We start from the raw sequence: 288,358 nt of genomic DNA, 5'->3' as shown, positions 1-288,358 counted from the left end.
TATCTGGAAACAAAAAAGGAAAATAAACACTGTCCCTGTAATGTAAAAGTGTGCCAAAAGAAAAGATGTGATAAAGTCTCTCAGAGATACGTCCCAAATTAGCGGCAGAATAGTACACTAGACTAGATTATTTAAGTGTTTACCAGCCACAATGAAGCTTTTCTAGCTAACATGGCACTTCCCGCGTCCACCTTTCCTTAAAATATCCTTAAAATATTGAATGAAAATGCACAATTCACTCTTTAGTCATGTTGCTAAATATCGGGATGGACACCTTCCTTTTGGTATGACAAGAAAGAATCAATGCAATGGTCTTAAGAATAAAAACATTTACCTCATTTTTGCTCATCTCTACAATATGTTTCCTCGCCTCGTCCGCACGATCTTTATTCCGACACACCAGGTGCACTGTACCACCTAAGAGATTAACAACACAGGGAAATACATCATAACTCATATATCTAGGAGCAGTTCTACATTGGGACACACCACGAGTTAGTGCGGGATATAAGGAGACAGTCTGAGACACAGGCTTTTTCATCCGACTTTACGCATCTAATAGAATTACAACCTTGTGTGTCTGTGTGTCATCTCTGTTTATCAGTAGGGTTGCCATGGTGTCACTTTCCACTTTTATAGGAACACCAGTATCCCTGCTCATTTATGCAATTAACCAATCAGCCAATCATGTGGTAGCAGATTGGCACAATGCATAATACCATAAAAATACAGGTCAAGAGCTTAAAAAAAAAGTGATTTCTGTGACTTTAACCGTGGCATGGATATTAGTTTACATGGGTTTTAGTATTTCAGAAACTGCTAATCACCTGGGATTTTCACACAAAACAGGCTTTAGCATTTACACAGAATGGTGCGATGTGGTTGTAAACAATGTGTTTCAGCCTACAAACCCAGGATGAACACAGGATGTTTTTTGTTTTTTTGCACCATTCTGTGTAATCTCTAGAGAATGTTGTGTGTGTAGTTGTTGTGTGTGCTCCCAACTGTCTGTGTACTTTTTGTGGAGCAGTTTTATAACTGTGCAGTTTTAAGGAGTTTTGTGGGTGTCACTAAATGCAAATCAGCTGTCCCTCGCATGTACTTAGTAATTTACGGTTGATTGGCTTTCATGAACATACACATCCAAGTACGAAAAATACAGCACTTCTGTAACATTTATAAATCTGGCAGACATTTTAGCTTGGTTTGCGAAAACAGAACTAAAACCTTTAGTAAAAGATTGATAAAAGAAGCCCAATGAACAAGACTTTATAGAAAAGTCATTCTCAAAAATATTTTTCGAAGAAATAACAATCATTAACAGATTTTATTATTTTTTATTTAGATTTTTTTTCTGATTGAATTGGTTTAATTCATTTCACTGGCTTGTGTGTTATTAAGTGGTCCATGATATCGTAAAACTGCAACACAAAATTGACTGATAAATAATCAGCTAAGCCTTTAACCATCTCAGCTGTGAGGATGTAAGAGATCAGTTTTACCTCGTTTAGCTATTTCCAGAGAGGTCGCTTTCCCGATCCCACTGTTGGCACCGGTGATAATAAAAGACCTGCCACTTACGTCCACATCCAGATCAGAAGCTACAAAATGTTTTGCTGCTGCTTCATAGCCACCCCTGGAACAAAAAAAAATGAAATGTAGATTTAACTTCATTGTTTCCACCCACAACTGGTCACAACTGCAATATTTCCTGGTACAAAAATGAACATTGGGTAAGAGTTATTGGCCTCACATGCTGCCAACAGAGATCCCTACTTTGTATGGAACTTCTATATCTAATCCTGTCCAACTGAGAATCATTTTGGATTTAGCTTCTTATTCCTTCTATTAGAAAACTATATATGGTATCAGATCATGTCACCTGTGTCCTATGTAGTATTTACCCTTTTGTGTTTTGTGGATTTTAGTATGAATAGATTACCCTTAAGGTTATCTATAAGGTAATGTGCTGCAAAACAATGACAAAATTAGCATGTAGAAGATATATGCGTTAAAAATTTACAGTCTCTCTCTACCGCCAATATGGATCAATAATTTTGATGACATCATTCTGCGCTTCAACTTCTTCAATTTTCTGTCCAATCGAATGCTCGTTAGAATCTGAAGTGTCCTGCCCCCACCATTATAAAAAACCAAGGTCCTAACTGTCAGGTACGGCTTAGCCTGGGCTGTGAGGTATGCTAAATGCTATAGGCTATCTAAAAAGGAGTGGGCCCACTTGATATGTCCTGCCTGACTTCCTGTTTCAGTGGAAATGAAAACATTGACTAATTCTGTGAGTTTCAAGACACTTCATGGGGACTTTAATATTCACAAGAAGGTTTTTTTTATTTAAAATAATAACAAGTCAGAGATGTGATTCGAACCAACACAGCGAATCAGAGGGCAAAATCTCCTTTAACCAAGGGGAGGGTCTGAAACTTGGGTCTGACACCTTATACTGCTCAGCCATCCTGACTCAAAGAAACAGCTTTTTATTTCCTTTTTTGTCCACCTACTGACAGATACACTAACTGAACTGCTGAACTGAAATTTTACCATTTTACTTATTTGGCAAATGATTTGATCCAACACAAGTGAGGCAGAGCACAATGCATGGTTATGGGTTATGGGCTAAGTGGCAGGCTCTTTGGTGGTGCAAAAAAGTGTTTGTCTTTTCCATCTGTTATAATGTCTTTTTTAATGCATTGTTTTAGTTGGCTTCCAATTCATAGAGTGGAATGGAGCTAACTATTTGGCAAAATAGAAGGCAGACTGGAATGTAAGTGTTCCTAAGTGAGCTGCAGTGATCCACCCAGCAGGAAAATACTAGAAGGCTAAAGATTGTTAATGCACTTTCATGCTATCTTAACAGAGCCTGCTAAGTTAAAAATGTTAAAAACATTTACATGGTTTTAGACATTATGGTTAAAAGTGTTGCTAGGTGGTTGCTATGTCATGAAAACCCATTCATGAATATTACCTAAATAAATTTAAAACAAGCCTTCCCGGAGCCCCAGCGGTGTGAGGCAAACATGCTAACCACTAAACCACCATGCTCCCTAAAGCAAGGCTTTTGAAATGTTTATGACAGACACACACACACACATGTGCACTTGCTCATTTATGCAGCACAAAGACACAGGAAAGACAAGTCTTGGGTAGAGAGAAGCTCTGCGGGTATGGTACAAGGCCAGCAAGACAGAAAAGATCATATCTGAGGTGACAAGGATGGAGGATGAGTGCTAAAAGATCAAGGCTGTATCACAGGGACAAGAGGTGGGCTGGACAATGTGGGAAGGTGTTGTTAGACACATCAGGCAAGGCGTAATTTTCTTATCAGGGCAACATACAACACACTCCCCTGCCCACTGAACCTGCAATAGTGGTTTGGCCAGGAAGAATGCTGCCCTTTCCGTAGCAGTCCAAGTGCAAGTCTCTAGCACATTTTCTCAGGCTACAAGATTGTGCTCTCCTAAAGGCGCTATAGGTGCCAACATGATCAAGTCCTGAGCAGATTGGTTGAAGATCTGGAGGGATGTAGACAAGTCATAAGCAGAAGTCATCCCCCACCATTGTGTCAGCACATCCAATTTAGCAGAGAAGGTTGGGGGAACACAAGGAACATGCCAAGAGTTTCATCAAGGATAGTTCTTTCACACAGGACTGGCGCATGATAGTTGATCTGGGCAGGAAGCTCCAGTTCCCAAGTGAGATCAACAACACAAGTCTCCACCATGATATAGTAATGTGGTACAGTGGTACCAAGCCTGTGCTCCTCATCGAGCTAACAGTCCTATGGGAGGTAGAATTAGAAGTTGCCTTTGAGAGAAAGATGCTGAAGTACTCGTGTAAGGTGTACAGAGTGTAAGGAGGCTGGCTGGAGAACCATCATGTACCCATTAGAAGTAGGATGTAAACACCAAAGAAGAGGATTCTGGACGAGAGAAGAGAATGGATCTTGAGTTCTTGTTATCATTTGCCAAGTTTCCATCAACTTTTTGCGCATTCTGTTATCAACAAAATGATAACAATGTGCATAAAAAAGTTTGCGATATTTGTTGTCTCGCGCCCGTTTCCACCTAATTGGCCTTTTACTAATACAATGGTTCACATCAGTTAGTTATGCATTAAAAAGTGCCGTTTACTGAGCGTGGGTGCTCTCTCTCTCTCTCTCTCTCTCTCTCTCTCTCTCTCTCACACACACACAAGTCTGGGTACCATGGAGATATAAACAAACCGTCATCACATGCCCTAGTATAAAGTATATTTCTCTCTCTCTCTCTCTCTCTCTCTCTCTCTCTCTCTCTCTCTCTCTCTCTCTCTCTCTCACACACACACACACACACACACAGTCCGGGTACCATGGAGATATAAACAAACCGTCATCACATGCCATAGTATAAAGTATATTTCTTACGGAAATACTTCATATTTGTTTGAAACAAATATTTTTTTCATATTGTTACAGTTGGACTTTTTTTTTAACAGAAAACAATACTCAGTATGTCGTTTGTTATTTATCTATATTTTTTTGTTGAAACATGTCAGTAATAAATATAACGGGAAATATAAAGGGTAAGAACTGAACTGTCACTTCATTCATCAAAATTCTTCCACCAGGAAAAAAAGTGGTCTGGTCTTGGGCATAAAACTCGCGTTTTGTCCCACTACTGTCCTATTGCATTATATTTCACATTATTTCATTCATACTAAAACAGCTTGATGTTAAAAATACACAAAAAACTTTCTGCCTCCCTTTCTGGGTAGAATACACATAAAATAAGAAAAGCTAGTTTCTGTGCTTCTTAACAGTTTTCGTTGTGGTGCTATCAGCCAACATTTACATGATTCTTCTTCTCAGCGGTCAAAGATGATAGGCTGATCAGCTGAATAGTGGGTTGCGCCACCTAGTGTGCAGACGTAAAATGCATTTTCAGTCAGTGCCACCTATCAAGCAGGTGTGAATTAGGTGAAGGCGATCAGTGGTTTCACGTTCGGTGCAACAGCACCGTTCATCGGCGATTCGCTTTGCTTTATCATGTCGTGCTCAGTGTGACAGGACTTTTAGACTGCTAGGCCATCATGACACAGGGCAATGGTTGTTTTTCCTTTTTGTCCACCTACTGACAAATAGACTATCAGACTTGCTGAACTGATATTTTACCATTTATTTATTTGTCAAATGCTTTTATCCAATGCAAGTGAGGCAGAGCTTTGAGATATTCTGTTGGAAAAGAGATAACTACAAACAGGGTTCTTTGTGACTGATTTACTCTCAATGAGGTTGTTTTTACTGAGAGATGGACAATTCCTGGTACGAGCCAAAGAACGTAAAGGAAGTCAATATTATGCAGCCAGAACCTTGACTTTACTTTGTCCTCAAGATCTTTGTGCAAGATCCTACATTATTCCTATATTGGACCAGGGCTAAGGGGGCACCACGGCATAGCGGTTAGTACATTTGCCTCACACCTCCTGGATTGGGGACATGGAAGGAAGGAATAGAAGCTGCTTTTGAGAGGAAGAGGCTGAAGTACTCAGATCTTGTTGCTGACTGTAAGGAGGCTGGCTGAAGAACCATCATCTACCCAGTTGAAGTAGGATGCCATGGCTTTGCTGGAACATCAACTGTTTGCCTCCTGAGGGGTATGGGAGTGACTGGAGCAAACCAGTGGAAGGCCCGGAAAGACCTGGGTGAAGAGGCTAGGAAAAGCAGCTTTTGGTGCTGGGTGAGGACAAAGAAGAAGTGTTGGGGAAGAAACATCTACCCCAAGGTCTAGCTGCAGGGGGTGGCAGGGAGATGTCCCTGCCACTGTTCTGCCACCAGGAGACCTTCCGGGGTCAAAGGAGTGACACGGTGTTGAGAGGTGGTACCCGGCTGACGACCTTGCAGCTGCCCAATGCCATATGGAGCCACTGGCATGGAGCATGCATTAACAGTGCCAGTGGGGCTTGTCACAGCCTTAGTCACTGGGAAGGTGCCTTAGACCACTCGCCGTCCTGACACTGCAAGGGAAGTGTCCCCCCAACACCTGCTCACTATTAGGATTTTCAATACCAGGAATACAGAGTGCGTTAACAATTCACAGTCTCTCTCTACCACCAATATGGATCAACGATTTTGAAGACGTAATTCTCCACTTCAGCATCTCATCAGATTTTCTGTCCAATCAAACGTTCTTTAGAATCTGAAGTGTCCCGTCCCCAGCTTTATAAAAATCCATGGTACTAACTGCCAAGTACGGCTTAGCCCGGGTTGTGAGGTAAGCTGAATGCTACAGGCTATTTAAAAAGAAGGTGGAGCCACTCCATATGCCCCACCCTGACTTCCACTTTCAGTTGACATTGCGTCACCACATCAAATAATGCTGTGCGTTTCAAGGAACTTGACTTGGACTTTAATGAGATGCACAAGTAGGTTTTTGTTTAAAATAAAGGAACACTCATGTCAGAAGTGGGATTTACCCACACCTCCATTGGGAGACCAGAAAACCCCTTTAACCAAGGGAAGAAGTAAACCTTGAGTCTGGCACCTTAGACCGCCGGCCATCTTGACAGAAGATGCAGGCTTTTTTCCCTCTTTGTCCACCTACTGACAAACACACTAACAGACTTGCTGAACTGAAATTCTACCATTTTACTTAATTAGCAAAAGTTTTTATCCAATACAAGTGAGGCAGAGTAAAATCCAAGGGTTATGGGTTGAGTGGCAGGCTCATTGGAGGTGTAAAATACAATTCTTAGGCTTTCCCATCTGTTATAATATTCACAAGAAGGTTTTTCATTTAAAATAACAAAACTCTGATGTCAGAAATGGGATTTGCACCCACGCCTCCATTCAGAGACAAGAAGCCTCCGTTTAACCGGGGAGAAAGTTTGACGCGATGATGCTCTTGAATCGAAACAGTAGATCCTTATGGAGCTATTCACACTGGGTGCGATCATTCACGGCACAACAAAGCGACACTTTTGTTTCCCATCCAGTGTTTCAATTTGTTTTCCTGCCGCTCGGAGACGAAACAGGCCGTCCAATTAGATTTGAGCTTTAGATCACGTGCCCGGAGACGCTGCTGTTGCACAAAAGGGCGAGATAGGTGACGCTATAGCACAGAAAGCTGTTTTGAAAACCAGTGTAAACACAGAAGAAGAGTATTCTGGCAGAGAGAAGAGAATGGATCTTGAGTTCTTGTTATCATTTGCCAAGTTTCCATCCACTTTTTGCGCATTCTGTTATTGACAAAGTGATATTGCGTAAAAACGTTTGTGATATTTGCTGTCTCGCGCCTGTTTCCATTTAATTGGCCTTTTACCGATACAATGGTTCACATCAGTTAGTTATGCATTAAAAAGTGCCGTTTACTGAGCGTGGGTGCTCTCTCTCTCTCTCTCTCTCTCACACACACACACAAGTCTGGGTTCCATGGAGATATAAACAAACCGTCATCACATGCCCTAGTATAAAGTATATTTCTTACTGAAATACTTCATATTTGTTTAAATGCAAGCAAATATTTTTTTCATAATGTTACAGTTGGATTTTTTTAACATAGAACAATACTTAGTATGTCATTTGTTCTTTATCTTTATTTTCTTGTTGAAACATGTCAGTAATAAATATAACGAGATAGTAAGAACTGAACTGTCAAAATTCTTCCACCATGAAAAAAGTAGGCTGGTCTTGGGCAGAAAACTCGGGTTTTGTCCCACTACTGTGTTCTTGCATTATATTTTACATTATCTCATTCATACTAAAACAGCTTGATGTTCAAAAAACACAAAAAAAAAAAACTTCCTGCCTCCCTTTCTGGGTAAATACACATAAAATAAAAAGAGCTAGTTTCTGTGCTTCATAACAGTTGGTGTTGTGGTGCTATGCGCCAACATTTATGTGATTCTTCTTCTCAGCGGTCAAAGACGATAGGCCGATTAGCTGAATAGTGGGTTGTGCCACCTAGTGTGCAGGCGTAAAATGCATTCTCGGTCAGCGCCACCTATCATGCAGGCGAGAATTAGCTGAAGGCGATCAATCGTTTTGCGTTTGGTGCAAAAGCACCGTTCATCTGCGATTCGCTTCACTTTATTGCTTCACGCGCAGTGAAAAAGGACCTTTAGACTGCTCGACCATCATGACACAGGGCAATGGCTGTTTTGCTTTTTGTCCACCTACTGACAAATACACTATCAGACTTGCTGAACTGAAATGTTACCATTTTAATTATTTGGCTAATGCCTTTATCCAATGCAAGTGAGGCAGAGCTTGGAGATATTCTGCTGGAAAAAAGAGAACTACAAACAGGGTTCTTGGTGACTGATTTGGTCTCAGTGAGGTTTTTTTGTGCTGAGAGGTGGACAATTCCTGGTATGAGCCAAAAAACACAAAGGAAGTCAATATTACACAGCAGGAACTCTGACTTTACTTTGTCCTCATTATCTAAGATTTTTCCTATATTGGACCAAGGTTGAAAATGATTTCTCCTGGAAGGTGCATTCCCTGAAAAGGACTGTTGATGTCACAAGATGGCATTTGACTAACAATGATGGGAAGCTTGATGGTGGTGACTGGAATAAAATGGCCCTCGGTTACAGAAGGTCAAGTTGACAGAAAAATAGGGCCACACGATTATGGTCAAAATGATAATCCCGATTATTTTGATCAATATTGAAATCCCGATTATTAATCACAATTATTAATTGATTTTAGGGACAACATTTTTATTGAACTTTCTTATTTAAATAAACAGACTGCTGCTTTCACCTCCATGTTTTGCTACATTCCTGCTAATGTACAAACCTTTGCATCAAATTAGATTGGTCCTTAAAGTGCATCATCTCGTAGAAGCAAATTATAAATAAAATAGTACCCAAATTATAGGATAAGTAAAAATAAAAATTCCATCAACCAAATGAAAATATGCATCAAATATAACAATATGCAACCAAATGAAAACAATTCAGACATATGCAGAAAAGGCAATAACAGTGTTTACAGGAGGAGAGACGCAAACAAACCACGCAATAGAGAGGTGCAGGGAAGACTTCATTTTGTACCCGGAAGTTAGCATCACACCGGTTCCCTCGACAAAATCCCAATAGATTTTCACATAGACTTTTGAATTATTTCAAAAAGGGCATGAGAAAACTTGAGCTTATCAATTATGACAGAATTTAGGAACATAGTGTGAGCCATGACACATTAATTTAACTTTCTGATAAACTAAATGTAATATTTTCAGTTAGTTTTACAGACTGTATGCAAAAAACAACCGTTAACCTGTTCCACCTTGTAAAGAAATACAATAAACATCAATGTTTAGTCTTTGAAGTCTGCTCCTCTTAAATATATTTAAAGCTACACTATTATTTCCACTGTCATGGTTCTGGGTTGGAGCCAGTTCTCGAACTGCTCTGCGTATATTGTGTATCTGTCAGAATAATCTCATAGGATGTGATTGGGTGAGTCCATTTACCCGTCAGATGCCAAGCGCTTTTGGGGGATTAAATCAAAAACATGGAAACCGGAGTTGACTTTTCTAGTGATATCTGGCAACTGTGTAGTTGGTGTAGAAGGAGAGCAGCAGTGTACTGTATGTTTACAGACTGAACAGGTCTTACTCTTGATTATGATTAGTGAGGAAATATTTAATAAAGGAGTTTAAATTAAACACACCTTGTAACATTAGCATTATTATTAATTTACTCCGCCCGATGCCACTGTGTCTACATGAGCAGGTCACAGTAGCAGCTGCAGGTCATTTTGCGGGATCAATAAAAGATGGCGGTTTGTGAGATCGGGAAATTGAGAGAAGCAGATGTTGTTACGTTATAGAAATGTCTCTATTTGCCATTTGTGTGTCTATGTCGGTGGTGGGATGGGTTTATTTTGTCTCCTCCCCCTTCTCTAGGCCCCATCTACTGCATGCGTTACGTTCCGGCTTGCTAGTGAATTATCACGTCTTGTCCACGTAACCTGATTACATCTGTAGATGTAACCTGATTTGATCTGCAGTGGAGTTTTCTATCAGCGGAGGACGAACTTTAAACATCAATATCGCAGTCGATCATGTTCATGTAATTGTGGGCAGTCAAAATCGTAATCGCGATCGATATTCGATTAATTGTGCAGCCCTACAGAAAAGCAAGGGCTCATGTGGGAATTTAACCTTTTTGGACCTTTGCACCTTGAATCAAGTCGTCCCCCAGGTCAGGGTTGCAGTAGCCTTTTCCACCCAGACTATTAAACGTAAAACATGGGCTCATCTGGGAGTTGAACCCAAGACTGCTCACATTCAAAGCAAGAATCATACCCCTAGACCAACAAACCAACAACATACACCTATTACTGCACCACTGGAATTTCACTGTACCATGCAAATGTATGTCTACATTCTGTTGAGGGATGGACAATTCCTGGTACGAGCCAAAGAACATAAAGGAAGTCAATATTATGCAGCCAGAACTCTGACTTTACTTTGTCCTCAAGTTCATCACTTTTTTGTCTGAAAAGTGGTCTGAAGAGTTCCATCAAGGATAGTTCCTTTAACCCAGTACTGGAGAAGGAGAGCTGATTTTGGCAGCAAGGTCCAGTTCCCTACTGAGATCACCAACACAAGTCTGAGTCTCAGAAAATTCCTGGTACGACCCAAAGAACGCATAGGAAGTCAATATTAAGCAGCAAGAACTTTGACTGTACTTTGTCCTCATGATCTTTGTGCAAGTTCCTTGTATTGTTTATGTGCATGGACAAACACAAAATGCATTCTGTTTTTATTTACATTTTGTGTTTGTATTTGGGTCCACACTTCAGGAAGTAAAGTAACCTGTGCATGTGTTTTAGCCGATGATGCCATCATTAGTTTCCTAATTCATAAGACATGTGTACCATGAATGACAGAGAACGTTGTGGAACACAAAAGAGGCTCCCCCAAGAGGTGCGAGGCTAACCACTATGCCCCCTAAAACAAAAGTTTATATTTCTATACTGTATATATCTATACAGAACTGTGCAAAAGTTTTAGGCACATGCAAAGAAATGCTGTAAAGAAAAGATGCCTTCAGTATAATAAAACTAAATGTTTCTACATTTAAAAAAATATACCATAAAGAGCAGTAAACAGTAGTACATGAAAGAATATATATATACAGTATCTCACAAAAGTGAGTACACCCCTCACATTTTTGTAAATATTTGATTAGATCTTTTCATGTGACAACACTGAAGAAATGACACTTTGCTACAATGTAAAGTAGTGAGTGTACAGCTTGTGTAACAGTGTAAATTTGCTGTCCCCTCAAAATAACTCAATACACAGCCATTAATGTCTAAACCGCTGGCAACAAAAGTGAGTACACCCCTAAGTGAAAATGTCCAAATTGGGCCCAATTGGCCATTTTCCCTCCCCGGTGTCATGTGACTTGTTAGTGTTATAAGGTCTCAGGTGTGAATGGGGAGCAAGTGTGTTAATTTGGTGCCATCTCTCTCACACTCCCTCATACTGGTCACTGGAAGTTCAACATGGCACCTCATGGCAAAGAACTCTCTGAGGATCTGAAGTAATGTGCACACAGACAGACACAGACACACAGACAGACACAGACACACAGACAGACACAGACACACAGACAGACACAGACACACAGACAGACACAGACACACAGACAGACACAGACACACACACACAGTGTTGTCGTAGGCAGGCTGAGTGGTCTACGGTGCCGGACTCAAAGTCCAGACTTTCCCCCTGGTGTAAGGATGATTTCGGTATCCGAATGGAGGTGTGGGTTTGAATCCCACTTCTGACAGTATTTGTAGAACACTACTGCTTGTGAAATGTAAAACAAATAAAGCTTTTCTTAATGCTGTAATTTATTAGAATATGTAATGTAAATGTGGTGAAAACTTCAGTAGCTCAGACTACAACTTGTGTGAAAAACAATGAACATGCAAACACAGAAAATGAAAAATGCAATACAGATAGTACAGTCACTGAAAGCTAAATGTATAGCAACACATTGAGACATATAACACTGAGAAAACTGATACGTTTTAAGATGAGATTTAAATCTCAAAAATCTAGAATATTGAGGAAAAGTTTTTTTTTTTTAAAAATCTGTGATTTCAAAAAGTGGAACGTTCATATATTGAATGAGAGATTAAAGGCTCAGGAAACCTTTGCAGATGTTTTGAGTTAATTAGCTGATTAGAGCTCTTCTCAGGTCAACATATCTGTATTATAAATTCTTTATTCTAATATTTTGAGATACGGGATTTTTGATTTCCATAAACTGTAAGCCGTAATCATCAAGATTAAAGCAAAAAAAGCTAGAAATATTTCACTTTATGTGCAATGAATCAAGAATATATGAAAGTTCCATTTTTTAAATTAAATTACGGAAAATTTAACTTAATTTCCAGGATATTATATTTTTACATATATATTTCCGTCTAATCAGCCAAGCAGCACAAGGCATAGTGTTGTAGGCTGGTGACGTAAAAGAACCAACAAATTTTCCAATGGCACGATGGCCGAGCGGTCTAAGGCTTAAGGTTCAGACCTTACGGTTTAAGGTTCAGACCTTACTCCTTGTGTAAGGAGGATTCTGGTCTCCAAATGGAGACCTGGGTTCGAATCTCACTTCTGACATGAAGCTTTTTTATTCCTAGAAAAACACTACTTGTAAAATGTAAAATAAATAAAGGTAAACAAAGGGTTTCGATTTATAATTTTTATATGTATGTACTAAATTTAATATATTATGTAAGTGTGGTTAAACTTTAGTAGCTCAGACTACAACTTGTGTTAGTAAAATACTGAACAGATTTTTTTGTAATCCGGATTGGACTAAGTGTAATTTAGTGTAAAATTCAATTTTAACAACAAATTTACCGTAATTTTCCCCCTGTTCCCCGGAATGAGCTGTTAGAAATAATAGCAAGGGCCAGCATTAACTTAGCTCTGTGTTTACATCCACACCGCCTCTGCCCTCTGCACCCACATATCGAGTAAAATTATGAGATAATAATCTGATTTACCTTGTATATTCCTGCAGACCTTTCACAAACCAAACAGCGTTTCTGTAAAAAGACATTCTGGAGTCTTCTGATCGTGAATACACCGACTGATATAACACACCTTCTACATCTACTGTTTCATAAGCATAACCATAGCACACAACGCGTGTCAACAATGCGCACTGTACGGCTGTAGATCTATATCTCAAGCACAAGCCTGATTTTCAGGAGCGAATGACTTGAAAATTAACTCAGATGATCAGGAAACGATGTTGTTACACAAAAAAATCGTGTTGGACAACTTCCGGAAATGTCGCGGATAGGACTGTTCGAACATTAGTGACGACTCCGATTTGATTCCTAGGGATAGGCGTTGAATCTCGACGTAAAATACTGTCTGGTGTTTGTAACATGATATAAGAAGAAGTCGTGCAATAACACCAAAATCGCTTACTCTCTCACTTTACACCAGCTGTGGGTCAAATGGTCCGAATCTATTTCAGAGTATGGAATCGACTCTGAAGCTTTGGAATCGACTCATAGTTCTATACTGCATGCAATGCAGGTCCATGATATTAAAACCTCCACGGATGTCTCAGGGTTACTATGACATGCCATTTGTCGTACAAGCACTCCAGCACTGTGTACTTATAAACACATAAACTATTAAACACAAAACAAAAAGGCAAAAATGTATTTGCCTGGTCAGGCACCTTGCAAAATCAGTAATCCCTACAAACTATGTATAAATTATTGACTTAACTGATGTAATGTGACATACTTTATTGTATTTTATATGTTTCATCGATATTGGATGCTATTGTCATTTTTCTCATATTTTTTTTTTACCCACATACAGTGAGGGAAAGAAGTATTTGATCCCCTGCTGATTTTGTATGTTTACCCACTGACAAAGAAATGATCAGTCTATAATTTTAATGGTAGGTTTATTTGAACAGTGAGAGACAGAATAACAACAAGAAAATCCAGAAAAACGCATGTCAAAAATGTTATAAATTGATTTGCATTTTAATGAGGGAAATAAGTATTTGACCCCCTCTCAATCAGAAAGATTTCTGGCTCCCAGGTGTCTTTTATACAGGTAACGAGCTGAGATTAGGAGCACACTCTTAAAGGGAGTGCTCCTAATCTCAGCTTGTTACCTGTATAAAAGACAGCTGTCCACAGAAGCAATCAATCAATCAGATTCCAAACTCTCCACCATGGCCAAGACCAAAGAGCTCTCCAATGATGTCAGGGACAAGATTGTAGACCTACACAAGTCTGGAATGGGCTACAAGACCATTGCCAAGCAGCTTGGTGAGAAGGTGACAACAGTTGGTGCGATTATTCACAAATGGAAGAAACACAAAAGAACTGTCAATCTCCCTCGGCCTGGGGCTCCATGCAAGATCTCACCTCGTGGAGTTGCAATGATCATGAGAACAGTGAGGAATCAGCCCAGAACTACACGGGAGGATCTTGTCAATGATCTCAAGGCAGCTGGGACCATAGTCACCAAGAAAACAATTGGTAACACACTACGCCGTGAAGGACTGAAATCCTGCAGTGCCCGTAAGGTCCCCCTGCTCAAGAAAGCACATATACATGCCTGTCTGAAGTTTGCCAATGAACATCTGAATGATTCAGAGGACAACTGGGTGAAAGTGTTGTGGTCAGATGAGACCAAAATGGAGCTCTCTGGCATAAATTCAACTCGCCATGTTTGGAGGAGGAGGAATGCTGCTTATGACCCCAAGAACACCATCCCCACCGTCAAACATGGAGGTGGAAACATTATGCTTTGGGGGTGTTTTTCTGCTAAGGGGACAGGACAAGTTCACCGCATCAATGGGACGATGGATGGGGCCATGTAACGTCAAATCTTGGGTGAGAACCTCCTTCCCTCAGCCAGGGCATTGAAAATGGGTTGTGGATGGGTATTCCAGCATGACAATGACCCAAAACACACGGCCAAGGCAACAAAGGAGTGGCTCAAGAAGAAGCACATTAAGGTCCCGGAGTGGCCTAGCCAGTCTCCAGACCTTAATCCCATAGAAAATATGTGGAGGGAGCCGAAGGTTCAAGTTACCAAACGTCAGCCTCGAAACCTTAATGACTTGGAGAAGATCTGAAAAGAGAAGTGGGAGAAAATCCCTCCTGAGATGTGTGCAAACCTGGTGGCCAACTACAAGAAACGTCTGACCTCTGTGATTGCCAACAAGGGTTTTGCCACCAAGTACTAAGTCATGTTTTACAGAGGGGTCAGAAACTTATTTCCCTCATTAAAATGCAAATCAATTTATAACATTTTTGACATGCATTTTTCTGGATTTTTTTTTTTTTGTTATTCTGTCTCTCATTGTTCAAATAAATCTACCATTAAAATTATAGAATGATCATTTCTTTGTCAGTGGGCAAATGTACAAAATCAGCAGGGGATCAAATACTTCTTTCCCTCACTGTATACCTGAATAAAATTTATTCATAGAAACAAAATGCTATTAAAAGAGCAACTTGCATTTCTGACAGAATAATTAATGTCAGTTTTATTATACTAAAGCATACTGAAACTGTAAATAATTTGAGGCAAAACATTTTGTTTACTGAAATACAAATAAGATGGCAATTGAGCAAAGAATACACAGTATTCACTAGCAAAAAAAAAACAAACAAACAAAAAAAAAACATGGTAATAGATACACTATATGGCTAAAAGTATGTGTACCCCTGGCCATCACACCCATTTGTGTTTACAATTTCCCTCCACTGCTCCTAAGGGTTCAAACCTGTTCCAGCATGATAAGGAGTGGAAGAACTGGAGTATCCTGCACAGAGCCCTAACCTCAACCCCACTAAACATGTCTGGGATGAAATGGAACTGGAGCCTCCTTACTCCTTACTGAACATCAGTGCCTGACCTCAACCCCACCAATGCTCTGGTAGCTGATTGAATACAAATCCCCACAATATGCTCCAAAATCTAGTGGAAAGGCTTCCCAGCAGACTGGAGCTTATTTTAACAGTAAAGGGGAGAATAAATCTCGAATGGGATGTTTAACAAGCACATGTGGGTACTTCTTAGGCCACAAAACTTACCATAATCTTAAAGAAAGGGATTTTCTAAAATAGAAGCATTTGTCTCCTCCCTGGTCTAAGGTCTTCTTCACCACTAAAAAATATCTTAATATGTTGCATAAGTTGTCTATCCTTTATTAACAGATAGTTTCAGTTCTAAAATCTGCTCTGTTAGCCAAGAACAGGAATATGAGGAATCCTCTACTGCTGTAGCCGCTCAGCCTCAAGGTTTATGTATTCTGAGATGCTTTTCTGCTCACGTTTGTGTAGAGTTGTTATAGGAGTTAGTACAGCCTTTCTGTCAGCTTGAAGCAGTCTAGCCATTCTCCTATGTTTTTGTGTAAACTCTAGAGACCGTTTTCTGTGTGTGTGTGTGTGTGTTTTGAAGCTCTTGACCTGTATCATATATGCATTGTGTGCTGACACCTGCTTGACTGACTGGATAATTGCATATATATGCATGTTTGTAGTGAAGATTGAGTGTGTGTTCAATATATTAGGACATTTGAAGTAGGCTTTGGTACAGCCTGAAAAACTCATCCCAATTTGTACTAACAACACAACCGAAAGTAAGTAAAAATACATTTGTGCAAGTGCTGTAATAGGCCAGGTCAGTCTTGTTAACAATTCTCCACATGGTTTAAAAATACTAATGAGTGCCCTCTACAGGCGCAATGTCGCACTTACAATTATTGAAGGTGGAACTATTACAAAAGATGCAGCTCAGTTTTAGCCATCTTATCGTACGAGTATTATAATCGCTCAGCAAGAAGAGTCAGGAGATCTGGCTTGTCTCGCAATTCCTGATTTTTCTGAGGATCTAATGGCAAAACAGACGAAATAAACTAGTCACTAACGTTTAGCCAACTACAGAGGCGCTAACATGCCTAGTAAATCCTAAAACTGAATATTCTAACAATAACCTTAGCGTATGTCCATGGACAGAAGGCACCAAAACTGCATAGCTACTGAAACTTTTGGGTTGAAGTGATATTAAACTGTAATCTGTGACAGCCTGATATTTTTAGCACCCCTTTTCACCATTACCGAGCTTTTAAGTACTATTGTTACTTCTCCACGAAGTGCTTGGCTAGCTAAGATTTTAACCCATTCATGTGATTTTCCCACAATAACGATTAAAAACTAATGCAGTATTTATATTAATCAGTTAAAAAATACAGTCATAAGTACTCTGTTTCAAAACCCTTTCAGTGTCAGGATGGCCGAGCGGTCTAAGGCGCCAGACTCAAGGTTCAAACCTTCCCCCTGGTGTAAGGAGGATTCTGGTCTCCGAATGGAGGCGTGGGTTCGAATCCCACTTCTGACATATAAATTTTGCTTAGTACTAAAAATACCATTTATGAATATTTAATAAATAAAGTCTAAACAAGGCTTGTAAAAGTCATTTTTTTTTAAAACACTGGTCCAAATTACACTACTTTCAAACCATTTGCTGTTGTAAATATTGAAATCAAGGAATAAGAACACACATGACCATTATTACTGACCATTATCTATGTCAAAGATGAAATAATGGGGCATATCTACAGGAATTCTGCCAGAAGCTATGCATCTCGTTTGCAGCAGATCATAACAGCAAAAGGGTGCTGTACTAAAGATGTTTGCCATGAAGGGGTACTAACTAACACGTTAGTAACATGATATATATGTATGTATGTATGTATGTATGTATGTATGTATGTATGTATATATATATATATATATATATATATATATATATATATACATATATACATACATATATATCATGTTACTAACATATTACTACACTAACTGTTGCTTAAATTAAGTTCTTTCAAACAGATCTGCAACTACTGATTATTTTGTTTTTTGAATATTATATAAGGATAAGAGAGGTTCAAGACTTAATTCGTGGTTTAATGATTTAATAAAAGAAAATCAGCAGTAGAATGTGAATCATTTGAAAGACTGTTCTGGGGGGCATCATCTTATTAAATGTAAATGAAATGTAAAATGTAAATCAGCTACACAGCTAGATACTATCTATTCTAAAGATGTGTGTGGTGTCCATTGTAGCTAATATTATGTACCTTAAATAAATATAAATAAAGGTGTACTATATTCAGGTTTCCATATGAAATCTGCATTTTTAAGTTACCAACTCATGGAAAAGAGGAAAGTTAAAGTTTTAATATGCTTTTTTTCCTGAGTATTTGTTCTGAGTTTTCTCCATAAACAGTGTGTGTTTTCTAGCCAACTAAACACTCTACATCTGTATGCATATGATACTTTTTGCTTGCATGTTTTTAATTACACAATACTTTTCCTATATTCTAGCAACTTAGTGGTTTCTTGACATTATCTGATTACCAAATGCAAATAACTTACAAAATTGAAGCTAGTACTGTCTTGCAAAGTAGCTTGGTCCATCAAACAGCTTTACAGACAGCAGACTATAAAAAGAAAGTTATATGGATTTTGTGTTACTGTGGTACAGGATGTTTGCACATAGTGTAGGTTGCAGGACCCGAAACATAATTTTGCTTAGGACTGAGTCTCACCTGGAGGCCCTAATTCAGAGTTGTTTGGGGGCACTGGTGAAGGCTGACATGGAAAATAAAAATAAAATGTAAAAAAATCAGACTTATCAACCTGTACTAATAATAATATGTTTAATTTATATAGCGCCTTTCCAGAGCTCCAGGATGCTTTACAATAGCAATATAATAATACATATGAACAATCATGGACATCACAGAATATGAAAAACAATGAACAATCGAACACAAAAAAATAAAAAACACAGTAGAGATGGTACATTCACTAAGAGCAGAATGCATTAGGACAAATAACACTGAGAAACCAATACGTTTTAATTTGAGATTTGAACTCGGAGATGGACATGATGCAGCAAAGAGTCAGAGGGAGTGAATTCCAGATCTTGGGTGCTACAACACTGAAAGACCTGCCACTCATAGTAGAGAGACAAGACCTAGGGACAGAGAGGAGTCCACGCTCAGAGGATCTGAGAGAACGGGTTGGGTTGTAGAGGAGAAGCAGTTCACTAAGATAGCAAGGCGCCAAACCGTGAAGTCATTTAAATGTAAGCAAGATTATTATATATTTAATGCGAAACAAAACCGGTAGCCAGCCGGTAGCTTGGTATGTGTAAGAAGTCTAGCATTATGACAGATAGTATCAAAAGCAGAACTAAGATCAAGTAATAGAAAAATAGAAAGCAAACCGGAATCGCTAGAAAGTAATAGGTCATTGACAACCCTTAAGAGGGCAATTTCAGTACTATGGTGAGGATGAAAGAAAGCTTGAAAGAGGTCAGAGGGATTATTTTGAGCAAGGACAGATTGGAGCTGGGAGGCAACAGTACTTTCCAGTATTTTGTAACTGAATGGTAAATTAGAGTTAGGATGAAAATTAGAAAGAACAGTAGGGTCCAAGATAATTTTTTAAGAACTGGAGTCACTGCCGCAGTGGTTGAGGGAGAGAAGCAGAAGCAAAAGATCTGTTTATGAAGTGAGAAATAGTTGCAGAAAGGACAGAATGATAGCATTTGAGGAGAAATTTAGGAGCAGGATCAATGTGGCAAGACCAAGAACTGGATTTCAGTATTAGGTCACTGACAGAAGAGGGGTTCCTAGGAGTAAAGCTAGACAATTGTTGACGAGTGGTCAGGCAGAAAACTAAAATCTGAGGCATTGCCTATAAAGCACTGGCAGACAGCATTAAATTTTCCTGCTAATAATTTAGGAAAGAGCAACAGAGCCCTTAAGATACATGAACATCATGAGCTGGAGGTTGGGTGAGCTTATTTATTGTGCCAAACAAAACCTTAGGCCTATTGCTTGCTTTATTGATTATTGTAGATGACCGTGCACAGTTCAGAGCAGTTTTTTATGTGTTGAGGTGATCAATGAGAGCTAGATGGTAAACAGTAAGGCCAGTTTTCCTATAAAGCTGCTCGAGCCATCTACCTATAATGACTATTAAGGTGTATACCAGGGGGAAGTGTGGGAGGAGGTGACAGGCCTAGTCTTAATAGGAGCGTGCTTATGCAAAATATCAGAAATAACAAAGTAGTATTTTTAGAGTATCAAGGACAGGAGATATCGAAAACCTCAGAAATTGTAGAGGAAGCAATAGAAGCAGAGAGTAAAGTGTCATCAACAGATTTAAAGTCCCAATAGGATATCATTGTGTTACTGCATTTCTGTACTAATTTTGCATAAGATATCTGCAAAATATGCCAAAAGAGCTGACTTTTTTATTTTTCCTAATAAAAAGAAACAGATGAGCCAGTTGACAATTGCACTGGGGTTTTGAACATTTCAATATTAACTAACACTGTCTGGAGAAGATGTAAAGAGCTTAAGGTGTTGTTATATACAGTATATTGTATATCATCAATAGAGAGCCTTCCTGACCTGTATTCATCTACACATACATCACACATAGACATAACCATTACGGACATACACATATATACATTACAGACACAAAGAAGAGTGACCAACTAAAACCAACATGAAGTGTTTTAGGCCACCATGAGTTAACAGAACAGCTTTTAAATGCAACCTTTTTAAAAAAAAAAAAAAAAAAAATCTGTTTTTTTTTAATGCATGGCATTTTTTCTATGAATACACAGTATTCAGTCATGTGCAGATAGAAAAGACTATAAAATAGTTTCATGAAATTTCAAGGCTTCCCCATGGTATTACAAGAAAACAATAGCATCTAATACTGGTCAAAAGTATAAATTTCAAGAATGCTATACTTAATAATGCTATATACTTCCAAAAGCTATACATTTGGAAGTAAATGAGTAGCATTTCATGACTTTTTATTTTTATTTCCTAATTTCATCTCCGAGCAGCTCTTCTCATTTGGATTCGGGTGCACTTAGGACAGGCTCCATCTCGGAAACACGAAGTGTGGAAACAAGCTCTACATGCTAAAAGGGGGGGGGGGGGGGGGGGGGGGGGGGAGAGCATGAGTTTCGGAACATTCAAAATAACTTGTTTGGTTAAAAAATACCCACTTATCTGAAATACACTCACTGAACACTTTATTAGGAACACTTGTACACTTACTCATTCATGCTATTATCAAATCAGCCAATCATATGGCAGCAATGTACAGTAGTGTCATTGATGGACATTTGTGAAGGAGAGACCGTTTAATTGACCCTCGCTCTCAATCCGGAACAGCATCTGACCCTGAGCAATTCTCATCCTCACTATTAAACAGCATCAGTACTTAAAATGGTTATCACCTTCAATAGAAGCAGGACCTTGAGTGATTCTCATCCTCATTAAGATCAGCTTCACACTTGAGTGACTATCATCCTCAAGAGGGAGCAATATCAACACTTTTGAATGGTTATCCTTCCCCACAGAACAATGGGGTATCAGCATGTATCAGCATGCATTGCAAACACTGCCCAGGAAATGCACTGTCTGAGATGTGCAACAGGAAGTGTTACAAACACTCTTGACAACTTTGATATATGGCCTCCACTAGTTCCTAAAAGAAACTCCCCTTGTCGTTTGAACATAAGGAAGTAGAATGGTAGTGCTATTACATCTTGGTCACTCAGCATAATGTAGGGTAGAACTTTTATAGGCAACACACATGTGACGTCATGATCACAAACTTTGCGATTACTCAGCTAAGAAATGATTGCAGGGGAAATCTCTGACTAATTCTGATGTATATTTCCATGGTGGTCCTCCACTTAGTCGCAGAATCATAGTTTCATTATGCTTTTTATTACACCTCAGCATTTTCTCTTGATCACCATTATAAAGAGGATTCCTTTATTATCGGAAGAGAAGTTTGTTAGGTTGTAGGAACAGAATCTACCCAGAAGGCACTGAGTTATACTGACACAATGTGAAAAAAATGGTTGATGAAGAAAAATAAGAATGGCTTTGTTCAACTGAGTTATTTTAAAAACACTGCAATGTGCCATGCGATATCACTGGGGTTGGTATGGTGTAAGAACTTAATTTAAGTACTTAAATGAGCACATTTTATTTAAAACAAAAATGTGGCTGTGTTTTTCTTACTATATTACCTCCCAACAGAGTTTTTAGACTGATTATATTCTTAGTCTGTGACATAGTGGACTAGTATCAGGGTGTATTTATTGATAGAGACTTCAAAGCACTTCTGCAAGTTGTTCCGGATAAGTGTGTCTGTCAAAGGTCATAAATGTAAATGTGCCATTGGGGTTAGTGGGAGGTCACCTTGGCAGCGTGTGCAGATGTCTGTTTGGAAGGGGAAGAGCACATCTTTTCCACGGCAGAACTCACAGATAAAGCCTTTGGCCTGGCACAGCTAGAGAGTGAGAGAGTGAGAGAGAGAGAAGTGAGAAAAATGACAACAGTTATACTGAGCCAGAGCATGAGAGAACCTTAGAATGACCTTTGAAAAAAAGAATATGTTTAGTGCCACAAATTAAGCATGCTTCTTGTTTAATACTGGTGTTCAATCTCAAAAATTCTGAACTCAGGCAAAGAATAACTTTCAAAACTCCGCCTTCACTCAACTAAAGACAGGTCAGGGATGAAGACACACCATCAGTGTGGTATTTCAGACAAGAGATTCGGATATTGTGTTGGTACAGCTTTCGACGCATTATTTTTTAATGTAGTGACAAAAAATTGGAGAATTTTGGAGCGTCTAAAAAGGATCAAAATGATTTCTAATCACCAGAACATGAGTACATGATGTCTGTCACGAATCGTGACGGAGCAGAGATAGGACGGATGCAAGTGCAGGATGAACAGTTGTTTATTAGAAAGCGAGATAGGCAGACAAATCCAAAACGTGATCCAAAACGTAATCCACAAACATGCAAGAGGTCAGGCGATTGGCAAACAGGCATACACGGGGCAAGGCAGGAATCTAGGTCAATAAACAAAACAAGAAACGAACTATGACGAGGGGCTGGAAGCGGATAATCCAGCGCGAACTAACGCTAAACATGGACCGTGACTATGACTCTGATACGCGTTAAACTAGCTCTAAACATTTAATCTTCCGCGTTGTGTGCTGGGAGGCGCGCGGTATATATGCGGACATAATCAGCGTCTAAACCTAGCAGCTGAGAGCAATTCAGACCCACGTGAAATCCCAGCCAATGACAGAACAGGGAGGAGACAGAAACATAAACAAAACAAACGTGTCCAGATGTCATTACAGTCAACAACGGAAAAGCAGGTGCTCGCGCATTCGCGCTTAGAGCACGCTGCTTCAAGGGGGAATCGTGACAATGACACAATGCGACCGGTAGCGAGCAGGCAAAACGTGGAGTTGCGCAATATCTTCTTGTTTTCGCACAGCGAAGTGTTTCAAATTAGTGATGGTTTCAGAGGTGGCTATTCGCAAATTCGTCTCACGGGAGCTGCAGAAGTGCTCAGACCTCAGTAATTTGACACACCTGCTAACACAGAAGATGACGAAGAGGCACAAAACAAAGATGATGTGTCCAGAAAGAAGAAATCATGTTTTGCACCAGGTTCCTCAGACTCTGGAATAGAGAAAGTAGGAAATGAGGAACAGCTTAAAGAAGGGGATGAAGATGGAAGTGATAAGGACATGGAAGAATAGCGTGAAGAAGAACAGCAAAGAACATTTCAAAGGAAGAAGACAAAAGAACAGCATAGTGTGAAAAGGCATAAGAAGGGGGGAATTAGCTCAGAAAATGATGAAGAGGGGGAGGAGAAGAGGAAAAGTAAGGGGAAGGTTTTAGATAGTGAGGAAGATGATCACATAAGCTCCAGCAGTTCAGATGAAGACAAAGAAAATTAGCATGCAAAAGAAAGCAAGGATGAGGTGAGGGATGAAGAGGTAAATCATGAAGACAAAGAATATCAAAAGAAAGCAAAAGCTAGAGGTGGAAACACAAAGCAAAGTGTGAGTTTGGACAGCTTAGAGGAGGTGAGTGGTGAAGAGATGAAAAACAAGGGTAAGAAAAAGGTTGTTGAAAAAAGAGCAAAGCAGACGCTCAGAAGATGAGAACATGAAAAGGGGACATCAAGGTACCAAAGTCACTGGAGAGTGAGGTGTTGAGAAAAGTGCAGAAGGAAGTCTTTGGGAGTAGCTCTGAAAGTGAAGACAAGGCAAGGAAAATAGACAGGAAAGGAATGAGTGAGAGTAGTGATGATGAGAGTGATAATGAAACAAACAAAAAGAAAGATGTTGATAAAGTGTCCTCTGATGAAGAAGTGAAAGAAACAGTAAAAGCAAAGGATAAAGACAGGGAACAGGCAGAGGATTCAGACTCTTCCTCTTCTTCCTTGCCCTCTCTGGAGGAGGATGAAGAAGCTGGAAGGGTAGAAGACGAAACAGGAAGAAGAGACAAAAAAAGATTGCGTAGGAGAAAAAGAGTAGTGAAATGAGTGAGAGCAAATCCAAAGGAGGAAAGGATGATAAGAATAAAGCAGTGATCAGACTTAAGCACTATATTGCCCTTTGTGGTGTACAGCATAATAAGAAGCTGTTAGAGGGCTGCTGCTCAGTAAAGGCCAAAGTGGTTGTGCTAAAGACAGAACTGGAGGAGCTGAGGGTGGAGAGAAGTGTAAGAAGGCTAGAATGAAGAGAGGGGAAGCTCAGGAGCTGGCAGAACTGGATGTCAACAATATAATCACCACTCTCACAGCTGCAGCACCATAGATGAAAACTCAGAGCTGCTCACCTCTACCATCAGCCTACAAACATTTGGTGAGCTCTGATTCAGACAGTTAGGAGGGCAACACGGACAAGGGTGTAAGAGAGCAACAGACTGGAGCAATGACGCAGACAGCAACTAGCCAGCTTTCTCACTATAGACTGTAGACAAAGTGTTCATAATTTATTCTATTCAGTTCTCTTCAGTTGACCTCAGTGTTTCAGTCTAGTTTATTTATGTTATTTGACTGAGTTTATTAATTTAGTATATTTTTGATGATTTGTTTGAAAGATTTTTGGGTTAAAATAAAGACCCATTTTTTGTGAAAAAGCTTGTGTTCTCGTGTCTGCCTACTTGGTCCCTCACATAAGAAGATGACAGCCCTGGCCCAAACACATGTGGTGGCAGCAGTGGGATCTAGCCAGTAGAGAACACAATGTTTTTTTTTCTGTTTACCCCACACGGCTGTTTTTTTTATCCCATGAGTCGGCCGCAGAAGAAAGGCATGCCTAAAGCCATCCCCTCGCACCAGGATGAGGATCGAGGTGATGAGGAGCAAGCTGAAGAATAGGTGATGGAAGGAGACAAGGAAAGGTCAAGTATGGAGCCATCATTGGCTGAATTGACCAGCCTGTTTTGAGCCCATATGGCAAAGATGGAGGGCCAGGAGGCTTTGAGGAAGCAAGAATTTGAAGAGCAGGAGCAACGTTTCAGAACCCACCAGCATCGGTTCAGCTTACAGCAGATGGAGGTTCAGGCCCGCACTTCTCCTACCCCTGATATGCCTAATGTGGGCTCAAACCCCCTGCCAATTCCAGAGGTACATGCTGTAGACCGTGTAGACAGACCTTCTCCTTCTTCTCGTACATCTCGTTTGAGGAGTTCCAATCATACTGAGGACTATCCCTGCCCAACAGTGACTAGAGAGCCCAGGTTAGAAAAATATCTGCCTCTGATGATATAGAACACCTCTTAGCCACTTTTGAGTGAACTGCTATTGCCTGTCGGTGGTCCAAACCTGATTGGGCATTCCATTTGATTCCCCTACTGACTGGCAAAGCAAGAGCTGCTTATGTTCAAATGGACTTGGATGACTCTACTGACTATGACAAAGGTAAAGCGGCTATCTTAATGAAGTATGATATCAACTGTAAAACCTATCGACAGCGGTTTCAGTCATTGGAAGTAGACTGTCAGAGAGTCCAAAGGAACTCTATAATCGACTTAAAGGACTCTATGGCAGGTGGGTCAAACTCAAAGAGAAAACTGCTGAGAAGGTGAGTGAGAACAAAATATTGGAGCAATATCTCAGAATGCTGTCGCCTGAGCTCCAACTCTGGGTTCAAGAACGTGATCCTGGGACTGCAGCAGAAGCCGCATCACTGGAAGACGTCTTTGTGGCAACATGGAGAAAGAATCAGCCATGGGTGGAAAAGCCTGTGTTCTCATATCTGCCTGCTTGGTCCCTCACACAGCTGGTTTATGTTTTAGTCTTGTCTCCCCCACTATTTCTTTATTTGCTTATTACATGATTAGGTGCACCTGTTTATGGTTAGGTCTTGATTAGTTTGCCCGTCTTGTGTCTTTGTTTCTTTGAGACATTTTGTCATTTATAAATGTGCGTTTCTGAGTCATGGTTATCCATGTTTCCTTGTTCTTGTTTTGTACTTCTAAGTTCCTAATTATAGTTCCTGGTTTTGACCTATGCCTGTTTTTGTGTTTATATGAATACGGATTACTCTTGTTTATAGTGTCTGCCTGTGAATTCACCCCTACCTGGAATTACCACAACCATTTCTGGAATTACCCTAATAACCGTCATGCAGTCCCAACTTACCGTATGTTACAACTACTTTCATACTTTCAACTACTTACATAATTATAATCATATCTGAGTTTGATACACACCTCACAAGCCTCCACATGGTTTGTCGCAGATTGCATCACAGCCTTTGCTGTGGTAAGAAGTTGACCCCTTTTGATCTTGACGAGGTCATCCATGGCGAAAAGGTGGAGTTCCTCGCTCAGGTGCGATGGAATCTGCTGGAACTCGGCCAGGACCCTGCATGTATAAAGAATGATGTCACACATGAGAGTGAGAGGGATGTCCTAACATTATTTAAGGCTTTTCCACAAATCACAAGATTCAGATTGCAGGTTGACATGTTAGTCAAGAAAAAACAAGAAAAATACAAGGGGAAAAAAAAAGAAGAAAAGAAGGACTGGGAACTAGGGCTAGGAGTGGAAAAACTAACAAAAATGTTTAAAAACTGAACACTGGAAGACTTGGAACACACAAGGAACTAGAAACACATATAATACTTTGATAACAGCAGACTGGAGGTGACACTGATCATGGGGTGGCACAATACTGCAGCCTTTGTAGGAAAAGACAGCAGGGGGGACATAGACAGGGTCTGGGACATTATAAAGATAAGACTGGAATACATGCAATACTTTATAATAACACATAAGACTTAAGGCAATATATGGGTCAGTCTATAGAACTGCCAAGATTGAACCAAGATCAATCAAAGCCATGTGACAGGAAACTGTGTGTTTTCGAAGTATATTTGTTAGAGTATATGATGCGCTAACCTTAATATAACCAGAAATGTAGCAGCTCATCACTGAATTGGAAAATTCAACTGTAGAATGTGATTTAATCATTTCTGTTTATTGTGGGTTTTTTTTTTCTTTAACAAATATTTTTAAATTATATTTTTAACTATATAATCAACTTTACCCTTCAGATAGTCTGCATGCTCTTAGCAGCTTCTTAATGGAGATCAGCTGCTCCTGGATCTCCTGGAAGCGAAGAATGCAAGTGTGAAACATGAAAGGCAGTTTTAGAACTTTATTAGTAATATCCTGTAATGTGACACTGACTCAGACTGAATAAAGCTAAAGATGAGGATAAAAATATTTTGTAAATGTTAAAAATTAACAGGAAGGAAAAATCCTTTAGTCATTAAAATGCTAGAGCTTTCCTCTGCTTTGCACTGATCTCTGTATCAAGGCTTCTTTCCTTCTGTTGAGAAAAACATATCTTTTGAGATACTGACGTTAAAAATTTGTTAGCTAAGATGGAAAAATACCTTTGGGTAAAATAGAACAACTACAACAACTATTTTTTGTAAGAAGTAAAATATTTTTTCAGAACCATTACTCATAATTTTGTCCTCTGCAACCAGTGTCAGGCTGCTGAGACCACTGCAGTTGCGGGTGATACTATGCTAAAAAGTAGTCAAGAGCAGGCAGAAAATCAGGCAATTTTCAAACAGGATATCCAGGGCAAAACCAGAAACAAAAAAAACAGAGGGACGAACCAGATCAAAAACCAGTATAGCAAGCACAGAATTAAAGTCTTGTCAGATACAATGTACAGAGCTGAGTGGATAACTTGCACTAAATGAATGTCCATACACTCTTTTTATAGGGTGTATTTGTACTAATGCAGCAGCTGTATTTGTCAGCAGGGGTGTACTCTGGGCAATAGAGTCCGACGCTGACTCTGGCATCAACATGACACACAGGCTGCTACACCGAAGCTGATACAGAGAATTATGGGATATATAGGATAACAAAATGCCTCCTTCTTCAAAATGAATAAATTTCTCTTTTTTTATGGGCACGTTAATGTCATGGAACCTCTACAAAACAAGTTAGTTCCTGCTAACACTTAGGTTGTAACAGCTATAAACAGTTGTTTCCACACCAGCCTCTCTTTTCTCTCACTCTTGAAGTTAATAAGATAATAAAACACAGCTTGTCATGTTATATGTCAGAAGACTTAAAATTACAGCTTTATCTCTTACTGTTACAAGATTGTTGACACTGGTGAAGTACTATACACAGTGAAATACCCAGAGTGTTTATTTGAGTGCAGTGGACTTATATAAACACTGTAGGGTGTAAATTCAACACTGTGGGTGTTAAATCAACATTGGTGATTTTGCTGTGTATAAATGACAATATATTAGTAAAAGTGCATCAATATAATTGAATTACAGCTGGAACAACTGTCAAACCTGAAAAGTTACTGAAAATTATTCAACATCTTCTGATGCATCAGATTCAAGAATCTGATCAACAATTCTGTGGTATAAAGAGGTTTAAGTAGGCAGAATTCTATGCTAATATACCATTCAGACTCAATGATTTCCTGTCTCTGAATACAACCTGGGCAAGCAGCATTTGTTACATTTTAGACACAATCATAGTCATGAATAGAGTGAAAAGGTTGATGCATAAGTACTTACTTCCAACAATTTGATTCTTTACCCCTTTACTTGCCTCGTTTATACATATGCTGACTTTTCCACTCATTTATGCAATTTTATTAGTCTTTCATGTAGAAAATTCATTAGAATTATTTGTGTATATGTCATTTGGCTTTAATTATGTGGCAATTCAAAGGTTAAAAAAAATTACCCTGAATTTCTGCACCTCCTTGGCCTGGGAGTACAGGTTCTTGGCTACATTAGTGATCTTAAATAGTGGCTTTTCCCAAATGGACTCCAATAGCTGCTTGGAAAACTGGCACACTGTGTATCGTCCAAAATCCCAGTGGCTCAAAACACGTGCTGGGATTATGGCTTCACCTCCACCATGGCAGCCATCACAAAAATATTTGCCCAGGTAGTCACAGTATCGCAACCTCTTCATGTAACCTAGAGGACAAATGTGAGAATAGAACAGGAACACATCTGAAATAGACTTCTACAGCCAGGTTTCCATTCAAGTACTTTAAAAAAATGTTTTAGCAATTTGAAATATATTTCGTAAGCTGGGCATGCAAAGAATTTCACTGTGCTGTAATGTACTGTATATGTGACCAATAAAGACTCATTATCATTATAAAGGTACTGCCTTGGACATAGGGTTCAGATGGGTCTCCACCCAGGAATAGGCCGTTCTGAACAAATCCCCACCTGCGCACATTACACTAGTCAGTCTCAAGGTAAACTTGGAAATATCCCTAGTACAAAAACAGACTAAATGATTAATTGCAGTGGGAATGCCAGCCACCTTGTCATCCCAATGTGTGGTTAATATTATCACGCTTGCCAGTCAATTTAGGTAACCTTACTTGTGGTAAGGTTTCTACATGGGTCCTCACAAGCACTACAAGGCATCCAGGAGTTTGTAATCCAATCATCCAGGAATGGATGAAGCAGGAATGTTTTTAAACATTTTTTAACATTTATTGTAGACTAGATTTATTAACATATCTATAGACTGATATATAGATCTATAGACTGAACTATGGCAAACTCATATATTAAAAAAAAAATTAAAATAAGCTACATCACATGAAACTAGAATAAAAACTATAGTGGAGATCATTCTCGCACATTTTTTTGTGCTTTTTTATGAAGTGCACCTTCTTATTTGGCGAATAAATGTTGTAAATCACTGCCCTTACAGATAAAGACAGAAAAAGACAGAACACAAAAAAGACAGAAATTTCTTAAAAAAAACAAAAAAACAAAACACTTTACATAGTATCATATGATCACAACTGACTGACTTTACACTACCACTTTCCAGTTTAGTGCACGAGCACTTCTAATTCACATCTGAATGCAGATACAGAGTGTCATTGTGTTACATCCCTAATGCATATAGGTATAGTGTTCTAAGGAGAGCATCAGCCATTTTAAACAATATGCCAGTTGGTAAACAAGATTAAATCCTTTTCGTCAACACTCTTTGATAATCATTATTTTATCAGAGTGCTTACTGTGACAGATGGACTTTTGACCATACATCAGTTTTAACACTGAGAAATTGTCATCAGCAAGTTGGTTAATAAATGGAGAATTTTTACAATTGTGTATTGAAATAAAGTGCAAAGTTATTTTATCTTCATCATTTACGTAACACAAAAGTTTGTGATAGTACCAAAATGACTTACGTGGCTCGATTTCTGTCCCACAGCCAGCACAAAGGAATTTCTGAGAGGCAATGACATCACTGCGCCTTTGCAATACAAAATAAAATGAAATAAAAAGACACTGAAAGCATAAAGTCAACACGAACAAAAAGGCATCTAATTCTTTAAACATATTCATAATAAGTATCTTGTAATTCATAATAATTTATGGTATAATTGGAAGGAGCAATGAGTCTGTCCTTCTTGGAAATCCTTCATGTTCACTGAGAAAACTTTCAAGGAATACATGTAGAAATGTAAGTGAACTCCTGATCCTGTTTTGATTAAGTGATGTATAGAAGATTTTCAGATGATAGGTGTGATATGTGATAGCTAGTTTTATTTAGTTTCAGTGCTGCAATGATGTATGATAAAGCTGAATCCTGAATGAGCAGCTACCACGGTTAATTTGTTTTTGTTCAATAAGAATAAGAACAGCTAAACAATTTTTTTTTTACTACAATATCATCATAAAACATTACTGTAAAATTAGATTGTAATGTACACACAATCAGGGAAAATATGAAACAACTAACTCACACCTTGAAAAAATAATCCACATGTGGATGCAACATACAGATAGAACTAGTATTGCAGATATTATATAAGAAAATATTTGTATATGCAGCGATTTCTGAATCACCTCTGTGATGGTTTCACACTGGATATTATCTGAAATTGGGGTGGAGTCCACATCAGCGGCCCCCTCATTCGGCTTTTCTGACGGATCTCATCACTCAAGCTGGCTTCGCCTCCTGACGCCAGGGAGACAGTAACCAAGGGAAACTATAAGGACAATAAAGATAGTTGTCAGCACACTGAACTTCTGTGGTCTCAGAACACTACTAAAAGTTATCCTTTAATTAATTTGTTATAAAGCATCTACTTTATAAAAGTTGAATTAAAAATACTGTTATTCTTTACATAATGGGCCAAAACCACGTTATTATTGACTAAAAGCAGTAGTGATGATAAAGTACATTAAGTGTACCGGTCATTAAGAGAAAAAAACTCCAGACACAGTGTGTTTGGAACCTACTTATTGTATGCTACTCTAATTATATGAAATATTTAGTTTCGTGTGGTGTGTGAACAAGATATTCAGTGAGATTTCATATGAAATCTTTAGACGAGGACCTTTCACACTGCTAAACAATGGATTTGTTTCCATTTTATAATATTTTTTTTTTACTAAATAAAAAGAATCTGCTGAGTAGAATACTGTGTTAGTGTTTGATGACATATAAACAGGACTCAGGTCTGGTTGTTCTTGAATCTGGCTGTTTATTTTGTAAAGGAGATTATTAGACTACTGAATAAAATTGAATACAATTCAAATAAAATGAATAAAAAATTACTTGTTTTTATATAACAGTTAACTAAAAACGACTGAAATTACTGCAAAGTTTGTGGGAGCACTTTGAGTGTTTGTGTATGTGTGCGTATGTGTGTTTGTGCGTGTGTGTTCACATTCTCACTTCCCCTAGCAGCTCTTCTGAGGAAATGCACCACCTCTCGAGTTCCGTGAGCAGGTTCTGAGCGAGAATTTCTGCTGAACATCTGATGCACACAGACATAAACACACCTGAGCATCCGAACAAGTAAAACCTTCTCACATGTAAATCATTATATCAGAATATCATACATACCTGTGGACTAAAGTCTGGGAACTTCTGTTTGAGAGTCTATGGTCATAGAGTTCTGACAAAAAACAACAAAAAATAAAACTTTAAAAAATGATTAGAAATTGAAGTTACAGTAAAGTGTACAACCGAATTAGTAGTGAGGTCGGAGTTTGACATGTTTACAACAAAAATAATTGACAGGTTTTGAGTGTAGATTGAAATGTACAATAAAGTTTATAAGATTACTGTTAGTAGATTTATGGTTTATGAAAGTTAATTAGGGTAATAATGAAGCAGGGAAGTCTTCAGGGATGTTTACTGTGAATTTAGTATAAAAACCTGTGGGAAGTTTATAGGTTAAATGTGTTTACATAGATGTTTGAGAGGTTTGCGTACACAATGGCGTCTACAGTGAAATTTACATGAAGAATTAAATGTTTACTGTAAAGTTTAGGACTTCCCTGTGATATTTGATTCCATTGTGAAGTTTACAGTAAGGTTGGTTTCAGTTACCATTCTTATGCTGATGACATTCAAATCTATACGGCTTGTAGATCTGCTCCCACTCTGCAGACCAGTCCACTATCAGCATATGTAAATTAAATAAAAGAATGGCTTAACTCCAACTTTTAAAAACTGAACATGGACAAAACTGAGCTCATTATTATCAGAACACCAACACTTACTAAAAATATCCTTTATGACCTTACTTGTGACACTGATAATACTCTCATTAAACCATCTAGTACTGTAAAAAATCATTGATCATCATTGATCCCTCCCTCACCTTTGAAGCGCATATAAACTCAGTTTCTAAATTTGGATTCTTTCACCTTTGTTGCATTGTTCGCCTCCGTCCCTTCATTAGCCTCAAAGATGCTGAAACACTGGTTCATGCATTTATATCCTCATGTCTTGACTATTGCAATGCAATCCTCATTGATTTACCTGCTAAATCTATTGCTAGGTTACAATATATGTACTCTGTTGCTAGACATCTTACACCTACCAAGCGCTCAACTCACATTGCTCCTGTAATAATCCTGTCTGAACTGCATTGGCTATGGTTTCGTTTCGCATTAAACATAAAAAAAAAATCCTGCTTACATTAAAATCACTTCATGGTTTGGCACCTTACTATCTTAGTGAACTGCTTCTCAACCTACAATCTGACCCGCTCTCTCAGGTCCTCTGGGCTCCTCTCTATCGATAGATCTCGTCTCTCTACTACGGGTGGAGGGGTTTCAGCGTTGCAGCACCCAAGATCTGGAATTCACTCCCTCTGACTCTTCGCAGCATCACATCCGTCTCTGAGTTCAAATCTCAATTTAAAACGTATCTATTCTCTCTGTGTTATTTGTCCTAATGTGTTGCTATGCATTTTGCTCTTAGTGACTGTACTATCTGTACTGTGTTTTTTATTTTTTTGTGTTTGATTGTTCATTGTTTTTTTACATTTTGTGTTTGTCCATGATTGTTCATATGCATTATTGTATTGCTATTGAAAAGCGTGATTGAGCTCTGGAAAGGCGCTATATAAATTAAACATATGATGATGATGATGATGATGATGATAATGATTATAGAAGGGTCAAGTTTACATTGAGGTTATGAGTTTCCAATGAAGTTTAAAAGGTTATATTGGTGATAACTGTGAAGTGGAGTAGTTTATAGTTACAAGAAGTTTATGAGTTTACAGTGAAATTTACATTTCACAAGATCCATATTTTTACTGTAAGGTTTATGAAATTACAGTAATGTTTGAGTTTATAGTGATGATTGTAGTGATGCTTATGAGTTTACAGTAATGTTTATAGAACAGTTAATGAATTTATAGTGGCTAGTGTGAAGCTTTTACATTGACATTTATGAGTTTACCATGAATGTTTAGGTCATGTAGTTTAATGAGTAGAAAAACCAGCAGGGGAAGATGTATGACTATGCAAGGAGCAGAGCAAAACAAAAAGTTTAAACAGGAAAGTAAGGAATGACCAGCAGGTGAAACATCTATATCACTTTGCTAAATGTAGAGTAACCCAAATCAGAGTGATCTGATCTTCACCTTCATAGCCACTGTCAGTTGAGGAAAAGGAGTCTGAGTGTTTTTGTGACACAGCCCACTTTGCTGCCTCAAGAACCTCCAGCACCATATCCACCACTACAAAGTGAGCATTCTCCTACACACACACACACACACACACACACACACACACACACACACACACACACACACACACACACACACACACACACACACACACACACATACACTTATTAGTTGGCACAAAGCTACACAAACCATAAACAGTTCTGTTCACACATATTACCTGGTCAAGGTACACACTGTTCCTGTAGAATGCTTCAGAAATTTGCTCTTCGTGTTCAGCACCTTCAACACCGAATCACACAGTGTGTATAAAAGTATAAACAATGGATGTGTGCTTGCATGTCATTTATGTACTTATAATTACTTACTACTTATTATAGTGCTTTACAGTACTACAAGACCAGTTTACAATATAACAGGAACCTATATATGGAATAAACACATTATTTTGTAAATTAATCCAATTAAACTACAATCATGCTGCTGAACTGCTATTCCTTTTATATTGTAATTAAATTGCAGATTAAAAATAAGTAAACACCTCCTCTGATGCTCCTGTCCAGCTTTACAAAAATAAAGTGTGTGTGTGTGTGTGTGTATTAGTAAAGCTCACCTGAGATCAGACATTTGTTCAAGCAGATTACGGATCCTTTTCCCAGTTTTGAGGCACCAATGTTTAAAAGATCACTTTTCTCGCATGAAGAAGATTGGGACTCAGAAGATCCACATGAGAGGTTTCTTTGCTTATCAGAACATTGTTCATCCTTGACAGCTGCTGGAGCACAGTGTGTATCCAAAAGCAAAACTTGAGAAATCCTCTGAGATGAAGAGGTAGGAACTGTTTGTTCTTCTGGAAAATTGTTCTGGAGCATTTTTGAAACAGAGGAAAATCCAACAAAAGAAAATTCCTCCCCCTTTCGAAAGTTTTCATCTGAGTGTTCATGGAAAACTCTCTCTCTATTATTTGAAGCCGCTGAAGGCTTCTTCATTTTCTTTGCTTGACGGCGGGATATGACAGGACTACTCCTGGGTAGGTAGTAACATCCTTCATCATCAGATTCTCTGGAAATGGAGCTTTGTCCATCTGGGAAGTTTCCGAATAGAGGTTGGAGGTCCCTCTGTTTTCCCTGGTTACCTTCCAAGATTTGCTTTTCTACTCGCATCGTGAAATTGGCAGAACCGTAGCCACTAGGGAAAGGGTCCAAAAGACTCATTCTGAAGAAACGGAAGGAAACAGAGAATACTGTAAGGAGGAATAATCAGAAGAGACAAAAGTGCTGCTCACGTAACCAAAAGAGTACTGGTAAGATGATAAAAGATCATCTGGGTCATTATTATAATTTAAGGAATAGTGGGTGCACATGAGAATAAAACAACAATTTTACACATAACCAAATAGACATATTATAAAACATAACAATATACAATCAGTAACTAGAAACAAAATGCTTACTCTCCACAAGAGACTGCTAACTGACAATACAAAACAATGTAAGTAACAGATAAAAAAACTTGGGATCATGTGCTACAGCTACAGCTACTGGGTGGTGTGATGACGCTACCACTAGAAAGCCTATTATTTTCCTATAACATCCCTATGGGTGTATATTAGTATATTGTGGGGGTATAACACAAGTTCCACAAATTAACATTAAGTGATTCACAAATATAAAATTAGATCCACAAACAAATTAAATGAGATGCACAATTTTTTTTTTTTTGCAATTTGAAAATAAATATTTGATCCACAAACATTTTTGAATGCACAACCTCTCTCACACAGTCATTTATTTGTCAAATCAGTTGCATTTGTTTGTAGATCACTCTGTATGTATGTCAGGAAAAGATTTCAGAGCTTTGAATCATGACTGACTCAACTACCATTTGCTAGTTGCTCACACTGGCTAATCCATTATGTTAATCAAAGTAATGTACGTATAAGTAGCTAACTGAAAATTTACTGGTAAACAGCAGTCAATATTTACACATATCACACATATCACCTGTTTTTTGAGGGACAAATTGCTGCTCTCCATGATTTTCTTCTAGCACTGACATCTTTTATGCTCCACTCATTCTAACCTTAACAAGCTACTTTGAGTGCTATATAAGGTCATACAGTCAAGAAATTGTTATGAAATTTAGCTAGTGTTAACAGACTTGGTTAATGCCATCACTTTGTTCATACACATTGGTTTTCTGGTTATAATATCAGCACAGTGAGCTAGCTTAGACATCAAAATGAGCAATATACCAGGAAAACTGAAAAGAAATCCCCAATGAAGACCTGAGAGCTTCCATTTTGGAAAATGCGCGCACATTCATGAGGCTCAATTGTCATGTCCAAAACTGTCAATCACCTCATCAGCTGCACCCTTTCATTTATCAACAAGTAATTTCTATTTGATGCATTAATTGTAAGGAAAAGTACTGGGGAGATATCAGGGTCAAGTGACTTTATACAACAACAGAACACTATTCCCAAAATGAATTTGTGGAAATGTAACTTGTAAAATGTAAGGGTGGTTCCTATCTCATTCACTAACATACGAATAGGCAGTGTTAGAAATTGTACTACATCCGGTCACTAGACACCCTGAAATACATTTTGGCTTCACTTTTGAATCCCAGTTATGATGTCCACCCATATATACTGTCACTGAACATAAATTCTGAAAATCAACGAGGTTTGTATTAGGGGCGAAACATGAATCACAATCCAAACCCTGAGAAATGGTTGGCACACGTGCATGCAGTGTCACAGAAGGATAATCCATAATCAGAAACTGGAGATTACAGGTGACAGGTCAAAATAAGGATGTCAATTAACTCAGGAGAAAAAATGCTCAGTGATGCACAATGACATGAAACAAAACTTTGTGACAATATGTGTTCGTGAAATACATGAACATGAAATACACATATTCAGTTCTCTCCAATAATATTGGCAAACTGTGTTTTGTTTGCAATTGTTTGATATCCATGATGAGAGCATTTTAGTGAATTTTTTTAACAAAAGATCAAAAGGTTAAACAATGAAGACAATTTTTCACAGCCTCCTTTGATCATATTTACCAATATGAGTGGAGGGCACTGTAAATACACGAGACAATCAGGAAACTGAACAGATAATGAATGATAATGCATGATAACACAACACGGTTATTTTCACGACAGAACCAGGTCGTGAAAATAAATGCCACAGAAAGTGCAAGTAAGTGTTAAGGGGCCACTAATGCAAAAGAAAAGATCGACTTTTCCCTGTATAGTCTTGTACGGTTAATTGTGGAATTGGGTTCAAAGTACGCTTTGTTTTTAGCCACTTTCTTTAATATCTGCGTGCATCTTACTGTGTTACTGTCATTGCCCTGACTATTCGACATCCCCAGCTACTAGTGAATGTATTAGTCAACTAGTCTATGCAACTTCTAGCTGGCGCATAAAATGCCTGGGATGTGCTGTTATAGGAAAATAATCAACATCGAGTTCAATTATTTCCCTATAACAGCACATTCTAAACTGTTTTATACCTCTTACACCACAGCTATTTGCAAATGATTAAAAATGTTTAATTATTAATGAATGACACATTTATAATTAACTTTAAAATTACTTTAAAAGTTTAAAAAACTTTATGTTTAATGTTGTGACAAGTTAGTTCCTGTTATCACTTACGTCATAACATTCTGCTCAATCAAAATCAGGAATTCAACAGTGCTATGGTATATTTTGATAGTAGTGCTGGCTGTCACTCAGATCAACGCCTGTGTCAAACTACAGCTCTCAGAGAACAACTTTGGCCTACAAACATGGCTGTCAATGTCTCCAATTCCCATCACACATTTTGTAACTCACCTGATTACTTATTACAAGCACCTGGACACAATCACACAGCCACAGTATATAAGGACTCTCAGTCACATGACTCATTGTGAAGAATATGTTCTGTGTTTACATACCTGGCTATACCAATCTGTTTAGTGTGTTTGATCTTGTTACTGGTTCTCTTGTTGCTCTTGCCTGCCCTAGTTCATGTTGTTTGTTGATTGTCTGACCCTTGACTGGATTTTGACACTGCTTCTGCACTACGTATTGGTCTTGTTTGCAACTTTCTATAAAGCTCACTATATCTGCACCTGCGTCCGTATGTGCTGCCATAACAAACACACATTAATGTGTTGTCGTTTCTATAGAAACAGCTTCCACAGATGCTCGCTACAATCTAAGACTAATAATAATTACTAATTTTAATAATTTTATATTAATATTGTGAAGTTTTCTGTAAGCGGATGTTTATTTAGCATTTTTGGATGGAATCACCAGTGTCAGTGCTTTGCAGCATTCAGAGGTAAAGCTGTAACTTTAAAATTTACACTGGAAAGTCTTCAAGATGTGTGGCATTTCATACAAAATTTTTTAATGGTAATTGTAAAAAATGCAAATTTCTGTGGTATAAGAGGAATAGAACATTCCTCTTCACGTTTGCGTGCATTACACCACCTCATCGCTTATTAGTTTTCATATAATGGTACACCCCCAAGTGTTATTGTTTATAAATATTTTAAAATATTTAAAATCTATTCATCTTCAGTGGTTGCTACTATAAGCTGGGGTAAATGTGGTTGTTATGCAATAAAGGCAAGAATTACTTAATAACACATACTGAAATGGTCTAATTCATGAAGATAACAAGTTCTAATCTGAGTAGCACACTACAGTCAGATTAAACCCTGTTTTACTCAAATCAACACGTTGTTTAGCAATATGTGTGAGGAAACAAAATCTGAAGAAGCAAAGGTTGACAAAACGCGTATGACATAATCCACGGGAAGACAAGTCATGACATGCAAAACCTCCAGTGTTGCATAAACTCTCGTTTCTCTAAGTGAACACCTGCAATGGTCCATACCTCAATTTCTCCGTCTCTTTACCACATGCCTTTGCTGTTTAATTACATTGAAGCTTTGGAGTAGTTACTGAACAAAATTACTTCAAGGTGAATAATTAATGGTTATTAATACAATGTATGTGTTAATTACACCATGTATGTAGCAATAGTATCATGTTGCCTAATCTTTCCATACATTAATAAACCAAATACCCCAACACATGACAATTTTCTGAAACCTTCAAGATCTACAGGAGAAATATTTAAATCTTATTCTGTAGGAGCATGGCCTGTAGCCTATCCTTGATCCATGAGCCTATCCCAGGAAAACTGGACATGGGATGCTGGGCACCATGCACACACAGAGAAACCCATCTGAACACTGGGGAGAACACACACTAAAAGTCCACACTACCGCAACCAAGGATCGCCACGGAACTAAGAAACAAAGGATGAAACCAGGGACCTTGTGAGGTAGGATGTCTACAATGCACCAAAATGCCACTTTTGCCTAAGTAAAATTCTATCAATTTCTTACCCCAAATAACAACAGGGTTCAGAAAATCTTCCATATTTTCCAAATTCATAGCCAAACTTTAAAAAAAAAATCTGCATGAACAGATAAATTAACATAATTTCTGAAGAAATACACATCAGTGTCCATGTATAAAGTTTCTCTCTCTTGCATCTCTGCCATTCTAATTTGTAATAAATGTATCATAGTTAGGGGTGGGTTATAAGAGGGCAAGAATAGATTAGAGGGCAAGAATAGATTAAAGACCGTCTTTGGTAATTTTGGGACATCTTGAAAATGATTACACTATAAGCATTTGTAGATGATTTGAACTAATGTTGCACTTAAAAATAGTAGTTCATTTTATATAAGCATTATAAATATGTGGAATATACTGATCACGAGAATTTTATAACCTTATAACTAACCAAAGCATGTATCATTGGTCCTACCTCAAGCATTTTTGGGTTCTGCCTCCTGTTTGACACTGACAACAACTGGTTTTAAGGTGTTAAATGAATGAGTCATGTCGCTTCTATCAAGCGGTTCCACTGTAAGGTCTTTATAAGATAAGTTTTGACTTCCACTTATAAAGCCAGAAAATACATGCTACTAAGCTTAAATGTCCTAATATACAGTATATGGTCTGTGGACATCTGACCATCACACCCATATGTGGTTCTTCCACATGTGGTTGTAAGCAGACAATTGTATAGAATGTGTTTGTATGCTGTAGCATTACAATTTTGCTTCACTGGAACTAAGGGACTCAAACCAGCATGACAGCATGACAAGGCCCCTGTGCACAAAGCGAGCTCCATGGTGTGTGAAGGTTGGAAGAAGGTGGAAGAACTGGACTGTCCTGCACAGAGCCCTGACCTCAACCCCACTGAACACGTTTTGGGAGGTCACCCAACATCAGTGCCTGACCTCAACATCACTAATGCTCTTGTAGCTGAATGAACACAAATCCCCACAGCCACGCTCCAAAATCTAGTGGAAAGCTTTCCCAGAAGAGTGGAGCTTATTGTAACAGTAAATCTGGAATGGGATGTTCAACAAGTGCATAGGGCTGTGATGGTTAGATGTACACAAAACTTTTGCTATATAGTGTCCCTGATGTCCCAGTATACCTATATAATCGGAGTATACATTCCCCCCAGCGTTAATGCTAAGGAGGCGCACTGTGACCTGTATGGTGCTATTGGCCAGCTGCAGAATACACGGGCTGTTTATCATCGTCTGAGATTTCAACCATGCGAATCTCAAATCAGTGCTTTCTAAATTCCATCAACATGTGAACTTTGCAAAGAGAGGGGCAAACACGCTAGATCTTGTTTACACAAACATACCGTGTATTTCATCTACTCAGACCACATCTCTGTTATGCTAATCCCAGCATACAGACAGTCACTTCACAGATAGCTGTGACACGCAATGCAGGGGTGACAGGTGTGTGTTAGTGTGACAGGGCATTCAGGCTATCAGCAACTACAAGACAACATCACCTGCCTGTGACAGTGATCCCTCCCTTCCAGATGCACTGAACAACTTCTACACCTGATTTGAGGCACAAAATGATGTGACGGTGAGGAACACCGCCTTCTTCCCAAAGACCAGATGCTGTGTCAAACCATGGCTGATGTGAGGAAAACTATATGCAGAGCCAACCCACGGAAAGCTGCTGGACCGGACAACATTCCAGGGAGAGTGCTCAGAGGATGTGCAAATCAGCTGGCAGATGTTCTCACGGACATCTTCAACATCTCCTTGAGCAGTGCCATTGTTCCAACATGCTTCAAGGCCACCACCATTGTCCCCATGCTGAAGAAGTCTTCAGTGTCCTGCCTCAACGACTACCGTCCCATTGCACTCACACCCATCATCACTGTACCCCCTGCAATTCTCATATTGTCCCAACCGCTCAACAGTTGATGCCATCGCCACCAACCTACATCTCGCCCTCACCCACCTGGACAAAAAGGACACCTACATTTGAAATGCTGTTCATAGACTTCAGTTCAGTATTCAACACAATCATTCCTCAGCAGCTGATTGGAAAGCTGAACCTACTGGGCCTGAACACCTCCATCTGCAACTGGATCCTGGATTTCCTGACTGGGAGACCTCAGTCAGTATGGATCGGGAACAGCATCACCAGCACAAACACACTGAGCACGGGGGCCCATTAGGGCTGTGTGCTCAGTCCACTGTTCACTGTTCACAGTTCACTTTGCTGACTCACGTCTCTGCAGCACTGCACAGCTTGAATCACATCAAGTTCGCCATGACACAAATGTGATGGGTCTCATCAACAAGAACAACGAGTCACTATACAGAGAGGAGGTGCAGCGGCTAATGGACTGGTGCAGAGCCAGCAACCTGTCTCTCAATGTGGACAAAACTAAAGAGATGGTTGTTGACTTCAGGAGAGCATGGGGCGACCACTAACCGCTGAACATTGACGGCTCCTCGTGGAGATCGTCAAGAGCAAAAAATTCCTCGGTGTTCACCTGGTGGAATACTGCTGAATACTACGTCATAGTATGTTGTGTTTATATTCACAGCATTTTTATTTGCTTATTTATTTAAATTTTATTGTTATTCTTTTAGCAAAACTTGTTATATTGAACACTTCCATACTAGAACTGTGTACTGGTTGGTGCTACCCTGTCACTTACTGTGCCCATTGTGCTGTTTTAGTAGTTACTGTACAGTCTTGTGTTGTTTTCACGCGTTTGCATGCACTTTATGTAGAACGTGTAGGTATATTTAGTTCTGTGTCATCTAGTGTGGTTAGTGTGTTGTTTTATGTAGCACCATGGTCCTGGATGAACATTGTTCCATTTCACTATGTAGCCTACTGTACCAGCTGTATATGATTGAAATAACAATAAAAAAAAGCCATTTGACTTGACTTACCTCAATTCACCCTAAAGAAACTTTGTAGGAATTTCATTCCATGCTGCAAACAAGAAAATAACAGAAAAACCTCATTTGTATCTTGGTTAAAAAACAACAACCAAAGTCTAATAGATAAGAGACATAATTAGATGTAAACACTCTAATATTACCATGGCGTGAAGTGTCAGGAAGAGAAATAAATGCACCCAAAACCGGAATTTCCTGATTCTCGCAATGATTAAGAGTTCTTGATAAGAACTCGACACTGCAGTATTAAAAGTGTGTTGCACTCGGCAGTAAATAAACAATTCATTTACTGAGTTTAGGGGCATGAGTCTCTCTCTCTCTCTCTCTCTCTCTCTCTCTCTCTCTCTCTCTCCCTCCCTCACTTACTCTCACATCCTCTCTCTCTCTCTCTCTCTCTCTCTCTCTCTCTCTCTCTCTCTCTCACACACACACACACACACACACACACACTATGCAACATATTTAAAGTCATGTAGTGGGTGCTGTTACGTGTGTGTGTGTGTATGTATATGTGTGTGTGCGTGTGTGTGTGTGCGTGTGTGGTTAGTAGTCGCGTTTATGATGCTGTCACATGAATGCAAATGCACCGGGTTCAATAGAATCAAGTGAGTCTGAAACCAGACCAACGCGGCAGCAGGTGCTGGGAACACTTGTGTACAAACCTTAGTGTAGCCCAGTGGTTTTCAAAGTGGGGGCCTCAACAATTTGGTGTGCCCATCCCTCCCACTAGTATGTTGTCTCTTTCTCACTCTCAGACAACCACACACACACACACACACACACACACACACACACACACACACACATAATCAATTCCTAATGTAATGTAATGTAAAGATGTAAGATGTAATTATTCATAAAAAAGGGGTATATATTCAGAATTCTGTATTTTTAATGTGATTTAAAGACATCTTGAAAAAGGGGGGCCTCGGTCAAATGTTAATGCCATTTGGGGGGCCTTGCCCTGGAAAAGTTTGGGAACCCCTGGTGTAGCCAGATTTTGGGAGCATGTTTTTGGGAGGAAACTGGAAAACCTGGAGGAAACCCACATGGGCCCGGGGAGAACATGTACAACAATTCCACACAAACAGTCACCTGAGTTTAGGATTTAACCTGAGAACCCGGAGACATTTAAAAGATGTGAAAAAGACATATTTGCCTGATATTCAGGGTCAATTTGTTTAAATTTCAACCAGAGTCATTATGACATACATAAAATGTAATATGGCCCAAAATTATACATAATTAGGGACAGCAAACTGCTAAGGGGGACTTGATCTGAATAAGTTGTTCAAAAATGGGTGTGATTGTCAGGTGTCCACAAACTTGTGTCCATATAGTGTATAATCATTGATATGGTGAAGTTTTCTGATTTTATAACATTTATAGAAGGAGTCTCCAGTGTCAGCACTCTATAATAGCTAGTACATTTCTGTTTTCTCAGTAACATCATAAACTGTCATTTTTTTTTCTAATTCTAAAAGAAAAAAAAAAAGTGAGGCTAGTGATGGAACAATCAGGAACAAATCTGAGTTGTGGATTTTCCACAACATTAAATGTATAAATAACTATAAACGGTTAAAAAGCACAACACGCTATTCATTAATATGATGGGACTGAGGTGACAATAGTAAGTGCTCTTCATCAAATCACCTATTGCTGAATATTTTCCTGTAACATCACACACACACACACACACTCCCAAATGTTATTCCTTATATGCAATCCCAAAACAAAAATAAAATAAGATTGTTCTCAGTTTTGTTGACAATGACAATTAAAAATAAGCTTTTGGTTATTATTATTTTTATTATTATTATTATTATTATTATTATATAACTGTGACAAATTGTGTGACAGAAAATTGCATCAGTTACCAATTAATTAAAGATTCTCATCTGTTCTTCAATACTATAATTAGTATTGAAAACGTTTAAAGGAAATAAAACAAGATACACAACACTTAAACCTTAAACAAATAACACGACAAATTAAAAAAAATATTTTACCTGATTTTTGGCTGAACTGCGTAGTATTATTAATTTCTTTAGCTCCAGCTTAAAGCAGTGTAGAGCCACTGAGTACGTAATGTGAAATCATTGTGGAAAAAAAAAACATGTTTGTCGTGTGGTGATGTTGGTTTCACTTACTGAGTTAAAAAAAAAAAAAGAGGAACCTATGTCAGCTTGCAGAAGTTTCAGTTCCAGTATGTAAGATGTGTTTGCAAGTGAATAATTAATCTATAATTATATGGCTATAATCAGTGTGATCTTGTGGTCTGGTGTTTTGTTGAAGCACTAAGAAACTAATCAGTGAACACACACAAACACACACTAATATACACAGACTGAAAACGTATGTTTTAGATAATGTTGTCTTAAAAAGAGTTTAAGCAGGGGGAAATGCTAAAATCTCAAAAAAACACCTACACTATATGGCCAAAAGTTTGTGGACACCTGACCATCAGCCCCATCTGCTGTTATAATATGTCTTTGCTGTTATAATAAACATATGGATTTATGCTCATTCAACCACAAGAGTTAGGCCAGGCCCCGATGCTGGGCGAGGAGGTCTGGTTGAGTTCTTCCACTCCAAAACCATGTCTTCATGGAGCTCACTGTGCACAGGAGCATTGTCATGCTGGAAGAGAAACAGAAATTTTGATTTTACAGCAAACAAAGACATTCTATAACATTGTGAGCTTCAAACTTTGTGGCATCAGTTTGGGGAAGAACCACATACGGATGTGATGGTCGGGTGTCCACACACATTTTGGCATATAGTGTACTTTGAACCTTTTGCATATCCAAAATATAACCAGCAGAGGGCGCTTTTAGTCAAACCCTAAACCCTGTTCCCAAGTCAGCATTTTAGTGTTGTTTTTAACACAACCTTGACTTCCTCTAAAAATTTCAACCTTTTCATAAACTCTTGTCGCCATCTTACGGAGTGTTTGATATTTTAGCTCCAGTAAGGTTTGTGAGATAAGCCTTTGGAGGCCCAAGAGTCAGAATGACTGTAGACTTTAGGAGAAGAATTTGACTGGAGGATACTGACAATGGTGAAAATGGTGAAGAATGTCTAAAAGATGCAATAAAATACTTAACATTTAAAAAAACAAACAAACAAACAAAAAAACATTTTAGATACTTATTTTTTTCCTTGTTACTTTATTTTGTTTTCAGACTGGATTTCAAGAAGCTAAGTACTCCATCTGTAACAGATAATCACTTTATGTAACATCTTAACATAATCACTTTATTGAGCTATTCTGTTAGCAACCTAAATAAACCTAGCAAAGCTGCTGGTTGGTAAGCCGACCTGACCTGTATACATTCAGAAAGAAATAGACTGCACAAATCCATTCAATTACATTATTCTTGTAGACAAGGACAAGTGTGTGCTGAAAGTCCACCACCCATTATTCACTCTCCCCACTGTGCTGCAATTGGCCACTCGTGATGTGTGATTGGATAATAAAAAAATTTAAGTCATGAAAGGTTAAAAAAAAAAACTTAATCAGCAGAGGGTGCTCATCAAACTTCTGTTCACTATTTTTACAATAAAATAAAGTTCCGTCACTTCTGCACAAGCAGTTAAGAACCAGTATTTTGCCACTTGAAGTCACAATATTTGGCCAGTAGTTCAATGGTTAAAAAAAAAATCGACCAAAATATTGTGCTTTAATCAAATCCTTAAACCCAGTAACACTACCAGTGAATAGTTTCAGAGTGGTGTCTTAGTGGTTAAGGCTCTGGGTTACTGATTGGAAGGTCTGGGGTTCAAGCCTCAGCACTGCCAAACTGCCACTGTTGGGCTCTTGAGCAAGGCCCCTAAGTGTATCATGGCTGACCTTGTGCTTTGACCCCAGTTTCATGATGCAAAGAAAAGAATTTCACTCTACATATGTGACAAATAAAGGCTAGTTATTATTACATATATAATTTTACTCAGATAACAATAACTGGATCCCAGAATGCTCCAGTTTTCCAGAAAAGTTTTCTTTATGGAAATATAACATTCACATTTCATTGCGCATTATGGTTTCAGAGAATGCTCCCCTAACACTCCCATAACTTTAAATAATTTGAACCGCTCAGGAACCTTGTGGTAAATGGAATTGGCTATGAGAATGTTCCCTTAATCTTCTGGTATGCTCTTAAAAATAAAAGTTCCAGTGAGAACCAAAAAGGGTTTTTCAGCCTGATGCCATAGGAGAACCCTTTTATGTTGCACAATGAATGTTTTACTCTCAAGTTCTTTAGAGATCCATATTTACTGGTGCTTTAAAGAACCCACAAATGGTTCTTCACAGTAGTGCCACAAGGAACCATGTTATCATAAGTTCTCTAAAAAACCCTTAGTTCATGCTTTAAGGAACCAAATTAAGTTCAAGTGGTTTTATTGTCATTTCAACCATATACAGCTGGTACAGTACACAGTGAAACTAAACAATGTTCCTCCAGGACCATGGTGCTACCTAAAACAACACACTAACCACATGAGATGACATAAAACTAAATAAGATCTACAAACATTCTACATAAAGTGCACGTTCAGACGTGTGCTAACAACACAGGACAGTACATTAACTACTAAAACAGGACAATAGGCACAGTAAGTGACAGTGTAGCACCAAACAGTACACAGTTTTAGTGTGGAAATGTCTGATATAACATGTAGTGCAAAAGATAGATGCCAAGTAGTAACAATATAATTTAAAAATGGTATAAATGCAAACATAACATGCTATGAAAGTATTCAGCAGATTAGCTTACACCAAACATAGACATAGCAGTTATTGTGGTAGCAGCCAGGAAAAGTGTATATAAAGTGTATATAAAGTGTATATAGTGACACTAAATTAGATACTATATTTTTTATAATACAGTAGCAGCAAAAAATGCAACAGTGTCAATGCAGGAATGTGCAAATATTTCAATGGGAGTATGGGAGTGGGATGTTGTTCAGTTCAGAGTTTGTGTGTGTGTGTGTGTGTGTATGTGTGTGTGTGTGTGTGTGTGTGTGTATCAGTCCAGTCTTTGAGTATTGATGAGTCTCATAGCTTGGGGGAAGAAGCTGTTACACAGTCTGGTTGTGTGGACCAGAATGCTTCAGTACCTTTTTCCAGACGTCAGGAGGGTGAAGAGTATGTGTGAGGGGTGTGTGGGGTCATCCACAATGCTGATGGCTTTGCGGATGCAGCGTGTGGTGTAAATGTTTGTGATGGGGGGGACCCCGATGATCTTCTCAGCTGTCCTCACTATTCGCTGCAGGGTCTTGAGATCCAATGAGGTGCAATTTCCGAACCAGACAGTGATGCAGCTGCTCAGGATGCTCTCAATAGTTCATCTGTAGAATGTGGTGAGGATGGAAGGTGGGAGATAGGCTTTCTTCAGCCTTTGCAGAAAGTAGAGACGCTGCTGGGCCTTCTTGGTTATAGAGCTGGTGTTGAGGGACCAAGTGAGGTTCTCCATCAGGTGAACACCAAGGAATTTGATGCTCTTGATGATCTCCACATAGGAGCCATCGATGTTCAGCGGAGAGTGGTCGCTCCTTGCTCTCCGAAGTCAACAACCATTTCTTTTGTTTTGTCCACATTCAGAGACAGGTTTTTGGCTCTGTACCAGTTCATTAGCTGCTGCACCTTCTCTCTGTATGCTGACTCGTCGTTCTTGCTGATGAGACCCACCACGGTTGTGTCATGGTAAACTTGATGATGTGATTGGAGCTGTTTCAAGATACTTAAGAGTTGATGCTAGGAGAACCTTTTCCAGTCCCACAAAGAAATTTATAGGTTTCACTTTAACCTGTTAAGGGATGATACCTTAAAGAACCAGCACACTGCTCTGAAGAACCTATAATGAAACACAAAGAATTTATTTAATCTCCAAAGAACCATATAGCTCAACTCAAGAATCCTATACAATAAAAAATGGTTCTTGACAAGAACATTGTTTTTTGCAGAATCTATGGTGCTATAAAGAACCATTAAAGAACCTATATTTTTAAGAATGTAACCTTTAAAAAGTTTAAACCTCTCTGGAACCTTGAGGTAACCCACAATGCTTTGGGAGACATTTCCCTAATGTTATTTGAACCTTTTAGGAACATTGTGGTAAGACACAATGGTTCTTGGAAGATTCTCTTGACGTACCCATACATTTTAAATAATTAAAATCTCTCTGGAACCATAAAGAAAACCATAGAGAATGTTTCCATAATGTTCAAGTAACCTCCCTGCTGAAAAAAATTGAAACCATTGCAGAAATTCTAATGGTTTCCGCTACAAACAGCATTACAAACCATCACCTAACCATTAAAACCATTCCATTAGACATCCACCAAAAGAAGGCACGTAAAGTCCCACAGAGACCATTACAGTTTCCATTAAAACCAATACATTTCCCATTTTAACCATTAAAACCATTACAAATTCAATTAGGGTTTCTATTGTTTTTTTTTAGCAGGGCTTATATAATCGGGGGGCACACGGTGGCACACGGTTAGCGCGGTTAGCACGCTCACACCTCCAGGGTCTGGGGTTCAATTCCCGCAGGGGCCGTGTGTGCGGAGTTTGCATGTTCTCCCCGTGATGCGGGGGTTTCCTCCAGGTGCTCCAGTTTCCTCCCCCAGTACAAAGCATGGTAGGCTTGGTTGGCATGTCTAAAGTGTCCATAGTGTATAAATGGGTCTGTGAGTGTGTATGTGATTGTGCCCTGCGATGGACTGGCACCCTGTCGAGGGTGTACCCCGCCTTGTGCCCGATGCTTCCTAGGGTAGGCTCCAGGTTCCCCCGTGACCCTGAAAAGGAGTATGCGGTTGAAGATGGATGGATGGATGGATGGATGGATTAAATAATCAGAATGTCTCTGGAACCTTGTCGCAAAACTTGATGGTTCTCAGAAAGTTCCCCCAACATTCTTAAAACTTTTGAATAATTTGAAACCTCTCAGGAACTTGTGATAAACCCTAAAAGTTCTGGTAAACTGTAAATAATTTAATTCTCTGTGGAACCTTGCATAACCCACAAAGTTTCAGAGAATGTTCCCTTAACATTCTAGTAACCTTTAAATTATTTCAGTCTCTCAGGAACCTCAAGGGTTTAGAAAATGTTCCCATGATGTTCTCATAACTTTTAAACAATCTGAACCTTGGAGTAAACCACAATGGTTCTGCGAATGTTCCACTAATGTTTCCATAACTTACTTAAATCATTTGAACTGTTCTGGAACCTTTAGGTAAACCTTGAGGAACGTTCCCCTTAATGTTCTGGTAACTTTTAAATAATCTGAACCTCTCAGGAACATTGCAGTATACCTTGATGGTTTTGGAAAGTTCACCCAACGTTCCCATAGCCTTCAAATAACTTAAACCTCTCGGTGACTTTATGGTTACCCACAATGTTTCAGAGAACGTTCTAGTAACCCTGAAATTATCTGAACCTCTTGGGAATCTTCCGCACAGCAGAGGGTGCAGTTTGGTAGTCAATCCTCGAAAACCGGCGCAGCATTAGCCGATAGTTTACAGTAAAGCACTCCTGTAGTCACAAGATCTGACCAGACGAGGGCGCACGTGATCAAATCCTCACCTCGCTTCCCTCAGCCCAAGCACCGTTGGACACTAGAAAACACTGCGCAATCGCGTGCAGCAGGATCGGCGGAGGACTGGCTGCCGCGCGCTATTCTTCAGGGACATTTTTCGGAGTCTCGTCGTTCTTGTTGATTTCCGCCGGCGGCGGCGATCATGGAGGCGGTGTCCGGCGCGGAAGCGCCCAGAGTGGTGGGCGCGAGCCGCGGCGTGGAGCGCGCGCTGGAAGAGGCGGCGGGCTCGGGCTCGCTCAACCTCAGCGCGAGGAAGCTGAAAGAATTCCCGACAGCGGCCGCGCACTACGACCTCAGCGACACGGTGCACGCAGGTAATCACAACAAAGCTGACCATTTTTGGGCAGGTTGTGGGGGCCTAGGTCGGGGTTAGCTTTCAGGAACCGGTTCCTCTTCTAGCCCAATCTGGGCTTTTATGCGCGAGCTCGTTGTTTTGTGTGTGCTATTGCTGAGTTAAAAACATCAACAAAACCGAGCGCAGTGTAGCTGCACTGGAATGAGCTGTTCTGTTGCATAAACTGCCACAGTGCTGAGTTAGTGCATTAACTGTTCCAGTGTTTAATTTTATCCTGCTGGATTCATGTAAACACTTCTACGTGTTAGTGCAATATGGCACGAGATAACGCAACACTGTTATAAACGTGTTACGACGAGTTGCAGGTGTTACAACACGCACAGATCTTCCAGCAGTATTAAGTGAATTCAACAGTGTTAAAGCATTACCATAAGCTCATTAACACTAATCATACTCGTATTATAATGTTACGACTGGGATATGGTAGTATTGCCGTTTACAGCTCAACATGATTACTTCAAAATGACATGATGGAAATTCTGAGACAGCGACAAATCTTTATAACAGTGACAAACAGATGAAATAAGTGACAAATGGTCATAAGCCACTCGACGCCTGAATGTTATTGAGACCACATTATGATCATATAGACATGCTTTCAACCAGTTTTATTTTTCTGAATGTATTCTCTAAGATATGCAATATTCCCCTTTAAAATCCTGAACAATTCTTAAATACATCATGATGTACAATATGTTATTGTCTATCCATGACAGGTAGAACCTCGTAACACCAGGTTTACCTGTGAGTTTTGAAATTGAACTTGTACTTGTTTTGACTACATCAAAAACTTTAAACCAAACAAAAAAACAACACTAAAGCAAATAAAGTGTCCACCGGAGGTGAAGTTTATGTTCAACCAAAGTACCAGATAGATCCTTACAATACTGAGGCCATGACATTACATGAGGTTAAAGTAGATTCCTTGGAGGTGAAGGAGCAGGATTGGGATATTATTCTGGTATCATATGATAGCATTGGAAATCCCCTCATCTCACAGATTACACATTTGGTTTCACTTTGGTAGTTTCATGGTTTTACAGGATTAAAAATCAAATTTTAGTCCCGCTCATTGTGTTCTGTCTGTCTGAATAGAAAATTTTTCTGCAGTGGTTTAACATTAAAGACTAACGTGTAAGTAAGTTGGATTATTTTTAAGATTTTGTGTTAGAGTTAGGGACTTGTTGAGTTCATATTTTTTCTACAATACGGTATGAGCTCAGAGTATTGGATGATACCCGATACTAATCTCATAATGACGTCCCCCATTCTGTGTGTTGCTTAAATGATGGTAGGTTAATGTAAAACATTAAAGGCGTGCGTTCACAGTAATTGGTGTCCTGTTTGGCCGGGTTGTCAGTTGACATCACACCAGTGGCTTGTCCAGGTTCTAAGACATGGGATGGTAAGAGCACACTAAGGCATTACAATGCCTAGTTAATATACCGTATGTTTTTATAGAGTATCTGATTTGTCAATTAGAGTAAATGGACAGCAACATAATTACATTACTATATCAGCTACGTACCACCTCTATAGTTCATAATGTTAAAGGAAGCACTACAATGAAATCAAGTAGAGCTTGACATTTTTCAGTGCCTATTAGTAAAATACATCCAAGATATGTGTTTGGAGCTAAACTTTGGGGTGACCTATTTCTAAATTGGTGTAGTGAATTGCTTCTCTGTGGCACCCATGTATGTGTCAGTGTACTGGATCAGAAAATTTGTCAAGTTTGACCCAATACTGTTCCAGGCTTTTAGGCTTCTTTGGTCCCGTACCAATACTCAGTAATGTTTTAAGGTTTAGGGTATGTTTGCATCTGAATTCTCTGCTTTGTAGCTTAGTTATTGATTGTACTTAATTTACTCTTCACTCCAACATGGAATTTTTCTTGATTTAATATCCATGACATCAGTTCATCAGCTCATTAACACACCCTTCATAAAGACAAATAATGATACAGCAACTAGTGAGTGTGTTAGGGTGTGTTGAATGCGTGCTTTCCAGATGATCCTACACTGTATAGCAAAGTATTTTTTGTTTTTTCGAAGCACCTGAAAAACGGGCCCTATATATTATATTTGTTTGAGGCAGCTGGCACTGTGGCCGTGAAACCAGCTAATGTTATGCTCCATGTAATGTTTGCGATCGGCAGTTATTTGTTAACGGCGCTAACGCATTGCAATGTTATAAACTACCTCCTAATGGACCACCATGCATCACCATTCAGCCTGTGTCATATCAGCTAAATGTAGCCTAATGTCACAAATAATTATTGAAATGTTAATGCTTTTAATAAATCTTTTTAGCCTGCCACCATATCAGTGAATTTAAACTAATACTTGCATTCAGAGTATAAGGTGTGTGTGTGTGTGTGTGTGTGTGTATGCGTTTAGGAGTGCACCTTAGCACGTTATTAGCACTTAGCACTGTTTTATTTGTCATTGTCCGACAGTGTTTGATAACTAAACCCCCCCCCCATTCCCCCCCCCCCCCCCCCCCCCCCCCCCCAGTATCAGCCAGAGGAGGGTGTCCTCCAGGGACTTTTTAATAAAAAAAAATTTACATTTTTTTTTTATACCACACTGTGTTATTGAGTTTGGTATCGAGTATCATGTACTTTTGGTGGTATTGGTACCGACTACTAGATTTTTGGTATCGTGACATCCCTATTAGAGAGTGTGTTAGACTGTGATGGAGTGTATTAGAGAGTGTGTATTAGACTGTGTTGGAGTGTATTAGAGAAGGTGTTAGACTGTGTTGGAGTGTATTAGACAGCGTGTTAGACTGTGTTGGAGTGTATTAGACAGTGTGTTAGACTGTGTTGGAGTGTATTAGAGAGTGTGTTAGACTGTGTTGGAGTGTATTAGACAGTGTGTTAGACTGTGTTGAAGTGTATCAGACAGTGTTAGACTGTGATGGAGTGTATTAGAGAGTGTGTTAGACAGTGTTGGAGTGTATTAGAGAGTGTGTTAGATGGTGTTGGAGTGTATTAGAGTGTGTGCCAGACTGTGTTGGAGTGTATTAGAGGGTGTGTTAGGCTGTGATGGAGTGTTAGAGAGTGTTTTAGACTGTGTTGGAGTGTATTAGAGAGTGTGTTAGATGAGTGTGTTAGGGTGTGTTGGATGAATGTTTTCCAGATGATCCTACACCGCATAGCAAAGTATTTATTCTGAACACACCTAATTTAGGAGTGTATTAACAGCATATTAGAGTGTACTAGATTGTGTAGCAAAGTATTTATTCTGAACACATCTAATTTAGGAGTGTATTAACAGCATATCAGAGTGTACTAGATTGTGTTGGAGTGTATCAGAGAGTGTGTTAGACAGTTGGAGTGTATCAGAGAGTGGGTTAGCCTGTGTGGAAGTGTATTAGAGAGTGTGTTAGACTGTGTTGGAGTGTATTAGACAGCGTGTTAGACTGTGTTGGAGTGTATTAGAGAGGGTGTTAGACTGTGTTGGAGTGTATTAGAGAGTGTGTTAGACTGTGTGGAAGTGTATTAGAGAGGGTGTTAGCCTGTGTGGAAGTGTATTAGAGAGTGTGTTAAACTGTGTTGGAGGGTATTAGACAGCGTGTTAGACTGTGTTGGAGTGTATTAGACAGTGTGTTAGACTGTGTTGGAGTGTATTAGAGAGTGTGTTAGACTGTGTTGGAGTGTATTAGAGAGTGTGTTAGGTGAGTGTGTTAGGGTGTGTTGGATGAATGTTTTCCAGATGATCCTACACTGCATAGCAAAGTATTTATTCTGAACACACCTAATTTAGGAGTGTATTAACAGCATATTAGAGTGTACTAGATTGTGTAGCAAAGTATTTATTCTGAACACACCTAATTTAGGAGTGTATTAACAGCATATTAGAGTGTACTAGATTGTGTTGGAGTGTATCAGAGAGTGTGTTAGACTGTTGGAGTGTATCAAAGAGTGGGTTAGCCTGTGTGGAAGTGTATTAGAGAGTGTGTTAGACCTTGTTGGAGTATATCAGACAGTGTTAGACTGTGATGGAGTATATTATAGTATGTGTTAGACTGTGTTGGAGTGTGTCAGAAAGTGTGGTAGACTGTGTTGTAGTGTATTAGAGAGTATGTTAGACTATTGGATTGTATCAGAGTGTGTGTTAGACTGTGTTGGAGTGTATCAGACAGTTTGTCAGACTGTGATGGAGTGTATCATAGAGGGTGTTAGACTGTGTTGGAGTGTATTAGAGAGTGTTTAAGACTGTGTTAGAGTGTATTAGAGAGGGTGTTAGGCTGTGATGGAGTGTATTAGAATGTGTTAGACTGTTTATGGAGTGTATTAGAGCATGTTAGACTGTGATGGAGTGTATTAGCGTGTGTTAGACTGTGATGGAGTGTATTAGAGTGTGTTAGACTGTGATGGAGTGTATTAGAGTGCTGCTTATTATAACAGCAAACGGGGAATAAATCTGTTCAACAAGCACATATTATTGTGATGGTCAGGTGTCCAGGTATAGTATGTATTAAATAATTTTAATTCATGGTATATGGTTAGACTTATTAGATCATGCTCATGAAATAAACCTAACTTTTCTTCTTGTCTACAAATGCAATAAGGCTTGCAAGTCAGGTGGGAGCGTGGGACATTTTAAAAACATCCCGTTAATGTGCTTAATTACCACCTGACTTGCAAGCATGACTGCATTTTCACAGTAGAGGCTAGAGGTGTCTGAGCCGTCCTTTTCATATGAGCTCCTGGAAGTACAAACAGCAACTGCACACTGTGATTTTAATCGGTCACCTCCAGCGTTCATTTAGTAAGTCTGCATTTTGAGAGAGATATGAACAGTGTAATGTTGTTTGCAACCACTTCCCTCCCTCTCAGCCATATCCATTAAGCCTACTTTGTGTGTAGCCATACGCAAACTTTAAGTACAAAGCCGTTGTATACATTGTGTACAGTGTACAGAATTTTTTTTTGGAAATTGCAATGGATTTCTACTGATTTTACCTTCACTTAATTAAAAGGGAGTGTAAAACAAGCGCAGTGTGGGGTGTGTGCTTCAGTGTGACGTGTCTATAACATGCATCCGATCAGTGTGGATTGAAACTCTTGATAAAATAGAATTACAAAATGTCTTGACGTGATGCGCAGTGAGACATGTAACATGTCCTGTGTCTTTTGGCCTTCAGCATTTTAACACTTGGCCTATGGGGAAAATATCTTCCTTGCTCACAGGATCCTCATTTCTCTAATCCCAACTTGCTGTTTCTTTTCAGTTCCTTTGGTACGTTTCTGCAAAGTGTCTGATTCACAGGTCTGAGCCAGTGAGTGCTTTTTTTTGTGAAAGTGAAAGACCAGCTTCACAAAACTAACAATCTTTAGTGAAGCTTAGAAGTGCTTCATAAATGTGTGGATATGCTGACAAAAGAAACATCCAGTAAAAACAGACACACAGTGTCAAATGTCATATTTTAATAACTATAGAATAGACATAATAACTCTGATGCCATCTCTGCGTTTCCTTGATAATGAGTTAAGTGACACTTAAGCTTACAATGGGAAATGATTATCATGAGTAGGGATGTCACGATACCAAAAATCTAGTAGTCGGTACCAATACCACCAAAAGTATACGATACTCGATACCAAAGTCGATACCGTGGTGTGGTATAAAAATAAAATAAAAAAAATAAAATAAAAAAACTCCTGGAGGACATCCTCCTCTGGCTGATACTGGCAAAGAGAGAGAGAGGGGGGGGGAGAGAGGGAGAGGGTATTTTAGTTATCAAACACTGTCTGACAATGAGTCTCCAGAGGTGCACTCCTAAACGTGCGCGCGCACACACAGACGCACACACACACACACACCTTATACTCTGAATGCAAGCGTTAGTTTAAATTCACTGATATGGTGGCACGCCAAAACGATTTATTAAAAGCATGAACGTGAATAATTATTAGTAACATTAGGCTACATTTTGCTGACCGGACACGGGCTGAATGGCGATGCATGGTGGCCCATTAGGAGGTAGTTTATAACATTGCAATGCGTTAGCGTCTTTAACAAATAGCTGGCTATCGCTAACATTAAATGGAGCATAACGTTAGCTGGTTTCACGGCCACAATGTGAGCTGCTTCAAACAAATATAATATAGGACCGTCTTTCAGGTGCTTCGCCAAATTCCAGGTGTTTCCTCGCTTTGTTTGAAATGAACGATAGCATCGGTTGCACACCGGAAACTGATATTGCTTTTCTCTCAACGAGTCGGGTCGGAGGTAAACTTGTTAAGCTAAGCTAAACTTCTGTAGTTTTTCCCGTGTGCTTGTAGGTGTTCCTCTTCTTCTTCACCACTTGTGGACTGACTAAAACACTTGCGCGTATTTGCTGCCCCCTTCAGGTCCGGAAGAATCGCAAGCACGGTACTTTTGGTACTTTCGTTACAAATGGTGCTAACACTACTGCAGAAAAATAAGTACTGTCATGTTTTAAGAATGTTGGTACCGACTTGGTACCGAAGTATTGGTTCTCGTAACATCCCTAATCATGAGCATGTAAACATTTTGTTCGCTGTCATCTGCACGAAGTGTGTAAGCACTGTTCTCTGTTTTGGTGTTGGTGTGATGGCGCAAGACCATCGTGGACATTTTCACAGCCAAACTGAATCGAAAAATCTGATAAGTGTGAAACACACACACAGTTTTAGGCATCTTTAGGCATATTTACTGCTGTATGTGTTAAACTGGCTCTTTACACAACACAGCCTTTACAGAAAGCAAGAGTAGAAAATATAAATGTACGTATCAATCATTTTTGACTGTTTAAATTTGACTACAGTGATATCTGATGTATTTTTCCAAAAATCCATCAGATGTCAGGTGTATATACACTCACCGGACACTTTATTAAGAACACTGTACTGGTAATGGGTAGGGCCTCCCTTTGCTCTTTAAACAGCCTCAATTCTTCATGACACGGATTCCACAAGATGTTGGAAACGATCCCTTAGGTCATTATTCTGGTCCATGTTGACATGATTGCATCACACAATTCCTGCAGATTTTTCAGGTGCACTTTCATGCTGTGAATCTCCCGTCCTACCACATCCCAAAGGTGTTCTATTGGATCTGGTGACTGGGAAGGCCACTGAAGAACATTGAACTCGTCATGTTCATGAAACCAGTTTGAGACGACTGTTGCTTTGTGACATGGTGCATTATCATGCTGTAAATAGCCATTGGAAGATGGTAAATTGTGGCCATGAAGGGATGCACATGCTCAGCAACAATACTCAAATATGCTGTTGCATTCAAGCGATGATTTATTGGTATTAATAGGAAAACATTCCCCACAACAAGAAAACATTCCCCACACCATTACACCACTTCCACCAGCCTGGACGGTTGACACAAAGCAGGTTGGGTCCATGGACTCATGCTTTTGGTGCCGAATTCTGACCCTACCATGTGTATGCCTCAGTAGAAATCGAGATTCATCAGACCAGGCTACATTTTTCCAGTCTTCAACTGTCCAGTTTTGAGGAGCCTGTGCCCACTGCAGCCTCAGCTTTCTGCTTTTGGCTGACAGGAGTGGAACCATATGTGGTCTTCTGCTGTTGTACCCCATCTGCCTCAAGGTTCGATTTTTGTGCATTCTGATGTGATGTGATGCTTTTCTGCTCACCACAATTGTACAGAGTGGTTATCTGAGTTACTGTAGCCTTTCTGTCAGCTCGAACCAGTCTGGCCATTCGAACAAGGCCATCTAGCACCAATAATCATTCCACGGTCAAAATCACTGAGATCAGAGAGAGTTGGCTGATGAGATAATTGCATGAATGCGTAGGTGTACAGGTGTTCCTAATAAAGTGCTCGGTGAGTCTGTGTTGCAAATAGAGCAAGGAGGTCAAGGTATGGGTGGTTATAGAGAAGTATGTATAAATGTGTGTGTGTGTGTGTTACAGTTATAGGAAATGGTCATTTCTCTTGTAGGGCAACACAATGAACATGGGAGGAGCTGACATCCTGCCTCCGTGTGTGTGTGTCTGTGTGTCTGTGTGTACACACGCGAACATATGTAACATATGTGTTAATGCGTGTTCATGCACGCAGTGGGTAAGTTTACATCCAGTGAAGTTCACACAGTGAGCTAAGCAAAGAATAAATATATATAAGTTAAATGACTTATCAAAAATAATGAAATTTTCTTGTATATACTTAGTTATTATGATCAATTGACTAGAGCTGCAACAAATAATGAATAAAATCGATAGTAATCGATTATGAAAATCATTGTCAACGAATCTCATTATCAATTAGTTGGTCTGTGCATGGCCTTACTGCCCTTCCAAAAACACGCATCGGAGAGTACAGACCAAAGTTTTGTCCCAGATGACATATAGTACTATGCACTTACACTATGCACTATGTGCTTTGCCGTCAAGTGTGTGAATTTTAGAAGGATAGTATCATCTCAAATGGAACACGGGCATTTTTTACTAAATGGAAGCATAAGCTAGACGATGGCACATGACATCAAACGCACATAATGCGATGCCGCTAACTTTAGCAGAATACCCAGAGTCAATGTTACCTTTTATGCTCAACATGACCACAGTCACCATCAGACGGAGGCGTAATCGTCTGGTGACAGAGGAAAAAAGTGTGCGACCCAAGTCCTCTAAGGCAGGGGAGCATTTTATATTATATGTAGTGTAGAAGAATGTAACCTGTAAACTTTACAAAGTGGAGCTTGTGTAGCACGGAAGCACAAAAGTGATGCATGGGCACAAACTTATGTTTATATCCAAAATGCTCCACTGTGTGCAAGGGGTTGGGGAAATGGGTACGAGTTGCTTAAGAGGTACAGTTTAAATCAAGTTTATTGTTATTATATTATTTATGATTGCAGAGTAAATTCTGTTGTTTATTATAATGGGAGTGATCTATTAGTAACGAGGCCGTGTTGCTCCTCACTCACAATGTAGACGCGGTGATAAGCAGTGTAGCACGAGTAAGACCTGTAATGTGTAATTACAACGCTAAGAACAAATCAAACATAAGTAAAACAATATGTCTAACAATATGTGAGTAACATCTGGTAAACCATGAGGAGCAGTGAAAGTGAGATTTTATTATTAATTTAGGACTGTAGTTTAATATCGGTGCTTATTTGTGCAGCCATGAAAAATAATGCATAATACAAAAACTTTATATATATATATATATATATATATATATATATATATATATATATATATATATATATATATATATATATATATATATATATATATATATATATATATATATATATATATATATATATATATATATATATAACTTAAACATATTAAAAACTTTCCTACGGACCCCCTGCAATTACACCACTGACCACTAAGGGTCCGCAGAAACACTAGACGGTAGAGTGCATAATGTAAGTGTATAGTACGTCATTTGGGACACAATTTTAGTATTTGCTCTCCAAAGCATGTTTTCAGAAAAGAAGTAACGAAGTGAGTAAATGTACCGCACGCAGACCAACTAATCGATAATGAGATTTGTTGACAACGATTTTCATAATCGATTATTTTCGATTTTATCAATTAGTTGTTGCCGCTCTAATTTGAAATGATGTGCCTTAGCTACATTAGTTAGCATTGTTAGTGACTGATAGCTCTTACTATTGGGTAAGAGCTGTTACTTTCACTCCTCTAGCGTTGTCTATAGACATTTTTCTCAACAAGCCTGCATCATAACTGCTGTGTGCTGCTAGTAATGAACTCCTTACATAATAAACTCCTCAGGTTACTTGTACTGTAGGAAGATAGTGTATTTCATTCCCTTGATATTTTCACAGAGCGCATTTTGTATGCTTTTCTTTGATTTCCATCATTAATCATAAAAAATATGTCTAGATCTCTGTGATTTCATGCTGTCTGTTCATATAATAATGTATGCTAGGCTTACATGACATACTAATGCTACATTTATCTTACCTCATAAGTACCTCATAACTGGTAATTCCCAGGTCAGATTCGGCATACGAAGAGGGAAGAAACCCCATAGACACCTCCTGTTTTGTTAACAACAAGCTAGCCAGTTAACTGTAATGAGCGATGTATATTCCTTGAAACAGCAAACCATGTAGTCAGTGTAATATATTTAACAAATGTTGACTGACTAATGCAGATATTATATACAGTGCTGCTGTGTTTACTTCTGATGCTGTGAGCAGCCATTTTGATGTTTTCTTCAGCTTTTCCTGAAGATTGGGAATTACATGTTACACAGCATTAACATGTGGTAACAGAGCAATTTTTATGATTTTTATTGGTATTGATCCTTACAACAAACTAAAATTATTTCAGTTCTTGTTAAATCCATCCAACCATCCTCTATACCGCTTAATCCTTTTCAGGGTCACGGGGAAACCTGGAGCCTATCCCAGGGAGCATCGGGCACGAGGCGGGGTACACCCTGGACAGGGTGCCAACCATCGCAGGGCTTATTGTTAAATGTAACAGCAAATAATTTTAGTTCATAGGCCACAGAGACTTCATCAGTGGGGTTCATATATCTCACAGCATATAATATGGGAAAATTAAAAACACGGTGTGACATTTTGTCCACATGGTGCAGCCACAACATGTTACAATAATAAAAATTTTATAGACTATGAATGTTCGTCCGTGTTTGTTGTGCTGTTGCTATTAGGTAGCTGTTTGTAGGTCAGTATTTGTTGCCGTTCATTTTTTAGTGCATTTTCCAGGCTCTCCATGAATATGTTTTTGGTGAGTGCTATTTTGATGATGTCATCTTCAGAAGATTGATGTCAAACATTGTGATAAAAGCTTACTTAATGAACTTAACTTCAGTATAATGGTGTATTTCATGCTTGATTGGGTAAGTGATTCAGAGTCTGGCTTTTTAGAAACACACACACACACACACACACAAACATACATGGCAGAGTGTAGTAGCGTCTGGTGTGTGGTAAAGTCTGGCGTGAAAGACTTAGCGAGCTTCAGTGTGTGCTTTGTGTACTTATGAAATTTGCAATGTGCAATTTTGCTTTTTAGGAGTTTGTCTCATTAAAACACAGAATTGTCTCATTAAAACACAGAATAATATTTTCTGTTTTTATTAGTTACCGTACCATTACCATTAGTTAACATACCGGTGTTTAGGAAGTATTTATTATCATAGCTCAAGGGTTCCAGGTTTGCTCCTGAGTTTGGGTGACTGTCTGTGTAGAATGTTTCCTCTGTGTTAGGTTGGGTTTTCTTCTGGTTCTCCAGTTTCCTCCTGGCTAGACCTGGGCGTTAGGACAATGTAATTGCCCATGTTTGACAAGTGATAATCGACCTTGGTGCATGGAGCAAAAGAACCAGTAGTGTTTTGCTTGGTAAAGCATGTTTTGCCTTGATATGAAAAACAAAAAACAAAACGTCTCACACCACAGCACATTGTAACCTTCACAACATGACACATCCACTGTAATCATGACGAGAGAAAAACAAACAAACAAAAAAACGCTGGTTGCAGTGCTTTTTAAAAGCTGCTACATTGATCGGCCACTTCACATATAGTTAGCTTATTAGGACAGCTTAATATTAACCTGTAATATATTTTTATTACTGTTATTAAGCAAAGATATTGAAAATAGTGGATTATGACCACCATCACGCTACAGTAGAGCAATTTTTTTCACCTTTACGCGTGTGTGACATACTGTCTGAGGAAAGTCTAAGCATTAGACTAAGACAGATGGCATGGGCTATAAAATTGTGACCACTGTGCGCTGTCATATTTTTACCACTGGCAAATGCTGTGCTAATTGAGGATTGACTAGTGCTCGGTCCATGCTTGCAAAGCTAGATCCAAGACCCGCATATTTTCTGGGATGGTGTACTCAGATATGGGAGCTTTTCTTTACAAAAAAGGTCCCAAAATGTAGTGCCTTACAAACCAACCTAACATGATCCATGTTTGCATCTGTTAATTCATGGATCATGTCCTTTTCCACAATTGCCTGTTTTATTCCCTTAACTTACTCAAAACTGAACTCAGTATTATTAGGGGTCCAAGCACCGAAGGTGCATAGGCACCCTGTTGTTATTCTACCTTTTCTTCTTCTTCTTCGTTTGCTTCTTCTTCTGGTTAGGCTGTCTATGGCAGCCCATAAAACCGTTTGGGAAAAAATTTTAAAATTTGCCACACTGATTGGGGAGGGTCTAAGGAACATTCTGACCAAATTTTGGCCCAGTACTAAAAACAATCTAGCACCACCTTCGAGTCAAATTTGGGCCTAATTTGGAAGTATGTTTATGGTCATAACTTTTAAACATTGTGTGCAAAATTTAAAAGCCATTTCCCTGGGTCAAGATGAGTTCCATGCATGACAACTTCATTTCTGTTTATTTAGATTTTCTGCCATGTTGGATTTTGTCAAAAATGTTTTTTTCCACTACTCCTCCTACAAATTTTGTCCAATCATCACCAAATTTGGCACACGTCATCTTCAGAGTAAGCCTCACAGAAGTTATATAAAGAATTTTGAATGCTCCAAATGGTTTTTCCATAATGAGCCAACGAATCTGACATCAAAGCTGTCAAACAGGAAGTGAGGCTGTATCTCAGCAAAGACTTTGCACACTGACACAAAACTTCTTATGGACCATGACTTGAGGCTATGCAACATATTTCATGTCAGCTCCACCTAATGCTGAAAAGTAACAACAACATGCCAAAAATGCTTCCATCTAACTGCCTTTTTTGCTACTCCACCTACAAATTTTGTCCAATCGTCACCAAATTTGGCTGACATCATCTTGAAACCAGTCAAAATAAAAGTTATCAATGGAACTCTGATATACAAAACTGTTCTCTCATAACCGACTGGCAAATGCGTGAAACTACAAATCATTCTTTGCCTATAGTTTTGGTTCCGGTTTTCTGTGATTGTTTATGCAACAATTATGACACATCTGTAAATGTGCGGCTCACCGAGTATGGGTGCTTGGCCCCCGAAAATGATGTTTTCAGCTTTAATTTACTATATGAGTTTGAGTTAACCAGTAAAAACATGGCTAAAGATAGCAAAAGCAGCTGCATCTTTGCTTCTTCATCTCAATTCATTCTTGCAGTCTTGCTGCACCAGAACTGGTTGCTCTGGTGTATTCAACTCACTCAAGACACTTCAGCTACAGGTCTTTGGAGGTGCAGTCCTTGGTGTAGAAAGTGGAGCAGAGGGGAGAGCGTACATCCTTGTGGCACTCTGGTGTTCAGGGTCAGAGAGGCTGAGATGTGTTTCCTGAGCCTGGTTCCGGTCAGGAAATCAGTGTTTGTAGCAGCGCTGCAATTACAGCATGAAGATGACAACTCATCATTAGTTTTAAACTTTTACATAGTAAATTATTTAGCATATAAAGTGTTCATATTTTTGTGTCACAGGTAACTGCCTACTTGCTTATGTGATATGATATTATCACATGATAACATTGCCAATCGGGGTTAAAAAGAGGCTATGTGCAAGAGTGTCTATATACAGATCTGATGGAAATAACTTTTTCACCTCTTTTGTGGTGGTTTCATTTGTTTGCATGTAAACAGCTTCTCTCTCTTTCCTTCTCTCTCTCTCTCTGCTTCTGTTTTTCTGATGTGTTACAATGTGTTATTAGTGGTGCTTGCACCACTATTGTTATTCGGCATACTTATTATTATTATAACGATTATTATTCTTCTTTCACTTTTTTAACGGTGCGTAATTAGTCATGCACTGTTTTTTTTGGATATTGACAGGTGAGGTGTCAAATCGATCGGCTTATTGAGGAGAGGTGTGCTATGACTTTTATAAGTGATCGGAATGCCAGAATTCTCGCTACGGAAGCTCAAATTCAGAAAATTTCCCATAGACTTGCATTGAGTTGCGAATGTATTGGCCCTCTAAAGAGAAAGCTCTAAACGTTTTGCCTCCGTACACATTCAGCTCTAAAATGTATTGGCACGTGATCTGTTCGGCTCTCAGAAGTATTGGCACCCTATCTGGCCGGCGCTCAAAAGTATTGGCACCCCGCACGGCCAGCTCTCAAAAGTACTGGCGCCCTTGATGGTCGGCTCTAAAAAGTACTGGCGCACTACATGGCCGGCTCTAACAGTGCCGGCGCCCGATCTGTCTGGCTCTCGAAAGTATCGACGCCCTATCGACGCCCTACACCCTTCGTCGCGTCAAGCACCACTCACATTTTCTTCAGGAAATGTACCGGTCTAGTTTATCTTGTATTTGTGGTACAGCCGGCGCAGATTACAAGACTAATCCCAGACATAAAGCACAGCATGCAAACACACCCACACACCCACACACACACTCAGAGTACGGAATTCTGGGGGTGGATAGGGGTAATAAGTTATTATGTTTATCAGAGGGATTATCTGTTGCTTTTGATTGTTTCTATAAAACACATTCAAATTAGGTAAAAAAAATTTTGTTCAGATGAATGTGGGAGTGTGCTAGTGTGTGGGAGTATGTGTGTGTGTGTATGTGTGGTCCCTATGGTAATGTGGAGTTTCTATGGTAATGGGCTAAAAGAGGACCGAAAACTAATCGGTACATACTCACAAACTCACACACATTTGTGACTATTTGTCTGTATTAGTTTTTTTTCTAAATAAAAGCTGTTTTCTTTGTGGGGACCATCCAAATGTCCCCACATGATCAAAACTGTCAGCTATTCTTATGCTTGTGAGGACATTTAGTCATATCAGCTGTGCTTATTAGGAAGTAAGCATGGTTAATATCATCTGCGTCAGTCCACAAATAATCTGTTCCGTGTTAGTGATACTAAAGGTGACTGGCACAGCGCTGTAATGAGCACAAATATCCAGAAAGTGTTGATGTGCTGTGCGTTTCAGAGACAGTGTGCAGTAAGGGCTTATTATATAATTCTCTTCTATACCACAGTACAGCTGAATTTCCAAACCCAGAAGGTGTGGAGTCATTCTCTGCAAGAGCAGATGTAACATAAATGACTGATTTTAGGTGTGTAACGATACGCAGAATTCTGTACGATTTTGATATGATACGTTTTCCATGATATGATATGTATGATGCAGTTTCTTATCAGATTAACCCTTCTTGTTGCATTAAAGACCTCTGAAGCAGAGATGAGAACACATATATACGCACACACACACAGACACTTACACACATGCACACACATACAAATACACAAACACTCAAAGACACATACACACATGCACACAGACACACACACACACACACACACACATACATGCTCTGTCATTATCCCTTTCTTTCTGGGTGGAGCTTCATCCTGTGGCTAAGGTTTATAGCAGTTCCAAAACAGGGATATGATCATGCCTGGTGTGTGTGTGTGTGTGCGTGTGTGCTGACGCACCACATTCTTCAGCATGCCCACTCCAGCTGTGATGTTGGAGGCTACGAGTGAGTTGCTGGAATAATTGTACTGTCGTAATTGCTCACTGTTTGTGTATGTGTGTGTGTGTGTGTGTGTGTGTGTGTAACAGAAAGAGCGAAAGACAAATCTTTGCTATTACCTAATGACTGGCAGATATATTTCTTGGTTTTTGTGTGTGTGTGGGCGGTAGGGGTGAATGAGCTGTTCATTTCATGTTTGTTCATTTCTGTGTCATTTTGTTGAAGCTCAGTTTTGTGGAGGAGTAAGACAGAAACAGAGTGAGAGAAACAAGAAAGAGAGAGAAAGAAGGAGGGGAAAACAGCAGGATAAAAAGTGAGATGGGTAGGATGAGAGAGAGAGAAAGAGAGAGAAAGAGCAAGAGAGTGAGGTACACGAGGGATGAGAAAGAGAACCAGTGATGAAAAAGAGAGAGACTTAAGGGATGGAAAAGGGATGACAGAAAGACAAAAGGGATGAGGAAAAGAATAAAGGGACAGATGAGAGAGAGAGAGAGAGACAGCACTTCCAAAGGAATTACTTATTGTCCCACAGGAATTTTAAAAGGCGGGATTTTAAAAAACCTTCCCTACGTCTCTCTCTCTCTCTCTCTCTCACTGTGTGCCTGTGTGTGTGTGTGTGTGTTTGCTCAAAAGGAATGTATATATCCATTCCAGTACTGTTTTTAACACCCTCAGGAACTTCCCCTCATGACTCGGAAATGTGTATCACCTACGTCACACGGTGGACTCTTGGCAGCATGTATTCCTGCAGTGGAGTTTCCAAGGCTTCCTTTTTGGAGTCCATCCTTGTAGATTTATATGATGTTTTTCTTTCGATAATGGATAAACACACTTTTTCAGTTCAGTCCATACATTTTCTTTGGGATTCAGGTCATTGCTTTGTGATGGCCACTTCAGTAGTTTCACTTTGTTGTCTTTAAACCATTTAGTCACAACTTTGGAGGTATGATTAGAATAATTGTCTTGCTGGCGAACCCTGCGACCAGGCTTGAATTTCTGGCTGATGTCTTGAGCGTTTGCTTCAGTATTTCGAGACAATCCTCTTTCCTCATGATGCCATCTATTTTCTGAAGTGCACCAGTCCCATGTCCCATGATGCTTCCACCCCCATGCTTTACACTTGGGATGGTGTTCTTCAGATTAAAAGCCTTACACTTTATCCTCTTTACATAGCACTGATCATTATGGTCAATTACAGTTTGATTTTTGTTTCATCTGACCAGAGAACACTCCTCCATAAGGCTGCTGGTCACTTGCCAGGGAGCAGGGGCTTCTTCCTTGTGTGGCAGTGTTTCAGGCCATAGTGGATGTTCATACTTTGATACCTAATGCCTCCAACTCCTTCATCATGTTGCTTTGTTGTTGTCTCGGGGTTAAATTAGTTGTAATTGCTCAGGCCATTATGGTATAAATGTAATAGAGCTAGCAATAATCTTTGTGTGGGGAATTGTCTTCAACACTTTGTGATACAAGCCACTTTATCATAATTGGATAAAAAATCATGTGTAAAAAAACAATAAAGACAATTGCCATTTACAAAATTCCAAGCTAATATGCTAATTATATTATACTAACATACTAACTACCTGAGAGATACATGAGTAAGAAAGTTGAATCATGTATTGAAACAGGAGTTTGAAACTGAATTTGAATAGAAGTTTTCGACAAATGTCCTGTATATAACCTATACACAATTTCTATAATGTACAGTATATACATTTATAAAGAGTTTCATGTTCCATATTGTTTACAGAAACAGTAACAGATTGCAATGCCTTGGATAAAATCTGAGCCTGAAATCTACAGTGATGAAATAGGAGATTAAGGGGAAATTACAGGGGGAAGTTGACAAGGGCGTGTTAAAAACATTATTGTAATGTAGCCATAGCCATTTTTCCTAGTTGTAAATCAAATGTTCTCAGCATTGACATCCAGTATTGTTTTTTTTGTTTTGTTTTTTGTGTGCAAAATGCTGATTATGCATGTGCATTGTCATATATGTCCAAAATTCTGAGACCACTAGCGAAAATTATTTTCTAATTTAATACAACAATTTTCATTACAGATAATATTATTTCCGTCTGAGCATCGTTATGCTGAGTGTCATCTGAACACGCTTCAACAGAAGAGATTAGGCATGAGATGGTACATAGTACAGAATATTGGATATTAAATATTCAACATATTGAATATTTACTTTCTTTGTCTAAATATTTCAACCTTCTTAAACCTTTTGTTTATTTCCAAATTTAAATGAAAAATCAAATTTTCACTATTTTCTCAGACTTTTGGATCTTACTTTATATGCATGTTCTTGTGCAATGAAGACTGAGATGTTCTCAGAAGGCCAGAGTTTTAGATGACCTAGTCTAATAATAGCGATGACATGGCATGATGTTAAATGACATTAACTAAAATCATCTAGATATCTATCAGCTTGACAATAAAACTGTTATGGTTGAGCAAGGCATTACATCACAAGGTCTCATATTAAAGCGATAATTCACCCAAAAATTTAAATTCTGTCATCAGTTACTCACCCTCATGTCGTTCCAAACCCATAAGAGTTTCGTTCATCTTTGGAACACAAATGAAGATATTTTTAATGAAACCTGAGAGATTCCTGTCCCTCCGTTTACAGTCCAGTAACCAAAACTTTCAAGCTCTAAAAAATTCATAAAGGCATCGTAAAAGTAATCCATGTGACTCCAGTGGTTCAATCCCAATTTTTAGATGTTTTAACTTTTTTGAAATCATCTGTAGAAAAACTAATGGGAAATATACTTATGGAACCAAGACAGCTGCAAAAAAGGGTGATTACTGCGCTCTATATTGATTAGCATCTAGTTTCCACTTTGATAAACAAGTGTGTTTTGATAGCTGTTTTTGTAATTAACTAATTTTAATTAAGCAACCTCCAAGCAGCTATCAATTTTTACTATCCTATAATACAACTTTACAAAAAAAAAAAACTTTCTTAATATCAAAGGGCCAACCTGTACGTGATCCATGCTTTTGCATGTGTTGTGAATGTGTTTATCATGGCTGCTGACCATGTTAGTTTGTGATCTGTAATGTGATCATGTTTTTGTGATTCACTTTCACTTTTCAAACATTTCAGCCTTTTTGTATCTTTTTAATGTGGATGGAGATATTTTCAAAACTTTTTTTGGATTTATGTATTTTTTTTCTAAACAGAAAATATACGTACATCCACGTACATGCGGACTGGCCCTAAAGGTTTGCACACTGCTTGTGCAGTGGAAGGGACGGAGACGGATGCTGTGGTTTCAATTTTGATGAAAGGCTGTCGCACAGAGTGAGATGTACGCTAAATTGTGGACGCAAATTAGGTGTAAAAAATTGAATTGAGATTGAGATTTTCGGGTTTTTAAAAACAGTGGTTGTTCCTGTGAAAGTGCCACACAGTAACGTGTTGTTTTCATTTAGTGAAAAAAGTGCGTAATGAAATAAATGGTATAGTTAAGGTGCCCTCTACTATTACTAATATATTGGCACCCTTGGTAAATATGAGCAAAGAAGGCTGTGAAAAATTGCCTTTTTTGTGTAACCTTTTGATCTTTTGTTAAAAGAATTCACAAAAATATTTTGGTCTCATGGATATCAAACAATTGCAAACAAAAAACAGGTTTATCCAAAAAATATCTTTGTTAAATAATCCGGTAGGTGTGCTATAATTATTGGCAATATGAATTCAAATGAGAAAAAAGTATTTGAAATATATTCCAACTGATATTTTATATTTTTTAGTACACCTCTGTGACTCTGAACCGGAAATTGTTCACCCATGACTTCCTGTTTCACAGGGGTATAAATATGAGGAAACACATAGGCCAAATTCCCTTAGTCAGTCCTTAACAAGGAATATAGCTGTGATGTGCAGCAAAAGGTTGCTGGCCTTCACAAAATGGGAAGTGGCTAAAGAAAATAGCACAAGGATTGAAAATGCCCATTTCCACCATTGAAGTCATCCTGGGAAGTTCGGGAAGTCATAATTACGACGTCAGGTGCGTTCAAGTCACCTAGTCAGAGCGAGATGGCAGTGTACCTTCTCTTAATAAATTACAAAAAAATACAGCATACACTCTACTTCTAGAAAATCATGAAAAATAATGCGCATCAAGTGTTTAAAAAAAAATTTGTAATCAACTTTATTGTTACATATATCGTAATTGTACAATGCTATCGTATTTTGTGCAGGAAATTAGCTTGTTTTATTGTAAACATTCAATTTCAACAAATTAAAAACAAACAAACCACTAGCTACAGATGTTGTATCCTTTGATTCCAACACATTTTCTTACTGACACTCCCCCACCTCGGAAACTCTGAAAGAATATCGCGACTTTCCCACTGATCCTCTAATTACGACTTTGTGGTGGCGTTTATGTGCATTCAACTCGTAAATAGGATCTTTCCGACATGACTTGGAACACACCATTAAGTACAGTGAAGAGAGTACTGCAATGCGTTGACTAGTTATTAGTAATGTTGTAATATTACTTTTCTGTTTTACTTGTGTTGCACACTTCTTATGTGGATATGGATCTGCTGCACGTTTGTGTGTATCTTTTTTTAATACGTGTCCTATTGCATCATATTCTCAAGCTGTACTCCTTAGGTGTGTGTGTGTGGGTGTGTGTGTGTGTGTGTGTGTGTGTGTGTGTATGCGTGTGTAGGCCTGTCATATTATCTCTTTGTGTTCTTGTTTCCCTAGAAACACTTACCACATTGAGACAAGGGTCACCAGGTCTTCTTTCATCATGTCACACACCTCCCCACACACACACACACATTACTTAATGCCACCATTTAACAAATATAAATAATATACAAGTTACACACAGACACACACACACTTTGTTTTGTATTTCAGTGAATGCTTTTCCATGATTGTGTGTGTTTTAGACTTTAGAGCAGTTTGTGTTTTGTTGTTCCAGCTTTGTGTTTGTTTGGGTGAGTAAGAGTACGTGTGTGAGTGGGAGTGTGGAAGGAGGAATCGGAATTTAATTTTTGTTTGAAAGAAATGGATAAAAAAATGCAGTTTGAAAGAAGTGGATAAAGAGCGTGTGCACACACACACACACACACACACACACACACACACACACACATACACACAGACATTCACGTCCACACAGACGCATTCATTATTTGTCATCATAGCAGTGACGTCAACTTTAGGCATGTACAGTGCCAGCTGTTCCTCTACATTTCCAATTATGGCTTTTAAACCATGGATCCTTGAGGATGTGTGTGTGTGTGTGTGTTTGTGTGTATGTGGCCTTTCCTGTTCTTGCTGACAATGATGTAAGACAGGCTTCCTTGTTGATCTTCCAGTCAAAGTGAAAATCGCAGCCAAAGCACAATAATATTTATGGGAACAATAGCACCTGGTGTGTGTGTGTGTGTGTGTGTGTGTGTGTGTGTGTGTGAGTGTGAGTGAGAGAGAGAGAGAGTGGGAGAGATGGGTTGCCTCAAAACTGTTTGTAGTTGCACTGAAAATCTTCTTCAGGAAGTGTCCTTAATCTTAGATTTCTTATTCTGTACACACACACACACACACACACACACACACACACACACACACACACACACACACACACACACACACACACACACACACACACACACACACACACACACACACACCAAAAAAAAAACAGAACTGTGCCTCCTTGTGGCATGCAATTGCACTACAGGAAAATATCGATTAAGGCTCCGGGTTGCTGTTCAGAAGGTCGGGGGTTCAAGCCCCAGCACTGCCGGGCTCTGGGTTATTGATTGGAAGGTCAGGGGTTCAAGTCCTGGCGCTGCCACTATGAAGACACTCGTCTTTCACCTATCATGTAATATCAGAGAAGGAACTTTGGTCTATAATTCACACCAGCCACTGCACGACACCATCATGTTGCATGACCACCCTCACCTGAACTTCATTCTTGTTCACAAACACTTACGGTTATTTATAGCCACAGTTTGCACTACAGAGGTTGTCTCACATTTGTCTTTCTTTGCCGTTGTCTCTGTTGCTGTGTTTATGGTCTTTGTTTCATGGTTATTCTTTGCCTTAGTGTTTTGCCACATGTTCATAGCTTCTTTTGTTTTTGTTTTCATTATTATTAAACATTTTATCTGCACTTGCATCTCCGCCTTGTTACGAAACGGGAGGTGAGGCAGAAGCAGGTGCAGATCAACGTCTTTATTTTCACACAGCAGTCAAAACACAGGACATGCGGTCTACACTGCACAAGATTAACGAGGTTAAACATAGAACTAAAGTCTAGGCATGGAACGTGAGCAGGACATGAAAGTAAGACTGCTTAGCATGCGTAACGCATTCACCATCACATTCAAGTATACGAATAATACTGCGCGAAGTGCACAGCAACACAAGGGGTTTCAATAACCAACATAATCACGCTTGAGTACAGACAGCTGGAACCAATTATGTAACACCCTCGAACATAAACCAATACCGGAACAGGAAGAGAACAAAACCAAAACAAAGGCACGTGTCCGTATACTAGAGTTCAGTCTCGTGCATGCACGCTCTCTAAAGCCGCGCCGCAGTGCCATCTGCCGGCAAGGGTGTAACACGCCTCCAATCATGACATCATCAAAACCAAAACGCTGTTATTATTATTATTATTATTATTATTATTATTATTGAAATAATTGTATTATACACTACTGGTCAAAAGTTTTAGAACACCTCCATTTTTTTCAAGTTTTTAGTGAAATTTAGGCAGTTTAAGTCCAGTGAACAACCTGAAATGGTACAAAGGTAAGCAGTAAACTGCCAGAGGTTTAAAAAAAAATTTTCAGTTACCAAAAACTCAATAATAATGTACATGTATGTAGAGTTATGCAAAAAGGCCTTTTTCAGGGAACAAGTAATGGGTTAACAGCTTACAGCGTTTCTGCAGCAATGGAAGTAAATTAAGCCTTGAATGTTGATCCTAACAATTCCTACCAGTGTCTCAACTTTTTTTGATACTTACAGTACAAACTCCTTGTCTGTATAAAATCAGTGTTGGAACAGACTGTTACTACACCCTATTAAGCATTATTTGGACAATATTGTATATTGCTCTCATAATGGTGAGAAAAAGGCAATTAACAAAGGAAGACAGATAGGGCATTATAATCCTTAAAAGTCTAGGTCTTTCCTTTAGAGAAATTGCACAGAAAGCCAAGGTTTCAGGGAATACAGTTTCCTACACCATTAAAATGCACTTGGAAATTAGAGGAAGCTCTGACAGGAAGAGGTCTGGCAGACCCAAAGCCACAACAGAATCAGAAGACAAGTTTCTGAAAGTCAACAGCTTGCATGGTAGGCGGCTCACAGGACAACAGCTTCAAGCACAGTTTAACACTGGTCGAAGTAAGCAAGTCTCTATTTCAGCTGTGAAGAGTAGACTTCGAGTTGCAGATTTGACAGGTCGAGTGGCAGTAAGAAGGCCATTGCTAAGATGGCAAAATCAAAAAAGAGGTGTGCCTGGGCCATGAAACACCGCCAGTGGATTACTGAAGACTGGAAGGAGGTCTTATGGATAGATGAATCAAAATTTTAAATGTTGGGTTCATCACGCAAGGTTTTTGAAAGGATGGTTCCTCTGTGTGTGGCACCAACTGTCAAACATGGAGGAGGAAGCATGATGGTCTGGGGCTCTTTTGCTGGATCCAGAGTCGGTGACTTGCATAGAGTGAACAGCACCCTGAATCAAAACTGCTACCACAGCATTTTGCAGTGCCATGCAGTAGCCACCGGTATACGCCTAGTTGGTCAGGGGTTCATCCTACAGCAAGATAATGACCCAAACCATACCTCCAGGCTATGTCAGAACTACCTTAGAAGAAAAGAACAAGATGGTAGGCTTCAAATCATGGAATGGCCAGAACAGTCTCTAGACTTAAACCCCATCGAGCTGGTTTGGGATGAACTGGACAGAAGGGCGAAAGCAAATAACCTACAAGCGCAACACATTTGTGGGAACGTCTGCAACACTCAGTACATTTACATGGACAACAATAATCCATTATTAACCTGATTAAGACAATACTCTGATTAAGAAACTACCATGTAAACATAAATTTTTAATTACCTTAATCCGATTAAGGTCATACTTGAAGTAAACACAAATCGAATTAAGACATGTGGAGTACTCCTGTTTTAGTTGCATTATCGACGTCTATTACAGACACGTAAACACCTTAATCACACTATTAACCTCGTGTGAGAGTTTTCACCGCATTTTGCGACAGGACACGATCACACATGGCAGTGCTCAACTGTTTTACGGCAAATAAGAGAGCACGGCTGCGTCGGGAAATACATGTATCTCGGCTACTATATAGTAGGTAAGTACGCGGTTTAGGACGGAGCCCACGGCTTCAATCAGTCGTCTATTTGCATGTACAGCATGACAAATAATTAACCGCACTTGAAGCGTTCGTACAAATTTGAAATAAAAACTGTATGTTGATATGTGAAATTCTGGAGGGAACATCCAACGGCATGGTGCGGTGACGTAATGACTGTGTGTGTTAATCGAACTATGTTCTATAACATGCCAAACGGGAGTGTTGTATCTAAAACGACTAGGTTGCTGAATTTCCTCTAGTCAGTCAATACAATAATCCTCTATTTACTGATCAAAATGAAGCCACGAACAAGATAGATGAGAGAAGCAAAAGTCCAGGTTATTGTTCAAAAAACAACGTGAGATCCCCTCGTGAGACGTCCCAAAATTGATCTGAATCTAAGCACAGATTCAGTGCCCTATTTACACAGTCTTATCTTTATGTTACGCCCAATTATCTCATTCTTTTGGAATCCCAATATGCTTTATTAACGTCTCATTTCATGAAAGGGGTATTCTAAACGCGACTCATGTAAACACCTTAATCACAATATTGTCTCAGAATAAGCTCAATAATTAGATTATTGCTGTCCATGTAAAAGTAGTGATTGTTGGGAAGAACTTTCCGAACATTATTTGATCTCCATTGTAGAAAGAATGCCATGAGTGTGTTCGGCTGCTAAATCTGCAAAAGGTGGCAACTTTGATGAGTTAAAAATTTCAATACATTTTTGTTAAACAAAACGATTCCATGATTTATTTTTTTTCTCTCCAATTGTTTATTTGTTCTATGTTTTAATTTCAGAGTACATTGAGACATTAAACTGCATAAATTTCAGTAAAAACTGGAAAAATTGAGGTATTCTAAGACTTTTGACTGGTATATGTATTCATCATAGTCAAGATCACTTAATAAATCAACAAATAAGTAAGAATGAACGTCTTTCTCTCATAAACTTTTTTTATTTGTATTCTTAATATCTCTCATTCTTTTTTTCTCCTCTCAGATCTTTCAAAAAATCGTTTGACGGAAGTTCCTCTTGAAGTCGCACGTCTTGTTTCATTGGAAACGCTGAACCTTTATCACAACTGTATCAAAAGCATTCCTGACACCATCATCAGCCTGCAGTCTCTCACATCATTAAATATCAGGTACTCATGCACACACAAACACATTACACACACACATACTGTACACACACACCCTTAGAAGTATGTCTAGTACACCACATCATTTAGTACTAAAGAATTTATTACCAGAACAATAATATGTCTGAACAGGACATGAGCTGACAATAAAATAAAATATATTAAAATATAATACAAATGCGGAATGTACACATTTGCAGATATTGACAGAACCAAGAAGAGGAAAGAAAAAAATGGAGAAAAAGAAAGTTGGATGTTTTACCTGCAGACAAAAACTGTTTATTATTCTAAGATCTAACACAATTTCTAGCGTATTTCAGTGTATTACTTTCAATCATACTTTTTATCACATTTTTTTTTAACATTTGGGATTATATTTATTTTCTAAGTTCTTGTACACCTCTTGTACATTATGCTGACGTTGTTTGCCAAAACAGAAGAATGTTACCTTTCTTTTCATAATTTAGGAAGTAGATACCATAAACCACATACCATAAATATCTTGCTAATCGATATTTAGCAGTTGTGTTTGCTTTGTAACTATGTAACAGCTAGCTACAAATATTTACATTATAGCCCGTACAATAGCACGAGTTATGTGTTCTTTTGAAATGTTGATTATAGCTGAATAACAAAAACTGCTTTTTGACATGTATTTCTAGAAATTTTATCAGAGATCAGGCTACAGTGGAATAAGAGGGAGGAAAGAATTTTGTTTTTCCATGTAAAATTTAAAGGGAGTTCTGTCATGAAACTAGTTCTCAATATGTTATTTATCATTTAGTAATTATGTAGTGCAGTGTGCCATTTCTCAATGTTGTAACATTGTGTTTACACTGGAAAGATTTGTCACTACAATACCCAGCATGCTCATATATACATATCATTCAGTCATTACGAGCAGCCCAAAGTAGACCTAAGGATGCAAGTGTAAGTTTTCTAATTTTATTAAAACTAATATAGCAAACAAAAAAGTACGAGTCCAGGAGTATTCAACTGAAATGTGTAAATGTTAAGTTACATACAATTTCTTACTTACAGCGGACCAACGAATCAACTAACATGACTAAATGACAACACTTTCATTTAAATGCTTAACCATTAATGATAAACTATGGCTATAAATAAGACCATTTAAACTGGTTATGATTTCACATTTTCTCTTTTGACTAGAGCCATGGACTCTGAATAGATGGGACATGTAATGTGAATTTGATTCAGGAGATTAAATGCAAACATCTCTGTCGGCTCATGTTTAAACATTCTGTTTTCATCATCACTTCACTAATCAGATTAGACCAAAACAAACAAACAAACAAACTATGACAGACCTTACCTAATGTCTTAGTTTGTCTCAGCATTGAGCTGCTTTCAGCTTAATAATTGACATAAATGCATGCGATTGGCTAAATTATAATTTGGTCTGCAGAAATACTAGTAATAGTATAATAGTAATAGTAAAGATATAATTAAATCTACAGTGCGGAGGAAATTTTGGTTAAAATAAGAAAAAATTATTGAGACAGGGAAGAAAATATTTATGTAAAACATGATGTTCCTGAGCTGCACTGAGTCGCATGTCATCACTCAGATACATCACACGTCACTGTGCCTGAAACTAGTACAGCCAAAGACAAATTTCTGCCACGACTTAAGACAGAGCTGCAGCCATCATAACAGAGAAGATGACTTTGAGCTTGCAACAATCACCCTGCAAGACACATTGTTGACAAGTTACATCAGATGTTGTAGCTATCACAGCTACCTTTCTTTTATCGAGTTTGTGCTGTTTTGATCTCACAGAATGAACCAAGTAATACCAGGAGATTGCTTTGGTGATTCACATACACAGGATCACAATAAAACATAAAACAGGTGATTTTAGTGAGCTAGCTAAAAGACAAGCTCTTCTTTATGGAGTGAGGTTTTGAAAACACCGGCCACTCAGTGATTGTAAACATTGCAATGATGCACAGTGAAGATTTTTGTAATACTTGAAAGACCTCAATAACAGCAGCAGATTATATTTAATATAATCATAATTCATTATATTTTCCAGCATGCTGCATGTTTGGGAGAGACTGAAACAGATACTCTGATACAGATATGTCACCATTTATTCCAAAAATCTGTCTCTACTGCCATTTATCACATATTATTTTTATCCCCGCTAACTTTATATGTCAGAGAAAAAAGGAAACACGATTTTTTTTTACAAAGCTTACTTCCTGAACATCTTAGGAGTGAAAAACAAAGTGAGTTATTTTTAGGGTTTGAATGTTGATTTTAACACTGTATTCCCATTGTTTCTGTAATGCTTAGTCGCAACCAGCTGTCAGTGTTGCCGGTGTGTGTGTGTGGTCTTCCTCTGCGAGTCCTCAATGCCAGCAACAACAAACTCAATGCTCTGCCGGAAAGCATTGGCCAGCTCACCAGCCTCATGGAACTGGTGAGTGTGTGTGAGTGTTTCTGCTCATGCAGTCTTTTTTTGCATTTCTGTTCACTTTTTTTTGTGGATACTTGATATTTCAGGTCCTTAAATGTTGTCCCATGTCTGAGTGACATGTGGGAGGATGTGAAAAGCAGCATGCAATTCATTCCAGAATCAGGTTATTTTGCCTCGTTATTGTGTTGTGGATTTGATTTTGAATGGATATAGTTGCCATTTTTACTCACCGGTCTATGCTTAATTGGCCATAATGATGAAGTTACATGTTTTAAAGAATTTCAAAAATTAATTAATAATAAAAAACTTAAATCTCTTATTCACAAAAGTATTGGAACCCTTTTATCAACAATTTGTAGAAGCCCCATTAGCAGCAATTAAAGCTACAAGTCTTCTTGGATACATCTCTATTAGCTCTGCACAACTGGATTTGGGCAATTTATCCCATTCTTCATGGCAGGTCCTCTCAAGCTCCATCAGATTGGATGGCAAGCAGCTGTGAACTGACATCTTCAGGTCTCTCCACAGATGTTTGATTGGTTTAAGTCTAGGGCTTTGGGTGGGCCACTCAAGTACATTCAGAGACTTGCACCAGAGCCACACCAGTGTTGTCTTGGATGTAGGCTTAGGGTCATTGTTGTGTTGAAAGGTGAACTGTCACCCCATTCTGAGTTTGCATGCACTCTGATGGAGGTTTTCTTTAAGGATGTTCCAGTATTTTGCTGCATTCATCCATCCCCAATTGTTACCCGTCCCCCTGTCCCTGCTGCTGAGAAGCACTCCCATAGCATGATGTAGGTATCTATGTATTCACCGTTGATATTATATTAGTCACGTGATGTGCAGTGCCTGTTTTTTGTCAAACATAGTGCTTCCTGTTCTGTCCAGTGTTCAATATTTGTCTCATCAGAACAGAGAATCTTTTTGCACATGTTGCCAGAGTCCTTTACATGCTCTTTAGCAAACTCTTTTATTGAACAGTGTCTTGCCACTCTGCAATGAAGGCATTATTTATGGAGTTCTACAGAGATGGTTGTCCATCCAACATGCTCTCCCATCTCTGCACTGGACGTTTGGAACTCTTTTAGAGAGACTCTTGGGTTCTTTCTTACCTCCCTGACCAAGGTCCTTCTTTCCCAGATGCTCAATTTGGCCAGATAGCCAACTATAGGAGGGTTATGCCAAGCTTCTTCCATTTAAAAAATATTGAGGCCAAAAATTTTAACTGATTTTATATCCTTGTCCTGATCTATGCCTTGCCACAATTTGATCACAGTGATCTGCAAACAGTTCTTTGGACTTCATGGCTTGGATTTTGTCCTGACAATGCATTGTAAATTGTGGGCCCTTATAGACCCTGGTGTGTGCTTTTCCAAACTATGCCCAATCAATTTAAATTGCAACAGGCGGACAGGTCTAATTGAGTGCTAGACACATCTCAAGGATAATTAAAGCAAACAGGATGCCTCTGACCACATGGAGTGCCACAGCAAGTGAAGCTTTGTAAAGGTGTAAATCAAGTTTCAAGCATAAGAAAAGAAGATTTGCAGCATTTCACTGTTTTTCGTAAGTGTAATTCATGTGTTGTGAAACTTCAGCATGATGTTAATGAAAAATAAATATGATCTTTGTTCTTCTGACTTCCATTATTTCACGCACACAATTTTGCCACGTTTTTTCCCCCCACTAAATTATGGCCAAAAGCATTGCAAACCTGTGAAAAGCGATTTGCAAGCAAAAACAATGGTGTCAAGAACTGCAAAATGGACTGGCCACGTAGAAGCAATCTGAATGTATAAACAATCAACTGTTGCAAATGTCTAAATGACTTGTTATGCACGTAGGTGTTACGCTCCCACTGGCAGATGGCACTGCGGCGTCGACATGCACGCGCGGCTTTAGAGAGCGTGTGTGCACGAGTGTTTTGTATATGGACACGCACCTTTGTTTGTTTTGGTTTTCCCCCTGTTTAAGCATTGGTTGATGTTCGAGAGTGTGTCTTGATTTAATCCAGGTGTCTATGTTTCAGTTTGATTGTGTTTGTTATTTAAACCCCTCGTGTGGTTGTGCACTTCACGCAGTATTGTTTGAATGTAATGGTGAATGCGTTACGCATGCTAAGCAGTCTTCTTTTTGTATCCGGTTCTGTTCCCTGCCTCGCATCCAGTTTCTTGTTTTAACCTCGTTAATTTGGATCAGTATAGGCTGTGTTTCCTGTGTTTGATTGCTGTGTTGAAAATAAAGACGCTGATCTGCGATTGCTTCTGCCTCCCGACCTGTTTCGTAACATAATACTGCGCCTACCATGCGGAAGCAGCAGGTCAACATGAGCGCCGCCAAAGCTGCCGAGTTTGAGGCGTGGCGTTGCTCGTTCTGGGAACAGAGTCGCCAAATAAACGAAGAACTTGCTCAGCTCCACCGCCTTCTGAAGCCGCTGCAGCCAGCCGGGCCATGCACCATGCCGCCACTCGCGCAAGTTACCCCGCCCCCGCTGCCAGAGAGCTACGCCACGCTACGCGAGCAGCCGAGCTACACGGATTCCTGGGGCTTCCCACCGCAGGGGAATTACACCATGCCATGCAAGCAGCAGAGCTACCCGAACTCCTGGGGCTTCCCACTGCAGAGGACTACACTGGGCAATGCAGGCGGCAGGAGATCGCAGCCCCAGAGTCCTGGCCCGAGGTTAATGTGGCGACCTCGGAGCCTCCGCCTGAGGTCAACAGGGCGACCTCAGAGCTCCAGCCAGAGACCCACGGGGAGGTCTCTGCCACCAAAAAAGCTGCCCTGCTGTCCTGCTCAGCTGAAGAAGCTGTTCCACTGCCCTGTTCTGCTGAGGAAGCTGTCCCGCTGCGGAAGCTATCCTGCTACCCTGTCCTGCTGAGGAAGCTATCCTGCTGCCCTGTCCTGCTGAGGAAGCTGTCCCGATGTCCTGCCCAGCCGAGGAAGCTGTCCTGCTGTCTTGCCCCGCCGAGGAAACTGTCCCACTGTCCTGCCCAGCCGAGGAAGCTGTCCCGCTGTCCTGCCCAGCCGAGGAAGCTATCCCACTGTCCTGCCACACTGGGGTTCCAGCCCCGCCAGGGGCATCGCCCAGAATTCCTGCCCCACTGGGGGCGTTGCCCAGCATTCCAGCCCCGCAGGGGGCATCGCCCAGAGTTCCAGCCCCACTGGGGATGTTGCCCAGCGTTCCAGCCCCGCTGGGAGCGTCACCCAGCGTTCGAGTCCAGCCGTGGACGACGCCCCGTGTTTCAATCCCGCTGGGGGTGGTGCTTCGCCTGTCTACAGCCTGGCGAAGGTCACCTTGTTTTCCAATGCATCACGAGACAGCTCACACAGGGGCCCCGGACCGCTGTTGGAGGGGGGTGCTCAGAGGGGGGTTCTGTTACGCTCCTGCCGGCAGATGGCACTACGGCGTCGAAGTGCAAAGACTGCTGCAGAGCGCGTGCGTGCACGAGATCACGTTCTCTTCCTGTTCCGGTATTGGTTTATGTTCGAGGGTGTGTCTTTAATTTGCCCCAGCTGTCTGTGTTTCAGCTTGATTATGTTGGTTGTTTAAACCCCTCGTGTTGCTGTGCACTTTGCACAGTATTATCCGTATACTTGAAAGTAATGGTGAATACGTTACGTTCTCTAAGCGGTCTCATTTCCAGGTCCTGTTCTCGTGCCATGCCTAGACTTTAGTCTTATGTTTAATCTAGTTAATCTTGTTCAGTATAGACCACGCTCCCTGCGTTTTGTCTGCTTGTTTGTAAATAAAAACGTGATCTGCACCTGCTTCTGCAACACCTCCTGTTTCGTAACAGTAGGGAAAATATATTTCTGAAATAACTTGAGGCCTTTTTCACATAGCCAGCTTCGGTGGCTACCAAGGTAAGTTTGTTTAGTTTGAGAAAACTCTGGTTTTTCAGTCTCAACAAGGTGGATTGGTTTTTTTCAGGTTTCATCTCCATGGTAACTAACACTCCATGGCTAACCTGCTCTGGAGCAGGTTTTGTTCTGGGTAAGAAAACACTAACCCAAATTGGACCAATCAGATGTGAGCAAAGTGAGAGAAATTTGACACGTCAAAGTTAACCCTTTAGTGTTTGTGTTGGCTTTTCCTGATGACCATTTGTATGAAAAATATAGATTTTTGGCAGATGGTACCTATAGTTTGTCTCTGCTGGCTTCTTGAGCTGCACATTACAAAACTGACACACTGAAGCCACACTGAAACTGTATGTATTGCTTTACTGTTCTTTTTGAGTGATCTACATTTCATCTGGTTGCATTATTCTTAATATATTTTCACAAATTGATATTTATTTATTAATATTTAATAAAAAATTCCATTGATATTAAAGGAAATTACATGAAATATGTTGGGGTTATAAGATCTCAATCAGTTTATACTCATTGTGAGCCTATAAAAGTAAACTTTTCTTACACAATCAGCTATTTTCCCAAACTTTGGCAAACGCACTGGTGCTGCTTTTTGCAGTTGGTGTAGGTTTAAATTCCTCATATATTCCTCAGTATGCACACCTGCGTATTTCCCATCTTGAATGCTATTGGCTGTTTGCTGCAAACTTTTACATGCATGCGCACGTTGAGCAAACACAATATTGTTATCAAACGTCAGAACATAAAGGAAATCCAAAAAATAGGCAAGGCATAATTAAAAGGCACATCAAAGCAATCAGTAAAACACAGCTTAGAATTTACAAAACTCAAAAGAATAGCAAGACTTCACATTGACCAACTGAAAGTCATGTGCTTATAGTGAACAAACAATGAAGTAAACAGGAAATTGGTAATGAGCAACTAAGTAAAACTCCAGAGATACTGATATCTGTTGGCAGGCAGAGGTACTGTCCTGGGCTGCAGCATATTTATAAAAGATAGATGTTTAAATAGTATTGTTGTGTGTACTAGTGTACTAGTTTGGTGTTTAACACCAAAAAATGTTTTTCTAATTGGGCTTTATTGAACTATCATATTTATCAAATATTTTTGGCAACATTGAATTTATGCCTTGTAGTTCTAGTTAGGAAATGAAAGTAGTATGAACAAAGACCCACCCCCAGATTTCCAGTTAAACTCACCACTGAGCCACAGTCATCATAAAATTTTAAACTGTCTTTGCGCCAAATAGTTCACAATAATTGGCCCCAAAAACAAACAGAGCACTGGTGCTGACAGATCACAAAACAGAGAAGGCCATGTGTTTGAGCTATAAATAAAATGGAAAGCAGTTAAGTATATAGACAAAAGAAAAAAAAGTTCTCTAACATCAACTGGCCCTGTGTGAAAAAAATATTGCCACTTTAATTACTCAATCAACTAATTAACAAAATTTTGTCATAACTGATTTCAATTAGACTAGATGTTACGATATGGAGGTGGAGATGGATGCGAGTGCAGATTATATTTTAATTGAAAATACAAACAAACACAAAACAGTAACTATAGAACTTGTGGTAAAAAATATGGCGAAGAATAAACATTAAACAAAGACCAGAATCCCAATAACAGAAATGACAGCAGAGAAAGACAAAGACAAGACAAGGAGAGCAGTGCAAACTGTGGTTAATATACACATAAGTGCTCGTTAACATGAATGTGATTCAGGTGCAGGTGGTCATGTGACCATGATTCAGTGAGGTGCAGTGACTGCTGGGAACTGTTGTCCAGAGTTCCTTTTCTGACATTACATGACACTAGACACACCCAGGCTTGATTACTGCCATACCTGTTGAGTCTAAGCATCACTTAAATGCAATCCTTCCAGCAATGTGAAGTAGGGTAAAAGGTCTCAGCATGCAGTACAGTATGTCACAATCAAAAGAAATTCTGGAAGAGATGAGAAAGAAAGTTGTTGAATCATTTCAGTCTGGAAAGGGTAACACAGGCTTATATATATATATATATATATATATATATATATATATATATATATATATATATGTATATATATATATATTATATTGATATTATATATATCAGGGACTCCTCATACGAATCATAGTGAGAGCTGATATCGCCAAATGGAGAAAACTTGGAACGGTGGTGAATCTTCTAGAAGTGACCAGTCTTCCAAAATTCCTCCAAGAGTGCATTGATGATTCTTTCAACAAGTCAGAAAAGAGCCTAGATGAGCATCTAAGGAACTGCAAGCCTTTCTCACTTCAGATAAGGTCAAGGTTCATGATAACGCCATCAGGAAGACACGGGGCAAAAAATGATACCCATGGGAGAACTGCAAGGCAAAAATGACTGCTAACCAGTGGGGCGACTTGCCATAATTGAAGGAACCATGAATTCTGCTCTTTACCAGAAAATGCTGAAAGTTAATGTCCTGTCATCAGTCTTTGATCTGAAGCTCAATCCCAATTGGGTTGTGCAGCAAAACAATGATTCAAAGCACCTCTGAATGGCTGAAAAGAAACAAAATAAAGGTTTTGGAGTGGCCTAGTCAAAGTCCTGATTTGAACTCCACTGGGATGCTGTTGCAGGACCTTAAATGGGCAGTTCATGACCGAAAGACCTTTAATGTGGTTGAATTTAAGCAATTTTGCAATGAAGGGTGGGCCAAAATTCCTTCTCAGTGATGTGAAAGACTGATCTCCAGTTATCAAAAGAGCTTGGCTGCAGATGTTGCTGATAAAGATGATGCAACCAGTTATTAAGTTTAGGGGGCAGTGACTTTTTCACATGGGTGATATAAGTGATGCATCACCTTTTTCCTTCAATAAATGAAATGATCATTTAAAAACCTTTTATTTCCTCATATTCTCCTGGTCTTATATTACATTTTGTACAAAGATCTGAAACCATTTAGAATAACAAATATGCAAAATATGTATCATTTTATATAATGAAATACCATAACATAATAATTATTATAACGCCAGCTCAAGAATTATTGGCAACCTTGATAACGGTAAGTAAAAAAGGTCATAAAACAGTGTCTTTATGATTAGCTACACTCAGCCTGAAAATATGAGACAAATCTAACCTTTAATTGAAGTACAATTGTTCTAAGATAATAAAAAATATTTATGATGATAAAAAAAAGTATTAGATTAATTGGTTATTTGGAAAATTTGCTTGATTGCATGGGTGTTTATATCAACTTCTGTTCTGGTGAATATCATCTTGTGACATAATTTTTTGGCTAGCTTTCTTGTCCATCGTGTCAGCTCCTGTGACTATATCCAACAGCACATTAAAAACGAGTAAACAGTTCGTCAAAATAATATGAAAACTATGGTAATGTAGCGCTGTAGTATTGCTTAGTGCAATAGTATGTGGTTTGTGATTCCAATATTCTCTTTTCACTACAATTTGTAGCACAATTTTCTTTATCTACACAATTCCTTTTGCGTTGAGTTTTCTTACTATATATATAACTATTTCAGTTTTCTTATGAGCAATTTTATTTCATAAAATACTAGCTGGATGGAAACCCATAACATCTGTGTGTTGTCCCATTCAGGATGTGAGCTGTAATGAGGTTACGGCTCTCCCGCGCCATATCGGACGGCTCAAAGCTCTACGAGAGCTCAACGTGCGCCGGAACCTTCTGTGTGTCCTGCCTGAAGGTACACAAAGCTTATATAAGACATAGTACACCGTGTGTGTGTGTGTGTGTGTGTGTGTTTAATGTAGTTCTGTGTAAAGGTCACTTAAAAATCATTATTTAAAACACAAATGTTTATCTTGATTAATGTGGCTGCTATCATGCAACTATAAAAGTATGTAATAAAACACACAAGAATGGCAGTCATAACAAACAGGCAAGGCACATATTTAAAAAACAAAACAAAACAGAGAGCAGGGTCATGTGATGAGCAAACTGACTAAACCTAGGGTAAACCAAAGTGCAAAGCATAAACTGTGTCTTCAAGATGTTTGTGTGTGTGTGTGTGTGTGTGTGTGTGTGTGTGTGTGCACGCAAGATGCCCTGCGGTGGACTGAAGTCCGATTAAGTGTGTATTTTGTGCAATGCACCCAGTGTTCTCCCACCGCAAATTAAAGAACGGATGAAATGTGGATTTGTTTATTTGTTCACAATGGAAACTTGGCACACGTACTTTACTAAATGAAGCATTAATTAAACTTCAGCTACATCTGATTTAAAATAAAAAGAGAAATAAATAGACTTCATATAAAGTTTAAGTTTCTACATAGTTTTGACTTTAAGCTAATAAAAAAAAAACAACACTTTTGTAACTGTCTTATTTGATTGTAACTTACTTAATTGCTTGATTTTAGCTGTTCAGCTGATGAATAAATGTATCCCGGCTAATAATTTACTAATTATATAATTTGGGTTCTGACGAAATGTTTAGTTTTGAGTAGGCTTTTAATTCTTTAATTGTCTGGCAGTAACTGTTTCATTTATCAACTCAGGGGTGAAATACAGAAAACACATTTTAGAGATTATTATTATTATTAATATTATTATTGTCAGCTCTTGTTTATGGAATCGTGCAGTTAGCATCTCATATACAGATATCCTGATCATAAGTACATATCTGATGATAGTGTTGCAGTTAATTGTACATTTCTTCATTGTATTATTTATTTCTCTAACTTTCATATTTATGCATAATTGGCAGTCATTTAACTCTGTGTGTTTGTGTGTGTGCGTGTGTGTTTGTTTGTGTGTGTCACAGACTTGGCAGATCTACCTCTGGTAAAGTTTGATTTCTCCTGTAATAAAGTTTCCACTATTCCCATCTGCTACCGCAAAATGACTCAGCTACAATCACTACATCTAGAGAACAACCCACTACAGAGCCCCCCAGCACAGGTAACACACACACACACAAACACACACACAAACACACACACACACTCATTGCAGTAAAAACACTTACATAGCATATGGTGAAATATTCAGAAGACATATATAAATATGTGATGATATATTGGTGTGTCTGTCTGTCTGTCGCAGATTTGTATAAAGGGGAAGGTTCACATCTTTAAGTACCTCACCATGGAGTCGTGCCGCAGCGACAAGATGGCCGACGCGCTCTACCTGCCTGTTATGGACCACCTCAGCCTATCACGTCCCACCACTGGCAGGTCAGTCCCTGAACAGATACCCATAAACCCCCAAGATTTAGAACCCAGAGTTTCATAGTTTACAAATATTCATTTACAGTTTCGGTCCACACAGCTTTTACACATCAATCTTATCAATCATATATCAATCTTAATATGTACCTAAAATCCTTTCCAAATACCCCCAATCCCGTAGTCGTTACACATATTGGCAATCCCACAGTTTTACGCCCCGCCCCTCAGATTTCACTCTTGATCTAGCCGACAGTTATCGTTGTCAACACTAGTAGATCTGCGATTTAAAGAACATTACTTAGGTGCAGAGAAAAAGAAGCGTGCACGGGAAATGATACAGGCAGAGCTGGAGGTGATAAATGCATCTGCTGAAGGATCGACAGAGACAGAGCAAAGTGTGCCAGAGAAATGGGTGCGTACAAGTGATGAGGTGCAAACTCCCTCACTTTCTGACATGCTTGACGAGATTCTACAGGAAAGTTCCCTGATCCACAGCAGCACCACAACAAGTGCAGCTACGCTTTCCATTGCTTGCGTGGATTGCAGGCAGGTATTTATCTGCCCCAAGCACCAGCACAGTGAGTGAGAGACTATTCAGTGCAGCATCTCATGTTCTTGATGAGAAGAGGAACCATCTCTCCTACCAGAACTTTTGTTCTTGAAGAGAAACCTGACGCTTTAAGAGAAAGCAGTCCAATTTGCTATGTGGACAATTGCATTAAAATTCGTGTAGTCCTGCAAAACTTTGTTCTTGACTTGAGGATACATCTGTTGTTTACAATTTGAGGTTGGTTTTAGTTCTATTGCTTCTGTTTTACACTGTTGTTTTGCACAATAATCTTTAATTAATATGGAAATACAGCTGTTTAAATAAACAGAATAGAGGCCTAGTTCATTACTTGACTGCTGTTTTACATATATGATAGTTTTCTAAAACTTGACATTATTTGGATAATTGAATAAGAAAATCTGTTAAATTTGTTACAGAATTGAATGAAGAATAATATATTTAATATTGTTTTTGTTTTGGTGTGTCTCACGTAATAAACATAATGGACTTTAGGATGTACGCAAATGCATATAAGAGCTTTTATTTAAAGAGAGGCAGGCAGACAACCCCAAATCATCAGACAGTAGCGTTGGTCAAAAAACAGGCAATGGGTCAGGCGATTGGCAATCAGGCATAAACAAGGCAAAACTAGAATCAAGAACGAGGATGAGAATGAGATCAAAACAATAACACATGAAATGAGAACAAACCCTTGATATACAGGAAGTTCACGTAATACTTCACGAAGTCATGGTGTTCTGAAAGTCTCTTTTATAGCATGGTTGTGAGTGCTGTGAATTGGATGCAGGTGTGTGTGATTAAAATGAGAGTGAGTGTTCTGTGTATGTGTGTTTGTGTGTGTGTGTGTGTGTGTGAGTGTTCTGGGAATTGCAGTCTATGGCGGCCATGTTTGTAGGCCGTAATGCAGTATGGGAAATGCAGTCACTTGTTTGCTGTGATAGGACAGAACCCCCAACCCCCCCAAAAGGGCGCTTCTCCAGAAACGCCAAAATACACTCCCTCCCCTGGCGGTCCTTCTGGGCAAAATGTTCACACAGCCACAATGCAGGCATTGTCCAACAAGTAGCAGGTTTCTCAAGGAGCCGAGGAGCAGACATGAGGCTGGGGCTGGTTTGCCGGGGTCATTAGGCAAGATCCAGGTTTTGGAAGTTGTGTCGTCAGCTTTAGACGGAGGCTTGACTTGGTGGGCCTCATCGGCCTTTCTTGAGTCTGAAGCAACTTCCTTAGTGGAGCACGGAGGTGGAGCGAGATCCTCAGCGGAGCGGGAAGGTGGAGCAACGTCCTCAGCGGAGAGGGAAGGCAGAGCGATGTCCTCGGCGGAGTACGGAGGCGGAAGGATGTCCTCAGTGGAGCACGGAGGCGGAGCGACGTCCACATAGAACCCTGGCATAGTAGCATCCACGGCAGAGTAGGGAAGCAAAGCAGAGCTCTTGGCTGCAATAGGAGGCAGAGAAACTTCCTCAGTAGAACAGGGTGGCTGAGTGGCATCCTCAGCTGAATAGGGATGCTAAGCGGTGTCCACAGTCACGCAGAGGGTCTGAGCGTCATTCTCCATCGACTTTGCAGGCTGAACTTGGTTGGCTGTGTCGTCAGTCTCAGGCATGAGGAGAATTCGGTTGATCGTGTCCTCAGTCTCAGGCATGAGCAGAACTTGGTTGTCCGTGTCAGCAGACTCGGGCGTGAGCAGAACTTGGTTGTCCCTGCCAGCAGACTCGGGCTTGAGCAGAACTTGGTTGTCCGTGTCAGCAGACTCGGGTGTGAGCAGAACTTGGTTGTCCGTGTCAGCAGACTAGCGCGTGAGCAGATCTTGGTTGTCCGTGTCAGCAGACCCGGGCTTGAGCAGAACTTGGTTGTCCGTGTCAGCAGACTCGGGCTTGAGCAGAACTTGGTTGTCCGTGTCAGCAGACTCAGGCGTGAGCAGAACTTGGTTGTCCGTGTCAGCAGACTCGGGCATGAGCAGTACTTGGCTGGTCCTCATGTCAGCTTCAGGTGTGAGCAGAACCTGATTGGTCGTGACAACGGCTTTAGGCGTGAGCAGATCCTGGTTGGTTGTGATGTCGGCTTCAGGCATGAGCACAACCTGGTTGGTCGTGACGTTGACTTCAGGCATGAGGAGCTCTTGGTTGGTCGTGTCAACAGACTCAGGTGTGAGCATCACTTGGTTAGTCGTGATGTCGGTCTCAGACTGGAACTTGGTGTGGAAGGTTCACATCATCTATCTCAGACTGGAACGTAGTGTGAGAGGTCACCTTGTCGACTTTTATCTGGAACTTGGCGTGGGGGGTCGCCTCGTCCACCTCAGATTGGAATGTGTTTTGGGAGGCTGTTTCTTCAACCTCGGACAGGAACATGGCGTGGCTGTCACCTCGTTGACCTCAGACAGGAACGTGTCTTGGGAGTACATCTCTTCGACCTCGGACAGGAACTTTGCATGAGAGGCTGTCTCGTCGACCTTGGACAGAAACTTGGCGTGGGAGGTCATCTCTTTGACCTCAGACAGAAGCTTGAAAACAGAAATATGATCCATGGATCCCAAGTTTCCTGCATGTGGAACATTGTAGCTGGGCTTCAGCCTGCCAGGGGCTGAAGCTCAGCTGTAGAGACCCTCCTGTCGGCCACCTCCCTCTCGTAATATGAGGTAAAAGTCTGGGCTTTCCTATCATTTTGTCAAGGTCAGGTTTGTGCCCTGGAAGTCCGAACACCTGAACTAAAAATGTAACCAACTGGCTTACTTAGCTAAGCTCACTGGCCCCCATAGTAATTAGGAACTCGGCCCAACTGCGAGCTGGGCCAGTGAGTCGAGACAGGATGAATCCCAGCCACTGCTCCTCTCTGGGCTTGGGGTCTTCCAGTCTTGTGAAATAAAACTGCCATTGGAGTATATAACTTTCAGAATATACCTCAAAGCCATCGAAGGAAGCTGGTACTTCCAGGGGAAACCACTGGGGAAAACAACAGAATCAAAGGCTGGTACAGAGATCCCGGCCTGATGATCTCTTGCTGCTTCCCTGTTGTAGGCGAAGTATTCTGTCACTTAATAAACATTATGGATGTTAGGATGGACGCAAGTGCAGATAAGAGCTTTTATTTAAAGAGAGGTAGGCAGACAAATCCAAATCATCATACAATAGCATTGGTCAAAAAACAGGCAATGGGTCAGGTGATTGGCAAACAGGAATAAAGAAGGCAAAATCAGAATCCAGAATGAGGGAGAGAACAAGATCAAAACAATAACACATGAACCAAGAGCAAATGCTTGGTAAAGTCACAAAAAACACAAACTCAGTGTTCAGAAAGTCTCTTTTATAGCATAGTTGTGAGTGCTGTGAATTGGATGCAGGTGTGCGTGATTAGAATGAGTGTGAGTGTTCTGTGTGTGTGAGTGTTCTGGGAATTGCAGTCCATGGCGGCCATGTTTGTAGGCCACAATGCAGTATGGGAAATGTAGTCACTGGTTTGCTGTGATAGGTCAGTGTGTTAATTTCAATAAAAGTGTGATCATTTTATTGGTTTGTAGTTTTTCAATTCAGATTTGTTAAATTCATGAAATGAATTAAAAAGTTTAATATTAGTACAATTATACAAAAAACTATTTTAAAATGAGTTTAAAAAAAATAAAATTTCGGTTTTGGCCCAGAATATTCCTTAAAGTGCATCACTAGTTTTTAGGATCTAGCGAATGTAAAATAAGTTACAGGAAAGCAGGACACAACAGTGTGCACAACAGGGTATTTATTATGGCTGCCAGTAATCATCATCAGAGTCTATGGCAGTATGCGAACCCGTGCTGGAAGCCAGCATGCCGATGAGTCTGTGAATCCTTCTGGAGGATCCAAAGCTACCATTTCAGCTATGGGAGAAAGAGGCCCAGTTTGATGCACAGATAGTGGGAAACATGGATTATACCTGCATAGATGCTTTAGAACTTGGCACCTGGAGCTCCTTGTCATAATCTGGTGGCTGGACTTTCTCAATGTAGACAGGAGCTAAATGTCTGCTTTGGATTTAGATGGGACCCTTCCTAGGAATTGAGAACTCTTGATTGCCAACAAATTCTCTGTCTCTCTGACTTTAACCCTTTATCAGTGAAAATTGAAAATCCATAGTCGAATGATGGCATAGAGAAAGAGTGGGCGAGCAGCTTACTGGACTTTAAATCTGGGGCCTTGTCAGCACATGGGTGGTGGCTTTTAGAAAGGCAAGACATCTAATTTCCTTGCTTTGACAATACCGCCACTTTCCATAATGTGTGTTTTGAGAAGGCAGGACACAAGTATACGGGTATATTTACAGATACCCACAATATATTCTAAATATTCATTTTACAATATAAATACCTCCACTCCTGATAGGTACTTTGCATTACCAAAATAACTTTCATAGTTCACATTATTTATGAGAAACTGAACATAAATGTGCTTTATTAATGTACATACAATTTCCTGCGCCACTCTGAATTTAACCCTGTGCACCTCACACAGCACCCAAACACAAATACGATGTAGTCTGTAGTAACTTTTAAGCAGTACCTCAAGCTGAAGTCATGAGAAAGTGTAACTAGGTAGATGGATGATATGAGTGACGGATATATTTAGAAAAATGTACGTAATCCGTCTCGTCTCAGCGGAATCATTTTAATAGACTGAGGGTGTGACATTGCTGCTGAGAGGGAGGGCTAATGAGAGGGATTTTCAGATGAGGAAGATAAGTTCCTTCTCTCTCTCTCTCTCTCTCTATTTCTTTTTCTCTCTCAGTACGGAGGACATTGATCAACATAGGAAACATGACAGTGACTCTGGGGTAGGCAGCGATAATGGGGACAAACGCCTTTCTGCCACAGAGGTTAGTGTGTGTTTATGTGTGAATGCTTGTAGTCATTTTTTTGGATTTAGCATTTGCTAATCGAATCCATGTCAAAATTTCAAGCTTTGGGAGAAGTACATAAAGTGCAGAGAAGTACAAAACTACATATAAATTATGCATATTTAGATTTAGTTTAATTGTTTAGCTTTAATGCTTTAGTTAGTAAAAAAAAATGGTAAAAGCATTTAGTTAACTGATACTACTGTTTTTTAAGTATCATTTGTGTGTGTGTGTGTGTGTGTGTGTGTATCAGCCATCTGATGAGGACAGTCTGAGTCTAAATGTCCCCATGTCCAACATCACAGAAGAGGACGGAATATGTAAAGACGACTCCATCGAGCATATCAGTTCACTGACAGGTAACACACACACACACAGACACACACATATACCCAGTAGGAAGTGAAAGGAGTGGAACTCAAACATCCTCTCGCTGACACCCGACAAACTGAGACCAAAGACAACAGACTGTTGTAATTCTGCATGGGTGTGTGTGTTTGTGAGACCAGGGTTTGACCTGAGGCAGGGTTCGGGGTGTAAAGATACTTGAGAGGAAGTGGCTGTCAGCACACAGAGAGAATTGTGGGAGGGGTGCTGAAAGCTTTAGAGGGAAGCCAGCTGCACTGCACAGGACAGACAGCTTACAAACTCTTAACAAGCCCGTTTTATTTCACTAGGTAACTTTTTCAGAATTCTTCACACAAAAAATAGCATGCTATATGGACAAGTTTATATATATATATATATATATATACACACACACACACACACATATACATATACATACATATATATATATATATATATATATATATATATATATATATATATATATATATATATATATATATGTATGTATGTATGTATGTATATAAAACCTAATTTCTTAATTTTTTCTTGATAAAGTGAAGTTCAAAACCAAATATATAACTTACTATAATAATACACTTTTTGAATACAGATTAATGTAGTATTAAAAGTTGTGTTTCTTGTTTCTCTCTAGCAATTGCCTGTTTCTGTTCTATACATATTTAATGAGTTAATGACACAAGCTTTTATTCAAAACAAAGTACAAGCGAGGGAGGATCCAATCCTTGTATAGAGCAAAACCCCTTAAAATGTTATTAAATCAAACATTAACATGATATCAAGACCAGGTTTGTGTTTGTTCTTTGTTCCTTCACATGTATATTTGTATCAACAGTTAAAGAATTAGGCACCAAGCTTGTGTTTTGTGTTTACTGTAGCAGACCAAAGCCCCTCTGACTCAGGACAGTTTGGCTACAGAGATTCTGCCTATACTACACGATTCCTCAACTACATCAAGGTAACTCTTCCCAGACTTACTGGGGTCATTTAGCAATCATGTGGATTTTCTCAAAGGGCAGCAGCTAAAAAGGTGAAGGGCTGTGTGTTTCCCTCAGCTCCCATTCTGCAGTATTGAGAAAGCTATTTTGCAGTTGTGACGCTACAAGCTACAAACAAAATGTTTCAGTTTATTACACAGCTAATTTATTGCACAAAATAAAATGCACATACTTTGTACGGGGATTCCAATAACAAATTTGATTTTCTCTTTGTAAACCACTCTTAGTAAGTAGCATTACTTAGTAAGGGCACATTACTTAACAGCGTCAATACACGTATGTTTGGTTTCAATGAAAGTTACTGGTGATCTCTTGGGAATGTGTGTAAGTGTGGTGAAAGGTGATCTTTTTTTCCTTTTAATCTTTTAAAAGGCCTTATTATACTGTAGCGAAATTATCCAATAACAAGGTTTTAAAGTTAAATGTTTCTCTCAGTGAATCATTTTCTCCCTCCTTTCACTCATAATGTTGAAAGAAATGACCATGGGGACTGTTTTATGTACTTCCCACTTTAATTTATCATAAATCATTTATCATTTATCATAGAAAAACAGAGTTATTGACTACCAAAAGAAGGAACCGATTCTGAACTGAGCTGAAATGAGTCGTTAGTAATTCCAGACTTACTTCCTGCACAAACCTACGTAGATTTGTAACAAAAAGCCCCGCCTCTGGTCTTCATCGGCAGCTCGCAAACAGACAGAGCTGAAACTCGTTATGGTAGTGGGTGTTTCCTTTTTGAAACACGTTGACAGCGGTAGACCAATTACAACAGACTGGGACATCTGACAAATCCGAGCAGAGTATGCTCTCTAAAAGGAGGAGCTTAGAATGATCATTTAACGAGTTGTTTTTGACAGTGGGAAAAAATGTAATGCTGCAGTTTAAATTATGAGCAAATTAAAATGTTTTTGACCTTGGATGCATGTAAATCTATTGTATGAGACCTTTAAAACAAAATTAGGCACGTTTCAAACCATAATAGGTGCACTTTAAGGGGCATCCACATTTAATTTCTCACACACCCATTCACACACTACGGACAGTTTAGAGACGCCAATCATTCTACAACACATGTCTTTGGTATAGGGGAGAAAACCGTAAGCACAGGGAGAACATGCAAAATCTGCGCACATAGGACGGAGGCAAGAATTGAACCCACAACCCGGGAGATGCAGAGGTGCAAGGCAAACATGACTTAAAACAATTATATATATATATATATATATATATATATATATATATATATATATATATATATATATATGTATAATATAAAATGTGTATATGCACACACACGGTTATGTGAAAAAGTAAATACACCTATATATTTATCACACCTTCAAATCTATAAGATTAGAATCAGGTGTTTAGGGAGTGGTGGTGGAACTTATCTTATTTATACCCCTCTCATATCTAGTGTCTGGTGTTCCTTTTGCTATTGAGGTGTGTGGTGTCATCATGCCAAGATCTAAAGAGTTCTGTACGGCCTTCAGAAAAAAGGTTGTGGATGCCTAAGAGTCTGGCAAGGGATTTAAAAAGCTCTCCAAATTATTTGAAATACATCATTCCACTGTAAGGAAAATTATCTACAAGTGGCACAGATTTCAAATTTGCCAATTTGTCCAGGACTGGCCGTCCCAGCAAATTCAGCCCAGGTGCAGGCTGTCTGATGCAAAAAGAAATCTCAAAGAACCCCAGAATTTCATCACAGGATCTGCTAGTAAGTCGTGCAACTGTTGTTGTCAAAGTGCATGCTTCTCCACTCAGAAAGAGATTGCACAAATTTGACCTGCATGGGAGGCATGCCAGGAAAAAGAATCAGTAAACAGGCAAAGGTTTGGGCGATCAACAAACAGAATATCAGAGGCAGGAAAATATAGGTAAACACTAGGCAAAACAAGGTCAGTAACAGAAACACAAGCAGAGATATAAGCAGGCTTGGTATCATCACAAACGCAAGGAATGGAGTGTATACTTGTGTGCAATGAGACGTTTTCAGTGGAGCATGGAGACAGAACGATGTCCTCAGCAGAGCAGGATGGCAGGGCGACATCCACAGCCGAGCAGGATGGCAGAGCGATGTCCTCAGCTGAGCAGAAAGACAGAACGACATCCTCAGTGGAGTAGGAAGGCAGAGCGATGTCTGAAGAGGAGCCTGGCATAGTGACGTCCAAGGCGGCGCAGGGAGGCAAAGCGGAGCTCTCATCCTAACTGGGAGATGAAGCAACATCCTCAGCGGAACACAGAGTCTGAGCAATGTCCTCAGTCAAGCAGGGAGGCTGAGCGGTGTTGTCCGTCAAACAGGCAGGCTGAGAGGAATCCGCAGTAGGGGAGGGAGGCAAATCAACGTCCTTAGTGGGGCAGGAAGGCAGAGCGACCAAGGTGGGGCAAAGGGGGTGGGAGATGGTTTCGGCCTGGTTGGAAGGCCCCTTCTTGATATATGCCCTGAGGAAGTACATCACGTCGAACCATTCCCGAGTGGCTTTAATGAGGCATCCTCTCCCCTCTTTTTACCACTTCAGCTGGTTCTCCTCTAAGAGGGCCTCCTGGACCCTGACTGCATCCATTGGAGTGGCGAAGTATTCTGTCATGTGAGGAATGGGCAGACAGATGCAAATGCAGGTAGAGGTGTTTATTAACGATCGGGGCAGACAAATCCAAAACGTAGGCAAAACTCAGAATCAGTAAACAGGCAAAAGTTCGGGTGATCAACGAACAAGATATCAGAGGCAGGACAATATTGGTAAACACTAGGCGTAACAAGGTTAGTAAAGGAACACGAGTAGAGATATAAGCAGGCTTGGTATCAACACAAACGCAAGGAATGGAGCGTATACTTCACCCTGAGTGAATGCAATGAGAGCCCCTTTATACTGTGTCTGTGAATGTGCTGCGAATTGCAGATGTGCGTGATCTGGGAATTGCAGTCCATGGTGGTGGGAATTTCAGTGCAGGATGGGAAATTGAGTTTGTGGCATGAGTAGACCTAACACATACCATGTGGAAATGTTATGGTTTGGGGTTGCTTCGCTGCCTCAGGGACTGGACAACTTGCATTCATTGATTCAACTATGAATTCTGCATCATATCAAAGAGTACTTGAAGATAATGTGAGGCCATCTGTCCAAAAGTGAAAGTTGAACTGAAAGTGTACCTTTTAACAGGGTAATGATCCTAAGCACACTAGCAAAGAAAAAGGAATCTCTCAAAAAGAAGAAATTTAGGGTTATGGAATGGCCTAGTCAAAACTTGGATTTGAATCCCATTGAAATGTTGTGGAGGGATTTGACATGCAAGAAAACCCTCAAATATCTTGCAACTGAAAGAATGTTGCATGGAAGAGTGGTCAAAAATTCCAGTAAGCCTGGTGGACAGTTGTGCAAAACGCCTGCAAGAAGTTATTTCTGCTAGGGGCAATACTAGCTTCTGAGGCCAAAGGTGTACTTACTTTTTCCACAGAAGAACATCACATCTATTGATATTTCTGTTGATTTAAATAATAGAAAAAAGCTCATTTTCCTTTTTGGTTTTGTTCAAGTATATCAACTTTATTAATAGGCACTGTTTCAAAGATGATAAAGTGTTTGCTTGTCCAAATATGTCCATGGGGTGTACTTATTTTTTCATATGACTGTATATATAAGACTGAGATGGAGAGAGTCCAAAATACACTCATGATTTATCCCAGAAATCTGCTTGCTTCCATTACCCTTTATTACATATTCTCCTTTGAGCTTGATATTAACATTAACACTTTTGAATGATGTACATGAAAATGGCCCACTTTTGTGTAAACCTATGGAGACCGCCATTACGTGACATGCGCAATGCACTCTGAGTCAATGACATAAAATGGTTGCACTTGAGCACTCAAAAGAATTAGCTACTAGCCCCCACAGCAGGAAAAGAATGCCACATTGTGCTGCTTTTGGGTGTAATTTTCTAGCTCTTGTGTGCTGTGATATAGGGGATATCTGTAAATATAATCAAACCCGTAAGCATCTTGCAAGTGCAAGTGTGTTTTTTCTGTATATTCTCATAACGTAAAGCTCTTGTAATATTAGCCTAAAGTGCCTAGCCACGACATAGCCAAATTAAAATGAAAGCTGTTATTTAACCATTTGGAGTACATGCATGGTTTTGGTTTCTTTTCAAAGGTGGACTTAATATTTTTACATTATTGGATTGTTTGGACCTTTGCCAGTGTAGGGGGCCATTCACACGATGCACTTAATAAAAATGCATGGAAAACGCGGCCACGCTACTTTCACCTTCTTTCTGAAGCATTCTGTGCTTGTGCTACCATGGTGTCTGCCGTTGCTAAGCAACCATGAGCTGTGCTCTCCATGACGACGAGGAAGTTTTAGCACAGGATGGATTTATAGCACCGCAAATCCCTTGCAGTAGTTCTGCTACTAGATTTATTTATGGAGAAGAGGAAAAAAGAAAACACAGTGTTTGGATGCACCCCATGCTTCAAGCATGTAGAAAACATAAATTTCACCAATTAATCCAAGAGCTCCATCTGAATAATAGATGCTTGACAAATCATACAGCTATGGGTATGCCTGTACAGCTATGATCAGCTGTTCCTCCTCAGATGAGTTTTCAATGTTGTTTACGGAAAGGGTGAAGCTGATTGGTTGGTTTTTGTCACATGACCTGCGGTGCGCTTGCGATTTTCTGAAAAATTGGTGCGCATCTACATTTAAAATAACGAATTTGAGTGCGCAAAAGACGCGATATGTGAACGGCCAATAACAAGATTTTTGTCAGGATGTTATGGATTGGTGGATTACTATGAGGATTCGTATGAGTTGAGTTGCCTTGTTTGTTTATATATCGGTGGTCTGACAGAGACAGAGACATTGATTGTAGCTGCTGATGTGATTGTATCACATTGGTTTATATCAATCGAATCACAAGAATCTTAGCTTTCCAAAGATACAAGTACCTTCGTACACACAGAAGCTGTGTAGATAGCATGGATTTGCTCATAACATGGCGACAGCATACTGGTGGGCCATCGGAATTTTAACAGGATAAAGTATACAACAGCGAGATAATAGCTGATAATCTCTAAAATTATTGATATTAGAATACGTTTCATCATAAAACGATAGTTTAATGCATATATTTACTTGAACAACAAACGCTCTCGGTTGGCATAGACATGCAGTTGCTGCACAGACACCATCTATTTTGCCCCACTCTCACCTCCTCACCACTCTGATCGTCTTCATTTTGATGTACATTTTGAGTAATGTCTTCTATACTAGCCTCCTTGCTTTTGTTACGCTCGTGTGCAAACTGAAAAGGCTGAATACTTGTTTATACCGCTGTAGGCTCGCTGGAGAATCAAGACCATTGCAACCATTTGACGTCACTACCCGGAGTGCATTCAGACGTAAACAGCAATGGCGGCCTACGAGTGCAAGGATTTATTTATTTATTTTTAATTATTTTATTTATTTTATTTTTCTAGAATGTTTTTGTATAGTGGATTTATATAGCGGATGTCAGCATTAATCTAATAAGCCAAACAAGTCTTCATAGTCAAGGTTTCTTTTAAACTTGCTGGTGACATGAAAACTAAGTCTTAAGGTAGTTTAAGTTTTTTTTGTGAGATTGTTATTGGGTTACAGTATCTGGAACTGGCACAGCTGTGGGGGTGTGTGTGTGTGTGTGAGGCACTGCGATAACAAAGGTCCATTATGAATGCCAGCCAGTCAGTCCCTTACTGTGCTGTCACATGACAGGTTGCAGCTGAAGATGATGTGTTTATGTGTGTGTGTAGGGTCGAGGTGTTGACTTCGACGAGCCCCTCAGAATTGAGGAAGACAGTAACTGGGCAGCTGAGCAATCGTGAGTATCCCTTCTTTACTTCTATCCTTCCATTATTCTATCTCTGTCTCGCCATGTGCTTTAGTATGTATCTCTTTACATTTCAAAATAATTTACAGCTCACAAATGCATCTTAAGGACCACGGATGTACCGTTCATGATTTACTGTTCAAGTGTTACCACATGCAGGTAAAAGATACATACTGAACACACAAAAGATGGATGTTCAGCTGAATGTTATTGACCTTCTATTTGGATTGACATTGGAAATTGGATTGACTAGTAAATGAAGAAGCCAATCATGCTCAGTACAAAATTCTTTGTCAGATGAATTTTGATGCTGCATCCCAGTTCGCCTACTTATACTATACATCAAAAGTATATACTGTTTTTGTGAGGAAAAAGTACATACTTTGGAGTGCATAACGCACGAGTATGCAAGTACTGGGACATACTAACATGTCACATAATGAAGAGAACATTGTTGCCTAGTTTGGCACACCGTCACTGTAAACAAACTCCTTGATGCATTTCAGCTTTTCTTAATTCAGTATTCCTTATATCATTTATACGCTATATAGTATCTCACAAAAGTGAGTACACCACTCACATTTTTGTAAATATTTGATTATATCTTTTCATTTTACATTTTCTTTTACAAGACTGAAGAAATGACACTTTTCTACTATGTAAAGTAGTGAATGTACAGCTTGTGTAACAGTGTAAATTTGCTTTCCCCTCAAAATAACTCAACACACAGCCATTAATGTCTAAACCGCTGGCAACAAAAGTGAGTACACCCCTAAGTGAAACTGTCCAAATTGGGCCCAAAGTGTCAATATTTTGTGTGGCCACCATTATTTTCCAGCACTCCCTTAACCCTCTTGGGCATGGAGTTCACCAGAGCTTCACAGGTTGCCACTGGATTCCTCTTCCGCTCCTCCATGACGACATCACGGAGCTGGTGGATGTTAGAGACCTTGTGGTCCTCCACCTTCCATTTGAGGATGCCCCACAGCTGCTCAATAGGGTTTAGGTCTGGAGACATGCTTGGCCAGTCCATCACCTTCACCCTCAGCTTCTTTAGCAAAGCAGTGGTCATCTTGGAGGTGTGTTTGGGGTCATTATCATGCTGGAATACTTCATACTGATCATACTCTGCTTCAGTATGTCACAGTACATGTTGGCATTCATGTTTCCCTCAATGAACTGTATCTCCCCAGTGCCGGCAGCACTCATGCAGCCCCGGACCATGACACTCCCAGGACCATGCTTGACTGTAGGCAAGACACACTTGTCTTTGTACTCCCCACCTTGTTCCCGCCACAAACGCTTGACACCATCTGAACCAAATAAGTTTATCTTGGTCTCATTGGACCACGGGACATGGTTCCAGTAATCCATGTCCTTAGTCTGCTTGTCTTCAGCAAACTGTTTGCGGGCTTTCTTGTGCATCATCTTTAGAAGAGGCTTCCTTCTGGGACGACAGCCATGCAGACCAATTTGATGCAGTGTTCAGCGTATGGTCTGAGCACTGACAGGCTGACGCCCCACCCCTTCAACCTGTGCAGCAATGCTGGCAGCACTTATACGTCTGTTTCCCAAAAACAACCTCTGGATATGACGCTGAGCATGTGCACTCAACTTCTTTGGTCGAAGAAATACATAATGGACAAATGAGGGAAAATTCCGCTACCTAAATTAACCAACTGGTGTCTTCAGTGTGCAAACATTTAAGTGTTATTTAAAAAAGGTGATTTTACACAGTGGTAAACAGTTGACTGTCCCAACTTTTTTTTGAGTGTGTTGCAGTCATCAGATTTGAGTCATCAGTCATCAGATATGATTAGTGTATATTTTCAAAAATAAATTAAATTTACAAAGTAAAATGTCAAATAATGTTAATGATGTGTTTTAATATAGTACAGGGTGAATAGAATTTTCAAATGACTCTGTGTTTGTTTTTTTGCATTTTCCATACTGTCCCAACTTTTTTGGAATTGGAATTGTACATAAATGAGCTTATAGATGCCTGTGATTTGCTTGTGTCTCTGTGACTGACAAGGGAGTGAGAGTATGTCATCCTACTTACCCAGAGAGCACAGCCAAATTTATTGTCTTGGCTTTCTGGAACAGATGATTGTGGCATAGTTGGAATTTGAGTGTACTGTAAAAACACTGTTTCCTACAGGTCAAAGGTTAACCTGATCAGCCCACTGAAAGAGGCTGTGGAGCTGTTGCAGAATCCTAACAGGTAACTTTTGTTCACCTGTTAACTGTAAAGAGTCAGGTTACACAAATTTTCCACTTACCTCAAATATGATAGAGCAGACAGGACAGGTTTTGCTTCTTTTTCACCAGAGGTACAAGCTAAAACAAAGTCACCAATTAGCATCATATTACATGATAGAACCATAAGATATGATCATTCTCATAATATAATTAATATATTCATTTTCTTTTATTGTATTTATTTAGGTGTATGTGGGGTTTTGAATTAGTTTCCTTATATTTTTATAGCTTTTCATTTTGTGTATGTGTGTGTGTGTGTTTGTTTATATATTCAGAATGAACATGAGCTCAGCTGATTTGGCTGGAATTAAACTCTACCCAGTGGAAATGGTCACAGTGGACGAATCTCTTACGTAAGGCGCAAGCTGTTTACACTAGGATAATACATTGGGCATCGTATTAACTCTATATTATTGGAGTTTATACCACTGGGCCATTGATTTAAATCACAGGTTTATATTAACGCTCCTATTATGTTTTGGGTTAATTTGACCCATTTCCACATATGAGATGAAAAACTGGTTAATCTCTCTTTTTCTCTTTTAAATTTTTTGACTTTCCTCATTTAGGGTCATGGACTTATATGCAAATATTTCTTATTATAATAAAGGTTTACTATTTTAAGCTGTTCTTTGCTGTTTTTGTGTGTATTTAAACTGTGGAAGTCATTTTGACCCATAACATAATGGATGTAACTTTTTTTCCCAACCTAATAGGAGGGTTAATGTGATATAATTTCTGTAGAAACAGCTCATTCACAGAGACTTGTATGGAAGATACTTGACATATTCTAAGAGTAATAATAAATGGATTAAAAAAAGTTTGTTGCTACTTAAAGAACAATGGTTGTTCTTGATATTGGCACATTTTCTTTAAGCAGATATTAACATCTACAGAAGGAGTCTCCAATGTCAGTGCTTTCTAATTGTCAGGATGGTTTCCATCATGGGAAAGTGTTCATGCATTGCAGTTTCTTGGTAATGTGAGGCAAATTAGCCATCTAGCTAACTCTGGCACATTTTTTTGTGCATGGTTCCTGTTGAATAAATGAATTAAATCAAACAAGCTGTATTTTTTGCATTGTTAACTTCAAGAGATAAAAAAAGAGCAGCTGGTGAGTTTGTAGCTGATATAATGTAACAGGACATGGTAACAGAAACATTAAATGTATTAAAATAAATAAAAAGTGGCATGAAGATTGTGATCATTGGCAAATCACTGTGTTATTGAGATGAACATACCACCTTGGGATGTGTGTTACAGGAAAATTTTCAACTTCTGGGTGGTAACAGTAACACCATTTCATCACACCACCCTGCTGATTATTTTCCAATAACAGCATACCCCGTGTGTTTTATTCCTTATATGCATTATATATTTTCTATTTATCAGTGTGACCCTGTTCTTTATTTTATTCTTTTCCTCCCTTCAGTGGTCAGGAGAGTGAAGACGGACAGACAACGCCTAAGGTAGAGTTTCCCATTTGGCCTGTGCCAATATAACATTCTCATATGATGATATCTGTCTAATGTTAAGAATTTACATTGTTATCAAGTTACTACTTGGCTCATTGTGACATTTATTTACTCACAGAAAAACACAGCTAGGCCATTTTAATGTTGGTAGTTCTTATAGCAAAGAATAAGCTGACTAATATAACTAGCAAATGAATGCTTGCGATAGGTTAAATTAAGTAAAATGAAACAATGGGAATGACTTTTGTTAGGTTATAAAACAAATCTTTTCTTCAAAAATTTGTCCAGATAAGAAACCTTAAATGCCAGTTCTTATGAGAGACTTTGTTAGTAGCACAAACATTCAGATTCTGATTGGCCCATCAGAAACGCATCAGGAGATTGCAGGAGTTCTAACCCTGACAATGCCACAAGCGTTTGTCACCTTGAGTCCATCTCATTTATCAAACCGTGCGTACAGACGGCTATACACAATAGATACTGAAAAATCCTGCATACTCAGCTGCACACATTTACATAAACAAACCACCAATCACCATATATGTTAAACAACGGATTTTATATCTAAATGCATCCAACCTAGTGCCCCAGTTACATTTTGAGAAGCTGCGATGGCGTGAAAATTCCTCTTTTTGTTGTCATATTTGGAAATATAATTTATTGTGGCATGAGCGATAAGAATGCGTGTAATACATGTGTCATTATTTGGCTCTTTGTTGGTTGAGAAATGCCATACCAGTCTCCAATTTCTTGCTGAAATGTTTCAGTGACTGTTTCTAAAAATTAGAGTAGAATTAGAGTATTTGAGCATACACAGTTTAACCACGATTACACTTTTCTACCACTAGGGGTTTCTGTATGCATGGGTAGGTGTAGTTCTGAATATATGCACATCCTCACACACAAGAACTTTATAAATCAGACTCACTTATGTATGCACAGGTTACACCCAAAACTATGTAGATACACGCTTCATAAATAAGACCCCAGGAGAGCAAAACTGGATGGGAAGGATAGCATTACTCTGTCCCCTTTCAAATAGTAGAGAAGAGTGACACTAACCAATCATGGGCATCTGTGAGCACATGGATGAGGACAGATGTAATTTTCGTCCAAGGACACAGCTGTCCTCTGATGAACAGCAGATTGAAAAGAAGCTGTGACAGAGTTGCATATGTGTACCAGACATGTGAGAGTGGAGAACTAGTTAGTGGGAATTGGCAATAACCAATAATGGATTTAAAAAAAATTACACACATGCTACTTACCTAGGAAGCCTCACCTCAGTGCAGGTACACAGGACCAGTCATGTTATATTGACTTGATAACAGTATATTATGATAATGATATTTTCTTATCATACGATCTCATATTTTATGCTTAGTTCCCTGTGTGTGTTTCTTGTAAACATCCTGCCACCTCCACATGAAGTCATTTCATGTTAAGTGATGATGCCTGAAATTAGATTATGATTCCTCGCATTATTGTTCACTCCTTTGATATACAAAATGCACAGAGAGTAGTTAATTCTTTGTTTGCTTGTTACAAAATTTCTCATGTTAAGTAAAGACGATTATAGCTGAGGTTGGATGGATGGCTTTTCAGTTTTGTTTCAGACTGAATTTAAGCTCAATAGTCACCTTAACGTTTGTTCCACGTTTAAGTGTGCCATGGTCTTGTTGTAATGGCAGTGTGCATGAGTTTGTGTGCACGCTTGTGTTTGTTGTGTGTTGATTCGATGAGATGTCGCACCTGCGGCTTCTGACAGAGAAACATGTGATGCATTCAACATGTGATGTGATGTGATAAGCCTTGTTTGTTTTCGTTATACAGTAGGATCCAAAAGTCCACTACTGTTCTAATTCGGGACATACATACATACACACACACACACACACACACACACACACACACACACACACACATATACATACATACATATATATATATATATATATATATATATATATATACAGGTTTGTTGTCTAACTGAAACTAGTCGAGAGGATAAAGCTTAACACGGAACATTATACTATTTGCCAGCATTAGATGTTAGTAATTAAGAGAAGACACTGTGTGTTATTCGAATAATTTATACCGCAGCGCTGTTGAATTCTCAAATCTGATTGGTCTGAGTGGCTCGGACAGAGATTTGGCTGCAAAGCAAATCACAGGTTTATATTAACGTACTTGTTAGGGCCTGAGCACCAATGGTGCGAAGCCCTATTGGATCTGCTCCATTTATTTTTCTTCTTCTTCTCTTCTTCTTCTTCTTCCTTGTCTTCTTCTTCTTCTTTTCTGAAATGAATCGTATTTTAATGGGCCTAAACATACTCGAAAACTCACGAAACTTTGCACATGAGTCGGAACCGGTGAAAACCTGATAGGGGTTCCAAAATTGAATTTGGCAAAATGGCTCGATAGCGCCAAAATGGCTCGATAGCGCCACCTACATAATTTCACCGATATGCGCCTCGCACTACGTTTCACCTACATGTACGAAATTCGGTAAACATGTGTAAGATGCCAATACTTACAAAAACTTCTCTTGAACCTATGCCCCAAACTCAATAGAAAGTCAGCCATTTTGATTTTTCTCTGAAATTTTTGCTCAGTTTTTTTGCCGTTTCCAGGCCTCGTACTTTAACGAACTCCTCCTAGAGACTTCATCAGATCGGCATCATGGTCAGTCTCATCTCCAGGTATAGACGATGCAAAATTGCTAAGCTTTTGAGTTTTCGCTGCATGGTGTGGGCGAGGCAGTCTCACAAATTTCGATGTTTTGCCATGATAAAGAAGTTGTAATAACTCAAACATAGAATGTCCAATCTGTTCCAAACTTCACATGTTTGATAAAGGTCCCGGCCTGAAGACGTCTACATGGCAAGATCCAGTAATAGTCATAGCGCCACCTGCTGGCAACAGGAAGTGGTACATTTTACATCATGATATACTTGTAACAACATGCAAGTGCTAAAAAGTGTTAAAAAACTTGAATGGCATTCCCCTGGGCAGAGCAGCCCCAACGTGCACCCGGGTCCGAGGGCCCGTTCAACGCTGCTTGCAGCTTTAATTCTAATTTGTTATCATTATGCCTCCTCCACTAGGTGGTGGAGGAATTATGTTTACCATCCGAGATTATCCTTAGCGCCTATATCTATGGTGGAATGTTTGTAAGATTTATGTGGAATTACCATTGTAACAAGCAGACTAACTGCTTAGATTTGGGAATTCAAATTTATTAAATTTGTAATTGCTGATATATTGGTTTTCTATAATGAGACATTTATTTAACATTTATGAAAGGAGTCCCCAGTGTCAGTGCTTCATAGTGGTCAGTAAGTTTTCTGTCATGGGAAAGTCTTCAGGACAGAGGAGTTTATACACTTTATGGTTTCTAAATAAAATGACAAGCTGCCTTTTTTTGTCTTATTAACTTCAAGAAAAAGAAAAAATAGAGGCTGGTGAGGGAACGACTATTTACAGCTGCTGCAGTATAATGCAAGTGAGAACAGGAACTGAGTTGTTTACAGATGTTCCCTAACATTAAATGTAATTATAAACGGATTCCAAATATATATTTAATAAAAATTTTAAAAATCAATGTCAAATCACTGTGGTATAAGAGGAATAAAACACTTCAGGGCTTGCTGTTATTGGAAAATGATCAAATTTGCGGTGGTAACCATAACAATGCTTTGCATCGGGCTATATCACACCACCCTATTGATAAACAACTTTATTTCTCTGAATGGGTTCTTGAATAATATGTATAAAATGAGTAAAACCTTTGTGTTTATGACATAAAACAGTTCTTGGTAGTGGACTCCTACTTTGGGATCTGACTGTATGCATAGAACATGCCTGTTTGCTTATACATTCAGACTTGACGCTCCTTACATGCTAGCTTGTGCTTCTGTTTGCTAGCTGTTTTGAAGTGTGTGTTCATTTGCGGCTGTGGTGGATAGTTTGTGTGGCATGTGCTGCTTAACGAAGTGAAGCTGTTAGGAGTTGTGAGGTGTCATTATCATTGAAGGATGGTCCGGATGAAGGCTGGGAGTTCCAGAGGAAGAGGCAGTATATTCTCAAACGGGCTCGCCTGGAGGCCCAGCTTGCGTGCCAGCAGTACACCTTCTATGTGGCTCAAAAGGTAATCCAAAAACTGTGTTGTAGTCAGGAGAACTATCTTCTAGACAAGAAAACCAGGAATCACTGTTTGGGATAAAAACAAACAAACAGAGAACCATGTTCTAGACCAGGAAACCACATTCTCAAAAAAATGCAGCCTTTGAAACATATCTTGCTCATTTCTACTAGAAATGTTAAGATTTTACGAGATAAAGTTAAAAGGGAAGTAGGGCAAGAATCAGGAATCTTTGACAAGGAAACTCTCTTCTAGGTTAGATAACTAGCATTATATGTTGTTGTACAAAAATACTTACTAAGAAACAGGTACATTTTGATGGTATCTCATAGATAGACTTCAAAATGTAGGGATAAGTTTAAGGTGCTATGAGGATGTAAATAATTTATACTAAGTACAAAGTAGGAGTTCTCAAATATTAGACCCCCAGCATTCTGTGAAGCATTCGCTGGTGGTCCTTGATTTATTTTATTTTTTTTTTTATAGTGGTAAAAATTATTTATCATTAATTATGTAATTACTTCATCAAAACTGAGTTTATGATTGAGTTCTTACAGTTATAAGCCAGTTTCATTACTCACAAAGTAAATGGTTTCAAATCATAACTCAATAACTTAAAAACAACTAATTCAAAAATATTCAACTTAATAAATCAACTTTGATCCAATGTGTACTGTTGGTGGAAAGTCCAAGAATAAAAAGCTCCAATAAATAGCTATAATATTGTTGCACAATTCAAAACAATCAGCCAAATATTTGAATAGATGGATTAGGTTCATAATGCACTAAGGGGTTTGGGGAATTTTTTACCGTTAAGCTGCAAACGGCTTGACAACCCCTGGCGTATAGTAAGCCTAGTGAATGCCAGTCAACACTATTCTAGATCAGATAGTGTCACTGTAGACTAGAAAACCCTGTTCTTCTTCAAAACAGCATACTTAAACAACATTTATTTTTTGATTTTATCTACTAGGAAGAGTTCACCTGGCAGTTGGAGCTCAGCAGTAAAAGGTTCATTCGGAAGAGCTGATTTGTTATCAGTGGCATAAGTAACAAGGAATTCATGTTTTGGACAAGAAAACTGTTTTAAAAATAAAGACATATAAATAAATCGGAAAGCGTATTCTAGTTTACTTTTTAAGGTCACAGTGGAAAGAGGTCATAGAGCAGAAGTTAGGCTTGTTCAATATACAGATTTAATCTCTACACAATATTACACTGCCACGATATCCAGTGATGTTTACTCCAATTGTATTATATAACCAGACCTTTACACAACCAACATTTATGCTTTTGCATAGGAGCTCTGCAATTTAACATTGGATTACATTAGTACGACTTCCTCTGGTATAAGAAGAATAAGTCTTTTTCTCCCCAGTAAAACAGGAGGTTGACATGTGAAGCTAGAATGATTAACTCTCCAATATTAACTGACACCCCCCGGAAGCCCCACCCCTTTACACATTTCACATGCTCATGCTCTAGCCTGGACTCATGTTTACATGCCCTCACTTTCCGTCAGGGTAAATGGAGAGCTGCCCACAGATCAGTACAAGATGCTTCTATTTATGCAGTCTTTCGGAGCCTTGATCAAGTGAAACCTAAGTGTATCCCATAACAATTCTATAAAACGATAGTTTTCTATCTGTTAATAATCCTTGATTCTGCTTACTTTAGTTTTATAACTAGCTTAAATTCTGGGTTTACAGTGGGAAAAAAAACAGGGGCATTTAGGTTTGCTAATGTACATACGTGGTGTGTTAATGCAGCTGATAATAGAAATGAATTTTTCCAACATCAACCACACATTGTGGTAGCACAGTGGGTACTTGCTTCCCCACAGCTGCAGAGTCCTGGGTTCAGTCCTGAGCTTGTGTTCCTGCCTGTGCAGAGTTTTTGTGTATGTGTTTGTGTGGGTTTCCTCCCCCCTCCCAAAAGCATGGCAGTAGGCAAATTGGTTGTATTAAATTGCGCCTAGATGTGAATGAGTCTATACCTATAATGGACTTTTGCCAAGTGTTGCGGCCCTGACTAGGATAAAGTAGTTACGGAAGTGAAATGAATGACCCACACATTAGGTAATGCTGTTGTCCTAATATGTATGTTAAATTAAATAAATAAGAAAAACTAAGGTAAATTTCAAGATGGGAAAAAGATCAGGTGATATTTTTCAAGTCTTCAGCTCTCTAGCTTCCTGTGGCCACTGTTGCCTTAGATTAATGTTCTTGGTTGACAGGAGTGGAACTGGTGTGGCTCTGCATATTGTAAATTCTAAGATGCTCTTCTGCTTATCAGGATGGACTGTTGCTCACTGGATGTGTTTTGTCTTTCACACCATTCTGAAATACTCAAACCAGCATGTCACGGTCAAAATGACTAAGATCACGTTTTCCCCCATTCTGATGTTTGATGTGAATATTTACAGAAGCTCTTGACCTGTATCTACATGATAGTAGCCAATCCACATACTGGCATGTTGTTGGGAGACAGGAGGAAACCCATAATGGACATTGGGAGAACATGTGCTTAGACAGTAACCAGAGCTTGGACTTGAACCCTCAGGATCCCTTGGGCTTTTTTTCGATCCACCTCTCATGGCACACAGAAGATATTGGACTGCCTTTTGGACATCTTCTGTTTTGAGACATATCATCAGAATTCTGATTAACTTATCTACATATTGGCTATTAACATACCCCCCATAGCCCATCTAACACACATCTGGGAATCTTGGTGTAATTATGGAAGACCAGATCAACTTCCATGCACATAATAATAACCATAATAACCTGCAGCTTTCTATCTCACAGTAGCACACGAATACAACCTTTTGCTCTCAAATTCTTATTCAAGCTTTGATCATTTCCAGACTTGATTACTGACTCTTTCTGCATGCTGGCTTCCTTTTATATGCTACATCTTTTCTATAAAACAAAGAAAAAAAGAAGGCTTTTTTACCATTTGCAGCAGCCAATCATTTTCTGATCAAGTTTACGAGTCTCAATATATTCCAATCGATATATCCCATTCCAGGCAAAGCAGGAGTGCGCTGTTATCTCAAACAACTTGATTCAGCTATATCAAGTTCTTAGATGCATTTAAATAATCAAATTAGCCTGTTTGGAATAGTCTTCAGCTATTTGAGTAAATGTAAATGTTTTACTTACGTAGAATTGAGATTTTGTAAAAAGTGGTGTGTTTTATTTAGACTTGTTTTACAGCTTCACACCATCTTCATATGTACCACATTCATATGGTAGTTCAGGTCTTTAATCAGCAAATCTACACTGACTAGCTCAATGATGTTGTTGTTTTTGGAATTTTGAGTTGTGTGCTATACTGAGAACAAAGAGAAATTGCGATGAGAGGGAGAGGTATAACAAGAGGAAGGAAAACGAAAAGATAATAAAAGAGAGAACAGAGAGATATTAAGAGCAAGAACAGGGCCCCATTGTACTTCTTCACGCACTTTATTGTTATGTAACTGAACACAGCTATGGCCAATTTTGGCCAAAAGCAACTTTGGATATTAGCAAAAGCATGCAAATCTGCTTTTGAAGAACATGTTCTCTGTATATGTGTGGTTTTCTCCATTGTTCCTGTATTCTCTTTCTTAGGGTGAGATGATTTGTCAGGCGAAGACAGATGATGGTCGAGCAGAGCAAGAGAATGTGAGTACCTCTCTTCTGTCCCAGATGCACACAACAACACAACACCGTGTTTCTATATTTTATAAACTGGTGTAGATGAGCTTTCCAAGAACAGTTTGAATGAGTTTGAGGAAAAATCAATCAGTTATAATATACCGATGTGTTAAAAATTTTAAAAATATAAATCATATTGGTGTTTTAGACCTGGAATCTGCTTAAAAATATAAAACAGTGCATGTTTAATTGTAATATATTTTAAACGAACCCAATAACAGAGTGAAGCCAAGAGCCCAGTGTTTTCACCACCATTCGGCTTGAAGCCCCGATCAGGTGAGCCTGGCATGTGCACACATTCATACACACGCACGCACGCAGAGGAAATTGGTCACAAATGGTCACCCGAGGTCTCATTCAGAGGTGGTTGGAAATCATTTTTGCAGTTTTTATAGGTATTTTTTATGGACTGATTTGTAAAACTGTCTAATATGTTATTAGTTAGCCAAGGGGTTCCTAAACTTTTCGGGCAAATATCCCCACATTTTCTGCAATGTTTTGTTTAACCTCATTATTTACTATCACACTTCACAAATCCATAATTCAGTAAATGTTTCCGCACATTTCATGCTGGTTTTCTTGACTGTTGTTGTTCCACTCTATATTTAGCTAAAATGTTTTTATATTTTAATTCTGATTTTTGACATTTTCTTAACCGCTGTCTTCTGTTGACTAACAATCCTCCATGTTTACAATATTTTTGCAACATGTTTGTCCGTCCCACTCCTCACTGGCTCTATACTGCTCCTGTGTGTAGCTCCACCCTCTGTCCCTTGCGTGCCTTTGTCCATCAGTAGAGACACGCCCAGTAGGCCACATGATGGATGCATTCTGCGCAGTGGTATGTTTACTCACTAAATTGTGCTGTCCACTTGAAATCCGCAGAATAATTTTTTCCGCAATTGAGCATTATTAATTCTTTATCTCATAATCGCTTCTTTTTCAATGATTTTTTGATGACACATATACATCCAGATGATTCCCAATTCTAACTGGCCAGAAGTTGCTGATTAATTTTCTATAACAGCAGCTTGGACAGTAGTTCTGGCTGCAAAACAAATCACAGGTTTAAATTAATGCACTCGTTCTAATACATTACCGTTTCTATAGTAACAGCTCATTCACAGGTACTTGAATGGTGGACATTTCACATAATCCAAGTCTAATAAGAAATAGAGTAAAAAAACAGGAAAATGTAAAATCATTCATATTATCATATCATATCAATTTTCTTTTTTGTAAGGAGATATTATTTACTGTTTATGGAAGGAGTCTCCAGTTTTCCGACACGAGAAATTATTAAAAAAAAATTTTTTTTTACTTCAAGAGAGAAAAAAGAGGCTGGTGACATTTTATAGTTGTTATAACATAAGTGATAAAATGGACCTGTCACAAACCTCGAAACGACACGGAAGCAGGAACGTGCGGCGGCTTTAGAGCATAGAATCGGGAAGTTCAAGAAACGTAGTCGTAGGGTAAACAAGGGTTAAGCGATCGGGCGAACAATACAAACGGGGGTAGGCAGAAAGCGTAGTCGAGACAGAAAACAAGGGTCGAGGATCACGAGAAACAAACAAACTAGAACGGCTTGGTAACGCAGAGAAACGAGCTACTGAGCGTATACTTCGCGTATAAACTGGGTGAATGACTTCCCTAAATACTAGCGGTGAGTGTGTGTGATTGGTGCCAGGTGTGACTGATCAGAACTCCGGGGATGGTGAGCGCATGCGTGCATGAGAAGTGAGTGTTGCATCTTGGGAATTTGAGTTCTGATCGGACCGAGCTGTGACAGAACCCCCCCCAAAGGGCTCACTCCGGGAGCAGAGTTCTTTCTTGGCCTCCCCCGGGGTCGTGGACCAGGGAGATGAGGATGAGTTGCGTGAAAGTCTTTAGTAAGCTGTGGATCCAGTATATCCTGCTTGGGAACCCAGCACTGTTCCTCAGGTCCATAACCCTCCCACTCGCCCAAATACTCCAGATTGCCCCTCCTGTGTCTAGATTTGAGGATGTTCTTGACACGGTAAGCCGGTTGTCCATCAATTTCCAGAGGGGTCGGAGGAGTTTCAGCTGGTACTTCGGTGGCTAGTGGACCGTTGACAACAGGTTTGAGACGTGATACGTGGAATGAGGGGGAGATGCGGCTGTGTCGTGGCAGTTCCAGACGGTAGGTGACTTCATTGACTCGCTTGAGGATCTTGAATGGTCCAGTGTATCTTGGCGTTAGTTTTTTACAGCTATGAGCTTGTCTCAAGTCCCTTGTGGACAACCACACCCGATCGCCTGGTTGATAATTAGGGTGTTCTTTGCGGCGGCGATCTGCTTTGTGCTTGTACATGTCTGTGGTCTCTTTCAGGCGTCGGTGGGTGTCAGCCCAGACACGCTCGCTACGTTCGAACCAGTGGTCAACGGCCGGAGCTGCGGTGGGAGTTGCGTTCCACGGGAACAGTGGAGGTTGGTAACCTAGCACGCACTGGAAAGGGGTGAGATTGGTAGCCGAATGACGTAGTGAGTTCTGGGCGTACTCGGCCCATGGCAAAAACTTCCAATCCTCTGGGTTATTGGCACAGAAAGTACGGAGGAATCGCCACAGTTCCTGATTGATTCGTTCAACTTGTCCATTGGCTTGTGGGTGATATCCGGAGGTGAGATTCACTGTCACTCCCATCTTGGTCATGAAGCTGGACCACACTCTGGAGGTAAACTGCGGGCCCCTGTCACTGACAATCTCCTCCGGAATGCCGAAATATCTGAACACATGCTGGAATAGAAGTTCGGCTGTCCCGAATGCAGTGGGGAGAGCGGGTAATGGAATGAAACGTACGGACTTGGAGAACCGGTCCACTGTGACTAGAACTGTGGTATTTCCTTGGTATCTAGGCAGGTCTGTTATGAAGTCTATGGATATGTGTGACCATGGGCGTTCGGGTATAGGTAAGGGCTTGAGCCTCCCAGCTGGGAGGGTCCGAGGTACCTTATTCTGTGCGCAAGATGAACAGGACGTCACCACCTTGTGTATATCTCCCTCCATATTGGGCCACCAGTACTTCTCTTCTAGGAGATGGTGTGTGCGTTGTGTCCCTGGATGCCCTGTGCCGAGTACCGTGTGTGCCCAGATGACGAGTTCTTGGCGGTACTCCTCGGGTACAAATAGTTTGTTCGGAGGACACTTTACGGGTACTTGTGACTGAGGAATCTGCTCTAGCTCCTGGTCCAGATCCCACTCTAGCGCACTGATAACACATGAAGAATGAATGATGTACTCTTCATGCTCGTTGACACGTTCCGTGTGGTCGAGACAAGACAGAGCATCAGCTTTTGTGTTCTTGGACCCGGGTCTGTAGGATAACGTGAAATGAAACCTGGTGAAGAATAGGGCCCATCGGGCCTGGCGGGGTGTGAGTCGCTTTGCAGTGCGAAGGTACTCCAGGTTCTTATGGTCTGTGAAGATGACAAATGGATGTGTAGCCCCCTCTAACCAGTGTCTCCACTCCTCCAGCGCTAACTTAATTGCCAAGAGTTCACGATTTCCCACATCGTAGTTTCTCTCAGCGGGGGAAAGCTTTCACGAGAAGAATGACACCGGATGGAGCTTTGGCTTCTCTCCAAATCGTTGGGATAGAATGGCTCCTACCCCGGTCTCTGACGCATCCACCTTCACTATAAACGGGCTGGATGGGTCCGGATGTTTGATGATGGGTGCAGTAGTGAAGGCTTTCTTGAGCTTTTCGAAGGCGGATTGGGCAGTTGAATTCCATGACAGACGTTTGGGTTTCCCCTTTAGCAGGGACGTGAGGGGGTTGGCGATGGCACTGAAATTTCTGATAAACCTTCTGTAGAAGTTCGCAAACCCCAGGAACCTCTGTAGTTCCTTGATCGTCGTGGGTGTGGGCCAGCCTCCTACTGCCTGGACCTTTTCCTGGTCCATGGAGATCCCCTCGGGGCTGATGACGTATCCCAGAAACGCAATGGTGGTTCTATGGAATTCGCATTTCTCAGCTTTGACATATAACTTTTGACGGAGCAGTCGTTGTAGAATTGGCGGACGGGGTGAACATGTTCCTCCCGGGAGTCAGAATATATCAGAATGTCGTCGATGTAGGCAATCACATGGCGTCCCAGCATGTCACGTAACACGTTGTTAATTAGACATTGGAAGACCGAGGGAGCGTTAGAAAGCCCATACGGCATGACGTGATACTCATAGTAGCCTGAAGTTGTGCTGAACCCAGTCTTCCATTCATCTCCCTCTCGAATCCGGACCAAGTTGTATGCACTGCGTAAGTCCAGTTTCGTGAAGATGGTGGCAGTGCGTAATTGTTCCAGAGCGGCTGGTACTAGAGGTAGTGGGTAACGGTACTTGATGCAACACTGGTTTAGTCCTGAGTAGTCGATGCATGGTCGTAAACCTCCTCCCTTCTTCTCCACGAAGAAAAACCCCGCGGATGCTGGAGAAGTAGATGGTCGTATATACCCTTGGTGCAACGCCTCCTGAATGTACTCTTCCATGGCCTTTTGCTCAGTGACCGTTAACGGATAGACTCCCCCTCGTGGTGGTGTAGTGCCTGGGAGCAAATCGATTGCGCAGTCGTAATCACGATGAGGAGGTAGTCCGCTAGCCTTCTTCTTACTGAATACTTCTATGAGGTTGGGGTAAACACTGGGGATCAGAACGTTGTCTGCCTTGTCCGGGCTCTCAATGGATGTGGATGCTAAGGAGATCACAGGGACTTGAAGACAGTGATTGATGCAGTGAGCTGACCAGCGAGTGATCTCCCTTTGATTCCATGAAATTTGTGGATTGTGATGTTCGAGCCAAGGAAGACCGAGAACCACTGGATGCTGGGCTACCTGCTCAGTCAGGTGGGCGTGACGGTGATCATGTTCACTAATCATCCGGCCATGTCCCTCGATGGCTTGGTCAACGATCTCCCGCTGCTTCCATTGGAAGGCGAAGTATTCTGTCACAAACCTCGAAACGGCACGGAAGCAGGAGCGGGCGGCGGGGTTAGAGCGTAGAATCGGGAAGTTCAAGAAACGTAGTCGTAGGGTAATCAAGGGTCAAGCGATCGGGCGAACAATACAAACGGGGGTAGGCAGAAAGCGTAGTCGAGACAGAAAACAAGGGTCGAGGATCACGATAAACAAACAAACTAGAACGGCTTGGTAACGCAGAGAAACGAGCTACTGAGCGTGTACTTCGCGTATAAACTGGGTAAATGACTTCCCTAAATACTAGCGGTGAGTGTGTGTGATTGGTGCCAGGTCTGACTGATCAGAACTCCGGGGATGGTGAGCGCATGCGTGCATGAGAAGAGAGTGTTGCATCTTGGAAATTTGAGTTCTGATCAGACCGAGCTGTGACAGGACCAACTTGACCACAACATTAAACAGAAATATAATCCGTTAAAAAATATATAATTGGCTATTTGATTGTTGTATAAAAGTAATAAAATTTCAGGACTTGATGTCCAACTTCAGGAAGGATAAAACTCCGCTTTACGTCTAGACACATCACACAAGCAAGTGTTTCATTCTTTACATATGCGAACATACTGTATATATATATATATATATATATATATATATATATATATATATATATATATATATATATATATATATAATATAGGGAGGGAGAGAGAGAGAGAGAGAGAGATATTCATATATTTGGGATTTTTCACGGTGCAGTACAGAGTTTGTATAAAAACTAGATAGGTGGCCATTATGAGGCCACCACACACAAAAAGACAAATGTTTCTGAAGGATTGTGGGACGGCCGCCTTAAACTGCGCTGTGCATATTTATAGTCCTGCTGCATTCGAGAGCAGAGGAGGGATCAAAGCTCCACAGAAAACATTTTGAGGGAAAACTAAAACTACATATATGCCTCTTACTTCTCATAGAAATTTCATTGCTGTTTTAATGGGTAAAAATATAATGAGGATGCCATAAATGTTTTCGGTATCATCAATAGGACCTAATTATGATTTCTGGAATATTTAGGTTTTTTCCATCTTAGCTAGTCCACACATCAGCCTCAGCTGTATAACTGTATGGAATAGTCAGAAACCTTTTTTTTTTCTTCTTTTTTTTCTTTTCTGAGATATACAACTTGGCATATGAATAAAGGGGTTGCAAGCATAGTAGATGCTTTTTTCAGACCCTTCTATGGAGTCTTAGCTAGTTAAATAAATTGAACCAGTCGAAAAAAAAAAAACTGAATTGAAGAGAGAAATCTGTGACGTTCTGCATGAAACAGAATGTGCTCCTTTTTATTTTTAGCTTTGGCCTCTTTTTCAAGGCCTTATTTGAGGGTATTATTCTAGGGCACCCACTCATAGCCTACACACACACACACACACACACACAGAGAGAGAGTTTAGTCACACAGTTCAGTCATGAGATTTTTATCTTTATGTTGCACTTTGAAATAGAGGCTGCGCTCGATTGATTTTAAATGGTCCAGACTTCCTCTGTAGAGCATGAGAGCATTAGTGCACTGTTTTGCCCTCTACTTATGCCTTCTTCCATCTCTACAATCTCTCATTTAGTTGCTCTTGTCCCAGACCTCCCTTTGCTCAAACATCACACTCTTTCTCCTCCCACTTCTCTTGCAAGCAGTGTGTTATCAGCGTGAACAAGGTTAAAAATAAGTACAAAAAGAATGAAAAAAGAGAAAAAACAGACAGCTTCACCTCACTGGTTGTCCATTAAGATCTGGCAAGATCTTGCATATCTCGTGAATGGCACATCTTTATCTTGGCCATTGTTTACTCTCTGTTGGGTTTTATGGTTTTGATCTTTGGCCCCTATCTAGCAGGCTTGGCTAAAGAAACCTGACTTCCTCTTTGTTTCAGTCTTTGTTTACTCATTGACTCCTTGATTTGCTTTCACCACTCACAAGAACAGTAAAAAAAAAAATCCTTACAAGTGAAAGTGCTATTCCTTGCTATCCTACTATTTTAAGAAGCATATCCTTTCTTGCATACCTTTGAATTAACCTTGTGTTTTTAAACAACCACTCTGAGAGGATATTCGCACATAACAAGCACTGAAGGCGCGCCACAAAATGAAACAGTGGCCTGATAATCTGTGTCTCTCGGACCCCCCCTCATGGCTGCTTCTGAAATTGCTTATTCCATTCCAGTCATACAATGCTAATGCTGCTTAAAGCTCAAGGATAGTTTAGAAAGAAATGCTCATGCTAATTCAGGCAAATCTGCTGCCTTGGTTTTCTTTTTCGTGACATAAAACGTAAACAAGACTTGGCACTTGTTATTGTTGCAGATGAATGGGAATATAATAAAATAAATGACAAAATAATGTTTTTTTTATTTTAGTCACACTATTTTACAATATGATAACTGGTAATTAATAGGTAAGTAAGTGGGAAGTAGTTAGAATGTAACAAGTAAGAATGTGGTAACTAGTTTGTATTTTCTGGTATATACCAAAGATCATTTTAAATAGTGAAAACTATCCAGTTTATTTAGTACACAGCAAAATCACCAGTGTTGATTTAACACTCACGGTGTTGAATTCACACCCTACAGTGTTCATATAAGTCCACTGGACTCATATAAACACTCTGGGTGTTAATTCAACACTAGGGATTTTACTGTGTAGTACTTTGTGCTATAAGGCAATAATTACTCATGAAGTAGTATGTACAGTGGGGGAAATAAGTATTGAACGTGTCAATATTTGTTTCAGTACATATATTTCCAATGAGACTATTCATATGAAATTTTCACCAGACTTTGATATTAACTCAAGAAATCCACATATATAAAGAAATCCAAACATCAAAGTCCATAAATAAAGTTATGTGTAATTAAGCGGAATGACACAGAAAAAAAGTATTGAACACGCTAACTGAAATTTATTTAATACTTAGTGGAGAAGCCTTTGTTTGTAAAGACAGCTTCAAGACACTTCCTGTATGAATAAATTAATCGGCCACAGTATTCAGGTGTGATTTTACAATAAACATATTGTATTTAAATCTTGTTCAATTGGATTCAAGTCAGGTTATTGACTGGGTCATTCTAACACCTTGACTTTTTTCTCTGAAACCAATTGAGACTTTTCTTTGCTGTATGCTTTGGATCGTTGTCCTGCTGGAAGGTCCACCCGTGTCTCATTTTCATCATCCTGGTGGATGGCAGCAGATTCTTCTTAAGAATCTCCCAGTAAAGGGCTCCATACATCGCTCCTTCAATTATATGAAGTCTGCTAGTACCATATGATGAAAAACAGCCCCGCACCATCATGTTTCCACCTCCACACTTCACTGTTGGTATAGTGTTTTTAGGGTGATGTGCAGACTTCTCCAAACATGGTGTGTAGATGACATCCAACAAGTTAAATTTTGCTCTCATATGACCAGAATACACTCTCCCAGTATTTCATAGGCTTCTCCAAATGTGTTAGCAAACTTCAAACGAGCTTTGACATGCCTTTTCTTTAGTAATGTAGTCTTGTGGGCTGAGCATGCATAGAGGCCATGGCGGGGGAGTGCATTGCCTATTGTTTTCTCTGTGACAATGGTACCCGCTGACTCCATGTGTTTCTGGAGCTCTTTCTGAGTGGTCCTTGGCTCTTCGGCTACTTTTCTGACTATTCTTCTGACTCCCTGGTCAGAAATCTTGCGAGGAACTCTGTGTGTGTGACCGGTTTATGACGGAGTGATGTTGCTTCCACTTGCGAATAATGGCACCAATGGACCTGCGTGAAGTTGGCCCCCCACTCAACGCAAAACGTCGGCAAAATAGTCTCAATCGTTTGTGCTTCGTTTGTGCTGGTTTGTGCCATAAAAATTTTCCTTTGTGCTGCTTCAGTTCTGGAGATATTAAAAGAATATTTATATGTCATTCTGGGGTCACTCAGCCCCCCACACACTCCAAATTCACTCCAAATAGTCTAAATCGTTTGTGCTCCGTTTGTGCCGGTTTGTACCACTAAAAGCTTCATTTGTGCTGATTTCGTTTTTAAAATATTAGACATTGAATTATGGTGATGTCACCAGCCCCTCACACGCTCCAAGTTCATTCCAAATAGTCTCAATCGTTTGTGCTTCGTTTGTGCTGGTTTGTGCCGATAAAAGTTTTGTTTGTGCTGCTTCCGTTTTTAAAATATTAGACATTGAATTACGGTGCGGTGACGTCACCAGCCCCCCACATGCTCCAAGTTAATTCCAAATAGTCTCAATCGTTTGTGCTTCGTTTGCGCTGGTTTGTGCCCTAAAAATTTTCATTTGTGCTGCTTCGGCTCTGCAGATATTAAACGAATATTTATAGGTCATTCTGGGCTCACTCAGCCCCCCCAAATTCACACTAAATGGTCTAAATCGTTTGTGCTTCGTTTGTGCTGGTTTGTGCCGATAAAAGTTTCGTTTGTGCTGCTTCCGTTTTTAAAAGATTAGACATTGAATTATAGAATGACCTATAAATATTCTTTTAATATCTCCAAAACCGAAGCAGCACAAAAGAAAATTTTTAGGGCACAAACCAGCACAAATGATTGAGACTATTTTGTCGACGTTTTGTGTTGGGTGGGGGGCCAACTTCATGCAGGTCCCCAATGGTGCTTAATGGAAGATTCAGAAGTTTTGAAATGTCTGTATCCAATTCCATTGATATGTTTCGCAACAGTAAGGTTGCGAAGGTCTTGGGAGAGCTCTTTGCTTTCACCCGTCATGAGATGTTTCTTGTGTGACACCTTGATAATGAAAAGCCTTTTGATAGACCCATCAATTTACTGACCCAGCTGATGTTAATTTGCACAGATAGGAGGCATAATTACTTTCTAACTACTTATGGATTTCAGCTGGTTCCTTGCCTTACCTTGCCTTGGAGAACTGCTTTTTTTTAGCATGTTCAACACTTTTCCTGTCATTCCACTTTATTTCACACAACATTATTTATGAAATTTAATGTTGTGAATTCTTTATATTTGCAGATTTCTTGAGTTAAAACTGATGTCTGGTGAAAATTTCAAGTGAATAGCCTCATTGGAAATATATTTACTGAAAAAAAATGTTGAGGCATTCAACTTACTTCCCCCACTTATAAGTTGGAAATGTATTGAAAGTACATAGTTATTATGGTATAAATCCAGGAATTTGGGTGTAAGTGATACTAAGGACTAGAGGTTGAACAATTGATCGGTTTTGATAGTTCCTGCAATTGGTTATTAGCAAAAATCCGGTTGCGTCTGTCACAGGTGCAGCTGAGAATGGTCCACTGTCATTATACAGCACGAGAGCGGCCTCTATAGGCGAAATAAAAACTATCACTGACAAATTCTATTGTTTAATTTGAAGTGATTTTTGATTCATTTTGGATGTTTCTATTTAATAATAATAATAATAATAATAATAATAATAATAATAATAATTCCTCAAATTTTATAGATACTGAAAGCACTTTACATTGTATGAGGGGAGGAAATCTCCTCAACCACTACCAGTGTGTAGCATCCACCTGGATGATGTGACGGAATCCATAGTGCGCCAGAACACCCACCACACACTAGCTATTCCTGCAGAGGAGAGTGATGTACCCAATTCAGGAATGGAGATTATAAGGGGGCCAGGATAGATAAGGGCCAATGGGGGTTACTTTTTTGGTTCAGTTTGGATGTATAGCTTTTATTTACTTTAACATTTCTTTAAAAAAGTACAGTACATTTTCATGGTATAGTCAGTACTGTTTATTTTTGTAATAAAGTTCAGCAATATTTTACTTTGAGTGTTGCGTTTTCTTTGAGTTATCAATTTTATTAAGGACTAACCTCACATACTCATAATGACATGCACTACCAAACCAATTCAGTAAATACACACTGGGGTGAAATTATCTGATACCTGCTACTTACCACTAATTTCATTATTAAATGCAAGTTAATTACTACTTACTTACTTACCAATTAATTACCAGTTACTTATCATATAGTAAAATAAAGCGTTACTTTAAAAAAATTGAAAAGAAAATCCGAACATATATTGTCACCAAAACCCAAGGCATCAGACTGGCTGAACTTTTTTTTTCTCAGATGGCTGGTTGCTATTGGTGATCCATGATTTGTCTCAATCCTTTCCCCACTGTCGTGTTTTACTCTTGCACATTTGTGTAAATGACAAAATACAAAAATTGTGTGTGCATGTGTTCTGACCATTGTTTCTGCTTTCTGACAGTTTTCCTGAGAACTCCTAAGAGTCTAGAATCAGTGGATCCTCAGTTCACCATGAGGAGGAAGATGGAACAACTCAGAGAGGAGCTGGAGCTCATGGAGCAGCTACGAGAGGTGAACATGGACAGACACACACACACACTCACACACTCATCAAATACACCAATTATTACTCGGTAATGGTCCACATTTATATTGTGTATTTATGTGTGTGCTGTTCAGAGCATTGAGAGCAGACTGAAGGTTGTGCTTCCTGAAGATCTCGGCTCCTCGCTCATGGATGGGGTGGTGCTCTGTCATCTAGCCAATCACGTTAGACCACGCTCGGTCGCTAGCATCCACGTTCCTTCACCAGCAGTAGTGCGTTACCCTGAACACAAACACACACAATCTTTCTGGAGTACTTGTACTGAATGATGTTGAACCAGGAAACCTTTTTTTAACATAAAAGCAGTATTCTTTTATATAAATGAAAAAAAAAAAAAAAAACAATTATAGGGACCTGTTGGCCCACAATGTAAAAATGTGTCCCTATAATCATGAACACATTTCCCTTCAAAAGAGCTAAATACATTCACATGCACATACTCCATTCGCATACACACTTGCTTTCTAACATTCTTTTTTTTTTGGTATCATCTAGCCCAGGCTCAGTATGGCTAAATGCCGCCGGAATGTTGAGAACTTCCTGGATGCTTGCAGGAAGATTGGTGTTCCTGAGGTGAGTGACATCAATTCCTGTAGAGGGAGTAATGGAGAGGTTAAATAGCCCGAGCTATTATCACAAGTTTTGTTTAAATACATTGCAGATTTTGAGACAGAATAACGAGAATTCAAGCTTTGGAAATCTGATCCACCAACACACACATGCGCTATTTCTAAGAAAATTGCTATTTGATTGACAGTGGAGGTGGGGCGATAGAAAAATGTATAAGATTAATCAATAACTCAAAGCCAAACCCACAGCTGAGATTTATATTGAGGTTGGGAACCCACAACGTTTTCCCCATGTCCTCTAACACACACTCCCCATCTAACTATTAAAGGAGACATATGCTCTAATTGCACCTCATCCTGGAGTCATAGTGCTTTCTCATCAGTGCATTCATGCATGCGCCGATAATGAACTATATGATAATGAGTTACATGATAATGAGCTATATGAAAATGAGCTATTTGATAATGAGCTATATGATATATATCACAGTGTTGATGAAAATGCTTATGGGTAAATGTCCTGGGTAAATGAGAAGGAGCATCACATGTTGCCTTCTCTGAGAGATTTAGAGTTTTAAGAAGAGGAATTTTAGAAAAATAACATGCAGACAGAATGTAATGTAATTATTTTAACTAGTTAAATATCATTGTTATATTTTAAAGAACAATAAAAGACTAGGGAATGACTGTAATATGAAAATTGAATATCGGCACATGTTTTATTGTCATGGCTTTTTCCATCACACCTTGAGTGCTTTTGCGTGTGTGTATGTCTGTCTGTCTGTCTAAATTATGCTAATTTGATTACTTACCAGGCTAGAGCAGCTGACCAACAGTTAAAATTATGTTCCATCTCAGGTGGCATTGCTTGACAAATAAATCTGTTTGTACAGACAGTTTCATGGAATAACAAAATAGAGATATACATTTATTTATAGGTGGGCCAAATTGACATTCAGCACTCCCCATTCAGATTATGCAAATCCCCTGCGTGTAGCTCACGAGTCTGAGGTTGCTAGATTTTTTTTCGAGCACCAAGAGCATCTAGGCCACTGCCTTCAAATACAAGCACTTACCTTCAGACCTGGAAAAATATAAGAAAAATGCACTTAAGTAACTGAGACATGCCTTTGTTTTACACAAACTCTCACATAACTGAACACGGCTTACAGTCCAGAGTTACATCTGAGGTCTGAATACTGATGTATGCAATTTCGGTATTAAATTCTCACTATGCACTGAAATATCAACTTGAGCAAGTGTATAGCTCAGCTCTCAACATGCATAATTTCTCTCTGTAAATTTGATTTAACTTCTGGATTTACGTCACCAAGTCTAAATATGACCCACTGATTTGATTCGTTTTTTTGTTCACTGCTATTTATAGTGAATTTATTTAATAAATGCAAACCTTACAAATTTTAAGAAATGTAAGAATTTTGCACAGTGCTATATAAATCAAGTGATGCTGGAAATTTACCTTGCACCAGTTTCCAGCCAAGAGCTTCTCTTTCTCTTTTCTCTGTGCAGGGACAGGGACAGAGGCATTGACAGTTTGTATTTTGACTTCTATGAAGTCGGAATTTGAGTAGAAAGAGTTGGAAAGTGGAATGTTTAGAAAGTATACTTACATTAAGAATTGAGCTTTAAACAGAATTATTGTATATTGAAATTATTTTTTAAACATATAAAATGTGCAAATATTACATTTTGTGCAGTGGATCATTTTACTTAACATATAAATAAACTTCTAGGAGTTAATCAGAACTATTTATTGGAGAGAGACAAGCAGTATCTTTATGTATGATTGTTGGATGGACTGGAGAAGGTTTTAAGAATGCTTACGGATAAGGGACAGATTCATGTCTAGTCTACTCAGAAACCACATAAGGCAAATCCTTCTCTACGATGCTAATGTAGCATTTGAGAGCTGCCAGTACAGGAATGATTAGTTCAGAACACAGTAATGTGAACCGAAATTAAATGGAGACAGTTTAGTTAATATAAAATTTGACAGGCCATGTAAATGCTAATTAATATTTATATCATATTAAGAGATTTTTTTTTAAATTCTCTTCATTTGTACTCATGGTTTGTATGGTTAAACTTTAATTACCAGTAACAAATATTAAACATGATCATTGAATAATATAAACAAAGTATTAAAGCAAGTTAATGTATATTAATTGATGTTTGTTTAAAAGACAAAATATACCTGAACTGACTATTGTTTATTCAGGCCATTACTAAAAAGGTACATAAATTAGTAAAAAAAAAAAAAAAAAATCTAAACAAAAATACATATTTCAGCATTTTCCTAAATGTTGATAAACTCCAGGTACAAATATTAAAACATCCTTTTCAGCCTGAGCTTTGAATTTTGCCAGTTAACAACCTCAAGCATGCTCATTAAGATGTTGCTGAATTTTAATCTTACTTTTCCTCATTAAAGGTATGAATGATGATCGGTTAATGCAGGTGTTGATGATTTGAAATGGAATAATGTATTAATTCCGAATTAATACTTTCACGGTTTGTAAGCCTTAATAAAAAACGCTGCCATTTATATTAAAATAATTGTCATTTATACTTCCAGGAGGCATGATTTATTATTCCAAAACAACATTACTTAGTGCCAAGGTTACACTAAGCATCCAACAGCTAATGAATTATATAACATCTATGAGGTTAAGTGCAATGAGGTAAAGTGAAATTGTAAGTAATGATGTTTTCCACATGTTTCCCACATTTTATCAATCCTTTGGTTTCTGGCTGTCTTTTCACTCCTCAGGAAAACTAATTGAATTAGAATTTTTATACAACATGAATCATACCAAAATGATTATTATAAATATAAATATATAATAATAGTCTTGCTTAAACAACTCCAGCACCATCTTAATGGTCATCCCAACACTTCTAATATTAGCTCAAATGAAGTTTGTTACATGAGACTCTGGCGGTCTGAGGGATCGATTCAACATCACTGTTAAATTTTGGAACAGAATTCATCCACTTTTCAAAAGAGTAACAGGAAGCTACAAATATGTAATATTGTTAAATTAGAACACATGGCTTGCTATGTCCTGTTTGGGACATGACAGCATTATTACTTTATTCTTTTGGCCAGTTAGCAAACAGATCTGTAGAATTTAAGGGTGTACGACCCTTCTGTCTATTGATGTCAATTGTGTTAGGCCCCTTACACCCCTGCAATGACCTGATATAGTCATAGTTTTTGAGTGGAAGTGGATGAGGGCTTTAAAGTTAAAGGGCTTACTCTTTCAGTTGATTTTGGTGTAATGTGAGCATTGAAAAGTAAGCGTTTTGTACTTTTGTTGCTTGTCTTGTTCATTTTCACTTTTATTTAGATTTTTATTTATTTATTTTTTTCAAGATCTGGTCAGATGTAGGCATGTGCCAGTAATAGAATATATATTTTAGGATACTCAAAATCAATAGTACATTTCAGTCACTAACACTGGGTTATATTTTGGCATGGCAGCATTTTTACACAGCATTTGTGCTTCCTCAGATCAAGCCTCCCTCATCTGTAAGGCAACATAAGGGCGGCAAAATTACAAAAATTGTACCAAACTTAAGGGAGCATGGCCTGTGCCCTCATAGAAGCGATATCTGGGAAATGCACTGATTAGGCTTGTGCGATATTGATTTTTCCTTACTTGCGATTTTCCATTTTAAAATATTGCGTAAACCAATTAACTAAAAATTATTATTCCAGATGAAAATATGGCTCATCTCCCATTTTACTATCATAGAAGGACTTTAATATAATTCTGTCGCACAAGCCTAACACCCAACACTGTCTGGCGATGCAACTGTGTGCCTCATAGCAAGTATTTCTTAACATTTTGACTAACAGTCACATTTGCATTTGATCACCAGAAGTCTTGCTCATAGTTAAATTCACCTAGCTAACATTCTGTGACTGGACATGTAGCTAGCACTGGTTAGCTTGGTATGTAGAGCATGCTAGAGATGCATAACAGTACAAAATTACCATAATGCAAAAAAAAAACAAAGTCTTAACACTACAGAATTTAGAGACATAACAATGTAAATGTTTCCTCACAGTAATTCCTCAGGTTGCTACTGCTGTAGAGAAAAAAACCCATACAAATACAACTGATGTATTTGTTTTAATGACATAACAAATTGATCAATTGCAGCAAAATCAGCCTTGGGGCTGATGAGAAGTTTTTTATTGTTAATACTGCATGCCACACCAAGTGTAATTCTGTGATTTATTGAATAAACAGCCTGGACCATCAAAATATTAATAATATGAAGATTGTTTCAGCCTAATGTGTACATGATCGCTTTCCTGTCTGTACATGAGTAAATTGAGGTGCTCTGTATAATTTAAAGCCATTATACCATAAAGAAGTTGAGGGTGTTGATGAATTTCCAACCCACATGTTTATATTAATGTACTCTTTCTAATATGTAAGTCATTTTCTCGCAGTTGAAAAGCACCAAGTCTTTTTCATTGATAAAATAAAATCGTTGATAAGTATCTGTGTGTTGGGCTGTATCGCACTACCCCATTGTTGATTATTTTCCCTTGTATTATTCCTTACTTAGCACCAGTGATGTTATTCAAGATGTCCAATACAGACATTTGCACAGCATGTTAAATATTCAATAAAGCTCTGTGCAAGAAATTTTATAAATCAGTATTTCAGAAGACCACATCTATGCCAAATAATTTGGAGAGATTGAGCATACACATAGTATACCCCCACCTATCTCTACCCACCATGACAGGCAAACAGTTTATATACTGGTTGCAGAGACAGTTACCCAAGCATCCTGTCACTCAGCATCCTTCCACATCAATATTCACACACCAACGTCCACTTACACACACAAAAGGCATTAATAGTTTAAGTAGTACAAATGATTCATTATTGATTGTCATTTGACTCTCAGGTACGTAAATGCATATGTTTTTCCACAGCCCACAATTTAGGCACTTCTCTCAGTTATTTTGTTGTGTTGTCGGATTTTGTCTTGTGTTGTGGTAGTTTTATGCATTTCTCAAGCACTGTATAGAAGTGACAGTGGACTGAACCTAATTTATTATTGAAATGCTGCCCAATGAGAAGAGCTACAGGTTACACAGTTAGTGCCTAAACGGTTAGTAGGTTAACATGGTATTTAATATTGGCACATGCCTAATGACGTGTATTGATAGCTGGCTTTAAACTGATGTACAGTACCTGGGGCGGCTGTGGTTATGGTGGTTGAGCGGGTTGTCCACTAATCATAGGGTTGGTGGTTCAGTTCCTGGCCCACATGACTCCACATGCCGAAGTGTCCATGGGCAAGACACTGAACCCCAAGTTGCTCCCGATGGTAAGTTAGTGCCTTGCATGGCAGCTCTGCTACCATTGGTGTGTGAGTATGTGTTTGGAACCACTAAAGTTAAAAAAGCAGTATATAAGTGCAGACCGTTTACCTGGCTTCCTGCTTTTACTCTTGTGTGTAATCACCCGCTCCTGCAACCGCTCTGCACCATCAACCCTGCTTGTAGAATTTGGCGTTCTGATTTTTTACAAATAGCATTCACTCTGTAATAAATATGATTGTGTTTGATAGTATTTATGGAAATAGAAACATAAATACTGATTGGGGCAGCTTCTGATAGTATGTGTGCTCCCAGGTGGGAGTGTAAATAATAGATGGAGGGAAAGGGGCTGCCATTACAAATCAACTTTTTTTTAATGGCAAACAAAACAAACAAACAAAAAAAAAAAACAGAGAAACTTTGCTCAGTATTTACATTTGTAGTAAAATTGTAAAATGGATTATTTTAACTTGGAACAGAATGTAAATGTTAGCATGTTACCTCTATTCTGACATGACCAAACCCACATCCATGTTTATCCCTGTTGGCCTTGGGATGACCCTTCTTCTCCTTCTGCTTTTATTCTTTCATTTCATTTCTCTTTAACATCCTCCACCTGTCTCCCATACTCCTCCTTCTTTCGTGTTATTTCTTTTTCCCTTTTTGTATATATTTTCCTTTCCTTTCTTCCCATTCCCTCCCTCCACATGTCTCTCTTTCCTCTCTCAGTCATCTCTCTGTTCGGCATACGACATACTTCAGTGTTCGCTGAGGCCGGTCCGGGGCACGGTCCGAGCCCTGGTGTCACTGGAGAACAAGGGATTGAAGGACAAAGATGGAGCGATGGCTGGAGAAATGGAGGAAAGAGAAAAAGTGGAAAGCGAGAGCCTCAGTCCCTGTCAGGATCAGTCCTCTCCCTGGCATATCTGGGATCTGATTGGGTCGAGTCTGGTGCATCTGTTCTGCCTGCTGCTTCTGTTTGGGGCCTACACCTGGAGCGAACTGACATAACACATATTCTCACACTCTACGTTACACATACACACACTAATACACAATCTGTGGATAGCACATGCAATTACCCTGAATTTATACCATCCTTTCAATCCATACTGCACATGTTCCATTTGTGCTATTGGCACAACAGCACGCTTCATTTTTATTTAAAAAAATGCGGTAAAACATTATAAGAGATCGTCTTTTTCTGGTTATCTGAGTGTAATTAGCATATAAATATTTTGTTATGCGACTGCAGGTTGCACAATCATGATATTGCAGATTAGGGTTTTAAAAAAAGTTTACAGCGAATAAAAAGTGGAAGTGTGGAATTTAAATGCATTTCTGTGGAGTTTACATGTCACTTGCAAGGACAAGTAAAAATAAAAATAAGCATTGCAGGATATATGGACTCTCATCTAAGTTGTGGATTGAAACACTGGTTAAATTGGAAACTTGCATGGCCAGTTCCTACTGTCCAAACCATAAGTTTAATTGTGTTAATTTACACATGCATTTTGTCAATGCAAAATTCCCACTTATCTTAAATATAGATTATCAGCCAAGAACTTGGAATTGTATCTCTCCTGTGAAATGAATCAATGCTTGACACTTGATTAGCCACTAATTAAAATCGGAGCTATATTGAGGTTAGTGTGATTTATTGTGTCTGACAGGCACAGAGGCGCTGCCCTCCTTCGTTGTGACTGACAGCGCAGGCCACGTCTTCATTGTGACTGACAGATGCACAGGCCATGCCACCTTCATTGTGACTGACATTCCAGAGGTCACACCTCTTTCATTGTGACTGACAAACACAGAGGCCACATCTCCTTCATTGTGACTGACAAACACAGAGGCCACACCTCCTTCATTGTGACTGACAGGCACAGAGGCCATGACTCCTTCATTGTGGCTGATGGGCATAGAGGCCACACCACCTTCATTGTGACTGACAGGCATAGAGGCCACACCTCCTTCATTGTAACTGACAGGCACAGAGGCCATGACTCCTTCATTGTGAGTGACAGGCACAGAGGCCACAACTCCTTCATTGTGGCTGACAGGCATAGAGGCCACACCTCCTTCATTTTGAGTGACAGACACAGAGGCCACAATGCCTTATTGTGACTGACAGGCACAGAGGCCATGACTCCTTCATTGTGAGTGACAGACACAGAAGCCACAAATCTTTATTGTGATTGACAGGCATAGAGGCCACACCTCCTTCATTTTGAGTGACAGACCAAGAGGCCACATTGCCTTATTGTGACTGACAGGCACAGAGGCCACACCGTCATTGTGAGTGACAGGCACAGAGGCCACAACTCCTTCATTGTGGCTGACAGGCATAGAGGCCACACCTCCTTCATTTTGAATGACAGGTACAGAGCCCACACCTCCTTCATTTTGAGTGACAGACACAGAGGCCACACCTCCTTCATTTTGAATGACAGGCACAGAGGCCACACCACCTTCATTGTGAGTGACAGGCACAGAGGCCATGACTCCTTAATTGTGACTGACAGACACAGAGGCCACAACTCTAGGGCAGACAGTCAGAGACACATTGAGGGGGAAGAGAGTGTTAAATGTTTAATAGACATTAAATGTTTCTAAATTATAGTAAACCAGTAATTTAAAAAAATCATGTGTCCCATATTTCCAATAATTCAATCTCCAAACTGTTTTCAGATAAATCTCTTTATTAGCTACTCTTCTAAAAATGTTGGTCTCGTTATGATTAACATCTATATTAGAGCTGAAGAACATTTCAGTTTAGCAGTCGTGTGTTTCCATTACTTGCTGTTGAATATTCTACAGAAGAGTAACAAAATGTTCACATCACAAGCACTTTACCAAACACGCACAGTGATAAAGAGACATGTTACAGTAACCCCCGCCCCCAAATAACCTGTTAGCTTCTGTTTATCTGTATGGCAACGTTTACAATTGGCACATTTCTATTCTGATGTTGTGCAGTTACAATATTACATTAAACAGGAGGGGTGGAAACCACACTAATCACACAGGTCTTCAACAATTTATGTAAATTTCAAAAACAAAATTCAGATGTGCAATATCATGTAATGGTACATTAGTGTAGTATTTGTATTGAAGGGCTAATCTCATATACAATGCTCATACAGAAGCGTGCTCTTTGGTTTAATACTCTTTTGATCGCAACTTTGCTGGCTTCCTCACATAAATCTCAACTGTTACAAACACAATGAGTATAGCTGTATAGCAGCAACATTGGAGTTAAAGTGATTTTGTATTGTCTATTCTCTTTAAACTGTATATAGTCATATTGTCCTACAAACATATTAGCGTGCAAATTAGCTAGCGTAGTAATGCAGCTCCCTCAACAGTAGTACAGGTAGGGGAGTTGGAATAATAAAATCCAATTGGGACAAATGTTATTATTATTATTATTATTATTTGTTTTTTAAATCTTTGGATTGCTATTTCTTTGTTTATACTTTATTGCTAGTTTTACTATATGCTTTTGGAATAAATTGTGTTTCTCAAATCAAAAGGATGCTGCCCTGATTCATCATCAAACTATTGGTATATTAAAATTGAGGAACAGTCCTTAGCATCATACTGAGTAGTCAAACAAGGCACAATGGTGAGGGGAAATTGTCACGGGTGTGCTGAAAACAGGTTTGTAGTATGGGTAGGGCTGGATTACTTTGTTAAAAGGAAGCCACCACGAGAATTTGCACTTGTGAAATCTTTGTGAATATATTTATGTAAATTTTGAATGAGGGGAAACAGAGATTTTTAATCTTTGAACTGTGAGTATTTACGCATTTTTTCTTAATTTCTTTTCAAGTACATTATGGCTAAAGCTCTTACAGCTTATAGACATTAAAAACACTATTTTTGGACTTAGAGTAGTGAAGAATGATAGAATCTTGTTTGAGAAATATAATTAGAACTATTTTGAGAAATCATCATGGCTGCAGGTGGTTTTTGATTTCATTTGCTTTGGTTTGTGTTGTTTTCACTCTGCTGGTTTGACATCTATAATGTTATATAAGGCTCTGTGAGGCTTTTGTAGTTTATGAGGCTGAAAACGAATGAGGCTGAAAATAAATGTACAGTTTGAGGTTCGTCTCGTGTGGGTTTGAGTTTTTTGGGGCGTATCAGAGATCTCAGATGTTGGTCTGTGAGAAGCGAATGAACTAATACAATAAGTATTACATCAATCAATATTATATAAATCAATCAGGTTTTTTAAATGTAGAAAGAACAGTCTGTTTATGTCATAATTGTCTTTGAGTATAAGAAGTCAGCCTCCAAATTCTGTCAGCTCCAGAAAAATATTTATTTTTTATTGTGTTTCATTTGCTATAATTAAGTACAATCGGTACAACTGGCATTTTTATTTTACACATTATTTGTACTGCCTCTGAAATGTACCCCTCTATGTGTAGTGTAGTTTTCTGTTGTGCTATATTTATATAAGTCTTTTCTATAGTCCTGATCTTAATTCCGCTGTCAATGTCCCCTGGTTATTACAAACTCATTGTACCATGTTGCACTGGTTCTTCTTAACAGTTATGGTTCTTTACTCTTCTGATGATCTATCAAGTCCCTTTGGTGCTTGAACACCTATAATAAAACAGAAAACTAAAGTCTCTACCAAACCCTTACAACTAAAAACCAGTTCAAATCAGTTGTGGTCCCCTGTCTCATCAGTGCTTGGACCCCTAATATAAGCATAAGCATCACTACTGACTGCATTGATTTAGTGCTTGGACCCCTTACATTTACATATGACATTTACATTTATTCGTTTAGCAGACACTTTTATCCAAAGTGACTTACAAATAAGGAAATACAAGCAACAATACAAGTAGTGCTTCCATGCAAGATTTATAATTGAGTTATAACCCAGTTAAAACTCCTTACAATAAAGTTTACAGTCACTACACGTTTTTCTGATTTTTCAGTGCAGGAAGTACCCTTAATTTTATTAATTTATTTTTTTAAATAAATAAATAAAAAGCTTCGGTAGCTGGCTCCTGGAGCTGTGGTCATTATGGGGACTCTGAATATGTATCATCAATGCAAGTACCTAATATATATTTATTTTTCATTGTCTTAAACTCTTTGTTAGAACTTATGGTTGAAATTTGTTTCTAAAACAAATGCAAATAGTTAAAATAATAAATAAATGCACACATTTATTAATTAAATTGTATTGTTTTGTGTTTTATTTTTTACTTAAAGTGTTTCCCAAAGCAAGTAGTTTGCATTTAGAATTCAAGAGAAGCAGTGAGACGCTCTGCTTTATTTGGGAAGTTTAAGAAACCCTGCTGGGTTAAGGTCGTTCATGACGCTGAATGAGACCAAGAATGTGCAAAAACGTAATTAAATATACTTTTAAGAAATTAAAAGTTTTCATTTGTTTTTTAGGTACTGAATATTTCCTAATGTTATTTCATAATAAAATAGTACAAAAATAGTACAAATGAAGAAGACCCTTCTATGAGCAGTTCCCCAGTCCTTTGCCCACTTTGTGTACAAGTGTGTGTTACTAAAATAGCATCCCAGTGTTTATTCTTATAGTAATAATGCATTTATATCTGTGCCATAATCTGTCTGTCCATTTGTGTTTTAAATCATTGTGTCTCTTTTTTCCTATTCTGTCTCTCTGTATCCCTCTCTGCCATGCTCTCTTTCTTTCTGTCTCTCTCTATACTACAGGACAAATTGTGTCTCCCTCATCACATTCTGGAGAAGGGACTAGTGAAAGTGGGTATCACCGTTCAGGCACTGCTGGACGAGGCCTCGGTGAAACAGAACCTCTTCACATGAACCCTGTTTTAGCTATTGTTCATAACCTTGATGAACCTTAATGAAACATTTATAATTTTCTATCCTGATATCTGACATGCACGCAAATTTTCCAGTCAACGTTTATTAGCCTCATAGTCCAGAGGTGAACACATGGATAAAACATTCCTTATTTAATATCTATTTATTAAGAAAGAGTAGGGTTTTTTTTTTTTTTAAAAAAAAAAAAGGTCTCGGTCCATTACTACAGTTTACTCAGTTCATCATTTTATTTTATTCCACGCATTATTTACAAACTAACCCAAGTCAATTCTGTTAAATTGTTGTACTGTTATGTATATGGATCAAATGGTGTGAATTTATGTTAATAACACGCAGTTTTAATTGTTCTTGTAATGCTGATAGTGACTCTATTACTCTATTAGTACACTCTTCTGTGTGTTATGAGTCCTAACCAATATCAGTGAATAATGACAGACCTTTGTTTGAAAAATGTACCTTAACCAAATTTGATCTAAAAAAGAAAAAAAAGAACTGCTTAGTAATGAACTTAGACCTTTGGACTGTATATGTATGTATGTCTGTGCGCTCTCTCTCTCTCTCTCTCTCTCTCTCTCTCTCTCTCTATATATATATATATATATATATATATATATATATATATATATATTTATACATACATATAGATAGATAGAGCACATACTGTATATAGAAGAGATGTAATTGAATATGAATACATTATTTGGACTGAACAGATAATGGGATCTAAACAGATATACAAATAGGAACAAGAGGCACACTATTGTTTTTTGTTTGTTTTTTAAAGAAAGTTTGACAGAAAGGTTAACACAGCATCTGGTTGAGACTACAGATGGGCTTTGGGAATGGGATCTCATTGGACACAGGAAAAAAGTTGCGCGAGCAGACAGTTTTCACTTTCATTCTCCCTCTATCACACACACACACACAGAAAGAGAGAAATTTGAGTTTTTTTTCCTGAGTAATGTTCCATTTTCAGTGAGATTGTTTTAAAACCATACAGAGTGATATTTGGAGAATTAGAGAGGCAGTGCTGTGTGGAGTGGAATGGCCTTCCTGGTCACCTAACCTTATCCTGTCCAGGTGCTCTGCTGGAATCAGATCAAGGTGTGTGTGTGAGTGAGTGAGAGAGAGAGATTTAAAAAAAAAAATTTAACAAACAACCAGAAAAAAAAAGCTAGGTGTTCTTAAACTTTTGACAGGCAGTGTGTGTGTATATTAATGAGCAGTGAGGACATGAACGGCTCGTTAACATTACACACCACACACCTTTTGGATGTCTCAGGGGAGGTGTGACCTCAGTAGATTATAGAATATAAAACTATTTCTGTCTTTTCTCTGCTTAAGTCCATCATATGTACAGTGGGGCTTTAAAGTTTGTGAACCCTTTAGAACTGTCTATATATCTGAATAAATGTGACCTAAAACATTATTAGAATTTCACACAAGTGCTAAAAGTAGATAAAGAGAACCTAATTAAACAAATGAGACAAAAATATTATACTTGGTCATTTATTTATTGAGGAAAATGATCCAATATTACATATCTGTGAGTGGCAAAAGTATGTGAACCTTTGCTTTCAGTATCTGTTGTGACCCCCTTATGCAGCAATAACTGTAACTAAACATTTCCAGTAACTGTTGATCAGTCCTGCACATCGGCTTGGAGGAATTTTATCCCGTTCCTCAGTACAGAACAGCTTCAAGTCTGGGATGTTGGTGTGTTTCCTCACATGAACTGCTTGCTTCAGATCTTTCCAAAACATTTCTTTTGGATTAAGGTCAGGACTTTGACTGGGCCATTCCAAAACATTAACTTCATTCTTCTTTAACAATTTTTTGATAGAATGACTTGTGTGCTTAGGGTCATTGTCTTGCTGCATGATCCATTTTCTCTTGAGATTCAGTTCATGGACAGATGTCCTGACATTTTCCTTTAGAATTCGGTAATAGGATTCAGAATTCATTGTTCCATCAGTGATGGCAAGCCATCCTAGCCCAACTGCAGCAAAACAGGCTGAAACCACGATACTAACACCACTATGTTTCAAAGGTGGGATAAGGTTCTGATGCTGGAATGCAGTGTTTTCCTTTCTCCAAACAGAACACTTCTCATTTAAACCAAAACTTCATTTTGGTCTCATCCATCCATAAAACATTTTTTCAATAGCCTTCTGGCTTGTAAACGTGATCTTTAGCAAACTTTGATGGGCAGCAGTGCTATTTTTGGAGAGCAGTGGCTTTCTCCTTGCAACCCTGCCATGTACACCATTGCTGTTGTGTTCCCCTAATGGTGGACGCATGAACATTAACGTTAGCCAATGTGAGGGGGCCTTCAATTGCTTAGAAGTTACCCTTGGTTCCTTTGTGACCTCACAGAAAATTACACTTCTTGCTCTTGGAGTGATTTTTGTTGGTCAATCACTCCTGAGGAGGGTAAGAATTGTCTTGAATGTACTCCAAAATCTTTAGAGATGGTCTTGTAACCTTTTCCAGCCTGATAAGCATCAATGTCTCTTTTTCTAAGGTCCTTGATACACTTCCACAATCATGTGTTGTGAAGATCAGACTTTGATAGATCCCTGTTCTTTAAATAAAGCAGGGCGCTCACTCACACTTGATTGTCCTCCCACTGATTGAAATCACCTGACTCTAATTTAACCTTCAAATTAACTGCTAATCCTAGAGGGTCACATACTTTTGCCACTCACAGATATGTAATATGGTATCATTTCCCTCAATAAATAAATGACCAAGTATACTGTTTTTGTCTCATTTGTTTAATTGGGCTCTCTTTGTTTACTTTTAGGACCTGTGTGAAAATCTGATGATCTTTTAGGTCATATTTGTGCAGATATATAGAAAATTGTAAAGGGTTCACAAACTTTAAAGCTCCACTGTATGTGTGCAATGTGGTGGAATAAGTGTAACATGATTATTAACTGACAACTAAATAATGTACATTTGAGGGGGACAGAGTAATATGTATGGCTATAAACTATACTGAGTGTTTGGGATTTTGTCTGCACCTATGTTATTAGAAGAGTGGGAGTAATTATATGCATTTTAGACTGTATACATAATTTGGAATCATGCTTGAATGGATGTTTTTGTTCTTTTCTGATTAACCCTCTTCACACTAGCAAGGACAAGTCATTCCTGTTGCTTGTAGTTTGTTTGACTGTTGTTGTCATTTGTGGGTGTGCACTGTCTTCAGCTGTTTGTTTTTTTAGTTCCTATGAAAGATTGAAAGATGGTTGATTATTGATTTTTTATATATATATATATATATATATATATATATATATATATATATATATATATATATATATATATATATATATAAAAGCAAAGCAAGCTAACTGCACTAGCTGCATACACTTACCTGCGGCACCAATGATTTATGCTACATCCTTTCAAGCTTAATGTTTTCCCCAATGTTCCTATACACATTTAATGAGAGGTCTAATATGACAGGATGAAACCACCATTATAAGTTGTTGTTTTTTTGTACATCAAACAGTAATTGGGAACCAATTGCAGGTCGGAACTAAAGTCATTAGTGGGGAACTGAAGTAATCTCAGAGCACATGCACCATAGGATTCGAGCCAGTCGTTTGTATTTTTCGCTTTACGGCATCATACCTTATTTGCATTGAACTAAGGAAAATCTCAATATGTAAACTCAAATTTATTATATAAATCTATATCATGTATTTCCTTGTACCACAAAGAATAATTTTGAGTTTTCATAAGCAAATGAGTAATAGATTGTTAAGTAAGTATATTTTTTTATTTGTTGTGAATAATGTTTGAATCCTATATTTGCACATGCATATCTATTAAGTTAAAAGACTTTGATCACAAACTCCTGCATACATGGCAACATACCCTACGTACCTTACTAAACTAAACTATAATACCCATTATATCTAACTACACTAACAACGTTTTGTGTTAAAAACAGAATTTCCTCTAATAATCAGGACAGATTATACTTTATGCAAGCATTGCACTAATATTATTATTGGGTATTGTACAAATAAACTGGTCTTTCATATTTTTCCCTTTAGTAGTAGTAAATTCAGAACTCTGTGATGAAGAAAATATAGCTAACAAAGCCTCGCAATCACTTTACTACTTAATCCACTGAAATTAGCTATACCACTTCTACAGTTTGACAGGATGTGGGCAGTATTACACAATATTGAAATGTTTACTATATATATGAAATAGAAAAACAGGGACATTATTTTCCAAGTTTGAGCTATAATCACATGGTCTCGAGAATTTCTATGGTCCAGTTCATTGGTTACATTTAGGATGAACATTCATGACTTAATATAAAGCACAGTTTTTTCAGAGACACTAGACAGATGGACAGGCAGACACAGTTCTCCTGTTTCTTCAGGACTTTTTTTTTCAATAAATGTTTGGAATGTTAAGGGCAGTTAGAGGCTGTACATTCAGTTAGAACTTAATTTGCATGAAATTTCAGAAAATCACTCACTCATGATTAATCCTACAAATGTATTTGTACAAATATATTTATTGTGCAAAAACTTTGTGAAAATTAATTATGCATTTTCTAAGCATTTTCTAATTATGGCTTCAATTTGTATAAAACTATTAAATCAGTGCAGAAACAAATTGGGTAAACAGTTGGGGAAAACCTACAAATTTTCATGAGACCAGGTTGAGAAAGACGTGCTCTGTATTGCAAAGCTAGCAAGTTTATTTTGCAAAAGCAAGCAACAATTGTGCAATTTGTTTTTATTTTTTCCCAACACAAGATGAATTATAAGACTTTAAATCTTAAAAAGGATCACTAATTTAACCAGTAGAGTTTAAATTTATTGACTGTGTCATGTACAAAACAGATTTTTATATTTTGGCTGAAAAATAGCAAGAGTAGTGTGACGAGTAAGCAAAATGGTATTAAAATCAATACCATCTAACACAGATTTTTTTATTTATAATTCTGATACGAGTGGATATTTTTTTAAGAATGGGATATTTTTGTTACCTGCTGAATGAAAGTACCTATAGTTTTATACTTTTCTTCAATACCTGTTTTAATTGTAAAAAGCTTGTATTAAATATGGTTGTACTTTTTTCTTCTTCTTCTATCCAGTGTTGGTCTTTGATTTTTGCCCCCAATGTACTGTAGCTCATTTTCACTGTCGCATGTTTGCCTCAACTTTTGTATATAATGTGTATATCCACCTGTATTTTCTTTTTTACATTAAATATATTTTACCTTGTATAAAAGCTGAATCTCATTATATTTAGTTAGTTTGCTGCAACAAACGATTATTTTTTCGGTTGATCAATTAATCGGGGGGGGGGGGGGGGGAGGATCTTTCAGTACCATTTTTGATTTAAAATACAATTCACAAACTGAGTGTTACAAATATAAACTTCAGACTAAAACTTTACACAACTGTTTGTCCAGTTGTATAAGACTGAAAAGAACCCAATACTCAGACATATACCAGAATATCTATTGTTAATTTAGGACTGTGGTTTAATTCAGAACTTTTTTTGCGTACATAAAAAAAATAATGCATAAATACATATATAAATAGCAAGGAATTAAACTACAGTCCAAAATTAATAAAACTCCCTTTCACTGCACCTTATGGTTTCTGTTACTCATTGTCTTTTACTTTTGATCATACTGTTTTAATTAGACATTACAGATCTTACTCGCGCTCCCACGGTGTATCAGCGCGTCTGCACCGCGACTGAGGAGCAACGCAGCCTCGTTATGAACACATCACTTCCGGTATAATAAACGACAGAAGTTACACTGCAAGCGCGCAAATACACCATATAATGAAAATAAGCTGGAATTAAACTAAACCTTTTAAGCAACTCACACCAGTTTCCCCAAGCCCTTGAGCACAGTGGAGCATTTTGGATACAAACATAAGTTTGTGCTCGTGCATCGCTGTCGTGCAAACTAATATATTTTATATTTATATATATATATATATATATATATATATATATATATGTATATATTTATATATATATATATATATATATATATATATATATATATAAACAGTCATTTCTATACGTTACTTTATTTTATTCATATTTAACATTAATAATATTAACATTGGACGTTTAAAATTGAATCAAAACATTTCAATATTTTATTTTTTACATTTTATTTGACTCTCTGAATTATCTTTTTATCCATCAATGCAACACTTGAACTTGTCTACCACACATAGATTTTTGCAAATTATCATTTCATTTGTAAATAAATTTACAATAAATCCATCAATGAACGATCATCAGCACAGCTAACGTGCTATTTGTGAATGCACGCTAATAACCAAATTGGTTAATTTTAAAACATCTCATTCAAATATATTTTGATACATTTAACAAATTATATATATTATATATCTCTTCTCTTCAGCTGTTCTCGGCCCACTGCAGGGCGTAGGCCTCTGTTGAATGCCACCACCAACTACGATCCTGTGCCCCTTGTTGCCAATTGATTCCAACGAACTTTCTGATGTCATCAGCCCACCTGGCCTTAGGTCGTCTTCTTGGGCGTTTGGCTTCCAGTGGAGTCCAATTTAGGACTCCAGACATCCATTTTTGGTCTTTCATTCTTGTTACGTGTGTCGTGCCCGGTTCCACTGTAATGTTTTCACCCTTTTGCTTATGTCCATTACTTTGGAAGGAAGGAATGCATGCATACATACATCGGTTGAGAAACACTGCACTAGACAGTAGAGTACATAGTGCACAGTTTAAGTGTATAGTACATCATTTGGGACACAACTTTAGTATTTACTCTCCATGCATGTTTTTGAAACAGAAGTAACGTAGTGAGTAAATATAGCAGACCAACTAATCAATAATGAGATTCATTGACAACGATTTTCATAATCAATTATCGATTTTATGGATTAGTTGTTGCAGCTCTAGTTAGCTTTAAATCAAACAGTATAATAGCATATGCTAAATATTACAGTATTGTTTCAGGCACTTGCACCTTATAAAATAACCACATAACATTTGTAAGATATGGAAGATGGCCAGCGATGTGTATACTGTACATCTTTATCTATAATGTGTAATATTGTAACAACACAAAAAGTTACTAAATTATGCCTTTACTTTTCACTAGTTCTCTCTTAAATAGTTAAATTCAGTTTCAAAGCAGCGTTACAGAAATCAGAAATGCAGATTTAGATCCCTAATGAGCAAGCCAGAGATGGCAAGGGTGAGGAAAAACTCCCTAAGATGACATGAGAACTACTGATCGAGTTGAAAGGATGTTCATGATGAACATCATAGTCATCACATTTATCCACTAAAGAAAGAGTAAGTCTTGGGCATTAACTGTTTTGAGCAGTGCAATATTTAGGGTATCCATGGGGTACCATCCACAGCAGCAGAGAGTGAGTCATAAGCAAAAGAACTAAATTGAATAGTGCACCAAATTTATTTACAGTGTATAACTGGACCACATGCTGCCTCACACTTCCAGTATCCCATTTAGGGTGTATCCCTGCCATTTGGCGAGTGGTCCCAGGATAGATTCTGGAAGCACAGAAACCTGACCAAATGCTTATCAAACATGTGAATGAATGAACAAATTGGACCTCAAGGACCACTGTAAACTCAGTGATGGTCCTGCTGTAATCTGGGGAACAACTACCCTGAAATAGCTTCTTATTTTCCTGAATGATAACACATTTAATCCAAATGATCAGCTAAATATAAAGCCCCTCCATTACTTGGATCAAATGGGTGTTGGGAGCAGGGAAAAGTCCAAAATGTGCAGGTCAATGGGTCTTTACGACCAGAGCTGAAAACCTTACATTAAATACATTTTAAGGTCCATTACATTCACTAGCCCAGGTGATAGAAGGAAATTCCATGCCTGCATTCATGTATTTCTGTAGTATAAAGTCTATTACCCAATGGTCTAAATTGTCTTTAGACTAGAGGCCCCTTACAGTGATCCCAAAAGCACACAAACACTTGGTCAAATGCTTTATTTGTAAAACCTGAAAGACAGGGCATTCTGACATATTACATCACTACGTAATATTTTATTGTTGTTTTGAGTAGTGAAAAGTGATGTGGAAAGACCACATTGTTGTTATTCTGGTCTATCTTATGCATTCAGATACTTTGCATGGTGCTTGATGTGGTCATCGATGAACGAGAACACAAAGAAATAGCTGTGGTCATAGCCCTGAAGAAGCAACATGTAAAGAAAAACAGTTATTAGATATATGTAAATATTTGTGTGTACATCGCTGCATACAGAAATTGTAGTCTTAGTCAACTCAAATTATTAGCACCCTTCAAGAGTATGGGCAAAATATGTTTAGTTCCAATCTAGTTAAAAATTATTAATTTTGAAAACATAATTTTATGGGCCACACTAGCATTTTCATTGTTTCCCAAAAGCTTACCATCCACAATAAAACACAAAAATGATAGAAAGAACCAATGATTGACCTGCACACTGTTTTTCACCCAAAATTTTTACACTTTTCTGCCGTTTTCATCTGTTTTGACAACATGAAGATAGTATATGCATTCTTGCACACCCCAGTGTAACTTGTATACTATAGATAGCAGTCAAACAGTATAATAACTGATACAGAAAACATTGCAACAAGTTCCACCACCTAGGAATTGTGAAGAACACGACAATCATGTCAGCATTTTAAAAATGCTACATTTCAAATGAAGTCTTAAATGTTTTAGACTTTAGAAATGTAGTGTTTTAAAATGACTTTAGAGAGCTATTCAAAAAGATGCATTTACAGTGGTCAAAAATGACACTTTAGTGTGGATGGAAATGCAGATGAGAAAAGATGCGCTTTTAAATTTCCCAGTGTAGACTAGGATATAGTTGATTCATGGCTTTATAAAAGTTTAAAATTAAGTTTCAGACACCACATAAAACTGTTTGGAGGGTTGCAATAAAGACAGGTCACACTAAATGAAATTACTGACACTGGGCCTCATTTATCAAGCTGACTACAAATGGATTTATTCATAAATCATTCATAGGAGCATTTCCACAAAAAAAAGGTACTCCTGAAAATCCTATAAGTCTGGAAAAACTTTTACATCCTACACAATCTCGTATGTGCTTGTAAATTTATATTAGAAGAATAACTAATGAAAACTTTGATCAGCTTCAAATCATATGAGTTTCAGCATTTTTATAAATAGATTATGTTGTCAAGTTTAAATAGCTTACGGGTTTAAGTTATACAAATTAATTAATATTTTGTGAAACCCAGTCATTTGATATTAATGTCAAATCATCACTGCTTTCTACATTCCACTGAACAAAGACAAAGATCTGTTAAAGTTGTACGAGACACTGAACCCACCAGGCGCCTAAACATGGACACAGCCCTCATAGTGGCCAAGGCCTTCAATAGGACAAACCTTAGAAAGGTAGTCGAACACTTGTACTAGCACATCATGTGCCCTACCAGAGGAACCCACACGCTAGACCACTATGCTATTCACAGTTTAAGGACAGTTATAACACTACATCATAGCCTTATTTCAGCAAGTGGGTAGACAATGCCATTTTTCCTATGCCAAAATATAAACAAAGGCTCAAATAGATTGCTCCAGTGATGAAGGAGGTCACGGTCTGGTTTGATCAATCAGAGGCCACTCTTCAGGATGTACTTGGGATGACTTACTGGGACATGTTCCAGGTCATCTCTGAGGACACACTGATGGACAATATTGTTCCAACGGTTTCCAGCTAGACTTTGCCATAATAGAACCATGGTTCAATACAGATGAGTACAAAAAGGCATCCTATGCACTGAGGAGGGCAGGGAAGGAGGCCAAGTGGAGCTACAGAGACAAACTGGAGTATCAGTTGCAACAACATTACACCAGGAGCATGTGGAGAAGGCTGAGAACAATCACATAATATAAAGCACAGACTCCACACATGCTGGAGGATGATATCTCTCTGGCAGAGGATCTAAAGTCCTTTTATACATGCTTTGGGCCAAGAGCACTAGCACTAGCATTAGTGATTGTGCTAGCAATAGCCTCCAAGTGGAATAGTGTTTGTCCAAGGAAGATGCTACTGCTGTCATGGAAGTAGTGCAGGGGGAGCTACATCACTCTCCTAAGCAATGGGACCACTGTGGAGAGAAACCCACATTTAAAATATCGGAAAGTCCAGATCACCAAGGACTTAACTTGGTCTGCACACACTAAGATGGTTGTGAAGAAGGCTCTTTTTTTTTTTTCGCAGAATGAGGAAGTTCAGATTTCTGTCTCGCCGCCTCACCTACTTCTACAAGCAAACTATGAAAAGCATCGTGACAGGCAACATCACTGTGTGGTAAGGAAACCTCACCGGTCAGGACTGCAAAGGCCTGAAAAGGGAGGTGTGATCAGCTGAGTGTACTATTGCTGAACATCTACCAGACAATCTACCTGGATAAGTTACCAATCTTGTATCTCTAAAACTGCAATGTGTCATATAGTCCTTATTGTGCCATCAACTGGCTCCCTTTGACATTCCTATGCCTTCCTGTTTTTCCCAACACAGCACCAGGGAGGGTGCATTGGGGCATTATGCCTGATACTTTGCTTTGGGGAGAAAAAGAATAACAGAAATCTGTTTTCCTGTGTGATGTGCTTGGTGTCCACAAACACTTGGCTACAGTAGATATAATTTTTTTTCCCCATTTTCATTTCACCTCACTTAATTCACATCTAATTCAGCTCCAGATTTTGGGCTTTTCAAGGGGTTGTTACAGTAAGATTATATACTTTTATTGCCATTGACATTAGTCAAAATAACTTTCACAACTGAGGAAGTCTTTTTTGTCATATACCAAGTTATTTAATGCTGTGAGCTTTGTATTTTATGGAGTTTTGTGCACATGATCAAATGTAAATCAGCTGTGCTGTGCTACATCCTGGTAATTTATGGATGCATACCTAAAACTTTTGTAAATCTGGCAGAAATGTATTATTTGTTATGTCTTACACAAACATGCACATAGAACTTTATTAAAAGATTTAAAAATGAGGCCCATCATGCCTAAAACTGTAATGGTTTGTAACCTGATGAGAAATTAAGCGGGGAAATAGGCTACATAAAAGGTATAGCCCCCAAACCCACTGTAAAATATGGAGGTGGATAACGGCTATTTTGGGGCTGTTTTGCAGTTGGTGGTTCAGGGGCTCATGTGAAAATTGATGGCTTCAAAAATATTTTAGCTTAAAATTTGGTTCCTCTGCCGGGAAGTTCAGATTTAGGATATACATAGTTAAATACCCAAAACAATTAACACAAATGTAGTTACAGGGACACAAAATCATTGCAATGGTCATTTTAGTCTCTGGAGTTGAACCCTACCTGAAACCTATGGACTGAATTGAAGAGCAAAGGCTGCATCCAAAATCTTTGGATCTTTGGAGTTTGCGATGTTTGGTATGAAATTGTGATACCAAAATATTTTATTTTAAAAAAGTGATCAAATAAAACTATACATCAACCACGTTTAGACTTAATATGAATAATTTAATATTTTTGCTTCTTTTCATGAAAGGTGCCAATAAAGTATGGTATAGCTAATGTGCTTTCCTTTACTCATGGGCTTACCAATAACAGCCAGAATTATAGAAATAGTAACAACATAAAAAGTGAAGGCTTTTCCAAGATAAATTGACTCACTCAATTAGCCCTTATTCATCAAAGCTGCATACTGTCAAGTCTGATTGCAAAACGATTGTATGCAAATTGCACTGACTGTTCATGTTTTCATCATCATCATCATCATCTGTATAAGCAAACATGTCTGGAGTTTGTGAAACATTTTTAAAGGTACATTACATTCTCTTTCCCAGGTAATGTAAGGGTCTTCCACATATACTGTACATTCAAGTATGCTTACAAGTGTGCAGTCGAACATTACCCAATGGCTTAAATCATCTTTAGACTAGAGCCCCCTTAAGGTGATTCAAAGCACACAAACACTTGGTCAATGGGTTTATTTGAAAAACATGAAAGACACCTACATGATACTCATTTAAGCAAAAGTCAAATCTACTAGTACAGCCTTTCCTCTACAAAAACTTTAACACTTGTATTTAACATTTGACAGAAACTGGTCTTCGTGGCCCTGGTCATTTCTATGCAACTTTGATGAACAAGAGCTACCATTTTTTTGTGCAGCTGGCTAGCACCCAAAGTTCCCTTTGTCATCAAATGGGGCAATACTGACCTGCTGAAGTCGAAACACAACAGGGATTTTCTTTTCAGAACAGGCGGCAATCAGGTTATCAGGAAGAAGCTGACTGGCCGACAGAAACTGGTCTTCGCGGCCCTGGTCAATCAAAATGTCCAATTCCGGACCAGAGTATGAGGCAGCCAATAGAGTGGCATCATATGCCTAAAACATAGTAGATTAGATTATTGCATGAAAATTCAATAAATGTGTACAACAGGTCAGCCAACATTCAGCTCAAATCAAATAACCTGATATTTTTCACAGACACAGAAGAACACAGACAGTATTAACAAATCAAGACAAAATGACAAACATTTCTGCTGGATTTACAAAGGTTTCTGGGCACCAAGCATGTCGCACAAGGGAAAATACTCTTTTAAACTAGTTTTAAGTGTCTCGGCCGCCGTGCTGAAAGTGTCGAACAGAATTAAAAGAAGATGCTGTCACAAACAGAACCGATTTATAAGCCAGCTTTCATCCTCCGAAAAAAGAAAAAAAAATAACGGTTTGAGTTATTGAGTCTATTCACTCTTGTAGCAGCATAGCCTTTGTCAGCTCAGTAAGTATAACTGCCTGAATAAATGTGTTCATTGAGTAAAAATGGTCAAAAGTTTAACACCTTTGTTTAGAAAAAAAAAACCCACCAGAAATAGAGAAACCAACATAAAAGTAAAAATATAGGCCCTTAAATGACAAAATAACAACCACAGAACAGTAAACACACATTAATATGAATCAAAATGCTGTGCAACAATTTGATGAAGCCAACTGGCTGATAATAGTGTTTGAAGATCTTTTTAAAAAGAGGAAAAATCTTGTTAAATCTTATTAAACACCACTTCACATATACCAAATGTTCTTTCTGATCTCTTTACCTCCCAGGTGGATTTTTCAGGTCCAAGGTAGCCAGAAAAAGCCTTGTGTCCCCAAGCACACTGCACTGGGTTACAGATTGGGGAAAATGCAGAAACTGCCTATAAAAACAAATTTTTATAAATGGTTAAATCCATGAGTTACTCTGAGTTTTCCCATTTTCTGCACCTCAATAATTCAAAATCAACATATAACAACAGTCAACTTGGACCTAGTGGAATGTTCAGGAATAACCTTAACATTTGAATAGTTGGATTATGTCCACAAATATACACTATATGGTTAAAACTTTGTGGACAAACAAAGTTGTCTACCCCAAACTGGTGCCAGAAAGTTGGAAGAACTGTCTAGAATGTTTTTGTAATATGTAGAATTACAATTTCCCTTCACTGGAACTAAGGGGCCCAAACCTGTTACAGCATGGCAATGTCCCTGTGTACAGAGCAAGGTCCACGAAGACACGGTCTGCCAAGGTTGGAGTGGAAGAACTCGAGTGTCCTGCACAGAGCCCTGACCTCAACCCCAATTAACACCTTTACAATGACCTGGAATACAGACTTCTCCCCAGGCATCCTCACACAACATCAGTGCCTGCCCTCATTAATGTGCAAATTCCCACAGTCATGCTGCAAAATGGAAAGCCTTCCCTGAATGGTGACGGTTATTACAACAGCAAAAGGAGGATCAAGTCCAGATTAATGCCCATGGTTTTGGAAAGGGATGCTCAACAAGCACATCTGGCTATGATGGACAGGTGTCCACATACTTTTGGCCATATAGTGTATATGTACAGCAGGATCTGTGGAATTCGTTTGTTGTCATGTATTACAGTGCATCCGGAAAGTATTCACAGCGCTTCACTTTTTCCACATTTTGTTATGTTACAGCCTTATTGCAAAATTGATTAAATTCATTAAATTCATTATTTTCCTCAAAATTCTACAAACAATACCCCATAATGACAACATGAAAGAAGTTTGTTTGAAATCTTTGCAAATTTATTAAAAATAAAAAACAAAAAAGCACATGTACATGTACACATGTACAGTATTCACAGCCTTTGCTCAATACTTTGTTGAAGTACCTTTGGCACCAATTACAGCCTCAAGTCTTTTTGAGAATGATGCTACAAGCTTGGCACACCTATTTTTGGGCAGTTTCTCCCATTCTTCTTTCCAGGACTTCTCAAGCTCTATCAGGTTGGATGGGGAGCGTCAGTGCACATCCATTTTCAGATCTCTCCAGAGATGTTCAATCGGGGTCAAGTCTGGGCTCTGGCTGGGCCACTCAAGGACATTCATAGAGTTGTCCTGTAGCCACTCCTTTGTTATCTTGGCTGTGTGCTTAGGGTTGTTGACCTGTTGGAAGATGAACCTTCGCCCCAGTCTGAGGTCCAGAGCACTCTGGAGCAGGTTTTCATCAAGGATATCTCTATGCATTGCTGCATTCATCTTTCCCTCAATCCTGACTAGTCTCCCAGTTCCTGCCGCTGAAAAACATCCCCACAGCATGATGCTGCCACAACCATGCTTCAATGTAGGGATGGCATTGGCCAGGTGATGAGTGGTGCCAGGTTTCCTCCAGACATGACGCTTGCCATTCAGGCCAAAGAGTTTAATATTTGTTTCATCAGACCAGAGATTTCAGTGGCTTCCGTCTGGCCACTCTACCATACAGGCCTGATTGGTGGAGTGCTGCAGAGATGGTTGTTCTTCTGGAAGGTTCTCCTCTCTCCACAGAGACACGCTGGAGCTCTGTCAGAGTGACCATCGGGTTGTTGGTCACCTCCCTGACTAAGGCCCTTCTCCCCCGATCGGCCAGCTCTAGGAAGAATCCTGGTGGTTCCAAACTTCTTCCATTAACGGATGATGGAGGCCAGTGTGCTCATTGGGACCTTCAATGCTGCAGAAATGTTTCTGTACCCTTCCTCAGATCTGTGACTCGATCTGTGACTCAATCCTGTAACGGAGGTCTACAGACAATTCCTTGGACTTCATGGCTTGGTTTGTGCTCTGACATACATTGTTAACCGTGGGACCTTATATAGACAGGTGTGTGCCTTTCCAAATCATGTCCAATCAATTGAACTTACCACAGGTGGGCTCCAATCAAGTTGTAGAAACATCTCAAGGATGATCAGTGGAAACAGGATGCACCTGAGCTCAAGGCTGTGAATACTTCTGTACATTTGATTTTTTGTTTTTTATTTTTAATAAATTTGCAAAGATTTCAAACAAACTTCTTTCACGTTGTCACATAAGGCTGTAACATAATAAAATGTGGAAAAAGTGAAGCGCTGTGACTACTTTCCGGATGCACTGTATATTGTTGCAACATAAACACTGCTGATATGCTAAATTCCCACCTTGTATTTCCCAGGATTCTTCAGTGCACAGATGAGAGCACCATGGCCACCCATAGAATGCCCCGAGATGGACATCTTCTCCGGATCAACAGGGAAATTAGAGTTTATTAAACGTGGTAGCTGAGTAAGAGAAACAGAGATAGAGAGGTTATTTTGCACATACAGTGGAGGCCAAATGTTTATATCAGTTTACAACAGTTGTACAGAGCAAGCTCATTAGTTAATGAAGACAGATCAGTCACATACTAATGCTAGCAAGCTAGAGAATGGATGTTTTTTGTACCCACCTCTTCAGTGACATAAGAGTACATGCGATAGTTGGTCTTCCATGGCTCCTGTGTAGCATCAACATAGAAACCAGCTCCTGTTCCAAAATCCCAGCTTTCGTCTTCTCCTTCAATATTGCAGCCGCCTAACAGGACAATGGGCCTCAATTAAACAAACACTAGGCAAAGATGTGTAGAAATATCAGTACAAGGAAATTGAATTAAAACATTTCTATTGGATTTACAAATGTTTTGGAAACGCTGATGTTTTTTGTACTCGCTTGTGTATGTCATCGCCCGTAAAGTGCAAAGAGCGTTCCCTACACAACTCATCTGCATTTACTGACGCCCACAAAACTCTATAAAAGTTCAAATGTACAGAGGGCTTGTAGCATAAGATGACTAGTAACCGTGGAAGAAAAAGCAAAAAGACAATTTTAATGTAATATTGTAACAGCAGCTGAATTGGTGAAAAGGTAAATTAGCTGTGAATTTAGTGAAGTGACAAGAAAATGATGTGACATGAAAAAGGATAAGAAAAAAAAAAGACCTACATTTAATCCGGGTAATCATTCACACCAAGTTTTTTTTAAGCACAAATCTTAAAAATAAGCTATTTAATCTTGACATTATAATCTCTATAAAAAATAATACATCCAAATTATATGATTTGAAGTAGATCAAACGAGGTTTAACTTAAGGTAATTTAAAGCTAAAGATTAACGAGGTTAATCTTCTTATGCTTAAATTCTGCACACACTCATGAGCACAAGTACAATATATGAAAGTTTTTCTGAAATTACAAAATTTTCATGAATACCAAAATTCATGTGTATACACTGGTATGAACAATACAGAAATAGATCAGTTCATATCCAGCTTGATAAATGAGGCATAATGTGTGTCTAATTTATGTGTGTGTTTTGTGTGTGTACGAATCTCCCTTTCACTCACGTGGGCTTGTATCTGGGGCGACAATGATGATTCCATGCTCGGAAGCAGCCCGTTGGCTTCCAGATTTGGTGATGAAATTCTGCTCAGTGCATGTTAGTCCTGTTACACAGAAACACATACATGTTTGTTTTACTATCCTTCCATTTGCATAATTACCAGTCCAGTTAATTAAAGTTATATCTAAATATGAAGCTAACAAAAAAGTTTTGGCTCATTTAATTTTTTTTTTTCAAAAAATGTTTTCAGAACTGTCAGATACTCCTATTGTGATAACATTTGAAAGAAGGCTTCAAAATACCGGAGAGCCAATACAGCACAGGGCATTTTCCACTTTCAGCCTTAGGAGGAAGGTAGATGGCAAATTTCATCTTGCACTTTAATTCAGAGCTAAAAAAAACAACAACAACGAAAAACAATGAACATGGTAAAGCACAAATGATTAGATTGTGTTTAGTTTTCTAAATCAAACAACAGTCAGTCCCTGGCTATGTCTCAATATCAGGTTATGAGTCTACTGACATGACAAAATTTGCAGCCTAGTCAGGTTATATTGGTCTGACTTTTAAAATGGCATCATATTCTTTAATCTTTCATCAATCCCACAAAGCAACATGACATTTTATAATTACAAGGTATTTTACCTAGTGCCTTTTTGCCCTTGATACCATGAGAAAAGCCAAGCAACTAAGCCAAGAAAACTAAACCAAGAAAAAGTTGCGGACCTCCAAAACGCTTTACAGTTATATTTACATAGAGCGCATCTCTAGACACTCAAAGCGCTTTACATGGGGTGCACTGGGGGTCTCCTCAACCACCACTAATGTGTAGCATCCACGTGGATCCACGTCATCAGCCATAGTGCACTAGAGTGCCCACCACACCAGATATTAATGGAGCTTGTGATGTAGCTAGTAGCTATTTATAAATACAAATATAAAAATCTGAGACAAAACAGACATTGCATTGTTCAGGAAGAGGGCACAAAATAACTCCCAAGGATAACCAAACTTTGTCCAAAAGGTTCAAGTCAACCCCAAACAAAGGAACTGGTGAAGGAGTTGAAGGCATCAAGTACCAAAGTATGTACATACACCATTAAAAAGAGTGTCATGGCCCAAATGTTGCATAAGAAAAAGCTCCTACTCTACGACTGCTACTCTATTGACTCCAGTCCGTTGAATTATTGGAAGATAATGCACACCCCGAAGTGGTAACATGAGGAAAAGCTGAGGCTGTTACAACTCGGGTCAATTATTCCGCTTATACCACAGTTACTGCACCTAAAGGCATTGTTTAGATGTTTTATTTCAAGGCATTTGTCAGGTTTTTGTCCGTAAAACGCTCGTGTGTAATTAATTTATTACGCATCCCAACTCAAGCCTCTAGAGCTAGTAATGAGAGGCTCGAGCCACTGAAATGCAGTTACTGGAGAGAGAGAGAGAGAGAGAGAGAGAGAGAGAGAGAGAGAGAGAGAGAGAGAGAGAAAGAGAGTGTGTGTTCATTTTTTTCATTTCGTACCAATATATAAAAATACAAATAGAACAAATAAATAAACAAATATTGATAGGCCTACTTGTTCACAGGGTTTTTCTGTTTTTATTATCACAGAAAATACAACGTATAAATAAATACATATTGATACTCGTTCACCGGCTTTTGTCTCGTTACTGCAATCACACGTGCCTTCTCGTGCGCTCTTCTTGATTGTTTCTCTCTCTCTCTCTCTCTCTCTCACTCAAATAACTGCTTATCAATGGCTCAAGCCTCTGTTTTGCCTCGTTGCCGCATTACCATCTTAGGTGTGCACTATTTTTCTAATAATTTAACAGCCCTGTCAATTATTCCTTACATATTTCTGGGAAATCTTAATTGTCTGTCGTTTTGTCTGTTGTTAGCTCTGTGTGCTGTAGTGGACAGTAGGCTAACGTTCTGCAAAGTGATATGGAACTGGGATGTGGCGATACCAAAAATCTAGTAGTCGGTACCGATACCAGCAAAAGTACACGATACTCAATACCACGGTGTGTTATAAAAATAACATTTAAAAAATTAAATTAAAAACTCTCCTGGAGGACATCCTCCTCTGGCTGATACTGGCCGAGAGGGAGGGGGAGGGAGAGGGAGAGGGGGAGAGAGAGAGAGAGAGAGGGAGAGGGGGAGAGAGAGAGGGAGAGAGGGAGAGGGGGAGAGAGAGAGCGAGCGAGAGAGAGAGATTGATTTTAGTTATCTGACAATGAGTGGAGGCTACAGTGGAGGTGCATTTCCATATTCCATAGCACATTTCCTCTCGACTAGTTGCAGTGGCGCTAAACTTCTGTAGTTCTTCCAGCGTGCGTGTGGTTGTTGTTGTTCTTCACCACTCGTGGACCGACTAAAACACTTGTGCGTATTTGCTGCCCCATTCAGGTCTGGAAGAATTGCAACCTCAGTACCTCCATTAGAACCGGTACCAACCCTACTCCAGAAAAACAAGTATCGTCACGTTTTAAGAATGTTGGTACCGAAGTATCGGTTCTCGTGACATCCCTACTGCATACATTACACTTTTCTACCACTAAGGTATTCTTGCATATACATGGTCAGAAGTGCGCAGAAACATGCGCACATCCTCACGCGGAAAATTAGATCAATCTCATTCAAGTAGATCTCAATCCTTAGTTCAAGTGAAGGAAAATTGTACAGTAATGCTACAGCACACAAACACATACTTCGCTGTGCTTCAAACTTTCTGGCAACAGTATGGAGAACAGCCACATATGGGTGTGATGGTCAGTTGTCCACAAAGTTTTGGCCATATAGTTTACCTCTGCAAAACAAATTAGTGTTGTGTCTCAAATCACATATTTATGTACTACTGTAGACCGTTATTGAGCACTAACCTTCAAGTTTTGTTTTGGTCTTTACTTAACATACCTGAATTCAATTAATTAGTTTATCAGGCACACTATAGAAAAGTAGGGGGGGGGACTCTGGTAAATTCTTTACATAGCCTATAAGAGAAAGATGAAGTAAAATCAATCCAGAAAAAGAAATTGTTACCTGTCATGCTCAAACACTTTCTGGTATCCACCGCAGCACTTATTGGACGACACCTGCGTTAACGCCATCGTTTTCTTCAATCAAAACAAACACATTTACAAGAAGATGTATCAATTTAGTTTATTAAGTTTGTTATTTACTTTCATTCACTCTTCACGCAAGTTCATGCAAATATTATAATTGCTGAGACTGGTTTCAGTTTTGCTGTGCCACACAGTTAACCTAACAGTTGCAAAAATAGTCTACTGCTGTACCCTTATTGCACATCCAGTACACTACAAACGACGCAGAAGCACGGTATAGAAGTCAGCAATTTACACCCTACCTAGTGCACACATGCAGGGACTGCAAAGCTGTTTGGGATACCGCCTCAAAGTTACACGCTAGTACACGAACCAACAAACAGGGGTTTAGATAAACTGAAATCGGGGGGGTGGGGGAATCCGACAAGACAAACGCAGGTATAAATTAAGCCAAATTCTAATGGTTACTTGCAGCTTCGTGAATTTATACGAAAAACTCACTGATTATATATCGTGCTAGCTAACCAGCTTACCGCAGAAACTTGTTGCAATAAATTACTATTTAAATCAAATATAGACGAATGATAGCTCTAATCGCACCTTTTGTTTGTTTGCTTGTTCGTAACAGAACCCTTGATATGAGCAGCTTTTTACTTCTTCAGCTCCTTTATTCGCTGGTGTCAACGAGGTTCAACGTTCCTCACTGACGTCACGACGTCGCGATACGGCGCGTTTACGTCACCGTGACGCAGCTGCCATATTAGCCGCCACTGTACAGGGCCGTGTATAAGTGTATATTAATGTATATTAATAATATAACAATATAATGAATGTATATAATTATATAATATTATAATGTGTATATTAAGGGTCGACGTAGTACAAAGTGTCTCTGAAGCACTCTTGTGCAGAAGGTGGGCAAACTTTTTGGACTAAGCACAAGTTGTTTACAGTGATGTAAGCCAGGGGCCACACATACCTAAGCTGATATTAATATGAACATTTATTTGTACTGAATTACCTAGATACCATAGGCAAAACACAGAATGCATTAAAATTTTATTATTTAAAAATTGAGGACAGTAGGACGTACTGTAAGGCTGAATATGACAACTGATTGCTGATCACTGTCTTAATGTAAAGATGGAGGGAAATCAAAATGTTAAGTACACTGTATGATAAAAAATATGTAGACATCTGACCATAACAGCCATGGGGAGGGGGGGGGGGGTTGTCAGAATGACAGAATGTCAAAGGTATTGTTTTTTTTCTTACTTTGTCTAATTTGCTCTTAATTGGCTTAAACTGCCTGATCCAGACATATGTAATCCATGCAAATACGAATTCAGCATTAACAATTCACCATCTTTTTCTAAAGTGAAGGACTCGGATAACACATCTGTAATAAAAAAAAAAAAAAAAGACGTTACAAAAGAGTTTGAAAATAAGTGCACATTTCTGGGAAAGCGGGTAAATATTGCCATCAAATCTTGCTAATTATTCATCAATAGAAATAGGCAGCTATTAAAAAGAAATATGTGGCAAATTATTCATCATTGTGCAACACATATACCACATGCCAAAAGAACTTTCACTTACACTGCTCATCTTAGTATAAAAGGAGTGAATGATTTTTTTGCCTCTGAGCTCTCAACGTGGATGTGAGCATGGGTGTGACATGTGATGTGAGTGACCAATTGTCATGACAATGTCAGGTCATGTAAAGACTTAAAGACACGTACACATATAGAAATCAAAGATACACAAATTGGCCATGGCCAGTGAAAAAGTGAGGGGACAAATTCATGTTTTATTAAAAATGGTGGGACATGTCCTCTGCGGATTCTACGCCCCTGTTTTCGAGCATGGCTGGAGGATTTGCCCATTCCCTCACAAGCAAGGCCGGCGCTACCTGTAGGCAGAGTAGGCAATTGCCTAGGGCCTCGGGCTTGAATGTGGGTCCTACATAACCATAACATCCTTATAGGCTAGTCCACCAATCAAGACGGGCATCAAAAGACTAGGCTCTTTGTCCATTGGATATAGATGAATTGTCACTGACCTGTAGTGAAACCAATTAATGTCACCATTTCAAAATGAGTGCCATCCTCTGAATGTTTGAAGAGGGGTACGATGAACAAAATGCAAAAATGCGACTTTTCTTCAGCTGACTGACTTTAAGTCAGTGACTTATTATGGAGCAGAAATGAACACATCCTTCAGGGGCTTCTGAGCGAAAGGCTAAACAGGCATGCAAAGAAAGTGCAGCTCATGATGCAGTTATCTGAGTTGTAATCATCAATTTTAGAGTGATTGTAATGTATTCTAAAAAATAAACTGGGCCTTGTTCTGTCGATCAGAGTCATTTCGGGATAGATCATTTGCCGGTTTATTCTGAGTTCAAAAGAGCGTGAGCGCCGTCGATACTGTCAGACACTTTGAATTCATGCATACAATGACATTGAGTCAGGAGCTGACTAGCAAAATACTAAAGAAAAAGTAAATAATAGACTTGCTGTGATAGTCAGTGTTCCCAGTGTTACACAGTGTTCGGCCGCACGCCAATTACATCACTTGCCTACCACGGCACCGCTCCCACTATCATTTTGCTTTTTTTTTTGTAATTAACACTTTTATTGATTCACAAGTTAACACAAATAAACAAACAACATATATAATGAATCAAACTATTTTAACATAAATCCTCACTATAACCCCTCCCTCTACCAACCTTTCACCCCACCCTGGTCCCCCCACGAACACCCCTGTGGTCAAAAGAATAAATATAAACTCTCATATCTAAAATAAATAAATAAATAAATAAATAAATAAATAAATAAAAATACACACAATTTATATATATATATATATATATATATATATATATATATATATATATATATATATATATATATATATATAAAATTACAATAATCAAGACCAAACTCTAAATTATACTCTCCACTGCCCCGCCGCGAGACTCCCCCAAAAACGCCAAATAACTGCTCCATTTCTTCCTGAAGGAATTCCCAACTCCAATCCTTCTGCTCGACCCCTCCTCGAAGGCAGCCACCCTCCCCATCTCCATACACCACTCTGGAAACGAGGGCGCTCCATCTGATTTCCATCCCCTTAAAATAACCTGTCTACCAATCATCACACTGGTCAAAACCCAATCCTGCAATGGATATATATATATATATATATATATACATCTTCTATACCGCTTAATCCTTTTCAGGGTCACGGGGAAGCCTAGAGCCTATCCCAGGGTGCATCGGGCACAAAGGTGGACAGGGTGCCAATCCATTGCAGGGCACACAAACGCATACACACATCCATTCATACACTACGGACACTTTAGACCTGCCAATCAGCCTACCGTGCATGTCTTTGGACAGGGGGAGGAAACCCCGGCAGCACAGGGAGAACATGCAAACTCCACACACACATGGTCACGGTGGGAATCAAACCCTGACCCTGGAGGTGTGAGGCGAACGTGCTCCAGTAGGTGCTTGAGGATTGGGTCCTGTTGTGGGTGGGGGTTGTCTGTGTTCATACCCAAATTCTCCACCAATGTAACAACTTGATGCAGTGATGGGCAGAACACAGACACAGCAGAAAAAGGGTTGGTGCAAAAAGGGTGAATTTATTTTCTTTGGGTGAGGGAGAAGTGGAAGGGTGGTGGCGTAGGAGGTGTTGGCTTTGTGGGTTCTGGGCTGTGTACAGGCACTAGGGCAGTGCATGTCAGAGAGCTCAGTGGGCTAGGTTTGCACAGGCTGGAGGGTGTTGGCGTCGAGAGGACTGGGGCACTCCCATGGGTGCTGAGGATGAGAGCTCTTGGAGCGACGCAGGAGGTGAGCTTTGCTGTTATCATTGTCATAACAGTCGTTGGTGCCTGTAATGGAGACAGAAAGCAATCAGCAGAAAGCAGTTGGGAGAGAGAATCTCCTTATGGATGAGGAGCCGCTACAGTCACTATCACCTGCCAGCCATGCTTTATCCCCCCACCCGGCCGCCAAAATTGTTGAACTAGTGTGTCCACAGGCAAGAGGGTAAAAGAAATTCTACAGTAGAGTCCAGGGTTCAAGTCCCTGTTTAGGCATTATAATACCCCCTTGGTGTTCGCTGGGTTTGTCTTCTTGGCTGGAAACGCCAAAGCTTGGTTGAAGTTGACCATGGTTTCCAAATCGCATGAGAACCAGTTCGAATTAGCCTTCTCTGGTCCAGAGGACAAACTTTGAAACTGCTGATGCTTTCCAAATTATACCCATGCTTTGCCAAGCAAAAGTTCAGAGTGACTATTGTGAGGACAAGTTATGCTGGGGAAGTTTACCGCATGTCAAAAGTCAGAAGTTTTGTTTAAAAAAAAAAAAAGACACTACTCAAAAAGAAAATTCTATGGTTATGGCGATTATTCAACAGACCCACTGAAACCTGTATTGTGAAAATGTCTCAAGCTGCATTTTCAGGCAATTTTATTTTTCAGCAAGCACAATGGGCAAACTTCGGAAACATATTACATTACTTTTATTCATTTAGCAGACACTTTTATCCAAAGCGACTTACAAATGAGAGAATACAAGCAAGCGATATATCAGGCAGAGAACAATACAAGTAGTGCTACCATGCAAGATCTATTAATTGAGTTCTAGAAGAAGCAACGTGTGCAGAGTAGAAGTGTAAGTGCCAGAGTTTTTAAAATTTTATTTATTTATGTATTTATAATTTTTTTATTAGGGGTTGGTTACGTGTTCACAGAAGAGGTGGGTCTTTAGCTGTTTTTTGAAGATAGTGACAGATTCTGTGGTCCGGATTGAGGTTGGAAGTTCATTCCACCACTGAGGGACAGATAGTGTGAAGGTTCTGGAAAGGGACCTTGAGCCACGTTGAGTAGGCACTACTAAGTGTCGGTCATTGATCTATCGCAGATTGTGTGAGGGAATGTAAGCCTTCAGAAGAGTGTTGAGGTAGGGGGGTGCTGTTCCAGACAAGGTCTTGTACATGAGCATCAAGGCCTTGAATTTGATACGGGTGGCTACAGGAAGCCAGTGGAGGTGGATGAAGATGGGTGTGACATGGGTTCTCTTGGGCTGCTTGAAGACGAGGCGTGCTGCTGCATTCTGAATAATCTGAAGGGGTAGTGCATTGCAATAGTCCAGTTTTGATATGACAAGAGCCTGGACTAGTAGCTGTGTAGCCTGTTCGATGAGATAGGGTCTGATTTTCTTGATGTTGTACAGAATGATCCTACAGGTCCATGCAGTTGTTGAAATGTGGTCTGTAAAGGTGAAGCTGTCATCAAGAATAACCCCAAGGTTCCTGGCTGTCCTGATTGGCTTGAATGTGGTTGAGCCGAGCTATACAGTGAGGTTGTGGTTGATTGAGGCGCAGGCTGGGATGACGAGAAGCTCAGTTTTTGCCAAGTTGAGCTTAAGGTGGTGTTCCCTCATCCACTCCGAGATGTCCGACAGGCAAGCAGAGATTTGTGTAGAGACAGAAGGATCATCAGGCTTGAAGGATCTGTCTGCATGATATTACAGCACGTTGTTAAATTACTACTGGTAATTAAGCAAAAGAGTTGTTACCTAAGCATTTTTACCTTTTAGCATGAGGTTGACAAAGACATGGATGGTCATCATAGAGATTCAAGTCCATAATAATTTCCGCATTAGACTGTGCAAAAAAAAAAAACAGCTAGCACCAGTCTGTATGTAAAAGGGTACACTACATGACCCTAACATGATTTGAAAACACAACCTTCTCAGTTTATATCAGACAAACAACTTTTGTGCCACAAGGTCCTAGCCAAAAGGCTACATAGCAGGCCCGGATTGGCTAATCGGGAGCACCGGGAGAATTCCCGGTGGGCCGTTCTGTTTTTTGGTCCGCGAGAGCCAGTGTTGTCATGTCACTGGGTTGAAATATGGATAATGTCCCGAAGCGGCCTGTACTATTTTGCCACAGCCCCACTCTTTTTATTTATTATTTTCCCGCAGCCCACTCGAAGAGTGCAGCCTGTAGTTTAATGATGACGTAATTATCTTTTGACTCCCCTAAAAGCGGCACCTTGCTAAAAAAGAAACGTAACTTTTAAACTTCAGTCAGTGGTGCTTGTTGTTGATGCAGGATATAGGCTAAAATGGATAAAAGAAAGCGCAAAGGCGGTGCTGAAAAGGAAAGATTTTAAAAAAAGAAAAAAAAAGAAAGAAAGCTCTATTGCTCTATTGCTCATTGAGTGAATATAAGAATTAGAAGAATTAATATTAATGAAGAGTATGGTGTAGGCTACACCTGTTCAATAAAAAATGCCCTGAGATAATGAATAATACCAGATGATTCAGCACTACATTAGTGAAACTGACTTGACTTGATCAGAAAGCTTTGTAAAAAGGGGAGATTTGTGGTGAGAAATATGACAATTTGTAAAATTTGATTTAGTGTCAGAAGCAGAGCCAGGACCCAGTTGTAGGCCTATGCAGGAGATTGATGCTCTCACTGTGGAAGACACAGGTAAGATGTTGTACCACAGCAAACATGATCACATTACTTACAATAGGCCTATAACAACTTTCTATGCCCAAGTGTTAGTGACCCATTATGTTTTTTATCAAAAGATAGTAGCCTAAATATACAAAGCCCATTATTGAAAGGGAATAGGATAAAAGTCATATGAAATAAGCCCGCATATTTTGCCATTTGGATATTTTAGTAGATTAAATTAAAACGTGCTTTCCATGTCAAATATGTTAAAGCTTACAGAATGCTTTTTATTGTGATTAAGGTGCACTCGAGTCTGGGGATACAGAAGGAAGTGTGAAAGGGAGAGCGGAGTCTACTCAGGAACTGATAACAGAGGCGACAATTCAGCAGCAGAACCACAAGCTAGGAACAAGGCAGATGAAGATGATTCTGTTGATAGTTTTGATTACTTTGCTCGACCTCAGTCACAAGCTATACATACATTTTTTCTTATCATCCTCAACAAACCCCAAATGTTCCTATACCAAAGGTTTTCAATAGCAAAGACAGAACAAACCACAAGTGGCTGACTTACTGTGAAAAAAAAAAACAATCTCTGGACTGTTCTGTTTGTTTGGCATTTGTACCTTTGGTAAGTGATGGCTATTTCATAAAGGGAGATGTGAAAGACTAGAAACATATTCACCAAAGGATTGAAATTCTCATGTCTTTGGTCAATGACACTGTGATAAACAAAGTTGCAGAGACCAGTGCATTGCTCAGGCATTTATTAATGTTTTAGGGTTGGTCATGTTTCCTTGAAGCTACAGTTATGCAGAGGAAAAAGAGATGAAATCATAATTTGAACGTTATACTGTGAAAATAATTCTTGCAGAGAACAGTGCAATACTTTTTTTATTCTTTATTTGTGTTTAAGGATTGGTTATCTGTGAACAATTTTGCACAGAATATATATTCAGATATTGCAGAAAAGGACATTGTGATGTTTTAAAGAATAGTGTTGGAGATATACCCTTTAACAAATGTTCTCATATTTGTGTTGAAGATGTAAAGCAGCCGTTTCCTTAAATTATGCAAAGGGAAAATAGGTGATGGTGTCATTAGAAAATACAATACATTGAAATTTATTCTTTATTATTTAATATTTTTTAAATTTTATATTTGTATTTATTTGATATTTTTTCATTTCAAGTTTTAAATATTTATTAACACTTTTTATTTATTTATTTATTTATTTATTTATTTATTTATTTTTACAGAAAATAGATTTTGATACGGTTAAACATTACATTGTGTTGTAAAGAATACTGTTGTTAAATAAATCTTCACTTTGAAGCAACACTTAGGCTACTGTATTTGCACTGAATTTGAAATTATGATATTTTTGAAAAAATACAATGAATTACAAGGCTGTAGAGAACAGTGCACTATTGCAGACTTATATAGTGAGGTTTTAATTACATTATTTTAACATAGTCAGTCGTTAACTAAAGTGGCCCAATCTAAGGCATGAAGCTCCAGGACTGAAAATGAGTCCCACTCCGGCCCTGCTACATAGCATCATGGTACAGAAATTGCAAGGCATACTTATTCATCGTTGATGAATAAGAATAAGAATGAATACTTATTCATTCATTCTTCTGATCTGGAGTCAGACGCACTACCGTTGCGCCACGAGGTCCCAGACCGAAGCTGGCAGCGCATCATGGTGCAAGGCATACTTGTTCATCGGCGCGGTGATCAAGACGCATTGGAACTCGGAGACAGGAGGTGGGCTGTGACTGTTGCGACTAGTGTCTGACATCTGGGCAAGAGCTTTTTCAGAGGACAAGGCACGAGCCCTTTAAAGGCATAACCTGGCTGGTTTCCCCTTCCCTGGACATTAAGGGAGATTTTCAAGATCAAATGGCAGATCTCACCCCAGTGCGTGAGAGTGAAGCGTGGACAACTTATACCTGAAGCGCAACTCAGAGACTCGACTGCCTATGCGATAGAACCGTGGTTCAGTTTTCTTTTGGGTGACTTCACACATTTACCATTTGTACGAGGCCTTTGTGTCATTATATGTGTCAGATGATGGGCAATCGGTGGCAAAGGTGGCATAAAGCTGCTTTTTGCGAGGCATACAGAGCCAAGATCGCACGTCAGTTTGAGGTGTGGAATTAACTTGTTTGTTAGAACTTTTGGTCTCCTCGTGCAGAAAAGCCAAGTTTAATTAAAGATGCTGATGCTATTCTTCTTGTTCTCATACCATGACACGAAGGCATTCCTTGAAGCAAGACAAGCCTTCAGAGTGAGCCTTACGAATAAGAGTTCTGCTGGTAACAATTTCCAAGCGACATGCTGCTCAAAAGTTTACAAGTTGTAAGCAAAAATACGAACAAGGTCGTTAAACAGAAAGCACTGGGGTTAAGTTGACCTCAACTTAGAAACTGGCCAACATAATAGATAGGACCAAAGTTCACCATTCTCTTGGTTAACATCACCATTTTACAGGTTTCACAAGAACCTTGTCTCTTTGTATGTCTCAGACTGCAGGCAGTCAGTGGCTAAAGACGTATGAAGGACAGAGCCGTGGTTGAACCCTGCTGGTTTGTGTCCTTGAATAGTGCTGCTGAGCGTAAAATAGTCCCTGTTTGGGCGTTGTAGGACCCCCCTGTTTGATCCTCCAGATCCTTAGAGAGGACCAGTGAAACCATCTAATGTGCCATTTTCAGGCATGTTTTGTTCAGCAAGCAAAATGGGCAAACTAAGGAAACATACAGCAGGTTGTCAAGTTACTAATGGTTACTAGGTGAGAGTGTCGCTACCTGAGCTTTGTTACCTTTTAGCATGAGGTTGTGTTGTGGATAAAAAATGTCATAAAATAAACATAAGGGAGAAGAAGGAAAAACGGGCACCTAGACACATAGAAGCGGGATTAGGCGGACATTGACAGATTGGAATTACGAGCAATTTAAGAGCAGTAATAGTCAAAAAAAGTCAAAAAGAAGTGTACGAGCTGAGGAGTGCTAAAAACACACACACACACACACACACTCGTACAGTCAAGGGCGGGCATGTAGACACAACATACATACACACACATGAATAACTTTAATAAAATCTTATAGTAATAGAGAAACTCTATAAAAAACAGAATAGTAGGATATGCAGGACAGTAGAACTGTAATGATATTAAGAAGTTGGAAGTACAGTAAACCGCTTTTCAAGTAGTATAAATATATATAAACTAAGAAATATAGTGCAAATATGAAAATAAATTATAAACGAGAAATACAGGAAAAAAAGGAAAATATAACTTACTCATGATTCAGGTGGTGAAGATTCTCGTCTCGCAAGGAAAGCCTTAATTTTTAGAGAACCATGAAGAAAGCCAGTTATAAGGGTGGCTGGGTCAAACTGCCCCCCCCTCTATTTAACGATAAGACCAAGGTCCCTCCCGGTTGTTTAGTCGTCTTGCCTACGTCATTTTTTTTACCTAGGGAATTGAGAATCCTGGTTTCTGACTACCTAGGTAAATGAGAGTCCTGGTTTTTGACCCCCTAGGTAAATGAGAATCCTGGTTTTTGACAACCTAGGTAACTAGAAACTCTGGGTTTTTGTTTCCTGGGTTGTTGGAAATGCCTGGGTTCTGATTTTATGTGTAAATTAAAACCCCTGGTTTCAATTCTATGGGTAAGTGAAATAGGCCTTTTCTGGAAACCTATGGGTTATCTAGTGTGTAAATACAGTATAAATACTGGAGCTTAAGCTCAGGGTATTGGGATCACTTCTGAGAATTCTCATCGGTGTGGATCTCGTGTGGTGGAATGGAACAATAAAGCTGGACCCTTGCTTCTTCTCACTCACGGCTGGTGTATTTTTTCTATCTCAGAGGTAGATGTGAGTATTGGCTTCTAAGTTGAATTTTAAATGTTTTTGGGTAATAGGCTAAATTCGAGCCAACAGTTGTGAGAGTGCGTGAGAGTGAAGTGAGCAGTTGTCACCCCAGTGCGTGAGAGTGAAGCGTGGACAACTTATACCTGAAGCGCAACTCAGAGACTCGACTGCCTATGCGATAGAACCGTGGTTCAGCTTTCTTTTGGGTGACTTCACACATTTACCATTTGTACGAGGCCTTTGTGTCATTATATGTGTCAGATGATGGGCAATCGGTGGCAAAGGTGGCATAAAGCAGCTTTTTGCGAGGCATACAGAGCCAAGATCGCACGTCAGTTTGAGGTGTGGAATTAACTTGTTTGTTAGAAATTTTGGTCTCCTCATGCAGAAAAGCCAAGTTTAATTAAAGATGCTGATGCTATTCTTCTTGTTCTCATACCATGACACGAAGGCATTCCTTGAACCAAGACAAGCCTTCAGAGTGAGCCTCAGAGTGAATAGTGCTGCTGAGCGTAAAATAGTCCCTGTTTGGGTGTCGTAGGAACCCCCTGTTTGATCCTCCAGATCCTTGGAGAGGACCAGTGAAACCATCTAATGTGCCATTTTCAGGCATGTTTTGTTCAGCAAGCAAAATGGGCAAACTAAGGAAACATACAGCAGGTTGTCAAGTTACTAATGGTTACTAGGTGAGAGTGTCGCTACCTGAGCTTTGTTACCTTTTAGCATGAGGTTGACAAAGACATGGTTGGTGGTCATAGAGATTGGAGTCCATATAACAGCATCCCTGTCAGACTGCACAGAAAATCATGGGTCTGTGTGAAAAAGAGTACATCGAATGACCCCGACGTGACTTGAACACGCAACCTTCTGATCTGGAGTCAGACGCGCTACCGTTGCACCACGAGGTCCCAGGGTTCAAGTCCCTGTTTGGGCGTTGTAGGACCCACCTGTTTGACCATCCAGATCCTTGGAGGGGACCAGTGAAACCATCTAAGGTGCCATTTTCAGGCATGTTTTGTTCAGCAAGCAAAATGGGCAAACTAAGGAAACATACAGCAGGTTGTCAAGTTACTAATGGTTACTAGGTGAGAGTGTCGCTACCTGAGCTTTGTTACCTTTTAGCATGAGGTTGACAAAGACATGGGTGGTCGTCATAGAGATTGGAGTCCATATAAGAGCATCCCTGTCAGACTGCGCAGAAAATCATGGGTCTGTGTGAAAAAGAGCACATCAAATGACCCCGACATGACTTGAACACGCAACCTAATGATCTGAAGGTTGCGCTTTATACCTGAAGCGCAACTCAGAGACTCGACTGCCTATGCGATAGAACCGTGGTTCAGCTTTCTTTTGGGTGACTTCACACATTTACCATTTGTACGAGGCCTTTGTGTCATTATATGTGTCAGATGATGGGCAATCGGTGGCAAAGGTGGCATAAAGCTGCTTTTTGCGAGGCATACAGAGCCAAGATCGCACGTCAGTTTGAGGTGTGGAATTAACTTGTTTGTTAGAACTTTTGGTCTCCTCGTGCAGAAAAGCCAAGTTTAATTAAAGATGCTGATGCTATTCTACTTGTTCTCATACCATGACACGAAGGCATTCCTTGAACCAAGACAAGCCTTCAGAGTGAGCCTTACGAATAAGAGTTCTGCTGGTAACAATTTCCAAGCGACATGCTGGTCAAAAGTCTACAAGTTGTAAGCAAAAATACGAACAAGGTCGTTAAACAGAAAGCACTGGGGTTAAGTTGACCTCAACCTAGAAACTGGCCAACATAATAGATAGGACCAAAGTTCAACATTCTCTTGGTTAACGTCACCATTTTACAGGTTTCACAAGAACCTTGTCTCTTTGTATGTCTCAGACGCAAGGCAGTCAGTGGCTAAAGACGAATGAAGGACAGAGCCGTGGTTGAACCCTGCTGGTTTGTGTCCTTGAATAGTGCTGCTGAGCGTAAAATAGGAGACAAACACCCGGTGTGTAATTCGTGAGGAAGTTGTGTTAATAGTTTGTAGAAAGCCATGAGAACCAGATGGGATGGGCCCTTTCCGATCCAGGGGCTGAGCACCAGTTATGTCTGTGAGAACCATTGAACTAGAGCCTGACCATTTAAATTTTGTTTCTTATTAACTTATAACTGTACCAAAATACTGTACTCAAAATATCACTCAGATCCTTCATACATGACATTTAAATGTTGCTCACTTTGGAGGAATGTGAATATGCATTTAACTTAGTCTAAAATAAAATTTATCATCTGTGAGCTTTGTTTCAATTTACCACCAAGTTGTTACCTTGGCTGAACGCACAATTGTAAGAAGCATACGATTCGTCCTATAATTTTATCCATTTCATTTAAACTGTATTTGACCATATTAAGGTAGTGTTAAATCTACTCATATCACAAACCACATTTCCCATCCTTCACTGCGGTCCACAAACATGGCTGGCTGCCATGGACTGTAATTCCCAGATCACACACACCTGCATCCAGTTCTCAGCATCCAGTTCTCAGCTCTCAGTTTTTATCAGTTCTCAGCTGCTGTATAACATATTATCAATTCAATTTACTTCACGGGTTCTCGAGTTTGTGACCACTGCTTTGTATTATTTAAATATTGTAACTCGAATACTTTGTATGACATATCCATAGCACACCGTATAGCACATATGTATATACATATACACACCCACACATATATATATTTGCATAACTACTCTATTTACCAATCTACGGTTCAGGAAAAAACACTTCAAACTACACTATTGTAAAGGGACCGTAATTAAACTACCTCCCAAACTCATATCAGCACAACATGTCGGCAAAAGTAAGTAATCAAATCATCACCTTATTCTAATGTTACGGACTCAGATATCACATCTGTAACAGGCGTACAACACATTATACAGAATTAAAAATGTGCAGACTACTACTGCCATCTGATCTTACTAATTACTTATCATTGGACATATACACAGCATTTAAAGAGAAAACATGCAGAAATTATTCAGCATTATACAACACGAATACCACACGCCAGAAGAATTCGCATTTACACTGCTTAAGATATTGTATAGACACGTACCCATATAGGAATCACCGATACAAATTAATTATGGTTACTCCAGCTCTTGTTAGCGAGTCAGTTCATGAAGGTAGACTGCTCTCTAAAACCAAATGTTTAGGCTCAACATTATCTCAACAGGGAGGATGTGACCTAGCCTGATACGGACCACATTGTGATCAGCCAGAGAGTGTTACCTCGGGTCGGTTTTACTTTTCAGGGTTTTTTTATTAATATCACTCAAAACGAACAGGTTCACATGTCAGCTGATCAATTTTATCATTAGTCAGGCAAAGATAAAGATGTCTGTGCAGAAGAAACTAAGTGGCACAATGCACACCACATAAACTATTATTAAAGTTCTCTTCGGACTGATAACATCAAGACATGCTGATTGATTTTAATTTTTACAGGAATATATCCACGTATATATATATATATATACATTGAATCACTTTGACTTTAATGTAGAGCGTGAGATAACTAAACGATTGGAAAAAAGGGGAAAAAACAGAAATCTCTCGCACGCGCTCTCTCCCTCTCTCGCGCGCTCGGTGGTTTAGATAACCGTCACCATGGGACTCAAAACACTTTCATTCAGTTTCCAAACAGGGAAACATACGGAATTCAAATTAAAATGAAAAGAATGATTTGGAGCTCCGGCGCGCATGATTCTGACCAGCCGTGTACCCCATCTAAACATGGAACTGTGTACAATCTGCGCAACACGGTCTCAATCCAGTCTGGTGTCATGCCAGGAGACTGAGGAGCCGGGCCGGACGGAGACCCTCCCTCCTAACTTGGAACACGCACAGTAACACCATAATACTAAACAAACAACAAACACACATAAAACTCTTTTAGGCGAACCACACAGACAGTTTTGCAAAACACCCATCGTCTTTGAGTTATGACAACTTTAAATTAATTTCAACCAATGAAGCGCATTGAGTTGGAGAAATCACCTTTTCCTCTACAGTCAAATGTCTTCCATTAAAACTCATTTAATAATCTGTATAATAACCACAAGTTTTTAACTTAATTACTCATAGAAATAATGTTGTTCCAACTAGTTTTTCCACATTATTTAAAAGGAATTTAAGTGTTATGTACTTATTTACCATAATTGTGAACACAATTTTTTCTTTAAAAATATAATTTACTAACTTCAAGTTGTATAACAATAGTTACCAAAATACTACAAATATAAATGAAATGAAATATAAATATAAATGGAATATAAATGAAAGGTCCAAATGGACTTTCTCCTCCACATTTCGAGCGTCGGACTCACTCATTTCTTAACAGTGGCTTCTGGGGCCTGAAAATGCACACTTGTTTCCCCACCTTCAGTCTTCCTTTTTCCCTGGATCACACAATCTGGGAATATGTTTTTATATATTACAGGTCTAGTAATTCTTCTTTACACAATGGGCAGTCGAACAGATGTCTAAAATATGTGCCATTGGCGTGCATGCTCCCCAAAATTTTTAACACACTTATACAGCAGTTATTGATACCAAATCAATTATAATACACACAGTCTCGCCGACTCACCTAAAGTATGTACCGGATTCGAAACATTCAAAGTCCGCAAGATATCTCACAATGCTCCGCATTACCCAGCTCACTCTGAAGAACTCACACACACCGAATTGTCTTACCTTTTCCCCCTTTTTTTTTTTTTTTTTTTTTTTTTCCCCTTGTCCTTCCACACAGATGCACAGATAAGAACGGACAGGAACACACACACATACACCCCCCCTTTCTATCAACAACGCAGGCAAGCTCACATACACACATTGTATTCCACATTATTACACTTATTTATGTTACTACATGAAGTTTTCAAAGTATTAAGCACTTCCATACCAGCTCCGTACGCATGGAGCTTATAGTCATACAAATTAAATCCAACTTTCTCCAAAAGAATTCTTTTCTCTGAATCTTATCCAACTTATCCAATACTTCAGGTATGGAGCTCATGTTCAGAGCACTAATAAATACATTTTCCCTGTTTCCAAAACTTACACGCTCTCATACCACACTCATATTATAAGCACATACATTATAAGCACACACATTTGTTAGTACATATTCCATTCATACACCGGGCATGCTGTATTGCATGACCCGGACCTGGGCCCAGGATTTATTCCCCTCTCTATCCAGCCCTGGAATCTAATCTATCTATCTTTTATCTAATCCTTTTCCAGCGGTATTAGGGGTCCCCACCAATGCAGCCGCCACTAGACTGCTAGTCTAGTCTAGTAGCCGGTATCTGGGGTCTGAGGCCTCATTTTCCACCTGCTTTCTATCCAGCCCTGGAGTACTTCTCTATTTCTCTACTCTTTTTTCTACCTTTTTTCCCTTCCTCCAGCGGTATTGCAGGACTTTCACTCACACAACACATATACCATTTCTTTATTACAATTATAAAAAGTACATTCTACAATCTACACTTCTCTTACCTCTTCTCACTCACTCCAGGTTCTTTTGGAGACCCACTTAGTCTTTCTTCCCACCCCGGGGCTTCTCAATCGTAACAACAGACCACTAAAACAGAGCTTTGAAATAACAGGCGTCTGCAATGCCTTTTCCTATACGGCCTGTCTGTTGCTTAGAGAGCGAAGTCCCACGGGAGAGATTCCAGACATATAGATCTTAGCCCAGTCCCATCTGGGGTGCCAAATGTTGGCTCGAATTTAGCCTATTACCCAAAAACATTTAAAATTCAACTTAGAAGCCAATACTCACATCTACCTCTGAGATAGAAAAAATACACCAGCCGTGAGTGAGAAGAAGCAAGGGTCCAGCTTTATTGTTCCATTCCACCACACGAGATCCACACCGATGAGAATTCTCAGAAGTGATCCCAATATCCTGAGCTTAAGCTCCAGTATTTATACTGTATTTACACACTAGATAACCCATAGGTTTCCAGAAAAGGCCTATTTCACTTACCCATAGAATTGAAACCAGGGGTTTTAATTTACACATAAAATCAGAACCCAGGCATTTCCAACAACCCAGGAAACAAAAACCCAGAGTTTCTAGTTACCTAGGTTGTCAAAAACCAGGATTCTCATTTACCTAGGTTGTCAAAAACCAGGACTTTCATTTACCTAGGTAGTCAGAAACCAGGATTCTCAATTCCCTAGGTAAAAAAAATGACGTAAGCAAGACGACTAAACAACCGGGAGGGACCTTGGTCTTATCGTTATCTCGAGGGGGGGGGGGGGGGGGGGGGCAGTTTGACCCAGCCACCCTTATAACTGGCTTTCTTCATGGTTCTCTAAAAATTAAGGCTTTCCTTGTGAGACAAGAATCTTCACCATCTGAATCATGAGTAAGTTATATTTTCCTTTTTTTCCTGTATTTCTCGTTTATAATTTATTTTCATATTTGCACTATATTTCTTAGTTTATATATATTTATACTACTTGAAAAGCGGTTTACTGTACTTCCAACTTCTTAATATCATTACAGTTCTACTGTCCTGCATATCCTACTATTCTGTTTTTTATAGAGTTTCTCTATTACTATAAGATTTTATTAAAGTTATTCATGTGTGTGTATGTATGTTGTGTCTACTTGCCCGCCCTTGACTGTACGAGTGTGTGTGTTTTTTTAGCACTCCTCAGCTCGTACACTTCTTTTTGACTTTTTTTTTTGACTATTACTGCTCTTAAATTGCTCGTAATTCCAATCTGTCAATGTCCGCCTAATCCCGCTTCTATGTGTCTAGGTGCCCGTTTTTCCTTCTTCTCCCTTATGTTTATTTTATGACATTTTTTAGTCGGTAGAGCATCAGACTTTTAATCTGAGGGTCCAGGGTTCAAGTCCCTGTTTGGGTGTTGTAGGACCCACCTGTTTGACCGTCCAGATCCTTGGAGGGGACCAGTGAAACCATCTAAGGTGCCATTTTCAGGCATGTTTTGTTCAGCAAGCACAATGGGCAAACTAAGGAAACATACAGCAGGTTGTCAAGTTACTAATGGTTACTAGGTGAGAGTGTCGCTACCTGAGCTTTGTTACCTTTTAGCATGAGGTTGACAAAGACATGGGTGGTCGTCATAGAGATTGGAGTCCATATAAGAGCATCCCTGTCAGACTGCGCAGAAAATCATGGGTCTGTGTGAAAAAGAGCACATCAAATGACCCCGACATGACTTGAACACGCAACCTAATGATCTGAAGGTTGCGCTTTATACCTGAAGCGCAACTCAGAGACTCGACTGCCTATGCGATTGAACCGTGGTTCAGCTTTCTTTTGGGTGACTTCACACATTTACCATTTATACGAGGCCTTTGTGTCATTATATGTGTCAGATGATGGGCAATCGGTGGCAAAGGTGGCATAAAGCTGCTTTTTGCGAGGCATACAGAGCCAAGATCGCACGTCAGTTTGAGGTGTGGAATTAACTTGTTTGTTAGAAATTTTGGTCTCCTCGTGCAGAAAAGCCAAGTTTAATTAAAGATGCTGATGCTATTCTACTTGTTCTCATACCATGACACGAAGGCATTCCTTGAACCAAGACAAGCCTTCAGAGTGAGCCTTACGAATAAGAGTTCTGCTGGTAACAATTTCCAAGCGACATGCTGCTCAAAAGTCTACTAGTTGTAAACAAAAATACGAACAAGGTCGTTAAACAGAAAGCACTGGGGTTAAGTTGACCTCAACTTAGAAACTGGCCAACATAATAGATAGGACCAAAGTTCAACATTCTCTTGGTTAACGTCACCATTTTACAGGTTTCACAAGAACCTTGTCTCTTTGTATGTCTCAGACTGCAGGCAGTCAGTGGCTAAAGACGTATGAAGGACAGGGCCGTGGTTGAACCCTGCTGGTTTGTGTCCTTGAATAGTGCTGCTGAGCGTAAAATAGGAGACAAACACCCGGTGTGTAATTCGTGAGGAAGTTGTGTTAATAGTTTGTAGAAAGCCATGAGAACCAGATGGGATGGGCCCTTTCCGATCCAGGGGCTGAGCACCTGTTATGTCTGTGAGAACCGGTGAACTAGAGCGTCCACAGGCCTGACCTACAAGCTCGAGGGTAAAGTATGAACTTTACTAGAGCCCAGTTAGCTCAGTCGGTAGAGCATCAGACTTTTAATCTGAGGGTCCAGGCTTCAAGTCCCTGTTTGGGTGTTGTAGGACCCACCTGTTTGATCCTCCAGATCCTTGGAGGGGACCAGTGAAACCATCTAAGGTGCCATTTTCAGGCATGTTTTGTTCAGCAAGCAAAATGGGCAAACTAAGGAAACATACAGCAGGTTGTCAAGTTACTAATGGTTACTAGGTGAGAGTGTCACTACCTGAGCTTTGTTACCTTTTAGCATGAGGTTGACAAAGACATGGGTGGTCGTCATAGAGATTGGAGTCCATATAAGAGCATCCCTGTCAGACTGCGCAGAAAATCATGGGTCTGTGTGAAAAAGAGCACATCGAATGACCCCGACGTGACTCGAACACGCAACCTTCTGATCTGGAGTCAGACGCGCTACCGTTGCGCCACGAGGTCCCAGCCCGAAGCCGGCAGCGCATCATGGTGCAAGGCATACTTGTTCATCGGCGCGGCGATCAAGACGCATTGGAACTCGGAGACAGGTGGTGGGCTGTGACTGTTGCGACTAGTGTCTGACATCCGGGCAAGAGCTTTTTCAGAGGAAAAGGCACGAGCCCTTTTAAGGCATAACCTGGCTGGTTTCCCCTTCCCTGGACATTAAGGGAGATTTTCAAGATCAAATGGCAGATCTCACCCCAGTGCGTGAGAGTGAAGCGTGGACAACTTATACCTGAAGCGCAACTCAGAGACTCGACTGCCTATGCGATAGAACCGTGGTTCAGCTTTCTTTTGGGTGACTTCACACATTTACCATTTGTACGAGGCCTTTGTGTCATTATATGTGTCAGATGATGGGCAATCGGTGGCAAAGGTGGCATAAAGCTGCTTTTTGCGAGGCATACAGAGCCAAGATCGCACGTCAGTTTGAGGTGTGGAATTAACTTGTTTGTTAGAACTTTTGGTCTCCTCGTGCAGAAAAGCCAAGTTTAATTAAAGATGCTGATGCTATTCTACTTGTTCTCATACCATGACACGAAGGCATTCCTTGAACCAAGACAAGCCTTCAGAGTGAGCCTTACGAATAAGAGTTCTGCTGGTAACAATTTCCAAGCGACATGCTGCTCAAAAGTCTACTAGTTGTAAGCAAAAATACGAACAAGGTCGTTAAACAGAAAGCACTGGGGTTAAGTTGACCTCAACTTAGAAACTGGCCAACATAATAGATAGGACCAAAGTTCAACATTCTCTTGGTTAACGTCACCATTTTACAGGTTTCACAAGAACCTTGTCTCTTTGTATGTCTCAGACTGCAGGCAGTCAGTGGCTAAAGACGTATGAAGGACAGAGCCGTGGTTGAACCCTGCTGGTTTGTGTCCTTGAATAGTGCTGCTGAGCGTAAAATAGTCCCTGTTTGGGCGTCGTAGGACCCCCCTGTTTGATCCTCCAGATCCTTGGAGAGGACCTGTGAAACCATCTAATGTGCCATTTTCAGGCATGTTTTGTTCAGCAAGCAAAATGGGCAAACTAAGGAAACATACAGCAGGTTGTCAAGTTACTAATGGTTACTAGGTGAGAGTGTCGCTACCTGAGCTTTGTTACCTTTTAGCATGAGGTTGACAAAGACATGGGTGGTGGTCATAGAGATTGGAGTCCATATAACAGCATCCCTGTCAGACTGCGCAGAAAATCATGGGTCTGTGTGAAAAAGAGCACATCGAATGACCCCGACGTGACTCGAACACGCAACCTTCTGATCTGGAGTCAGACACGCTACCGTTGCGCCACGAGGTCCCAGCCCGAAACCGGCAGCGCATCATGGTGCAAGGCATACTTGTTCATCGGCGCGGCGATCAAGACGCATTGGAACTCGGAGACAGGTGGTGGGCTGTGACTGTTGCGACTAGTGTCTGACATCCGGGCAAGAGCTTTTTCAGAGGACAAGGCACGAGCCCTTTTAAGGCATAACCTGGCTGGTTTCCCCTTCCCTGGACATTAAGGGAGATTTTCAAGATCAAATGGCAGATCTCACCCCAGTGCGTGAGAGTGAAGCGTGGACAACTTATACCTGAAGCGCAACTCAGAGACTCGACTGCCTATGCGATAGAACCGTGGTTCAGCTTTCTTTTGGGTGACTTCACACATTTACCATTTGTACGAGGCCTTTGTGTCATTATATGTGTCAGATGATGGGCAATCGGTGGCAAAGGTGGCATAAAGCTGCTTTTTGCGAGGCATACAGAGCCAAGATCGCACGTCAGTTTGAGGTGTGGAATTAACTTGTTTGTTAGAAATTTTGGTCTCCTCGTGCAGAAAAGCCAAGTTTAATTAAAGATGCTGATGCTATTCTACTTGTTCTCATACCATGACACGAAGGCATTCCTTGAAGCAAGACAAGCCTTCAGAGTGAGCCTTACGAATAAGAGTTCTGCTGGTAACAATTTCCAAGCGACATGCTGCTCAAAAGTCTACTAGTTGTAAGCAAAAATACGAACAAGGTCGTTAAACAGAAGGCACTGGGGTTAAGTTGACCTCAACTTAGAAACTGGCCAACATAATAGATAGGACCAAAGTTCAACATTCTCTTGGTTAACGTCACCATTTTACAGGTTTCACAAGAACCTTGTCTCTTTGTATGTCTCAGACTGCAGGCAGTCAGTGGCTAAAGACGTATGAAGGACAGAGCCGTGGTTGAACCCTGCTGGTTTGTGTCCTTGAATAGTGCTGCTGAGCGTAAAATAGTCCCTGTTTGGGCGTCGTAGGACCCCCCTGTTTGATCCTCCAGATCCTTGGAGAGGACCTGTGAAACCATCTAATGTGCCATTTTCAGGCATGTTTTGTTCAGCAAGCAAAATGGGCAAACTAAGGAAACATACAGCAGGTTGTCAAGTTACTAATGGTTACTAGGTGAGAGTGTCGCTACCTGAGCTTTGTTACCTTTTAGCATGAGGTTGACAAAGACATGGGTGGTGGTCATAGAGATTGGAGTCCATATAACAGCATCCCTGTCAGACTGCGCAGAAAATCATGGGTCTGTGTGAAAAAGAGCACATCGAATGACCCCGACGTGACTCGAACACGCAACCTTCTGATCTGGAGTCAGACGCGCTACCGTTGCGCCACGAGGTCCCAGCCCGAAACCGGCAGCGCATCATGGTGCAAGGCATACTTGTTCATCGGCGCGGCGATCAAGACGCATTGGAACTCGGAGACAGGTGGTGGGCTGTGACTGTTGCGACTAGTGTCTGACATCCGGGCAAGAGCTTTTTCAGAGGACAAGGCACGAGCCCTTTTAAGGCATAACCTGGCTGGTTTCCCCTTCCCTGGACATTAAGGGAGATTTTCAAGATCAAATGGCAGATCTCACCCCAGTGCGTGAGAGTGAAGCGTGGACAACTTATACCTGAAGCGCAACTCAGAGACTCGACTGCCTATGCGATAGAACCGTGGTTCAGCTTTCTTTTGGGTGACTTCACACATTTACCATTTGTACGAGGCCTTTGTGTCATTATATGTGTCAGATGATGGGCAATCGGTGGCAAAGGTGGCATAAAGCTGCTTTTTGCGAGGCATACAGAGCCAAGATCGCACGTCAGTTTGAGGTGTGGAATTAACTTGTTTGTTAGAAATTTTGGTCTCCTCGTGCAGAAAAGCCAAGTTTAATTAAAGATGCTGATGCTATTCTACTTGTTCTCATACCATGACACGAAGGCATTCCTTGAAGCAAGACAAGCCTTCAGAGTGAGCCTTACGAATAAGAGTTCTGCTGGTAACAATTTCCAAGCGACATGCTGGTCAAAAGTCTACTAGCTGTAAGCAAAAATACGAACAAGGTCGTTAAACAGAAAGCACTGGGGTTAAGTTGATCTCAACTTAGAAACTGGCCAACATAATAGATAGGACCAAAGTTCAACATTCTCTTGGTTAACGTCACCATTTTACAGGTTTCACAAGAACCTTGTCTCTTTGAATGTCTCAGACTGCAGGCAGTCAGTGGCTAAAGACGTATGAAGGACAGAGCCGTGTTTGAACCCTGTTGGTTTGTGTCCTTGAATAGTGCTGCTGAGCGTAAAATAGTCCCTGTTTGGGCGTCGTAGGACCCCCCTGTTTGATCCTCCAGATCCTTGGAGAGGACCAGTGAAACCATCTAATGTGCCATTTTCAGGCATGTTTTGTTCAGCAAGCAAAATGGGCAAACTAAGGAAACATACAGCAGGTTGTCAAGTTACTAATGGTTACTAGGTGAGAGTGTCGCTACCTGAGCTTTGTTACCTTTTAGCATGAGGTTGACAAAGACATGGGTGGTCGTCATAGAGATTGGAGTCCATATAAGAGCATCCCTGTCAGACTGCGCAGAAAATCATGGGTATGTGTGAAAAAGAGCACATCAAATGACCCCGACATGACTTGAACACGCAACCTAATGATCTGAAGGTTGCGCTTTATACCTGAAGCGCAACTCAGAGACTCGACTACCTATGCGATAGAACCGTGGTTCAGCTTTCTTTTGGGTGACTTCACACATTTACCATTTGTACGAGGCCTTTGTGTCATTATATGTGTCAGATGATGGGCAATCGGTGGCAAAGGTGGCATAAAGCTGCTTTTTGCGAGGCATACAGAGCCAAGATCGCACGTCAGTTTGAGGTGTGGAATTAACTTGTTTGTTAGAAATTTTGGTCTCCTCGTGCAGAAAAGCCAAGTTTAATTAAAGATGCTGATGCTATTCTACTTGTTCTCATACCATGACACGAAGGCATTCCTTGAACCAAGACAAGCCTTCAGAGTGAGCCTTACGAATAAGAGTTCTGCTGGTAACAATTTCCAAGCGACATGCTGGTCAAAAGTCTACTAGTTGTAAGCAAAAATACGAACAAGGTCGTTAAACAGAAGGCACTGGGGTTAAGTTGACCTCAACTTAGAAACTGGCCAACATAATAGATAGGACCAAAGTTCAACATTCTCTTGGTTAACGTCACCATTTTACAGGTTTCACAAGAACCTTGTCTCTTTGTATGTCTCAGACTGCAGGCAGTCAGTGGCTAAAGATGTATGAAGGACAGAGCCGTGGTTGAACCCTGCTGGTTTGTGTCCTTGAATAGTGCTGCTGAGCGTAAAATAGTCCCTGTTTGGGCGTCATAGGACCCCCCTGTTTGATCCTCCAGATCCTTGGAGAGGACCTGTGAAACCATCTAATGTGCCATTTTCAGGCATGTTTTGTTCAGCAAGCAAAATGGGCAAACTAAGGAAACATACAGCAGGTTGTCAAGTTGCTAATGGTTACTAGGTGAGAGTGTCGCTACCTGAGCTTTGTTAACTTTTAGCATGAGGTTGACAAAGACATGGGTGGTGGTCATAGAGATTGGAGTCCATATAACAGCATCCCTGTCAGACTGCGCAGAAAATCATGGGTCTGTGTGAAAAAGAGCACATTGAATGACCCCGACGTGACTTGAACACGCAACCTAATGATCTGAAGGTTGCGCTTTATACCTGAAGCGCAACTCAGAGACTCGACTGCCTATGCGATAGAACCGTGGTTCAGCTTTCTTTTGGGTGACTTCACACATTTACCATTTGTACGAGGCCTTTGTGTCATTATATGTGTCAGATGATGGGCAATCGGTGGCAAAGGTGGCATAAAGCTGCTTTTTGCGAGGCATACAGAGCCAAGATCGCACGTCAGTTTGAGGTGTGGAATTAACTTGTTTGTTAGAAATTTTGGTCTCCTCGTGCAGAAAAGCCAAGTTTAATTAAAGATGCTGATGCTATTCTACTTGTTCTCATACCATGACACGAAGGCATTCCTTGAAGCAAGACAAGCCTTCAGAGTGAGCCTTACGAATAAGAGTTCTGCTGGTAACAATTTCCAAGCGACATGCTGGTCAAAAGTCTACTAGCTGTAAGCAAAAATACGAACAAGGTCGTTAAACAGAAAGCACTGGGGTTAAGTTGATCTCAACTTAGAAACTGGCCAACATAATAGATAGGACCAAAGTTCAACATTCTCTTGGTTAACGTCACCATTTTACAGGTTTCACAAGAACCTTGTCTCTTTGAATGTCTCAGACTGCAGGCAGTCAGTGGCTAAAGACGTATGAAGGACAGAGCCGTGTTTGAACCCTGTTGGTTTGTGTCCTTGAATAGTGCTGCTGAGCGTAAAATAGTCCCTGTTTGGGCGTCGTAGGACCCCCTGTTTGATCCTCCAGATCCTTGGAGAGGACCTGTGAAACCATCTAATGTGCCATTTTCAGGCATGTTTTGTTCAGCAAGCAAAATGGGCAAACTAAGGAAACATACAGCAGGTTGTCAAGTTACTAATGGTTACTAGGTGACAGTGTCGCTACCTGAGCTTTGTTACCTTTTAGCATGAGGTTGACAAAGACATGGGTGGTCGTCATAGAGATTGGAGTCCATATAAGAGCATCCCTGTCAGACTGCGCAGAAAATCATGGGTATGTGTGAAAAAGAGCACATCAAATGACCCCGACATGACTTGAACACGCAACCTAATGATTTGAAGGTTGCGCTTTATACCTGAAGCGCAACTCAGAGACTCGACTGCCTATGCGATAGAACCGTGGTTCAGCTTTCTTTTGGGTGACTTCACACATTTACCATTTGTACGAGGCCTTTGTGTCATTATATGTGTCAGATGATGGGCAATCGGTGGCAAAGGTGGCATAAAGCTGCTTTTTGCGAGGCATACAGAGCCAAGATCGCACGTCAGTTTGAGGTGTGGAATTAACTTGTTTGTTAGAAATTTTGGTCTCCTCGTGCAGAAAAGCCAAGTTTAATTAAAGATGCTGATGCTATTCTACTTGTTCTCATACCATGACACGAAGGCATTCCTTGAACCAAGACAAATCTTCAGAGTGAGCCTTACGAATAAGAGTTCTGCTGGTAACAATTTCCAAGCGACATGCTGGTCAAAAGTCTACTAGTTGTAAGCAAAAATACGAACAAGGTCGTTAAACAGAAAGCACTGGGGTTAAGTTGACCTCAACTTAGAAACTGGCCAACATAATAGATAGGACCAAAGTTCAACATTCTCTTGGTTAACGTCACCATTTTACAGGTTTCACAAGAACCTTGTCTCTTTGTATGTCTCAGACTGCAGGCAGTCAGTGGCTAAAGACGTATGAAGGACAGAGCCGTGGTTGAACCCTGCTGGTTTGTGTCCTTGAATAGTGCTGCTGAGCGTAAAATAGTCCCTGTTTGGGCGTCGTAGGACCCCCCTGTTTGATCCTCCAGATCCTTGGAGAGGACCAGTGAAACCATCTAATGTGCCATTTTCAGGCATGTTTTGTTCAGCAAGCAAAATGGGCAAACTAAGGAAACATACAGCAGGTTGTCAAGTTACTAATGGTTACTAGGTGAGAGTGTCGCTACCTGAGCTTTGTTACCTTTTAGCATGAGGTTGGCAAAGACATGGGTGGTGGTCATAGAGATTGGAGTCCATATAACAGCATCCCTGTTAGACTGCGCAGAAAATCATGGGTCTGTGTGAAAAGAATTTTTTCGTGCCCCGCGCTCTTCATCAGCCGAGGGTGTGTCGGCAGCTCCGCCCCACCGCCACGTGCTTTCCGGCTGTACAAAACATTGGCGGTGTTGAAGCAGGGCTGTCTCTTCAGCACCACCGCGGCAGTCGCGGGCGGAGCGATTTTAGTTTCTTGTGCGCCGGCTGTCGGTCTGCCGCGGCAGTACCTCCCCTCAGCTCCGAGCCTACTGCCACCACTTGTTGGGCCCACAGTGCATCCCGTCGTGGGAGACCACCTGCATTCCCATGGTGGGTCCCCGCCCGGTGCTGGACCTGGAAAGAGAAGCCCTGTAATGCCAGGAACCATCGTGTTACCCTGGCGTTGGTGTCTTTGGCCTTGGCCATCCACCGTAGTGGGGTGTGGTCTGTCACCAGGACGAAGTGCCGACCGGCCAGGTAATATTGTAGCTCTTCGATGGCCCATTTTATCGCCAGGGCCTATCTTTCCAAGGCTGCATAGTTCTTCTCAGCGGGGGACAACTTCCGACTGATGTAGAGGACCGGGTGTTCCTCTCTGTCGAAAGTCTGTGAGAGAACTGCGCCCAGCCGGGTTTCGGATGCATCTGTGTGCATGGTGAATGGAAGGGTGAAGTCCATGTTGCATCGCACTGAATCTTTCAGGGCTTCGAAGGCCTGCTCCGCATCTGTAGACCATTTCACCTGGTCTGGCTGGCCCTTCTTTGTGAGATCTGAGAGGGGAGAGGCTACAGAGAGAAGTTAGGTACAAATTGGCGATAGCACCTTGCCAACCCCAAGAAGGCACATACCTGTTTTTTGACGTAGGTCGAGGATAACCCTTCACTGCCTCAATTTTCTTCATCTGGGGCTTGAGTAAGCCCCGGCCAATACGGTAGCCGAGGCACTGTGCCTCGGTCAGCCCCAGGTGTCACGTTTTGGGGTTGGCTGTCAGCCTGGCCTTCCGGAGCTCCTTCAGGACCTCCCGCAGGTGGAACAGGTGGTCCGACCAAGTGGAGGAGTGTATGAACACATCATCCAGGTAGTTGGCTGAGAAGGCACGATGGGGTCACAGGACAATGTCCATCAGCCCCTGGAACATTGCGGGCGCTCCATGTAGCCCCAAGGGGAGAACCCAGTACTGCCAGTGGCCATTCGCTGTGCTGAGGGCCATCTTCGGTCTCGCCTCTGGGGCCAGCGCCACTTGCCAGTACCCCTTTGTTAGGTCTAGCGTGGAGATGAACCGAGCCCTCCCCAATCGCTCCACTAGGCCGTCCACCCTAGCTGTCAAACTCCAGACCAGGGGCTGTTGGGCTCCTCTATGATGTTGTCCCACAGCATCCGGCTGACCTCCTCCTCGATAGCCCTACGGCGGGCCTCCGGGACCCGATAGGACCGCTGCCGCACCACCTCTCCTGGGTGAGTCTTGATCTCATGTTGTACCATCTGCGTCATGCCTGGGGAGGTAGAAAAAACATCGATAAATTGACCCACCAACTCTGTCAGCTCCTGCTTTTGGGTGGGGGTGAGAGCCTTCGCCCAGTTGGACTAAGGTGCCCTGGTCGGGATCTGTGTCTAGGGCCGCAAACGCAGAGAGTACCGGTACCGGTACTGGCTCTATCCTTCTGGCTCTATCCTTCAGCAGGTTTATGTGGTACATTTGTGTGTCTGCTCGCTTACCGGGCTGCTGCAGGCGATAGTTCATGGGACCTCTCCTCTCGAGGACTGTATATGGGCCCTGCTACCGAGCTAGGAATTTGCAGGAGCTACTGGGTACTAGCAGGAGTACCTGATCGGCAGGTTGGAACTCGCTGGGTTGTGCTGGACGGTTGTACACTCGTTTCTGTTGCTCCTGGGCGGCTCTCATATGTTCCTGGACGATCGGGCCCACTTGATCGATCTTCTCCTGCATCTCCTGTACATACTCGATGACCGAGCGAAACGGGGAAGGCTGTTCTTCCCAGGCTTCCTGTGCCACATCCAGCAGTCCACGAGGTTGCTGTCCGAAGAGGAGCTCGAAGGGTGTGAAGCCGGTGGATGCCTGGGGGCACTCTTGGACGTGAAGAGGACTTATGGCAGGAGGAGGTCCCAGTTCCTCCCTTCCTCGGGGCTTGCGTCCCAGCATCTCCCGGGTGGCGACCTGTAGGCTCGCAGTGAGCTGCTCTATTATTGTCTGCTGTTGGAGGCTGGCCTCCATTCATTGCTGCAGCAGGGAATCCATCTATTGAATTTTTTTTTTTTTTTTTTAAGGGTGGTGTAGAGTATGGGGCTTTAATACAAAAGGAGAAAAGAAACCCAAAGGGGAAGAAAAAAAAACTCTCCCCCTTTTTTCCAGGTGGGTGGATCTGTGCTCATGCTCGCATCCTCCACCAGTGTAGGGAAACTAGCCAGCGGTGGGTGGAGCACAGACACACGGGAGGCCGTTTTCGTGTTGCCAAGTGAGATCTATATTTATGACGGTCTGGGAGGTGTGAGTGAGTGCGAGTGAGTATGTGTGTGCTTGCGTGGGGTGCGTGAAATCGTGTGGTGAGGGTTCAGTTGTTCGCGGGGTTGTCGGAGTCGCACCGGGGCTTTTCTGAGAGATGGCGGTTACTCTTGGCCGTCAGGCAACACCGCATTTACAGCCAGGGAGAGGAATCTTCACTCGGGTCTGAGTCGTCTGAAAGAAAAACAAGACACACACAACGGCGATTAGTAAAGCACACGGAATGCCGACAACACTGATAACTGACATGAAGCCACGTGCACATATCTTGTGAGAGGTCTCTCTCCTTTCGAGGAAGAGCGGCCTTTTATACTCTCCCCAGTCTGCTAGATGGTGTAATTTTCCCATCCCGCTCGCCATTCGTTGGCTGAGTGTGTGTCAGTGGCTCCGCCCCGCCACCACGTGCTTTCCGACTGTCCAAAACATTGGCGGTGTTGAAGTGGGGCTGTCTCTTCAGCACCACCGCGGCAGTCGTGGGAGGAGCAATTTTAGTTTCTTGTGCGCCGGCTGTCAGTCTGTCACGACAATATATATAGTAGGGGTTCAGCACAAGCGGCACAGAGCACTCTCATTATTCTATCCTGCTTTATTCTATCCTATATTAACCATCTTTCTGTAATAAACATTTTTCACCTCAGAGAACGTGTCTGCGAGTGTTGTCTAATTTCGACGACACAAGTCATAAGTTCTGTTACAGTTTTTTAAACTGGTTTAATGCAATTTTCACAAGCAAATGGTAAATTTTCAAAACTCTTAATACTAATTTCACACCAGATCATTAAAAATGCACTTTTTTTTCAAACATTTCAGCATATTTTCAATTATGTTAGTACACAACACAAAATTACAAAGTATTCCGTTCACTACAAATAATAAGTGTTTCCTCTATGCAAACTTTTCATTCACAGTAAATCTTTCATAATACTTCAAACTGTTCATTTGCATCTCTTCTCGTTCAATTTAATACATTTGTCTATCATTTAATCCAACTGAGCTTAATGGTTAATCAGTTAATCATTTGGTATGTCTATAGATTTTCAACTGGTCTGATCATTGTGTGTTGGTGTGTTGATAAGGTATAAACTACAAATTGCTTTAAGAGCTTTCAATCAGGATAGACCAATCATAATAAAATCCCAATTACTAATAATTTCTTTCACCTTGTGATCACATTTAAATACCATATAAATAGAAGTGTATATGAGCATTTGCAATAGGCAAACATGGAGCAGGATAGAGTATAAGAGAGAGGAAACCTGCAGAGGGATCAAAGAGCTAGACATGGACCCCACCAAAGAGGTGGGCATGGACCTAGTCAGAGAGGTTTGGCATGTCCTAGTCAAAGAGGTGGGCATGGGCCTAGAAAAGAGGTGGGCATGTGCCTAGACAAAGAGGTGGTCATCAGAGGAATGTAAGCAGAGGGCAATGTACTGTCATTGCAAATGAAGTCTGGGCCATCATTATTGGCCATGTGGTTAACAGAGGCCTAACCATGGCAGAGGCTGCTAGGTTAGTTCACCCTACAAAGATCAACTGAAGAACTGGTTTGGGAATGGTTTCAGGCTCGTCCTCAGTTCATGAACTTATATCCCCTTATATGACCTTATGGTTAATTGTGGCTCAGTTGGTAGAGAGGTTTGTCCACTAATCGTAGGGTTGGTGGTTCAATTCATGGCCCATGAAGTGTCCTTGGGCAAGACACTGAACCCCAAGTTGCTCCTGATGGCAAGCTAGTGCCTTGGATGGCAGCTGTGCTACCATTGGTGTGTGATTGTGTGTGTGAATGGGTGAATAAGACACAGTGTAAAGCTCTTTAGAAGGTTAAAAAATTGCTATATAAGTGCAGAACATTTACCATTACCATCTCCCACCATACTACACTTTCCTCAACCCATGAGGAATTCTTCTCTATTTGAAGGTGTATGATTGCCTTCCCCATGAGCATGTCACCCTCCTTCAAGCCATGGATAGGCTTGCAATGACATAACTGCAGATTCGTCATGCCAGAAGGTTTTTCCCACAGTGCATGCACAACGAGGATATTCACTTTGATATTGATTAAAATTTATGGTTGAAGACAGGCTTGATGTTAATTAATTTGAGATTATCTCAATTTACAATAAATTGTTTACATTCATTTTGCTTCACAATGAAACAACAGTGCTGTTGAAAAAAATACTGTCAGTTTTGGTTGTAAGTGTAATATCTATTGTGATGACAGTGTCAGAACCAAGGGTGATTTGAAATCAGTATCTTGCATTGTTTTCTGTTGAATTAACTGATTGTTAAACGTACTAAATTGAAAGAAGATCATACTGTTGTGTTTTGATGATTACAATAATGTTTTCATTACATGTTACAATAAGCTTGTGTTTTGAAACAATGATTTTGTGGAAAGAAAATATGCCTAACTTTACTGAAAACACAAGATCAAGTTTTGAAAGAATGATTAGCTGTGTAACAAGTGTGATCAATTTGGAGTTTTGTACTAAGAGTTTTGAAAAACTACCAATTACTTGTGAAAATAGTAACAAAGTAAATTTAAAAAACTGTATTAGATTGTAGAAAGCCATGAGAACCAGATTGGATCAGCCCTCTCTGATCAAGGGGAAGAGGACCAGTTATATCGGTGAAAACTGTTTGAATTAGTGTGTCCACAGCCCCAAACTACAGGCCTGAGTGTAAAAAAAGTTTTAGCGTTAGAGCCCAGGCTTTTAATCTGAGGTTCCAAGGTTCAAGATCAAGACTAGGTTTTTATAATACCCACTTGTTGCTCGCTGGGATTCTGTTCTTGGCTGGAAAAGCCAAAGTTTGGTTGAAATTGACTATGGTTTCCAAATGGTGTGAAAGCCAGTTGGGATTAGCCTTCTCTGGTCCAGAGGACAAAGTTTTACATTGCTGATGCTTTCCAATTGATACCTGTACTGTGCAAAGCAGGAGTCACTGTTGTGAGGATGAGTTTTGCTTAAAATGTCTTCTTCTTTGAAAAAATACAAACATACTACTCAAATAGAAAACTCTACTGTTCAAACATTATTAATCCAGGCAATTATTCGACAGGCCCACTGAAATGTATTCTGATATCTCAAGAGGTATTTTCAGGCAATTTTTTTTAGCAAGCACAATGCACAAAATTTGGAAACATATTACAGTAGGTTGCTAAGTTACTACTGGTAATTAGGCAAAATAGTTTCTACCTGAGCTTTGTTACCTTTCAGTATTTTTACGTTTTCCAATGTATTTCTGTTTGCTCTATGTGCCATTTGTGTGTATGTCAGTGATGGGATGGGTTTCTTTTGTCTCCTCCCCCTTATCTAGGCCCCGCCTACTGCATACGTACGTTCCAGCTTGCTACTGGACGATCACGTCTTGTCCACGCCTGCTCCAACCTTGTGCGACAAGATTGGTTGCCTGCACGTTTCCGGAAGTGTACTTAAGCCTCGTCAGTCTCCATCCCAGGGCAGATCATTGCCATTGCATTGTGTATAGAGAGAAGTGCTTTTCGCCTGTGTATGACTATTTCACCTGTGTATGACTATTTCGCCTGTGTATGACCTTATGCCTGTTTTGACTTTGTTTATGCTCTACCCCGTTACACTTCATGTGATACCCTTGTGTGTATATATATATATATATATATATATATATATATATATATATATATATATATATATATATATAATTTTTGTTAATTAACACAGTAATAGTCACCTCTGTAAATAGTACACGGTTAAGAGTGGTTGGTAGGAGGTCGGCGCCATTTGTGTTGATTCTTCTTTTCTCCTGGTTTTGGGTTAGCTAGGGACTGAGGGAAGATGGTGTATTTTTGTTTTCTTTTCTTGTAGTTTAGTTAGTTTTCTTTTGGTAAGGTTAGAGGGTATTTTTGTTTATTATTTTGGCCTGGCCGGCTTATGAAGAGTGAAACCACTATATATATAAAAGGTGCTTCGTCTGGAGAATAAAACAAGGTAAACACAATCTTGGTCTCGCCAACCCTTTTCTTTTTTTTATTTTATTGTATGTTGCGGCCCAACCTAGACCGGGTTCGTAACAGTATGAGGTTGACAACGACATGGATGGTAATCATAGAGATTCAAGTCCATATAATAGTCTCCGCATTAGACTCTGCAGAAAATCAGCTGACACCAGTCTGTATGAAAAAGGGCACACTTAATGACCCCAACGTGATCTGAACACACAACCTTCTGAGTTGGAGTCAGACGTACTGCCAGATGTTGTACCAAGCGCTCCCAGCAAAATGTCCATAGAGCATCATGGCACAGAGTTTATAAGGCATACTTGTTCATCGTTGAGGTGACAAAGATGCATTGAAACTCAGAGACATCTGGGCAATAGTTTTTCTATGAGGACAAGACACAAGCCCTTTAAATGCATAATGTGACTGGATCCCCTTCCCAAGACATTAAGGGGGATGTTCAAGATCATCTGGCACTTCTCACCTCATGCTTGCATGAGAGTGAAGCGTGGACAACTTGTACATGAAGCTAAACTTAGAGACTCGATGGCCTATGTGATAGAACTAAGGTTCAACTTTCTTTTGGGTGTGAGGTAAATTATTCATTTCTTACTTTGTAATAGCTCTGTTCACTCTGTTCATGTTCATTAGTGAATAATGCCGCTTGCGGTCATGTCATAGAGGTTAGTACAGATAGTTTTTTCCTCTAACATTGACACAAACATGTTATTGTCTTCAGAAATGTCTGCACATCTGCTAAGACCTTGAAACCACCAAACTGGCTCAAACCTCCTAGAACTCCCTTTTCAAGTCTCGCAGATGTCCACCTCTCCTCATCTTAAATTTATATAGTGCATGTGAGAGACGAGTGCTTCAGAGTGCTCTCATCTTCGATCCTGTATTCATCTCTCTTTGTAATAAAACTAAGACTAAAACTAAAACTAAAAATCTAAGAGGAGGAGTCTACTGGTGTTCATCTAAATTTCCACCACAATTTGGCGTCCCTGGGTGGGCTCACATGTAAATTAGAATTTTATAAAATCATAGTGTATTGCTCTCTGTATGGAAGTGAGTCAATGAAATAAGAAATACGTGTATTACGTTGAGAGAAGTATTACATGGAGCGATTTCTTATAAGAAGTTCCAGGAACGTTACCCTCTGCAACGGCAGAGATATAGGTGTTTCTTAGGTCACAGCTTCAAAACTAAGATACAAACCGACGGATATATATATATATATATATATATATATATATATATATATATATATATATATATATATATAGAGAGAGAGAGAGAGAGAGAGAGAGAGAGAGATAATAACGGTAAAAATACTTGATAATGGAAAGAGTCCATTTCTAGCAATCAATAAGTAAAGAGAGTACTTATTAAGAAGCGCAAGAGGTGCAGTATTTTTGCGGCGGGTTATTATCAGAGAAGTGGCATGCCCCATTGACTCAATCCATCATATCAGCGATACATGATAAATTTGGCAAATTTGATGCACAAGTAAATATTGCTAAATAAATTGAAAAAGAGAAGAGAAACTGTAAGTAACTGTAACCAAATTTCTGTATGTGGACTTGCCCTCACAGGTAAATTCCTTTCACATTCTTATGGTTTATTCTCTTAAATTTATATTTCATATGATTAACTGAATGCCTGGAGATTTATAACATATTTCACATTTCTCTGTACCTCATTAATGAGATTTTCATTCTCTTGTACCATTTGGGTTTAATCAGATAAGGTTGTTATATACTACTAATAATCCCAGAGTACCTGAATTTTACACTTTCACAACCAGAGTGTTGAGACATGCAATTCAGGGCAGGGAGAAAATTAACATCTGTCATGTAAAGTTTTATTTTATTGGTCATCATTCTGTCAATCATTTTGGGGAATTGAATATTTTGAATATAAATGGGAACGTGTGTATGAGAATATGTATTCATTTAATTACAACAGTTTGTTGAACTGATTAACTTATTTTGAAGGTCATTGTGAAAGTTGAATAAAGTGTAAAGCATGTAGCAAAGAGCGGCGGTGTATGCTATGGCGTGCACAGGTTGTTCATATGTTGGTCCTAATATCATGTTTATGTAGGTAAATTATGGAGAGGGATGCTTGAATCAATATGATGTATGGGTAAAAGAATGTGCACTCCCAAAAAAAAGGGAGGTTTAGTCTCAATTTGGAAGCAAAGGAGAGAGAGTCCTAAAAGTAAAAAAAGAAGCACAGTTTTTAGCAGGCTGGAAGGCATTTGGTGAATGTCAAAGTGAGGTACATAAAAGACAAGCCTATAGTTTATTTTTTATTCCAAATCTGATCAAAATTTGCGTAAGTACTAGGTGTGTTGGGGAATTTAACATGTAACATTTGAATTATAGTAGCTGAAATGAATGAAATGACTATATAAATGGGCCCTGTTTTGTTAGTTGTGTTATGTAGTGATGGGAAGTTCAGATCATTTTACTGACTCAGATCTTTGAATCGCATTCAGCAAAGTTATCTGAACTTCCGATCACTACCTAACACAACTGACAAAACAGGGCCCATTTCTATTTTTTCTACGAGGGGTAGACATACAATGTTACAAAATTATTACAAACATTTATATGTAAATGTATGTATAAATGACAAAACAGACAGTATACAACCATTTAAGGCAGGAAGGGATCACACCCAACTACATTTAAATGGTCAAATGAAATAAACAAATGAGCATATAAACATGTCCTCAGCAGATGATGTTTGCAGGCTTGGTAGCGTCTGTGGAACAGAAATTCTTGCCCTATGTTGCAGTCCGGTCATTTGCCAGTGGGACTACACACTGGAAGCCATCAGATACATCAGATACAGCTGCCGATGTGTACATTGTAGCCTCCTTTTCCCAGCAGCCACGATAACATAAATAAAACCTCAAATCAATAAATAAACAGAGACATAACAAAATATAAGTGTAACAAACAAAATGATGTGTTAGACCAGCTAACATGGAGCATATAATTGAAAATATTGCTAAATAGAGTGAAAGTGAATGTTGCCAAAACTTGCAAGTATTGTGTTTATTGTTATGGGATGTGGAATGACCATAAACCAGATGAATGAATAAATAAAATAAGGAAATATTAAATAACAGACAGGGTAAGCCTACTGGTAAGTTTGTTGGAAGCTAAATGGGCTAGATGTTCACTTTTAATGTGATGGCTTAGCTCTGGCCATCACAAAGTAGCTAGATTAACCAGTCATACAAAAAAAAAAAAAAGGCTGTGTTGTTAAATGTTGACTGCTGTTTCCAGTATTTCAGTTGTTAATTACATTAGCTACTCTCTGTACACTCACATTACTTTGAGTAACATGGTGGATTTGATAGTCAACGCTCTAAAATCTTTTTCCTGACAATGGTAAAATCAGCATATTACATACTTGCACATATTATATGCAAGATGTCTACAATTTAGCAACATGTTTTAATTAATTACACTGTATTTACCACTTTGATCGAAAATTGTTGGATCCATTACCTTAAGTTTTTGCACTTGTCATATGCCTACCACAGTGCACACTCATTACATGAAGAAAGGGAGTGTCCATAACCAGGAGCGGTGCTACATGGTGGCACCTGCCCCCACTGAAATCCAGCCCCAATACCAGATGTCCTGAGATTGGTTTGTTTTTATGCCAGTCATTTTCTATTTTTTTCTGGTGAAATTAACAAAATGAAAGAATTTCAGTGGTCAGATTTGACGACTGCCATGGACATCGCGTGGACATTACATTATCAAGCTTGGAGTCTATACGAGTCTGAGAGAGTTTATATGAGTTATACTAGTTATGTGAACATGATATGAGCAGAGTATAAGGACAGCTAACGTACTTTGCATGGCACTGTAGCAGCTAAACCCATACAATGATAGCTTAATTGTGCCTCCCCTTGGTTAGCGACACCAAACTAGCCTAGTCTCGTGTTAGATAGCCAGAAAGTTTTCTATTTTATCAGTCTGTTAGTCCTGCAAACAGTGATAACACCCGAGGCAAGTTTTATGATAAATCCAACTTTTCGTCCAATTTTCACATTTTTAGCAATTAGCCTACACATGCAAGAAAAAATATGTATGGAAACAGTCTATTTAGAAGGATTTTAAAAAAGTTTTTTTATGGAGAAGAATCTTGGCTCAGCCCCAGATGATTAACAGTCCAGCTAATATGCCTGTAGGTAGCCTCTGTGTGTGGTTTAATATGTAAAAGATAATACCAGTCAATATCGCATTCAGGGTGTCTTGTATGACCATGAAGCGGTTATTTTGTGATGATGACCAGCTGACTGTACATTGTTCAGCTTATTATATGTTTACTCATAAAAGAAATAAATAAATACATGTAATATTTTTAGATTAAATTATTTCATAATCTTACCTGTATATTATCTTAAAGCTTCTGCTAAGAAGAAAAAGCGTCCATTAAAATGTACAAAACAATCGGCCCAGCAAGAAAGATGAGGAACAATATTACAGTAATCTTAATACTGAAGTCCTTTGAGGTCATTTTCATTACAGGCGATAAAAGATGGCACCACTTGTGTTTGTGTGAAACAAGAGACAGAGAGTCTGCAGTGTAATACGAGAGATGTGAAAGTAGCATTTGAGCTGTTAGTGCTAAAATTTAATTCAGTGTAACGCTCAACTTTTATTTTGTACTTGACATCTCAAAGAACTTTTAACTTCAGTGTGGCCTTCTGGGTTTTTAAAGTTGTTAGAATTTATTCTGTCAGTGTTTGTCAATATTATAATAGTATGCCTTTGTGGTGTACAAAAGCAAGCATTCTAACATCTCTTACAAAAAAAAAAAAAAAAAAAAAATCCAGCGATGGATTGGCACCCTGTCCAGGGTGTACCCTGCCTTGTGCCCGATGCTCCCTGGGATAGGCTCCAGGTTTCCCCGTGACCCTGAAAAGGATAAAGCGGTATAGACGATGGATGGATGGATGGATAATAATAATCCAGTTTTGTGGATAAAAATGACATGAAATAAACATGAGGGAGACTTAGTATGAGTAAAATGTAATTTTATTGGTAATTCACAGGACTGGTGGGTGCGTAGTCTGGAGGAGAGCGGGAGGGGGAAGAAAATGGGGTACGTCCTGGGGACATGGGAAAATCAGCAAAGGTGAAGTGAGGGGACCAGTGAGAGTGGGGCGGACTGGTAGGTGAGAAGAGGGACGAATGGTCGGGGCCCGGATCAGAGAAGAGGACATCTCCCTCAGACTGAAAGCTGGAGGGGGGTTCTGGCTGTGTAGAGGCGTCAGCACACACGTTCACGGGGCAGATTCTGTATCGGGGGGGGACCCCGCATTTCCATTTCTAGAGGGGGTGCTGCTAAGATAGTTAAGTAGCACCATGATATCAGCAGTGAGATGCACAAGCTGATAATGAGTGTCCAGATCCAGATCCAGTAAAGGGGAGAGGAAGGACTGACGATGGGCACCTAGACACACAGAAGCGGTTTTAGGCGGATATTGACAAATTGGCATATTGACATATTTACAATTTAAACTTTAAGAGTACTACACTATGGTTTACTAGTCGAAGAGTCAAAAAGTATAAGAGCTGAGGAGTACTGACACACACACACACACTCACACTCACTCTCGCACAGTCAAGGACGGGCATGTAGACATAACGCACACACACATAAATAACTTTATAAGAATAATGAAAAGGAGTATTAAGATAATACAAGACATTACAATATCTTATAATAATAGAAAAACTCTTTATAAAATACAGAATAGCAGGATATGCGGAACAGTAGAAGGGTAATATAATGATATTATGAAGTAGGAAATACAGTAAACCGTTTTTCAAGCAGTATAACTATATATAAAAGAGATATAGAGCAAATATGAAAATAAATTATAAACTAGAAATACAGAAAAATATAACTTACTCATAATTCAGATGGTGAAGATTCTTGTCTCGCAAGGAAGGCCTTAATTTTAAGAGAGAACCATGAGGAGCCATTTATAAGGGCAGCTGAGTCAAGCTGCCCCCCCGCGAGATAATAGTAAGACCAAGGTCACTCTAGATTGTTTTGTCTCTCCACTTTTGATTCTATGGGTAATTTGAAATCCCTTGGTTTTGATTCTATGTGTAATTTGAAATCCCTTGGTTTTGATTCTATGTGTAATTTGAAAACCCCTGGTTTTGATTCTATGTGTAAGTTGAAACGCCCTGGTTTTTGAGCTATTGGTAAGTGGAATAGCTTTTTTTTTTTTTTAACATAATAGTAAGGTACATGAGCTCTTTTTTAGCCCTATTGGTATTGATATCATAGTCTTCTTGAAACATATGGGTTATTTACTGTGTAAATACAGTATAATACTGGAGCTTAAGCTCAGGGTATCAGATCACTTCTGAGAATTCTCATCGGTGTGGATCTCGTGTGGTGGAACGGAACCAATAAAGCTGGACCCTTGCTTCTTCTCACTCACGGTTGGTGTTTTTTTCTATCTCCAACTGGGCTCAGAGGTAGATGTGAGTATTGGCTTCTAAGTTGAATTTTAAGTGTTTTTGGGTAATAGGCTAAATTTGAGCCAGCACCAGCTAAACATTTTTCTAATATCATGGCTTTTTTTACACAGTGTATCCCAGAGTAAGTCAGAATTAGATATTTTCACATTACCTTATACCCAAACAAGTAGCAAAAAGAACTTATGTCAAAATACCTCCACCTTCTGCTCTGACAGACTGTTGGCCCCTGGATTTCTACATGACTTAAACAACACTTCTTTTTTTTTTTTTAAACATCTAGTCTGTAAAATTGTGAACCCTAATTGTTCTAACATAGCTAATGATAAAGCTGGGGGTATTTTTCCTCAATCTAGCAGCACATTTTTATATTTGAGAAGACATTCAAAGGTAGCACAATATGGGTAAGATGCCCTAGAAACACAATTTTGCACTGGGCTGTTCTACAAAAACACAGCAGAGCATATGGAAGCCACTGATCCAGAAGGTTGAAACGACGGTCTTGAACAAAGGGTCAGATTTGACTTGATAGAACACATTCACTCAGATATACAGTACTGTGCAATAGTCTTAGGCACATGCAAAGAAACACTGTAGAGCAAATATGCTTTCAAACATAATTAAATTAAACGTTTCTAGATTTAAAAAATACTATAAAGAGCAGTAAACAGAAATAAATGAAACAAAGTCGATATCTGATGTCGACTATTTGCTTAAAAAAATTATTAGCAGTCTCAGGTACAATTTGTGTAGTTTTATAAAGAAATTAGCTGGTACATTTTATTGACCGTCTTGCAGAACCAGCCACAGTTCTTCTGCAGACTTTGACTTTCACACTTGCTTCTTATTTTTGCAGCAAAACTCAGAAGGCTTCATTATGTTTTTTTTTGTCTGAAAAGTGATCTCTTACGTAATATGCTGCTTTCTTTACTGACATACATTTTTCTGTAAGATTTCATTTTGTGCTGGAAAACTAATGTTTGGAAATCTAACATGTTTTTTTGTACTGACTTGATATTGCAGAATCCATAAAAGAAAAAATCTATAACAAAGTTTGTACTAAAAAAATAGGGTGCCTAAGACATTTGCACAGTGCTGTATTTTTTCCAGGCTAAACTTTTACTGAATGGTGTTGATTTGAGGATTAAAACACTTTGCTGTAAATATTCATTTTGCTTGATGAAGGAAGGAAATGCAAATTTCATTCTGAAAATACTCAGTGCTACTGTTTGTGAAGAAAGTAACCGTCTCTCCATCAGTAAAACTGTGTCATGCTCAAGCAGTCCTTACAACCTCCTTGCATGAAGACCTTCAGTCAAGCTGCAGTCTACCATTATTTTTTGGGATTTTAGACAATGAAGTCTTCAGTGGATAATACAATAAAAACCCTTTTAATTTTAAATAATGCAGAGTTTATTGCACTCTGTTTAGATGGTACTCAATATCTTGCAAAACCATTTCAACTTGTTTATCAGTCCTGTAATGTAGTCAGTGAATTCCAGGTGATGGCAATAAACTGAGGACAGTATGTGACCTGAATGGATATACTTTATTTGCATTCAACCTGAATCCGAACGATGACTGTGGGCAAAATTTAAATTTAATAACGTCGGGAATATGTGTTTGGAAATCAGATTTCGACAAATGCTTCTGAGGACAGTGAATCTCATTGTGTATTACCGTATTCTAGAAATAAACAATCATAGCTCATCAATTACCAGTGAAACATGGATACCAGAGAACTAACTGAGGTTATGAGAATTTTTCTGGAAATAGAGCAAATATTTCACAATGTGGTGGCCTGTAACAAGCTACCTGGGACTACACTGAGGAGACTACACTCCTGTTTGTTCATCATGGATACACACCCAAGACACAGCATATCTCTCCACCCTAATGGACATTAACAAAAATAATGTTTATGTTTATATAATGTTTATAATGGTTATGCCACAGGAAAGATGCAGGAAAGCTAGTTCACGTTTTGTCACCTCTAGGTTGGACTATTATAATTGCCTTGCTTTGTAGATGTTCCAGTAGGTACATAAAACAAGCTCCAGTTATTCCAGAATGCAGCAGCAGAGTACTTACTAGAACCAGAAGATGACATCACTTCTTACTTATCCACACTGCACTGGCTCCCAGTAAAATTTTGCACTGATTAAAAAATACTACTAATGACCTATAAAGCACTGAATGGTAGAACACCACAATATCCGAATGGCATTTTTGTCTTTTATGATCCGCCAGACCTGTAGGCTGATGCAGGCTCTTTTTGGTACCTCGAATAAAAACAAAAACAGTAAGGGAAGAGCTTTTTCTTACAAAGCCCCACAGTTATGGAACAGCATTCTAATTCTTTTTCGGGACTCTTTCGAGACACAGTCCCGATTTTTAAGTCTAGGCTGAAAACATAATTGTTTAATCAAGTCTTTTGTTAATAGAATTTCTTATAGGTATTGGCAAAGATCTGGAGGGTTCATGGGCATAGTGTTTTGGTTAACCAGGATATGTGGAAGCTGTAACGCTCCACTCTTCACTCAAGTTTGTTAAGGGTGGAGTGGCTGGCTGCTTTATATCCCAGGGTGCCCTCATGCCTTCTAGCTCATTTTTTAGTTACGATGTCATAGCTCGCCTTGTCGGCATCCTTGCTTGAACTCTGCGCACAATGTACATCCACTTAAACTACTACAGGATAAGAGCATGCTTAATACTCTATGTTCTCTTCCTCTGTCGAACTACACATGTTCCTCCTGCTGCTCATTAACCCCCCCCCCACTCTTCTGATGTTTGATGTGAATATTAATTGAAGCTATTGATTTGCATGATTTTATACACTGTGATGCTGCCACATGATTTGCAGATTGGATAATTACAAGACTGCACCAGTGTTCAGGTGTTTGTAATAAAGTGGCTGGTAAGCACACGTTACTGTATGACTGCAAGATTAATATTATCCTGAATGGAAAGCAGTTAGGTTCCATATGGCTTTATGAAGCCAGAGTCTGCCCGGATTAAGGTTCACACTGTCATCATTCTGAAAACAAAGAATAGGGTAACTATTTTTACAGGCAAAATCTATGCATTTTTAGGTATTTTTCCCCCCCAGACTTTACAAATAACCTCTGAACATTAAAAATAAAAAATAAAAACATTACAAATTAAAATATTTACTTGCCTAAATGGTTTTAAATAAATAAATACACAAATACAGGTTTGGTTAAGTAAATAACAGAATTGTGCTTTTCCCTGCTAAAACAGTTAAAGTCTAAAGGTGACCAATATACCAAATAAGACTGGTAAATCAGATAATTGAATCTTAAAGGTACAGTGACTAAGTGTTGCATAAGTATACACCATGACCACCAGGAAGCCACCAAAAGGCCAAGGGTAACTCTAAAGGAACTGGAGAGAGCCACAGCTCAGATGGGAGAAGCTGTTCACAGGACAACCATAGCATGAATACTCTGTAAAGGTGGACTTTATGAGAAGAGAGATGAATCATATGAGAACCCATTTGGTGTTTGCCAAAAAGCATGTCTTTAGACTGCAGAACAACGTTTAACTTTTTGGTATTGGCACAAATGTTTGTCGAAAACCCAGCACTGCTCATGACCCTGAGAACACCATTCCCACAGTGAAGCATAGTGATGGGAGCATCATGTTGCATGCAACCCTTGGCTTCTTGGTTGCTTTTCTGATTTCCCTCTTTATCTGGTCACTGAATTGTGGTGGATGGCCTCCTCTAGGCATAGTCACAGATGTGCCATGTTCTTTCCAAGTTTTAATAACTTGTTAATGTTCAAAGCTTGAGAGATTCTTTTTCTAAAAATAAAGCTGTTTGATCTTCATGATGCTAGTTGATTAAGAATGTTGTCTGGGACCTTCCAGAGACAGGTTTAATTATATTGAGATTATGTGACATTTTATTTGCAGACAGGTCAAATCCATTCAACTAATTATGTGATGGCAACTGATGCACCAAAACAAATTTAGTGGTTTCACAGTAACAGAGGTGAATACTTATGCCATCACAGCTTTTTATGTTGTATGTAAATAATTATAGCAAACTATATTGATTCACCTCAACAATATTATTGGCTATTTCTTTTAGATTCATGACATTTAATCACAATTAGGTCAATTTCAGTTCCAGGCGGTAACACCAGAAATATGGAAAAGCTTAAGGGTGTGGATACTTATGCAAGGCACTGTAGCTAACTAAAATGACTGTTACCCATCTGCAATGATAAGAAACCTCATTAGTTCATTAACAGTGACTGAGAAACATCTTGAGCTGTTCTCCTCTTATGCTCCTGTCCAGTCTTTGTGTCTCACACTCCAAAATCGAAGGGGCAAGCTGCTTGGACACCAATGTGAGAGAGTCATTCAGGTCCTGCCTCAGTGTTTGTAGTGATTTACTATTCCTCAAGGACTGGTCAATAAAGTCTGCCCGTTCCTGATGATCTGAAGCCAGCAGCAGATGTAACTGGTGAACCTGTGAATTCGCAGACAAGGTAAGCTGACAAACACTGCAGTATTCGAACATAAGCCTTAAATTTATAACTCACCAATAATCAAGTCCACTATTCTTAACTGAATCACTACTTCATAAATGATTTAATCTTTTAAAAAAAAAAAAAAAAAAAAAAAAAAAACTATAAAAACAATAGGGATGGTAACCTATAACACATTTTAGCACAACTCTTCGAAATGAATTATGCTCAGATATAAATAAGGTGTTCTTGAGAAAAAAAAAACTGCTCTAACCTGTGCAGTCAGTTCACTTGTTCGTGCTCTCAGACACTTCAACTCACTGGTTCCAGAAGGACTGCTGCAATCCTTATAAAGGGATACAGAAAAACTCAGTTTACACACTTTTTAGTACAGTTCACATTTTATTGTATATTATTACATATATGTCTAATAGACATATTAAATATATTATTATACCATTTACTGATGAGTCAGAATGGCAACTAAATTTTGTAGTCTGAAGTATACTGTGTGGGTAGTAAATGTGCTATCTCTTGATTGTTATTTCTTGTGTCAGTGGTGCTTTAAATCATTCTTTGTCCCATATTATGAACAGAAGTTTTTTTCTCTGGTAAACATTCAAATCCACACACTATCAATAGTCAATTTAATTAATCTTCTATTGTCATCATTGTGCATAATAAGTATTGAACATGTTAACATTTTTCTCAGTAAATATGTTTCCAATGAGGCTATTCACATGAAATTTTCACCAGACATCAGTATTAACTGAAGAAATCTGGAAATATAAAGAATTCACAACATGAAAGTCTATAAATAGAGTTATGTGTAAGAAAGTGGAATGACACAGGAAAAAAGTATTGAACATGCCAAGAAAAAGCAGTTCTCCAAGGCAAGGTAAGGCAAGGAACCAGCTGAATTCCATAAGTAATTATACCCCCTATCCATGCAAATTAATATCAGTTGGGTTAGTAAATTGATGGTCTATAAAAAAGGCTTTTTGTTACCAATGTGTCACACGAGAAACATCTCAGGATGGGTAAATGCAAAGAGCTTTCCCCAAACCTTCACAACCTTATTGTTGCAAAACATATTGATGGAATCGGATACAGATGTATTTCAAAACTTTTGAATCCCCCAGTATGCACCATTGGGGTCATTATCTGCAAGTGGAAGCAACATCACTCCGTCATCAACCGGCCACACATAGGAGCTCCTCGCAAGATCTCTAACCAGGGAGTCAGAAGAGTAGCCAAAAGAGCCAAGGACCACTCGGAAAGTGTTCCAGAAACACTTAGAGGCAGCAGGTACCATTGTCACAGAGAAAACAATAGGCAATGCACTCCACTGCTCAAGACTACATTACTAAAGAAAAGGTATGTCAAACCTCATTTAAAGTTTGCTACAACTCATTTGGACAAGCCTATGAAATACTGGGAGAGTGTTGTCTGGTCAGAAGAGAGCAAAATGTAACTTTTTGGCTGTCATACTTCACACCATATTTGGAGAAGAAATGGCACTGCACATCACCCTTAAAACACTATACAAACAGTGAAGTTTGGAAGTGGGAGTACCATGGTGTGGGGCTGTTTTTTATCGCATGGTACTGGCAGACTTCATATAATTGAAGGAATGATGAATGGAGCCCTTTACCGGGAGATTCTTGAGAAGAATCTGCTGCCATCCACCAGGATGATGAAAATGAGACGTGGGTGGACCTTCCAGCAGGACAACTATCCAAAGCATACAGCAAAGGAAACTCTCAATTGGTTTCAGACAAAAAAAAATCAAGGTGTTAGAATGGCCCAGTCTTGACCTGACTTGAATCCAATTGAACAAGATTTAAAGACAATATGTTTAGAAGAATGGGCCAAAATGATTAATTTCTTCATACAGGAAGTGCATTGAAGCTGTCATTACAGACAAAGACTTCTCCACGAAGTATTAAATACATTTCAGTTAGTGTGTTCAATACTTTTTGTCCCTGTGTCAGTCCACTTTATTTAATGTTGTGAATTCTTTATATTTCAGGATTTCTTACGTTAATACTAAAGTCTGGTGAAACTTTCATGCGAAAAGCCTCATTAGAAATATATTTACTGAAAAATTTACTGAACGCGTTCAATACTTATTTCCCCTACTGTACATGAGTGTACAGTATAACAAAATGTAGTTTAGTTAGCCTCAGGTGTAAATGTATGAAAAGTCACAGAGAACAGTAGATGAGTAGCAGCACTAGATAGGACATTGAGGGGTGTATTTCAGTGTGTATGGCATGAGCAGTTTGGAAGTGAGCAGGAAGAAGCTATTCTTTAGTATTGCAGACCTGGTTCATATGCTCCAAAATCACTATCCAGATGGTAGGGGGTCAAACACGCTGTAGCTGGGGCATGTGGAGTCCTTGGTGTGGATGGGTGTAGATTGACTAAGTGAGGTCTTCTGGGATATGAACTCCTAGGAATTTAAAACTCCTCACTCGTTTCACTGTAGTCCGTTGAATGCGTAGGGGTGCATATACGCATTAAATTATATGAATAAGGATGCTCTCCTCTCCCTGTTAGGAAATCAACAATAATTTCCTTTGTCTTGCTGACATTAATGGAGAGGTTATTGGCAGCACAAAATGTATTAAGGAGGGCTACTTCCTCCTTTCTTGTGTAATGTGTAGATTCAATTTAATAAGGTGATGATTGTCAAAATCCATTCTTGCAGATGACCACAGTTGCAATAATTTTACTCCAACATTAATAACATAAGCCTGTGTTGTTTGTTCTCTGTCCAGATGTCATCTTGGAGAACTGTGATTTAATTACATATAGCTTCGACTATCCACCAATCCTCATATACCAATGACTCTGCATTATGCAGTACTTTATTATTTACACTTTTTTATCAAGTCAGAATGACAAAATGGGCTTAGTTTACTTGCTGTAAACAATGGCCTATTCTTGCCAGTAGCTGACAGAACTAAACTAAAAAGACAAACGCGGTTTGAACAGAAAAGTTTTAGAAAACTACAGGTATGTTGTATACATGTCATGTCTGTTGTGAATTTTAAGTAATGCTGAAGGAATACTGCTACAAAAAAAAACCCCATAAAACAAAACGAACCAAAACAAAACAAAACAAACAAACAAAAAAAAACACACTTCACTTGGTGTGCTAGATCAGGGGTTCCCAAACTTTTCCAGGGCAAGGCCCCTCAAATGGCATTAACATTTGACTGAGGCTTCCCTTTTACAAGATGTCTTTAAAACACATTAAAATACAGACTTCTGAATATATCCCCCTTTTTTTATTTATTAATAATTACATCTTACATCTTTACATTACATTAGGAATTGATTGTGTGTGTGGTGTGGTTGTCAGAGTGAGAAAGAAAAAATGATGTATGTATTTATTTTTCACACCAAATTGTTGAGGCCCCCGGGGCGCCCCCTGGTGGCCCCCAAGAGGGCCGCGGCCCCCACTTTGAAAACCACTGTGCTAGATTATACTAAGTAGACCTAAGCTAGTTGTGAAAAGAAAAAGAAGTCTTCAAAGATAAAGGACTACACAAGAAACAAGTGCGCATCATGTACGTTAACGCAGAAGCTGCCTTTAAATACCTCATTGTAATTAACAAAGTAAGTTGGCATTATATTCATAATAATTAAAGCCTAGCATCTTCATAACTGTCCAAGTAGAAAAAGCTGATAGAAAAGCATTTTTACACTACTTCTAGCTACTATAATGCAGTAAGCCATCTATGTGGATAAACTGGCTAACATAGATTCTGCAAGACAGGGCTTTGTGTCCTTGGGTACTGATAGGTGGTGGGGTGATGTAGTGTAATAAATAAATGTTTATAATAATAATTAAAAAAATTCTGGTTTTGTCATTCACCTTTTACTACTAGAGCACAGATTTTACCTAAACTATTTTAACAGGCAACAGTTGCTTCTGTTAGAGAAATAGAATACAGATATTCCTGCTCACATGATATCTTGCAACTCACTCCTGCTAAAAGTTGTTTTATCCATACCTGTAGTTCAGCATCTGACTGTAACAGTTGACATCTCAATTTCTCCCTCTCTAGCTCAACCTGTTGGAAAAGAAAAATAATCATGGCAGAGTTCATCTAGTTTTTTTTTAGACCACTATCAACAAGCACAGAATCTTAGCATGAACAGATCTGAGCTGTGCCTCCTATTTATAGAAATATTTGATGGGATAGTAAAATATGTTTGGGCATCTATATCTTTCTTCTGAAAATTAATGAGCCAGAAAGCAAAACAAAGAAACAGAAGTGACTACAAATTAATCAAATGGATCTGGATATCAGTTTCTGTAAGTTTTTTTGCATGTTCTACTAGAAAATATGTTACACAGCTCACAGTTGTGGTTAATAAGTTCCAGGGGTTGGTCGTGTTTGATGGTCTAATGTTAACTTGTATCATTGCAACCATACCACTAATATTTGCACCCTTGGTAAATATGGTAAAAAAGCCTGTTCCAGAAGCAGCTATGCAAGCCTAAGCTATACATGCAAATAGACAACTGCTTGAAGCCATGGGCTGCATCCGAAACCATGTACTTACCTACTATATAGTAACTGAAATACATGTATTTTGCCTACTATATAGTAGGTAAGTATCCATTTTCGGAAGCAGCCATGCTCTCGTTTGCTGTCAAACAGTTGACCCCTGCTATATGTATGTGTCCTGTCGCAAAATGTGGTAAAAACTCCCACACGACGATAGTGTGATTAAGGTATTTACATGTCTGTAATGCATGTCGATAATGCGACTAAAATAGGAATACTTAATTAGATTTTTTTTACTTAGAGTATGACTTCAGTCGGATTAAGGTAATCAATAATCGCTGTTTACATGGTAGTTTCTTAATCAAAGTATTGTCTTAATCAGGTTAATATCGGATTATTGCTGTCCATGTAAACATACTGAGTCTTCTTATCACTAAAGCTCCTCCAGCACGGAGAACATGGTGGACTGTGTGCAGCTCACTCATAGGAGGATCTATACTAATAGGGCAGATGTGGCTCAGGTGGTAGAACAGGTTGGCGGTTCGATTCCTGGCCCACATGACTCCACATGCCGATGTGGCCCTGGGCAAGTCACTGAACCCCAAATTGCTCCCAATGGCAGACTAGCCTCTTGAAGGACAGCTCTGCTGTCATTGGTGTGTGGGTATGTGTGTGAATAGCTTTGTAGAACCACTAAGGTTAAAAAGGCGCTATATAAAAGTGTACACCATTTACAATCAACAGACTAACCCAATTGATCAACATTTCACCTCCTGAAGAAGAGGCACCCACCTACTGTATAGATGTCCCAGGAGACGATAATCATAATGATAATAATATAATTTAGTCTGGCCTACTGGCTGTCCAGCAATAAGTAAAAGAAAACTAACAAATAATGCATAGTGCATATTAACTCAATGAATATAAACACATTTAACACTATATGACAGTGTACAGAGGTTATTATGCACAAAAATACATGACATATAATAATTGGAAAAATAAAGGAAACAGAATATTCAGATAGAATTAAAATTCAGGTGAATTGAGGTCTTGTTAGTGGACCTGACTCTACCTGTTTTAAAGTGTCTCGTAGGTTCATTTTCTCCAATCTCAGCTTCTCAATACGATGTTCTAGCCGTTCATTTCTCTGTTGTAATTTCATTAGTTTCAGTTCCAGCTCAGCCACACCTCTTTGCAGGGCACACATACGTCCCTGTGATTCCTCTTCACAGCTGCTCACCACCTCACAAAATAATAAAAAAACAGTAAATAATACAGCGAATATATAAGGCAACACATTTGTGACAGAACATTTGCTGACTGAGGAAGCAGCCTGTGTGCAGTGGTGGCTCATTGGTTAAGTCTGTAGGTTACTGATCAGAAGGTGGGTTCAAGCCCCAGCTCTACCAAGCTTCCACTTTTGGACTCTTGAGCAAGGCCCTTATTCATCTCTGCTTCAGGGGTACCATATCATGACTGACACTGAGCTCAATTTCCTAACAATTTGGGATATACGAGGAAAAGATTCCTGTCCATTCACTGAGCCTTGCTGTAATCTACATGTGACAAATAAAGGCTTCTTCTTCTATGTAAAGAATAGCCAGCAGAGGAGGAAATTGTATAAGTTGAGGCTCTACTAGGCAGACAACAATGTCAACAATATCTTGACTTAGCATTGGTGAAGAGGCCCACCTGCACTTTTCCAAACCCTTCCTAGATCTGGGTTACCGCATCTTGGTGCAGATGCCACCTTGCTGGGTGTGTCTGGTAAATGAGTTGGTTTTAGTATGGATGGGTCCACCTTATGAGATTCTATGAAATGCAGAGAGATACTCAACAATATGCTACCCCAAACTGGTAAGAGGAACTTGAAGGCTGGTTAATAATATTCTAATCTCACACCAGGGATCCACATATCCTCTGTGCTTCTGTAGCACCACAGCCAGTAAGTTAAGGGACCGTCTCCAATTGGGTACTGCTCCCGAGTGGACCCCACCTGCATTACCAGCAAGCAGATATTAAACACACATCTCTGTTTATACTGCCTGTGGTTCAAGCAAGCCTAGTGGAATTACCACTATGGCTGCCCTCAACAATACTGAAGAGGAGCCAAGACTGGATGTAGCAACCTTGGTCAATTTGTTTGGCAAGCATAATAATGTCTACCACACATTGGGGTGACAGGGCTAGAATTGTCAGTGAAGCTAGCTTCACCTTGATAAATTGTATGGCCTGTTTTGGTGTTAAAAAAAAATATGAGTTCACTGTTAGACCACAGCAATGTGTGTAAGGAGGGAGAATGTGCCAGTCATCCACCTGATGACTTGACCATCAGGGGAGACAAAGCCACTTTGCCTACGTCTCGAAAACATCTATGGTGCCATAGGGTCAAAGAGAAGGGCATGCAAAAAAGGTATCACTAAGGTCCACTGTGAACCAGTCCAGTGGTTTCATAGCATGGGTTTAATCTAACCGCCACCATTTAATAGTGTTAAACCAGTTAAACCCCCTCAAATCTAGGATTCAACAAAAATCACCATCACTGACCAAGCAAGTATTTTGAGTAGATCAATTTGTTTTAAACTGTGGGGGTTTGTATCTTCTATCAAACCATTGTACACGAACAAATCTTGGGGCAGGGGACCAACAGTGGAATCAGAGTTGTATCCCTACAACGTTGTCATCAGGATCCAATGATCTAATGTAGTTAGGCTGGAATTTGTCCTATCACTAGCCCCTGCCCTTTACTTGTAGATTTGAATGATTATTCAATGCTAGCAATAAAATGGTGCATACTAAATACACTGAAATGCCATGCTTTTATGCAAGCTGTGTTGTGAATTCTATATAACTAAACTACGACCATATTTGCAAGTCATTTCTAGGGAACACTGAAGTATTACAGACACATTACATTTGCAGGTCATTTGCAGGCAACATTTAAATGTTAGCAATACCTTTTATACATTGCTAATTTGTATACATAACATGCAACATTTCTTGGTAGTTAGCCAATTAACAGAAATGAGAACCCCCCAACAAAAAAAACAAAACAAAAAAAAAAACACTTATTATGCACTGTATATTATTATTATGTAATTAAATTAGTGCCATAGTGTCCATGTGATAAGGTGCTGATGCTAGGCTCCACTGCTAGGACCTGATATATGTATATACACTATGTGGCCAAAGGTTTGTGGACATCTGACCATCCCACGCATATGTGAGAAATCCCCAAACTGTTGCCACAAAGTTGAAAGCACATGATTGTCTAGAAGGTCTTTGTATGCTGTAGCTTTAAGACTTCCCTCCAAAAATGTTCCAGCATTATTCCCGTGCACAGAGCAAGGTTCATGAAAACAGTTAGCCAAAATTGGAGTGGAAAAACTCCAGAACCTCAACCCCAATGAACACCTTTGGGATGAATTTGAACAGTGACATGTCCCAGGCATTCTTGCCTGACATCACTAATGCTCTTGTGGCTGAATAACAGGCAAATCTCCATGGCCACACTCCAAAGTACATTGAAAAGGCTTCCCAAATTGAGTGGAGGTTATTATAATAGCTAAGGGGGGACTGATTCTGGAGTGGGATGTTCACCAAGCACATATATGTGATTGGTCACATGTCCACATGTAGAGTATTTGGCCATGTACTGTATATTTTTTAAAAATATGTTTTCTTTGTAATACTTCCGTGCTTTGAGATCATGCATCACTAAATTTCAAGTTCTCACCTGCACATTTTTTTCCAGCTGATATGCTTTTTCTTGATAAAGAATTAGCATTGCCATCGCATTTTCCAGTTCTGTTCTTAAGCGATCTCGGTCTTTCCTGAGCTTGTCTGCTTCCTTCTTTAAATCATATACCTCTGGTTGTAATTCTGTATTCACGGCCATTCGAGTGTGACTTTGTAATTCCTTCATTTGAAAGTCCTTTTTTGTCTGTGCATTTACGATTATAAAGTTTTCTTGAAACTGGCTGTGTATCTTCTCCACATTTTTCTCCAGATTTGTAATTACATTTTGTTTTTCTCTTTCCATCTGCCTTTTCAGAATGTCTGTCTCCATTTGTGAATCCCCGAGTTGTTCCCCTAACATATGCCTTGCATGTTCTTCTTTAAATTCTGGAATGATTTTCAACTCTCTTTCTTTTTCAGGAAGAATTTCTGGAGCAAACATAATTTTTTTAGCACTTTGTTTTTTTACATGTTTTATCTTTTTAGTTGCCTCCATTTCCTTCTTCGTAGTGTCACTCATAGTAAAACTCTTCTCTCCCAGTTCATCTTTGACAAGTTCAAAGCTTATCTTTTTCATTTCCATTTTACTATTCAGCATGGCAATTTCTCGCTCCTCCAAGGTATTCTTCATTCTGTTAATCTCACTCTCCTCCTCTTTCAGTTTCTCACTAATAAGTTCGGAACTATTGTCCTTCAGCTGACATAGTCTTTTATTTTCCTCATCTTTCAACAATTCTTCACCTTTTTTTAGATCATCAATTTTATCCTTTACATTTTCCTCCAGTGTGATCTTCAGGGTCTCCTGCGCCTCTAGCTCCATATCATTTATGTCTTTAACGTCACAGTTCAGTTTACTGTCATTTTCCTCCCTGATCCACAGCTGTGCCTGAAGTTCTTGATTCTTCTTTTGGAGTATTTGAACTCTGAGTTTGAGATATTCTGTTTCTTCTCGTGCTGCTCTGACTTCCTCCTTTCTTCCCTTTATCATCTCATTCTTTTTCTCTTCCAAGATCTTCCTGAGTTTTTCTCCTTCACAATGGCTCTCCTCCAGCAGCTCCTTCAGAGTGACCATCTCTTCCAATCCAGCTTTTAGTCCATCTTTTATATTTTTATTCTCTATATCTCGTTCCTTCACCATTGTTTCTGCCTTCTCTTTGCTCACAGAAAGCAGAGTTACTTCTTCTCTTAGCTTTGTCACCTCTGTTGACATTGCGTCTTTATTTTTGTTTGCTTCTATTAGCGCCTCTTCTTTCTGCTTCAGAATGAATTCTGTTTTCACCTTCAAAGCATCAATAACTCCATCTTTCCTCCTTAAGTCTTCTCCAAGATCTCGAATTTGTTGTTCTAGCTCTAACCTCAAAACTTCATCTTCTTTTCTTTCTGTCAGTTCGATCTTCAGTCTCTCCATCTCTCCCTTCATTTCTTTAAGAGACATCTTAAGTTTTTCATTTTCCTCATCCCCACTTTCCATTCTCAATTTTAATCTCTTAACATTTTCTTCATTTTCTTGCAGAAGCACAGACATGTTCTCCAATTCTCTAAACTGATCCCCAAGTTTTGTTCTCGCCACGTCTGCCTCTTGTGTCAAACTTTTGCTCTTTAGCGCCAGTTCTTTCACTTTTCCTTCCAATTGATCTATTTTTTCTCGTGCCAGCTGGAGTTTCAGTTCATATTCCTTATGTATATTTCTTTCTTTTTCCTGGACCAATTCTGTTTCCTTCAGTTTTTCTTTTAATGTCATCAGTTCCTCATTTTCCTGCTGTTCTTTTTTTTCTAAAGTCTCTCTCATTTGGTTTACATCCATCTCTCTTTCCTTCAGAAGAATGGTCTGGATTTGGAGTTGACCTTTTTGCTCTAGCACTTTCCTTTCAAATTCTCTGTTCTCTCCATCCAGTTGACCAATCTTCACTCTAAGCACATTAATCTCTTCCTTCATCTTCTCTTTTCCTTCCTCCAGTTGATTCCTCTTTTCTTCTTGACTCATCTTCTCTTTTTTCAATTCATGTAGCTGCATTTTCCATTTCTCCTGCTCGTTTTTTTCTTTCATCATCTTTACTATTGTATTTCTATGTTCTTCTACCTCTCTCTCTCTCTGCTTCAGCTCTTTCCCTTGTTCTCTGAGCTCCTCCTTCATCCGCTCATAGTCACTCAGCATATCATGTTCATTTGTCTTCAGTTTTTTTATTTCTTTGTCTCTTTCTCTCAGTCGGTCTGCCAATTCATCCCTCTCTCGTTCAACAGAAATGTGGTTTTCCACTCTCTCCATTAGTACTTCATTTTCTCTTGCCACATCCCCAGCCTTTTTCTTCCACCACCCCATCTCATCCTGTGTTTCTCTCTTTGTTTGTTCCAGATCTATCACTTTGTTCTTAAGTTTTTCTAAGTAAGTGTCGCTTTCCTGCAGAAGATGAGACATGTGTTGCTTCTCCATCTTCAATTCTTCCACATTGTCTTTGAGTCTTTCTAATTCATTTACTTTACTTTTTAGCTCTCCTTTCAGCTTCAGTTCTTTTTCTCTCTCCTCAACCTCCATTTCTTTTTGTTTTATTTTCTCTTTGTTTATTTTAGCAGCTATTCCCACCTCTTCTTCTTTAAGCTCTATTTTTAGGTTTTCAATTAAGCTGTTCTGCAATCTTATGTTCTCTATTAACTCCTCTATGTGTTTACTGTTCTCATCTATCTCAATGTCTCTCATTTTTAAAATGTCAGCCATCTTGGCACTCTCTTTTTCACTTATTTTCAAATCTTCACTGTCCTGCTTCACTCTTTCCAAAAGTCCCTCCTTCTCTCGCTCAATGTCTATCACTCTCTCCCTCCATTGTTCCATCTCAGCTTTCGCCTCTTGCATCTGCAAATCCAGGCCCCTGATTTCTGATAACAGTCTCTCCATATCACCGTCTTTTTCACCAATCAGGACTGCAAGCTTTTGATTTTCTTTCACCAATCCGTCCATCCTGTTTTTTAAAGCCCCCATCTCCCCATCTTTCAGTCCCAGCTCAGAGTTCAGAGCCTCTCTTTCTCTTTGCCACTTTTCTCTGTCTTCCTCATGTATTCTGTGGTTGTTCATTGAAGTTTGGGCTTCTGCATTCAACCTCCTGATCTCCAACTGACAGTTTTCAATCTCGTTTTCACTCCGCATCTGTTCTTTACTTGCTTCTCTTCTCTCGTCCTCCCTCAGGAAGGAGTTTCTCTCCAGCTCAGCCTGAAGACACTTTATCTCTCCTATAATAATAAATAATAATTTATAAAACACTTATTTACACTCACACCTGTCATCAGAAGCATCCCAAAGCATACTGATACTGTTTATTCTGTTCATTAATGAGATGATTGGGAATTTTAAATATTACAATTTCTTTTAAATAAAAAATGGGGTTAAACAGGAAATCTCACCATGTAGAACATCCTTGGCCTGCTGGAGTGTGTGAACCTGCATTTGCAGTTGTGTATTCTGAACCTCAAGTGCAGAAATCTGTTCCTTTGTCACACATAGCTGCTGCTGGAGGCTGCCACTCAAATTCCTAAAAATCATCAAACATGTTATGCACGCAGCAGTGTAGTGGATTACACTGCTAAATATGACTAGCATTAGCTACGTGTACTAGTGCAAAATAGTCCATCAAATGTATTAGCAGGTGTAGCCTATACACAAGTCCACTATTGGTCATATCACAATTGAGAACATGCCCCCAAATTCATTGCTTTACTAGAATTTAATGGTAAGTCAAATGATATTCAAATTGTAATGTCCTTAGTATTTGTTCAGTCTACAGGTCCTCTAACACTCTGTTAAATGAATAAATGTAAATGTACTACAACGTAAATTTTGTTTTAAATCAATTAACGCAGAAATTACACACAATATTAAGTTGATGTAATTATCAACATTATTATGTCAACACAACTCATCAAAATAATGTGTACAACTTTAAATATTTAATTAATTCAATAAATTAGAACTTTTATCTTGCAACCCCACATTAAATTTAGATTGTGGGGGTTTGTTTTGTATAGCTCCGCTGTTAGAAAATACATGATGGTTGAATGTGAACATAAATGAGCAGAATGTAAGCTTGTGAAATAAATGAAACTTTATTGATTGCACTTTTTGAGAAAATGGCATGACTTTGAATAAAAATTTACTGAAATAAATACTCTAAAACATTGATATACCCGAAGAAATGTAAAAAAGAAAAAAAGAAAAAAAAAACTTTTTACATACCTTCTAAATAGGTCCCTTTAGGAGGTAAACGTTTTAAAGACGGTGTTTTATAAGAAACGCGCATATTACATACCTTCTAAACCTAACCCTTTAGGATGTAAAATGTTTAAAGTGCTGCTTAAAAGAATCGAGAGTTTTGTTTAAACTAGAAGACACATTTTCCGGGCAATGTCTTGTAGGCCTATACACAGTGTCCTACACATCTGAAGTGTGTGTGTATGTGGGTGTGGGGGTGTGCGTGCGTGTGTGTGGGTGTGTTAGAGAGAGAGAGAGAGAGAGAGAGAGAGAGTGTCGAGTGTTTCCTGGGGGTTTGCTGGCCAGAATGCTTACAGTGTGTTTATGTTAATGAATTAAGGGACGAGTCGTGTGTTTCAGGGTTTAACGATCCCTACCAATGTGTACATTTGTGGTTTAAGTGAATCTTTGTTTCTGAAATTACTTCTGTGGTAATTATCAGTTTGTGTAACTAATCTACCAGAAAATACTAGACCTGGTGACTGAATGTGGTAGATGTATTAGAATTTTGGACATGTTATGCATGTGTAGCTCCCTATGTGTATGATCTATGTGTAATCCTTCTGTCAAGAAATGAACAGACTGAGGTTTGTGAAATAATTGAACTATTTATTGGCTACGTTGTTGAGAAAAACACTGTGATGTGTAAAACATTTCTACAGTCCTTCAAGGCTGTATGATGTCGTTGTTCTCTTTTACTGAAAGAAAGGTCAAAACCATCGGTGTTATTCATTGTGAAGACTGAAGTGACAATATGTCTGAAGAAAATGAAAATATGTATTACATATCCTACCTTCTAACCAGGTTATTTTAAGGGTGAAAAAACCTTTTTTAAAGACGGTGTTTTAAAAGAGTCGTGCATTTTGTTTAAACTATAAACAAGATTTCAGAAAATGGTTCGCCAACGAGGATACTTACACAGAACTATCGCTAAATACATAAGCTTTTGTCTATGCTTTGACATCCCATGTCCCAGCAGTACAATTATGACCTCTGATGACCATGTGGGTGTGCGGGGGTGGGTGTGAGAGAGAGAGAGACACAGGTGTTCTTTTGGGGGGTTTTGCTGACCAGAATTCTTACAAATGTGTTTGTTAACGAATTAAAGGGAGTCGTGTGTCTCAGTGTTAAAATAATGGTTAAGACGTCGTAGTTAAAACACAGAAGAAACTCTGCAACTATCTGTTACAATGTCTGCTCCGAGAAATCCTAATACCCTTAGAAGATTGCTGTGTATTCAATAACAAGAGGACCTGTTGAAATGAGAGAGGACCTGACTTTTGCTCCAAAAATTTTTTTTTAAAAAAACCAAGAGGTTAGTTTGACAATTTATTAATGAAGGTAATGTAAAGACGTTGTTGTTTAACCCTGAGCAGGGCGTCAACAGCTCCAAAGATCCTGTCTTAAGTCCGAGGGTTTAGTTAGGAGGTAGAAAAACATTTAAAGATGATGTTTTAAAAGAAACAAGTGTTTCATCCTTAATGGTAAAAAAGAAAAATGGTTGTACTCTAATATGAAATAAAACGGCGGAGACACACTGAGTACATTTCTGTTCCACAGTCTATAAGGATCCCCAAACTTCATGTAGTGTGGAAAAATATATACACCCTCCGTGACTACGTTACTTAAGGTTTAAACATTATTATTTTGTGATGGCAGCAAGACAAAACGGTTGTGCATTTGGTATGTGGTGATTTTAGAATTAGGCCCCAAATGTCAAATATGTTTGTGTATGGCTTCGTCAGGCAAAGATCACGATGGTATGGAAAGTGTATACAAGAGTAATTGGGGTGATCTAATGCTTAGGACTTGTACAGTACTTCAGCTCGGGAACGTCCCACCATGGCGTTCAGAGAGGCATTATCTAAAGGTACACGTATATATAATATAGATCAGATCACCAGTCTGTCTTTACCCACTCCTGATCTGGGGGTTCGGGGGAGGGGGGGATTACAGTTCAGGCATATTTCCAACAGAACAGAATATTAGACATTTAGTGTAAACTAGTGTAAAAAAAAAAAAAAAAAAATCTCTGAAATATTTCAGTGAAAATAGTGGTCCATATTTGATGCATTATATTAGAAATGATAGTACAGTCTTTGTTGATCAGTTGCCAACTCATACTTTATAATAATTTGTTTAGGAGCATCTGAATCTGGCAAATAACTTTTATTGCATTTAGGCATACAATAAAAGTGAATAAAAAATGAGGAAGAAATGACTTGTGCACTACTGCTGCGGATATTAAGTCAAACCATTTTGTTCAAACTTCAGCATGACCCATAGAGAAGCAGAAACTTATGGCACCTTATGAATACCATGTGAAGGATTAAGTTGACTCGTCCCTTACAGTTACAAAGACATGTCCTTGTGCAGGATCACCTTCGCACCAGCATCGGACCCCTCTTCTCCCATTTCAACGTATAAGAAAAGGCAAAAAGTAATATAAGATGTATAAGAATATATTTATAAAATATAACACATTATGAGGAAGAAACATAAAATATTATTTAACAAGGTCTGCCATCCAGCCCTCTTAACTGTAAGAGTATTATCAGTATTGTACGGCAGTTGGGGACAGTAGTTAGCTTTCAGATGTCAGATATAAAACAACTTTTTGAGTCACAGTGCCAAACTACTGGTATTATATTTGGATCCTTCTTTTTCAGCATGAAGGACCGGCATTTATTTAATAGACAGATGGTACAGCCATATACTTGGTCAGAGGATTTAGGAATTTCTTTGAGAAAGGTTCATTGTTTTTGTTCTTTTATCATGGCTTCAGTTTGTATACTTACTTTGGTTAGTGACTTAAACTGTTTTATTAGGTATTGACAGATTTCATTTACAGGGAACGGTGATAGGTGAAGATTAAGTTGGTATGCGTGTACAAAATAAAACTGTCTATATGTATATTTGTCTGCTATGTATCTGTTTAAACACTGCTGTAATGGCGATATAAAGAGAGAGAGATACCCATTTACTAATTCATAGAACCCCTTTCCACCTTTTCAAGTTCGTTATACATTTTTCTTTTCAAGCATCGTGTTCAGACATTGCAAATCATCAGTCTGAAGGTTAAGGGTTTCTTAGATTTTTGCTTCTTCAGCATCAAAAAAAAGTCTAAACCTTAATTTTATTATTAAACTCAGAAACAATATAACTGTCTGGTTGTGATCATAATAAAAGGCAACGTGAAAGGTGACTTAATTCCCAATGAGATTTCTCTATGTTCTATATGACCTTTCTACAGTATATGCCATTTAGTCCTAGTGTCCAGCCATCATTACAGCACGGGAGAGGAAATCTCGTTTATCAGATGTGCGATGTACGTCTAGACAATCTGATAACAAACGACACACACAACATTTATGTTGAGAAAATTCAGATTGATCTTTGTTCCCAAATAACATTGGATCAGATCCATAGTTTACAGCATCTGTCCCACACGTATTTAATCTGTATTACGAGTACTGAACAAGTTAGAGGAGGAGAAAATGTAGATTTACTGTTCACTGGAACTTTATTGTTTATATAGATCTGTCTTGATTCATTTTCATATTCAAATTAAAAAAAAAAAAACATTTTATTATTACATCATAAAAAGTCTAATATCTATTAAATACCATATCTATTTAACATATCTATTTAAATACTTATTAAGATTACTGTGCTAGTAAGTGTTCCTTACCAGCTCCTGACTATGGCTATCACAGATAGTTGTGTGTTCATGTAATTTTGTGTAGATCCATGTTGTAGAATTGCGTTTGTTGTCTATGAATGTGAATAATCTCTTATACGATGCAATAGGGTGTGTTAATTAACCACTAATAAAGTGTTTTAGTTTACTGATTTTCATTCACTCAGCTCAAACAGGTCATTCCTTCAGATATCTGTATTACTACTTTCCACAACGTGTCTTTATCTCCACCACCTTTGAAACAAAGTGATGCACATGTATTGCCTAACCCTATCGTTACTGAGTGTACCTATTCCTTGTGGACAGACTGAACTGCAGGAAAGAACTGTTAACAAGATGAGGTTATGGTCTGAATTACCAATTGGGGTAGTGTAGTAACTCTGAGAGCTACAGTACATTAATGAGTTTATCTATATTTACTCAAACCCTATACAGGAATAGTAAATTGGTGTATGATTTTATGAAAAGAAAAGTAGGCTCTGTGTGCATAAGAAACAGAGAAAGACCATTTTCTGAAAAGAGTCGCATGGTGAAAATCCATGTTCCTACATTCATACGTTATGTTACGTTATGTATTTTTTTTTTAAAATTTGAATATGAAAATGAATCAAGACAGATCTAAATAAACAATAAAGTTCCAATGAACAGTAAATATACATTTTCTCCTCCTCTAACTTGTTCAGTACTCGTAATACAGATTAAATACGTGTGGGACAGATGCTGTAAACTATGGATCTGATCCAATGTTATTTGGGAACAAAGATCAATCTGAATTTTCTCAACATAAATGTTGTGTGTGTAGTTTGTTATCAGATTGTCTAGACGTACATCGCACATCTGATAAACGAGATTTCCTCTCCCGTGCTGTAATGATGGCTGGACACTAGGACTAAATGGCATATACTGTAGAAAGGTCATATAGAACATAGAGAAATCTCATTGGGAATTAAGTCACCTTTCACGTTGCCTTTTATTATGATCACAACCAGACAGTTATATTGTTTCTGAGTTTAATAATAAGTTTAAGGTTTAGACTTTTTTTTTGATGCTGAAGAAGCAAAAATCTAAGAAACCCTTAACCTTCAGACTGATGATTTGCAATGTCTGAACACGATGCTTGAAAAGAAAAATGTATAACGAACTTGAAAAGGTGGAAAGGGGTTCTATGAATTAGTAAATGGGTATCCCTCTCTCTTTATATCGCCATTACAGCAGTGTTTAAACAGATACATAGCAGACAAATATACATATAGACAGTTTTATTTTGTACACGCATACCAACTTAATCTTCACCTATCACCGTTCCCTGTAAATGAAATCTGTCAATACCTAATAAAACAGTTTAAGTCACTAACCAAAGTAAGTATACAAACTGAAGCCATGATAAAAGAACAAAAACAATGAACCTTTCTCAAAGAAATTCCTAAATCCTCTGACCAAGTATATGGCTGTACCATCTGTCTATTAAATAAATGCCGGTCCTTCATGCTGAAAAAGAAGGATCCAAATATAATACCAGTAGTTTGGCACTGTGACTCAAAAAGTTGTTTTATATCTGACATCTGAAAGCTAACTACTGTCCCCAACTGCCGTACAATACTGATAATACTCTTACAGTTAAGAGGGCTGGATGGCAGACCTTGTTAAATAATATTTTATGTTTCTTCCTCATAATGTGTTATATTTTATAAATATATTCTTATACATCTTATATTACTTTTTGCCTTTTCTTATACGTTGAAATGGGAGAAGAGGGGTCCGATGCTGGTGCGAAGGTGATCCTGCACAAGGACATGTCTTTGTAACTGTAAGGGACGAGTCAACTTAATCCTTCACATGGTATTCATAAGGTGCCATAAGTTTCTGCTTCTCTATGGGTCATGCTGAAGTTTGAACAAAATGGTTTGACTTAATATCCGCAGCAGTAGTGCACAAGTCATTTCTTCCTCATTTTTTATTCACTTTTATTGTATGCCTAAATGCAATAAAAGTTATTTGCCAGATTCAGATGCTCCTAAACAAATTATTATAAACTATGAGTTGGTAACTGATCAACAAAGACTGTACTATCATTTCTAATATAATGCATCAAATATGGACCACTATTTTCACTGAAATATTTCAGAGATTTTTTTTTTTTTTTTTTACACTAGTTTACACTAAATGTCTAATATTCTGTTCTGTTGGAAATATGCCTGAACTGTAATCCCCCCCTCCCCCGAACCCCCAGATCAGGAGTGGGTAAAGACAGACTGGTGATCTGATCTATATTATATATACGTGTACCTTTAGATAATGCCTCTCTGAACGCCATGGTGGGACGTTCCCGAGCTGAAGTACTGTACAAGTCCTAAGCATTAGATCACCCCAATTACTCTTGTATACACTTTCCATACCATCGTGATCTTTGCCTGACGAAGCCATACACAAACATATTTGACATTTGGGGCCTAATTCTAAAATCACCACATACCAAATGCACAACCGTTTTGTCTTGCTGCCATCACAAAATAATAATGTTTAAACCTTAAGTAACGTAGTCACGGAGGGTGTATATATTTTTCCACACTACATGAAGTTTGGGGATCCTTATAGACTGTGGAACAGAAATGTACTCAGTGTGTCTCCGCCGTTTTATTTCATATTAGAGTACAACCATTTTTCTTTTTTACCATTAAGGATGAAACACTTGTTTCTTTTAAAACATCATCTTTAAATGTTTTTCTACCTCCTAACTAAACCCTCGGACTTAAGACAGGATCTTTGGAGCTGTTGACGCCCTGCTCAGGGTTAAACAACAACGTCTTTACATTACCTTCATTAATAAATTGTCAAACTAACCTCTTGGTTTTTAAAAAAAAAAATTTTTGGAGCAAAAGTCAGGTCCTCTCTCATTTCAACAGGTCCTCTTGTTATTGAATACACAGCAATCTTCTAAGGGTATTAGGATTTCTCGGAGCAGACATTGTAACAGATAGTTGCAGAGTTTCTTCTGTGTTTTAACTACGACGTCTTAACCATTATTTTAACACTGAGACACACGACTCCCTTTAATTCGTTAACAAACACATTTGTAAGAATTCTGGTCAGCAAAACCCCCCAAAAGAACACCTGTGTCTCTCTCTCTCTCACACCCACCCCCGCACACCCACATGGTCATCAGAGGTCATAATTGTACTGCTGGGACATGGGATGTCAAAGCATAGACAAAAGCTTATGTATTTAGCGATAGTTCTGTGTAAGTATCCTCGTTGGCGAACCATTTTCTGAAATCTTGTTTATAGTTTAAACAAAATGCACGACTCTTTTAAAACACCGTCTTTAAAAAAGGTTTTTTCACCCTTAAAATAACCTGGTTAGAAGGTAGGATATGTAATACATATTTTCATTTTCTTCAGACATATTGTCACTTCAGTCTTCACAACGAATAACACCGATGGTTTTGACCTTTCTTTCAGTAAAAGAGAACAACGACATCATACAGCCTTGAAGGACTGTAGAAATGTTTTACACATCACAGTGTTTTTCTCAACAATGTAGCCAATAAATAGTTCAATTATTTCACAAACCTCAGTCTGTTCATTTCTTGACAGAAGGATTACACATAGATCATACACATAGGGAGCTACACATGCATAACATGTCCAAAATTCTAATACATCTACCACATTCAGTCACCAGGTCTAGTATTTTCTGGTAGATTAGTTACACAAACTGATAATTACCACAGAAGTAATTTCAGAAACAAAGATTCACTTAAACCACAAATGTACACATTGGTAGGGATCGTTAAACCCTGAAACACACGACTCGTCCCTTAATTCATTAACATAAACACACTGTAAGCATTCTGGTCAGCAAATCCCCAGGAAACACTCGACTCTCTCTCTCTCTCTCTCCCTCTCTCTCTCTCTCTAACACACCCACACACACGCACGCACACCCCCACACCCACATACACACACACTTCAGATGTGTAGGACACTGTGTATAGGCCTACAAGACATTGCCCGGAAAATGTGTCTTCTAGTTTAAACAAAACTCTCGATTCTTTTAAGCAGCACTTTAAACATTTTACATCCTAAAGGGTTAGGTTTAGAAGGCATGTAATATGCGCGTTTCTTATAAAACACCGTCTTTAAAACGTTTACCTCCTAAAGGGACCTATTTAGAAGGTATGTAAAAAGTTTTTTTTTTCTTTTTTACATTTCTTCGGGTATATCAATGTTTTAGAGTATTTATTTCAGTAAATTTTTATTCAAAGTCATGCCATTTTCTCAAAAAGTGCAATCAATAAAGTTTCATTTATTTCACAAGCTTACATTCTGCTCATTTATGTTCACATTCAACCATCATGTATTTTCTAACAGCGGAGCTATACAAAACAAACCCCCACAATCTAAATTTAATGTGGGGTTGCAAGATAAAAGTTCTAATTTATTGAATTAATTAAATATTTAAAGTTGTACACATTATTTTGATGAGTTGTGTTGACATAATAATGTTGATAATTACATCAACTTAATATTGTGTGTAATTTCTGCGTTAATTGATTTAAAACAAAATTTACGTTGTAGTACATTTACATTTATTCATTTAACAGAGTGTTAGAGGACCTGTAGACTGAACAAATACTAAGGACATTACAATTTGAATATCATTTGACTTACCATTAAATTCTACTAAAGCAATGAATTTGGGGGCATGTTCTCAATTGTGATATGACCAATAGTGGACTTGTGTATAGGCTACACCTGCTAATACATTTGATGGACTATTTTTGCACTAGTACACGTAGCTAATGCTAGTCATATTTAGCAGTGTAATTTGAATATCTACTCTTTAGTTTACCGTAGCAGTAGAAAAGAAGGAAAAAGTTTCATTTGACAAATCTGTTCATCTAGAGAGGGCTTTTCATTTGTGCTATAGGAAAGATAAGCATGATTACATTTCTGCTTATTCATGTAAACCTCAACTACATTGTGTAATCTAATTTCATGTATTGATACATTTTTTATTTTATTTTTTAAAAACTTTTGTCATTCGCACACGTAGCCTTCTAGCTCCACAGCCTTTGGACTGTGGATAGTTCTATGAGAGATAAAAGTAGTAGACACAGAGTGTTTAATTTTTGTCTATATTGCTCATTTCATTCAGTGCTTTAACGTCTATAAATCCTGCAGAGATGTTACGTATGAGATTTGTAATGTAAATCACACTGGATTTTACTTACTATTGTTATAAAACCTAAAGGCGGTAATTTTTCCTGGTTTAAAAGACTGCATTCTACTGCAGACAATCTAAATGGAGAAACATAATTTTAAAAATGATTGTCAACTTAACAACTTGTGTTCATAATTATGGTAATTTAGTACATAACACTTAAATTCCTTTTAAATAATGTGAAAATAAAGTGCGTTTGTGTGCGTCATATTTTTGTTTGGATGTGTAATACACATGGCCGTACCATGTATAGTAATATTTGTGTCAGGAATGGATGGGAACCCAATTTAACATAACTAGCAACGTTTCTGTCACGAATGGATGTGAACCAGATTTAACATAACTATATATATTTTTATGACCTACCTCAGAGAGTTTCATATTCTATGTGAAAAGAAAGAACATGTGTGTGCAACTTGTGTGGGTGGAAAACATGGCCGTACCAGGTATGGTCACGAATGGATGTGATCCAGATTTAACATAACTATATATATTTTTATGACCTACCACAGAGTGTTAGAAAGAACATGAGTGTGCAACTTGTGTGGGGTGGAAAACACATGGCCGTACCAGGTATGGTCATGAATGGATGTGAACCAGATTTAACATAACTATATATATTTTTATGACCTACCTCAGAGAGTTTCATATTCTATGTGAAAAGAAAGAACATGTGTGTGCAACTTGTGTGGGGTGGAAAACACATGGCCGTACCAGGTATGGTCACGAATGGATGTGATCCAGATTTAACATAACTATATATATTTTTATGACCTACCACAGAGTGTTAGAAAGAACATGTGTGCAACGTGTGTGGGGTGGAAAACACATGGCCGCACCATGTATGGTAACGAATGGATGTGATCCAGATTTAACATAACTATATATATTTTTATGATCATGACCTTTGATCTAGATATAGAGAGTTAGAATGTGTATCTTTTTGACCTTTGACCTATACCTGTCAAAACTAAGGTTACAATATATACAAAGTATCTCTCTCTTATGACATTAATGCAACTTGCCTCCTAAGTACATATATTTAACATAGTACCTTTTCACATTAACCTTCTGAAGGTGCACCTTTGTAAGTACGTATATAATTATATACCATCTGTTGTTGTACACAAATCAATGAAAGGGACCATTATAGAACATGGCAGATAATATTTGGTCGAACATTTTCAGCACAGCTGTAGCATTAACATGGAAGTGTGTGTTGACTTTGCATGACTGCATTAAGTGCAGGAGCAATGTTCAGGGTTTTTTGATACTTTGTGTTCACTTATTGGCAACTTCAGTAGACAGTTAGAGATTATAGATCAACTTTTCCTATGCACAGTGTGTGTGAATGGTCCTTTAGCCATGCATTAATGTCTGATAATAACACATGTACAGTACAGTTGAATATTTTTGGTTGGTGGATTGTTTTTTCAGGCCAGTAGAGAGACACTGAGCAGACAGCAATGCAGCCATGCTTATTCTCTGGAGGCTTTGAGGTGGGGATTAGTGATCAGTGAAATACTTGCTGAAATTTGCACACTGATTTTCTTTGACACAAAAAAGGCATATAAATATAACTTATTTGATGTTAAAATGTGCTTCACACAGTGGACTAATGAGCAGGAAACAAAGCACATTTGGTGAGTGATTCAAACAAAGCCAAGTGTAGTGACAGGCCTGCTTTAATCTCTATGAAAATAGAAAATATGTTTGATTTCCAACCGTTCCAGATCACTTACATATACAAATAAGACATGGCATTCTACTGCGCATAATGTGCACTAAGTAAGGTGTAACAATGCACTAAAATAAAACCCTAATAAAAACAAATCAGTCTTTTGAGGAAAATGTAACTCAAGTAAATGGAGAATATACTTTATAATTAACAACCAGTTGCTAACAACTGATACAACCTCCTTTAATTCAATAATAAATGCAGTTGCTATACACCATATATATTAATTACTAAAACAAGCCATCTTACTTTTAATAATATGAATAAAAACACAGACAACAGTTTTACCTGAGGTCCTCTCGGTCCTGTTTTATTTCCACCTTCTCTTGCCCTATACTGTGCACTTGTTCCTCCAGTCTCTGTATTTCTCTCTGCAGCTCCTCTCTCTCTCTCTGTGCTCTCTTGTCTTGGTCCATCTCTTTATCCAGCTTCACCTTCAGTGTACGCAACTCCTCACACACAATTCTGTACTGTTCGGACAACTGACACAAGCACAGACAGACACCAGGTTATGTAAGGGTAATGTTCAGTCAAAGAAAAGTGTAAGATTCATGGTTGAATTTTTTTAAGTAGTGCTCCTAAAAGTCACGAATAAATTCATAATATCCAGCTTATCAATCTGGCAACCAGTATTGCCATAGGCCTTAAAGTAGTCCCCCCCCCCCTCTCTCTCACACATATATACTTCTCTTTTCCCATCTCACCTGCTCATTTTTCCTTTTCTCATCAGTGAGAGCATTAGATTCTCTCTCTCTTTCCTCTATCAGTATCTGCAGTTCGCCCTCCATTTCTTTTTCCCTTCCTCTAAGCAGATGAAGGGAGTCCAGATCCGCATTTCGGCAAGCCCTAAAATGTAGTTTATATATGCACACAAGCATTCTTTAAAATATTTAGTGTGTTTTACATGTTGTTAAGAATTAATAAGAAATTACTCTATTAGGAAATTAATCAGTAAGTAAATTAATTAACCAATGAAGATATTAGATAATCAGTAAGAAATTATGCAACTAAGGAAAATTAAACAATTATTAAATAAACAAGTCAGTCAATTAATCAAGTAAAATATAATCAGTAACTAATTAACCAATCAGGAAATGAAAAAACATGAATAGCCTGTTTGCTTGATAAGCCTATATTATTCTGCTTTAGCTTGGATTTTGTCCCCTACTTTAGCACTATTGAAAAAAAGATGTTTGGGAAACTACATCACAGCCAGTAACTTCATTCAGGAAGGAAAGTCTTATAAAAGCAAGAGCAAGATGGCGGAAGATGCAGACACAGTGGTTTGGTGCTCTTGAAGTCAAATAGATATCACTGCCTGAAGAGGGCAGCAGGATCCTTGAGAACCCAACCCACCCTAGTAAAGTTCTGTTCGGCTTGCTACCATCTGAGCCCCTCACACTCACACTAGCAGGTGCGATAGCAGTGTCTTTCCAATGGCCATTTCACAACTGAACTCTGAACACAGCCCAAAAAAACACCATGATCAGGTTAACTGCTAAATCCTATGTGAAATACATAACTCAGGTATAAGTGAAATAATCCAACTTGCAATTCTCATATGTGCAATATTTGGATTAAGTGAAATAATCATCTTGTATGTGCAATAGTTGTTGTGTTGCACTTGTGTTGGTTTGTATCTATTTTTATTGTTTATTTATTATCAAGTGGAGTTATTGTTTAATTTTTAGATATAAACCTGGGATGTCACAACAGTGTTATTACCTTTGTCGTAGGACTGCACAATTAATCGAATATCGACCTCGATTATGATTTTGACTGCCCACGATTCCATGAACATGATCCACTGCGATATTGACGTTTAAAGTTCGTCCTCCGCTCATAGAAAACTCCGCTGCATATCAAACCATAGAGTGGCACAGGGATGACATCATTCTGTATGCCAAAACCCGGAAACGAGTTAGCATTTTAGCCCTTCCAGTTCCATCATCCCGAAGTCAACGGGTTTTTTGAATGGAATTTTGGTTAAAACCCTGAAATAAGGTCTGTGGTGAACACAAGCTCAAAATATTTTCACGTTTTATTCTACGATATAAAATACGCCAGTAATACCCCACTCATGATTTTTTTTTAAAGCTTTTATGTGAATTGAAAAAGGCGGTTGCTAACATGTTGATAAATGGGACTACATAGGTTGTGGGGGACATTAAACGTCATCACGCCGAACAGGAATAAACTTTGCAAATAAACTGGTTCAGGTATGCTGTGCACATTCCCCAAAAAACATGGATGAAGATTCATCCACAGAGTAAATCTGTATTATGGAAAATGTTTTTAAATCAAGCTTGGAAAAGTCGGAAGTTTGGTGATGGTGACGAAGTCGAGCGACCGTGTTGTAGTTCGTTTATAGCATACAGTTAGCTTTTATTTCGGGCGATTATATTTAGGCTACAAACTTCATAAAAGTTGTGTTCATTTGTGAAAATTATCTTGATGGACAAAACATGTTAGTGTTGTAAACTTTTGTTGATCACAGAGCTTATTTTTTTGAAATAATCCAAAAGCCTATGGGAAAATCCTATTGGGTTTTTCTCGAGGGAACCAGTGTGATGCTAGTTTCCAGGTTTCGGTACAAAATGATCTCTTCCCTGCTATATCATCTACTGGCTGTGTCTCTCCTCCTGTAAACACTATTATTCCCTTTTCTGCATAGGCCTGAATTGTTTTCATTTGGTTGCATATTGTTATATTTGGTTGTATATTTTCATTTGGTTGATGCCATATTTATTTTTACTTATCCTAAATTTTGAGTGCAATTTTATTTATATTTTGCTTTTACGAGATGATGCACTTTAAGGACCAGTCTAATTTGATGCAAAGATTTGTACATTAGCAGGAATGCAGTCCAACATGGCATGGAGGTGAAAGCAGTAGTCTGTTTATTTATATGTGAAAGTACAATAAAAATATGTTGTCCCTAAAATCAATGAATAATCGTAATAAATAATCGTGATAGCAATATTGACCACAATAATCTTGATAATCATTTTGGCCACAATCATGCAGCCCTGTTTTGCTATGTCAAACATAATGACAATAAACCTTTTAATATTTTAATATTACACCTGGAAATCATTGAAATGGTACACAATAAGAATAACACATCTGTGATGCTGAAATATTCAGAGATTCAGATGTTCAAAGATGATTGCTACGCATGTTTGGTTGAGAAAGGTGGAAGTTCTAAAGCAAGTTTAAAACTACCCACACTAATTCTTGTAGTGTGAGTAAGTGTAGGATGTGTAGACAAGACAGATAAGTACAACGGTCAGAGCATGAGAGGAAACAAAGGAGCCAGGTCTGAAATATTATAATATGATTCTGTATGATATAAATAAACTAGTCATATCAAAACAAATAATTTACTTTATACACAAATTTCTGTTTTTAATTGCTATTTGTACAGACCAATAGATCCACTTTATTTATTTGTCACAATGCCTCACCTTAACTCTGTGTTTTCCACTGAAACAGCATTCAACTCCTTCTGCAGAGATGCTACATCTGATCTGAACTGCTGCAGCTGCAGTTGAGATTCAGTCACCTCCTCCTCCAACTGGGGGGCACAAACCAAAAAACCACACACACACACACACACACACACACACACACACACACACACACACACTGGATTTACCATTTTTGTAAGGTTCACCCATTGACTTACTACTGTCATTAAGTAATGCTATGCCTACAACTACCCCTAAAACACACACACAAACACCAGCAAAGGACACCAACACAAACAACTACATAATGACAAGTTTATAAAAGTAATAAATGTTGCTATAAGCAAATACATGGTATGGTATAATAAACATTGAACATTGAGCACTGACTGAGAATGACTAATGTGAATCAAAGAAAAAAAACACCTGAAGATTTCGGACACTGAGCTCTCTTTTATCCTGTGTCAGTGACTCGTTCAAGGTAGCCATTTTCACCAAAGAATCACGGGTATCTTCAGCTTCTCTCTCCAGCAAAGTGTGTGTAGAGGAGAGCGAGAGCAGAGACTCACGTGTCTAAGAAACAGAGATTACCATGCTTAAACTGAATAATTCTGTAAATGTAAACAAACACACAAGACTAAACTACCATGAAGCAGCAGAAAAAAAAGCTCTCTTATGCAAATATTTTGCAATAAAACATTCTTCATTAAATAATACAAGAACAATATATCAGTTATGTAGTGTAAAATGGAAAAACTCAATGTTAGAGATTAAAAAAGTGTCCAAATCAAATTGTTGTAGCAATCTCAATTAAGGACAGGGTCAAAAACGATACAGAACAACATGCATGTGGTAAAAGTCGGTCAGCGTGAACAGTGAGCTGGCGTTTTGAACCCACTATGCTACCCAACATCTCTTAACTGGGAACACTTAATAAGCGTCTCTGAACCGAGAGCATAAACCTGCGATAAACCACACCCCACCTTCTACATTAAGTTTGTTTTTAAAACACAAGTCACATAAATATTCTTGGGTTATCGTTCATGGGCAACTTTACCCAAGACCCTAAAAGACTGATTGCAATCAAGCCCATGAGTACAGAATAGGCCTTTGGTTGAACAGTGACCCCTGTGAAACATTTCTGATGGAAATTCAGTTGTAAGTTCAGATTAAAAAAACAAACAAAGAAAAAATAAAGAGGGTCAGATGCCAAAAAAGTCTGAAAAGTGTTTGTGTGTTGTTCAAACTGTACCTTGACTAAAGCATCCCTGGTGTCTGCCAACTCTTTCTCTGCACTCGCCTTTTCCAGTCTCTCTTGCTCCAGTGCCACCTGCAGCGTATGTAGCTCTACACGAGTGCGACTCTGTTGCTCGCACAAATGGGCATTTTCCACAAGGTCTAGCTCCATTCTGAAACACAAATAGTATTACTGGAATCCTGAAACTTCTTTACTATCTTTCTATCTTTCATCCATCTTTATACACATTTTTATACAGACAGATGTCTATGTCAATGTCTGTCGATTCATCCATCCATCTCTCCATTAATATAGTAATAATTAAGGCTAGTACAAAGTTTTCAGAAAAAAACTTCATTTCCTGATATTTACATCTAGATGTGTTAAACATTCTTAGAAGATGGGACCTTTTGTTTGAATCCATCTATTTTTTCAAGTAATTAAAAATAATGGAACATGTAACTGACAGGTGTTTCTTGTTGCCCAGGTCTGCCCTGTTTAATTGATTGTTTAAACTATTAATAGCTACTTGTTTGAGCCCTTTGTTTTACCTGTTGTCAAAAAGGATAAATAAAATGAAGAACAGAAAGCTGTCTATGGGGGAAAAGCAAGCCATTTAGAAGCTGAGAAAAGAAGGAAAATGTCCTGAAAAAGAGCAGAAATTTCGAGGCCATACCACAAGATGCAAACTTCTCATCAGCAGTAAGAATCTGAAGGCCAAATTGGAATTCACAAAGAAATACAGAGAGATGAGCCACATAAGTTCTGGAACAAGATTAACCTACACCAAAGTGACGGAAAGGTCGAAGTGTGGAAAAAGAAAAAAACTGATGAGCCAAAACAAACAAGCTCATGGGTCAAGAAAGGTGGAGGTAGTGTCATGGCTTGGGCTTGCATGGCTGCTTCTGAAATAGGCTCACTAATCTTTACTGATGATGTAACTCATGAAGGTAGCAGCAGAATGAATTCAGAAGTCTACAAAAACATTCTGTCTGTCAATTAACAGAGAAATGCAGCCAAATTAATTGGGAGGAACTTAATCATGCAGCAAGACAATGACCCAAAACATATTGTCAAGTCAACAAAGGACTTTATCAAGGGGGAAAAGCAGAAGGTTTTAAACTGGCCAAGTCCATCACCAGACCTTAACTCAACTGAGAAACATTTCACCTCCTGAAGCGGAGACTGAAAGGAGAACCCGGTAAAACTGTGATAGAAGCCTGGAAAAGAATTTTAAAAAGAAGATTTCAACAGTTTGGTGATGTCAGTGGGTTGCAGGCTTGATGCAGTTATTGCAAGCAAATAACATGTAACCAAATATTGACTGTTATTTACTTTAATTTAGGTTAAGACGAAGACTATCTGTTCCAATAATTTTGCTCACATAAAAATTGGGTGGTCTGCCAAAAAGATGCCATGTTCTAAGTTGTTTAACACATCTAGATGTAAATATCAGGAAATTAAAGCTGAAATTCTGATCCATCATATTCATCTTTTGATCTCAAACCCAAATGTCTTCAGCGTATATGAAAAACAAAATAATTAGCCTTACCTTTTCAATACTCATACTGGAAATAGAACATTAAAAAAACCTTTGTGCACTATACTCCCATATCAGGTTACACTCCTGTCAGCCAAGAGCAAGAATCTGAGGTTAATGTGGGCACAGACTCACCCAAAATACGCAGGTGAAGATTGGAAAAAGACCACATGTTTTTTTTTGTTGTGTTTTTTTAATCTTTCAACTGTTTAGTTTCGATGAGTCTGTGCCCATGATAGCCTGAAATTCTTGCTCTTGGCTGACAGGAGTGAAACCCAATGTGGTCTTCCGCTGTTGTAGCTCAGGATGTTTTGTGCATGCTGAAATGCTTTTCTGCTCACCATGGATATAAAGAAAGATTATGAGTTACTATATCCTTCCTGGCGCCTCAAACCAATCTGGGCATTTTCCTCTGATCTCTCTTATCAACAGAGCTGGCATCTCTTATCAACAAGGTGTTTCCACCCACAGAACTGTTGCTCACTCGATCGTTTTTTCTTTTTCGCACCATTCTGTGTACAATCTAGTGTCCAATTTTATCCAGAAAGGATCGCTATGGGTGCAGGTTTTCATTCCAACCAAGCAGAAGCCACACCTGAGTCCACTAAAATCCAAACTCAACTGATTCAACATCAGGTGTCCCTCCTGCTTGTTCAGAATAAAAGCCTGCACCCACACTGACCCTTTGCGGATAAGACTGGACACCCCTGCTCTAGAGACTGTTGTGTGTGAATATCCCAAGAGGTCAGCATAAAAGTTTCTGAAATACTCAAACCAGCCCTTCTGGCACCAACAACCATGCCATGGTTAAAGTCACAGAGATCACACTTTTCCCCCATTCTGATGTTTTATGTGAACATTAACTGAAGCACTGGACCTGTGTCTGACTGGATAATTGCATGAATGTGTAGGTATTTCCATTAAAGTGGATGGCAAGTGAGTGTATATACAATTGAAACCAAAAGTATTCAACCCCCATTGCAAATCAGGTTTGTTGTCAAAATTTACAGACTTTCAGCTGTCTGCAATGAACATATAAAAACAAAAGCAATTGAAATAGTTCAACACAATGAATGCTTCAAGTGATTTCCCCAAATTCAATTAAACTGAAAATGCAACTTATGACTTCTCCAGTTTCAAAATTATTCAACCCCCTGAATAGAATCCCTCATAACAGCACAAACATGCAAAACAAGTGTTGACTCAAGCACACCTGATGCAACTAATCAAGGGCTTCATTAGTTGCACCAGCTGTGCTTGAGCTGGAACACATGAAATACCTGAACTGGTTAGAGGCAGACAATATATGAAATACCTGGACGGGGCAGAAAAAGGAAGCGATCAATGGCTGCAACCAGATTTTTGAGAACGCAGGTTATGAAAAATGCTCGAGTTACTGCAAAAGACCTGCAGCAAGACTTGGTGGCAACAGGCACTGAGGTTTCAGTGAGCACATTAAGGAACGTACTAAACGCAGAAGGTTTCCATGCCAGAACTCCAAGACGTACACCACTAATGACCCAAAAGTACAAGAAAAATCGTCTCAAAATCATATAAATAAACCACAGAAGTTTTGGGATTCTGTTCTGTGGAGCGATGAAAAAAAAGGAACTTTCTGGCACGATGGATAAATGGTATGTCTAGAGAAAGAACAATGAAGAAAGAACATCTGTCCATAGTCAAGCATGGTGGTGGCTCTGTGATGCTCTGGGGCTGCTTTGTATCCTCTGGCACTGGAAACCTTCAGCGTGTGGAAGTCAAGATGCATTCATTGAAGTATCAGGAAATCCTAGGAGAAAACGTTATGCTGTCTGTGAGGAACCTGAAGCTTGGACGTAACTGAACCTTCCAACAGGACAATGATCCCAAATTCCACCAAGGCTTGGTTGTGATGGCTCTGTAGAATCTTCCAGGACTTCTTCTGCAGTCACCTGACTTGAACCCCATAGAAAATCTCTGGTGGGATTTGAAGAAGGTGGTTGCAGCACGCAAACCCAAGAATATTATTGACCTGGGGGGCCATTGCTCATGAGGAATGGGCTAAGATTCCTCAGGAACACTGCCAGAAGCTATAAAGCTCATTTGCAGCAGGTCATAACAGAAAAAGGGTGCTCTACCAAGTACTAAAGATGCTTGCTATGAAGGGGTTGAATAATTTGAAACTGGAGGAATCATTATAAGTTGCAATTTCAGTTGAATTTGGGGAAACCACTTGAAACATTCATTGTGTTGAACTATTTCAATTGCTTTTGTTTGATTTGTTCATTGCAAACAGCTGAACGTCTTTACATTTTGACAATAAACCTGATTTGCAATGGGGTTTGAATAATTTTGATTGAAACTGTATACACACATATGGTGGGGGAACTAATATTGGACACATCACATTTTTTTCAGTAAACATATTGACTATGGCTATTGCTATTGACATGACATTTTACCAGACATCAGTATTAACTCAAGAAATCCAGAAATATAAAGAATTCACAACATTAAAGTCCATAAATAAAGTTGTGTGTAATACACAGGAAAAAAGTATTGGACACGCTAACTGAAATTTATTTAGTACTTAGTGGAGAAGCCTTTGTTTGTAATGACAGCTACAAGATGCTTCCTGTATGAAGAAATTAATCGGCCGCAGTATCCAGGTGTTTTTTGGCCCATTCTTCTAAACATATTGTCTTTAAATCTTCAACTGGATTCAAGTCAGGTGATTGACTGGGCCATTCTAACACCATGATTTTTTTTTTCTTTTTCTTTGAAACCAGTTGAGAGTTTCCTTTGCTGTATGCTTTGGATCGTTGTCCTGCTGAAAGGTCCACACACGTCTCTCTTCATCATCCCTGTGGATGGCAGCAGATTCTTCTCAAGAATCTCCCGGTAAAGGGCTTGCACCTCTAAACTTCACTGTTGGTATAGTGTTTTTAGGGTGATGTGCAGTGCCATTTCTTCTCCAAGCATGGTATGTAGTATGACAGCCAAAAAGTAAAAATTTACTCTTGTCTGACCAGAATACACTCTCCCAGTATTTCATAGTCTTGTCCAAATGAGTTGTAGCAAACTTTAAACAAGCTTCGACATGCCTTTTGTTTAGTAATGGATACTTGCGGGGTGAGCGTGAGCAGTGGAGTGCATTGCCTATTGTTTTCTCTGTGACGATGGCACTTGCTGTCTCCAAGTATTTCTAGAGCTCTTTCCGAGTGGCCCTTGGCTCTTGCGTAACTCTTCTGACTATTCTTCTGACTCCCTGGTCAGAAATCTTGCAAGGAGCTCCCGTGCGTGGCTGGTTGATGACGGACTGATGTTGCTTCCACTTGAGAATAATGGCCCCAATGGTGCTTACTGGAAGATTCAGAAGTTTTGAAATATGTCAGTATCCCATTACATCAATGCATTTTGCAACGATAAGGTTGCGAAGGTTGTGGGAGAGCTCTTTGTTTTTACCAATCATGAGATTTTTCTTGTGTGACACCTTGGTGACGAAAAGCCTTTTTATAGACCATCAATTTACGAACCCAGCCGATATTAATTTGCACAGATAGGAGGTATACTTACTTAATGATTTCAGCTGGTTCCTTGCCTTGGAGAACTGTTTTTCTTAGCGTGTTCAATACTTTTTCTCAAAAAATGACGCGTTCAATATTTATTTCCCCCAGTGTGCATATATACTCAGCAAAAAAAGAAGCTTCCCTTTTTCAGGAGACTGTATTTTAAAAATAATTTTGAAAAATCCAAATAAGCTTCACAGATCTTTATCAGAAAGGGTTTAAACAATGTTTTTCATGATTGTTCAATAAACCATAAATAATTATTGCACATGCACCTGTGGAACAGTCCTTAAGACACAAACAGTTTACAGGTGGTAGGCAATTAAGGTCACAGTTACAATAACTTAGGGCACCAAGAGACTTTTCTACTGACTCTGAAAAACACCAGAAGAAAGATGCCTAGGGTTCCAAGAGTCCTATAAGCCTGCTACAAGGAGTCATGAGTACTACAGATGTGGCCAGAGAAATAAATTCAATGTCTGTAATGTAAGACGCCTAAGACAGTGCTACAGGGAGACAGGAAGGACAGCTGATTCTTGCAGTGGAAAATTACATGTAACCATGTGTCCACCCAGACGTGATCGAGAACTTGCAAATGCCTTGGTGGAAGAGTGGGGTAACATCTCACAGCAACAACTGACAAATTTGGTGCAGTCCATGAGGATGAGATGCACTTTAGTACTTCAAGCAGCTGGTGGGCACCCCAGATACTGAGGGACTCATTATTCCATGTCTGTTCGTCTTGTGTTCAGTTTATGTCTCAGTTGTTGGATCTTTTGATTATCCAAGAATGCGGTGCAGCTGTAGCATGCAGCGGTCTCTCCAGATCCAAAGTGGTGTTATTTTTGTCTTGTGGCCCGGTTTTTAACTGCACATGGACATCAGAGAAACCGGTGTTCATGTTTACCATCACCAGACACTGTTAAAATAAAGAAATCATGCAACAACCAACCAGTATGATGATCTGCTGGAGAAGCTACGTGATCTCGGCTTGCTCTTGAGACCAGGCCTCCAGTCCTCTGCGTTGCCTGATGCCGGTGGCCGAGGGAGGGAGCGTCAAAAGCGGTGTGCGTGGAAGCGGAAGCGTTGGAATAGGATCGGGCTGTCTTTGCTAGGCTAAAAGCAAACCCTAGCCGGCCGGCTCTCCCATCCATCCTGCGCTCCAATATCTGCTCCATTAACAATAAACTGGACTACATCAGACTCCAGAAGGAAACGTGGCATGAGTTTAGAGACTGCTGCGTCTTTGTTTTCACAGAAACATGGCTCACCGACCGAGTTCCGGACACCGCCATTCAGCTAGACGGGCTTGCCTTGTTTCGTGCAGACAGAAATGCAGCTCTGTACAGTAAGGCTCGCAGTGGTGGCTTGTGTGTTTACATCAAAGAACTTGGTGCTAGTTTCTAGTTACTGCCCATCGCTGGTGGAGTTTGTGACAGTTAAATGCAGACCATTTTTTTACCATGGAAATTCACCACTGTCCTGATAATCGGAGTATACATTCCCCCAGCGCTAATGCTAAGGAGGCGCTCTGTGAACTGTATGGGGCTATTAGCGAACTGCAGAACACACACTCCAATGGACTATTTATTATCGCCGGAGATTTCAATCATGCGACTCTCAAAACAGTGCTCCCTAAATTTCACCAACATGTGGACTTTGCAACTAGAGGGGCAAACACACTGGATTTTGTTTATACAAACATCCCCAGCGTGTACAGGGCAGAGCGCTGCCCCCACCTCGGCTACTCAGACCACATCTCTGTTATGCTAATTCCAGCATACAGACCACACGTCAGACGCTCCAAACCGGTTTTGAAGCAGGTGAAAACCTGGCCAGCAGGAGCCATCTCTGCTCTTCAGGACTGCTTTGAGCACAGTGACTGGGACATGTTCAGTAACTCCACCAACTTGAAGGAATACACGGCATCAGTGACCAGCTACATCAGCAAGTGCATTGATGATGTTACCATCTCCATGACCATCACCACACGTTCCAAACAGAAGCGAGGGCCAAACTGTCCCGGGCCATCAGAGAGACAAAGCACACACATGCCCAGAAATTCCACAGTCACTTCACAGAAAGCAGCGACACACGGTGCATGTGGCAGAGCAATCAGGCCATCAGCAACTACAGGACAACATCACCTGCATGTGACAGTGATGCCTCCCTTCCAGATGCGCTGAACAACTTCTATGCTTGGTTTGAGGCGCAGAATGATGTGGCAGCAAGGAAGAACACCCCCCCTCCCAATAACCAGGTGCTGTGTCTAAACACAGCTGATGTGAGGAAAACCCTATGCAGAGTCAACCCACGGAAGGCTGCTGGACTAGACAACATTCCTGGCAGACTGCTCAGAGGATGTGCAGACCACCTAACAGATATTTTCACTAACCTCTTCAACATTTCCCTGAGCAGCACCAACGTGCTACCACCATTCTCCCCATACCAAAGAAGTCTTCAGTGCCCTGATACAATGGCTACCGTGCCGTTGCACTCACATCCATCATCATGAAATGCTTTGAGAAGCTCATCATGAGGCACATCAAGACCCTGCTGCCCACCTCACTGGATCCGCTGCAGTTCGCGTATCACATCAACTGCTCAACAGATGATGCCATCACCACCACCCGACATCTGGCCCTCACCCACCTGCACAAGGAGGACACCTATGTTCGAATGCTGTATATAGACTTCAATTCAGCATTCAACACAATCATTCCTCAACACCTGATTGGAAAGCTGAACCTACTGGGCCTGAACACATCTGCAACTGGATCCTGGATTTCCTGACTGGGAGAAATCAATCAGTCCGGATTGGGCACAGCATGTCCAGCACCACCACACTGAGCATGGGGGCCCCTCAGGGCTGTGTGCTCAGTCCACTGCTGTTCACTCTGCTGACTCATGACTGTGCAGCAAGGCAAGGCTCCAATCACATCATCAAGTTTGCAGATGACACGACGGTGGTGGGTCTCATCTGCAAGAACAATGAGACAGCATACAAAGAGGAGGTGCAGTGGCTAACAGACTGGTGCAGAGCCAAGAACCTGTCTCTGAATGTGGACAAAACAAAAGAGATGGTTGTTGACTTGACTCTTCACTCTTCGCACCCTCACGGCCAGACTGTGTAACAGCTTCTTCCCCCAAGCCATAAGACTCCTCAAAACTCAGAGACTGGACTGACACACACACGCACACACATACTCTCTGAACTGAACACCATCCCACTCCCATTGCAATATTTGCACATTCCTGAATTGACTCTGTTGCATTTTTGCTGCTACTGTAGTACAACAATATAGTATTTAGATTTATTGTCACAATTATACACTTTACCTGGCTGCAACCACAATAACTGCTATGTCCATATTTGGAATTAGCTAATCTGCTGAAGACATAGCATGTTATGTTCACATTTGTACCATTTTTAAATTATATTGTTACTCCCTGCCACCTGTCTTCTGCACTACCTATTATATCAGACACTTCCACACTAAAACTGTGTACTGTTCAGTGCTACACTGTCACTTACTGTGCCTATTGTCCTGTCCTGTGTTATTAGCTCATGTCTGCACGTGCACTTTGGGTAGAACGTGTAGATCTTATTTAAGTTCTGTACAAAATCTGTCCAAGAAGACTGTTTACCGTCTGTGTCGCTCTCTCTCAATTCCACTCCTCTCCTCATCCTCCTTCTCTCTCTGCTGTATCAACCGTACATTTTCTTTCTTCAGATCTTCACTGCGGCGCTCAGATTCATCCAGCTGCCTCTTTAAATTCAATGTTGTTTCTTTTTCACTGTAAACAACAGACACATATGGAGGTTCAATAGAAGTTCAACTGCACACCAGTTACAAGTAAAATCAAATGTCCAAAGGGTGGAGATAACTCGGTTGGTTTCAAGCTGGATAAGTGTGCTACAAAGTGGTTTGTTCCATGTTGTAGAGCATCTTGTGGGCTAGGGTTAGACGTTAGACTTATTGGAGCACTTGGATAAGGTCCAGCATCAACCTCTGGACTATTAAGGTCTATCTCCAAAAACACCACAAACCAAAAAATATACCTCATCAAATAGGTGCTACCTTACAAAAATTTAACAAATAAAAAATATTTTAAGGCATGTTTTTGAATATTACAATAACTATACATCATTGAATAAAATAATTTTATTTGTAAAAAAAAAGAAAGAAAAAAAACACAGAATATTGTAAAATAAATAAATGAAGATTATAATATAATAAAAGCATATACGTACAGTCTAAAGGCCAAATCTCAAAATAGAATTCACTCTTCTTCAGTGGTAGACCACCCAATTTTAAGGTGAACAAAAGTATTGGAACAGAAAGCCTTAAAGTAAACTAAACAACACTTAATATTTGATTGCCTATCCCTGGCTTGCAATAAATGTCTTGTGACCAGTGACCAATTGACATCACCAAACTGTTGCATTATTTCTTGGTAAAATGACAGACAGAATGTTTCTGTACACTTCTGAATTCATTCTGCTGCTACCATTATGAAAGAAAGACAGATGAGCCACAAAAGGTCTGGAAAGAAGATTAACTTCTACCAAAGTGAGAGAAAGGCACAAATGTGAGGACAGAAAAAAAAATACACTTTCTTTCCCCACATTTGGGCATTTCCTTCACGTTGGTAGAGGTTAATCTTGGTTCCAGACCTTTTGTGGCTCATCTTGGTCTTTCTTTGCAGATTCCATTCTGGCCTTCTGATTCTTACTGCTAAAGAGTGGTTTGAATCTTGTGATATTGCCTCTCTATTTCTGCACTCAAAGGCTTCTTTGAACAGTGGATTGTGATACCTTCACCTCTGCCTTGTGGAGGTTGTTGGTGATGTCACTGACTGTTGTTTTTGTGTTTCACAATCTTTCTGTCATCAACTGCTGTTGTTTTCCTCGGTTTATCTGTTCGATATCTGGTTGTTAGAACACCAGTGTTTTCTTTCTTTTCTGAGACATTTCAAATTGTTGTACTGGCTTGTGCAATGGCTCTGATCGATATTTCCTCTTTTCTCAGCTTAAAATTGGCTTACTTTTCTCCCATAGACAGCTCTATGGTCTTCATGTTGGTTTATCCTTTTTAACAACAAACACAGACTTCATAGGCGAAACCAGGGCCCAAACCAAGAGTAGACATTCAGAGCTATTAATAATTTAAACATTCAATCTAGCACAGCACACCTGGGCAACAAGACTAACCTGTCAGTCACATGTTCCTATATTTTTGATCACTTGAAAAATATATGGGTTCAAACAAAAAAGGTGTTCCAAGTTGTTTAACACATATCGATGTAAATGATCTGGAAATGAAAGCCGAAATTCTGATCCATCATGTCATATTCATTATACTGCCAAATCAGATTCCACCGAATTGACCACATATGTAAAGTGCTGCAATTCTAACACCTTCCACACGATTTGGATGCAAATACCCTTAAATTAATGAATGTCTGCACTTTCAGCTCAAAGTTATTTATTATTTAATTTCAACTCCAATATACTTTGGTAGACAGCTAAAATAACAATAACGTATGTCAATGTACAAATATTTATGAACCTGCCTACACATTTGTCTAAACTATTCATTTGATATAGGTGTTTCCCACCTGTCCAGTAAGCTCCGTGTGTGCTTTAACTCCAGAGCTTCCAAACTGGCTTGTTTCTGAAAATCCGCCCTCTCATTTTGAAGCTCTGCGAGTTGCTGCTGCAGTGATTCTGTCTCCACTCTCAACCTGCGCCACTTCCCCTCAGCATCCTGCAAAAACAAGATGCTCCACTCTAAAAAATCAAAATTAAATTAACACACAACCAATGCTATAACCATACCTACACTAGGCTTGTGCAATACAAATTTTTCCCTGATCGTGATTTTCAATTTTAAAATATAAACAATTTTATAGTCTAAAATGGTAAAAGACAGGAAAACAAGTATTTCCACCATTTCAGTTTCAAAGAGAGTACAGGAGGGCATAATAATATGATCAGTTATACAGTAGGGAAGCGTAGCAATTGTAAAAAATCAGCTGGATGGTGGATTTTTAAGTAACTCTGCAGTAATGTGCAGCAAACAGGTAAAAAAAAAAAAAAAAAAAAAAAAAACTATAAAATTACATGGTGATAAAATCCTTTTAGAAATCGGTTGTCTAATGTTCACACAGCTGACATTTTCACTATAGATACTGCTCAGGGCTGAGCAAGAGAAAGCAGGAGAGCGCCAGTAAAAATAAACAGATACAGTACATTTATTCTCTTTCAACTTATCATCATCATTTACGTTTAACAAGTTATTCAATTGGAAAGAAATACTGCTCTTTTGGCATATTTAGAGTGACAAACCATACAAGCATGTTTTTGTGGAGCTCCTATCAGGGCTCTATGGTAACAGTCTCTTCTTACAAAAATTTAGGAGCACAGTCAAAAATTTAGGAGCACGGTTGTAGTTTTTTTTAATTATTATTATTATTATTATTTTTTAGAGATGGTAATGTTAATGTGCCACAATATAACGTACAAGTAGGCATGATAAAACTTGAGCTTGTCATTTATGACAGAATTTAGGAACATAGTGTGAGCTATGACAAATTAATTTACCTTCTGATGAACTAAATTTTATATTTTCAGTTAATTTTACAAGCTGTATGCAAAAAACAACAACCGTTAACCTGTTCCACCTTGTAAACAAATACAATAAACATCAATGTACAGTCTTTGAAGTCAGATACCAATCCCTTTTTTTTTTGTTTAAGCTTTGATCAGGAGGTCTGTCATAAACAGTTAAATGTAAGCTCTCTGCTCATGGTCACTGTTAATTGAATTAAAATAATAGCAATGAGAAATACTGTTGGTTAATTTATAAATAAACAGGCATAAAATATTTATTTTTAAATATCTTAAACAATAAAGGGTTCTAATTAAAAAGTAGACTAACACAAGGATGATCCATATTATGCAAAAGGCCAATAGCCTTCTAAGGAAATAGCTTACTAAGCTTAATGTCAAAGTGATATTGAATGCAACCCATAGTAATAAAACATTATTTCATTTCTCATTTTATTTATATTTTACAAAGTTATTATAATAGCTAATTTTTATATTAAATGATTTATTTATAACTAATCACATTTTCTGTCTTTACATTTTATTAGTTTGTTTGTTTATCAGTTGTTCCTTTTAGATCGGTCCCCCAGTACAGTGTTGCCATGTCTGCTGATAATATTGTGTTTTTTGGGGTATTAAATCAAAACATGAAAACCGGAGTTGACTTTTCTAGTGATATCTTGCAACCGTGAGCTTAAATGAAGTGAATGCGCTGTCTATTAGAGTTGATGAAGGGAGTGAAGGGAGAGAGACAGCGTACTGTATGTTTAAAGACTGAACAGTTGCTACTCTTGATTGTGATTGGTGAGGAATTATTTATTGAAGTAGTTTGAATTCAAACCCACCTTGTAGCGTTAGCATTATTATTAATTTACTCACTGCGGCTACACAAGCATGTCACAGTCACAGGTGCAGGTCATTTTGCAGGATCAATAAAAGATGGCGGTGTGTAAGATCGGAGAGTTGAGAGAAGCAGATGATGTACAGAGTTACTTGTCATCATAATGGCTTCTCTGAGGTATTTACACACTTGTTCGGTTGACTGAGATGATTAAAAGCAGTGTGTAAGTAACTGTTGAGCGGTGAAGATGTATTTTGGAGTTGTAGTTTTTATTCCGGTTGTATTATACAACTCCGAACAGGTCACTTGCACTTGCGCCTAAATATTTTTTCACAGTCGCACAAAGTACTTTTCAGTCGCAAATGCCAGTGAAATGGTCGCACTGTAGAGCGCTGCCTATATAAAAATTTGTAATGGTTGGCAGGTCTGTTAATATATTATAATCAGCCATAAACATCACTAGATATCATGGCAATGTAGCATAACATACCATACAATGTGGGAAGCATATAAGGCACTTTGTAGTGCATATTTATATTTATGCTGCCCTGAACCAGGAAACCTGACCAAGTTACACCAGTTCTGACAGAAGGAATGGGCAAAAATTACAGGAAAGTACTGTGAGAAACTTGTAAAAGGTTACCCTGACCATTTGATTCAAGTTAAGCAATTATTAGTCAAGTCAATGATACCAAATACAAAGTGTATGTAAACCATTGACCCACTGAAAAATCTGATATAATAAATAAAAGCTGAAATAAAGCTGTCTCTTACCTATAATTGAAAAATTGAGTTTGAATGCATTTCATCATCAAAATAAAATGGCTAAACCAGTCACTGTCCAATCACAACTCTAAGTCATACTTGGATCGTGGTCTTAATCATACATAGTATGTGTGTGAATAGGTATTTTTGTGTTGTGCATTTGCTGAAGTATCATTTCAGGGGTAGTACAAGCTTGTGAAAAAAGAAACATCATATAGAACTCCTGGGTACATTAATATGACCTATTAAAGAAATTGGCATTAAATTGGAAAGAGAAAATTACAAATCATTTTTTAAAAAATGATCAACATTAAAGGAATTTCCAAAAAGTTGTCAAAGGATGCCTGTCTGTAAATTAACAATGTGACAATAGACTGAAGAAGAGCAATAAGATGATGTAACTAGTGCTTTGCTAAAGACAACATGAGAGCCTGAACTATATACTCATTATAGCATTGCTATGTACATATAGTCTATTATCTGTTTTACCTCACTTATGCACAAATCCAGAATTTATGTAGAAACACGAACTATAAAAATACATTTTTGGTTAATAAATTCTGATTACTAACCTGCAGTTCTTGGTGTCCCCACTGGATGGCACTCTCAGCCTCAGCAATAACCCACAGGACAGAGTGGAGATCATCACCGAACACACCAGGATCAGGAAAAACTCTTTTGTGTCCATCTGACCTCTGAGAACCCAGAACCCTGTACTGTACATTGGTGAAAATGTTGTGTTTAATTACTAATGTTGATTATTGTTTAGGTTCTAAACAAATGTAGATACTGTTACTTTTTTGTTACTGTAAATAAAAGTGTTTACATTTCAAAAGATGAATAAGTTGTTTCAATAACATTATGTCTTAAAATTTTGTTTCAAAATCTTTAACATTAGTGAGAAATAGAAACACATTTTTATTAAAGCTTCATTGTGTACTTTTTTTTGCAAAAATATAAGAAAAAGATTAATGAACCCTCTTAACGTGATGCTCCTATGCTGCTGTGTATCGCTTTGAAAATGCCCTAATAGTATTGCAGTACTGTGTCAGGTCAGAATTGGCAGGAAACTGTACACATACATCACATGCCAAGTTAAATACATCAAAAGTCATCACACCCAGACTTCAGGCATGAAAGACAGACCGACTTCATGGTCACTGGAAGGAGCCAGCAGCCAATCAGGAGAGAGAGAGAGAGAGAGAGAGAGAGAGAGAGAGAGAGAGAGAGAGAGAGAGTAAAATAGTCTGAGATTATAGCATAGGAGAATTGTTTTTTTGAGGTTCTATGTATTTCTATATTTCAAACTCAGTTATAGCAGGCAAAAGTAAGTTCCGCTCTCTGTTTGCCTGATCTGTCTCTCTCTTCACTGTTGGATTCATGCCACACTTTTGATAAGCTAGAGAACAAATTACAGTCTGATAACAGACTGACCAGTTGTGTAACAATACTTTTATTTTCTTTAATATATTTTAGCTAGCTAACTAGAGTATGTACGGTATGTGCTGTACTTCTGTACTGTACTATAATGCTTCCGTAATATTAATCAATGACCAGCTGTCAATATATCGGCTGTGTTCAAAACTACATACTACCGTAGTAAATACAAGCTCACTAAACTATCAGAGTCATTACTACTGAAATAATGCACGACAAAGTTTCGAAATGCTCATCTGCAAGTAACTTGCAATTCTCTACCTCAGTGAGTCTAAAATCTGTATATTTGAATAAATAAATAAATTCAGCAACAAATTTACTTGTAACTAGCCAAAGTTACAAAGTAAAAAAAAAAAAAAAAGAATTTAATAATAAACAAAAGCCAATGCAAAACCAAAATTACCACAAACACCTCATACCAGCTGTCAAGCATGGTGGTAGAGGGGTGAAGATTTTGGTGTGTATTGCAGCCACAGGACCTGGGAAACTTGCAGTCATTGAGACAACAATGAAATCCATTTTATGCTAGAATATTCTTGAGACAAATGTGAGGCCGTCTGCCCAGTAGCTTAAGCTGGGTCGAAATCAGGGCCATGCAACAGGACAATAATCCTAATCACACTAGCAAATCAACATCTGAATGGCTAAAGAAGAAAAAAAAATCAAGGTGCTGGAATGACCAAGTCAAAGTCCAAACCTCAACCACCACTGAGATGCTGTGGCAGGATCCTAAGAGAGCTGTGCATAAACGAATGCCCTCAAACATCAATGAAATGAAGCAATGTTGTAAAGAAGAGTTGTAAAAAATCATATGAGACAAACTTTAAAAAAAAAAAAAAAAAAAAAGACAGAAAGAAAGAAAAAAACCACTACAGAAAGCATTTACTTCCATACTTGCATTCCAGTTACTGGTGCATGTTACTGAATTATAGAGTGTCCTTTTTTTCCCCACCTGGTTTCTGAATGTTGGTTTACTTTTTGGAAAAAATAAACACATTGAAATCTGTTGTGTTTTTGTTGTTACCTGAGATTATCTGTCTGTTTATAGACAAATAAATACACAACTGTCCTGATAAATAAAAATATAGAATTGAAGTAGGGTGTACTTTTTTCCCCCCAGTTCACAATAACTAATGAATTAACTATACATCTGTGAGAATGATTATAAATCATGATGACAACTCACCAGTTTTCTAATGGCCTGTGTAACTGATTCTAATTTTCTCTCCATTTCTCTGTATTTCCCCTGCTGGAGCTCTCGTTCTTTTTTGTTGCTGCTCCTCATTGCCTCATCCTGCCTCTGTCTCTCCAGCACCTGAGACTTTATAATAGCTGTCAATTCATCAATCCTGGAAACAGTGAATCACAGTGTTAATACACTCTGGTCAGCTTTCAAATGAGCAAGAGCTAAATCAACTCTACTGAATTTCTATTAACAGGCACACAGTGATTCACTTCTGAATCAAAGCAGCAAACCTGAAGAGATTCTGAAGTGCCACAAGAAATGAATTTGCTACTGATAGTAAGAGATACTAAATTACTTCTAAATTAATACAAGCCAATTTAGTCTTAAATCAGCAAAGGGAAACCGATTCAGCTTTAAATCACTACGGGGAAAGCAACGCATTCAGTAAATGCCAATGACTTTCATAAATAATTTATAAATTGTATGTAAATTATATAGAATTATATATAATGACCTGCTTTTGAGCTTCTCCATGTTCACATCATGATCTAACTCTGCCAGAGTCATCGGTCCAGAAGTGTAGGAGAGAGGAGGAGGAGAAGGAGGAGAATGATTTGAAGAGAGAGCAGGAAGAACATTTAAAGAGAGAAAAGTGGATGACAGGCGAGTAAACTCTGCTCTCAGTTCCCATAAGTCTCTGGAACACAGAAACAAATCATCCAAAACATTTAGAAACAACAGATTTGCTAGAACATTCCCTACACATTATGACTAACATTTACATTGTAAGAAGCTCATTTTCATTCAAAGTCAGCTAAATTAATATGATACACAAAAACAATACAACAGCAAATGGGAATTTAGAAATAAATTATTTTTGAATGTATAATAACAGGGCGTTGAGAGACAAGTAAAATTGATAGTTTTCAAACTTTTTCTTTTCAGAAACATACTGTGTGTTTACCACCGTGTGTATACAAGGGAGTACACATCAGTCAGCCTTGGTAGACTCAAGGTGTAATCAGACCACTGCCCATCAAACCCTGATTCGATGCGGCGCATTGGGAAATGCACAATTTGTGAAGGTGAGGTGTGTGCACGGGGTTGATCATGAGAATCTGCTGGTGCCAGTCATCATTAAATTCCAAGGGTCAAAGGCACAAAATGGAGGCTGTGGTTAGTCCTCGCATCACCCATCATCCACTAATTCTTGGTACAAACTGGCCAGGGTTTCATGCATTAGTAAGAGAAATGTTTGTGGATGGGTCCTGCAGGAGTGAGGCATGGTGTGGAATGTGCACAGCATTGGCTGGGGAGACAGTTCTGGGGCCATCAACATCAACTCCACGTCAGGGGGACACAGAGGGCCCCGCCCCTCCTCCCTTTGTAGGAATTTCCCTCAGGGAGCTACGAGATGAGACCCTGAAGTACGCCTGTGACCAAGTGAGAGTAATTGATGGTCAACAGATCCAGCCCAATGTTTTTCAGTTATAATGGATAGGTTATATCGACGTAAGACACAAAAACCAAGGAAGAGATTACCCAGCTTTTGGTACTGAAGAGATGTAGGGAACTCCTGTTCCATGAGGCTCATCATGATCCCATCATGCCATGGCTGGGCATTTAGGGCAGGATAAAACACTACACTATCTCATGGCCCATTTCTATAGGCAGGCATTCATGGGGATTTTTGCGGGTGGTGTGGCATGTCACAAATCTGCCAGGTAAAACCGGTTTTCTCTACATTTTGGTCACATCATTCAGGGGGCCGTTTTGTCCCACATGGTGGAGGGGGAGCTGTACATCAGCTGCAAGCTCTCGGTAAGAGAGAGTAAGTACAGCGCGATAGAGAAGGAGTGTCTAGCCATCAAGTGGGCATCCTAGCCCTCCGGTACTACCTACTGGGGTGCCCCTGTTCTGGCCCGAACACACTGGGGTTCTACAAACACTTTCAAATAATCATTAATATTATATGTAAAGTATTAGATCTGACATGTTTGTGTTTTTTTTCTCTTTAGGCCAAGAAAGTGCCTCTTTCACCAAAAATGTTTTTGTTTTTTGACTATGTCTGACTGACATTTTTCAGTGGCATCATTACTAAATAAAGTTAAATGAGATTACCTATATATCTGTCTAATGTTAGCTAAGTCAGACATACATTGAGAGATATGTCCACTTACCCTGAGAGAAAACTGTGCTTTTTGTGCATGTTAAAATTATGTTAAAATGAATTGTCATGTCTGCACTTTAAGACATTTTGTTAAAATAAATAAAACATTTAAAATAAATAGATAAACAGACATTTAAAATAATACAAATAAAACACACACTTAAATAATTCACCTACCTCATGAGTTCAAGCTGTACCAGCAAACAAATCCAATCTTGATTCAATAAATATAATGATTTTTTATGATTTATTAACTATCACACAAAGGTCATCCAGATTGACAGAACACACTCACACTCACTAAAACACATACCTGCTAAAGAACTAAAGCACACAATTCTATTCAGAGTGAAAATAATTGCCCTCACTTGTCTGTTGCAACTTTGACCGCATGACACTGTCGTCTGAGAGCTACGACTCTGCTCCAGAGCGACATTAACCTTGAGCCCTCTGCTTCTAAATACCCAGAGAAAATCTGCAACACACAAACATACATTCTTCAAACATTCACACAAACTTGGCTTATTACTCCAGCATGCTTAGTTAAAATGAGCTAAATAATTCTTATGTATATGAAAAATGCTTACATTTCATATCTGTATATCTATTTCACAGCATTTGTATTTGCAGTTAAACTAATTGGTTGCTTCTCCGACTAATCTCCACTTTACCCAGTCTCTGGAAGTTGGTAGATGGACTACTCTAGGCAGAGTTGCATTCTATTCAGTTTTTTTTTTTTTTTTTAAATAATAAATTTAATGATGCTGAATTATATATTCAAAATTTGGGATTTTTTTATTTTTTTATTTTTAATAACCAAACTCTGACTAGTGCTTTTCCAAATCTTTGAGAGTATTTGTATTGAGATCATGTGACATTTACCTGCACACAGGTGACAAATTCAACATTCCACTACAGTAATTATGGACTTCTGATGGCGCCAGAACTAATTTAGGGGTTTTACACAAACAAGGTGAATATTTAATGCAATAACACCTTTTTATTTATAAATAACTTGCAAACTACATTTACCCTGAGTAATTTCATTCACATTTCTGACATATAATCCCAACTAAACCAATTTCAGAGCTATTACTCATTACTGCTGACCTCTTTCTCTTTGTTCCAATCTATTTCTTTTTGCCCTGCTTGCTCCACTGCTTTGGACCAATCAGCAGTCAGATTCTTCAAGTCATCCTGCAGTGCTTGGTTTGCTTCTGCTGATTGGCTGAGCTGACTGCGCAAGAGTGCATTGACTTCGACCAGTGTTACACTCCTGCACAGGGTGAAATTTTAGAAAGGTGGTAAATTGCTTTGTAGGAAGGGAATTTAAGTAAAGATCACTACATACATCCCATCATGTACTGTTAATTATTCATTCACTTGTTCTTTCAATAAATGTCTGTAATAATGTAGCATTTAATTTAGGACCTTTGCTGCTCCTCCTCCAGCCTGATGAGGGTGGTCTCCAGATTATCGCCGCGCTCATCTTGCAAAATTCTCTACAAAAGTACATTGAGACTGAGGCTTTAAACATCCTTTTATTTAGCACACAGTGGAAAGAAGAAGTAAGATACAGCTACCTCTCGGACTCTCATTTCTCTCTCCTTGGTCATCATGTGCTGCTGCAGATGTTCACAGCGACACCTGTACTCCATCACCTAGCACACACACAAACACACACCAAACAAAAAGAAAAAAGAAAAGGCATATCTTCTTGTCATCTTTAGTTGATGAATTTGATCTACTTAAAATTACAAGTAACCTAATTAGAATAATCATATAACAATTATAATTTATTTTTATATATATATTATATATATATGTAAATAAATAAATAAATATATATATATATATATATATATATATATATATATATATATATATATATATATATATATATATATATATATATAAAAAAAATATATATATATATATATATATATATATATATATATATATATATATATATATATATATATACACACACATACATACATACAGTAAGGGAAAAAAGTATTTGATCCCCTGCTGATTTTGTACATTTGCCCACTGACAAAGAAATGATCAGTCTATAATTTTAATAGTAGATTTATTTGAACAGTGAGAGACAGAATAACAACAAGAAAATCCAAAAAAACGCATGTCAAAAATGTTATAAATTGATTTGCATTTTAATGAGGGAAATAAGTATTTGACCCCTCTGCAAAACATGACTTAGTACTTGGTGGCAAAACCCTTGTTGGCAATCACAGAGGTCAGACGTTTCTTGTAGTTGGCCACCAGGTTTGCACACATCTCAGGAGGGATTTTGTCCCACTCCTCTTTGCAGATCTTCTCCAAGTCATTAAGGTTTCGAGGCTGACGTTTGGCAACTCGAACCTTCAGCTCCCTCCACAGATTTTCTATGGGATTAAGGTCTGGAGACTGGCTAGGCCACTCCAGGACCTTAATGTGCTTCTTCTTGAGCCACTCCTTTGTTGCCTTGGCCGTGTGTTTTTGGTCAATGTCATGCTGGAATACCCATCCACGACCCATTTTCAATGCCCTGGCTGAGGGAAGGAGGTTCTCACCCAAGATTTGACGGTACATAGCCCCGTCCATCGTCCCTTTGATGCGGTGAAGTTGTCCTGTCCCCTTAGCAGAAAAACACCCCCAAAGCATAATGTTTCGACCTCTATGTTTGACGGTGGGGATGGTGTTCTTGGGGTCATAGGCAGCAGTCCTCATCTTCCAAACACGGCGAGTTGAGTTGATGCCAAAGAGCTCCATTTTGGTCTCATCTGACCACAACACTTCCACCCAGTTGTCCTCTGAATCATTCAGATGTTCATTGGCAAACTTCAGACGGGCATGTATATGTGCTTTCTTGAGCAGCGGACTTGCGGGCGCTGCAGGATTTCAGTCCTTCACGGCGTAGTGTGTTACCAATTGTTTTCTTGGTGACTATGGTCCCAGCTGTCTTGAGATCATTGACAAGATCCTCCTGTGTAGTTCTGGGCTGATTCCTCACTGTTCTCATGATCGTTGCAACTCCACGAGGTGAGATCTTGCATGGAGCCCCAGGCCGAGGGAGATTGACAGTTCTTTTGTGGTTCTTCCATTTGCGAATGCACCAACTGTTGTCACCTTCTCACCAAGCTGCTTGGCAATGGTCTTGTAGCCCATTCTAGACTTGTGTAGGTCTACAATCTTGTCCCTGACATCCTTGGAGAGCTCTTTGGTCTTGGCCATGGTGGAGAGTTTGGAATCTGATTGATTGATTGCTTCTGTGGACAGGTGTCTTTTATACAGGTAACAAGCTGTAAAATCCATAAATGAAGTTATGTGTAATAAAGTGGAATGATACAGAAAAAAGATTGAACACGCTAACTAGAATTTATTTAATACTTAATGGAGAAGACACACCTGGCCAAAATCACACCTGAATACTGCGACCAATTAATTTCTTCATACAGGAAGCGTCTTGAAGCTGTCATTACAAACAAAGGCTTCTCCACTAAATATTAAATAAATTTCAGTTAGCGTGTTCAATACTTTTTTCCTGTGTCATTCCGCTTAATTACACATAACTTCATTCATGGATTTTAATGTTTGGATTTCTTTATATATGTGGATTTCTTGAGTTAATACCAAAGTCTGGTGAAAATTTAATATGAATGGCTTCATTGGAAATATATCTACTGAAACAAATGTTGGCGTGTTCAATACTTATTTTCCCCACCGTGTGTGTGTAATTTACATACATACATACATATATACATACATACATTATATATATATATATATACATATATATATATATATATATATATATATATATATATATATATATATATATATATATATATATATATATATATATATATATATATATATATATATATATATATATATATATATATATATATATATATATATATACACACACACACAGTATCTCACAAAAGTGAGTACACCCCTCACATTTTTGTAAATATTTGATTATACCTTTTCATGTGACAATACTGAAAAAATGACACTTTGCTACAATGTAAAGTAGTGAGTGTACAGCTTGTAAAACAGTGTACATTTGCTGTACCCTCAAAATAACTCAACACACAGCCATTAATGTCTAAACCACTGGCAACAAAAGTGAGTACACCCCTAAGTGAAAATGTCCAAATTGGGCGCAATTAGTCATTTTCCATCCCCAATTAGTCAGCCCGTCAGTGCTCAGACCATACGCCACACACTGCATCAAATTGGTCTGCATGGCTGTCGTCCCAGAAGGAAGACTCTTCTAAAGATGATGCACAAGAAAGCCTGCAAACAGTTTGCTGAAGACAAGTAGCCTAAGGACACGTATTACTGGAACCATGTCCTGTCGTCTGATGAGACCAAGATAAACTTATTTGGCTCAAATGGTGTCAAGCGTGTGTGACGGCAACCAGGTGAGGAGTACAAAGACAAGTGTGTCTTGCCTACAGTCAAGCATGGTGGTGGGAGTGTCATGGTCTGGGGCTGCATGAGTGCTGCCGGCACTGGGGAGCTACAGTTCACTGAGGGAACCATGAATGCCAACATGTACTGTGATATATTGAGCAGAGCATGATCAGTATGCAGTATTCCAGATGATAACGACCCCAAACACACCTCCAAGATGACCACTGCCTTGCTAAAGAAGCTGAGGGCGAAGGTGATGGACTGGCCAAGCATGTCTCTAGACCTAAACCCTATTGAGCATCTGTGGGGCATCCTCAAACAGAAGGTGGAGGAGCACAAGGTCTCTAACATCCACCAGCTCCGTGATGTCGTCCTGGAGGAGTGGAAGAGGACTCCAGTGGCAACCTGTGAAGCTCTGGTGAACTCCATGCCCAACAGGGTTAAGGCAGTGCTGGAAAATAATGGTGGCCACACAAAATATTGACTCTTTGGGCCCAATTTGGACAGTTTCACTTAGGGGTGTACTCACTTTTGTTGCCAGCGGTTTAGACATTAATGGATGTGTGTTGAGTTATTTTGAGGGGACAGCAAATGTACACTGTTATACAAGCTGTACACTCACTACTTTACATTGTAGCAAAGTGTCATTTCTTCAGTGTTGTCACATTAAGTTATAATCAAATATTTACAAAAATGTGAGGGATGTATTCACTTTTGTGAGATACTGTATATATATATATATATATATATATATATATATATATATATATATATATATATATATATATATATATATATATATATATATACACACACATACATACACACACATATACACACACACAGTGGGGGAAATAAGTATTGAATGCGTCAACACGTAAACATCATAGTCAATATGTAATATGTAATATTGTACATATGTAATATGTAATGAAATATGTATCGTACTTCTCTCTTTAAATGCCATTTGTTTGAAAAGCATAAAATAAACTACAGTTTTTATACAATAGTGAAAAACAAGTAAAAATATTAAGGAGAGTAAAGTAAGACAAAATAACATTTATTCTCTGAAACATTTACTAATGTATCTGATAAAAAAAAATAATTGCTTGTTGTGTAAGTGCGTGTATTCTCACCTTCTGCTGCAGTTTCTGGATGAGTAGTGCCTGTCTTGATTCTCGCTCTTTTCCCTCTGTCAATTTCTTTCTCCACTCTCTCTGCTCACTTTCCCAACGAAGAGATATGGATGAGTCTACTGTCTGAGACAACTGTATACAACACACACACACACACACAAAATCTTGTAGTTAAAGTAACTACACTGCCTACTTTATCATTAGGTTAGAATAGATAATAAAAAACACTACTGACCGATCTTCCACTTAATTTCTTATTTCATGGCATGGCCATAATTCTAGTGATTGCATGTTGAACTGTTTAATCATTTACTTTTATGTCCTAAGTAATTGCCACATTTGGATTTTTTATTTATTCGTGCACTATGCTGCTTAGCTGAAGGAATGACTGAGCGAATGACTGAGCGATTGAGTGTCTGAGCGAGCACGTGACTGAGCAAGCGAGTGTCTGAGCGAGCAAGTGAGTATGTGAGCGAGCGAGTGAGTGAGCGAGCGAGCAAGTGAATGGGCGAGCGAGCCACTGACTGAGCGAGTGAGTGAGTGACAAAGCAAGTGTCTGAGCGAGCAAGTGACTATGTGAGCGAGCGAGTGAGTGAGTGAGTGACTGAGCGAGTGAGTGAGTGTGTGAATAAGTAACTGACTGAGAAACTGACTCGGTAAGCGAGTGACTGACTGACTTGCTGAGTTAACGGAGTGACTGACTAACTGAGGTACTGAGTAAGTGCGTGTGTAAGTGTGTAAGTGACTGACTGAGCAAGTAAGATACTTGCAGAGTGAGCGAGTGACTGACTGAGTGACTGAGTGACTGACCGACTAAGTCACTGACTGAGTGAGTGAGAGACAGACTGAGAAAGTGCCTGAGTGTGTAAGAGTGTAACTAACTAACTGACTGACTGACCGAGTGAGTGAGAGAGAGTGACTGAGAAAGTGACTAAGTGATTGAGAGTGTGACTGACTGACTGACTGACTGAGAGAATGATTGAGAGAGTGACTGACTGACAGATTGACTCAATAAGTGACTGAGTGAGTAAGAGAGTGAGTGAGTGAATGAGTGGTGAATGAATAAGAGTGAATGTGAGTGACTGACTGACTCACGGAGCGAGTGACTGAATGAATAAATCTCTCTTTTCTGACCCGTTCAGTCTGCACATTCGATAGCGATAGAGAAGTTCTTCTGTCTCAGCTCGACTCTCAGTGAGTGAGTGAGTGAGTGAGTGAGTGACTGAATGACTGAGTGAATAAGTGACTGGCTGACTGAGCTACTGAGTGAGCATGTGAGTGACAGACTGAGCGAACGAGTAACTGAGCAAGTGAGTAAATGACTTACTGACTCAGAGATACTGACTGAGTGAGGGATTAAGTGACTGAGTTAGTGACTGAGTGATTGAGTAAATGAGTGAGTAACTACTGATTGACTAACTGACTGAGTGAGAGACTGACTGTGTGAGTGAGTGAGTGACTGATTGAATAAATATCTCTTGTCCGACCCGTTCAGTTAGCACATTCGATCGAGATCGAAGTTCCTCTGTCTCTGCTCGACTCTCTGCCAGCTCTTCCTCCAGCCTGGATAACTCTGCCTTTAACTCCACCCGTTCTGCATCCCAGTCAATCAGCAACTCAGACTCCATGATAAACCCTGTGGAATAATAATAATAGTAAATAATAATAATAGCAAATAATAATAATAAAAGTAAAACAAGTAACCCAAGACAATTCTAATACACATGAAAAAATAGGCAAGGTTGAAGCAGTGGTTGTGGATTCTGATGCTGCTTTATGGTGAGATTTTTTCTATTGCACTATAATTCAAGTTAGATTAGTGTTCATTAAGAATTTTAAAGTGCACTTGATCCGTAGAAGAGATAGTCTTAAGGTAAATGAATAACATAAATATGCAACCAAATTAATTTGTTTGTGATAACTGCATCAAGCCAGTGACCCACTGACATCACCACAGTGTTGTATTCCTCATTTGTGATGCTTTTCCAGGCTTGTACGGCAGCTTCTTTCAGTTGTTGTTTGTGTGGGGTGTTTCTACCTTCAGTCTCCTCTTCATGAGATGAAATGCTGCTCAATTGGGTTAAGGTCTAGTGATTGACTTGGCCAGTCTAAAACCTTACATCCTTTTCTTGAGTTGGCAGTGTGGTTTGGATCATTGTCTTGCTGCATGATTAAGTTCCTCCCAATTAGACTGAATGCATTTTTCTTTAAATTGGCAGATAAAATTTTCCTGTAAACTTATGAATTCATTCTGCTCCTACCGTCATGAGTTGCATCATCAATAAAGATTAGTGAGCCTGTTCCAGAAGCAACCATGCAAGCCTGAGTCATGCCACTACCTCCATAATATTTCACAGATTTCAAATAGCTTGTATGTTTTGGATCATGAGCAAATCCTTTCTTTCTCCACACTTTGGAAAACGTTAATCTTGGTTCCATTAATTTTGTGGCTCATCTCTGTATTTCTTTGTTAATTCCAATCTGGCTTTATAATCTTACTGCTGTTGAGTTCCTTTCATGTGGTATGGCTCTATATTTCTGCTCTCAAAGTTTTCTTCGAACAGTGGATTGTGATACCTTCACCCCTGCCCTGTGGAGGTTGTTGGTAATGACGCTAACTGTTGTTTTTGGGTTTTTCTTCACAGCAACTCATTGTTTTCCTTGGCCGACCTGTTTGATGTCTGGTTGTTAGTACACCAGTACTGTTAGTTACCAGTACTGTTAGTTGTTAGTTTCTTTCTTTTTCAGGACATTCCTAATTGTTGTATTGGCTATGCCCAATGCTTGTGCAATGTCTCTGATCAATTTTCCATCTTTTCTCAGGTTCAAAATGGCTTGCTTTTCTCCCATAGACATCTCTCTGGTCTTTATTTTGGGTTATCCTTTTTAACAACAAATGCAGTCTTCACAGGCAAAACTAAAGGCTCAAACCAAGAATAAATTTTCAAAGCAAATAAATATTTAAGCACTCAATCTAACAGGGCACACGTGGGCAACAGCTGTCAGTCACATGTTCCAATATTTCTGATCACATGAAATATATGTAGGTACAAACAAAAGGTGCCATGTTCTAGGTTGTTTAACACATCTAGATGTAAATATCAGGAAATGAAGACTGAAATTCTAATCTCGTGTTCATGTTTCCACCCAGGAGGAAGTCTTCTGTCTTCACAGCCATCCCACAATATTAAATGTAACTATAAATGGGTAAAAACTATGACCATTTTATTCATTAATCAATTGTAATCCTTAGCAGGTTGCTGTGTTATAAGATGTATAAAACACTTCAGCATGTGTTGTTATAGGAAAACTATAAACCAGATGACCACTTTAGAGGGGTAACATTAACTCCACGTCACATCATCCTGGCATAAGGGGAAGTGGTGGCTTCACGGTTAAGGCTCCGGGTTACTGATCAGAAAACCCTCTCTGCTCCAGGGGCACCATATTATGGCTGACCCTGGGCTCTGACATCAACCTCCTGACATGCTGGGATATGGGAAGAAAATAATTTCACTGTGCTGTAATGTACATATTACCAATAAAGACTCATTATCATTATTATTATTATTATTATTATTATTATTATCATTATTATTTATTTAGGAGCACAGTAGAGCAAAGATGAAATAAAAACCAGATGAAAATTAATTTACAGTGTGTTTCACACTGATGATCAACTTTAAAACTAAACCCAAGGATTACATTTAAAACTGCACTCGTGGCAATTCACAAGCACTAAGCAGGCAGGACTGAAGAACAATTAGTAATCTCAGCTAAACTAATGGAGGGGGAGTTAAGATCCTTATCAGCCCTGTGGGGAAAAAACAATAGAAACCATCACAGAAATTCTAATGGTTTCCAATACAAATACCGTTACAAACCATCAACTAACCATTAAAAACATTACTGGTCCTTAATGGTATCCACCAGACATAACATATAACCAATAGAAGGTAACAAATTATCAGTAGATACCCACAGGGACCATTATAGATTGCATTAAAACCAATGCAATTCCCATTATAACCATTGCAAGTTCTATGAGGGTTTCTATTGTTGTTGCTGTTGTTGTTGTTGTTGTTGTTGTTGATGATGATGATGATGATGATGATGATGATGATGATGATTACAGGAAGGTGAGTATCGGTCTGTCTGTGATTCTACATGTTTATTTGTTTTTGTTGTTGTTTCTCACTTGCTCCACTGTATCAACCAGAAACAAGATAGATAAAACCGATGAACCTGTCCTGAACCGCTAAAAGATGCTTTCGAAAACAAACACAATCACAACAACATTCAGTTTACATTCAGTATCAAATCTGTTTTTGAGCTGCTTCCGCTTACCTTTAAAATCACTGACTACTTCACGAAGAAGTACTGATTAAACACCATCAACTTTACTTTAGTTTATCATCCGTAAGATTTATCCTATCCAAGTCGCGTAAACACTTCTTCTGTGGCTAATATTTTGTACGGGCAGAGCGTGAAACTGCCACAGCGCCGCCTAGGGACGGAGGAACGCAAACTCGTGAACCCAACTACTGTACACGCCCCACCCTAACCACATACAACTCACAAACTGCACAATGTTCATTCAATATATATCACTATGCATTCAGTATACAGTGTGCTAATTTATGTAATTATCAAAGCAAGTGTTAAAAAAAAGCCCTGGTGATGTTTTTCCAATCTTCAACTGCCCTGCTGAGCCTGCGTCCACTGTAGACACTAATTCCTATCTTTGGCTGACAGAGGTGGATCTCGATTTAGTTAAAACTTAACTATCTCAACTGAGTCTTCCAGTACTGCAGTGGCAACATATTTTTGTAGGCCAAACCGGAAGTTAGTATCACCCTGGTTCTCCCGAGAAAAATCCAATAGGTTTTTTTTATTGGCTTTTTAATTATTGCAGAAAGTAAGCTTTGTTACAAACAAAAACTTATGATTCGTACAGGTTTTGGTCATCAAGATTTAATCTTCACAAGCCTAAATACAATCAGCAAAAGTAAAAGGCTAAAGTTAGGCTATAAACGAACCATGGTCGTATGACTTCAACAACACCGCCACTACGCTTCCAACAACTCTTTCCATCTTTTTTTTTTTAAGCACTAGAATTGAAAAATACTATCAGTTGATAAATCCACAAGTTGGAAAGTTTGAGTTGGAATAGTTTGCACGTTTTGTGAGTATAAACACAATGGGGATGTAGTAGATGAATTTTCCTGTTTGGCATGATGACGTTTAATGTCCCCAACAGCCTCTGTAGTCCCATTTAGCCACTTGTAAGTAATAACAACTCCTTTTTACAAAAATAATGCCTTTTCGAAGACACAAAAGCTTTACAAAATCACAAGTGGAGTTTTACTTGTGTATTGTATGTCATAGAATAAATCGTGAAAATATATTGAGCTGGTGTTAAGCACAGACCTTATATTAGGTATTTAACCATAAACCCATTAAAAAAAAATAACATTGACTTCAGGAGGATGGAACTGGGAGTGCTAAAATTATGATGTTAATTAGGACTAATTCCTGCAGCACTCTATTACAAAGCTCTGACCAGAATCCCATTGAGAATTTATGTGAGGAAGGAGGCCCTCTAATCTGATTGAGTTACACCAGTTCTTGTCAGGAAGAATGGGCAAAAATACACCAAAGTCTTGTGAGAAGCTTGTGAAAGGCTTGATTCAAACCACCAAATACTATCAAAGTGTATGCAGTCAAAACTTTATCCTTCCCCTTCATAGGTATGACATTTAATTTTTGTTCACTTTATTTAAACATATCTAATTAGGAGTAATACGTATGTATATTTAACTAGTCTAACATAAAATGTATGAGATTTATTTCAACACAAACTAGTTTAATTTGGGGAGCACTACTTACACATGTGCGAGACGAGCTCAGACACCATGCTCACAGTGTGTGACCGCCATTTTTTCACGCTGGCTCTGCAAGGACCGATGTGGCTGATGCGCTTGCATTGGATAATAGTTGTTGGTAAGTATTCTTCTTTTTTTGCAACAAAGATTTTTCCTCTCTGTCAAAGAATGTGCATATCATAATGTTGAGTGAAAAATGCAACAGTGTTGAAATAGTTAAGTGAGGTGTAAATTGTTCCAAGCGTCCCTTCGCTTAAATTCAGACACACACAATATGCAAATTAGCATTGTCAGTGAGTACTCAGTTCAACTTCAGAAGTTTGCTAGCCCAGGGAACAAATGTTAGCAATAGAGATTGATTTCTGGCTAGCAAGATGTCCGAGTGTAAGGAAGTATGCCTCGTATTTTATCCCAGCACATTTTCCAACTTGCAAAACTAATTAGCTAGACAGCCACTTGGCTCATCCACCTCTGTGGTGCACACTTTAGCTTAGCCAGTTCTGTGGAATTCTCGCCATTTTATAACCTCGCAAACCCAACATATTAAGATTTAACACAGTAGTTGTTAAAATTGATCTGTGTCTTCTGTGAAATTCTGTGTAATTAATTTTTCTTTTATGTTCTACATGTATTATGGGGAGTGTATGTAATATGTATTATGTTGTGCTCTTCCCTAAATGTATGCATAGTAATGCACAAAACATACTGGTCTTAATTGTTAGTTATATATCTTCAATTGTTTGTGCCCAGTGTCGTACCTTTTACTGTATAGTACATCAGTTAACATACATTTGAGTCAAAGAACAAATTTCAGTGAAGAAGGCTGAAATTCTACAGAATAACATGATAAACCAGATCTAAATGTATTTTTTTTTTTTAAAAATGCTTATCAACATGCAAAAGCACAATAAAGTAGTTAATCTCTTAATAAATATTAAAGGTTATTGGGTTCTCTACCTACTTTTAGGACTCTGATGATGGGTCATTTATGCAGAAATATAGAAAATTCTAAAGGGGTTCACAAACTTTCAAGCACTACTGTATTTGTTACTTTTATTTCATGATAGTCAAGTTTATGTCTTTGGCTTCCCACTGACTGTTCATGTGTCGTTCATGCATAGTAATGCAAATTTCCAGACCAAAAAAAAAAGGTTTCTAAATGTATGCTTTCACTGTCACAAAAGTAAAAAAAGTAATTAAAAAAAAAAAAAAAAAAAAGTAAAAAAAAAAAAAAAAAAAAACCTGCTAAGGCTAAGAATAAAATAAACCAAAGACCATAAACACAGCAACAGAAGCAAAAAGAAAGACAAGGAGTGCAGTGCAAACTGTGGTTATACACACACAGGTGCTGATTAACATGACATGATTCAGGTGGTCATGTGACCTCAGTGCGGTGCAATGGCTGCTGGGAACTGTGGTCCAGAGTTCCTTCTCTGCTATTACATGACATTTAAATTCTATTTGATCAAATTAAGTTGGACCAACTCAATTACATCTCATTTCATTAATCAGGGGTTTTTTTATGAGTTGGGGCTATACATATTTATTGGATGGAAGTCCTGAACCTGAATTAAATTGTGTTCATCCAAGGAGTTATTTTTTTGAGTGTGTAAACTTCTAAACCCACTGAAAATCTGATGTAGTAAATAAAAGCTGAAAAACATCTATCTCTTTGCTATTATTTTGAAATGATGCCCTAATTGACTTGACACAGGAAATTCATGGTAACATGAAGTGTAGCCCAGGTTTATGTAAATGTTTGGCCTCAACTGTAGCATGACAGATGGTGCTATGGTAGTCATTGGTAGATGGCGTAACTGGTGGTAGAGAATATTAAAATAAATAAAATTCTAAACAAACACAAATGATACTATGGCAACTCACACCAACACCAAAATGTGAGTGTCATGGTGTGTGTGTATGTGTGTGTGTTGTGAGAGTGATGCAATAGTGCAAAATGACACATGGGATGAGCCTGGTGTGTCATGGACTTTAGTGACAGTACAAACTAATCTAGTGTAAGCTGATTATCAGTGTATGGATATGAGTGAAATGCTTTGGATATGAGTGAAATGGAGCATAGCATTGAGAAACACACACACACAGTATGCTGTATGTGTGGGGACTCGTACATCAAGAGACTTGGTGGGTGTTTGAAGATTTATAAACAAAGTCTATTGGATTATCTGGTCTTTTTTGTTGCATTTTTGCAATGATCAGGCTGCAAAGATGGGCAGGATTTAATGGAAATGATTTCCAGCAATTTCCAATAAATATATAATGCTGAAGAATTGAGACTTGGATTAAAGTTTTTTTCCTTTTTTTCGTTTGGGATGCTGCTCCTTTGCTCCTGTTTTCTGTTCCTCACGTATCTGTCGCTCTACCTGTCATTTAACTTCCTCAGGAGTTTGTTCACATTAGACAGCGAGAAGCAGGAAGTGACGGCAAGAATCCGGAGAAAGAGATGGCGGAGAGGACGGATGAGACTGTCTACCAGGATGACATTCCAGCGAAAGAGCACACACTAATACTCACATATTTAAAACACACACATTCATTAACAAAAACAACACCATGCATGACACACACAGGACATCACTGCATAGTGCACAATTTGGGAAGATGTTCATCCATCCATTTTCTGTTCCACTTATCTTTCATGGGTCGCAAGGAACCTGGAGCCTGTCCCAGGGGGCATGGGACACAAGGTGGGGGACACCCTTGACAGGGTGCCAATCTATTGCAAGGCACCAATCTATTGCAAGGCACAATCACACATCAGCCTACAATGCATGTCTTTGGACTGGAGTACCTGGAGGAAACCCCTGAAGCACAGGGAGAGCATGCAAACTTCGCAGGGATACAGGGCTACAGTGGGAATCGAACCCTTATCCCTGGAGATATGAGGCAAATGTGCTAACCACTAAGCTACCATGCCCCGCTGAAGATAAGTTGTTATACTGATATATACATTCATAAATGTAAAATTAAAAATATGTATTATAATTATATATAGATTAATAAAAAAAAAAAGCTCTAAAGTTAGATATTATCTATTGTTTAGATGGCATTAATAATAATAAGAAGAAAATGATGTAATAAATTGAGCTTTAATTGACTTTTTGTACAATAAAATAATGTTTAACTGATAAGTAAATTTATAACCTAACAGTAATGTATGTGATACCAATATATACATTTATACAACAGTTACTATAGTTCCAGTTGATTAATTTGATTGGTCGAGTGGTGTTCCAAGAGTGTTTATATTTAGCATAATGCCGCTTGCCTGTTTGCCATGTAAAATTCCAATTCTAGCAAAAGTCCCACTGAAACAGTTACTGTATTATCCGAGGACATGTAAAACGATGCATTTTTCATTAATTTAACACCGGACTTCAAATATGACAGCTCATCAGATGAAGCTGAAAAGGAAAAGGGGAAGCCAATTTCACCGGGTGCACCATTAACAGAAACGTGCAAATCATTGTGAGCTAGCTAGCCTATCAATGAGCGTGGCTTCTTCAAGATCTATTTCCATTCGCGGAGCAAAAAATAAACAAATGATTGTATTTGGCCATATTGTGTTGGAAATGTCAGATACTTGATACTACTAATTTCTTATTAATAAAACAGTTATATAGTATAAAAGTGATATTGCACTCACAATTATGCTGCTTTAATTTCGGCATGCATTTTGTTATTAATACATAAATGTTTATAAAATATGAATATTGTCATTTTCCTTTTATTTGAAAATGTCATAATTAATAACACAAATCATGACTTGATGGATTGATATCTAATGGAATTTATTTACAGTTTAGCCACACTAAATATCTGACAGCCTGTTAAATAGCCTTTAAAAAATTATTATTATAAATAGGCAGTTAATTGCAATAACCTGATAGCTGTGTAATATGCATGCAGTATTTTCCAGACAATAAGTCACACTGGAGTACACATTTTAGGAGTTTACATTCTAGTAAAATATCAGCAGTTTCTGGAACCAAATATGGCATAGTCAGTGAAGCACAGGGCAATGATCCAAAACATACCTCAAATGAACTACTTCAAGAAACATAACCTGAAGCTTTTGGAATGCCCCATAGTCTCCTGACTTGAACAAAACGTGGTTGCAAGCTGTGACATTTGCCAAAGGCGGTGTCACCAAGTGCTAACTTAGAAAGGTGTCAAAACTTGCCAGTTATTTTTTTAAGGTCCTCAAATATAAGGTAACTGTGCACTAATATTGTAGAAATATTTATTTATTAAAAATATTTTGCTACAGAAGTTGTGTTTTCTTTAAACTCATGAATTGGTTGGATGTGTGTGTGTGTTTTTTTATAACAGCAGAATGCAAAAATTTAACATACTTTGATTCTAAGTTGCAATATCTTCTACAGTGCAAAATAAAAAGTGACATATAGCCTGTAAAATACAATAATAGTGACTGAGCTGCTACTTTAATAAAGTGACTTCAAGTTTTATTCTTCTTCTGTTCAGACAAGGCCACCTGTTGGATTGTAGGAAAAATATACATTCATTAGAATTTGTAATTAATTGTAATGCTATATATTTGCAGTGAATATTTTTACGCACCACAGTTGTACAATAGATTTATTTTGTGAATATCTAGTTGGCTCGGTCCATCACGCTGGCCAATAGGAATGTTCGGATCTGGTTTAGGGATGATAGTTGGTGATCCATCTTCTGAGAAAGCATATCTATATTGAATTAAAAATATGAAAAAAAAATAGAATTGTGAATGAAATATTCATAATTATTAGTTATTATTGTTATAATTATGACAATGGGCCCCATTTATCAGTCTATAGTACAAATTGTTTGTAAATGTTTTCTAGGCCAAACCGAATGAAAAATTCTCAACAAATTTATAAAAGTCTGAGTAACATCGAATTTCTTCATAGTCATGTACAGTCATGGGGAAAAGAAGGTACACCCTCCTTCAATTCTATGTTTTTTATTTATCAGGGCCTACATAATTCTTTGGTCCTCAACAACTTTTATAAACAAACAACTAACCTCAGGTGACAATGAAAAACACAACAGATTTCACTATGTGGTTTTTTTTCTCCAAAAAGTAAACCAACATTCAGAAACCAAGTGAGGAAAATTACAAAGTGCACCCTTCCTATTTTGACAATCATTAAGAGAATAGTTCACATCCAGGTGTTACAAATGAAATGTACTGGATTACTTAATCATTAAGAAGTGTGACTTGCTTATAAAAAAAAAAACCCAAGAGCTACACCATGTGACCTACAGGCCACTGTAAGATTATTAATTATTTATGTTCATGACAGCATAATCAGAAAAAGACTGAACTTATTTGCTTAACACTTCTCTCCAAAAACTACCTCTCAATGTTTTTGAAAAATGCAGCTTAAATGGGCATGGATGGCTGTACGAAGAAGGGAGGGGGAGGGGGCATGGCAGGAGAGGAAGAGGGGGCGAGCCTTCAGAACACTCAAAAAAAAAAAAAGGATAGTGACAAAGTTTGCAGATGAGACAGAGGACTTCTCACCTCCTGAATCCCCAGGGCTAAATGGAGACACAACAGATAGCACTGCAGGTCCTATGCCCTGTCTATTTGAATCATTAGCCCCTGGCATGACTATGGAGGAAAACATAACAAAACCGGAAGCAGCGTGGATAACAGAAATGTTGGAATACTAGTTAGCTAATAGGCTCAAGCTTTTCACGAATAAAAAGGCAAAGTTATTCCCTTCAACACGGACTCTCGTTACATAATTTTACACGTGATGGGCCGTGTTGCTTTAAGCGGTTTAAGTGGTTCAAAAGGTAAGTAAAACGGTCATGGTTAAGATTAGACACATACCTCATTTGAAGGGATAGAAAAGTCCTTGGGACTGAGTGCCACATCATTTTGTAGACGCAAACTGCTTTCATGAGCAAGTCCGAAGTCCACCTTTCTCCAATTCTCATACAGTGAGGGAAAAAAGTATTTGATCCCCTGCTGATTTTGTACGTTTGCCCACTGACAAAGAAATGATCAGTCTATAATTTTAATGGTAGATTTATTTGAACAGTGAGAGACAGAATAACAACAAAAAAATCCAGAAAAACGCACGTCAAAAATGTTATAAATTGATTTGCATTTTAATGAGGGAAATAAGTATTTGACCCCTCTGCAAAACATGACTTAGTACTTGGTTTAAAAACCCTTGTTGGCAATCACAGAGGTCAGACGTTTCTTGTAGTTGGCCACCAGGTTTGCACACATCTCAGGAGGGATTTTGTCCCACTCCTCTTTGCAGACCTTCTCCAAATCATTAAGGTTTCGAGGCTGACGTTTGGCAACTCGAACCTTCAGCTCTCTCCACAGATTTTCTATGGGATTTAGGTCTGGAGACTGCCTAGGTCACTCCAGGACCTTAATGTGCTTCTTCTTGAGCCACTCCTTTGTTGCCTTGGCCGTGTGTTTTGGGTCATTGTCATGCTGGAATACCCATCCACGACCCATTTTCAATGCCCTGTCTGAGGGAAGGAGGTTTTCACCCAAGATTTGATGGTACATGGCCCCGTCCATCGTCCCTTTGATGCGGTGAAGTTGTCCTGTCCCCTTAGCAGAGAAACACCCACAAAGCATAATGTTTCCACCTCCATGTTTGACGGTGGGGATGGTGTTCCAGGGGTCATAGGCAGCATTCCTCCTCCTCCAAACACGGCGAGTTGAGTTGATGCCAAAGAGCTCCATTTTGGTCTCATCTGACCACAACACTTTCACCCAGTTGTCCTCTGAATCATTCAGATGTTCATTGGCAAACTTCAGACGGGCATGTATATGTGCTTTCTTGAGCAGCGGACCTTGCGCGCGCTGCAGGATTTCAGTCCTTCGCGGCGTAGTGCGTTACCAATTGTTTTCTTGGTGACTATGGTCCCAGCTGCCTTGAGATCATTGACAAGATCCTCCCGTGTAGTTCTGGGCTGATTCCTCACTGTTCTCATGATCACTGCAACTCCACGAGGTGAGATCTTGCATGGAGCCCCAGGCCGAGGGAGATTGACAGTTCTTTTGTGCTTCTTCCATTTGCGAATAATCGCACCAACTGTTGTCCCCTTCTCAGCAAGCTGCTTGGCAATGGTCTTGTAGCGCATTCCAGACTTGTGTAGGTCTACAGTCTTGTCCCTGACATCCTTGGAGAGCTCTTTGGTCTTGGCCATGGTGGAGAGTTTGGAATCTGATTGATTGATTGCTTCTGTGGACAGGTGTCTTTTATACAGGTAACAAGCTGAAATTAGGAGCACTCCCTTTAAGAGTGTGCTCCTGATCTCAGCTCGTTACCTGTATAAAAGACACCTGGGAGCCAGAAATCTTTCTGATTGAGAGGGGGTCAAATACTTTTTTCCCTCATTAAAATGCAAATCAATTTATAACATTTTTGACATGCGTTTTTCTGGATTTTCTTGTTGTTATTCTGCCGCTCACTGTTCAAATAAATCTACCATTAAAATTATAGACTGATCATTTCTTTGTCAGTGGGCAAACGTACAAAATCAGCAGGGGATCAAATACTTTTTTCCCTCACTGTAGCTCTCCCGAATAAACACACTTGTACTCTTACACCACTTAAACAAACACCTCCGACCCATTTGAACACCTCTCTCATCTACTACATTTGTAAGAAAGCACCATGTGCTGTCATAAATAATTAACATCTTCTCATAGGATAAGAACACACAGGCTCATGAATAATTATGAGACCCAACAAGTCATCGAAGTACTATAGTACATTGCCACGTCACTGCCTGTAACTGAGATTTTAAACCAGGAAGTTGAAAATAGCGTACAAAAGCTCAAAATTAACCAGCTTTCCCCTACAATTAAAATGAACAGATGCTAAGAATGTCTTTTATGATGTGCGATATGAACACCTCTGTTAAAATCTCAGAAAATGTAGTTTAGTGTTTCATGACACTTTAAGACAACAATGAACTTCACTTTATGCCAGTATATTCTTGTGACAATTGTATGGCCATCAGTCCACCAACTTAAGCTGTACCAAAATTGGGTCATTCAACAGGACAGTGATCACAACCACAGCAGCAAATCGACATTTGAATGGCTAAAGAAGAAAAAAAATCAAGTGTTGGAATGGCCAAGTCAAAGTGTAGACCTCAATCACATTGTGAGCTTAAGAGAGTTGTGCATAAATGAATGCTGTCAAACATCAATGAACTGAAGCAAAGAAGAGTAAAGAAGAGTGGGCTAGAATTTCTCCAAAACGATTTGAAAGACTGATAAACTCTTACAGAAAAAGTTATTGTTTCTAAAGGTGTTTCAACATGTGACTGAATAATAGGGTGTTCTTATTTTTCCCCACCTGTTTCTGAATGTTACATTTTGGATAAAATGACTACAAATTGAAATCTGTTGTGGTTTTGTGTTGTCACTTGAGGCTACTTGTTTGTTTATCGAAGTTGGTGAGGACCACACAATTGTCCTGATGAATAAAAACATAGAATTGGAAGAGGGTGTAGTTTTGTCCACAACTGTACATGTACATACAGTATATTGATAAATACTGATTACCCATAAATTACATATACATGGCACAGCTGATTTACATTTAATGGACTCCACAAAACTTCAAAGGCAAAGCTTACAGAGTAACAGAAAATGACAAACTGATGACTGAATACACCTCATAAATGCAGCTCACCCTTCCAGTAATGCAGCTCAGACAATACAGCACGTTTATTTTTAAACTGATACATGCAACATGTTCCAAAAAAGTTGGGACTGGGGCAGTTTAGGACTAATAACTATGTGACAAGTTGAAATAAGAAGGTGATGTGAAACAGGTGAGGCAATCATCTAATCATAGTATATAAGGAGCCTCCAAAAAAGGCCTAGTCCTTCAAGAGCAAGGATGGGTCGAGGCTCGCCAATCTGCTAACAGATGCGTTAGTGAATAATCCAACACTTTGAGAACAACATTCCCCAAAGACAAATCGGTAGGATTTTCACCTTCTACAGTGCACAATATAATTAAAAGATTCAAGGAATCTGGTCAAATCTCTGTGCGTAAAGGGCAAGGCCGAAAACCACTTCTGAATGGCGTGATCTCCGATCCCTCAGACATCACTGTCTTAAAAACCGTCATGAGTCTGTAACGAATATCCAGTCATGGGCTCGGGAATACTTTGGTAAACCTTTGTCATCAACACCATTCGCCGCTGCATCCACAGATGCAAGTTAAGGCTTTGCTATGCAAAGCAGAAGCCATACATCAACACTGCCCAGAAGTGCCACCGACTTCTCTGGGCACAGTCTCATCTGAGATGCACAGTAGCATAGTGGAATCATGTTTTGTGGTCTGATGAGTCAACATTTCAAATAGTTTTTGGACTAAACGGCTGCGGTGTTCTCCGGGTCAAATGACCATCCAAGCTGTTATCAGCATCAGATCCAAAAGCCAGCATCTGTTGTGGTATGGGAGTGTGTCAGTGCCCATGGCATGGGTAACTTGCACATCTGTGAGGGCACCATTCATGCATTTCGAGCAGCATACGCCGCCATCCAGAGCAGGACAACGTCAAACCACATTCTGCCCAGATTACAAGCACATGGTTGTGTAAGCAGAAAGTGCGGGTGCTAGCATTGCCTGCTGCAGTCATGACCTGTCTCTGAATGAGAACGTGTGGCGCATTATGAAGTGCAAAATAAGGCAACGAAGTTGTGCAGTTGAAGAAATGCATAATGGATGAATGGGGAAATTTCCACTTGCTAAACGTAACCAACTGGTGTTTTCAGTACCCAAACACTTATTAAGTGTTATTAAAAGAAAAGTTGATGTTACACAGTGGTAAACAGTTGACTGTCCCAACCTTTTTGGAGTGTATTGCAGTGACAGGTTTAAAATGAATGTATATTTTCAAAAATAAATAAAATTCACAAAGTAAAACATCAAATAATGTGTTAATAATGTGTTTTCAATATAGTGCAGGTTGAATTGAATTTTCAAATGACTCTTTTTGTTTGTTTTTTTTGCATTTTACATACTGTCCCAACTTTTTCGGAATTGGGGTTGTACAATCTGAAGCCAGTCAATCACGGTTCACATTAGTGAATATCACATTTAAGTAAATTCTCATGTCAACAATTTAGTAATAAGTTTGTAAAGCACTAACAAATCTGTAAATTATACAACTTGATAAATGAGGCCTGTTAGTCATTAAAAGAGCTAGGTTTATTTTAAAATTCCGATCATTCAGTATGGTACTGGAAAACCTCAATTTAAAAAATACAATATGGGAATATTAATTGGAAGTTTGGAACTATAATAACATTGTGATAATACTGGTTACTGAAATACAAATGTTAGTAAAAATTATTGTTATGAATATTGGACTGCTTACCTCCCATAGTGCATTACAGAGTCATAGTCATATACGGTGTTTAAATTGTTTGTCTCATACTTTTTAAAGTTGTGCTTTTGACCTGCAGAGAAGAAGCAAGTCGTTTATTTTATTTTTTTTTTAATCTAAGAATTATTGGGTATTTAAAATAAACGTTTCACAGTAATTGCTATACTGATGAAAGAGCCTGGATCCATAAGGAAGAATGTTGTGTAGTTGTGAGCAGAGTGGGATGGACTGCATGAAACAAACCCTCAATGATGTTTTCCCACAGGATGGTGACGTAACGGTCACGATCAGAGCGTGACTGCTCATGAACAAAGCCAAGCACATGCATCAGCTCATGAGATGCCACGCCTGACCACATGCATGCAGGAGTCTGCAGTGAGAGTGGCTGTGGTCCTCCCACCCTGCCCAAGAATGACCAGCACCTGCAGCATCAATAATATACACAGCTACATTACTGTACAATACATTACTGATTTTATGCACTGTTCTGCTGCCACATGACTGGCTGATTAGATAACTGCATAAAGGAGCAGTTGTTCCTAATAAAGTGGACGGTGAGTGTATATTTCTCAAGATGAAAACATTTATTGACTAAAGATAAGAAAGAGCAAGTAATGCAAAACTGGTTTAGTTCTGCATTAAAGTGCTAAAACAAATTTTTCTGTGTAAACTACTATATATTCTGTAAATTGAATTTTTAAAAATTCAATTCAATCTAATTCTGTGTTCCTAATTATGGGTGTGACAATGAAGTAATATTACTGATTGGGAAATATTGAATCTTTAAATATTATGCTATATAGCTATATCTCAAAAAATTAGAATATTGTGGAATTTTTAATTTAAAAAAATCAATAATTTAATAAAAAAAAATGGAACTTTCATATATTATAGATTCATTACACATAAAGTGAAATATTTCAAGCCTTTTTTTGTTTTAATCTTTTTTGTTTTAATCCCAGCTCATGGAAATCAAAAATCCAGTATCCAGAAAGTTCCACTTTTTGAATCAAATTATGAAAAAATAAACTTTTCCATGACAGTCTATTTTTTTTAGATGCACCTGTACATATAAAAATGTTTCCAGGTACATCAGCAGGTGCTGTACAAAAAAGTTTCGTGAAACAGGTCCTTTAAATATTTGATGTCTTGAAAAGCTGTGTTTTGACTATTGAAGGTTAAATGATCTTAACAAGGCCACTTTAAACAATATTGTTGTAACAAGATACTAGTGTACTGCAATTTCCCAAATTTCCCTTTACACTGCAGTCTTATATGGCATGTCATCCCCTATGAAAATCTGAGGTTATCAAAATGCACTGAATACCATAACCCTGGGTTGGATGGATATCATACTGGGAGTTGATTGAATTCTTATACCTGTGTTAATAGTTGACAGTTGAATAAAAGCTCACCCAAATTTAGGCTGGATATCAACGAAGTCTGTTTGATGCGTACGTGGCACAAATTTCACACACGTTGCAGATGAGATGTCCAGCATTCCCATCTCGATTGTGATCCGGTCCATATTATCTGCAGCAGAATAATATAGTTTAAATTATATAACAATAAGAAAACTAAGAAATATAACATCTCTAGATTAATATTGCATTGCTGTATAATGTTTCACTAAATGAAGAAGGGAATTGTCCTCTTATTACTGCAGACATGGTGACAAATTAAAATAAAAACAAACATAAAGTGCTTTAGTATGATGCTGGGCCACCAGGAGCTGCCAGAACAGCTTCAATACACCTTAGTGTAGATTCTGAACCAGTAATGGATGAATTCACACCATTGTTCCAAAACATATTTCTTCAATTAGTGCTTTGATGATGGTGGTGGAACGTGTAATGAGGGGTTTATGCATAATGAGGGATTTATGCATTACAACTACAATAGTACACTTGCTGATGGACAGTTCTTGCTGACAGTCTGAACACATCCTCCATTTTCATTCTCAGTTACCTGAAGAACAGTTGCTCTTCACTTTTTCCCTACATATTTCACTAATGCACATGCATCATGCTTAATGATTGTGTTTTTGTTCACAATTTCCTACTCTACTTATTGTATTTATCATAGATCTAAATGCAGATTTTTAAAATTATAGACACTGTTGAAACTGTCTTTGTGACTGAAGCTCTACCCATCCTTACCCTACTTATGAACACTTAGAGGTTTTCCTCTTGTCACCTTGATCCAAAATCAATATCAACTTCTCAGAATTTTTATACATGCCACACAGCAGGGAAGGATGTTAACTGCTTCATTGTATCATGAACTAGACCCACCATAGAGAGGAGAGATGGTGTAAGGAACGTAAACAAATCCATCCACTGATTTTGGCCAGAGGCAGTTTTGGTTTGGACATGAAATGGCGCTTCTCACACCAGAACTCACAATGTCACCTTCACGAAGGGCATAGCCCCGAAAGCGTGACATCCCTGTGGGGAAAAAAACACTTAACATATTTTCATTTTAAAGTTTGTTTTCATGTTCATGGCTTAAGTTCTCTAGCAATTTTGAAAAATCATTTTAATCATATTTATATTATATTACTTATATTCTCCAAATGCAGGAAGTGCTTTGGGGGCTCTGTTTACATCAGTATTGTTCAAACCTTACCTCTGTTTGCTACAAGTATCTTGTCCATTGGATTTATCTCATCTGGATACAGAAACTCCTCTGAAGCAACAAATTAATCCATTACATTACATTAACTTTACGATTACATGAACAGTAATCAATATGAAAATATGAATAAACACAGCAATGTTCATAAATGCTAAATTATACACAAACTGGTAGTTTATTATTTACTATACGCCTATAGGCATTCCCAATAAACAATATACTAAGTATGAACACACACACTGACCAATCAGAATACAAAACAAAAAACCACAACCAGAAACCAGAGAACACAGAACAAACCCTTTAAGATGTATTTGCAATCTGGTTGTTAAAAGACCCGAGTTTCCTAGCAAAATGGTTATAATATGACTGAAGAATCTATCAAGACTCTATCATCGGATTGACAAATTAGCTAAAATGTTATCCACTTATAATTATGGACGAGCACTCAAAGACAGAGACTGCTGTTTGGCTAAACAAACACTTTCAAGGTTGATATCGGACATATCACATAGAAACTCTGAGCAATTAGAATAAAGAGAAGTCTCTTTATGTTTACAACTTTGTTGTTTGTGGGCACATTAAGGATGTAATGTTCTATGATTAAAATTGAGGAAGTCGTGGCACTGAAAGCCAAGGTACTGCCCAACAGAGGCCATAAACTCACTTGCAAGTTGAACAAAGTTATCTATCTAAATGTGTCCACTATAGGCAACTCCTCAGTAAGAACGTGACCCAGCCATAAGCATGTTAAATTCTTAGTTAGTAAGCCGACTTCACTGATATGAAGACCAGTTAGTAATCGGAGAAACCAGATTTTACCTGAATACTCTCGTTTTGCCCTCATTTTTGCTACATGCACTGCAGAGGAATTCTGAAAAAAGGTAAGAAATGTACTGACAGGTGGTAGATATTAGCAGACGGTGTCCTTTGCAAACTATCATGCACTCTATGCTTACCACAGTCCACTATACACATACCAATCATGCACACTCCACCCTAAGCTTATAGTATTCTGATATAGACACACTCAACCCAAAAACATGATTCTCTTATTATTATCGCATTTTGTCTCATAGCATACTCCTCTTTATTTAGGTCACCCCATCTGACTTTTTTACACTTAGACAGGTACACTACTGAACACAATGCTTACTACGAAAAAGTGCCTGAGAAATAATCCCTTATACATTTAGCAATTTAGAATTTTTACCTGCAGAGGAAGGGCCCAGCATTGCATCGCCATCCCAAAAAGTATTGCCAAATGGAGCATTTTAAGGTTTAGATACACACAGTTTTAGCAAGAAACCAAACTGAGTTTCATTTTAAAGTTTGAGTTCTTATATATACACACTAACACATCCGCACAAACATACACACACACACACACACACACACACACACACACACACACACACACACACACACACACAAATAAAGCTCCTCCCATATTAAACATGCACATACAGTAAAGTCACACATCGTTATTTGATATTACGTAGGACAAATTCTTAACGTCAGGGAACAGGTTACACAATTACTATGTGCACTACAGCACTAAGTGCACAATTATAATGTGCACTACTTTAACATGACATTTTGTGTCCTACATCAGCAGGTTTCTGGGAAGCAGTTTAAATTCAGAGGCTGAATCACTGACTCAGCAAGCACTGATTGAGCACACTGCACTCATATTGTGATAGTCAACACTTTTCATCCTATGCTTAGAAAACTCTACATAATGCTCAACCCTACGATTAACACACTTCAACATACTCTTAGCATACAATTTAAAACTCTGGGCTTTTCCCCCCATTTAATAACACATAATCGGGGAAAAGACTATTCTCCTACACTTTCAGAATGGATGGGTTAATATGCAACACTTTTTGTGTTATAACTATTTCAACACATGTTGTGCTAAATTATCCAATAAATATGTTTAAAAACTAAAAAAAATTGTATTTGTGAAAATTATTGTCCAATTACATTGTGGACTGTGGTGCTGAAGTCATCATCCAACTGTAAACTCGGCCCAAAGTGACTGTTCGTTGTTTTGAGCTTTTGATTGTGACAGCGGAGTCGGAGTCCTGAGGCGAGGAGAACAAATGACCACCGGTAAGTTAGCGTTCATCACTATTTAGCATTAATGCTTCTAAAAATGCCTGGCCTAGTTTGTGATATTTAAGCAGGGAGCTCTCGAATATGTATTCGTTGAAAAACAGTAACTCAGCGAGTGATAATTAACTTCACCTATCATGATGGCTTCAAAAGTGAATATCATGTACTGCTTCTTTAGTGTTGGTGTTACACTACTAGTGGCATGTGCTTATATTGGCTGTGAAATATGGACTGAGGTTATTCTATAATTTTCTGTGTCTGCATATTATCTTAGGCGCAGAGTTAGGGTTAGCTAGCTGGATGCTGTCACCAATCACAGTAGGGATGAGTGAAGCTAACCTAGACGCTAAGTTGGTAACATTACTTTAGCATACAGTTTGAGGTAATGTTAGACATTCCCATTACCTTTTTGAAAGTTAACGATAACGTACAGCTGCAATCAAAATTATTCAACTCACACTGCAAATCAGGGTTATTGTCAAAATTTTGACTTTCTGCTGTTTGCAATGAACAAATCAAACAATAGCAACTGAAATAGTTCAACACAACGAATGCTTTAAGTGGTTTCCACAAATTCAACTGAAAATGCAACTTCTCCAGTCTGAAAAATTATTCAACCCCCTGAATAGAATCCCTCACATCAGCACAAATATGCAAAACAGGTGTTGTCTCAAGCACACCTGATGCAACTAATCAAGGGCTTCATTATTTGCACCAGGTGTGCTTGAGCTGGAACACGTGAAATACCTGAACTGGTTAGGATCAGAAAATTAATGAAATACCTGGACGAGCCAGAAAAAGGAATCTATCAATGGCTGCAACCAGATTTCTGAGAAGGCAGGTTATGAAAAACCCTCGAGGGGTTGCAAAAGACCTGCAGCAAGACTTGGTGGCAACAGGCACTGAGGTGTTTCCATGCCAGAACTCCAAGACGTACGCTACTACTGACCCAAAAGCACAAGAAAAGTCGTCTCAAAATCATATAAATAAGCCACAGAAGTTTTGGGATTGTGTTCTGTGGAGCGATGAAACAAAACTGGAACTTTTTGGCATGATATATCAGCGGTATGTCTGGAGAAAGAACAATGAAGAAAGAACATCTGTCCACAGTCAAGCATGGTGGTGGCTCGGTGATGCTCTGGGGCTGCTTTGCTACTTCTGGCACTGGAAACCTACAGCATGTGGAAGACAAGATGGATTAATAGAAGTATCAGGAAATCCTAGGAAGAAAACGTCATGCTGTCTGTGAGGAAGCTAAAGCTTGGGCATCATTGGACCTTCCAACAGGACAACGATCCCAAGCATACCTCAAATTCCACCAAGGCTTGGTAGTAGAAGTCCTGGAAGATTCTACAGAGCCATCACAGTCACCTGAATTGAACCCCATAGAAACTCTCTGGTGAGATTTGAAGTAGGTTGCAGCACGCAAACCCAAGAATATTACAGAACTGGAGGCCACTGCTCATGTAGAATGGGCTAAGATTCCTCAGGAACACTGCCAGAAGCTGGAATCTGGCTAGGCATCTCATTTGCAGCAGATCATAACAGAAAAAGTGTGCTCTACTAAGTACTAAAGATGCTTGCCATGAAGGGGTTAAATAATTTTGAGACTGGAGAAGTCATTATAAGTTGCATTTTCATTTGAATTTGGGGAAACCACTTAAAGCATTTGTTGTGTTGAACTATTTAAATTGCTTTTGTTTGATTTGTTCATTGCAGACAGCTGAAAGTCTGTAAATTTTGACAATAAACCCGATATGCAATGTGGGTTGAATAATTTTGATTGCAACTGTAACATTACAGCTATTCACCATGATGTAATACAGAAACTGCGTTTACATGGACAACAATAATCCACTCTTAATCCGATTAAGACCATACTCTAATTAAGAAACTACCATGTAAACAGCAAATTGTACTTACCATAATCTAATTAAGGTCATAATCGAAGTAAGCAATAATCTAATTAAGACAGGTGGAGTACTCCTGTTTTAGTCGCATTATGGACATGTATTACAGACATGTAAACACCTTAATCACATTATTAACGTCATGTGAGAGTTTTCACCGCATTTTGCGACAGGACACGATCACACATGGCAGTTTTACGTCTTACGGCGAACAAGAGCGTTCGGCCGCATCCCAAATCGCATACTTACCTACTATAGCTCTGTAGTGGGGAACAAATACATGTAACTTGGCTACTATATTGATGGTAACTACGCGATTTGGGACACACTTACGGCTTCAAGCAGTTGTCTATTAGCACGTATAGCACAACAAATAATTAACTGCACTTAAAGCGTTCGTAAAATTTTTTTATAAAAACACCCAAAACTGTATACGGTACCATAATGAAGACGAACTGTATGTTGATGCGTGAAATTCTGGATGGACATTGGACGGCGTTGCGCGGTGACGTAATGACGCGGGCTGTTAATCTAATTATGTTCTGAAACATGTAAAACGGGAACATGACAAGAGTATTCTAAAGGCGACTCATGTAAACACTTTAATCACATTATTATCTTACTCAGATTAAGGTCAATAATTAGATTAATTCTGTCCATGTAAACGTAGTCAGAGAGTGGGTTAATGTTAACTACATTTAGCAAGGGTTTCGGACAAGGCAAGCTGTGGTAATTAGCATTAGGAGGATGGGTTAGGGCCATGTTTCTTCATGTATTTGGTGAATGTTAATGCTTCTGACAGTCAGTGGCTAATTGAACTTAGCTAGCTCAGTAATGTTGAGGTCAAAAGTTCTTCACAAGGTTAAAGTTACAAAAAGAGAGGATGGGGTTTAGGTTGTAATGCTTTCCACTATCTCTTTAATGTTGGTTAAATTAATTAGTTTGTGAAAAAAAAATGGTGGTGAGGTGCTAAAGGCTGGAAAATAAATATTTGCAAGTTAGTTAGATTTTCCTGGTGAGTCTACAGCACCATTTTGTTCATTAGGAGAGTGGAGGTCACATTTCCAAAATTACACAGTTTGGGATTCTGTAATGCAATTTTTCAGCTGAAGCCCAAAGGCATTGGCTGCACATTCGAGCTTCTCTCTTCTATTTCTCAAGAAATAAACACACAAATAGGACAAAATGTGTATTGTCTGACTCTGGAGTGGACACAGAACCAAGTACAAATGAATATATATTTTTTATTTTCTCCCGTTATAGCCCGGAATCCAGTCTTTCGGAAACGCAGGTCATCAGCGCTTTTATAGTAATTGTCAGTAAGGGACCGTCTAAAAAGTGCATGACCTGGGTAACTGTATAAGATTCTACCAAGATTATAGTCGTCTACTTCTCAGGATATATAACTTATTGCAGTGTTAGGACACAGTATGGAATCCGTATTTGGTTTTTTTTTTTTTTTTTTTGTTTTTTGTAGCTGAAGGAAATTCTCTTATATCATGTATTCTCTTATATTATGAAGTGCTATTGGGATTTCCATGTTGCATATATCTATGATAATGTGTTCACTTAATTACCTCTACTGAAAAGCTGATAAACTGCCATCTTTTATTATAACTGACATGTATTTTCCATACCTTGAGAGACTTATTTTTGTGGTATGCCTGTGTGCTTAGCGTAACTGTCTGAACATTTCTAGCACCCTGCACAAGTAGAAGCCGGCCATGCACTGCTGCTTATCTATGTGTATAAATACTCCTGTTCTGCACGAATAAACTCGGATGTCTCTGTGAACAGCATGTGTCAGTGTGTGTTCATTCAGACTCTCCAGGCCTAAACGCTCTGCGGTCAACCACACTTTCTCGATCATAGCACAGAACTAAGAGTTAAGAGAGTAAAAGCTGAAGGCTGACGGAGGACTGAAAGACATAACCTGAGATAAATACTTTTTATCTAACAGTAGCATATATATATTATTAATGATATACCTTTTTATTACACATATAAACTTATTGCGCCATATAAATCCCAGTAAATAAATAGAAATTAAATCAAATTTTTATCATTCACACTATATTATACATCTTATCAAAGAGAACCTTTTTTTTTAATAATCAAGGGGTTTTTGTTTAAAAAAGAAAAAATAATTAAAATGCAATAACATTGCTTATAGGAGTTACACATGTAAAACCAAACATACTATGATACAGCTTATTACGCCTATTAAGTACAGCAAATAGAATTTGAAATCTCAGTTTTTAATCATTTTTCTTTTATCATTTTAAAATAAACATTTTTAATGATTTTTTTTATTTTGCAAAAGAGAAAAATAATAAAAATTCAAAGACTTTTAGACTGTATGAGCTACAAATGTAAAACCAAATGCAATATGATAGTCTATGATTACTACCAACTACAACAAATAGATTTGTAAAAACCCAGTTTTTTAAATTTTTATAATTTTTATTAATAATACATCTTCAAACAAGGCATTGTTTCAGTCTTTAGGTGTGCCTTTTATTCAGTTTTTACTTTACCTTTCATCTGTGTCACCTGTCTGCACCTTGTGAGCAGCAGAGTCAGTCAGTACATTTACATGGACAACAATAATCCAATATTAACCTGATTAAGACAATACTCTGATTAAGAAACTACCATGTAAACAGCAATTTTTTTATTACCTTAATCCAATTACAGTCATACTCAAAGTAAACACAAATTGAATTAAGACACGTGGAGTATTCCTGTTTTAGTCGCATTATCGAAGTGCATTACAGACATGAACACACCTTAATCACAATATTAACGTCGTGTGGGAGTTTTCACCGCATTTTGCGACAGGATACATACACACATGGCAGTGCTTAACCGTTTGACGGCAAACAGGAGAGCACAGCTGCGTCCTAAACCGCGTACTTAACTACTATATAGTAGGCGAAATACATGTATATAGTAGGCGAAATACATGTGTTTCGGCTACTATATAGTACACGGGTGGGCAATCTTATCCGGAAAGGGCCGGTGTGGGTGCAGGTTTTCATTCCAACCAAGCAGGAGGCACACGTGATTCCACCTGTTTAATCAGTTGATCTTGGCTTTCAATAGATTCAGGTGTGGCTTCTGCTTGGTTGGAATAAAAACCTGCACCCACACCGGCCCTTTCCAGATAAGATTGCCCACCCCTGATATAGTAGGTAAGTACGTGGTTTGGGACACAGCCCACAGCTTCAAGCAGTCGTCTATTAGCACGTATAGCATGACAAATAATTAACTTCACTTGAGGCTTTCGTAAAATTAAAAATAAAAACACCCAAAACTGCGTACAGTCCCATAACGAAGACAAACTGTATGTTGATATGTGAAATTCTGGAGGGAACGTCGGATGGCGTGGTGTGGTGACATAATGACATGTGCCGTTAATCGCTCTATGTTCTATAACATGTAAAACAGGAATATGAAAGGACTATTCTAAAAGCAACTCATGTAAACACCTTAATCACAATATTGTCTTATTCAGAATAAGGTCAGTGATTAGATTACTGCTATCCATGTAAACGTAGTCAATAATTCCTCTGTCAGTTATGCTGACATGACATGAGAACTCCTCATAATCAGTCTATGTGTGCTTACACTTTTATATCACTAGGGGTTCCTGCATATGCATGGGCAGGAGTGTGCACAAATATGTATACGCACATCCTCATGCACAAGATGAAATTGGTAAATAGCGTTCTATGCGTAGAAATGTGAGTAGAAAAGTGTATATGCACAATTTACACACAACGATACATGTACACGTGGTTGATAAATGAGCCTCAGGTCTGCTCAAGTGACTGCTTGATTCCATTATTATTAGTTTCTCCTTAAAACAATTTTATTTGTATAGGCATTTGCTTATTATTAATAATTTACAGACAAATGTATCTATCATGGGTTTAAAAAAAACTATAAAGAGGCTTTGGAATATTGTACTTACAAAAATATGTGACGAATTTACAACTGACCCCATTCTCCCCTAAGCTTTATACATACTGACCCAATACCCTCAAAAAAGGCGTGTTAATGTGCCGATTAGTCTGTTCAGGTGTGCAAGAAAAACTAAACGAGTAGGACCGGAGGACACAGCTTAGACCTTTTTTCACCCACACATTACTTTGATTATTTTAAGCAGGTAAATACCTTTAGACCACGGATCTTAAAGAAGAGCAGTGATCGTGAAATGGACTCACCACATGATGACAAGGATGTTCAAGTAAGTATGAGATATTTATTATTATTTGGGTATAATGCTACAATATTAAAATCCTACTAATCCTACTTAGCATGTAGTTGTTAATCCTGCATTAACATAAGCACTTTCAAAGATGATGTGGTGTAACACTGAGAAAATGGTACAATAAAGTGCAATAAGATGCTAAATTGAAATTATTCACTGCTGTAATACTATTAATCAATTAAAACTCTGCAATAGTGGTATAAATATAACTTCCCACTCAAGTTGTTGTTGTTGTTGTTGTTGTTATTATTATTATTATTATTATTATTATTATTATTATTATTATTATTATTATTATTGGATCTGTCTGTGAGATTCTCTTTGTCTGTGGTTCTCTTTCCCAAAATTTACACAAATTAAGACATTTAAACCTTTTATAACTCAATAAATGGATGTGTAAGCAACATTCCAATGTTTATGAATGTGGTCTTTCTTTGTTCCCCAAGCTTAATCTCTAACCATACCTTTATACTTAACCTATACCTTTTTTACACATAAACTTGAAATGGGGAAAATACATGCATACCTCTTCATCCATTTCTCCTTAAACATTCTGTATTCCCCAATAAGGCCAGAAAGGGGAAATAAATTTTTTATTATTATTTTAAAACAGCCTTCTGATTTCTTACCTCTTGCTGTACTGTCTGGTCCAAAAAGCTTCCTTCAATAATGTACATTTAAATGCAAGTGCTTGGATAAACTGCAACAGAAGATCTGATACAAAAGTTGTGATGCTTCATGTGTAGAAAACTACATTTGGTGAACTATGGTCAGGGTTTTTACCCCCCTGCATTGATCAGCTGTACTACAGTGTTTGTGTGCTTGCTTCATTAAGAAATAATTTGCTTGGTCCGCCCATTGACAACATATAGTATATACTGTATATACTATGGGAGTAGGGAGGCAAATCGAGGCTCTATCCAGTATTAAGAACACTATAGTAGTATTGCGTAGGGTGTCCCTTTGCTCTCAAAACCTCAATTCTTCATGGCATGGATTACACAAGATTTTGGAAGCATTCCTTTGAGATGCTGGTCCATGATTGCATCTCACAATTCCTGCAGATTTTTCAGGTGCACTTTCATGCTGTGAATCTCCCATTCTACCACATCCCAAATGTCTTCTACTGGCTTCAGATGTGGTGACTGGGAAGGCCACTGAAGAACACTGAACTCATTGTCATGTTCATGAAGCCTGTTGGAGACGACTTTTGCTTTGTGCCATGGTGCTGGAAGTAGTCATTAGAAGACAGTAAATTATGGCACATGCTCAGCAACAATACTGAAATTTTCTGTGACATTCAAATCATAATTGATTAGTTTTGAAGGGCCCAAATGTGCCAAGAAAACATTCCCCACATCATTAGATCACTTCCACCACCCTGGACTGTTGACACAAGGAAGGTTGGGTGCATGGATTCATGCTGTTTGTGCCAAATACTGACCCTACCATCTGTGTGCCTCAGCAGAAATCGACATTCATCAGACCAGGCTACATTTTTCCAGTCTTCAACTGTCCAGTTTTGAGAAGCCTGTTCCCACTGCTGCCTCAGCTTTCTGTTCTTGGCTGACAGAAGTGAAACCTGACATGGTCTTCTGCTGTTGTAGCCCATCTGCCTCAACATTTGATGTTGTGCATTCTGAGATGCTTTTCTGCTCACCACAATAATACAGGGTGGTTTTTTGAGTTACTACAGACTTCCTGCTAGTTCAGACCAGTCTGGTCATTCTCCTCTGATCTCTCTCATCAAGGTGTTTCAGCATGCAGACCCTCTGCTTACAGGATGTCTTTCATTTTTGCCCCATTCTGTGTAAACTCTAGAGACTGTTGTGATCAGCAATTTATGAAATACTCAAACCAGCCCTTCTGGTAACAACCATGCCATGACTAATTACTAAATTCAGTGCTACTGATAGGCTAGGATACAATTTGGTATAGCAGAGGACAGTGCCATAATGCTTAAATGCCACAGTATCATGCTATTATGATACAGGTACAAAATGTAAGTGTGCTTTTGTGACTTCAAGAATTGTACACAAGTATGTGTGTGGTAAATTCAATTAGGTTAATTTACTCAATTGAATTTTATTTTACTCAAACTTAATTTTATTTGACTCATTTTAAAGGATTTAAGTAAACGGCTCAAGGATGCAACTTCTAAACTTCAAAGAGTGAAGTCTGAAAGGGAAGAAGTAAACATGGAGGTTCATCAGCGGTAAAAAAACAAACAAAAAAACAACAAACCACTGTGTTTTTGTTCTGGTCAGGTGTTTATTAGTTGTCTGAAAACGTCATGTGTGCAGGCGTGAAGATATGGACCGCAGGATGCTGCTGTTGCTGCATGTGGATAATCGAGTGTGTGATGCACTGATTGAGCTGGAAGCTGCAAAGCAGAAAAAACAGACATTGGTCCAACTGATTGAGTCACTGAGCACACACACTTGGTATAAACACACACACACACACACACTCCAAACTGAAACAAAGATGTGGAATTTTAAAAACATCTTTTTCTCAATCAGCACTTGATTCTGACACATTTAAATTCCCTACAGTGAATACATGTGTGATTCACTCCTCTAATAAACATCTGATTATGTTGTTTGAAAACTAAAATGTAGATTACTTAAAATTTACACACATCTTATTCTAACACCATGCATCAAGCCATTTAAAAAATGTTTTGGAATAATACAGGGAGACGAAGCTAAGCAGCGTCTCTGTGAGTGTGATGCAGGAAAAGGTGGAGGTACTGGAAGAGGAGGAGAACAAGCTGAAACTGCAATGTGAACAAGTAAAGAAAGCACTGGATGATGTTCAGGAGGTTTGAAATAAACTACATACTGTAGTATAAAAATGACTTATTTGTTTAATAAAGTTCCTGGAAATATCTGGGCACAGATTTATTTAGCTGTAAACTTTGGTGAACAACTTCAGACTGCTGATGCCACATGTTTGTGTAATGCATTACCTTTAAGTCCACAGAGCAAGTAGCACTGGAGGAAAGTCAAACTAAAGAAAATGCAACTGTTGCCAAACCAGTCAGAAAAAGAGGAACTCTGACATAAAAGATGCTCTTTTATCCCAATATACATTTAGAGTGATGTGAATGTGTACTATATATTGTTTTTCCTTGTTAAATAAATTGTAAGTAAAACAGATCATATACAGTGGTGCTTGAAAGTAGATTTAAATTTTTTTTGGTATAAATGACATAAAACATAAGCTTTTCAGACAAGTCCTAAAAGTAGATAAAGAGAGCCCAATTAAACAAATGACAACAGTATTACACTTTCTTTCATTTCTTTATTGAGGAAAATGATCCAAAATTACATATCTGTGAGTGGAAAAATGTGAACCATTGCTTTAAGTATCTGGTGTGACCCCCTTGTGCACCAAAAACTGCTGTTAACATTTCCAGTAACTGTTGATCAGTCCTGCACGTCAGCTTCGAGGAATTTTAGCCCTTTCCTCAGTACAGAACAGCTTCAACTTTGGGATGTTGGTGGGTTTCCATACATGCACTGCTTGCTTCAGGTCCTTCCACAACATTTCTATTAGATTAAGGTCAGGACTTTGACTTGGCCATTCCAAAACATTAACTTTATTCTTCTTTAACCATTCGTTGGTAGAATAACTTGCGTACTTAGGGTTGTTGTCTTGCTGCATGACCCACTTTCTCTGAAGGTTCAGTTCACAGATGTCCCGAAATCTTCCTTTAGAATTCACTGGTATACTTTAGAATTCATTGTTCCATCAATGATGGCAAGTCGTCTTGTCCCAGATGCAGCAAAACAGGTTCAACCCATGATCTTACCGGCACAATGTTTCACGGATAGAATAAGGTTCTTATGCTGGAATGCAGCGTTTTCCTTTCTCCAAACATAACACTTCTCATTTAAACCAAAAAGTTCTATTTTGGTCTCATCCATCCACAAAATATTTTTCCCAATAGTCTTTTGGCTTATCCATGTGATCTTTAGCAAACTAAAAGCAATAACAGCAGTGTTCTTTTTTGGAGAGCAATGGTTTTCTCCTTGCAACTCTGCCATGCATAGCATTCTTGTTCAGTGTTCTTCTGATGGTGGACTCATGAACATTACCATTAGCCAATGGGTTAGCCTGGGTTCCTTTGTGACCTCGTGGACGATTACATGTCTTGGCTTTTTCCAAAAGTGTTTTACACTGTGTCCCATTTACACACACACTCACACCAATGGTAGCAGAGCTGCCATGCAAGGTGATAATGTCTGGAGCAACTTGGGGTTCAGTGTTCTACCCAAGGACACTTCGGCATGTGGAATCACGTGGGCCGGGAATGGAACTACCAACCCTATGATTAGTGGACAACCTGCTCTACCACCTGAGCCACAGCTGCCTTGCACTTGCAGTGATCTTTGTTGGTCAACCACTCCTGGGGAGGGTAACAAGGGTGTTGAATTTCCTCTATTTGAATACAGTCTGTCTGACTGTGGATTGGTGGAGTCCAAACTCTTTAGAGATGGTTTTGAACCTTTTCCAGCCTGATGCACATCAACAACTCTTTCTCTGAGGTTCTTGGAAATCTCCTTTGTTAATGCCATGATGCACTTCCACAAACACGTCTTGTGAAGATCAGAATCTGATAGATCCCTGTTCTTTAAATAAACAAAAAAAAGGCACTCACTCACACTTGATTGTGATCCCATTGATTGAAATCACCTGATTCTAATTTCACCTTCAAATTAACTGCTAATTCTTGCGGTTCACATACTTTTGTTACTCACAGATATGTAATATTTGATCATTTTCCTCAGTAAATAAATGACTAAGTATAATATATTTGTCTTTGTTTAATTGGATTCTCTTTGTCTACTTTTAGGACTTGTGTGAAAATCTTATGCTGTTTTAGGTCATATTTATGCAGAGATATATAGAAAATTCTGAAGGCTTCACAAACTTTCAAGCACCACTATATGTGTTAAGGATTGCACCAAAACCAATAATTGCTTTTGTAATCAATAAATGCTTTAATAAAACTGATGAGTTAATAAGTATACTTGTAATATTGTTTTAGAGTCTAATTAGTTTTATATATACAATAAAATTCTGTAAATAAAGCTTAACGATCATTGATAAAGAATTCAGCACAGTACCATGAGAGCTCTCCACAAATGTTATTTTATTTTTTTTTTAAACTTTTTTTTAAAATAAAAATAAATAATTAAATGAAGTAATGCATTTTTCTTACCTATTGTCGCGCAGTTGTGACAATGTTTTTGACATAATTATTTATAATGGATTTACTAGTGCTCCACGGGATCTTCGAAGTTTGGAATTTTTTTTTTTATATATAACCAAACGCTGGTTAATACGTTTCTAGAAATTTTAGCCCCTTGATCTTCAGGATGCTGTTTGATTAAGTATGTTCTCTAATAATCTGTGCGTCTTCTAGGAACGGGTATATTTATGGTGAGATCATGTGACCCTTTATTTGCACACAGATGTGTAGTCATGTTTGTACTAAATCATCATATTGGTGTCATGCATATTTGTCAGTGATCCTCTCTGTGCAAAGCTGTGTGTTAAAGGTATTTGTGGGGAAGGTGTTTTCTGTCTGCACCTTTCTGTGAGCACTGAAATCAGTAATTACTATCAGTTATGCTGACATGATTGAGAACCATAATCAGTATATTCAGAAGCTGCACTGAACCAGACACCGAATCCAACTGAACTGTGGGAAAACTGATTAGAATTCTCAATCATGTCAGCATAACTGACAGTAATTATTGATTTCAGTGCACTTATGATAAATCACTTCCTCAATTTGTCTTGCACCTTTATTACTCCTGTCTTCTGCTGCATTTGTTTTCAGGCAGAAATACCCTGGGAATCTTATCTTGCGTACCTGTACGGGTTGTTTCAAACATTTTGATTGCGTGGACTGCTAACAAAACTCATAACTTAATTAACAGGAAATGAGATGACTAATAAGCAACGAAAAGCTTTCGTCTTTTGTTTCTATGGTTATAGCATTGCTTTTATCCATAAGCCTAACAGGTGAAGAACTCATTCATTCAATGTGATTTCCAAACAGTCTCGCAAAGATTTTCCAGCTAGGGCAATGACACAGTTGATTGTATGGTCATTCGTTACTGTTCGGGCCGTATTGAGATGTTTTTGCATTCACACTACAAACGTTAAGGTGGTTTGAGTGATCAAATTACAGTACGGACCACGTTCACTCCTGTACTTGGTGCAGTCCAGTAATCAGATCACCCGGGACACATGTTAAAACCGCGTGTGAAAGAGGCTTAACACACACCCACTTCTCAATACTGTTAATTAGCCTTAAACACCACTTCTGCAGGTTCCTTTTCAACTTTACACATTACTTTTTTGTAATCATTTGTTGTCCAATATCATGCTCTTGTGTAAGTGTGTGTGTGAGTGGTGTGTGCGCTGTGCTCTTGTGCAAATATTGTATATATTGTTTACTACTCTATACTATCCCTGTATGTCTACATGTGTTCCTTACCTCCCTGCTGGGGAAAAAAAACAAACAAACAATAGAAACCATCACAGAACTTCTAATAGTTTCCACTACAACTACCACTGGATACAAACCATGAGCTAACCATTACCATTACCCGTCCTTAAAGGTATCCACTAGACATCAACATGCCACCAATAGAAGGCAACAAATTACCAGTAGAGACCCACAGGGACCATTACAGTTTCCATTAAATCCATTACATCCATCCATCCATCCATCCATCCTCTATACCGCTTTATCCTTTTCAGGGTCACGGGGAAACCTGGAGCCTATCCCAGGGAGCATCGGGCACAAGGCGGGGTACACCCTGGACAGGGTGCCAATCCATCGCAAGGCACAATCACATACACATCTTAAATCCATTACAATTCTCATTAAAACTATTACAAATTCTATGAGGGTTTCTATTGTTGTTGTTTTTTCTCAGCAGGGCTGTACAAAGACAAATTCCATGTACATGTATATGGAGATTTAAAGTTATTCTGATACTGATCCCAGTTTTCTCCTTGTAGCAGAAAATAAATAAAATAATAAAATCCGCTCTCAGAAAGTTTGTGAATCAAGTCGATCAAATTGGCGGTGTATTATAATAATGGCCCACTGTCTCACTAGTTGGCGGTAATGAGCTGAAATTAAATGATCTGCTGACTCCAAGAAGAAAAAGAAGGGCCGATTAAGCTCAAGCAACAAGGTACAGGTTAAAAAAAAACATTTTGGGTGTTTTTTTTTTTAATGTTCTGCTAATTACTCTCATCTTAAAGTTGTGTCTGCTGCGTATTATGATATTAAATGTAGCATTTATTCATGACTGTACAGCGAAGAAAACCGGAAAAGAAACATTGTTTTCTGCACCTGTATTGCGTATTTCCCTCACTATGATTGGATCAAGGGTCTCTCTATCAGCCAATGACAGCGCAGGAGTTGTGTTCTGATAGAAAATCCACGCGCAGGAGGGCGGTGCCTACCGGAAAACAGGTTGGAAAGAAAACAAGCTAGCGCACTAGCAATGCTTGAATAGCCTTCAGGCTTCAGTATGTTTAACGCAATTAAACACCCAACTTAACCATAATTAAACGTAAACAACACGACAGTCTAGCAGGATAACAATAATTAAGTTATTTATCAATTAAAATTTCTTAATTATTTTCAGACAAAGAGTAAACTAGCTAGCTAACATTGTGAGTTTAGTCCTGTATACAGCAGTCTGACTACAGTGTGTTAATGTGTATTAAAGGAAAGCCCCTGTATTAAAGGGTAGAATGGGCGCTGTGGGGTGGTTACATTTTAAAATACAACTACACTGGACATATTTGATTATTACAAGGAAATTTTGATTGGCAACAGCCCTACAGCAGCTTTCAACAGTACAAGGTCAGTACAAACCCAAAACTAAACACAACACTATCTCGTTACAGTTGCACCTGTCAAGGGGTGGGATACATTAGCCAGCAAGTGAAAAGTCAGATCTCAAAGTTGATGTGTTGGAAGCAGGAAAAATGGGCAAGTGTAAGGATCTGAGTGACTTTGACAAGGGCCAAATTGTGATGGCTAGACTGGGTCAGAGCATCTCCAAAACGGCAGGTCTTTGGGGCGTTCGTGAAGGCTAGCCGTCTGGTCCAATCCTGCAGAAGAGCTACTGTAGCACAAATTGCTGAAAAAGTGAATGCTGGCTATTATAGAAAGGTGTCAGAGCACACAGTGCATGGCAATTGCTGTGTATGGGGCTAGACCAGATGGGCTAGCCTTCACTCCCTGCAAGCATCAATGAGTCTTGGATGCCCATGACCCTGTTGCCGGTTCACTGGTTGTCTTTTGTTGGACCACTTTTGGTGGGTACTAACCACTGCATACCGGGAACACCCCACAAGACCTGCCATTTTCGAGATTGTCTGACCCAGTCGTCTAACCATCACAATTTGGCCCTTGTCAAAGTCTCTCAGATCCTTATGCTTCCACATTTTTCCTGCTTCCAACACGTCAACTTTGAGAACTGACTGTTCGCTTGTTACCTAATATATCCCACCCCTTGACAGGTGCCATTGTAACAAGATAATCAATGTTATTCATGTCACATGTCAGTGGTTTTAACATTGTGGCTAATCATGGGGGACATTTTGCTGGCATGGTTTGGGACTGATTGACAGTTATTCCAGTGTTTTGAGTTCTCTGCTTTAAAGATGAGCTGATGCAGTGAGCTTGCTTCCTGTCACAGTCAGTGGAGAGTTCATTAATTTGAAATAAAATCTATCATTGTATGTCTGAATTAAGTATCATTAAAACGTTCATAGTTAACACCAGTTATCGACACTGTATGGCCAAAAGTATGTGGAAAACTGACCACCATCATCATCAATGCCTGACCTCACTAATGCTCTTGTGGCTGAATGAGCCAAAATCCCTACAGCCACACTTGAAAATCTAGTGGAAAGCCTTCTCAGAAGTGTGGAGGTGAATAGGATGTTCAATAAATAAGCACATATGAGTGTGATAGTCAGGTGTCCACAAACTTTTGTCAATATAGTGTATATTTATTTGGGATGCCACCAAAAAATTTTGCTGAAAATAGTAAAAACAAAAAAACACAGCACTTTCAGTTTTTAAAATGAATTTAATGGAAATTATAATTGGACACTGATTTAAAAAGCTGTTTGTTTGCTTTGATCTTCTGCCACGGTCCGAAACTATTCAAGATTTCACAAGGGACATTAGACAAGTGATTTGTAAATGGACTGAAAATGTACTGCATTACACTTTTTACTGTTCACTGTCCTTACCACCATCATCCTGAAAAAGTTATCAAGAAATAGGAAGTGAGATTCATGGGAGGAACGTTTGAATATGTCTGCCTTAGATGGACGCGTCACTTTATCCTATCATGAAACATTTGTATTCTGGTGGTTTCTTCCATGATCCATTCACATCCACAGTGCACAAAGGCTCACTGAATGGTTTGCAGAGGATGAAAGTTATGTAAATCATATGCGATGACCTCTGCAGTCACTAGAACCACTACTGAACCCCTATAGGAAACTTTTGGAGTGATGTGTTAGACAGCATTAGAGAATTGTAGAATCTATGCCAAGGTGCACTGAAGCTTTTCTGGTGACTAATGCTGTCCTAAAACCTACTAAAAGACTTTTTGTTGTTTTTTCCTTTTCATTTGTCACCATACATTTGCTAAATAATAAGTTTCAGAGTCTGGTATGATAACTGCCCTTTTATTTATTCCCTCAGTCCCTTGAGTGTGCCTCTTTCATGATGGCCAGACCGGATCGCTGCTCTTTGTTTGACCTTGTTGTTGATCTGAAGCTCACTGATGGACTCAGGGATATTTCAGACATGCATAATCATCAGGAAACTCTCCATCTCACCATCAGAGAGGGTACATTGTGTTTTTCCAAATGAATATTTTCTTGTCAACAGCATAACGGACACTGTTTTCCACCTGTTGCTAAGAGTATATATTTATTTTTATATACGTATGTATGTGATTTATAAGTGATTATATGTTTTTGGGAAGTGCAATTTTTATTCTGTGCATTTGGGAACATCCACAGCAGAAGGTGAATAACAAGTGCAGGATGAATCAGGCAGGTCTAGAGGGCAAGAAAATACACAACAGTAAAATTGTCAGGATCAGGCACCAAGATCACATCAGGCAGCAGGAGAACACATACAGTGCCCTCCACTAATATTGGCACCCTTGGTAAATATGAGCAAAGAATGCTTTGAAAAATTGTCTGTATTGTTTAAGCTATTGATCTTTTGTTGAAAAAAAAATCACAAAAGCTCTACTCTCATGGATATCAAACAATTGCAAACAAAACACAGGCTTATTAAAAAAAAAAAAAAATCTTTGTTAAATATAGGAGTGCAACATTTATTGGCACCCTTTTTAGTACTTTCTTTTTTTTTTAATACTTTCTGCTACCTCCCTTTGCCAAGATAACAGCTCTTCTCCTATAATGCCTGATGAGGTTGGAGAATACATGGCAAGGGATCTGAGATAATTCCTCCATACAGAATGCAGATCCTTCAAATTTTGAGGTCCATGCTGGTGGACCTCAAATTTGGCCTATGTGTTCCCTCATATTTATATTCCTGTGAAACAGGAAGTCATGGTTGAACAATTTCCTGTTCTTAGTCACCCAGGTATGCTAAAAAAAAAAAAAAAAAAAAGTTAAATATCAGTGGGAATATATTTCAAATATATTTATCTCATATGAATTCATAGGGGTGCCAATAATTGTTGCACACCTATATTTAACAATTTTTTTAATACCTGTTTTGTGTTTGCAATTGTTTATCCATGACAGCCGAGTATTTTTTAAATTATTTTTAACAAAAGGTGAAAAGGTTAAACAATAAAGACAATTTTTCACTGCCGCCTTAGCTCATATTTACCAAGAGTGCCAATATTAGTGGAGGGCCCTGTACTACACAACAGAATGCATTTTTGGGTATGCTCTTATCCTACAGTGGTTTAAAAGGGCGTACAATTTGAGAGAGTGGTAACACAGGCTTGAGGGCACCCTAGGATATAAAGTGTTCGACTTTGTAAGAAGAAGCTCCGTCCTCTTCTGTAATCTTCATAATTCTAGGTACTAATAAAGAGCCTGCACTTTTTGATTGAAGCAGGCAATATCTGTAATATTTGTACTTTACTATAATATGTGACTATGTTCAGTTGATTGTAAATGAAGGTCTTGCTTCAGTGTTTAGAAATTAAGTGAAATGTATTTGATTGTAGAATTTCCTGATGATAAGAGAGGAATGGATGAAAGAAGAGACGAGGTAGTGTCAGACAGGAAGTTTTGCTCTGCGTGTCAGTGTTCGTTTGAAAGTCGTGAAGAGCAGGTGCAGTAATTTTATACAAAGCTTTTCCAATCAAAATATTTACTCCACTCAGTAAACATCATTATATACAGGCTACTGTTTTATCAGATTTTCTGCACTTTTTATGTTTATTCAGGTGGAGCATTATAAACTGGACTGGCATCGCTTCAATCTGAAGCAGCGACTGGCTGGAAGATCACCAGTCACAGTGGAGGAATTTGAAAAGAAGACAGGAATGGGTACTCTTATTTGCTCACTCATCTCAAATTCGAGAATCTGAAAATCTCTCTAGGATCCTGAAAATCACATCCATTTTTTATTTGTACTGTATTTTATACCAAGTTAGTAAAGA

At 38.9% G+C, this 288,358-nt stretch overlaps 8 protein-coding genes and 5 non-coding genes across 33 annotated transcripts in view; 4 read left to right on the top strand and 9 right to left on the bottom strand.

The window, feature by feature from the left end:
- dhrs12 (dehydrogenase/reductase (SDR family) member 12) overlaps positions 1–13,319 on the bottom strand; it is a 22,059-nt gene extending 8,740 nt beyond the window's left edge. The window contains exons 1-3 of the mRNA XM_017479427.3: positions 13,034–13,319; positions 1,503–1,636; positions 335–417 (exon numbers count right to left, since the gene is read on the bottom strand). Of these exons, the coding sequence (XP_017334916.1) occupies positions 335–417; positions 1,503–1,636; positions 13,034–13,089 (273 nt within the window). The 5' untranslated portion in view covers positions 13,090–13,319. The remainder of the gene's footprint in view (positions 1–334; positions 418–1,502; positions 1,637–13,033) is intronic.
- Positions 13,320–17,303: 3,984 nt separating this feature from the next.
- Positions 17,304–17,417, top strand: trnal-caa (transfer RNA leucine (anticodon CAA)). The gene is made up of 2 exons: positions 17,304–17,341; positions 17,372–17,417. It is a non-coding gene; the product is annotated as a tRNA-Leu (tRNA).
- A 1,310-nt stretch (positions 17,418–18,727) lies between these two features.
- rubcnl (rubicon like autophagy enhancer) lies at positions 18,728–44,953 on the bottom strand. Of its 5 annotated transcripts, none has more exons than XM_017479418.3 (15): positions 44,774–44,953; positions 42,756–42,798; positions 35,045–35,646; positions 34,652–34,713; positions 34,387–34,501; positions 32,838–32,906; positions 32,349–32,400; positions 32,178–32,259; positions 31,343–31,485; positions 30,682–30,746; positions 29,196–29,434; positions 27,508–27,569; positions 26,670–26,823; positions 22,336–22,426; positions 18,728–21,038 (listed from the first exon to the last, which is right to left on the bottom strand). In XM_017479418.3, exons 3-15 carry the CDS (start codon positions 35,643–35,645, stop codon positions 20,947–20,949), a joined length of 1,827 nt encoding a protein of 608 aa, XP_017334907.1. In that variant the 5' UTR covers position 35,646; positions 42,756–42,798; positions 44,774–44,953; the 3' UTR covers positions 18,728–20,946. The 5 variants fall into 5 exon arrangements, with proteins under 5 accessions (XP_017334907.1, XP_017334908.1, XP_017334909.1 ...); XM_017479419.3 differs by lacking the exon at positions 44,774–44,953 and adding an exon at positions 43,427–44,740; XM_017479420.3 differs by lacking the exon at positions 44,774–44,953 and adding an exon at positions 42,908–43,119.
- Positions 44,954–50,351: 5,398 nt separating this feature from the next.
- Positions 50,352–139,708, top strand: lrch1 (leucine-rich repeats and calponin homology (CH) domain containing 1). Of its 9 annotated transcripts, none has more exons than XM_017479410.3 (21): positions 50,352–50,682; positions 75,541–75,685; positions 78,005–78,131; positions 85,603–85,708; positions 86,786–86,922; positions 87,067–87,197; positions 92,517–92,604; positions 92,879–92,984; positions 93,876–93,952; positions 99,793–99,860; positions 102,031–102,093; positions 102,407–102,484; positions 103,564–103,600; positions 107,643–107,756; positions 111,368–111,421; positions 111,676–111,730; positions 112,212–112,295; positions 122,652–122,761; positions 122,870–123,007; positions 123,291–123,368; positions 129,465–134,433. In XM_017479410.3, the coding sequence occupies exons 1-21, from the start codon at positions 50,511–50,513 to the stop codon at positions 129,744–129,746; spliced, it is 2,250 nt and encodes a 749-aa protein (XP_017334899.1). In that variant the 5' UTR covers positions 50,352–50,510; the 3' UTR covers positions 129,747–134,433. The 9 variants fall into 9 exon arrangements, with proteins under 9 accessions (XP_017334899.1, XP_017334898.1, XP_017334901.1 ...); XM_017479409.3 differs by having other exon boundaries at positions 50,353–50,682; positions 93,873–93,952; positions 129,465–134,432; XM_017479415.3 differs by lacking the exon at positions 129,465–134,433 and adding an exon at positions 134,451–139,708 and having other exon boundaries at positions 50,356–50,682; positions 93,873–93,952.
- A 2,886-nt stretch (positions 139,709–142,594) lies between these two features.
- esd (esterase D/formylglutathione hydrolase) lies at positions 142,595–155,081 on the bottom strand. The gene is made up of 9 exons (NM_001201121.2): positions 154,978–155,081; positions 154,355–154,428; positions 151,614–151,702; positions 151,316–151,414; positions 150,383–150,507; positions 150,096–150,215; positions 147,733–147,831; positions 146,852–147,019; positions 142,595–142,812 (listed from the first exon to the last, which is right to left on the bottom strand). Exons 2-9 carry the CDS (start codon positions 154,420–154,422, stop codon positions 142,732–142,734), a joined length of 849 nt encoding a protein of 282 aa, NP_001188050.1. The 5' UTR covers positions 154,423–154,428; positions 154,978–155,081; the 3' UTR covers positions 142,595–142,731.
- Positions 155,082–165,578: 10,497 nt separating this feature from the next.
- Positions 165,579–165,650, bottom strand: trnaw-cca (transfer RNA tryptophan (anticodon CCA)). The gene has a single exon. It is a non-coding gene; the product is annotated as a tRNA-Trp (tRNA).
- A 7,612-nt stretch (positions 165,651–173,262) lies between these two features.
- trnaw-cca (transfer RNA tryptophan (anticodon CCA)) lies at positions 173,263–173,334 on the bottom strand. Its single transcript has one exon. It is a non-coding gene; the product is annotated as a tRNA-Trp (tRNA).
- Positions 173,335–174,597: 1,263 nt separating this feature from the next.
- Positions 174,598–174,669, bottom strand: trnaw-cca (transfer RNA tryptophan (anticodon CCA)). Its single transcript has one exon. It is a non-coding gene; the product is annotated as a tRNA-Trp (tRNA).
- A 1,263-nt stretch (positions 174,670–175,932) lies between these two features.
- Positions 175,933–176,004, bottom strand: trnaw-cca (transfer RNA tryptophan (anticodon CCA)). Its single transcript has one exon. It is a non-coding gene; the product is annotated as a tRNA-Trp (tRNA).
- An 18,887-nt stretch (positions 176,005–194,891) lies between these two features.
- Positions 194,892–253,882, bottom strand: si:dkey-230p4.1 (centrosome-associated protein CEP250). 2 transcript variants are annotated; one of them, XR_001813965.3, is made up of 24 exons: positions 253,738–253,882; positions 250,878–251,026; positions 249,391–249,522; positions 245,413–245,490; positions 245,261–245,331; positions 244,940–245,105; positions 244,198–244,304; positions 242,174–242,356; positions 241,660–241,822; positions 239,609–239,752; positions 236,440–236,588; positions 234,466–234,615; positions 225,745–225,901; positions 224,919–225,065; positions 224,490–224,599; positions 221,727–221,868; positions 221,311–221,504; positions 209,518–209,645; positions 206,123–209,346; positions 203,459–203,629; positions 201,883–201,942; positions 200,185–200,412; positions 198,132–198,203; positions 197,819–197,859 (listed from the first exon to the last, which is right to left on the bottom strand). XR_001813965.3 is itself a non-coding variant. In XM_017480025.3 (23 exons), the coding sequence occupies exons 2-23, from the start codon at positions 251,016–251,018 to the stop codon at positions 197,632–197,634; spliced, it is 6,117 nt and encodes a 2,038-aa protein (XP_017335514.1). In that variant the 5' UTR covers positions 251,019–251,026; positions 253,738–253,882; the 3' UTR covers positions 194,892–197,631. The 2 variants fall into 2 exon arrangements, 1 of the variants encoding a protein (XP_017335514.1); XM_017480025.3 differs by lacking the exon at positions 200,185–200,412 and having other exon boundaries at positions 194,892–197,859.
- Positions 253,883–258,958: 5,076 nt separating this feature from the next.
- hce2l1 (high choriolytic enzyme 2-like 1) lies at positions 258,959–269,674 on the bottom strand. The gene is made up of 9 exons (XM_017479305.3): positions 269,542–269,674; positions 269,151–269,202; positions 268,320–268,379; positions 267,986–268,138; positions 267,107–267,224; positions 265,935–266,113; positions 265,683–265,764; positions 259,878–260,002; positions 258,959–259,791 (listed from the first exon to the last, which is right to left on the bottom strand). The coding sequence occupies exons 1-9, from the start codon at positions 269,599–269,601 to the stop codon at positions 259,778–259,780; spliced, it is 843 nt and encodes a 280-aa protein (XP_017334794.1). The 5' UTR covers positions 269,602–269,674; the 3' UTR covers positions 258,959–259,777.
- A 6,755-nt stretch (positions 269,675–276,429) lies between these two features.
- Positions 276,430–279,796, top strand: si:ch211-167j6.3 (uncharacterized). Of its 3 annotated transcripts, none has more exons than XM_047158765.2 (5): positions 276,430–276,611; positions 278,762–278,850; positions 278,939–279,079; positions 279,333–279,459; positions 279,621–279,796. In XM_047158765.2, exons 1-5 carry the CDS (start codon positions 276,579–276,581, stop codon positions 279,627–279,629), a joined length of 399 nt encoding a protein of 132 aa, XP_047014721.1. In that variant the 5' UTR covers positions 276,430–276,578; the 3' UTR covers positions 279,630–279,796. The 3 variants fall into 3 exon arrangements, with proteins under 3 accessions (XP_047014721.1, XP_047014720.1, XP_047014722.1); XM_047158764.2 differs by having other exon boundaries at positions 279,614–279,796; XM_047158766.2 differs by lacking the exon at positions 278,762–278,850 and having other exon boundaries at positions 279,614–279,796.
- Positions 279,797–283,759: 3,963 nt separating this feature from the next.
- The window catches only part of ankzf1 (ankyrin repeat and zinc finger peptidyl tRNA hydrolase 1), a 17,287-nt gene continuing 12,688 nt past the window's right edge, over positions 283,760–288,358 (top strand). For 2 of the 6 annotated variants that reach the window (XM_017480283.3, XM_017480281.3), the window contains exons 1-5: positions 283,771–283,861; positions 283,987–284,145; positions 286,405–286,552; positions 287,921–288,027; positions 288,143–288,245. In XM_017480283.3, the coding sequence (XP_017335772.1) occupies positions 284,077–284,145; positions 286,405–286,552; positions 287,921–288,027; positions 288,143–288,245 (427 nt within the window). In that variant the 5' untranslated portion in view covers positions 283,771–283,861; positions 283,987–284,076. Of the gene's footprint in view, positions 283,862–283,986; positions 284,146–284,404; positions 284,542–286,404; positions 286,553–287,920; positions 288,028–288,142; positions 288,246–288,358 lie in introns of those variants that run through there. The other 4 variants (XM_017480286.3, XM_017480282.3, XM_047158707.2 and 1 more) reach the window with 4 other exon arrangements.

Source organism: Ictalurus punctatus, chromosome 6 (assembly GCF_001660625.3).
Source record: "Ictalurus punctatus breed USDA103 chromosome 6, Coco_2.0, whole genome shotgun sequence".
NCBI lineage: Eukaryota > Metazoa > Chordata > Actinopteri > Siluriformes > Ictaluridae > Ictalurus > Ictalurus punctatus.
The sequence above is the reverse complement of the archived record's forward strand: the minus strand, read 5'-3'. Positions and strand labels throughout refer to the sequence as shown.

Coding starts and splice junctions, on each gene's coding strand:
- hce2l1 (XM_017479305.3), bottom strand. CDS start 269,601: ATGCTCCATTTGGCAATACTTTTTGGGATGGCGATGCAATGCTGGGCC. Junction 267,225..267,985: donor CACCATCTCTCCTCTCTATG/GTGGGTCTAGTT, acceptor ATTCTGCTGCAG/ATAATATGGACCGGATCACA. Junction 265,765..265,934: donor GTGGGAAAACATCATTGAGG/GTTTGTTTCATG, acceptor TCTTCTCTGCAG/GTCAAAAGCACAACTTTAAA.
- rubcnl (XM_017479418.3), bottom strand. CDS start 35,645: ATGAGTCTTTTGGACCCTTTCCCTAGTGGCTACGGTTCTGCCAATTTC. Junction 32,401..32,837: donor ATGTCATCAGCATAAGAATG/GTAACTGAAACC, acceptor GTTTTTTGTCAG/AACTCTATGACCATAGACTC. Junction 27,570..29,195: donor AGGAGGTGCAGAAATTCAGG/GTAATTTTTTTT, acceptor CTTCGCTTCCAG/GAGATCCAGGAGCAGCTGAT.
- lrch1 (XM_017479409.3), top strand. CDS start 50,511: ATGGAGGCGGTGTCCGGCGCGGAAGCGCCCAGAGTGGTGGGCGCGAGC. Junction 93,953..99,792: donor GATTCCTCAACTACATCAAG/GTAACTCTTCCC, acceptor GTGTGTGTGTAG/GGTCGAGGTGTTGACTTCGA. Junction 123,369..129,464: donor GGAAGATTGGTGTTCCTGAG/GTGAGTGACATC, acceptor TTCCTCTCTCAG/TCATCTCTCTGTTCGGCATA.
- esd (NM_001201121.2), bottom strand. CDS start 154,422: ATGGCGTTAACGCAGGTGTCGTCCAATAAGTGCTGCGGTGGATACCAG. Junction 147,832..150,095: donor AGAATCCTGGGAAATACAAG/GTGGGAATTTAG, acceptor TTGTTTTTATAG/GCAGTTTCTGCATTTTCCCC. Junction 147,020..147,732: donor CTGAAAAATCCACCTGGGAG/GTAAAGAGATCA, acceptor ACTATGTTTTAG/GCATATGATGCCACTCTATT.
- si:dkey-230p4.1 (XM_017480025.3), bottom strand. CDS start 251,018: ATGGAGTCTGAGTTGCTGATTGACTGGGATGCAGAACGGGTGGAGTTA. Junction 225,902..234,465: donor GAGAGAGAGCGACACAGACG/GTAAACAGTCTT, acceptor TTTGTGTTTCAG/AATGGAGCTAGACCTTGTGG. Junction 203,630..206,122: donor AGCTGGAAAAAAATGTGCAG/GTGAGAACTTGA, acceptor TTATTTTGTGAG/GTGGTGAGCAGCTGTGAAGA.
- si:ch211-167j6.3 (XM_047158764.2), top strand. CDS start 276,579: ATGGACTCACCACATGATGACAAGGATGTTCAA. Junction 278,851..278,938: donor AACATGGAGGTTCATCAGCG/GTAAAAAAACAA, acceptor TCATGTGTGCAG/GCGTGAAGATATGGACCGCA. Junction 279,080..279,332: donor TCACTGAGCACACACACTTG/GTATAAACACAC, acceptor GGAATAATACAG/GGAGACGAAGCTAAGCAGCG.